This window comes from Melopsittacus undulatus, chromosome 9 (assembly GCF_012275295.1).
Source record: "Melopsittacus undulatus isolate bMelUnd1 chromosome 9, bMelUnd1.mat.Z, whole genome shotgun sequence".
Taxonomy (NCBI): Eukaryota; Metazoa; Chordata; class Aves; order Psittaciformes; family Psittaculidae; genus Melopsittacus; species Melopsittacus undulatus.
The window spans coordinates 29,992,095-30,280,452 of record NC_047535.1 but is presented as its reverse complement, the minus strand read 5'-3'; the positions used below and the strand labels follow the sequence as shown (position 1 = coordinate 30,280,452).

Here is a 288,358-nt window from a genome sequence, read left to right as displayed (position 1 = left end):
ATCAGAGCTTTCAGCACTGAAAACATGCAGTCCCTTTTGTTAACACTGTAAAATTTGAAAACTCAGCAGCAGGAGGTTAAATCAAAAATTGCTCGCCCTTATTCCCTCATTCAGTGGGGGGAAAAAATAATAATAAAAAGAAGCTTTTTGTTAGTCAGAGAAAGCAAACTCTTCAGTCACTGCGAAGAGAACCAGGGCAAGGGATCTTTAAACAATGTGCTGACAATTGCTGATCCTGAGAGGTGAAAAATGGCAGAAGTCTGAACAAAAAGGATTCAACTGCTTCTTCACTTCTGCTTGCAAAGAGAATATGGAGCATCATACAGCTTCCTAGCGCTATTATTATACGCAAACATGAAATAGAACATCATATGCCTTTCTACTACTATTATTATGCATAGCTAAAGCTGGACATACAGCACAAGCTAGTGACTGTACAGAAGACAAGAGGAGGATTTCCGAACACAAATGGATGCCAGTGTTTCCACTCCTGCATGTGGAAATCTCTGTGCTTGCAGAAGAGGATCCATGTAGTCTAAAAGACTATATGAAAGAGTATTCATACGGCCCACCACATGATTAGTAAGGGTGTGTACATTGTACATTAATAGCGCTTACATCGTGCAACTCCATGAGTCCTCATCATTTAAGTGAGAAAAGGATATTTTGAAAATTAAATAATAATCACAATGCAATGTACTCGAGAGAACATTGTACCTGTGTCAACAAATATCCTCATTCACCCAGCTACAACTTAAGGATACTCAACTTTCTCATGGAGACATAAATTATCTTACAGACTGCCCAGACTCTTTCCCAATTTGACGTTGTGCCAATTCACTGTCATCTCTTCGTCCTCTAAGAACAGTAAGTGCAATCTGTAGCTCTTTTGAGCTTTCTGTATAACTAATGTAACTTAAAAAAAACCCAGCAACAGTAGAGGAAATAGGCTGTGAAGGAGACAGCAGTACTAACCTTTACAGCTGAGAGCAGTTGCAGCTGCCCAGCTCTATGGCACCTCTAAAGTCTCTATCGGCTCCAACACTCAGCAAGTGACTGAGTAAGCTCCAGGCGAAAAGCCACCATTAAGCTTTGTGCTGTCTTGCTAACAAATCCAAGTCTTGTTAGTTTAATGCTGCTTTTTGTGTGTCTCCACTCCATAACATTCACAGCAGCAACTGCAGCATAGGCGTACCCAGGGAGAGGCCAACAGATGTGGTGAGTTGTGCTCACAGCTAGAAGTGCAAAGTGTTTGATCAGCTGCATGTAGATAATTAGTTCTATAATTTAAAAAGTTTCTGTTATTCCTTAACATCCATGCTAAGCTGCAGCTAGAGAAATGCTTCTCTAAACACCATTAGAAGAGATTTCTGTTCATAGGAACTTTGGGTTTAATTCAAGGAAGAACTGAAAACAAAAGAAATTTGTAAGATGAAAACAAAAGAGATTTATAAGGATGCTCAGAAGACTCTCAGGCCAGCCTTACATTATTTCTGTAAACTTTAATTTAAGAAACAACATAGATTGATTCCCAAATGTTATTCAAATTATCTGGTAAGAAGTGACAAACATTAAGCTAGGTGAACTTCCAGAACAAGTATCTATATCTTTGTGATGCTAAATTATTTAGACTACAACAGCTCTGAACACTGACAGTAGTGCCCATGAGGATGCAATATTGCCTGATGAAAGGAATGGAAATCTCATTTGCTTAATTTTTGCATGCCACATTGTATTTTAAGGATTAACACTGGCCAGCTCTCTACACTGGTCAGCTGCTAGTTGACTGCAGCTTCCTTCTATTTCTCCAGTTGCAGTCATTGATATTCAGAGGATAAGTTCACAGCTCCCTTATAGCTCACAGCTCCCTTACATCAGCTCAGTGAGAATTTTCTGTATTGGAAAAAAAGGGTATCAACTGCAAGTCAAACTGTGGCTCCAGATGGAAAAGAACCTATAAGAACACCACCTTTTTCTGTGCCCTGTGTTCTTTTTACACAGTGGTTGCATTATCCTACTGACTATTACGACAGAAAAGATTTTGATTTTTCTCAGCTCCTGAGGACCAGCTCAGAGGTGGGAGTGGAATGGCACCATCATCATATCAGCTGTTCGATAAGTTTTAGTCTTGCATAAGTGCATTAAAGAAACTGAAGTTATTAAAACATTAATTTGGGCCTAATTTGGCGTAAACCTTCATCTTTATTGTCAATGCCCATGATAGAAAGTTTGTATCTTGACTTCCAGAGTACAAGCTGGAATTTGGGAAAGGGAACAGAATATATTTCTAATTATAAACTTCATAGGTTTTAGACTGGATCCTTGAGTGACAAATGTAAAACTATATAGATATGCTATTTATGGCCATTCACTGGAGCAGAACAGCAATGTTAAAAGCTTACATTTCTGGTATTATACTTTTCTGAGTCCTGCATGGCTTTGCCAAATAAAAGCTTGAAAATGTTTGAATAAGACTACTGGTATTTCTCTACATCCTATTGTTGAGAGCACTACTGTCTTTTTTTTGTTGTTGTTTCTGAGCTTTTAATTCAAACTATGCATCTTTTTTTTGGAATATCTAGAAAAAACTGATTAAAGCCCTATCCAGTCTAGTGCATCTGACATTTAATCAACATTTACCCATTGTACTGGATCTCAATGCCAACAGGAAAATAAGAACTTTTTCTATTTTCAATTCATCTGTATCTATGCATGGCTCTAAAAAAGAGGCACTACTGAATTTCTTCAGAATTGAACCATTTAAAGTCCAGCATAAAACATAGTGACATGAATCTGCTACTTTTGTGCATTTATGTGGAAGTAAACTTAAAAATAATCAGATTATCTGCCTCATTTATGCAAATAAGAATGCTGTTATTCAAGACAACCAGCCAAGCGTTACACCGTCAAGTTCATATTACAGATGAGAAATGGTAAAGAAGGACTCTTGGGTTATATGCTTACACTCCCTCTTTCTAGTTTTATGAATGTTCCTGGTCATTGCCAGAAGTATGACAAAACTCAGTCATGTAAAATGATGTCCAGGAAGGTTACCTCAAATATAAAGGGACAGATTGGATCAATCATCACTGCTGCTGCACTTTCATTAATTATTCTCACTTTAGATAAAAGGATCCTAAGGCCAAAGGAACTATAACACCTTTTTGATGTAAATGCAACTCCTTACTACAGGGAAATCAGTAGGTCTGGGGGCAGTTCAAGGTATGAATTTCACTATGGACACCAACAGGATGGTAGAAGTATCCTTCAATTTTGAAAAGAGTTGTGGCTACAGATATGGTAAGATTTTTAGTCTCTTGTAAAAAATATTCTGGAAATAAAGGGGAGAAAAAAAATGGGGTGATTTCCTCTGAATGAGGGAAATGATGCTCTGTGGAGCGTATGATAGCTTTATGCTGCCAAGTAACCAACAGATACACCTAAGAAGCAGAGGGATTAAGTGTGCTGTTTGTTTTGCGTTTCTTGAGAGATTACCTATGATAAGGGCTTTAAATTTGGAATGCTTACTTTGAAAGCTTCCTTTGTATATACAGTGTCCTATGTGTACAGAGTAAAAAATACGTTCAACCTCTATGCCCTTGCCTAATAATGTAGAATGTTTCTATAAGTTCTGTATCACATCCTTGAAATTAAGACATTAGATGTCTTTGTTAAAGAAATATCATAAATGAAATTCTGCTGTCAAACTATCCTTATACAATGCAGCTTTTTGCTGTAAGGGAGATGCACTGAACATGGCTGCTGTGTTAGCAATGCTCCTTCATCATGTTATGCTGTGCCCACTACCAAGAAGTACAACCACATAGATTTCTTTCCCATCCCTCCAAATAAGGTATTATTACACTGTTGAGGGGAGGAAGAGTCCAAAACAACCCAAAGAAAATTACTTCCAGAGGTAAACTACAACTTCTTTTTCCAAATATTCAGGCAGAAAAAACGGAAATAGTAAATTCTTTTCTTACCACCATTCCTGAACTGCACTCCAGCAATTTTTTATCTACATTTGGCAGTAGAGACTGATCTTCAGCAACTCATATGCCACTTAATTCTCTTCTTTCCATCTGTAAAATACATCTGAAAGTTTAATAAACATATCAGGTAACAGAGTTTTTTAGGCCTTAAACTGGCTGCCAACTAACAGTAGTTCTCTTACCTAATGGTCATGAGTGCTTAGAAAGACTATTGTTTTTAAAACATTAATGACATCCCAAAGCTACTGCAACAGCCACCCTATATATTAATGTAAATGCTTCAAGGAAGCTAAGCACAGTCAAGCCTTCTTAAAACCAAATAGACTGACTTCATTTGAACTTAAACATATGCTTGAAGCTATGCATACATTTAAGTGTTCTGCTGAATGGCATTTTTCTTCAAAGAACAGCCCTATTAACTTCAATAAGACTATTTATATGATCATGGTCTTCTAGTCTTAAAGTATAAATTTACAATCCATTAATCGCAAGCCCAAACCTATGAAATACCATTATAATGAACTTATTTAATAAAGTTCACATTTATTCAGTTCTAAGCCTGATAATATATCTGTAAGGAATCTCAAGAATATAGGATAGTAATACTTAAAGGGCACTGAACATGGAATTTTAGAATCTGCATCCATAAATTGGATTTTATCTCCTTTTATTTGCCAAGTGTTTAAAGGAGGTCTTGATGTCATTTCAGATAAGGGTTTGCATGCAAACAAAGGTACTTGGGTACAACACATCACTGTTTGCTGCTACTAAAACAGTGGAAAGAACCAGAAATGTAGAAGCACTTTTCACCCTTTCTATAAAACATATAAAGCAAGTAGCATACCAAAGCTCTCTCTGATTTATATGTAAAAATCAATTTTATTTATATTAAATAGGCATACAACACCTTTTAATTAAGCAAAGGCTTTCAGCTCTCCCGTGAGAAGTAGCATCTGTTTATTCTCAGTCTGTGCAGCAAGATCCTTTGAAAGGGCATTACCGTTGTGGCCATTTTGGAAAGGGGAACACTGCTCCTGACTGAGGAAGCAATTAAACCTGACCAGAAAGGGGGTTCAGGGAATACAGCATGTAGGAAACAGGAAACAGCATGCAGAGCAGGGCACCAGGAGCCTGCAGCATGCACAAAGACCAAGATCACTGGCAGCAGCCAGCTGGGTCTCAGGAATTATAGCAGGGCCTTATGAGGGACTGGAAAGGAAGAGGCAGCATTTGCTGCAGCTCAGAAAGTCACTTACCTGGTTTGCACGGATGCAAAGACTCAGCAAGGATACAGTCGAAGTGGGAGGGAGGAGTTTTTATTACTATTTGTCTGGTGTAGTCAGCTTCAGATTTGTTTATGTAGAAAGCTAACGTGCATCCTGAAATGAAACAGCAAAAGAATATGTATACCAAGTTTCAGCTCAGAGGTTATATGATGTATATTGTACCAAAGCCTAAGGGACACATGTGGCAGTGGGGAAGAGAGGGGAAGGTATACATATATATCCCTGGGGACCCTGTTGATCCACTGGAGAAGGAGTGGGTTCCCTTCTGCATCATAACTCAGAGCAGATGTGAAATGCAACATCCATTCTCCATGCTGGGTTTTTCTTTATACAAAAAATGAAGAAAACAACTTGAAGCCAATAAAAATCCATCTCTTGTCTTGGACTTTGTGCTAAAAAAAAAAAATACATCTCATTCTTTTCTACTTATATTCCTTGATTATAAAAGGCAAAATGTTGGTTTTCTCTCAGTGAAAGCATTTCTCATTTCCTATTTTGTGACCCAGCCTTCAGTGCCTATTGTTAACAGCAGTGAGATTTGGACAGACAGCTGGAAGACGTGGAGGATACTTGGAGCTGACTTATTAAAAGGAAAAAGAGAACAACAAGGGACGAGACAGATGGGTTTGGGATGGGAGCATAATCTCTTTAAACAGCACAGATATGAGTGAATGTGTGTCTGCAGCCTTATACCCAGTGGTTGAGAGCCAGATGAGGAATGAACCAATAAAATTTATAGCAGCAGTGGAAGGAATGATCATGGATATGGGCATCAGAGTATCTTAAATTCTTTCAGCGGTCCTTTGCTAAAGTCTGCTCTCACTGCCATGGGCTTGCTTTGCAGCCTGTAAGCAGACTTACAGACCCCAAACCATCTGTATATTGAGATGACATTGCCAGTGAGTGATTTGCCATTTTCAGGAGGATTTGGGCATTTGATTTGTTCGAAAATCTAGGTACTGGTGCTCTAGAATGTTCTGCCATTGATCTCTGGAATGCTAAGATTTCATCTATGGCTTCACAACTATTGTAACATGGAACTGCTCTTATGTGTCTGGGAAAACCAAACTGTGTTCTTGGTCTATATCTAAATAACAGCAACACCTGTCAAATTCACTGTTAGAAATGTTAACTGTTAAGGTGTTAATCCTTTTAGAACAATGTGTGATTCACTCTTTAATTTAACCTGTAATGACATGAAAAGAAATAAAGACACGACGGTTAAATAGCTAGAATGTTGGCACATTTTCATATCCCTTTTTTCCTCCTAAAAGCAATATTGCTACTCATCCTCACATTTTAGCAAGTTAAAAGGTAGAATGGAGCAAAGAGAGGAAGTTGTTAGGTCAAAATATTACATCAAGTAGCTAAGCACAAAAAAGAAGAGAAAAAGCAGTCTTTTAAGAAAACTCAGAACAGGGAACAAAAGCCTAATAATTTACAAGCCTGCTTCTAAAATGAGACACTGCAAAGTGTTTTCATTGCACTTTAGGCAATTCCCTACTTTTCACTGAAAAACCAGGAAAAGAAAATAAAAGAATACTTTGCTATGGCATCTATCAGCAGTGCTTGCAATATTCATCTATGTGACCTGGCACTGGAAGAGACAGAAGTGAATTAAAGTGCTGGTGGAAAAGGATGGATAGGAATATCTGAGTGAGTATTGCACTTTGCTAGAAGCAGTGAGCTGTTCATATTGCATTTTGGTTTTGTAGATTGAAATAATTGGCAGGGTGCTCAGAGCAGGTGGATGGTTATTTCTAGTCTAGTCTATTCTGGTCTAGATCAAAACTAATAAATAAAGTAGAAAATGCACTCAGCCTCCAGGTCTTTAGATTGGCTTTGGTTTTATTACTTATGTACTACCTGAAGCCTCAACTATTTGCTTAGTTTTGGTGTGTAATGAATTGCTATTTTCATTTAAGTCTATAAGCATGACAGAAATCATTACATCATGCCTTATATGAAGAAGCCTTTTTTAATTTCACTCTGTTTCAGTGACTATATTCAGGCTATTGTGCAGCATAATAATCTTTTATTACCACACACTGCACTTCAGAACTGCAAAGCAGAAGTGCCCTTTAAACTGAATCAAGTTCTTCCCCAACTGTTTTCAACATCTGAGGCAAGCCTGGTTTTTGTCTGATTTTCTTTTTCGAGATCTGCCCCTCTTGCTACAAGTATCACTCAGCTGAACAGCTCTATCATTAGACTTTACACAAAGGCATGCCAGAGCATCTGAGCAGGACTTAGCACCACGTGCTTCTGAGACAATGAGTGAAAAATATCACTGGCTGGATCGCAGACTGCTGACAAAGCAGGCATTGGCTAGAGGAGGCAAACAGCAGCAATTCAGTAAGTGATATGCAGTCCCTGAAGTGATGCATTCTGAAGTTAGAAAGAAAGGAAAAAGCAGTCAGGAAATGCTTTTGCCATGGTTGCTAACACTGCTCCAATTCATCATGAAAAAGGGAAAAACTCTCATTTAATTTAGCAGTGAAAAGTGTCATCCACGTTTGGCTGTCAGAAAAGGTCTATTAATAATACTTTCTTCTAAATAGCTTATTTAAATTGCTCTAGCTGCTTTTTAAAGCTGATATTACAGGTCTCATTAAAAGGACTGCAGAACTGAAGACCAGAAATGCAGCCATTCTAAGACTGCAGTCACTGGTTCCTGAACCAGCTTCAGGTGACTGTGTGCTGCAAGATAAACCCTGGGTTTGCAAATGGATTTGGGCAAGCTCATCCATGGAATCCTTATGCCTTCTTGCACAGGTAAGTTGAAGATGTCTGTATTCATCTCAGGAAGATACGGATTTGAAACCTGAAGGGGACTGGGCTTGAATTCATTAGTGCTCCTTCCAGCCAGACCACGGAAATGAACAAATGCTCAGATCCACCCCCAGCTCTGTTGCACTCTTGAGAGCTCCACACTTGGACAGTTTGGCCATCAATAATGACGGAAAAGTCTGGTCTTGAGAGTGGCGTTGAATCTAGTGTAGACAGATAATATAAGACCTGAAAAAATATTCCATTAAGAGGAAAGAAAGAGCCCCTTTCATTAGATTTTTCCTATATAAAACACACCTGCCCTTCAAAGGGCAGAATTTCTTGGGCAGAAGGAAGAGTGATAAAAGAAGCTGACATTTTTATTGGATGGTGAAATAGCATGTTATGATTCTCTTGTCTAGACTACAGGTCTGAATTTTCTCTCTTTAAATGGCCATATAAATCTAGTGGCAAAAGCAGCCAGTGTGTCAATGAATGAATAACCACAAGAGCACTGCACCATCTTGCCATCCTTCAGCAGCTATTACACCTGAGAAGTATTTTTGGGGAAGCACCTGGCAAATATATATGTGTTGAAGCTTTCAAAATAAACTAAGGGAAGAAGCTTTACCTATTCATTTCTAAATTAACAAACTAATGTTCCAACACAGCGTTTTCACAGGTTAAAGATCTACCATTTAAAATTTGTCTAGATTGTAATTCTATGTTAAATCATGTATGCCAAAAAGTTGCTCTGAATTCCTAGTACACATTGTTGCTTCTTCCTCACCAAGAATTTCTGAAAGCATATAGAATCACAGAATGGTTTGGGTTGGAAAGGACCTTAAGATCATCCAGTTCCAACCCCCCTGCCATGGGCAGGGAGACCTCACACTAGACCATGTCACCCAAGATATGTACAAGCCTAGCCAAAACAGCACTATATTGTAGTCTCTTACATGATCCAAAAATCATTGTTGTGTGACTACTCTGAAGTAAGCTTTCTTGCCATTTACAATGCTAAAACATAATAAGGGGGGGGGAGGGGAAAGACTTTGAGCTTTCATTTATATACGCCTTGGCAGATGTTGACAAACCACACGAGAGAAGATGTTTTCCATCCCAGAAGGTCATGATCTCCTCCCTGGAAAAAAAAAGCAAACCCAAACCAAACCAATAAAGAAGGTCCAAAAATCTTTTTTATTTTGTTGTGGTTTAAGCCCTGACAGCAAGTCAGCCACATAGTTTCTCTCTCACTCCCCCGCTTTTCTTCCTCCCGCTCCCAGAGGGATGGGAAGGATAATAGAAAGAATGCAACTCCCACGGGTTGAGATAAGAACAGTCCAGTAACTAAGGTATAACACAAACCACTGCTGCTACCACCAATAATAATAATAATGATAAAAGAAATAGCAAGGGAAGAGAATACAATACCACCTACTGACTGATAATACCCAGCCTGACCAAGCACCAAACAACACCTAGTCCAACCCAGCAGAGACCCAGCCCTTCTGGGTAACTCAGTTACAACCCTGACATGACATGCTGTGGTATGGAATACCTCTTTGGCTAGTGTGAGTCAGATGTTCTGTCTCTACTTCCTCCTGGCTTCTCCTCCTCCCTGGCAGAGCATGAGGCTCAGAAAGTCCTTGGTCAGAGTAAATATTACTGAGCAGCAACTAAAAACATTGGTGTTATCAGTGCTGTTTCCAGGCCGAAAGTCAAAAACACAGCACTGCACCAGCTAGTAAGAAGGAGAAAAATGACTGCTACTGCTGAACCCAGGACATATTTCTGAATAAGCTTGAATCACAAACACACCTTTCCAGCCACAGCTCTGCTTTCAAGATGGAATTCCAGGTAACCTCACAGGAAAAACACAGAAGTCAACATTTTTTTTTAAACCTGGTCTTCTGGGTCACCAGTTTAAACTATACTTCAGAGATTGAACTCTAAAGACATTTTTGAAGGCTGAAAGATTTGGCAAGAGCTGAACATGAAACGGTGTGCATTTGGAAGATTTAGAGTTCAGAGTTTTTTAACCTACACTGTATCAGGTATCTAAATTCAGTGTCATGAATGAACTAGAAGCCCTTAACTTTTATTTAGCTAACTGTAAAGGAAGCTTGGGTTGGGTTGCATTTTGCTGAGATGCCTAAGGCAGCCCTGGGAGGGGGGAAGGGGTGATGTGAACAACCCTTTGTTGCACAGAAGCAGCATTTTGTAATGGCACTGAAGAGAATCTTGGCACAAACTGGTTTTCAACCCTTGTCTGGGTGAAAAGAATTTGGACACAAGCAGGTCTGTGCTGAGCAGCACCAACATCACTGCCACACTTCCCAGAGTTAATGACACAAGGTGTACCTGAAAGGTTGTTCTTTGCTTTTAGGAGCCACAACTTTAGCTGTGCTCACCCCAGTGGCAATCTGTGTGGTCTCTCATACATCACAGGCTCAGGATAAAGGCAACAAATTGGTGAGCTAACTACCAGTTTCAGTCCAGACAGAGACATATGTGCAGACCCTTCCTACTATATATACAAATGTGACCTTACACTGCATTCTTAAAGATAACTTACACACTGCAGTTGATATTAGGGAGGCTGAGCATTGAATGCAGTACTTCTTAAAGACCTGGCACTTCAGCAAAATGACAGATACCTGAAAACAGTATCAGTTTAATTTCCCTTTCTGCCCCATGCAAAAAAAAGATTTAAAGTGTTAGATTTTTTCTTGTAATTCGCTTAAATGCTTAATTTGGTTGATGTGAGTGACTGAACAAGAGGTAAGGCAATGAAAAACAGGCCTGCCACAGAATGGACTCAATCAGAGATCAATATGATGAGACCAAAAGCCATTCATTGCAAAGCATTAACTCTTTATATACTATTGCTTACACACACCTACAGCAATTTGGCATATCATGATTGGATACTTGTCTTGAAGACCCTTAGTGACTAACATATAATTGGTTAAGCACAGGTGTGAGAACTTGACCTCGAAAGCTTGCCAACAGTCCACAGTTCTCATCACTCAGTGAATTCCAGCTTCTTATATTGCTTGCTCAAGCCTCTCATGGCCTTGCTGTATCTTTGAGTTATCCAGAGCTCATGTACCAAATATTCATTCTCCTGTGAGAACACTGTCTCCACAGAGGCCATTACCTTTATTTGTTAGCATATTTTTATTTTGTGTAAATAGTCAAGTTTTGATTTTATTCAGGTTCTTACACTGCGGAGCATTTTTCTAAAGCAGACAATTTTTACTAACAAAAGACTTGTCACCAGAAATTTCACTCTCCAAAGGTAAAGAGGAGCTGACTTAACCAGCTAAATACTACAGGAATCTAATTGAAATCATAAGCAAGAGACTTATTCAAAATGTGTTGGAGAGTCCTACTCCTCCTGATCCCAGCAGCCAAGAAATCACTGCTCTCATTTGGTTTGACACTTCTTCCAGCATGGCAAACAGCAAATTAATGCTTTATTTGCTGATCTGACCCTCAGTGGCTAAATTTTACTGAACTACAAGATTCACTTTGTAAAGCAATGTTCTTCTGGTAATTGTGCTGTGCTTCATTTAGGAAATGATACTGAGCGCAGTGAATTATGCCTATGGTGATAACAGGCATTTAGCTTTCAGATTCTGATTGTGCCATTAAAAACTGTGGAAAGAATGTTACTCAGAAAGAAGGTCTTGATAAAATTTATGCTAGATGAGTTAGAAGCAGAGTGGGGAAAAGGACACTCATATGAATTGGCTTAATTATTGATTGATGAAAACCAATTTTGTCCTAGGAGTATCAATATCATAGGAAGATAGTTCTAAAGTAAATGCATGTTCTTTCCTGTTCACTGTGGCATTGCTTTAATTTCACAACTCAGTAGCCCAGCCACCACCTGAGTTCCTAAAGAATTGAATAATTGATCCATAATTAATGGATGCACAGAGCAGGAAAACAGTAGCTAATACAACAGTCAACTATGGAGCATGAGGCTGTGTACTTGTCTAACTTTGTGCACTTTTTATTGGATCTACACAGCCACATGCTGAAAAATACTTTCAAGAGCAAAACCCATTTGAGAAAATGTTGTGTGCACATGCCAAATTACTTTCTATGAAGAATAACCTAAGAAGTTCAGCAAATGTACAGGGAATTGTGTGCATGATGATCCAAATTCACTCCATGGCCACAGTAATCATGAGCTTTTCCTTGTGCAGATGGAGTGAACTGAACAGGTGACACTTTCACACTGAATCACACATAAGATATCTCAAAGTTTATATGAAAAAGAATTTCAGCACAGAGGCTTCCACTCTGCCTTCATCTTCTTCCCAAAGGTTGATTTATACTGGCAAAAAAAAAGCAGAGCCCTTGTTTCCTGTGCTTGTTGTACTACTACAGGTAACCCTCCTTACTTTCTCCCGTGGAGGAGAGGACCTCCTCGCTTCTAAAGAGACCACTGTGGCCAGCAAGATTCATTTAAAGGCTTCCCATATTCTGGATTTTCCCTGTTACCATCCTCATGCTTGCATTCTGCACCCACATGCATATGTACTCCATGAGTATGGGCATTCTGCAATTAGCTCAAGTTTAAAAGACTTGGGTTACCATAACACCCAGCTCTCAGATACGAACAGATGGCATTTATAAATGCACAGAAACAAGAAGGTAATCCTCTAAAGTAAGTTTATTTCTGTAAGCCTTCAGAGTCCTATTAAAATGATAGAATTAATCCATTGATCTGCTGAACAAGAGAAACAGAGCAAACTGGATTGACCAAGTATCTTTGAGTCTTAATGTGACTTTCAGCAAATTAAAATGCTTATAGAAACCTATACAGTGAGGTTATCCATTCAGTCTTACTTGTTTTGCAACACTGGCTACTCAAGCTATTCTCATCTCATTTCTTTGAGCATGATTGAAATGTTCCCAAGAAGAGGAACCTCAGAGAGCTGCACAGGGATCTCCTCATCCTGTAAGGCACCAAACATCTCTTGTACGACTGCTATGTACTTTGAAATCATCCATCAGTGTGCAACTGGAGAACACAAATGAATTAAGAGGCATGTACGTTAGGGAACAGACTGAAACCAAGGGTCCCATCCAGCTTTAAGCACTGTGAATCTCTGACAGCCTCAAGCCGACAGCAGCTTGCAGAATGAGATTCTAAAATAAAGACTCCCGTGTAACAGCAGATGGAACTAAATGACAGAATGTGGATAAATATAGAGGACTAAAAAATATAATATCTATTTGAAGCAAATAAAACATCATGCTTATAGCCATCCAAGGAAAGGTAGCCACTAGAAGGGGCTGACTTAGCAAGCTCCTCCTGAGTTCATGCTATGTTCCCCCAGAGGCAAGACAAGTTTTTAGGGACTTGCCAAGCATCTGCAGAAGGAATCATAGAATCATAGAATAGTTAGGGTTGGAAAGGACCTTCAGATCATCCAGTTCCAACCCCCCTGCCATGGGCAGGGACACCTCACACTAAACCACATCACCCAAGGCTTCATCCAACCTGGTCTTGAACACTGCCAGGGAATGCTCCTAAGATACCTGGTCTGTGGACATGAGGGTTAGGATGACATATACAGACAGCAGAGAATTTCAGACAGCAGCTCTTGTGTTCATTGACTGCTGATAAAGTTGGACCACATGTATGTGCAACATGAGAGCTATTTTGTAATGAGTTGGTGAGCATGTCAGCTAGAACATGTTAGAATTAATGTTAGTGCACTTGCCCAGCATTTAGAGTGGTGCAGCTCCTAAATGATCTGATGATTCAGTGAAGTATCCCCATGACAGGCAAAGGCACTTTATCTTTTTCCAGTCTAAAAGTCTACATCAAATTTCATCTCCAAGCTTCATAAAAACGGTGAATTAGGTTGGATTTTTTTTTGTTTCATGCTTTCTGTTGATGTTAAAATTCAACAGGAGGTCGAATACAAATGCAGTCTAACTTCAGAATGAAGGTGCCATATTTAAAAGAATGTGCCAGCACTTGTCCATTCAACAGAAGCATAAAGATGCAAAGTACTTGAAGTAAACACAAGTATCATCTCTGTTATGGAGATAGATTCTTGTCAGGTGGGTGTACACTGCTTCAGTGTGGATAGCCAGATGCTCTAGTCATTCTTTTAAAGGACCTAGAAAATTCATAATGATTAATCACATTTCTAAAGCAGTAATGTATGCTACCATCTGTTTAACTAAATCTCATACTTACAGACATACACCAGGCAGCTCACAGGGGTCAAACAATTCCCCCATTTGCACACCGGGAAACAGTTGGCTTACACCATTATACTTTTACCTGATCCTTCTGGTTTTAGGTACCAACCACTAGTAGAGCCATGACTGAGAGCGTGACAGGAGACAAAACTATTTGAAAATGTAGAGCTCTGACCTCAGATCTTGTCTTCTCTATAATTACTTTACAGTTTTCAAGCACCCATTACTTTGTACCTGAGACAGCTGTAGGTATCCTTCTCTAAAGTGAGCTATAAGAACAAACTCAACAGGTTATGACAAAACTAAACTGCCCTAGGAGCATTTGCTTGCTTCTTTACATGCTTGAGTTTACATGCCCAGAGGCTTCTATTTCATTCAGTGTAAAAAAGGATTTTGACAGGGTTGTATGTACCATGTGTGTACCACATATCATCCTGTCCATTGCATGAGATTTGTCACTATGAGTTTTGGATTGTCTTACACATGCCTAAAGCCTTTTTCACCCATTTCCTTGTACTGATAAAGCTCTTAGTTAAAATTACTCAAGAAAAGTAGCCTTAGGGATTTTGAAGATTATCATCTCCTTCCATTTTGTAGAGATACTAAAGGATCTGGATTTGAAGTATAACATTAAATGTAAACTATTGAAGCATGTTTTATATTTCAGATTGAAGTTCAAATACCATATCTCATATAGATTTGCACTTTGTTAGCATTGCTACTGTGCTTTTTCTCCTTGTTTGTTTGTTTTAATAGAGGTGCTGCTGAACTAACAAAACCTTTCATGATGCACTCTCACAAGGAATGGGCTCACGCTATCATCCAGCTAGAAAGAACGCTCATTTCAGCTGCACTGATTCTTCTTAAGAAGAAGACAGGTTGTTCTAAAACACAACTATGTCTTCAAATAATGTCTGATCCTAGAGTATGTCTCAGGTTTCTTACACAGCTGAATCTGCTATATGCAAGAAAAGGAGGAACTATTTCAATACCATGCTCTTGCTATGAAGATATGTCCATTTCTTACCCAAAGAGCACTCTCACAAATTGGCCTAGCTGCCTGAAGGAAAATTACTGCATTTATTTGCATTTATGAACGTGATGGCTGGTTTATGTTAGAGTGAAATTAAGCAGATTTATTACCTAGCTATTTTAGTCAAATCTGCAGGCTCTTCAGTGCTTAGCCATTTTGTTAAACCTTTCTTGAATTTAAACCTTAAATTCAAACGGTTTATAGAAGGAGAATGAGAACATATGATAACTTCTAGTGAGGTGCTTATTAACAAATGTTTTGGTTCTCTTCATTAGATGTGGGAGCCTATTTCTTTTTTTGTGTCTCTTCCATTTCCATTTGATTATGTCAGTATTTAGGAGAATAGCCTTTCCTGTAGTAGGTCTGATTCTTCTGCACAACAATGGCCAGATTCAGAAAACAAGGTAAGGAAACATGCTGGGAAAGAGCCCTGAAATAATCTGAACGCTAACCTTTTCACTAGCTGTCATCATTAGGTACTCAGTACAAGCAACATTTATAACTCCTGCAACATTAATCCTGAGAAATACCCCTTCAGCACACAGAAGTGAACTATTATGTAAATCTCCCTAAAAGTATTTCTAAAAGTTACACTGAGAAGTTCAGCCATCTAAAAATATGCACAAGGCTGAGCAGTTCCTCTATCAGACCTTCACGCCCTGCTCTGATGTCTACAATTACTTCTAAACTTGTGGTAGCTGCACTAGCTCTATGCTGGCAGGAGAATGTACTTAACATCATAGTGTGCAGGCTGAAACTCTATTTGGAGCAGGATAGGAAGTATCGCCATTACCACAGTTCCATTCTTTTCTGTCATTTGAAATTTAATATTGTGACAAATGCTGGAGCCCTGGCAAGGGAACATATTCTGCTGACGGAGCTGGGCTTTTTCAGCCGGGAGAACAGAAGGCTCTGAGGAGACCTTGGAGCAGTTTCCAGAGCATAAAGGAGCTGACAAGAAACCTAGAGAGGGGCTTCTGACAAGGGCTTGTAGAGAGGACAAGGGGGGATGGCTTGAAACTCAAAAGGAGAGATTTAGATGAGATATTAGGAAGAACTATCCAACCTGGAACAGGTTGCCCAGAGAATCTTTGGCTGTCCTGTCCCTGGCAGTCTTCAAGGCCAGGCTCGACAGAGCTTGAAGCAGCCTGCTCTAGTGGAAGGTGTTCTTGCCCATGGCAGGGGGTTAGAACTGGATGATCTTTAAGGTCCCTTCCACCCCAAACCATCCTATGATTCCAAGATTCTATAATTCTAATCCTTGCTATCACAGGAAAGGATTCTTCATGGCAGAAGAAATCTCATATGAGGACACTGAATGAGTAGAAGAGCTTAGAAACTAGCAGATTATATAGATTAATGGATCTGAATGTCAGAAGAGGATTGTGTCAAAATGCAGTTGGATTTGGTTCCCTCTGTAGGTTCCAGACTGTTTTGATTTTTTCCAAAGGGGACATCCAGTCCTGGTGGATATTTTTACAGAAACAAGCAGCTTGCATATAGATCTTGTAATCACTGCTTCTTGTGCAATCTGTTTGGCAAATATCCCTTTACATAAAGAGACCTCTTTAAATAGTCCCTATTCTAAATATTTTAATAATAGAAGCAGTTATTGCACAAAAAATTGTCTATGCTGAATTATTCAAAAGGGCCAGCACCCACCCAAAAGTCACTTGAGAAAACAAGTATGCACATTTAATTAAGTCACAAAGGACTTGAAAACTGTATAAGACCTTATACCTCATATAAACCCATGTCTGGCAGACTGTCTCAGACGAGCATAAAATAGAAGCATTGCTCTTACTGAAGCATCAAAGGTTGATGATTACTGTAGCTGAAACACAGTACTAGGCCAAACACAAATTGATCTACTAAGGCAATGTCTCTTCTGAAGTGTTTTGTTAAGCAGGCTCAAAACAAGCAGGTAATTTTTAGAGCTAACTTCAGAAACTTACAAACTGAAGTCAGAAAAAAACTTGTTTTCACCCACTCTAGATTTCATCCCAAGCATCCAGACAGTCTTGAGCTTCTCACAAATTACTCTTCCACTTGGGCATTCTGACTACACACAGTAACTAGCATGGACATATATTAAATGAAACCAAATAGATTTAACATAATATGAAATCTTGGAACATTACAGGGCTTTATCTATCTGACACATCTGAGCTGGCACCTTATTCTGTTTCTTCCTGAACAGATGGTGACATTACAGTCACCACAAACACTGAAGAAAAATTGCAAGAAAAAAATTGAATACCTTTACACACAAGATTTAGAGTTTCTGTGATGAAAAACATTGTTGGTGCAGTCTAACACCCTATTTTGAAGCCTGTCCATATTTAAAACCTACATCTCAGTACACAGCTTCAAAGCCTAACCACCCAAATACCTATGAATTATCGGAAGCAGGTGAAAGCAGAAGTCCCCAAAAAGTTATGCTATGTTGTAATACTTTGTTCTCCTAACATTTGGTGATTTTTAGAGTCCTCCCATAAAGGGAGATTAAAATAACATCTGGATGAGATGACAGCCAGATAACCTTATTGTCCTGAAGTTTCTGCCAGGAAAGGCATTGGAGCAAGAAAAACTCTCCACAATCTCATATAGATCCACAGAGATAAAATCCTTAAGGAGGAAACTGACCACAGACCATGATCTGAAAAGGATCCTGTGCAGATTATAAATTTGGAAGTTTGTCTACATGGATGCTTAAGCCCTGGAACTGTCAATGCAAACCATGGGACTGTGCCCCGTGTGACAGAATGGGTTGTGTTCTGCCTGACCAAGAGGTCAGTGTCAGATCATAAATGTCACCATCATGGGATAACTGGATGGCTTGTGAGGAACCATCAGACTTTGTTAGTTGTTACAAGTAGAACACTATCAGTCATGGGCCCACAGCTAAATATTTTTACAGCTATTAATTTTGAATGCTGTATGGTACAGGTCAAAGGAAAGAATTTAATATAGAAAGACTTCTATTATACAAAATAGCAATACTGCTCTGTATCCCATCAAAGCTGAAACTCATGTGGATAAAATAATTGCAGTATCTTTGTATCTTTGAGATCAAGAGCAATTGAAAAGAATAGTGAGCAAACTAATGGGAAATACATAATAGGGAAGTATTAGGGAATGGAAATAAATGAAATAAAACACCTTAGGGCTGAAAAGCAGTAAGACAAGAACTGAGGTAAACCATTATCGCATGGGATTAAAATACCAGTTGATCAGGTGATAGCCAGAAAAAAGAAAAGGAAAAAAGTGCTGTGTAAGAAAAAGCCCCATTTATTACTGTTTGACAGGTAAAGCATTGCTTTCATCCCCCCAGTAACATCTTTTAAGAACTGCCAGCAGACTTCTCTGCAGCTGGAAGGATTATCTGACTCTTATGCAATTCAGTTACTCAGGTTCATTTCTGAGAGATGTGGTTCATAAACCTAAAGTGATTGGTAGTATTTTTGGGATTGCTTTAATGTAAAATTCACTGCTAACATGATTACATTCTGATCACCTGCTAAAGGAAAGTCTGAGTTACCATCAACAGTACAGTGTGTTTACGGTTTGAGGCTCCAAGGGATGTTGTAGTAGCTATTGGACCTGGAAGGAATGAGATGCATTTACCAGCTTTGGAAAGCTTCCAGGCTTTATCACTGAAGGCTGTTGGAAACACTCCTAAGAGCATCTGGAACTTATAACAATATTTTCCAAAGGTTTGTTGTAGCTCATGTTTCTTGGTCGATTTCCAAAGAACCTGGGCAATTTTACAGTTATTAGAAAGCATGCAAAAGCCATGGGCTGAAATTCATTTCCCTTAAATTGCAAGATTAGATGTCTCAAGAAAGAGTCAAAGGGGTATGAACTTGGCATACAACAAAATTGAGAGGTCCACCTGTGACCTGCTATGGCTGTGTTTTACACAAACCTGATTCCATTAGAATAAAGTGGGCATCATTGGTATTATAGACTCAAGTCATATTCACCTGCCTCCTTGGCTGTTCTGCCTCTGTGACTTTCTGTGGGGTGTTTCACATTCTACTTATAACAAGTAATAGGATAAAATCCTATTTAATAACACATTTTAAGAACTTATATGCAATATCTTGAAATTGATAGAACTGCAATAGCTCAGCAGCCCTCAGGACACTCTCTGAAGCTATTATCACATAACTGTGGGATCTTATCTCAGTTCCACTTGGCCAGATAGCAATCATTACCATTTCATATTACAAAAACATACTATTTAACAGTGATCTTTATGTCAGGGATGATTTAGATGGACAGGGGGCACGATAAATTGGTACAAATAGCATGGTAGCTCACCTACAGAAAATCTAGCCAGTAACCCCTGCTTAACACTGTTTTTCAAAGGGGAAGAAGTTCAAGAGTAAAATAGGACAAAAAAAAAGAGAATATCAGACAGACTTTCATTTTACCCAGTACCCTGAGCAGTGATGCAAACTGAGATGGAAGGCAGCACAACAGTGTCAGTTTTTCAAATAGTCACATGCTTTGAGACTATATCCCTACACTCCTAAAATCTGACGTGATCTAGTAGTGTAGTCTGACCTATACCTTAGTATCCACACAACACCCATTCATTGCTAAGCTACAGAGTATTCATACAAAGTGCTACTCTAAACAATTATTCTCTTGGCTGCACTACTAGGTAAGAGTTGTTCAAGGGTTAACCTGATGGGTAGAAGCAGTTACCTACAAAGAACACAAAAATTTATGCAGATATAAAATTAAAATGCCAGGAAATGCATTTAAGATTGAGACATACTTCCCTTAAACCTATGGTTCTGATCTTTCCCTCTATGGCAAGACTGAGATTTTGTGTCTTACCCCATCTGAAGCACATCTACATATGATAAAAACCCTCCTCTAGGTTAACATCTTAGATATTTCACTCATATTGCCCCTTCCTTTCTTAAAAAAAGCAAGTTTAAAACAAAAAGAAACACTGCCCTCTTCCTACAATTAGAAAAGTAGGCTCTCCGATACCTTGTAAGCTGCAGGGACTGCATTATTCCCTCTATTACCTAGGAGAATGAACTAAACAAAGAGATAAGGTCTTTGAAGCATGATGAATTACAGTGCCCTTCCCACTACAATACAAATTGTTAGCCAGAACAATAAGTAGATTTATGTTTGATACAGGAATGACTGCAGCAGTAGTGTTACTTGAGCTACTCTATCTGTGCTTTCTGCTTCCCAAGTAAGGCTGTAACACTGTACCTCTTCAAACCAGTCTGCAGTAATAGGGCACCTTTTTGCAGTACTGGGTGATTTTGACCATGTAAGCTCCTTTGTGAGAGAGAGATCAGGAGATGACACACTTGCATCTCAGTTGCCTGAACTCTGTTTAAATTCAGGTCACATGATGTCTTCCCTTTCTGTATTCAGTCCTAACACCCCAACCTGTCATAGTCTTGTCTTCCAATTTTCTTCACTGTCCCTATGAACTATAATTGACAACTTGCTTATTCAAGCTTTGAGTACTATAGGAAAGCAACAAATTCAGTAGAAATTGTATCCCCTTTTGCTGCACAGTGTCTGGCTGAAGTATTTGGTTAGTAGATCCACAAAAAAATCTGCTTAACAAATTCTCCTTCTTTCTCTCCAGTTCTGTATGTATTTTAGTAATGTTGTACCAAAGCATCCAATTTCTACCTGCCCCATCTCAACTCTACAGAAACTACTGAAGATGTTGCTGTTATAGACCTTCACTTTTCAGAGGCATATTTCTGTTAGCTCTCTGATAGCTGTCAGAATGTATTCCTTTCTTGCCTGACATTTGCATGGGTTTTCCATCAAATACTGCCTTTCATATCAATCCAGCTGTCCAGATATGTGAAATTCTCATTTTTTCAGCCCTTTTCCTACAAACATTACTCTTCCATCTTTCTGTGTATCTCCCACCATCACCAGCTTTGATTTGGAACTACATACACACAGACTATATACACAAATACAAAGATGCTATAGAAACAACTGACTGAAGAAATCTAGGTGCTTCTCAAAGCACGATCACCCAGAGTTAGACTAGGAAATGTAATGTCTATTATTGCTGTTTTATGCATCATTGTTAATGTCATCACTGGATGTGCTTCTTCTAGAAGTGAAAATGCTGAGTTTCTTGTATGAAAGATTGTCTCGGAAATGATGCCATCACTTAAGTAATACACAAGTAATACAAGACTGCAGCAAACTGGTGAACATACAAATACACTCAGTAGATTTCTTTTGAAGGATAAGGGACACTTGAACACTCACAATTTTAACAGAAGACTGCTCTATTCTTTACTAAATGAATTGAACGTTTTCTGTAATAGTGAATAATAGATACAATGAAATGTTATCAGTATAAATTTATGAACTGTGGTAGCCTTCATTCCCATTTATTTAGGAAACTTTGCCTTGTAGTTATAAACATCCAGTAATAAATTAAGGTATTTAGAGATAGCCATTCTAGTCTTCCAGCTTTAACTGTATGTTTGCTTAACAGATTAGGGTAAATAAGATTGTTATGTCCAAACTTCATAAGCCATTCTCAGGACAGATAACCAGACTAACTAAACAGAAACAGCAAAGCATTCAGACAAATATCAGAAAAACCATAAACTGCTCTTCACAAAAGGACAATACTTATAATTCTTACATACAGAATAGACCTGATTTAATTTCTGGTTTTGATGTTAAATTCTATTAAACCTGTTGATGAGTACCTGAACTTTCCTTCCCCCTCCAGCTAAATATGTCTGCTCCCACAGATTTCACATTCTTGTGTCTGATAATCTTCCAAAATCCCTGTAGTTCAGAGTGTACATAGGTTGATAACCAAGGACAGGCCTCTCAAATAGAGGGAGGAATGTAGGAAGTTGGTAACACCAAATTAATTATTCTCGAGTAGTTCATCAGTATTTACAAAGATGAACACCATTTTAAGAGTCACAAAGTACTGTGTGCGCTGAAAGGAATATCAGACATAATATTGGAGTCAGGTAGAAAAGCATTAGACCTTAGGAATTGGGTAGATAGAAACTACATGAAACTTAGTTCTAGGATGCTCTTTCCAAGACCTCAGTTAAAGCTGAAAGGTTTTTGCATTCGACTTTGCATATGAGGCCAGAATATTTCATTACTGCTGAGTCATTCCAAAGCATTTGTCTGAAATGCCTCAGGGTAGTCTTTGAATGGATGATAAGAAGTTAATTCCTATGCATTCAGTGGCAGGAAAAAAAAACAAATTGGCATGGAACAGGTTGATTTTGTCATGTCCTAGTGAAATAACAGCCCCCAAAGACATAGACTTCACATTCCTTACATATATGCCTATGCCTATTAGAGCTAAAGCAGGAGAAACACCTAAGCTTCTGTGTATCTCACATTTGAAGATCTTATGTTTATAGGCTATTGGTTATTAATTACATGTAGAATACCTGGTACAGACTAGAGGTCAGAAGGTGAGAGCAGTACAAAAAGGTAGATACTATCAGAAAGGGGAGAGAAAGAAAGAGGTAATGAAAATGCTATAAGTTGCTTTCAAATTAGGAAAAACAAAAGTGAATTAGGAAATTCTGAGCAAGGCTTACAACAAAGGTAAGTGATACTTCCTGTAACAGGCATGTGGCCTGTGAAACCTTTTGTCAAAGATTATTGTGGTTTGAGGAAAGACAGGAAAGTTCATTAAAATTCACTCAGGTTCACTAAAAACTTAATACTCAGAATGGATGGAGTCTGGCAAGATTTTAGAGATAAGAATCATATAGGCTTCTTCTTCTACTCCTGTCCAGTTTGGTTTTGACAACCATCAGAGATAATGTATTAGCTTAGATGGACCTTTAGTTGGACTCACAACTCATTTGTACGGCAAGAGGTAGGGTATACAGCCCTGAAGCAAAGTGGTAAACATATACCAAGAAGTAGCTGGGCAGGAAAATGTCACTGTTCTGCTCTCCTTCTGCTTAAAAAGTGTATTGGTTAGATAAGTTAGAGGAAATACATATATAGAGTAGATATGTGCATGCAATGGGTGTCAGCGATTCACACACATGCCTTACTCAACAGAATATTCAGTGGAGATTGAGGCAGCTGCTTCTAAAACAAGTGTTTGCAGTAACAAACAGCAAGCTGTCTCAGTGAAACACATCTGTGGCTTGCTCCTGGTGAAATTTACTGTGCTCACATAGAAAAGGTGTCTGCCTGCATTTTCATGTAGAATTTTCATGTAGAGCATCTACATGAAAATGAGCAGCATTTTCATGTAGAATAAATTCATGTATTCTTTACAAATACCTCTAGCTTTGCATGCAAACACTAACAAAAGCAAAAGTGGGTCATATTGTTTAGTTCAAATCCAGTAAGAGACGCAGTGATTTTTGAAACTATCAAGAAAGAAACTGGGGGCTGAAAAAAGAGGAGAATTTTTGCAAACAGTGTAAGAAACCCAGTCTGAAATTATCCGTAAAGCACAGAGGATAAAGAAAATAGAGATGAGTTATAAATACGTAATACTATAAATACATAAATACAAGCATATTTGATTTTGAGATTTTCAGATACAAACCTTGAACTTCCTCTCCTCAGTCTATTGCAGTTTGTTTGTTTTGCATAATAAAATTATTTTGGTTTCTCTGTTCAAACATACTACTATTTCTTTCCTCAAAAAAGCCCACATTCCCGTGCAATGACATTAGCTCTGTGAAGACGCACGGCTTATTTCAGCTGAGAAGTGTTCTGATCCACAGAAATTAATTAGAGCATTTTCTTGAGCTCGTTCCTTTCTTCTCATTAGTGGTGACCAAAGACAACTGCTGAGACACGATTATTGCAGAACTGTCTGCTAGCAACGCATTATCTTTTCTGAACTAAATCAGCAACTACTACCAGAGTAAGGGGTAGGGAATGCTTAGGAAAATGGCCATTGGCCAAAAACAGCCCCAACAAGAGTCACCCGAATGCCACACAAACTGCTCAGGAAAAGGCTGGGAGAGTTGGGGTTGTTTAACCTGGAAAAGGCTCTGGGGTGTCTGTTGCTGCCTTTCAGTACTTAAAGAGGATTTATAAGACGGGGACAGACTTTTTAATAGGGCCTGCAGCAATAGCTCAAGGGGTAATGGTTTTGTACTAAAAGAGGGGAGATTCAAACTAGATATAAGGAATTCAGTTTTTACAATGAGGGTGCTTAGGCACTGGCACAGGGTGCCCAGAGAAGCTGTGGCTGCCCCATCCCTGGCAGTGTTCAAGGCCAGGTTGGACAAAGGGGCTTGGAGCAGCCTGGTCTAGTGGAAGGTGTCCCTGCTCATGTCAGTCAAGGGGGGTTGGAACTGAAGGAGCTTTAAGGTCCCTTGAAACCCAAACCAGTCTGTGATTCTATGATTTCTCACTGAGGTCTGCAGGTTGTTTAACTGATGGGTATTCAATCAGTGGATTGAGGCAGGTCATATGGTCTGGAAGGCTCAACAGCTTCATAGAGACTGTTCTTGAATTCAATAAATCAATGTTATTTACAATTTAGTTTATTTGCGGGGGGGGGGGGGGGCTATTCCTTCGTACCATACTCTACAAGTGATACATTTGACCTCCAAGGGACAGACAGTTTCATCTGCCAGTCCTTAACTGCTGTGCAAACAACCAGCAATAACGATGTAAGAAGTGAGGAAAAGGAAAGCGTAAGTTGTTCACCCAGTTTAAACATGGCCATCCATGCTAATAGTGTAGCATTTATGCATTTGTGGTGCTTTTATGCATTTCTGCATATTATGCTTTTTTTTTTTTTAATTGTCTGGCTGCACAAACTTCTAAAAACCTGAATGAATTTGTCATAGCATCATACTCTTACTGGACTGAATGTCCCATGGAGTCAGTTTATATATCAGCACATTATCAAGACAGGTGAAAGGAGTACAGAGAGCTATTCACAATTGGCACCATCATGCCCCTAAGAAGTATAAAGGTTGCTCTAACTGTTCAAACAATCTTTCCTGACTATTTGTTTCAGACAAAAAGTGGGTTGCTCTGCTGAAGCATTTTAGTAAGACATACCAGATTTTAACAGAGTCAGTCAACGTGACAAATCTTGCAGTCTAAAGAAACGGTCAGGCAGAATTTAGCTTCAAAGAGCAACCCCACCAGCAGGAACAGGCTCGAGTAATTATAAAATCTGTTGTGCTGCACAAGCCCACTCAACAAAGAGCATTTTAACTTCCCCAGCCCTTCAAAATCCCATTTGTTTCTACTTCCAGAGTGTAGTGGGGTTTAAAATGCATAAATTTTCAAAAGTGACAGATTTAAATCCAAACCAAAATAACAACAACAGGAAAAAAGGAAAACATCACACCTGGTTTATGGGGAAGAAAATCAGATGGCATTTTTATATGCAAATGATGAATATCTGTGGGAAAGAATTCAGTATGATGAATGTGCTCTGTTTCCTCTCTGCTATAAATGAGCTCCTGTGATGCATTTGCCTATCCTAGCCTTGTTTTCCCATGCAAATTTGCAGCAGCTGTATAGGGGGACAGACCACAAGGCCATGACTGGTTCACCCATTGACTGATGGATCTTTTTCCTACCAATGGAGGCAGTTGAAAAGAGGAAAGACTCTTTTAGGTTTCTCTGTGGTTTGGTGATTTGCTTTGGTTTTATTTATTTATTTTTTTAGTTTTAACATTTCATTACCTGCTACCAGTAGTTTTTATTTTTTAGGAAGAACAGAGTCTATCACAGTCATAGATTGAGGCCACGACTCGGCAGTAGTTTCCCAGGTGCCTACGTCCACAACTACACAGAAAAGTTGAGCTTGGTCTCACTGTGTCTTTCAGGCCTAAAAATTGCCTATGTACTTCAAGAATCCCCTCAAAAGAGTTTAGTTTATATTGGCAGTAGCTATGCCAGTAGGGAAAAAGATTTTCAGTGGTATATGCTACCCTTTCACTGGGGTTTCTACAAGAGAACTATAGCATAGAGACCTTTGTAGGTGCACCTTGTGACCTGTCCCTGTTTAAATTATCTTCTTTAAAAGATTGAATAAAAGGGCAGAACCAAATAATTTTCCCACTTTCACTGATTACTTTCTGATTTTTAACATGTGGAAGTTAACATCCAAAGTCATCATGTTGTAGTCCCCAAACACACAAAATTTTCACTGCAGCCAATGAAGGTTTTACCAAAAGAGACTGTAATAATAAATCAAAGACACTGAAACTTACTTTCAGAAGGAGAGATAAAATTAAAATTAAATGAATTATATTCATTTTGAAAGGACTAAAACTTTAAGACAGTGCTGGAAACAAAGGGTTAGATTTCTGATGGGGAAATGTTACAATTGTGTGTCTCTGTGCCTTAATTTGAAGACAAGGAAAACTTCCCACTACTATAACAGGCTCCTTGATTAGGAAAAAAAAAAAGGAAGAAACAAATAATGACAGCCAATTTCCAGTGCTTTTAGGCTATTCCATATCAAACAGTGTGATGAATGCAGCAATATTACTTTTGGCTATAGCACAAAAAATATTATTCTCTATAGATGCCGCAGCATAAAACAAAAATGCTTTTATTACCAGTAGCAATGATGTGACATGCCTGATAAATGCCACTTTAAGACTCCTTTGGGTCCCAGCATCCCTTCACACTTATTATCAAGTTACTAATAGATTCTGCAGGTTTGACTGGCCATCATTTAAGAGTGTCATTTTCTCTAAAATGACAGAAAAGTAAAATGTTCTGAAACGTTCAATTTTTCTCTTTTCCCTGACTGAGTGACTAATGAGTAAGAATAATAACTTTTATTCATGTTGTCTAGGTGATGAAATGGCCATTGTAGAATGATGAATATCAAGTAAAGATGTTTTCATTTAACATAGGCAGGGAAAAAAAATACATGAACCTTTAAATCTTAAAAATATGAAAGAGAACCGGCAGCTATTTAAGTATTCACATCTCTTGTTTGATAACTGAGTCTATTTCCCTTTGTTATTAGTTTTTCTGTGGATGCATAGAAGCATTGATAACAGGGTCAGACATGTTACAGATTAAATTCTTATTTGCAAGATGATATTGTCCAAATGCCCCTACTGATATTAACACCCCTTTACTCTTGGTAATGTGTGGATATACCATAATGGTTAATTCCCATAGGAGAGTATAGATGTTACATAAACCAAACAGAAGATTGGAGCAGAAAGAGATGCACAGAAAGAGAAATTAGTTGTACAGCAGATTCATGACAGACCTCACAATGTGTTATATTTAGATTGGAGGTGATACTTAGGTTGTAAACACCTCAGAAGGGTCCCTATCTTTGCAAATCATAGCCATAATACCCAGAAGAAGACAATCTTCATCCATAGATAGTTTCTACAGTATACTACAGTACCAGCAGAAATAAGAATATAAACCACATCTTTCTGCACATGTAACTGCTTGGAGCTGAGTGCCTAATTCTCTTAAGCCACTTAAAAACCCAGCATAAATTCTTGTCTGTATTAGCGTATTTGATCTCATCATGACAAAGATACAGTAAAGATACTATACTAACTAAATCAACGTAAATGCTCACCTGACCCTCTGCTTATCATGCTCAGTCCTTGCAGTTCAGTCTGATCAACAGTGGGGGCCACTGGGAGTTGATGTCTTCTGGAAAGAACAAAACATTAAATAGGTAAACTTTCCTTTCAAGGGAATAGATTTTGTCTTTCTCCTTATTTGGAAAAAAAAAAAAACCCAAAACAACAAAATTTCATTTCAATCTAATTGTGTGTTGATCAACTACAGGGTTTTTAAAGATTTTTCTTAGAAGTTTATCTTTTCTTAAAATAGCTTGGCCTGCTCATTCCAGTGAGTTTATTTGTGGATCAAAGGCACAAAGTGACATGTGATTAACATTGTGTCTGTATAAACGCAGTAGAAAGTAAGCATATTCTAACATTATTTAAAGTAAAGGGTAAGACAATATTTAGATTTGGCAATAACTTCAGTGGAGACACTACTGATCTGCACAACAGATGTCTTATTTCATTGACTTCAGTATTGATTTTCATGAGTCCACCTATCCCAGATCTTTAGCTCTTCGTTTCTGCAGGGAGACTGAAATGTCACTGGGGAGCCCAGTTCTGCCAAAAAGAGATTGAATGAGCTAAATATGACCCAGCATCTTTAGTTGCTTTCTTGGAGACGAAGAAATTCCATCATAAGAAAGGCCTGAAGGACAAAGAGCTTTATGGTATAGTGAATGAACAGCCACCACCCCAACTGACTGACCAGGCAGAGCAAACTACAAGCTGCAGGAAATAAAAGCAACAGTAAAGGAGCTGATTCTGCAGCTTGTTCAGTAATAGTGCCACAGCTTCTGATCCACTTAGAGAGGATTCCCATTGCTACTGTGCTTCTTATTCATTAGACAGACTTTGAAATGTCAGCTCTCGTAACAAGTGGTCATTTTTGATCGTAACAAGTTCCTTGGCAAAGAGGAGAAAAAAGGAAACTATTTGATCAGAAAGATCACAGAATGCTGCTCTGGGTGTATTGCAGGCTGTGTAATGTAAACTCTACCAAATAAACACTCCCAGATATTTTCCTACTCTTTGATTACTATACTAGAAATGCTCAATAATGTTCAACAAATGTACGAAAACAGCATATGTCAATCCAGCGTTTCCTTCAAACTGTTCTATTTTCAGTTCCTGTTTTGTTCAATTAACACTGCTATAACTGACTCACTCTTGGTACATCTGATCTGCTTGGGAAGAACAGAAGTTTTCATTAGCACTAAAAATCTATAGTTAAACAACTTTTTAACAGTGACACAAAGGTGAAAGTCAGGAAGATGAGGTCTGATGCTCAAAGGTCTTTCTCAAAATGGTGGCAAAAAGTATGTTCCTGGGACTGGTATGAAGGCTAAGCAAAGCCTGTGATTCTTCCTCTAGCCAGAAGAGAACAGAAGCAGAAAGCACCTTTCATCTTTAGTGTTCATTGTTGTATGCTAACACTGTGAAAAGCAACAAAGTAATCCTTTTTCTTAAGTTTCTTTAGTGCATTTCTTGCATGTGCTCTCTTTTTTCCTTTGTGTATTGCCAGGAATAAAACTATTTAACAGAAGAGGACAGAAGAATATACTTTCAGTTTAGCCAAAAAATCAGATTAAAGCCACGTATGGAAAGCTTAGGGAGAAAGGGCTTTATTGTAGCTGGGAGAGGTGGTTCCACACAGGGAAACATCTATATAATTTACCTTTTTCAAAACCCCAACTCTCTTCATGCCAAATAAGCCACTAGTGATTTCATTTGGTACTATTCTACAGTGATGCTGATGATGCTAAGTGCCACCCAGCACAGCTGTGGGCCCTGTGTAGAAGACTGATCTAATTTCACACAAAGCACTGAAATAGAAAAAGCAGGTGGGAAGGACAGAGAGGTTCCAATACTTGCATGTTTATCAAGCAAAGCCTGCTGTTGGATCACAGGCAGGTAAAAAGCTGATGATGGGAACTGGCTAGCATGCTGAAGCAAAACATGAAAGGGTCAAGTCCCAGCATGCAAGTGTTTGCCAGATGTGTGGGTAGGGGAGAAGACAAGGTATTGCCACTAGCATGCTCTGGAGGTATTGTGGAAGTCCCTTGTCCCTTGTTCCTGATCTATCACTGTTCCACTGGAGCTGTGGTTTATAAGCCAGATAGGAGAGAATGTGTGGAGGCTGGGAGATGAAGAATAACTGATAGGTGACACATCAGGGATGGAAAGATGAGTGTTATGAACCAGCCAGGCAAAGCAGGTAACTAAAGCCACACAGGAGAAAAGACTCAAAGGTAATGCACTGGCTTAACTATTTTCCTACTGGAAACTAAGGAAAACTGAAAGGCTTAGGACTCTGACATCTTCACTGAGAACAATACCTAGTGGTACACTTATTTAAAAACATACCAAAGCATGTAATTACAATTTCTATCTTAAATGACAAGCCTGCCTGAGTCAGAAACCAATAAAGTGGGAGAAATGCAAGTGGACTTCAAATGTAGTTCAGATAAACTGTGAGAATCAACAAACAGCACATTCATCCCAGACTCCCTGGTGAACTGCGTGCTAGAAATCATTTGTAGAATTATTTTTTTAGTCCTAAAGACAAATTCATTCTGCACAAGCCTAGAAGAGTGTTGCTATTAAATCATCATCAAAAACATCAACAAAAGGTCATTTTGTCAATGTTCTCATTCTATATTGCTAGACCCAAATATCCCTGTGCCTGCCTGGATCTCTCTGCCTGAGGCACTCTTCCCTTGTTGCTCAGGTGAAGGCAGCTGCTGGATGGATATACTTTACAATGTGGTTTGAAATTATTCTCTAAATAAAAATTGGGCTCTGTGGGCTGCAATAGGCAAGTATAAATAAAGAACGTGTCTCTGGCTTAAACACAGTAAGTAAAACACACATCCCTAACACAGAGTAAGAAACATTTCTGGATAGAGGTAGGAAGGTAAGACAGTATGTTTTAAAGAAAAGCTAACACTAATGAGCATTTCTAAGATGGATTTGTATGAACACCACCCTGAAAAGATTTTAGAAACAGGTATATTAAAATGTTAATTTGAAATTATTACAAATTTTTGTCTGAGGAGCAAGTTGTCTTAAAGGTTCCATTTTCTAACACGGAACTGTTTTCACTTTATGAAATATTTTGCATTATATTTTAATTAAAGTTATAATTACAGAACTAAATATAATTAGCTTCTTTCTTCAAAAGAAATTGGAAGTGAACCTACTTTATTAAATTTTCAATTTGTTTCCTGCAGTGTTACATAGTTTATTCTAATTAATTGAATGAGATCTCATAAATATTTTATCAACATAGGGATGTGATTAACAGCTCGAGTTTTGTGTGGATTTCTTTTTTCTTTCCAGATTTCTTCTTCTTCTCTGCATTACCATTCCCCCAGTTTTCATGTGCACTCTCCTGCTTTCAGTCACAGTTTGAATACAGGAGCACTTCCAGACCTTCCCTCTTCCACAGCAAAATGTTGTATTTTAGTAGTCTTGGCCATAGGACACCATTTTTATCTTCTCTTTGGGAAGGTTTGTTATCTAAGGGAGTCCTCGCGTAACACAGACCATGGAAGTGACGCTCATTTCTTGTGTGATTTATGACTTCCACACTGAACAGCTTCCTGAAGAATCTCTGCTTTCAGTGTGTGTGTTATTCTTAGAGCAGATAAAGCAGAAAGGAATATAAAGGACAATAACCCCCCATTAGCACACCCCACTCTAGAGATTATGAAATGGAGCAGAAGGTACATGTCACAGCCCCCTGATACCTCTTGGGTTGCAAAGTGTTCAATTTTTATGTGGCATCAGTGAGAATTAAAACTTGTGGGTACTGAATGGAGCTATTGTGGTTTAAGCCTCTGGTTTGAGTTGTTCAGCTTCCCCTTTGCCATGTGGACATTCAGCACAGCAGAAACACCACCACGATGCCCTCAGGCCCCTCTTATTAGATCAAGAGCTAGCATCATGGGGAAAAAAGACCAGGAGCTTCACAGACTCACAAGGAAAGAGGCAGTCCCTGCTTCAAAGCATGTCAAATCAAATAAAAAGGGAAGGAAGACATGAAGGTGAAGTGACCTGCCTGTAGTTACACACTCTATCAGGCAAACACAAGAATTTGCTCTCTTAATCCCCAGTCCAGTGCTGCCTCCCTCCCCATCACTACTGAAATAGGATGATTGTGTTGGAAATGCTGCTCTACAGCCACAGCACTGAGTAGATATACTTATCAGTATGGATAGCTAAGCAAATAAACAGCATGTTGATCGTATCAAACAGGAAAAAAATGTAAGTACAACTGCATATAAACTGAACAGTCAGAAAGTAAGAAGATAATCATTATGGCTCTGAATCAGATTGAATCTCTGTTAGTCCCCTGTTTAGAAGGGAAGGGACTGGTATCAGAGTAACACTGTGTTCTTTTAATATATTCCATAGTAATTTAATTAAGCACAGCTTTAATAATAACAAATAAAAGATTCAGCCTTCACCATGACCTTTACCATCCAGCAATATCAAAGCATTGGGATAAATTGAACAAAAATGAAATTCATTTTATCTATCCATTTAGCTCAAGCAAGCATTGTGTTACTTATCCGTCTTGTATTGTTGACAGCAAAGAGTCTGAGTATCTTTTAATATCTAAAGAACAAATTGTTTTCCTGCAAGCATACTTCAAAAGTCCCACTGATGTAAGCTGGAAGTGTACACATTTCTCCCGGGGGAAAAAAAATCCCCCTGATTGTTTTTCCTGTTCATACATTCTTTTACTACTTATTCTTTAATTTAAGGTAAATTGTGGAGGTAGAAAAGTGAATCAGATTCATTTCTCATTCTATGTGTTGTACAAAACTGCGTAGTCTTCATCTGCATGCACGGTAATGCTTCTTTTGAATTGTGAAATAAATCAGTGGAAAACCTGTTGACAAGAACCTTGCACTGATGATTCAGTGATCTTATTGCACTGTTAATGCTGTTTTCCAACATCTAAAACTATTTTCCAATCAGTCCAAATTTTGATTGATAGATGAAGATAACCCTGATGTTTACAGGCATTACTTGCAGAGGCTGAAGCAGGGACTCTTGATGCCAGACCTGCATTTGACCTGAGAGTTGTCCTATATATATGTCTGTAATGATTCCAAAGTAGCTTTATTGTGCTGGGGTCTTCATCTTCTCTTAATTTACTTTACTTCTCTAAAATCAAGTAGACTGTTACTTGCACAGCTGCAAAGGCAGTAGTAAGAGTAAATGCAATTTTTATGTGGAGAAGGTCCACATTTCTCAGCTCCTCATACATCAAGTAAGATGACAAGTCCGGAAAACTTGTTCTGCTGCTGAAACAACAAAATTATGGTCATTTTTGAAAATTATTACAAGAGAGGCTTGGGATACACATGTGATATTTAAAGCACATCCAACAGACTTAAGGCACTGCATTATTAATGACAAATGAAATATATTCTCCAAGTATTTATTTACAGCTCTTCCCTTCAAGGGGGGATTCCTTTCCTTGGCTGTCTATGCTGCTGTGGGAAACACCTTGCTTCTTCTCAGGGTAATGCAACCTCCTGTTTTCCTAATTCAGATTTCTGACCTGTCATTGTCTGGATACTTTCCTGGGCAGAGCTTCATTTTACATAGTTAGTTGAGAGAGAATTTTGTATAACATCAGTGTCAGCAAAGTCAGCTGGATCAGTTCCCAAATCCTTAAAATTCCCTCACCATCATGCCTCAACAAACTATGGCATCACGGTACATATCACTTTATCTGGTGAAGGGTATTCTATCTCCTCCTCTTGACTTCGTTTGTTTTCACAGCCACAGTCTCATCTTTCACCTTGCACATAACTTCAGACACTTCTCCTGTTACCAGATTCTTTACTGCCTGCTGCAGATTTTTTCTCAACATATGCAGAGAACAGTCTTCACACTTGTCTTTCGATTCCACATCCTTGACATAACGGGTGGTTTAAACAGTTTGCATATGTACACACAATGGAAAGGGGAACCTGTACTGACAGAGAAATGGATGTTTTATGCATTTTGTTGAAACAAATTGCAGAGAAGGTTCCATGTTTCTTTTTGAAAGGTTGGAGCTGTTTTGAAACCCGGATAGTATTAATATATTTGTAAAGTTAAGTCACAATCACAGGCAACACCATGATCATTCTGTTCCCACATTTCAGCTACTGATGAGGGAAAAAAAACAACTGAGATCACTGCTAGGCTTGAGACAGGCAGGTGCTCAGATCCCTCCATGGCAGAGGCTGTCAGCTGTGTTGGCTCAGACAATCCCTTTACACACTCACACTTAGAGGGACACAGAAGCTCTACGGACTTACAAAGTCATACTGAAAAGAGAGGCATTGGTGCACACATTCAGGAAGCTGACACAGGGCACACTACCTACACTTTGCTTCATCCTAAAAAGATGTTGAGTTATGAGATGGACAATAAGTCATATCATATTTCTCGCTCACTCTTTGTCCAGAACAGTTTCTATTTCATATTCCTTTTTCTTCAAGCAAATTTCTTGATGATAGAAATACTATGAGCTGGGTTATGTCAGGTTGACATATTCTAATAACCAAGACTCCTAGAACAACTGCAAGGGCTTTGAAGAAAGATGAACTAAAACAGGCTCTGCATGTTGTCATTTGGTGGCCACTTCTGTAAGGGAGGACAAGTGAATAGATACTTTGATGCTGAACTAAGATCAATGTAATTTTTCACACTAGCTGTAACTAAACCACAATCTGGATTATTCAGCCTCTTGGTTTTCTCACAGCATTCTGTGGCATATGTCCCACAGTATCCTGATCTGCAGGTAGCATCTGTCTGGAGTTTTGTTCTGTTTAATTTGATAAAAGAGGAGCTCATGCAAAGACAACTAATTGGGGAGCTGAATATACAACCTACCACCCACCATGTGTCATTACTGTAAATAACTCCACAAAGAAAACACATTTGAAGTTGAAAACCTAAGACAGCTTTAACTCCTGATAGTATTTTCCATTTCATTCTCTCTCAGTGAATTGAGATGCATTTTTATGACACACCACACACCTCTTGTGCAGAAGAAATTGGACCTAAAGGCACTCTGAGTAAGGGACCTCTGAAATCCTACAGCTGCCTTAGTGCGGGCTTTACACTGGCTTCAACAGTGGGACAGCTTGGCAGGAAGATATGGCCAGGGCACAGATACTTTCCCTCTATATCCTTTGGTGTTATGACACTAAGATGATTATTGAACCAAAAATTTAGTGAGCAGCTGTCAGGGGCAAACATGGTTTAATGTGCACAGCAATTTTCTTGCAAAGACTTCACTTCCTGGGACAAGAGAGAGACTTGACACTGTGACACAGGTAGGTAAATAAAAACATAAAGGACTTGGTGGCTGTGATGTTACCTGCTTTAGCTTCTTGGACAATGACTGAGGTAGAGCTTTATGGTTGTCAGGAAAACTCACTACCCCAAGCCAACTCCCTTTGCAACTATTGGGCAAAGTGCTGGACGGTCCTTGTTCTCTCTCATTAGCAATGACAATCCTCTCAGGCATCTGCAGGGCACTGTGTGACTAGGCAGGTTTCACTATGAGAAAATGCCAGGTCTTTACAGTACTTCTGATAGGGCAGAGTTAAAAATGAGTCCATATCTGCCTTTTCCAAAAAGCATACCTACATACATCTTCATCTGCATCACACTCATTCAGAGCATAGTAGTTCAGATGGACAGACTACTTGGGCATTTATTCTACCACAGCCAGCATGTCAGTACACCTGTGGCTTTAAACCAGCCACTGCTCTGTGCACCCATCCTGACTTTGGAAGTATCACTCAACCAGGCACCCCTGAAATCCTTCTTATTTTGTAACTGCAATTCAGGTCAGATTCCAGTTCATTCTCTTTTGCCCATATTGATTTGTCTCAACAGTTCTGTCTCCACAAAGTATTAAAGAAAGTCTCAATGTAGTATTTCCCTTTGCTTGTGCTTTTAAATGGTATCAGTGTGGCAGTTTCAGATAGATGCTTTATTATATTGTCACCTGGAGAACACCACAGCATTCTCCCCCTCCTGATTTACATAGAACAATATGGGATAAGAAGAAACGTGAAGCTTTTAGTTTAAAGGACTGTCACTAAATGTCTTTAGAAGCTCTGAGAAGAATAAAACATCACCTATTTCTTTTGGCCTTACCACTTCACAAGCTACGGTTGAAGCCACTGTAAAAGGATATCCTTTTCTCTGCAGGGAATTATTTTACTGAGGACCAGTCCTTAACTGCCTTTCACACCTTGAATCATCACTGACATACTGCGGAAGGTCTGGACACCAAAAATAACTAGAATCACTCCAAAAAGAACATTATATCTTTGGTGAATTATGCCCTCGATTCCTTATTGCACACTCAAATTCTTGTAACTTTGTGTTTAGACACTACTTAGATGTCATATCCATTTTAATAAATTCCAGACAACTGAAAAGGTCTGCATCTTTTTTCACTGTTACCAGTGAAATCCTTGAATGACCTGCTATCAAAAGAGGCTAGTTAAGCAGGATTTTCCATTCTTCACATTACTTAGATACTTGCTCCCATTATTCTGTCTTTCAGTAGTTTCTGTAAATCTTAACATTTCTTTCTCATTTAATGCAATTAGAATTCAACATGTGTCTCATAAATCAAGACAATAAAATCACATCTCACCGTAACTTCTAAGCTGTCACTGAAGCTCAAGTTTTCCCCAAATCTTCCTTTTACTCCAATTAACTATGATACGTTTAGTGCTTATTTTCAAACATTAAATGCTTCAGTTCAAAAGTGCACTAAGCAAGCAGGTAATGTGAAAGGCTTTTTAGCATCACTCAAAGGAAATCCTAAGAACCTGTGACATTCTATCTTCCAGTCAGAAGAAAAACAGACAATTGTGGATAATTTAAATCAAACTACTTTGTAGATTTCTGAACACCACAATTCTAATTCTGCAGCCATAATTTTCACCTTATAATGTACTTTCCAGAAGCCAAAATGAAAATTTTAAGCATTTTGAATACATGTGGGTGTGCAAATGCTAGCAAGGGAAACATGACTTCTTTACTGATTTCTAGAGGGCATTTCAAAGAGCTGGATTTTTCCATCACCTTGCTTTCACCAAGCAGCTGAAAGCATGAAATAAAAAGAAATGGGACACTGTAACTCAGTGATCAGTTAAATGATGTGAAAATATGCAAGTTCATAAATGAACATGATATTTTTTGCAGTTAGTTGGAGTTAAACACAGGAGAAAGCAGACGTTCATCACGTTGACCATTGTGAAAATCCAGTGTGACCAATGCTGTGTGGGCAAGTGTTTGCAGTAGCTTCTAAAGCCTTTTCTTTTGGGTATGTTCAGAAACTGTCTGATGTAACACTTTTTTATTGGCAAATGTCAGTTATGCAACCTGAAAGAGTTCACAAGAAGGGGTTAGTTTCGATATATTTCCCTCCACACATTTCTGACTCACACAAAATACCCAAATTAGCAAACATCTTGTTTGCCAAGAAGTTTCATTTCCTGGTCTAATAGACTGTCAGGATTTTTAAAATCATTGACAAGAGGATCTTAAGTGACAGAGCAGGGGAAGCTCAGTAGCTTTGGATTTTTCCATATCTAATTTCATCCTAATCATTATTCCTGACATTTTTCAAACTGATTCAGACTTGGAAAGCCATTTCCTACCCAGGTGCAGTATCAGGTACTCTCATTTAGATCTGATTATGAATTGTTTGATCCTTCATTTTTACTCCCCTACTGGAACATGTTGGTTATTTAGCACCAGACATTCAGGTTTTTCAGGACACATAGGCCTAGTCCAGGCCTTGGGCATCAGGGAACAGTTAGGTGAGAAACTTTATATTCTGCCCAGGGTTTAATGGATATGACCATAATGGACTTTGATATAGCTTTGATATGACAAAGGGAAGGATGAACAGCAAGTGACTGCACAGACTTTAGGTAAAGCTTACAACCACTTTAATGCTCCAGATAAATCTGTGTCTGTGCTATACTTGCTAGCTTGAATCTCTCCTGGCACTGTTAGCTCTGACCTCCTATGGTCTTGTATGTATTGTGTACCTGTGAGCCAAAGACATTTTACAACAGCACAAAGTGAATAGCTCATGGCAGCAGCATTTCTGCTGGGAGGACTAGAGACAGAATGAGAGATACCATATACCTATGAATACCCCAGAAAGACTTCTCACACTACTATCACTTTATTAATCCATCAAGCTGTGAAAAGGGGATAACTTCTAGGAAACCCCAGGAGATTCTGATGATCGTTAGCAATTCTATAAAGTGGGTACAAGTTCTGCTAGCAGCTTTTTACCAAAACTAAACAACACGTATTGCAAATTATCTGGAACTCCAGCTCAGCTTTTTGAGGATAAAGCCACAGAACCACATTGTCCTTTCTTCTGCTCACCAACAAACTTTCCTGGGACTTTGCAATCAAAGGGAGCAGAAATTGACTTTTCCCTGCTAGAAGCAAAGCTGGAAAAGGTTGCACAGAGGATATTTTCTATTCGGTTTGTTCCTCACAATGCAGACTGGAGTCTTCTTTTGTGATGACTGAGAGTCCTCACTAGATTTGCCCACCAGAACAGATGTTGGTTTTGGGCTGCAGGAGGTAGCAGGGAGTTTGGGGGCTCCTGCTAACAGATGGTAGAGCAACTGCAAGCCTGCTCTAACCTATGCCCTGGAACTTGTACCCATGCTCTCAGCCCCATTCTGGCTTTAGGGGAGGCTGAACATGGTAGTAAAGAAGCACATGGCTTAGGAGTTTGCATGGGAGAAATCAGAGGAGACAGCTTGGCTGAGTCCAAATGGAGCATGCTAGTAGCGTTACTCAAATATTAATAACAGCTGCCGGAAATCTGGAAGAGGCAGCCAAGTTGAAAAATGCCCTGAGCATCTGCCCTTTCACAACCATGTGCCCAACACATATTATGTCTACGCCACGAGCAGTATTCCCTCCCTGCAAGGCATTACAGTTGGCACGAATGCCTACCTGGATCACTGCCGGTACCTGGCAAGCGTGCTGAAGAGAGCAGTTGTTCTCTGCTCCCTAACCTCACTACATTCACTGAAACCCCTCCAACACCACCAGCACACGGCCTGGGGGAAGAGAGGAAGTTGTTTATTATTCCCTCTTCCTGGACTGAATAACACAAGGAACTGAGGAGTTCTTATCATTTTGATGGCACTCGTGGCTATGCATGGAAATACAAGCATAAGTAAAATATTTCTGAGAATTCAGACCCTCATTGGCTTTGTCTCCTGCAGCTGGTTGCAATGATAAAGTTAGCAAAGTAAAGGGCCATCAGTTCTTTGGATAGATGAGCCCATGGCTGTCACACCAAAGGCACACGTGTTCTTTTCAGTTCAGACAATACATTCAAACAACTGTTAAACTAGCTGTCTTGGGGAGACAAGTGTGGTGGTCCCAAAAGCATGCACCTCAGCTCATGCTAAGCACTTGTTCCTGGGCTGTTAAATGAACCCTATTGTTAGAGTCTACAATAGTCTCAACACTCAGGTTAGGTGGTTTAAAGCTACCTTAGATATGCTTAGAAGCTGTGCATTCATGGCAGTGAAGGCACACTCTGAGATTACATGCTGATTACTACCAGAAGCAGGGAGAGAAACATACCATAGCAATACTGTCACTTCTGAAGGAAATTCTCCATTTCAGTTCCACCCTAACTGGCATCCAACAGTCACACAAGAGACCTTCATTGCCCAAGAAAGCTTGTTGGTGAAGCATATCAAACAGACAAAAAGAAGACAAGGTGAACTGTTGGACATTGGCAACTGGCACCGCAGGACAGAAGGTGACAATGAGGCAGGAATGAACGTAGATCTCCCGAATCTTAGACATAAAATCATTCTTCCCATCAGCTCCTCATCCCTGTATAGATCTGGTTCGAGACCATCTTAAGAACCTGAATGTACACAAGTCCATGGGCCCTGATGAAATCCATCCTCGGGTCCTGAAGGAGCTGGCGAATGAAGTTGCAAAGCCACTGGCCATCATATTTGAAAAATCATGGCAGTCGGGTGAAGTTCCTGATGACTGGAAAAAGGGAAATATAACCCCCATTTTCAAGAAGGGAAAAATGGATGACCTGGGGAATTACAGACCAGTCAGTCTCACCTCTGCCTGGCAAAATCTGGGAGTAGATTCTCCCGGAAGGCATGCTAGGGCACATGAAAAAACAACAAGGTGCTTGGTGACAGCCAGCATGGCTTCACTAGGGGGAAATCCTGACTGACCAATTTGGTGGCCTTCTATAACAGGGCTACAAAAGTGACAGACAGGGGTGGAGCAGTTGATGTCATCTACCTGGACTTGTGCAAAGCGTTCGACACTGTCACACATGACATCCTTGTCTCTAAATTGGAGAGACATCAATTTGATAGGTGGACCACTCGGTGGATAAAGAACTGTCTGGATGGTCGCACTCAAAGAGTTGTGGTCAACGGTTCAGTGTCTGGCTGGAGATCAGTAATGAGTGGTGTCCCTCAGGGATCGGTGTTGGGACCGGTCTTGTTTAACATCTTTGTCGTTGACATGGACAATGGGATTGAGTGTGCCCTCAGCAAGTTTGCTGATGACACCAAGCTGTGTGGTTTGGTTGATACACTGGAGGGAAGGAATGCCATCCAGAGGGACCTTGACACACTTGTGAGGTGGTCTGATGCCAACCTCATGAAGTTTAACCATGACAAGTGCAAGGTCCTACACCTGGGTTGGAACAATCCCAGGCACAGCTACAGGTTGGGCAAAAAGGAAATTCATTGTAGTCCTGCAGAGAAGGACTTGGGGGTGTTGGTCAATGAGAAAATGAACATGAGCCAGCTTCAGTGTGCACTTACAGCCCAGAAAGCCAACGGTATCCTTGGCTGCATCAAAAGGAGCGTGACCAGCAGGTCAAAGGAGGTGATCCTGCCCCTCTACTCTGCTCTTGTGAGACCTCACCTGGAGCATTGTGTGCAGTTCTGGTGTCCTCAACATAAAAAGGACATGGAACTGTTAGAACAAGTCCAGAGGAGGCCATGAGGATGATGAGGGGACTGGAGCACCTCCCAAATGAAGACAGGCTGAGAAAGTTGGGGCTGTTCAGCCTGGAGAAGAGAAGGCTGTGTGGAGACCTCATAGCAGCCTTCCAGTATCTGAAGGGGGCCTACAGGGATGATGATGAGGGACACTTCATTAGGGACTGTAGTGATAGGACAAGGGGTAACTGGTTGAAACTTAAACAGCAGAGGTTTAGACTGGATATAAGGAAGAAATTCTTTACTGTAAGGGTGGTGAGGTACTGGAATGGGTTGCCCAGGGAGGTTGTGAATGCTCCATCCCTGGCAGTGTTCAAGGCCAGGTTGGATGAAGCCTTGGGTGATATGGTTTAGTGTGAGGTGTCCCTGCCCATGGCAGGGGGGTTGGAACTAGATGATCTTGAGGTCCTTTCCAATGCTAACTATTCTGTGATTCTATATCTCTGACTATAGCAGCAGACCCAGAACTGAAAGCTCCTGAATGATCTGTTTTCAGTTACATTTATTTGCTTGGTGCATAAGTGCATCCATATACATCTATCACGTGGACCACTTTCTGTTGAATGTCTAGGGCTTTTTCCCAAGAAGAAAGCATTACAAGAAGGAACTTTTCCACTTAAAACTATTCTGCTCCAATGAATCATGGCTGTCATTTTAAAGCTATTTATCGTTTTAACAATATTTTTCCAGAAGACTGTTTCATTTAGTGATTTGGAATGTAAGGACAATTGTGGGGAATAACCATGTAAGCCATAAAATCAAAAAAGCCACAAAGATTTTCAGAACGTATGAAAAGAAACGTATTTTGAAAAATCCCCAAAAATGAAAAATAAAAGATTCAGATTAAATTCTCTTAGCTGTAGGGCTTTTGCTTGCAATTCATGAGAGCTATGGAATATGCTTCTACTTGACATCAGAAATGCAGATTCAGTGAATTCATTTAAGACAAAATTGAAATCTTATCTTTTTTAGGCTGGCTTTTCTAACCCTAAATGCAGCTCAATTTTAAAGCTCCTAAATATTCTTTTATGTAAAGTTATTTGAGATACTTTGTATTTTCTGCACTATATACATTCAGGTTTTATTGTATTTAGTTCATGTGATTCATTAAATACAAAGGAAAAGAGTCAACAACAGAAAAACTGGATAATGGTAAACGCAAAGTAGTCATTTGCTAATGCAAAAGGACAAATACAACAGAAATGGAAGGAGGTCTCTATACCATGTTCTGAATTAAGAAGAAATAGTTAGTGAATGAATATACCACAGAGATTTCCACGTACTGTTTTTTTTAGCTGCCATGCACAGCTCTATGAGTATGGGGATCAATTACAAATTGTACTGCCCACACCACAGCATTTCCCAAATGTTCCTTTCTTCTTCCTTAAACACGAAACCTCCATCTATTCTCTCTTCATACTTAGCTCATACCACTTGCTTATAGACTATTGCACAAACAGCCTTCCAACCAAGCAGAACAAACAGGCCTGCTCCAGAGCCCTAGTAAGGTGAGGATTACACATGTGTCCCCTCAGCCAGCAAAAGTACAGAATAGCAAATATCTTTGCTCAATTGCCAAGAGGCTAAAGAGTCACTGAACCCTCATGTGCAGCTTCATCATACTGAACCAAAATCAACTTACTATCAGCAAAGGCAAATTTCAACCTAGCAACCTTTCCTGAAGTTTCAGTAAGTCCTTCATAAACCCACAGGCAATCAGTTCCCTTTCCATTTTTGAAAAGGTGAATTTTGTTGAATCACAAATTGCTGCTTTAAATGTTATGATCGAGTATTGACTTCCCTAATATTTAACACTGCACAAACACATGACCCTGACAGGATTTATTGTGTCATCTCTTGTCTCTTCTTATATCTTCTGACAAGTCTGAAAGTGAATAAAGACCAAAAAAAAAAAAAAAAAAGAGAGCTATCTGTTTCTAATTTGACCAAAGTATGATCACATACTTTAGATATCAAAGGTGCTTTAAGTAAAATCTGTTCCAAAGAACTCAGATGTTTTTGCTTACTCCAAGTGTCAGGGCCTTCTGTCATTCCTTCTTACAGTTACCCTCTCACCCATTCAGGGGATACAGCCACGTATTTCTGCATTCCTAAGTGGCAAAAGCTTTAGTTCCATTTCTTCCTGTAGTACACTAAGAGAAGCAGCTGCTGCCACCCAAGTCTATGGTCACGCATTTGCTGTTTGTCCCTTACTCCAGTCCACTATTATGCTGCAGTGCAAATCCAGCTATAGGTCTCAGTTCAGAGAACCCCTTCAGTGTATTTGTCAGGAGCATGGAGCAGGACTGATGCATCTACCTGCGTGCGTAACAAGGATTTGTGCTGTCAAACTCATCAGATGTTCTAACTGGTTGAATGAGCATAACTCATTTTCTAAGGAAAAATGTGTTTTCAACTTAATATTTTTCAGCTTTCAGGGAGAATTTTTCCTTACTAAAAATAGTTTTGCCCCAATCTGACAGATGCAGGCTGAAACAAGAGTGTAATTTTCCTGCCTGCACCATTCTCCAAAGGCAAAAGGGCTGAAGAAAAGGAAACCCAGATGAACTACTTTAATGATGCTACAATCCATAATTAAAGAGTCCTGAACTAATGGCATCTACCCCTCTGTGCAATGTTCAGGGTGGTCTGTGAGCACTCCCTTATGTCAACTATACATATTGGTAGCATGCCATGTGACAGAATGGATCATTGTCCCTTCACTAAAATAAGTAGTGATAGTATCTGACACAATATTTACATTACACTCCATGTTTTCTCTTCTGTAAAAAAAAATTCTTCTGTGTCTTCATTTGCAACAGTCCATCAGTTCCTATCAGTTCTCTTTAAGGGTGTAGGATTACTCAACAGGCTTCTCTGCCACAAAGAAATAACAGCACTGGGTGTCTTACATTGTGAAAAAGACATGAAGTCTACATGAAGACTTTGAATTTGCAGAACTGAAGTCTGAAAAGGATAGTGGCACTAGTACTAATCAAAAAGCTGAAATCTTTCCTAGAATAAATAGACATTGTTCTGGTTACTTTGTTTTAATAAACCTACTTTAACAAGGAATTTGTCTTATAGTTTGTATTTTAAAACCCCATCATCTTCTGATATTTATAATTGATTTTGGCGCAGAATCATCAAAAGAATGAAGAACAAAGACTGAACAATTTCCTTAAAAATATTAGCAGAGCTAAAGTGAATCATGACCATGAAAAATAACCCATAGAAATACATGCAGCAGAAAATGAAAGGCAGCTGGGTACAGTAAGAAGAGAGATCAAGGTGCAAAAATATCAATTCAACATTTTAAACATGACTTAAATATTCATCAACTTGTTCTCCTGTATCTTACAGTTCATTCATCTGTGACTTAAGGGTCTGTCATGGTTTAAGCCCAGCCATGCAGCTGCACTCTCACTTCCCCCCTTCCTCCTCCCCCAACTCCCAGAGGGATGGGGAGGAGAATCGAAAGAATGTAACTCACATGGTTTGAGATAAGAGCAGTTCAGTAACTAAGGTAAAACACAAACCACTGCTGCTGCCACCAATAATAATAATGATAAGGGAAATAATGAGGGAAGAGAATACAACTTCTCACCACCCGCTGACTGATACCCAGCCTGATCTGAGCAGTGATCTAGCCCTTCCAGGTAACTGGGCATGATGTGCTGTGGTATGGAATATCCTTTTGGTTAGCTTGGGTCAGGAGTCCTGCCTCTGCTTGCTCCTGGCTTCCCCTCCTCCCTGGCAGAGCATGAGACTCAGAAAGTCCTTAGTCAGACTAAATATTACTGAGCAGCAAAAAAAAAAAAAACCATTGGCACAAAGGTACCCTTTAGAAACTCATGTTTCTTTTAGATGATCACAGGTCTCTTGAATGTCTGCGCCTTTTCACTCAGGCCCCCTTGCATGGGTAATCCCTGGATGTCTTCTGTGTGCAGTCAACACTACCCCTGGCTGTCACTGAACTGACCAGATTCTATGATGGCCTCTTCACACACATGCTTGAGGGCAAGCCTTATGTTTTGATCTATGAAAATGACCTGTGTTGTGCCATGAGACAGGAAATGTATTTGATTTGTGATTCAGACTTAGTTTTGACATACTTGAAAGACTGACACTGCCGGGGTTGGAACCAGACTGTTTTTAGAGCAGCCCAGTTCTGAGAACACGCATTTTTAACCAGGTAAACATCCTTCAGATTTGCTGGAGTCTGTGTACAGCCTTCCCACATTGGCATGGGTCTGAACATAGTAAAGCTCATTCCCACTGGCACGCTCCAGTCTAGACCACCTTCTGTTCTTGGCACACATAATCACTATTTTCACTGCATCCTTATCAGCTTGCTCTTTCAGCAAAGGCATTCTATTTCCCATTAAGTCCTTTTTGCATAAAGTAATTCTTACACCGAATAGTCTGCCAGGCTTTCTTTATCCTTGACGGGCCTTTGCTAGGTTAGTCTGGCTAATGTCCTATCAGTTCTATTACTCACAGTCTTGTGCTGTTCTTATTGAGGGCAGTGCTTTCCAGGAAGTACAGATACAGCACCACAAGCAGCCACTTCACTCAATTAATATTGTGATGAGATCTAGGCAGTGCAAAAATCTTCAGGTTTGATCTTAATAAGAAGCTGCTTGTACATTTCTGTCTAGTTGCAACACTTCAGTGTTTAAGTCAGATTCTCTGCCACTCCTGCAGATGGGAATGGCAGAATCTGGTGTCTGAGCACAGGTCTGCAGGCCTGGGCACAGCTCTGCAGCAGAAGGAGGACCCACACACCTTGCTATACCAACATGCCTTCATTCACACAGAGCTGTGAATGCTCTATTCAGTACAAGAAAAGTCACTGGAATCCAGCTCTTACGAAGCGAATGCCAAATGTAAATGCTTTGTTGTTTTGATGAATTAACTGGAATTCTGACTGCTGCTTTCTGCCAAGAAGAAGTAGTAAGTTCACAGCACTGTAGGATCTGAAAGACCTTTTTGTCTAGCACCTTGTGTCACATAGCCTTGTGAATTTTATCCAGTTATTCATGTACTGAGCACATTACTATAACTATGACAAAAGGTTAATGTCTCAGGCTAGCAACAGGCACTTCCAGGGTGTATGTATTGTTTTGAAATAAAAACAAAACTAAGATGTCTAACATAATATAAATAATATCACTGCTGAGAATCCAGAAAGTGAAGTGATGATTCCTTGGCTTTGATCTGCCTTGTTGTATGTTATTCTATTTCTGAACTGACAGAAAAGATGTTCATTTCAAGGCACCAAAATGTCTGAACTATTTAGGAATTGTCGCCTTGAATCAATTCTGGTCTCATATAGTTCGTCTTCACAGGCATTATTTCTTCCAAATCAATTCCATCTCTAAACTAATTGTCTAAAAGCCATGACTTCATTCCCATGTTAAGGGAATATCTCTGGCTCTCCCAATTAAACCAAAAATATTTACAGCAGGGTACACAATTTACACAACAGCATTGTCAACAGTAAAAGTATTCAAAGGCAGATCTTTCACCTTTGCACATACAAAATGCAGCTTTTTAAGGGCTAAAGGGCCTATGTTAGAAAAACATACAGTACCTAATTCAACAAGAGAATCAGACATCATTTATAATTCATGTAAGTATATTGAAGTTTTCCACTGCCATCCAAGAAAGATGGTTTCAAATCTATGGAGTGCAATAAGCTAATATTCTGTGTAGCAACTTCTATCTATCTCATATAGATTTTACTCAGGAGATCATTTCTATACTGAGGTCTTCATAACTACAATGTGCTACATTCAGAACCATCACTTTCTCTGCATATCTATCAACGTTAATTTGTCAGTTTTGTACCCTGTATTATTTTCATAAATACTTCAGGGACATAGACTTGTTGAAGAGACACAAGATAGAGTTAAATGTAATCGGAGAGTAATCAGAACCAAGAGGAATAGTTAATATTACAACTATTTTTTTTTCATATCTAATATAAAAACCAAAGAGAAATGAGCGATAGCTCTGGTCAGTTCCTCCTGCAGTGATGGGCTGATGCAAAACTGCTGCATATAACTCAGCTACTTCCTACAACCACACAATTTAAAAGCCCAACAAGTGCACTGCTGAGCTAAGGGAAGTTCATTACAGTTCAACCACAAACAGTTCAGTTCTACTCAAAGACAGCCTTCGATTGCATTTGTTAGTATGAGAAATTTGCACTACGACTGCCTGCAAGGCATCTAACATATCCAAAGCATCTATAGATCCATTTTCAGCTCCTTCAGTTCTCCAAAGCATGTAGTCTCTTAAATAATCCTCTGAAATTTTAGGACTTCTATTAAATGATTGTATATAAAGTATATAATGTATAAAATCCAGTTTTACACTTTAGTAAAAGCTCCCAGAGAACTTGGTTTCTAATTTTTCTCCATCTCTACAGCAATAGTATTTAGCACAGAGCAGAAAAGGGGAGAGATTGCATAATGCATCACAAACAACTTTATTGGCTGTCATACACTTAAATCGGCTTTGTTCTGCACTTGATTAATTTGTGAAGCAGTTTATTTCAGATACTGAAGCTGCTTCTTCTGTGTGCTTATTAAAACTAAACAGAAGTGAGCATTCATTATTACCTAAAAACAGTGAGTACAGAAGAGGCAGACACTTGGGACCCAAGGAGGTGACATCTTGAAAACAGCAACATATCAAATTATTGATGCAAAGCATTTGATGACTGTCTTTAAGAAGCAGGGACATAGGCTGTCTAGACATGATCAGATATCAAAGTCTACGAGTTTTGCAATCCGATCATTTTGTTTCCCTTTTACTAAGGTAAAGAGGCGCCTGTCAGTATTTGACAGGCTGCAGACACAATGATTATAACAACAATAACTGCTCTCTGTAGTACTATTATCCTCTGAATAACTTTGTTGGAGGAACTCTGTTGCAGGTTGTTTATTTGTTTGTTTGGTGGTGTGGTTGGCTTTTATCTCTGATGGAGGGTAATATCTGTATATTCTGTGACCATTTGTTACAGCTCCCATTAGACAGGAATTTAGATACAGATCCCAAATTGATCTTGAACCACAGTGGAGAGACTAAGTGGCAACATCCTTAGAAGCTGAATTGGAATATATTCCAGATCTGTCAAATTGTTCTGTTTTGAATTGGATTTAGTGGGTAAAACCTCATTTAACCCTTCACATGCACTAGAAAATATCTGCATGCTTCTCATCTGATGATTGTTGAACAGGCTGCAGGCACAATGATGATAACAATAACTGCTCTTTTTAGCAGGAGCCTATGATAATAGATTTTCAAGTGGTACACTAGATATTTAACATATGCCAACAGCAATTTTAGGAACTGTTGTGCACTTGTTTTATAATTCTAATTCAATATATCTGTCAATGTTGCTTTTTTCCCCCAGACTTCATGACAGTGCTTTTGTCAACAGAAAATGGCAATATTTTCCTCTGAGGCAAAACTCAAGGTCAAATGAAAGTTGAGATAGATAGGAAGCAGAAACTATGATTATGCCATTTGTTTAGCCTTTTCTTTATACCAGATTGTGTAGGCAGCCCCTGCTAAAGTATACGTAGGAATAAATTCCCAACTCAGTATTAGTGTTTGGTTTGATTTTAGACAATGATGCTGATGTCATTTGGGTGAATACCTATGAGAAAAATAGGATAAGATAGATACTTAATAGGAGATTAAGTGATCCAAAGTGAAATGTCACAACTGTAGTTCAAAGAATTAGAACGTGTTCTGATTCCTGAAACTGAAACTGTCAAAAGCATACTCTATAATTTTATTTTATATTGTCATCTCCAAGCTTTCAAATGTCTCTTAAGTAATAGCATCATATGATGGTGCATTATGACATTTAAGCCTCTGGGTTAAAATACCAAATCTGCATTCAGTCATGCTGTCTCATACCCTGATGTTAAGTCACATGCAGAGATTTTTAAAGACTTTAAAACCAGACTGTGCCCAACTGCTATTTATCTTCACTAGGAACTGGATTTCTAACTTGAACTGCTATGAAGCCTGATCATCACACTAGTGGATCAATTTCCATATTGCAAAAATATGCTGTTGCCTGTTATCAAGAGAACTTTAGACATTTACCACCAGTAACCATTTTTCATAGGAGCCAGTGCAAACTTCTAGTACAAAATCAGAAAACTAATGGGAACAGGCTTGTCATAGCTCACCTTTAAAGAGTATTTACCATTTCTTGGCTTCAGAAGACTTTGGGGATTAACAAAACAGTTTGTGCTATGCTTTGCAAAATCAGTAGCCAGTTGTGCTGAGCATCAGATGCACACACAGTAGTAAAATGTTCTTGTCCTTACAAAGTTAACTACTTAGATCAGAAAACATCTTATTGTCCCATTTCAGAGCAAGGAAATCAAGGCCATTGTCTGAAAACTGCAGCAGAAGCAGGAAGTAAATCCACTTCTCCTAAATGGGCAAAAATCATCTTTCTTTTGCACAAAGTCAGTGAAGGAAAGACAGGGAAAAGCTGTGAAGACTGCAATTATTTAGGCAACTGGGGTAGCATTGAGGATAAGGGCCTGCAAACTTAGCATTCAGGCCAAAGACTGGCTGCTCCAAAAGCTGTATCTGCTGAACCCATGGATGGTTTGTGGGATCAGAGCAGAAGCCTACTGCTTACAGTCTGAAATATGTTGTGGTCAACACTCCTGCAATGATAGTGAACTGAATTCTTAAACCTCCATGGTTGCTATGTTTCCTATCCAGGGAGTGCATGCATTTAGATACTTAAAGGTGCAACAGACTGTGTCTGATGCAGAACGGTAGTGAACCCCTGACTCATCCACAGTTGGTCCATCATGGCCTGGTTCACACAGAAGCACAGATGCCAAATGTGCTCCAGCCTCTGCCAGGACTTCAGAGTTTGAAGCAATGAACCACACAAATGATGGAAAAGCTCAGGGCACCAAACTGAATCTAGTCCCAAGTAATGCCCCAGCCACACAGCAGGCAGATGAAGAGGCCGCAGCCCCAACTGCCCCAATACACTGTTCGACTCCCACTGTGCCAAATGACCCCCTCTAAAGGGGGGTCATGATGATGATTATGACGATGATTATAGTCACCCACACAGTATGTAAAAATGCCTAACCCAGTGAGGGATGAAAGACAAACTTTGGTGAACCTTGGTGTGTTTTTGTGTTTTATTAAGCTTTTGTCTGCACACCTAAATTCTCAAATGCTTTTGAATTCTGCCTTTCCAAGTGCAGTGCTGCTTGACCAGCCTTTAGGTAGCTGGGATTCTTACTTAACCAAAAGTCAGCCATGTCAGTGCTCAATCTTCTCTCCTTCTTACTCCACAGCCTCAATTCACTAAGGATTTCTGATAGTTCCTGAACTCTTGATCTGTATTATGAATAATGACAGATAAGCAGGTAGCATTACTAGGCTGCCCTACATCATCCTCCAGAATCTGGTGAACTTTTGCTTAGGTCAGTAGAAATACTTAATGGAAAAAGAGCCTTTGTCCCAGCAGAAGTCTTCATCTATTAACCTCTGTTTACTAAAATATGCGTGTCTGACTCAAAATGGGAGGGTTTACTATACAAAGTTTACAAGACAAATGAGTCATTACTTTGATAGTTAGTTAATAGCATTGCACACAACTGACCAGAAATGTCAATTACTAGGGAGAAGGGGCACTGGATACTTTGTGTAATCACAACCATTGCTCAGGGGCACTTAGGTTTGAGTCTTTCTGACAACATCTACAACACTCTAATTGAACTGCCTGGGCATAGAGGAATTGCTTCATGCTACTGCAAAATAGCTAGCAGAATTACATAAATGGGGTATCAGAAAAATGTAGCGTAATTTCAAGCTTTTGAAATGTCACACTCCTGGGCACCAATTTATCTGAGTTACATTGCAACATTACAAATAGCCAGCGAGTCTTAACAGGGCTATTTTTCACAATGGAAATACTTTCCTAAATGCTATTTTAGTTCAGTAATGATTGTATAGATCTGTTTATTATGCATTTGTATTTTTCCCTAAATAATACTGTACTGTTGTAACCTAGTAAAAGAGAAGAAAGTGTGTAATATTAATGGGGCCAACTGCTTGCTTCAGCGTAAAAATATTTTTGACTTCAGGGAAGAAAAAAGATGGAATATAAGGGAAAAAACCTCATAAGAAATCCATAAAGAAAACAAAGAAATCCTTCAGCTATTTTTCTAATTTAGTACCACTTCCACTTCTATCTGTTGTCTTCAGGATAATGGCCATTATGATGATAGTGAAAAGATTACATTGATTGCAGAGTGCCAGGGAAGCTATATTAAAGGTCAATAAGGAAAAGTGGTATATATCTCTGCTGGAACTATGATTCAGCCTCTTGAGACCACTTCTTAAGATATTTCCACTGTTTTCTGTTGTAAGTGGAAGCACACATAAGCTGCCACTTTTAGAAAAGCACAGCCAAAATCACAGAGAATTCAGCTTCTAAATGCTTTAATGTACCTGTGTTGCACAGGTTCAACATCATCAATGAAACTATTAGGCACAGAAGTCCCGGTTCTTGGAATGTTCCTTCATTAGGCCTAAGATAGCTGTTCTCACTGATATATGTCCTGCACCTGTCTAGGTTTGCTGGCTGTAAGGGCTGAACTTAGAATTCATAGTCCAAATGCATACACTGTACTGCTAGAGCAAATATACGCTGCTACATATCTGGCTAATCCTCAGCTCTCTGTGCGTTACGCATCTCTTGGAGGCATGAAGCAGAACATCTCATGACATGCACACATCTCAGTTTGACCAGTGAATAGATGTTCTCTATGGTACCAGAGACCGCAGCAGTGAGTATTAACTCATCCAGCCAAGAATGACATTGAACGATTTACACCTATGCATCTAGAGCACTATTTCTTCTTGTGTTTGTCCTGGAGTTATTGAATAACAATTATTAATAGTAAATTAACATGCAATTGGCAATAGCCAACTAATTAATTGTCTTAATAAACTATCTGCATGACTCTTTTATTACTGAGCAAACTGCAACTCCAGAAGGTGAGGATTTGATTTCAATGGTACCTCTACAGCTCCACCTTTATCCTTTAAAATATGTGCACACCTCATATAGGTACTTTCCTGATGTCAGGATTCACAAATGGAGTTAACCGTTTCTAATTCACTGGAAACTGCACATCTGCAGAAATGGGCTTAAGGTTATATTTTTCTTGGTGCTCACTGGAACAAGAAGGCAATTTCTATTCCTTGCTTAGTGTAGCTTTGACTCCGACCCAATCAAAGAATGGGATAAATTTTCCTTGGACACACAATGGATCCTGCTTTCCTCCCAGCTCAACTCAGTATCAAGTGTCTATCTGAGGTCTCTGTGGTATAACGACAGTAATATCATGTACCTTCTACAGTCCTAGAAAAAAATGCAAACAGACTAAGCCAAACGGTGGCTTAGTCTATTTCTGATCTGAATCATATCTGAGGAAGTTAGCATCACCTACAGAAGGAATCTAAAGGGAAGCAACAAGTCAAACTCCCCTTAAAATTGGAGGGTATGGATACCCACCCACTATGTCTAAAAGTCAAACTTCTCTCAAACAGGGAGGTTTGGGAAATCTTTCCACTCTGGTTCTAAGTGCCCATAACTTTCTAACATAAGGAGTTGTTAAAGTAACAGCTCTGCCACTTGGAAAAAAAGGTTGTTTTTCAAAGAATTAATTACCACCAGCTTGCTTGGCAGTGAAAGCAATGGAAAATAGTCAGTGTGTTTCATGTAACAGCAAATGGAAATGTTTTAGGACTCCTGAGTCTCCCTCTCTGATGTCATGCAGAGGTGAGCAGAGACTAAAGATAAGTATTTTTTACACCGTAACAAAAAAAGTTAAAGTACTAATAACTATTGTTCATTCTGTTGGCAGGATTTTAGTACAGCACCACACTACAACCTGGAGAACACAACATTTATGCTTTATATGCACATAAAGGAATTCCAGGCATATATTCTGAACATATGCCTTAGCATAGACTACTCTGCTGGGTGCATGTGTCTGTAAACTGGACTTTTTAAAATAAACTCTGGGAAGCTTCCAAATTAATTAGCAAATAAAACACATGGAAAGTAGTTCAGCTCACAGTTTTGTATGTGAATAACATTCTCATAATAGCTTAATTTTATCTGTGCTTTTAAGCTACATATTAGACATAGGTTGAGGAATTACAGTTGTTGCTACAGGGAAATGATGAGTTCAAGAGAAATCTTAGGATGAGCAAAAGCAGGCTAGAAACCACAAAACCAGAATACTGCCACATGCAGAAGGGCAACCAGAAGTTAATAGTTTTCTAACACATCTTCCTAAACTAACCTTTCTGTATTTGTGACTTCTCCCTCTTGTTTTGCAAAGGGGGAATATCTCTGTGTAGCACAAGGGAAGCAGCTAAAGTCAAGACTAGGTAAGGAACATGCAGAGAAGCACTGAGCTGCGGGATCATCTCATAGCTTTGACCTTCAGAGCAGAAAGCTTATATTATTCAGAGGGATGCTGGGGTTGGTATTCAGCAGACACCAGCCTGCTCACACTTGGGAAGCTGACAGCTGGGACAGTGAACAGGTCTTGTTTTCAGTGCTTGCTCATCTCTAGGGATGAAGACTCTTCCCTGAGCGACAGTACCATGACTTTGCTTAAGTGATAATCTGACCAACAGGGGAAGCTGTTTAAACAACTATATGCTGCTGAAGAAGCCCAAAGGAATCACACTTCCTTGCCCATTTACCTACTAGCACTGAGGGTTAGTACACATCTATGAACATTAGCATACTAATCCTACCAAGAGAACTGATGCTTAACACCCAGGGATTTTTATTTCTTTGATCATACAAGACAGGTGAATACTTCCTATCCTAAGCCAAAACCTCAGCCTACAAAACCAAGATTCCTACAGGAGGATATGAAGCATAATGACACCTTGAAAAAAATCTTGTTGTGATAAACAGACCAAGTTTAAATAGTCCAATTGCCTATGCCAGCTAAATTAGTGCCAACTAAACATCTAACGCATCTTCCACAAAGCATTCCTTTAAGTAGGAATGTTACTGAATATTAGAGTTTTCCTTTGTTTCTTTTTTTTTCTTTCCAACACAAATCTGAGATTCTGCATTTTCATTCAACTCACAAAATCTAGAGGATGAGCTAAGAAAATCATGATAGAGACTGTATACTTTACCTATCATTTGATGGGAAAGACATTGATATTTGTTTTATTAAACAGTGCATAATTAAAAGTCAATATGCAAGAATACAAAAGAATCTGTGTAACTAGTCAATTCTTTTTTCAATGGCAATATCTAATTTATAGGAAATCAGTGATAACATGTTTGTTTTCAACATTATCTGCAAAACTGTTTGTATATTATGAAAATAAACCCATATGGCTTTGGCTTAGCAAATAAGCATTCATTGGCAAAGTTCACAGGAAGGTGATCCAGCTTAGGCACTGTACTGAGAAGTGCTATACAGGGAAGATAAATTGTAGTTACATCTTCAAGTCTCCAGCACATTGTGCAGAAATTAGTTTAGTTCCTTTGAGAGCATATGTCATATCCAAGCAGGGAAGAATACCTTAATAGGCCATGCCCATTTCATAATGCATACAAGATAGATCTCTCCAGAGGACGGAGAGAAGGAGTCTTATGTTAAAAAGTTTCTGAGCACAAGCTTGCTGAGAAAGTTGGCAATCAGTTATAGAAACTAATCCACTCAATGTATTAGTAGTGTTTGTTAGTAAAGCACCACTGGTGTGAAATCATTTCATTAACTATAACGATATACATGCTACACCATGCCCTAGTCTTCATTTGCTCTATCAAGTATAGCAGCCAGATTTTGAAAGTCTGACAAGAGTCAATGAGTGGCAGCTACACAAATCAAAGGAAACAAAAACAGTCATTCTAAGGATTTTACTTCCAAAGGAATTTAAAAAGAAATGGTACCTATTAGGCATAATGCCTGACAGGAGCATGTAGGAGAATAACAAAGAGAATCTACAGATTGAAATGGGATACTTCCAAACAGTTTGAAATGCCTGAAAACATTTCCAAAAGGATTTGTTTATGCCAAGAAAAGCAGTCTTTTTTCCATTGTTGCTCAAGGTGCCAGGCATAGTCTGAGCTCACAGAGACAAGGCATGAAGCCAAACCCAACCAGCTCCTGTTGTGGACTGGAAACAAACTAAAAAGCCAAGCCTGATTTACAGAGCTCTGGCTGAGATCTTGATCTGAACCTTCCCGCTGCCTGGGTCAGTCTGAAATCAGACTCTTTGCTCTGGACCTCTCCTGAGCTTATCTTGGCTGAATGAAATTCTTTTTTTTTCTCTTGTTTGTTCTTCTGAGCAGAAGTGAGGGGGTGATTTGACATGCAAACAGCACAGCTCTGCAGCAGCAAGCACATGGAAGATAAGAGACATACTGCTGTAAAGTAAGCACCAGAATTGGTTTGTATTTTGAGCAAGGACACAGCTACTGAGTGTGCAGTGTTACAACACTGGGCTAATGGACCAGATCTCCTGGGAAGAGGCTAGAGGAATGGAAGGAAAATGGACCCCCTTCATTCAGTGATTCCTTTCACATTTCTATTTACTAGGCTGTGGGACTGATGTGCTGATACTACAGCAGTGTTGACCTGCCATAACAGAACTTGACCCTGACGCACTTCCCAGATCTGCCCCTGCTGTCCCTAAGTGACACAATGAAATGCAAGCCTGCATTCAGTACAGGCAGTGTTTAAATTCTGTATTATAAACATCCTTAAACCTATTCTAGAAAACACAGTTTTCCTATGTGATCATAGGTGGGCAGAAACCATTTCTGAGACATGTTGAATCCACACACACATGAGCTTTGAAATTCTGCTGCCTGGGGCTGAGGCATAAGGTGGGGAGAGAAAAAGAGAGTCAAACGAGATGCCTGATTGCCCACGTGTAGAGCAGTGGCAAAGTATCAGCCTCAACATCTGTCCTCCCTTCTTAGCCTTCTGTATACCCTACAGAAGTTTACATTGAGCTGCAGTAAATTGCTCACATTCTCCCCTTTCTCATTTCCCCCCCTACCCAATGTCTGCAGTTACACCATCCCTTGAAAAGACTTTGAAAATCTTCCAGTCATAATAAGAGAGGAAGTAAATGATTACTTCCCCAGCACAGGAGCAGAGGAAGCACACTGCTTTGCTCTGTGGGTCGTGCATATCTGTGCTCTCATTAAAGTTACAATAGAAATTTCACCCTGCTGAAGTCGTCAGGAGTTTGGCACTGGATCTTCATCCTCTGCAAATGACTCTACTAAATCTTTTGAAAGCACTGGCTAGTATCTCAGCTCCCATAAGCAAGCAGAACCAGGAATTTCTAGTCTGAAGGAGATGATCTTACAGATGGATTAAGAAGTTTTAGTAACCCCCCATGTTATTTCAGCTAGGATAGCTTAGCAAACTATCCTCCACGTTACATGAACAAGAGCCCTCATCCACTTGCACAGTGACTGGTTGTAGCCTACTGCCCACAAAGATGTGCAAGAGCTCAGGGATAAAATACTCACCACCTCTGCATCAGCAGGAACCCACTGCTGTGTTAGGCACATCCCCTGCTCATGCAGTGGCATGCTGACTTTGGGCACACGTCCCAGAAAAGACCACACCACCTTGCACCACCGCCTTACTGCAAAGCCTCTCAACTGCACCACAGTCTGTGTGATAGCCCTGAGAGGAGGTGCAGCTGAACACCATGATCTGCAGGGATTGTTGATTTTCCCATTGTTTCCCCAATTTCCCATTGCTGCTCATGCAGCAACATTTGGAGAAAAGAATCATTGAAATGATTTTTCATTCTCTGAGCTTCTTTCAAAGCTGAATTTCTGTCTTAAAGGTTTCCAGCCCTGTAAGCTGACCTTCTTCTCATCCCTTGCGTTTTTGAGACACCAGACGTTTGAAAACACTGGAAAATATGGTGGATCTCTGTGGAACATTCTTCTTATCTGCAAGCACTCAAGTGCTTAAAAGAAAATATTTTTCAAATGTGTGCAGCAGTGATTTGGCATCTTTATGTTAAAATTAACTAATTTTATGGTGTTACCTTCTGGCTGCTGCTCGTGACAATTTAGATTTTGCAGTTACAGCCCATTATTAAAGAGAAGGGCTGCAAGAGGATATTAACAGCCTATTTAGGATATAAAGCATAGTGCAGTACACAGATTTAAATTCAGGTGCAGTATAAGGTCAGCCTTGAATTGTATGTATAATATGTTTGTCAGGCACCCCATGTGTAAAACTGACAGCTCTAACCTAGTTGCCACAGGCTGTTTTATACAGTTGGGAATATTATGTCTCTTTGACTTCAGTGATGTACACTTGAAAAGAAAATTGTTTCATTTTGAGGAAACTTGGAAAGCCAGAGCCTCCTACAGTAATGAAATACAACATAAACTTTCTAGTTAAACAGGCTATTTGGATTTAATTAACATCAGCTTATGCCACAATTACATGAGATGCATACACATTAATAAAAAAAAATAATAATGAAGCTTACGTAATCCAGTTTTCTTTTTGTATAAATTTGACACATATCAAGTCTGGCTTTGCTCTGCTATGTTGGAAACGTGACCTGAATGCTTTCAGCACTTCAGATTCCAGTGAGCACCTTGTGCATGTCTCCGTGATCCTGAAGTGCACACGGCATCAGGGTAAGGGATCAAGTGCCCACTGCTAACTTTAAGACACAAGTTGTTTACCACCATCTTGTGGAGCTGTGGTCCTAACTTTTCCCATAGCAGAGGCAATGCTCTAGTGGAAATCATTTGAATTTAAACACCAGACCCCTTCTCACCTACAGCAATAAAGCCTTTCAGAAAGGACAGTGGGAAAAGAAGGAGTAGCTTTTAGAAGGCGCATGCTGATGAAGAAGATTAAGCACACAGTAGCACTTTAGCTTGCCAAAGTCACGGAATGGATCTGGGACAGAACTGTTTCCCAGTCAACCTCCTCAACAGAAGCCCAACCTCGCACACCACACACAACCACCAGACTGAAATGAGAGAGGAAACATTTTACAATTGCAGAAATGACAAAGGTGTAGGCTCTGAAAGGATGGGAACTGACCAGTATTAGGATACTATCCCTTCCTTATGACCTACAGCTTTCTTCCAGAGGACAACAGTGCTGTTTACAATAATTTCTCATTCACCTTCCCAGAAGAAATGAAGGATGGTTTATCAGGCCATTGCACGATGAAGTCCAAATCTTCACAGAGTGGTTTGAAGACAGCAAACATTTTATGAGGACTCTTGAGGGCTAGATTCTCCCCTGATGTAAAGCAACACTCAGTAATGTCTAACGGAACTATGCTAGTTTACATTGCCCGTGGATTCTGCAGCTGTATTTCTTACATAAGTGTTCTCAGTATCTTTCAGTCACCTCCCTAAAAGGTACAATTCAGATCGAATATTTATCATCCTTCCATATTTCTTATCTTCACTTTAAATTGTAAAAGAAAATAACAAGCTCTCTGCAGAGTAATCAGTTGCTATAGTAAACATTACTTTAGCATACAATGCAGTACTTATCTCTGTTTTCTTTAATTAAATCTGCACTATACACTGTCATTTGTCTATGCAGAAAAAGTGTTCTTCTCACCAACCAGAAACTTTAACTCCACTAATTAACTCTTTGGTTTTAGATCAAATCAGGAAAGAAGTTAAATGAGCCAGATTTTCCTCAGGCAGTTTTCCTGTTTCTTATGTTACTGCAGACCAGTCATTTTTGTGCTTCAGCACAGTTGTAATGGTAGAAAAAATACTTATACTATGTAAGAAAATCACTTCTGTGGGCCTCATTTATCTTCTAATGATAACGAATATTCCAAACCTAAAGTTTAACTGAATATATGAATTTTTACGTTGGGAGAATCACATGTAGGCACTATGTACTAGTGAAGGGCAAAAGTATGAAGACAATACTCGGAAACAGATGTAAGACTGATGATTTCAAACATTTAAGTGAATGAATATTTGGGTCTGAACTGCTCCTGTGTAGAGATATATAAAACAAGTATTGGTGTTAGCTACAGGTCATTTGTTCAACTGATCTAAATCACGGAAAGGTTCTGCTATCTCAGAGCAAATGGTCAGGCTTGTATCAGCAAGGTCTCTTGTCCTACAGTCTGAAAAGAAAGGCAGCATGCTGTTTTGGGAATGTCTCCAGTGATAATGGAACCAAAGGTAAGTTTGAGAAAGCACCTGGAAAGGAATTTTAACAGAAGACTTCAGCTATTACAACCAGGCATTGGGTTTAATAGAAGTGAGAATGCTTAGATAGTGAGCATTAGAAGTGAGATGCTCAGACAGCAATATGTAACAACACTGAAGAAAGGCTTCTTCAGTGAAGCCTTTCTGTTTCAGTTCAGAGGAGCAGACCAAATAGTGCATCATTGTGCTCAGCTACTCAGCCCAGAAGCTGCACTGAAATCAATGGAAATGAATGATGCCTCTAGTGATTATTCATGTAGGTTTAGGACCCACTCTGCCCCAGGTATGTGCAAACCTTGGTTCGATATTATCTTTGAAGCACAGTTTTTTTCTGAGCTCATGGCTTCCAAATGCTGTGCTAGACAATGACTAATCCAAAATTGGATGATTAAAAGCAGCAACAACAAATTGTAAAATATTGCCTGAATTTTTGTCAATGCACTTTGTAGATATGATGTTTTCCGCTTGTATAACACTTAAAACAGTTCAGAATATATGCTAAACTCTACAAAGTTAGTGTATATTCTTGGTACAAAGACATGGAAAACACTGTGTTGTTTCACAGTTCTGTGGTAGGGCCCATGGGCACTGATCTAATTTTGCTGCATCGCAACAAGGCATCTAATATCACAGCACAACCTACAACTGAGCAGGAGTTACAGCAGCCACCACACTCAGTACAACCCTGTCATTTCAATTCTTTACGCTTTTTTTCCCCAGCAAAGTCTCATCTCCCCAGTCTAATAGCATCCGCTAATATCCAGTAACAGTCTTAACAATGGAAAATATATGGAAAGTGAAAGGAACAGACTGGAATAAGGAAACAAAGGCTCACATTCTTGATCCAACCCCAAGTTGAGGGAGTGAGAAAAGAAGGGCATAAAAGGGTCATCTGATTTGTAATCTGAAGTTACATCAGGAAGCCAGAATGTTCAGTCTTCATAGTGACATTGCTTAAAAATTACATCTGTGTTTTAGGATGATAAAACTTTCATGAATCAAAGAATGAAAACCTCTTTGGTACAAAAGGTGACACCTCAACTGAATTGACATATGGATATGCATTTTTTTGGTTCCCATGAAGGTAGTATTTCCCATGGAAAGCAGCCAGTTTCCATAAATAAATAAATAAATAAATAAATAAATAAATTACAGGAAACCATCCAAAATACAGGTGTTGACAGGTCATCTTAAATTTTCTCAAACAAATGGATTAGGTGTACTTCAGAATTAGCTCAGATGAGTTTGCTGGGGTGTTACACAAGTTAACAGCAAATCCACACAGCACACCAGGACTCTACCGATGAGAGATGCTATTTATCGTATCAAATTCTACTGGTACTTTTATTTATGCAAACCATCTATTTGTGCATCCTCTATTATTGGAGCAGTGCCCAGGAGAAAGAAGATACTGTAACTGATAGGCACAATGGACAATACAGTGGAACCTCCTTGGAAAGATTTCATGTGTAAGATCTCTTTCATTAAGCATCTCTTTGACCTACCTTCTCCTTTTCTCCCTTACCAAGTTTAAAGGAGAAAGAAAAATATCAGCCCTTTGGAAACCATACAGATGTAGGAGCTGTGCGACCTGTGTGTACCAGATTGTATTTCCAAGCAAACTGTTTGGCCAGTAACGGAATGAAGCAACCCTACACTACCTTTTCTTCAAGGACCTCAATGTGCCATAGAAGCATAAATTAGTTAAACCTCATAACATCTGGAAAAAGCAGGTAAAAGAACCTTAATTATGTGTCCTAGAGAAGGAGCCAGGGCTGCTGTTTAACAGTAGATTGTAGCAGTATACATCGATGAAGGGATGCAACGGGAAAGAATTAATATATCCAATAAAATATCGAAGGGAATTTAATTCAGACACATCCTTTATTCTTATAAAAATGGGCCCCAAACCCCTCTATTATTCATAGGTACTCAGGGACTATTTTATCTCCCATCAGCTCCTCCAGAAGGCAATGCTGACTGCATTACTGAAGCATAACTTCTGCACCAGCTCATGGACAGGAACTGATTATTCTAAAATCAATTAGACCTTCATTTGGAAATGTGAACTGCACCAGATGACTTTTTTTTTTAGTTATCTTACTCTGTAAGTTGCAAAACAGATTCTCATCTCAGTGACAGCACCTCTTTTTCAGCGCAAGAACGCTGGCTTTGTACAATGGAAGTGGTGACTAGTATCTGCCTTTTCAGACTAACACTTGATTATTGTCTATATAACCCTTACAAAGATTTACTTCAGTAGCTAAAATTTCACAATAATCTGGAAAAAATGTAAACAAAACCAGGCTTCTTCATGAAGATCTAGACTATCTTCATACTATTAATTCTTTGCAATTTAAGGTGAAAAACTATACAATCTCTTACATAAAAAAACATATTTAATTGTAAACTGTGTTGCATACATATAACCATGTTCTCCAGCTGCTAAAATTATTCTCCAATGATGCTAAATAATATTCCCTGTCATTTTTACTTAGACAGTATATTAAACTAATAAATATGTTGGCAAAATATTGCATAATGGAAAAGGAAATATGTTTATTTTTCTAATAACTTCCATGGTTTTTAATCAGTTCAATGTGAATTCAATACAGCCAATCTTCTCTTGGTACTGCTTCCCTTATTGAAACCAATTCTTCAATAGGGAAGGCAATAAAAGGAAAAAAAAGAGAACAATGTAAATGTCTGTTCTACAATCAATGGAAATAATTCCATAGTCCACTTCCATTTCTGGGAAGCAGACTGACTTGGAGCTCTGCCTTCACACTTGTGCAAAGGTAAAAGTTCTCTCTCAAACAAGCACTCAGAATGATGCAGCTTTGGTTCCAATGTGTGCAGTTCCGAGCCCAGACAGCTATCACATCTGGCCAGTTATGATGTCTGTGTCTTCTGCTTTCAGTATAATGATGGCAGTTTCCACAGCTTTCCTCTGGGTTTGAAAACTGGCACACAGTGGCTACCTAAAGCACTACCGAGGATTTCTTCATCCCTGGCAGTCTCAAAAGTAAATGCAAAATTCTTACCTAAGTTCGTAATCAAAACCATATGAATTCTAGTACTTCTGTTTGTGATTCAATCAGAAACTACATAAAACACTGTAATACAATATACACAAGAAGTAAACAGCTTTCACAGTTCCCTATTGTTAGAGAAAAACAGTCAGTTGTTGGCAATTTGATATGATGATGCACTACAATCTTCAATGACCAAAAAGCAACAGATCCACTCAGGTAACTACAGGACTCAATGTAATGATTGTTGAATCACAAGTGATGAGAGAAGATGTGCTGGCAAACTTCATGCCCGTCCAGTTACATCCCCTATACTTTTATAGAATGATTTACAAATAGCCACAATCATTATTACAAAGATAATCCCATACCACAGCAAAGAATGTAAAATGGAAATTCTCTGAGGGATGGCATCATACATTGTGATTGATGCATTAAACACGCAATGGTAACAGATTTTCTGGGACAACATGACTTTAGATTGCTGTAGGACTAATTCTGAGGGTTTCTGACATTGTCCATGTAGGCCTGAGAATGGTAGAGAGAAATTATATTCACTGTATGGACAAAACAATGTTTTACACAGTTTCAGGTTCAGGATCTTGTCCTTTTGTTTCAGGATTTTGCCATTTTGGAAATATTCTGTATGATGGTTTATTTTTAAAGGTCCTAAAATAAAAATAATTGCTTGCACAGGAATTTAAAAAGCAAGTGCTATCTAAAGAAAGTAGTTTACTTCATGATAAACTGTTCTGTCAACACTTTAGCTGAACTTCATAATTCTTCATTCCTGTGGAGAATATAATATTCTGGATCTCTCTCAGGAAGGATTTATTTCTTATTTTATGAGCAGAGTTAGCATTTGCTTTTCTACACAAGACATCTGCCTTCTCATCCTCTTCTCAATGCCTGGATCCCAAACAGCATTTGGTAGTTTACATCATCAGTTTGCCCTATGCCATTCCCACCAGGGAAAGGATGTTAGCCCTTCCTTGCGCTGAAGATAACGTGTCTGTTCTTTACAGTGATTAAGAAAATCAGAAGTATCAAATGGAGTAGATGTGTCACAACATTCATGGTTCAGATACAAACATTAGAGGAGTAACGCGAGTAGGATCTAGCTGTCTCTGGAGCTGTAGGATACTAAAGTGTAAGCCAGTGTGCCCTGTTTTTAGTTTGCTAATCAAGGATGGGGCATAGCAGAAAAGTGTTGATTCTCCTTTGATACTTCCTTCCTATTGTCTCAGGCTGTTCCAAATCACCCAGAAAATGCAGCTCCAGCAGCAGAAACTTCACAGATGTCAAATCCAAAGCAAGAGATAACAGAATTAGCTGTATCAACTTTACACAGATGAAGATTCCCCTTAGCACAAGCTGAATTCTCCAGGTGTCAATCTGGCCAGTTAAGTTAATTTTGTACCGACTGAACTTAATGGACTGTAAAATCTATTTCACTATAAGCAATTCTTACTCAAACATATAAGGTAAAAATAATTTCTTCTCCCATTTTGAAGCCAACACCAAAAGTCACATGAGTTTCTTTGCAAATTGGTCACACTCTTTCCCAGTGTGATGCCACCTTCTCCACTTGGGACAATGATATATAAACAATTGCTGAAAAATAGTATAAAAGTATGATAAACAAAACCACTCCTGCTTCCTCTCCAGTATATCATTAATGTCAGGAAAGGGCATTTGCAGATTTTCTTCTCCGTCTTTCATGGTGTCCTGAATTTGTTCTCATCCTCATCAAATCCATTAGCAAGCCAAGCAGGGTCCATGCCAGTATGTTCATGATTTGCTGCTTGAAGGCATCTGAAGCCCAGAAAAAAGGCCCTGGATCAAAAATACTTGGCTGAAGCAATTTGTTTGGAGAATAAGTCATCTTCCTTTGGAAAGTTTTCTCATCATATATGGGAAAGATAAAGCAAATGAAAACTTGATCCCTAGCAGTAGTCACTATTGGGAAAGAGCAAAAAACACCATGAAAATAGGAAGAAATCTCCACTCACTGAATGCAACATTCAGCTGCTGCAATGTTTTGTTGCTGTTTTCAACACCCTTTGGCAAACAGGGTGCAGTGAGGATTGCAAAACAGTTGCCAGGGGCAGAGATGCAAAAAATCCAATGCAGAAACTCAAGTGCTATACTGGGTTCATGTGTTTAGCACTGATACTTGCCTGATGTGTTGAATATCACCTTTAATAAAAGAAGTACCCATGAAAGAGCTTGTCTTCAGAATCCCTGCTTACTGATTAGCATCCATTTTTTTTATACAGGCATTTTTGACATTTGTAACAGCTGAAAGTTAAACTCACAATCTTCCCTTGAAGGCATCCTCACCACTGAGAGTTCTCAGAAATGGCAACCTCTCCCCTCTGCCAGAAGTGGGATTTCTGAATGGAGTGCAGTGAGATGATTTCAGCTAAATGGGTGTCTTTTCGAGGTAGACTCTCGCATCTTTTACACTGAGTTCTTAATTTCTTTTTGTGATAGCAAAAGCCTGAATCTATTTATTTAATTACCATGTGTTTCAGCCTACAGGCTTTGCATGCTTCTGCCTAGCTAAAATAACTCGCTCTACTGCTGAAATCTAATTGAAAGAGTTCTGTGCAGTCCCATTATGAATTATTCTGTGTTATGCTGGGAAGGCTAGAGGTTGTGAAACTAGTTATATCAGCAAAGCTGGCATCTGATTTCATTAGCTTACACTGTAAATTGCCTTATATATGAAGGGCTTTACACTACCACTCCTGCTCAGAGAAAATTTCTTCTGCCTTTGTTTCAGAGCTGTCAGCTACACTTCGGGAGTGTGTGGCTCTCCAATCCTGCCCTTCATACTACAGTGAGTATCTGGCTGCCAAAATATCCCAAGCAGTCAGGATGGAACAAGAAACATTTGAGATGCCACATGTATGTCTTACAGGAAAACACTTCTACTAGTCTACCCAACTCTAAAACTAGCCTGGTCCATTTTAGACCACTCTAATCATTACAATCCTTTCATTTCTTTAGAAGAGCTACCATGCAGTGAAGCTAGGTATTCCACAGAGGCATGGATAGAAGGAGGATAGGCCAGTTTGTTCAGTAGAAACATCATTAGAAGATCTATCTACATTGTGCAACAGTCCTCCAGGTAAGGTAAAACTCGTGGGTCTCCCTAACATTACACAGTACTAATTCTGAAGGCAGAACACATGGGTCAGTGCTAGTATATGATTAGTGACAAGGTACAAGGGTTTCCAATACCATCTTCCTCTAGAAACCCTGACCAATGTGGAGTTTTCCAGTAGGATTTTGGGAAGTTATAAAGCCAATATTAACATCACTTTCCTCTAGCTTTTTTTTTTTTTTAACTCTATATATCAATCACCCTCGTACACAAATAATTGATCAACAAATTTTGTCTGTCCTCCAGTGAGAAAGCAGAGTGGAAATGGGATCCTCTGTCTTTGCCATTCATGGGAAGAAGGATGCCATATACCAGTTATTAAGCTTCACCTAGATTTATGGCATATGTTTGCCATGCAAAGATCCTATGTTTTATTACCTGGAGAGGTGATGTATCACTGAAGAAAAGGAAACTGTGAAGGAATAAGAAAAGAGAGAGATAAGCAGAGGCAGCAGCAAGGTGGAAAGTTTTCCTACCTTTGCCTACAGGAATTATGCTTCCTAATCCATTTTCTTTTAGCTCAAGGAAAGGAATTGGAATTCACAAGAATTTCTTCAGGCAACCTCACACTGCAGCTGGAAGGCATATTCTTCTATCAGTTTCTTATCACTGCTCTCCAGTTCTTCGCAATATTCACAACTGTCTTTTCCTCTTTTAAATTCCCTAAGCTTCTGCAGCAACTGCATAATAAAAAATACAATTTCTGGAAAAGCTGTGAATTTTAGTCCACCATTTTTTTTCCGCAGTTAAGGAGATCAGAGCATTCCTTCTTCTGGAGCTTTGGAAGATGTGCACCTGGGGTCTTTGGTGCCATTGACTGAGATGAAGCAGGCAGAGCTCCTGGGATCTAGGCCACTGGATTGTAACACCACTACTAAGAATCACAGTGAGAATCACTTTGAAATACTTCCCAACAAATGAAATTCAATTCTGTCAAATGCCTGGGACAAGAATAGTATGATTGTCCAAAGTACATCACATCCTGTATGAGCTCTCCAGCACCTTTAAAGTCTTTTCTTTGAATGCATACATGAAAGCATGAAGTCACTGGCACCTTTAGTAGAATGTCACTCAGTTTCCTCTGTCTGCTACTGAATGCTTAGGAGCTATTTTAATGTAGCAAAAATACAAAGGTTTCAGTAAAAAAATTGTAAATCATGAACGTGTTTTAGAGAAAGGCTATAAAATAGTTTGTCATAAACCAGCTACCTTGCTGCAGAACACAGGGTGCTTACAATACATACTCTTCAAAAAAAGGTTAAATGCCTCAAGCATTAGACTAGTTTAATACAATATTTATCATTGTTTCTATTGTAGGGTAGAAGATACCAATACAGCTAGGGTACATTTTACAAGATGCTATGTACTGTTGGAATATGACTTAGATGCATCTAAAATTTCCAGCAATCCTTGGATTATTCAGCTTTTTTTTTAAGGCTTTACTATGCAGTTTTATGATAGCAAATTCTTCTGGAACACACGGGATAACTGAGCTGGTCAAGCAACCATGATTTCCTATAGAAACACATTCTAATGGCATATAAATTATTTAGTGATCTTGAGGAAGAAGGTGCAATTACATATACAATGGCAGTATTTCCAATGAAATCTCAGACTAGGCTTGAGAAAATGACTTTTCAAGGCATCTGACCATGAAGCCCACAATGTGGAAGAATGAATCTGAAAAAAAAAAAATCAAAACAGAGCTCCAAAGCAAAAAGAATTCCAGTATTCACATCTGTAGAGATGGAATATCACTAAAGAAATAAGTGCATGTGCTTAGATCAGGTGGAAAGCACCTGGAAAAACACAGGCTGGGGTATATCTGAGAAGAACAGACACCCAACCCAGTCACAACAGGAAGGGTGGAAAAAATCCTTCTTTATGACAATAAGATCCATCTTTGCTACTGAGTTCCTTACAAGAAAGATGGATCAGAAACATTTCCCCCTCACTGCGTAGACAAGGAAGTGAGAAATGATGCTGAGCAATCTATTAGTTCTGTGATGGAGATGTAAGTGGCATCATAAGGGGAAAGGAACGTGTGACAAACCTAAGGAACTGGCAGCATTTGTTAGAGAAATAGAAGCAAGTGACAGTAGCCAACAAACCAGGTTGTCTGTGCAAATATGTTGTAGGTCTGAACTTTCAGGTGACAGAAAAAAACACACCAATATTTTTAAAGGCTTTTCTACCAGAACCATTGGCATGTCACCAGGGAATGTCAGCAAATAAAGAGATAATATTTTGCTATTGTAAAAAGGTACATCATGCAAACAGAGGGTTGATATGAATAATCAGTCACTGTTTTAACGAGGCAGTTGGGATTGACCATTTCTGTACTGGTTTACTGTGTAAAACGCATTTTGGGCACAGAACTGGGGGAAGCAGATTTTACAAAGAATCTTATTATGAATGCCAGAAAGATGGTTGGTCTGAGACAACTTCATATGACTGCTTGTGTAGAGACACTGAGGTGTAGACACTAAGATGCAGAATATTGCTCACAAATTCATTTAATCTAAAAATGCAGAAAAGCTATCCTTGAATAACTACTATGAGGAAGGAAATGATGGCAGTTCACAGGCATCTCCTGAGCTGAAAATAGCATTTATATACTGTGCTAATTTAGTGCTCAACAAAATCTATCTACTTGGCTCTCATGAAATCAGATACAGGCTCTATATTAGTTGTAAGCTATATGCAACTAAAAGGCTGCAACAAAGGTTGAAAGGGTGTACATCATGGTTTTGTGGACTACACAAGTATAAACTATGACTATTTACTCCAGCTAGGGTAGATCTAGCCTGTTACTTTTGCCATGAAACACTATACCTTTCCCTCCTCTGTGGAGACAGTGTTCTCACAGGAGAATGGATATTTGGTACATGAGCTCTGAATAACTCCAAGGGATACAGCAAGGCCATGGGAGGCCCGAGGAAGCTTAAGCAAGCAATATAAGAAGAAGCTGGAATTCACTGAGTGATGAGAACTGTGGACTGTTGGCAAGTGTTCGAGGTCAAGTTCTCACACCTGTGCTTAACCAATTATATGTTAGTCACTAAGGGTCTTCAAGACAAGTATCCAATCATGATATGCCAAATTGCTGTAGGTGTGTGTAAGCAATAGTATATAAAGAGTTAATGCTTTGAAATAAATGGCTTTTTGTCTGATCACATTGATCTCTGACTGGGTCCGTTCCGCGGCACTCCTCCAACGAAAATACCCTGTGAAATTCAGATCTTGATCCTGGATCATAAAATCAGACCCAGTGACACAAATACCAGCAATGCCCTATCAACTGATGTCAATGGCTGGAAAAGAAGTTGCATTTTCTTTGAGTGAGGAAGAACCACATGCTTGATTCCAGAGAGACTTCTTGCTGTATAGCAAAGCATTGACAACAATACCATTAACTACACTAAAATCACAATCTAGCAGAATGTTGATCTGCGGGACCTGAAAGCACTCTTAAGAAAGCTGGTCGTCCAATCTCAAGAAATAGTAAACTACAAAATATGTTTGTTGCTTCTTAGTACACATTGCTTCCAAATTTTTCCTTATCCCAGAAGACTCTTACTGAGCTTATATAGTTTGTTGTGGGAGTAATAGAACAAGTGAATAAAAGAAAAGTACTATATTTTCTGTGTCATTCAAATGCAATCAGACTTACTTAAAGAAAGAGTACTGTACCAGTTTCCATCCCCAGTGTTAACATTCAAGACTTCCTCCCAGGTCTGCTTTATCTGATAAAAAGCCTCTCCATCTGGAGTCTGATATTAATGCATAAATCCCAGAAATGTGTCTGGAAAAGTTCATACTATTCAACTAAAAAACATTAAACAGAACATGAAGGGAAGATAAAACCCATTTTGGTTAAAATATGATTTCTATGTTTCCTTTGGAAAGAGTAACAACAGACCACAATCTCAAGGGAAATTGTAAATTCTCCAAGGAACAAACAAAATAGCTGAGAAGTAAAGAGATTAATGATATTTGGGTAAAGTTTTTAACAAATTAAATATTCATGACTCTGCTGTTTATTCAGGTCTCAATATTGTAACAATGTTAAAGTGCAGCACAGAGATAAACAAGCAATGAACTGGAGACCTCTAAACCTAAACATACCAGCTATTTCTGCTTGAGTTTAATGACCAACCCTGCAGCTAAAAGCGGTAACAGCATATCATATGTGGATTGGGACCTGAGAGGAAGGAAGAAGCTACTGACTCCTGGCCACTAAACACTTAATCATGTCCATCCATCTTTCTTAGGGTTTTATATTGCTGTCCATCACTGTACCATCTGAATGCCTTCTTGTAAAATCAATAGAAATAGTGAAATCCCTGGAGGGTGTCACAGAAACATCTTCTCTTCTGGGTCAAACCCTGTGTTTGCATTGCCATATAGTCATGCTCTTGGATTTTAATGAGACCATTCATGAATACAATGTTAAAGAAACTTCCCATAATAATGTAAACATTAAATTATTCCTCCAAATATTGTTGCTAACAAGAAGGAGCAGGTTCAGATACTATGCTATTTTCTTAAAACCTGCAAAGACTAGCTCAAAATATAACCTATAAACTCATTTAAGAAACTAAAACATTTTTTCTGAATTCACCAAGTATTATTTTTTTCTGAAGAACTTTGTTTCATTCTAAAAGTAGAATATGAAGATAAAATGGATTTCAACACTGATGCACCGCTTAGCAATCTTTATACAAAATGTTGATATTTAAAGTATACCTGTAGCACCCATGAAGACACATATAGTATCTTTGCACACACTCCATAACTCTATTTGAACATTTGATGAACAAATTTCAGTTTAACCATCAGCTGCACCTATCATTTACTGTCAACAGAACAGACAAATCCACAAATACTCTCAAGAAGGGCTGCCTCCTTTCATAAAAGAAGCAATTTAATGTCTCCCCCATTTGCACCCTTTGTCACTGCTAATCCTGTATCACTGTACCTAAATGATGCTGCCATCATCTCCTGTCATGCTGATGCCTCCACTCCATTTTTCAGCACACTCAACACATCCAGTCAGTTCAGAATAGATTCATATGTACTCAGCTTCATTTACTACCCCATTCTAGACTAAGGTTCAGTTATGATACCACCCAAACAGATTATATTTAAACACAGTTTTTATTTTCATCACCATACAACATGTATAAAGTTGTTTCGTTTCTCTGATTATCCAAACGTTAATGATTCCTTAATAAATCAGTAAAAACGCTCTTCAGGAACAGTGTGGGCAAATGAACATGCTAAAAAGTTTGTACATACATCACCCTGTCTTCCTAGTTCACAGAGAGATGGCAGCAAAGAGCTCCCTTCCTAAGTTTCAGAGCTGTCAGTTTCACACAAGCGCTTTGTGAACACATGAGCTAGATGCGTTGTTAGATGGCTAACTAAAAGCTTCATTAACAACTGTGAGTTTTCTTCAAGAGATAGGGTTTGTCTCTTGCTACTTCCATATTCAAGGAACAGATAAATGTGACCACTGGTCTATAAAAAACACCCAAACCATGAGCTGCCAGGGCTATGTGGCCTGTTGTGGACTAGCACACTGAGGTCAGTGTTAATGGTACCCAAACGAGAATTGTGGTAGCATCATATGGAGCTGCTACACTTTAACCTGTAAAATAAGGGATAATTTATGGTTGGATTGGTCATGAATCACCCTAGAGCTTCAAAAAACAGCCAAAACCCCAAGAAGACTCTGAATATTCTCTATACATACTATCATATAATGGATATTTATACAGGCATACTGCAATTTCAGAGGTAACAAACAAAAAAGGTTGAGACAGAAATAAGGAATCCAAGGTTCTTACTGTCCACTTTGAAAACATATGCTAACCCAGAAGGTTGAACAAAATTAATTTCTCCAATTCCACCTGATTGTATACTTCAGAATGGAAGTAACAGTTGTTTGAGTACTAAATTATTTTCTGAATATGTTCCTTTTTAACTATTTTTAACATAGATTATTTGATTGTTGTTTTCTTGTCATTGGATATTCAGACTAAAAATAAACTGGATGCAATTGCCAAGTACATCAGGAAGAAAAAAAAAAGTAATGAAATGTCAGTGTATTGCCATGAATCTTAGATTTTCATCAACAATAAGTTAAAGTGTAATATGTGTGTCACTAAGGCAGTAGGAAGCTCACAGCTGAAAGAATCAGATCTCTGAGAGGTAGGTCTTGCAGAGAGTGAGTCCCTTTGTCACTCTGCCTGTTACCCTGCTGAAATCATAGGATAGTGGGCAAAAAAAAACAAAAAAGGCTTGAGGTTGCTCCACTGCAGTGTCTGCAAAGGCAGATGGGATTTACATGCAGGCTGATTTTAGACAGCCTACAAGGACAGTAGGTATGGATGCAAAGTATCTTGACTGAGCATCTGTTGTTCCTGGGGCTCGTCAGTTAAGTTTCCCAGCAGATATGACCAATATTCTTACACTGATGTACTGAAGCATAGAAGCTTTTTCTTAGCATTCATGTCTTTTATTAATATAAAACTCGTCAGTAAGTTATTGAATTTGAATTGAGTTCTTGAGCCACACAGACTTAGTTTTGCTATTTTTATGGTATGGGTATCATTTCTCTTTTAAAATATTTTATAGGTTTGTAGTATAGATATTTTCTGGATGCTTGCAAGGGACACAGTTACATTTTAATTTCCTAGGCATACAGGAATATTCTATATGGATGGAGAAATCTTTACTGGGTTTGTTCCTTAAAATTGCCACTAACACACAGCAGTATTTTCTCACCCTCCTCTTCCTTCCCTTTGGGAATATGGTACCTCAAAGGCTCCTCCTTTGTTGCAATGCTTTCTAAGCCTCCCCTCTCCCAACTCCACACTCCCAAAATAGAGAGCTATGTCTGCCCCTGTTTCTGTCTTGGCTAACCACCCAGTTTCTTCCTAAAAAGTTTTTAGCAAAGTTTTCTTTACAGTAGGTTTCAGAACTGCAGAAGGAATGATAGAAAACAGTAAAAACATGACAGCATTTCCCCTTCTCCTCTACCCTCTGCCCTGTAATCTCTGTAATTAGAAGGCAATTGTATTGCTTTTTGTTTTTCTCAGGCTTTCCAGAATAAATTAACTTTCAGCAAAGAACATATCTGGAAATAAATTCATGTTCTAAACATAGAAATAAAAATGTTCTAACGAAAGTTAAGTTGCACTCTTACCTACAGCATTCCCTACTGTGAAGGTTACTGTTTAAAAAGTCTGTTTCTAATGCACCATCTGCTTGGCTTCTCTAACATTCACTTTATTCTTTATTGTGTGCTGCAATTAATGAGGCTTTCTGTATTATCACCATCATAGCTGATGTTTTTCTTTATAAATGAAAAGCAACAGCTCCCTGATGAAAATTTCAGCTTACTTCAACCAATGAAGGGAATTGCCTTAAGATTGTACTGTTGTTTAGGTGTCATTGCAGTATCTGAGCATAAGTCAGAAATACTGCAGACCACTTGCCTTGAGACACTGTGAGCACTAAGTTACAGATCAGCAGGATGAAGTTAGAATGGCAACCTTGTCTGTAAAGGAGAGCTGCTCTATGGGAGTACTGTACTCTTTAGCAGATAACAAAAAAAATGAGACAAAATACATTACCACCAAGCCTCTCCATGAGCTTTTGCTTCATCTTTGTTCAGTGGCTTCAAAATACATCACAAAGATAAGGACATGCTGATGATGCCTTTCTAACCAGGAGGTTGCTTTCTTTTTTTTTTTTTTTTTTAAGTTGCAGACCATCTTACCTCCCTAGGGAATGACTGAGTATTTTACATATAAGAAACCAGTATTCTTCGCAAAAAAGGGCAGGAAAACATGCTTGCATAACAAACATGTACTCTTGTTTGGTTTCATTTAGATAAAGTGTGACACAACATGAAGCAATCCCTGGCTTTCAGCTGTCTCTCCTAAAAGGAAAGATTTTCTTTTTCGTGGACTTTGACTTTGCCTCTTCTACTTTAATCTACGCTAAGCACCTTTCATTCTGCACACCACAGCTGTACATATCAAACTTTTGAACTTGCCATTTAGTCTTAGCTAAAGCCTAAGAGATAATCAGCTAAGGCTAAAATGACCCCTGATAGTTGCCTTTCAAAAATCTAACAGCTTACCTTCAAAAACACATTTCTCCATCTGCTCATCAAGAAAAATGACTTCTGATGGTCTGTACTCACTGTTCATTGAGGACTGATTTTCTCATTTGGGTGGAGTTTTATGGAGCTGATTCTCTCTCTCTCAGCCTTTCAAGTTATTAAGACAGATCTGTTCAGTCTGACAGCACAGATGCAACAAGGCAGGACTGGGCTTTTAACAATTAACAATTCGATCTGTGTTATATGTAATTAATCTCTATGTGCTTGCCAGGAATCCCTGAAATATTAGGTGCACTGAAACTTACTCACAATTTTGAATAAGCAGGAAGAAACTGAAGGAATTAAGAAGGGAAATATTGCAGAATTCCTAATGTCACAAACACCCAGTAGACCTTATGTAATATTTTAGCATACATTTGAACATAAATCTTCTGTCAGTAAAGCTCTCCATTGTATGTGTATGCACCTACACACACACACACATACAAACATATATCTTCTGTGCTTTATATGGTGCCAGGAACCTTTGACTTATTATTCCCAGAGGTCTGAAAAGCATGAGACTTCTGCAAGATAAACTGGTGACAGGTTTGTATAAGGTGCAGTGCCACTGCTCAAGTGTGTGCTTCTGACATAAGTTAGCATGAACTTAACTGCTCCTTACATTGAGAGGTGGGGGTTAAAACAAAGACTCATTGTGATTCTCCAGGAACAAGAGCTGAACCCCTTCACAAGCCCGTTTATTGACTGGAGCTCATATCTATATGCTGTATCACAAGATCATACTTAGCACTAAAGCTAAGCAATTAATTCATAACAATTATTATTACTTAAAATATACTTCTTCTCAGAACAATGATGCATTTTGCAAATTTCTCAGTTATTTGTTGCACTGATGTAATGAACTAAATGTAATATGTTTCAATTTTATATGGTGGTAATAGTTGTGTTTTCAGTTGAAACATGGCAGGCAGTTTCATGTATCAGAGAAGTCATACAGTGTTGTTTTCTTTCCTTGCTGGCAACATATGCAGAGATTTAAGGAAATACTCATAAACTCTTATGTACACATAAATTCCATCAGAATTTGGGGGAATATTTATTGGCAGTATTAAAATTCTTTGTGACTTGGATATTGCTACATTATACACTTGCATTAATGTTTGCAGGTTGATAAGTATTATTAGTCAGTACTTCGTAAAGAATTGAACCGCGGGTCATAGACACTGTAATAACTATGTTCCCAGAAATCAGAAAAGAGAAGAAAGTTTACTCGTGGCATTTATCCCTTCAAATTCTGTTATTGTCGGGAATCCTACTCTGAATTCCATCAAGTAAGCCACATGTAGCCTTGAGTTACAAACTGATTCATTTCAGTTATAGCTCAACACTCATTAAAAATACGTTAAAAGTCAAAAGAAGCTAAATCTAAAGTGAATAAAAGAGCGATTTTCTTAGGATACTACACTTTAGATGCATATTACCTTAATTTGAAACATAAAATCATCACAGCCTTTAAATGAGCTGTCCATGTAGATTTTCTATTATTTCCCTGAATTTTTATTACAGTACGCATTTTGAGCCTAAATGACTCTCAAAACAAATCACATACCTCCTGTGGCTGTTGTTCTTAATGAATTGGTCTTCACTGGTTTTCTATTTAAGAAAAAATCCAGCATTTTCTGAAGCTCAGCCTGATAACCAAAAATACCCATTGGGGTAGAATTCTGATTGTAGATTTCTCTGTACGTACTACAACATTCCAAACTTTCCTAGAGAAACAAAGACATTAAACCACATTTATTAAAGACAAACAATAGGAGAAGCTATACCTGATAGTCTTAAATTTAAACAGCTAAGCTTGCAAATGCTATGTTACCAAATCAGATGGATACTAGAACTATCAGTTGCTCAAGGAAATTTTATTCCAATTTCCTCTTTGACGCAGAATGCAAAAAAAAAAAAGGAATTTTTAGGCTCTGCTACATGCAAGCTGACGGCTAAAGCATTCCCATTTTGATCTGTTTAACAGCTGCATATTAATTAAAAGTATGATAATTCCTACATAATTTTGTAGAAGCTATTAAAAAGATAAGCCATGGGGAAGTTCTTTTTGATTCCTCTAGCTCCACTAGTAGAAAAAGAAGTTTCTATTATCCTTTCCTGAAACATGAAAAACCTGTAGTGTATATGTGTACATGCACATGAGATTTGAAGGTGTGATTATTTGTATGTGGCCATATCCATGAGTTTTTAAAATCAGCTGAATGTCTATTTTTTTATTACAGATTTTAACAATCTTCATAAACAAAACATTTTGGAGTTATTCTGCTCATAAGCTAAAAAATGTTTACCCAAGATGAAGTTGTTCCTTAGTCTTTAAATGACACGGCTTCTTTTACATCTATGTATAAAGCAACCATGAGTGTGTACCCTTCCTACTCATCTGTTCATATAGATCTGGCCCCATGGGGATAGCCTTTGTTTTTTCTAGGCTTTCCATTTTCACTTTGATTTTCCATAGAATTTGCAAACACCATTCAAAGCAGGAATTCTGGTCAACTATTTAGGCTATATGGTCAGGAAAATATTTACAGTCCTCTGTGGGTGTGGTTGGTTCTTATTCAGTTATATTTATGTTCTTATCAGGCTCTAAAGGCTTCCTGCATGTAATATGAAGGCACATCCAGAAACAATCACAGCTCACTTTTTTCTACTCCAGAAACTTACATTTTCACTACACTTTCATTTTCAAACAATTGATAGATTAGCAAGCAAAAGAAACACCGGAAAGCACCCCTTGCCACTACGTGTAGGGATATCTGTATTCACTTGCAGCTTCTATTCCAAAGGGATCAGATTAAAAAAATAGATCACCATGACCTGATCTGTGCAGTTGCACTTGCAGAGACTCTTGTCTCCTCACAGCTGTCTCAGAGCCAAGCCCAGACAACACAGCAAAAACGCAAAGAACATTTACAAATGTTGGCCTTTTTGTACAGAAGCACTTTGTGAGAAATTCACGTTTGAAATCTACCATCTCTGACTGCAAACCCTTCAAGTCTTGATGATCACACTGTCCACTGATCACAGAATCACAGAATCCCAAGGGTTGGAAATGAATGACATGAGGACAGTGCAGAAAAAAAGTAAAAATTAAATGTCTTAATGTCTATAATACAAAGTGTAAAAAATACTGAAACACCATCTGAGGAAATGGAAGCAGGTGTAAACTGAAAAGGAATCAACGGTACGGAGAGACAGTGATTGTTGAATGGCAAAGTGATGCAGGATACCCAGTAACCCAGAATAGTCTGTACTGGGTCTGACACCAGCACATATAATGTCCCCTATATAGTATATTACAGTGTGTAGTACCCACCAATCTCGGCACAGTATAAGGTACAAGCCCAAGTTAGATTTTATGACACTTGTAAATGTCCAAATATGCAGTCCAGACAACAAAGTAGTGAGCCTATGCACCAAATGCCATAGTAACTGCTGTCACCCTGCTTTATGTTTAGGCAGTTCAGTTTTCTCTAGCAGTGTATTCAGGTTTTTGTATAAGATTTTTTACACAGTGCTGCACTCCTCTGTGAGGCTGTTTAGAAAGGTTAGGGTGTTCATGAACTTCCGTGATCACTGAACCACTTGCTGGTGTCCAGCCAATTGTAATGAAAGTGAAACCTGCATCCATGCCAAAAGATCTTATTGAAATAGGAAAACACAGCAAGCAATCTACAAAATCCACTGAAATAGTACCCTGTGACCCCAAACTAGGTAGCACAGAAAGCTACTTCTAAATCAATACTTAATTCGGCAGAAAAATCAATTTCCCTCCCTCTGCAATCCATAAAATTCATCAGGAAAAAATTACCCCTCACGTATTAGCAGCCCTTTCACCCTACAGGTTTCAAAAATAATTACAATAGACTATTTCAAGCCCTGTAACAGGTTGAGACCACATGCTATAAGGTATTTCGCAACCTGTAAATTAAAACATGGACTAGATGTGATGCGGACACCTATAGGTTTCCTAATTTGCCTAGCCTCCCTTTGGTAAAGGCAAACACTGCTTTTTTAGCTACAACTGTCTACACTTTCATGTAGTATCCAGGTTTCATTCCTGAAAAATGCTCACTTTTTTGTAGATACTGCACAGCACACATATAATCCTATGCAACAAAGCTTGTTCTGTTAGAATCCAAACAATTTCTCTTAAGGCAGCGACATCTTGTCTTTCTTCCACACAGGTATTACAGCCCTGCTGGGAAACAGTTACAGAGTTATAGTGCACGGTACATACAAAGTTCACAGATTCCTATCATTAAGCATGTGCCCTTGGGTATGGCTGCTCCACATTTGACTGTCTGGGCAATCTCTTCATCTGTGCTTTCCTTTACACTCTAGATAGCTTGCTGTTAAATATGTTTTTAAATATAATGACTTGCCGTTAAATAGGTTTTTAAATACAGTGTACAGTATATTACTGATCTAGGCAAGATTCTGCTTCATATTTAATAAACCAGTGTTTGTATTTTACGATGTCTGCCTGCAGAACAGGCTGAATTGCTTAGCACACATGACAAAGCCTGCCTTTTCATTACATCACTGTTTTGCTGCTATTCTAACCTCCATTCCTTTCCCCCAAGCAACTCTTTACCTTCTTTTTTTCAGACTGTTAGACATTTCTTTCCTGAATTTAGATTGTCTATACTTTTTAAAGGCTTCAAAGTCTTTGCAGGGATATAGTCACATCTTATCAAAGAGGTCCAGCCTCTGAGAGGTTGTTTTCTTCCACTGTATCCTACAGCTCAGATCTTTACACTTTTTGTATTCACAATTCCATATTGTCTCTGACAGAAGTTCAATAAAATTGTCTTTCTACCCACAATATCAGGGTTCTCAGCATTGTTGGAACTGAGTGTTATAGACCCACAGTCTCTCTATGCTGAGAAACCTGAACTCCCCTGTCTGCCTTGTTATACAGCAGGGCTCTGGCAAAAGGTAGCAGTACATGTCTTGTAAATTGATATATTGCTTCTACTGTTTTCACCCAATTAATTTATGTCATAATTCCTGAATGTTTCCTTTTTACACAGTCAGATGGTCAGATATCAAAAAGGTTGTGCATTATTGTTACTGTTGCTCCCCTTTGTATTGCCTCTCTTGCTATAGATCTTTTTAAAGTGGGTTACTTCACTACATTTTTTCTACATATTATGTAAAGTCTTCATTGTTTTAGTCTCGTCTTTCCAGTTTTTAGCTTTAACTGCATGTCAAAGTTATCACAGAGTGTTAAAATGCACACCCTGGCTTTCCACAGCATCAAACAAAAGATGCAAAGATTGTTTAGAGACTTCCATTTATTCTTTTGCTCCTAACCTCATACAAGTTCACTACATACAACAGATACAATTTGACAATGAAAAAGGCAAAGTGATATTTACATACATTGATGATGCAGCAGTAGATAGAGCCCATGTATTTGCTGAAGACAGTATGACCAGAAATTTGATCCTAGCTACTCAACACCTACCCCATCCTGCTTGCTTCCAGGATCCCTTCCATTATATTCAAGTAATTTTTTAATGAATGGGAATTTTGTCACTGTATGGAATGACTGAACTCAATGACCTAGAGGGTAATTAACAATTCTAATGTGCTAATTTCACTTTAATGCTTCTTTTGTTCTCTAGACTTGAACACTGTTATTTTAATCTTTTGCTGCCCTATCCTCCACTCATTGCTATATTCACCATTTAATATATTTTTTTCTTTTTGGTTTTACACTGGAGACAAGCTGAGATGAACAGAGAAAAGGAATGAGCAATAGTGAAGGACTGAGACAGCATCATAGACTGAGAGGGATTTGCACATTAGGACTCAAACTCTATAGTGACACTGCTAAGAGTTAGTCTATGGTCTTGTTTCCCACTCTTCAGTCACCTATGGTGGGACTATTTTAGTGAGTTTATTGCAGTTTTACTACCCTCATGCATTATTCTGGGGTAATTTCTTGCTGTTTGTGATGCATCTGTCACATACAGACTAAGTTAATCTCTCGGAAATCTATATGGTATGAAGCTCAAGTTTTGTAGTTGACACAAGAATAATTTCAAGGTAAAACACATGATGAAATAATTCCACTGCTTCCTGAAAAAAAAGGCTATACCCCATGAAGAACAGACTCGAGCAACCATATCATCAGTAAGCAAAACTGAATATGTGATGGCTCACCAGACTCACAGATACTCTACTGAAGTTGTAAGACTAATAGTGTGAGTAAGAAAAGATTTATTTGGCCTAGTTCTATTTGAGTCTAAATCGGAACAGTATCCCATCTGTGAAAATACAAATGATCCCTGCTTCCTTGCTGCAATAGTGGATTTATTCCTGACATGTATCAGCATAAACTCAGGCATGTTACTCAGGAAGAGTTATTAAGAAAAACGCTCATCATTCAGCTCTGCTACCTATAATGAGCTTGTATTTGTCCAATGGTTTTATGGCTAAATGAAAAGTTAATGATAAACAACCTTTCTAAATGGCTGGATACACTATCAGTGTGCTGGGTGTGACATGCATTTTTAGCAAATAATGGTTTGGGAGGTAAACTGTTTGGATGAGAAAATGAATATACTATTTCATTGTTAACAACTACTGCTGCAATGAAGAGGAAATGCCAAACCACTTAAAATTGTGGTTTAACTGTGCTAAGGTGACAATTTCTGTTTTTAAATATTTTCACTTGAATTGTATCAACTCTTTAGGCTTAAGGACAGGTTCTGAAGAGTTATGCCTTATACAGTGTTTTTTAGACCTAATTGCAAAAATGTTACTGGCTGTTCTGCATTAAGTAGAACACTGCAGAAACGCCTAGCTACAATCTAGCTTTTCATACATCCTGGGAAGATAGGAAAAGGGCAGCACCCTCAAATGCTGCATACCCATGATAAGATACAGGGAGGAATATTTGGAAACCTAGAAGGTTTCCTTTGAAATCAGCCTCTCTCTCTTTACTTTTGTAGTTCCCTCCCCTCATTTGTGTCTTTGGACAACTCCTTGGCTGTTCCCAAATTCCTGCATCCCAAGTGAGTTTCCTAACAATAATTCATAATGTAAGTCTCTTCTGTCATGCACCCACACATCTTGCTATCCCATACTCCAAGAAATCTGTCTCTTGCTTGCTCTGCAAAGTGCTTCAGAGACCTGTTCAATCTAAATTTTCATTGGTTTACACATAGATTGAAGGAAACTGAATGTGAAGACAATGAATCTTCATATCTTTTCTCCTCAGACTTCAAAGATCAGGTATCTCCTACCCTAGAGATACAAAGGAACCATATCCTGGTGACTAAGCCGACTGTGTTTGCACGATGTTTTTTCATTTACTAAATCTAAACAAAAAAAAATATAGTAAAGAAGGTTCTGCACTATTTATATTACTCAGTGAAAGTGTTCTTCATAGCATTAAATGATAGCCTTGCATGCAATCCACACACATTATCTGAAAGCTTATATACCTGTTATATATATAAACCTAATGCAGACAGCCATAATAGTTTGTATGAATAGGCACCACTGTGCTTACCGAACTGCAGTCATGAAACTAAAAATGAAATTATATTTCCTCCATCATAATACCAAAGTCAGTATAGAACACTCTGAAAGAACAAGCGTGCAGTAATACTTAGATTAATACTGGATACCACACATTATTGCTCAATGCTATCAGAAAGCTGCATCTTCAGACTCTTTATTGAAACACACTGTATTACTTAAATTGTCATGACAAAGACAAAACTGTCCAATTTCAGATTTTTCTAGCACCTCAGTTTTTATGAACTTGCAGATTTTTTTTTCTAATAGGAGTATACTTTATCTGCTGATTAACTTCCAGTAAAGGGAGTTGCTCAGTTCTGCTTTTTTTTTAAACACATTTAGGAATGTAAGTTCTAAGCATTGACAGGCGCATTCCCCTTTGTACCACTCACATCCTGGACTAAAGATGGGGATTTGAACTGTTTTGTTTATCCAACTATTTTATGTTTATAAACAACTGTGTTAAATAATGCTCACCATAACTAATGCCTGATATAGTAGTAAACTGTGCATGCTTCAATATAGGTGAATTTTATATGAACCTTTGTAAAAGTGCAAGGGTATCTCATCTACTCCTTAATTTTTGTACTTTTTTCCCCCAAACCATCACTGTTAACTAGCAATTTGCATAAGCTAAAGTCAGCTCTCCATTACTTGTAGGTGGATTATCTGGAGCATACATTAACTAGAAACAGAAATATTCAGCAGGGCCACATAGAGACTGTAGCTGTAAAGACCATTTGACTCTTGAGCTTGCATCAGACTGTTTCACCTGTGTCCACACCAGCGCTTAAGTAATTCCTGGTGGATGGAATAATTGACGATCTTGAGGTCCAAACCATTTTATGATTTTCACAGCTCTCACTTTTAGGACTCAGTTTCATGAAACCATAGCTCAGATTGGGAACTCATATGGTAGTCTGGTATCTATGTGATAAGTCATGAGTTACCAGGGCTCTAGCCTTAAGCACTGTCCCCCATGTGGGCCTGACTTCAGCATCTCAGCTTTGGCCTTAACTAACCTGGGGATAAAGAACGAATAGAGGCATTTTGTGGAGTTCAGATTAAAGTTCCCACGAAGAGTCAGCTGGATCCCAGCAGGCCTTATTAGGGCTTGTTAGCTTGGGTTAATTTAACATTTCCTATTAAATAAAAAAGGGCTTTTAGTCATGAAAAGCAAAAAGGAAGAAAGCAAACCAGCCAACGCAGCGCTTCTAGCAGTTCAAGGCTTCCACCTCACACTACCCATCCCCTCCGCACACCGCTGTCCGCTGCTGTGCCCGCACCCAGATGCGCTCAGCACGGTTACCCCAAATCCTTCCCTCTCACCGGCCCGCCCACACACCCTACCCCAAGATGTCCTCACGGGACCCCACCGCAGACGGCCCCGACCCCGACGCCCGTCCCCTCTCCTCCCCTGCGGCGGGGTGGGCGCCTCAAGGCCCCGCCGAGCTTCCGCCCGGAGAGCGGGGCAGGGCGGAGACAGCGGTCGCCGGGAGAGCACGCGGCGCGGTTAAGATGGCGGCTCCGCTGGCTGGGCAGGCGGGGGCTGTGCTGCGGGACCTGGCCCTGAGATCCGCCCGCCTGCGGGGCAGCTTCCCGGTGAGTGAGCCCGGCCCCGGCCGCCGCATCCCGCCAGCCCTGTTCCTGGCTCAGGTGCAGAGGGAGGGCAGCAGCAGCGCTGGGGAGCCTCTCAGAAGTCACCCAGCTCCTCGGCCGCTCAGCCGCTGCTTTCCGCCCCCCCCCCCCCCCCCCCCCCCCCCCCACGAAGCCGCTCTTCCCCCGCGGCCGGTGGGGCTCCCCCCCACCACTCGCAGCCTCCCACTGTGCGAGGCTCGCAACGGGAGGAAGCCCTTTCGCTGTCCGCCTTGGCGGAGCTCAGGCTGCTGTCCGGGTGTGTTGCCTGGAGGATGCGCTGAGCCCGGAGCAGCGCGGTGCTCTTGGCGGCGGAGATAACCGGAGCGGGTGGCCCCGGCCGATCGCGGCAGAGGCGGTGCCAGGTCTGGCCGAAGCGTGACCTGAAGCGCCAGCTCTGAAAGCTTCCCTGTCCCTGAAACTGAGAGCACGTTTGATTATTGCAGCAGCAGAAGTAGGGGATGCCGTGTGTGATCTAATACCGTTTAGTTAACCCCGTTCCGGGTGGCAGCACTGTGGAGGTGGCTGAGGTCAGGCTGGAGTGCTGGACCACAGTTCTGCTTACCCAGAAAGGCCGGTCATAAGTGTCTTCCCGGTGGTCTTGAATCTCAGAAGTGTGATGGGAAAGAGTAAATGGGCCTTTTTGAAGGGCTCAGGCTCTCTCATGGTATAGCAGTTCTTTATTCACTTCAGCAGCAGGTACGCTGTGCTAAAATGAGGTACGGACATTTTGGCTCTAGTGCCTTTGGCAACCAGCCTCTTTATATTGTCTTTTTATCAGCAGGAGAATCTGCTTTCCTTAATGCTTCTAAGCATAAGTATTTTCCCAGAAGCAAAAGCCTCTGGAGCAAACAAGATGTGTTTCTGGTTGGTTCTGCTCTGCAGGCACTGCTGCCCGTGTGTGGCTGCATGGGGCAGCTGTTGTATAAAGCCTGGTCTTGCTGCTGAGCTTAACTTACATTGTGCATCTGCTTCGGTGTGCTTTATCTTTTAACCTGGAGGATGTTAGCTAGCTCGGTCTTATATCTTTTGTGCCCAGCTTTCCTTTTTTAATGGTGAAAAGGGTGCAATTGATTAGTTCATTTAGTGCATGTCAGTTTAATATACGCACACACAGAAGGAAAGTTATGTATATATCCATACACATAAGTGTGCATATACATACATTTGTCTGTATGCATACATACTTAACTCTGTTTATGTTGCTAAGCAAGCCTATCAGCCCAACAGTTTTCGGTGCATGTACATTACATGGGTGAAGGTGCATTCCTGCCATCGTGGTTTAAGTGACACTGATCCTGCAAGAGTGCATTCAGAAGTAACCTCCCTGGATTTTTATGTGTCCCTGCTGTTCCTGTAGGGCTCTCATGTGGGGGGATTTGTATGGCTTGAGTGTGGAGCACTGTCTGAGCAGTCAGCTCAGAGTGAAGCATGGAAGGTTGAGCTCAGTTCCAAGCTCGGTCTTTACCTGGCACTGCAGTGGGGATTTGAGGTGCAGGTGGAAATTAGAAGTTCGTGCTCTGTTCTGTCATATCACAAAGCATGGAGTGATCCCATGAGGCATCCTATTGAAATCACTGGGTATCAGCTCAGATTCTGAAGAGTGTTCTTGGGATATTAAGGTGGCCAACTTTTTAGAAAACTTCATTTTTTGTGTGTTGTTTGTGAAATACAGGTATTGAACTTGTATTATAAATCACATTTTATTATTCTGTTTCTGAAGGCTGACAGATACTGAGAGCATCTCCCAAGATCTGTGCTTTCCAAGTAGACTACTTTCAAGAACAACATCGATACTGTGTAACAACAAATCAGGATCTTAAATTCAAAGTATAACACTTTGCTGTAGATAGGTCTTAATTTTTACAGTGTTACATTATACAATTCCCATCTAAAAAAATGTTCTAATCTTCCACTGTCTGACTTCAAATTACAGATAAATTCATCAGCTGGAGTCTGGTTTTCTGTCCTACAAATAGGGTAAAGCATTGAAGAGCAGGAGAGCCCTTTCATTGAGAGTTTTTCTCACTTTTATCATTCCCTATTTAAGTTGGACCAGAAGTTCCACTGCTTGTTTATTTATTTACCATAAACTGACAAAACCTGCCCTCCGAGCCTGCCACATTGTTCTTTTCACAAATGGGGGCCTTCCATATGGTGAGGGTATAATCAGGAAATGTATGTCTTTGTTGTTTTGGTAACCCTGCGTGAGTAGATGCTTGGTGAGATTTAAAATCTTTCCTCATAATCTTCTTCATCACTTACTGTTGGCATTTGCACACTTTATCTATTGCAAAATTTCTTCTTATTGTTCAAACTTTCTTATAATTCTTATTAATTTATTATTTATGTTCATGTTGTTCATAGCTGTGTTGAAACAAGCTTTTTGAGAAGTTGGTTGTATGCTATATCATTATAATCTACACATGAAACATTCTGTGCAACTTAATTTTAGGAGTGGAATAAGTGGTACTTGAACCTATCACATGAAAATATTTTATTGCCCTTCTGCTTTCCCGTTGGCTCTTTACCTTTTTATAACTGTTGGACATTTTTTACTCTTTTTAATATTGAGAGATTCAGTTCTTTGTGCTTTTGGAGTTTAATTCTGACCAAATGTTTCAAAAAGATAAAAAATAGGTTTCAGTTGTTTGTGGTGCATGTGGACAAGTGTATTTAGACCTGTTCTTACCGCAGCAATATTTGTAAAGAGCTGTGACAAACGCTCCGGGGACCACTCTGCAGCAGAATTCAATCTTGTTGGCTAGCAACAAATAGGCTCCATTGAAGGCTGTTTATTTGAATGGGAGTTGGATCGGGCCCTCTGGGAGAGTGCTGTTTTCAGAACAGCTTCAGATGCAGATGATTTCAGTGATGAATATAAATGAGGAACAATTAAATCAGAATCATAGAAGAAAAAGTGCTTAAGGTAACTCTTCAGTTTTCGAAGTTAGCAGATCGCTGCTGCGTTGTGTGACCCTGTCTTGGCCTTCAAAACTGTCCTCAGTCCTGCTGACACATTTCCAAATTTCATGGCTGTTGAAAGTTGTTTTTAAAGAAGAGAGGGGGGAAGATTGAATTAAACAATATTCTTGTTACAAAATCTGCTGCATGCTATATATGTTAAAAATAGGGATCTGTACAAGGTTGCTCACTGCAGATGTGTTCGATTCTTAGGCTTGAGTACCTAAAAAGCCTCATTAATACTGAACAGGGAAAGTTCTGTCGTTGTGAAGAAGCTATCAGCTGGGAGTTTAATGATCTTCCATGCAACAGAAAGCATTACTGAAAATAACTTTTAATTCAATATTTCAGAAGCTACTTCAGTGCCCAAGTCTTACTTTTTCTTGGCTTTGTGTTAAGTTCTTGAAAGTTTCTTGAAGGTTCAGACTGTTTCCCTGTTTGGCTTTTTCTGGTTGACAGTTTTGCTGTCATTTTTAGGATTTCACATTCAGAAGCAGGAAATACTTAAGCCTACAGACTTTCACAGACAGTTTTTTCTACAGGTACTTAAACCAAATGACTGGAAAGCTCTCTTCAAACTCTAGACAAAACTGAAATGCCAAAGAGGAGCAGATGTTTGTCCCACTCCTCCCTGGCAGTTCCATTAAACGCATGGTTATTGGATGCTTTTTTGAAATAAAAGGAGGGAATGAAAACAAATACAACCCAAACTGTGATTTTTATTTTAATTTTAATTTTTTTTTTTCAGTTAGTTTTATACTGCTGGAACTTGGGCCTTGGGAGCAGTCTGTCTCTGGCACAGATACTCACTGCTTTATCTTGAAGTAGAAAAGCTCTGCTGTAGTTATTTACCTTTCTTTGTACCTCATGTAGTTATAATCAGGGGATACGGCTAATGAGGTAAGAAGAGACAGCTTTCATGTATATGGCATTAGGTTGAGAATTAGCGGCAGCACCTGCAGTCTTGAACCTGGCTGTGGGTAAGTAAACTCTTCCACCTGGCCCTCCATCTGAACTCCCAAGCAGTTCCTCCAAAGAGACTCCTTACCTTGCTTGGGTATATTTAGTATTCATTAAAGTTTTTGCTGTAAAAGCAAATGTTTTTTTCATTGATCTGCCTCCTGAGGCACTATATAAATTGTCAGTTGACAAGCTCTGTGTTTTCTTTACTGGTATCTGAGTGATTGTTTCCTCCCATTTTTCTCTGGAATGCTGTCAATGCGTGTGGCAGGTTTTTTTTTTCTTCACGCTTTCATTTGGTCTTTCTGGCTGATGGCTGCCAACAAGGATGCTATGAAGAATGTGTGAAGATGTTGAGGCTCTTCTGGGAAAACAGAAAAGTGAGATGAGGGTTTAGAAGCACTTGGGATTTGGTTGTTTCTTAGAAGTGAATGTTTTCTCTGCTATATTTCCCCCTCTCCTCTTTGGAAGATTCATTTTCAGCAAAAATTTGAAATGTAGTCATATAGTGCTTAGAGATATGATTCTCCCCCTCTTTATTTCTGGGGACTCCCTCACAGTTCCAGGATGACCTAACCCCAACTGATAGACTTATTTTCTTTCTGTTACTGTTGACCACGCAGTCTTTCTGAGCATATTTGAGACTCTAATCTGCAGCATGAGCATGTACCCTAGGGATATTCTGTAGAAAATTCCCTTCTTTAATAGTCTCTGCTGAGAAAGCCAATTTATAGCCATCTGTGAATCAGTTTGCTGTATCCTCAGCTCTACCCCACTCCATAGCATTTTAATAAAACGCAGGACATAGAAATCACGTTATCTATGCAACTGATTATGACAGTAACTTTGGAGCTGGTAATTAAACATTGATCCATAATTAATAACTGGGCACTGATCTTATTTTAACTAGATAACACAGCAGGAGTAGCTATGAAACTAAGAGAAATTAGGATTGACTGTTGTGAAAAATTCCTTAATAGTGTAGTTATGCTGTGCTGTTGAATAGATGCTGTCGAAGTCTCTGTTGCATGAACGATACTTAAAACAGATTCTAAACTGTATGCTGAAGCCTTCATGATATCTTATATAATTAGTGGCTAAATGTTGACTGTGAAGGAATTGAAAAACCAGCAAGTATTTGCACTTACTTGTTGGAACACTTTTTTGTATCTCCAGTTAAAATTTTATACTGACAGCACAAAATATATTCAGTAAATGAAAGTTCTTGAGTTTCACTTTTCTTGTCTTGTTTGTTTAAAAGGTGCTGGTTTGTTGAGCAGATTTAGACCTTTTTTTTTTTTAATTACATGTTTCTGGTCTCTTTCTGCTTGCTCATAGGTTTCCTAAACTACAAGTGTCTGTATCCCAAAATTGAGTTGCATGTTTTCTTTCTATGGTGGTCCAAGGCTTTAGTGGCTGTACGTGCAGGGTATGTGCCCTGGGACATGTTGTGTGGTCACTGGATCAGATCTGAGCCTCTATTTCTGGGTAGTTTTGATGGCTTAGACAATGGGAAGCATCGGGAAAACTGGAGGTAACTGATGGGGTTGGCCTGTGACATGGCCAAGTGACCATCACTTTGGTTCTTGGTGATACCAGGTGTCATTTCAGGGAAGGAGACAGCCTGGGAGCTTATCTGCTTTCCCTTTGCTCTGTACCTGCAGTTTGAAGCCTCAAGAAAACATTGCAGATTTTAAGGCATTGTAAACACCTGATGACTTCTTATCCCCCTTTTCTCTCAAAATCTTTGCGAGGTGTTGGTTTTCATTATTATTTTACCATTAGATTAACCTCCTGAAAAAATACCAGCCTGCATCGGGCATATTTAAAGAACAGCACAAAGGTCGCTTCTTTTGCCTGAGTTAAGAAACTGTTCTTTAGCTGTGGAATTTCATGTCTCCGTTACACTTTGAGCAACAAGACTTTGAGGGAAAGATTCCTTTCTTAGAGCATGCTGCCTGCAGCTAGTTAAAAAGATGGAAAGCAGCTCCTTAGTGCATATGCTCCAGCCCTAAGGGGTGTTCTGAACAGCATTTTGGTTTGCTGCATAGTGCTTTATTGATTGGCCCTAGAGAGCAAAGTAGTTGAAATTTGCCTCTACCATTTGTATCTTTGTATAATTAAGTATTTGGATTTTGGGTTTTGGCTTTTTTTGCAATAAAAAGCACCATAGCTTCGTGTTCTTCGCAAGTGAAGGACCAAAGGTTATGTGCACATCTTTATCAGCTAAATTAGGCTATAGAAGAATCATTAGAAATGTTGCGACTTCGCAGTGTGCTTTCTGTGTTTGTAGGGTGGAGATATGACTATATAAAGTGCCTAGGCATTTGGAGTTAATATATTTGGCTGTTTGTCTTAAGGAAGGTGGAACAGGCAGAATACCTCTATGGGCAGTAATTTGATTTGGAACAAAAGGATTTATTTTCTTTTTAATGATTAAACTGTAGATGGAAATTTGGTTTGTCTGAAAATGGATGGCTATTTTGGGAGCATGGGTAGCAGAACTTTAAACACCCATTTGTGCAGTGTGCCTTTAGAATACTTCAGGAACAATAAGCAAGTTCATAACAATAACTGGGAAAGATGAAAAATGGAAAGGTATTACAGGAGTAGATAGACCCTGAGGAATATAAGCAATGACCATCATCTCAATTTGGGTCAGGAGGAGAGGGTCATTCTTATTGTAGTTGCTTTACCTTTAGTGTCTAAGTCTTGTCCACTTAAATTATTTGTAAGATGCAGAAGTTTTGTAGGAATAGTCAGTTATGGAGAATTAAGTGAGATTTTTGATCATGATTGCTAGGTTTGCTTGTCCAAGACTTTTGGCTAAAAAATATGAAGCTGCAAACTAAAGACCAGGCATGGATTACTAGTGGAACTTCATCATTTTTTTGAGATCTTCCTGTGAGGGATCTGTGGACAAAAGAACAGTTTAATTTGACATCTGCTAATTTAGTGGCAGCCAAGAAAGCAGTTACTGCCTTGTGCAAAAAGAAAGAAAAGGTGGTATAAAAATGTCTGGGAAATCCAACTTATAGGAGGAGTTTTATGTGCAAATTAAAGATAACAATGATAGACATAGGTAAAAGATATGTATATTTATAATAATTATAGATGAAAGGGCCATTAAAAGCAATCATATACTTTTTATTGTCAGCATACTCCTTGCTAAAGGTCTGAAGATGGCATGAGAAATTTATTTCCCCTTAAATTTTCTAGCTTCTTCAACTGTGCCACTCCAAGCATATTGGAAACAGTGAATCTCTTTAATTGAATTCTTTCGTGCAGAGTTTCAGGCTGCATTTGTTTTTCAGTTAAATGGCTCAGATTAAAGTAGTCTAAAGTAGTGCCATAAATTTGGGGAATAAAGAAACTGATATTTAGAGCTTGCTTTAAACATGATGTGAAAGGTTACGTGGGAGAGCAGCTGGAACGCATGGAGCTCTATTTAGGGAGGTTGATGACCCAGCTGAGAGTCTGAGGTCAGGATTAGAGGGCACGTGAGTATTTACATGTCTGCTACAGACAGGTTGATCAACAAGAACTAGATGAAACTTCAGGTGACTGTAAAAAGCCTCATGGTAGCACACTGTGGTCCTCAAGGGGCTTTGTTTGGTCCCGTATTTGCTGGAGTGATGGTGCAGCAGGGATCAAGTAATCAAGTAATCCAGGAGGTTACTGGAGACTGTTGATAACAGCTTCCCAGGGCAGATGACTGAGGAGCTGAAAACAGGATGCACTACTGAACATCACACATAGAAACAAAGGAGAGCTGGTTGGGAATGTGAAGACTGGGGGAGCCTGAATTTATGAAGGGGAAGTGCTTGGCTGATCTTATAGCCTTCTCTGGTATGATGACTGGCTTTGTAGTGAGGGAACGCAGTGGATAGTGTATATTTTGATGGATGCAGCATGGGTTGTAATAAGGCACTTAGGAACAAGGCTAGGAATATTCCCAATATCCTTAATCAGTGAAGTAATGCCATCATCTTTTTAGCTTGGATATTCTGTTCCATTGGATTAACCTCCTTTTCCTTCTTCTCCCTCCATACAGTCAGGCCGTACGTTATACTGAGTTTATCAGTGTCATTCAGAACTATACATACTTTGACTTTTTTTTCCTCTCTGTAGAAGTATTGGAGAGGTTATTTTGGTCAGTCCATTTTCAGAATCTTCTAGCTTCCTGATAGTCTATCCAAGGTGACAAAAACATGGCAGAGGTTTCAGTCTGTCAGATGGGAAATGAGTTTTAAGTTCTCTGTGTATTGTACTGTCTGGCCATTTTCTGGTGTTTTCCTCTACTGGTGCAGAGGTATCGCACACCACACATCTGTCGAGTGAGATGAGATTTTGTGATTAAAAAGTAAAATGCATGTTCTTATGTCCTTGACCTCTGTGAGACATATTATTCCTTTAACAGTCTAGTAACAGAGATAGTATGAAAAAACATCCATCACAGCTAGTTGCCTAGGATGTTTTTTAGGCCATTCCTATAGAAGTGGGAGGTTTCAAGTGGAGATGGGATGGCCTGCCTGTTGTTTGCCACAGAGGAGCCCAGGGCCTGGAGGAGCACTTGGGAGTTTCTGACCCTGCAGAGCTGTCACTTCCCACCTTGTGCAGGGGGTTCTGGCTGGTCACAGACTGGATTTCGACTGGCTGCTGAAGGCTTTGTTCATTACTTTGCTGTCCTTACAAGTAGCCATTTTGTGTTGACATTGGATTTGCTGGTGACCTCTCTCACTTAGTGCCTGATTAATGTTACCATCTGGCAGGCAGGTAGTGTTTTTAAGGAGCTACTTGACGAACATGCTTCTGATGAAGGATTGCTCTCCCCTACTCACTTTGCTCACTGATTAGCTTTTATTGTACACCCAGCTTCCACATATCGGCAAGTCTCAGTCATTCCGCATGGCCGAGCACAGGCAGTGGATGTGCCTGCATTTCCAGAAAGCTAGAAATCAGAGATTGCTTTGTTTTAGAGATGACTTGAAATAGGCTGTTATTTGCCTGGAAGCGTTTGATTGGTGATGTTAGAAATGCAGAAATCCCCTTTAAGGTCAGAGTCTTTGATGATGAAGATATGATGCTGCTCATGGTGTCCTAGGCTTGCTTTGAGATTTGAGCATGGCAGCAGGGGGAATTTCCAGTGTGAATAATGGAGAAATTATTTAATAAAGAACTTACCTGCAAAGGAAGGAAAAATGTTTATGACTTTTGGCCTCCTATTAAAGGCTTATTTTCATCAATTATTCTGTGGGGGTTTCTGGTTTTTCCCTAGCTCTGCCCAAGCAGCCAGAAGGCTGTCTTCCTCCTGTATGTCTGTTACTTTTGAGTTTGCTTTTAGTCTAAATCAAATGGTCAAATTAAAAGCAAGATTTATTAACAATAAAAGGTGTGAAGCATTCCTATTTAAACAAAAGTTGCATACAAGTAGGGTTTTTTTGGTGCTTCCAGCATAGAAACTGTTAAGTCCATTGTGGTAAACCAGCTGTGACTTAGGCATGCAGTGGAACTGTTTCTGTAGATCCTTTTCTGTATTTCTTTATTCCACTGCTGTGGGCATTTGCATTTTTGTGGCTTGGGAGTGCTATGCTGCTTAGTGCTCAAATTCATAATCTTCTGTGATGACATAATTAGGTAGCATGGAAATTATCATGATTTGACTTCAAGTATTAAAGAGTTGGAATAAAAAAAATGTGATTATGTTTCTTATTTGCTTCTCTGTGATGAGAAATGGAGCTCAGATTGTCTAAATTGGCATTTTATTGCTGTTTTTCTTAAAATACCTGTAACTCCTTCCACTTGAAAAAGTGTTCTTCCAGGGTATGGTAGGCATGAAATGCTGCTCCAATAGTTATGTTTACTTGAGACAGGAGCTCAGAAGCATTTCTGATCAAGCTGTTGACCATGTTTTGAGTTTCCTAATGATTCAGGAAGCTTAAATTAGGATGCAATTTACACAAATTGATAGTGGGGTTACTCTGAAAAGCAGAGGTTGGTGGTAAAATGTAAGAATTATTTTTTCCTGGTTATATTTAATATATAAAGCATTTCTTCACAGTTGCATAAAAGTACAATTTTAATCCTGTAAAAAATTATGAAGTTAAACAGTTTTTCAGATGAGAACAAAATTATTAATTTCCCCTCTAGATACTTAAAATAAGAGCGTATTTCTGATTTATGTGGAGAAGATAGCTCATTTCAGTCTCTGAATGCATGGTGCATATCACTAACCATCTCCTTTCATTTGCGAAAGCAGGGAATATATTATGGTATTTTCTGCAGCTGATTATTCAGTTGTGTATGGTAGAGAGTTTATTTTCATCAGATACTTCAAAGCCCTTACTTTTTAGGTCAGGAAAGTATGCTTTTCCTAAAGCTTTGAAGTTTTAAATAAGCAAAATGAACATAATTTGACTAAAATTAATTACTAATGCAAAGCAGAACTACTGGTGGCTAGCACACTGACAAAAGCAGAATCTGTGAATTCATACTCTTGTTTCCTTTACTCAAGCAAAGGCTTTGAAAATTGATTTCTGAAGTATAAATCTTCTTGGGCACATATGGATGTACAATAAGCATTTTTAATACTGTTTTAGTCTGCTGAAGTTTAGTTAAAGAATGCTAGGGAAAAGAGTTTTGCAGTTGCTTTCTGAGTCAAATGGGGGGTGTTTGCCACTTTGAAGGGACTAGCAGCTTTGTGTTTGTGCAAGCTGCTCTGTTTACTTGACATCCTGTTTGTTATGTGACCTTAGGCATGCTGTTCCGACCAGAAAGCTTTCCTGTAATCACATGGAATATGAAGCCTGCAGTGTTGTGGCTGGGTTTGCACTGCTCAGGTGAACGTTAGTGGGATTGGAGTAGACCCGGCTCTGCTCAGTCAGCCTTTAAACGCTAAGCAGAATGCATCAGGGAACTTCTCAGCGTCAGAAGTGTGCTGTCACTTAATTTGCAGGGATTTATATTTTGGTGTTTGTATGTAAATAGAGACCTTGAAACTCCTCTGGGTGGAATGGCAGGATGCAGGTTGTTGGGGATTTGGCTATGTCCTGCTTAATTTGGCTGCTGGTCTTTAGCAGCCTGGCTGGAACAACTGCTGAACAATAGACTGGCAAGGTGTGGGAAATAGGATATTGAGGTCAGGTTCTTACTGCTCAAGACAACATTCTTCTACCATCTTCTCTTTTACTTTTGAGGACTATAGTCCTCACAAGACCATATCCACAAATGCCCAAAAAGATCATCCAGGTGGTAGCTGGTAGGATCTGCCTTGTGGTGCACAAGGATCTTGAGGGCTCACATTTTGGCTTTCTGAGATAAGGAGAATAAGGATGACAGAAGGAGCTCAAGTATGACCCTGTGCATGTTCCTGGTAGTTTACAATGGAGCTTAGTGAGTAGGAGAGTGTATTTACAGAATAGCTGTCAAAATCCCTGTGTGTAAGCAAGCTGTAAATAAGTCTATAATCATTACTGGAGACTTTAAATCTGCAATGAGTGAAAGACTTGCTTCAAGTTCATTCTTTTCTCTGCTTCCTTGCATGAGAAGTAAACAGAAGGATAAATCAGAAAGCTGAGTTTATAAATGTGATTTAAAGGCAAATTGGAAGAGAATTGTGTAGTTCCTGTTTTTTTTTTCTGTGAGCTAATGACCCAAATAACTTCTGCAGTATAGGAGCATCACACCATGCTGCATCATCTCTGAGGGAGTGCAGAGGTTAAGCTTGGGATCAATCAGTTTGCAATCAGACTGACTATAAAAGGACAAGGAGGAGTACAAGATAAAATCAAAAGAACACAGTATGACAGAAACCTATGGGGGGAGATGTTTGGGAACTCTTGAAATAAAAGGGTTTCTTGCAGTAGACAGCTAGCAGGAACATTCAGAACTGCTAAGAGTTTTGTTAAAATAGTGCAGGATGTTCATCCCCACTTCCATCCTGAGCACATTTACTAAGAGACTAGCAAAGTTTAAATAATCCTTACTCTTTTATCTGTGATAGTGTGAAATATCCAAGACATAACTGAGGTGCTTCTAAAACTTAGTGGTTTTCATGTGCATATTGCTGTGGCTTAGGTGAAAGGGAAAGGTTCCTGGATGGAGACTGTTCCTTTTTTTTTAAATCAATCAATATGGCTTTGTAAACCTTTGTTTCAGAACCATTTATAATATGTGAGCCTAATGCTGTCTTCTGGAGTCCTTCTCTGTTTCTGTGGCATTTGTTAAAGCGCAGCAGAATTGTACCATTTCATGTTGGACTCACTGTGGAAATATTTAGAAGATAGGTTTTAATGAAAGAGATAAATAATGCAAAGAAATCCTTGACAGCATCAAGCCACTTCAGAACTGATGGACGTGCTCCTGATGTTTCTCTTTCCCTGCCAAGGGATTCCACCACTGCGTGAGGAAAGAAAATGCTGAATCAAAAATAAGGGTGTTGAAGTATCATTATATGTTTACAAATAGCATATTGGTTAATATGTTATTACAGTTAAATACAGTTTTTAGTGGCAGGAATGTTGGTTTAGAGGTGTGGAAGAGGTCGATCCTCTGGAGTATTTATTAATGAATTAATTTTGAGGTAGTGGATGAAATGTGCAATTCCCGCAGTCATAGCTTTTGCATTTTAATCTTAAAAAGCTCCAATGGAACCACATATTTTTAGATCCAGTTATCTTGCAAAGTTGGCAGTTCAGCTGGTGTGCGAGTTTTAGGAAGATTCACCCACTTCAGTGAGGAAATCTGGGGAGAGTGAGGGAGTTTGATTCATGACTTGACTTTGGGGTCAGTTCCAGTAGGTTTATTTCTTTAGCTAAATCAGTCACTCTCCCAGGTTAATTTTAACATTCAGGGTAGGCTGTTCAGGTTGAGGCTGAAACTGTTATTTTTCTAAATGGTTTCTGTAGGATCTTGCTTCTTTGCACTGGCCTGTATTACACATGAATGTCAGACCTTCTGATTCTGACTAGAACTGCATCCCGCTGCAGTCTGCTCTGTCTCTGTATTTTCTCCTTAAAAACCAGAAGCATGGCTTACATGGCCATATCATATACAGAGTATTTTTGTAGTTATTTATTTGAAATCGGTTGCAGTTCATGTCTATGACAATATTGAAATAAAACTCCTTTGGCAAGACCTGATTTTGAAAGAGAAAGTAATATTGTTTCTCATGTAAATTGTGTATGAATAAATGATTACAAATTGACAGATATTGCTTGTAGTGATTCATCTTGAGTGAAGAAATAACCCCAAACCAATTTCTATTTTCTTCTCAATTTAGGAACTTACAGATCTTAGGAGATAAAACGAGGACCTGCATGCAGCCCCAGCACAAGTGAAGACAAATTACAAGTTGAAAGTTTAACAGCTGCTTTTGTTTTCAGGGCCACATTGCATTGCACTAAATACGCAGATGGACAATCTTTTACTATACTATTCCTGTAGATAGGTTAGATTTTATTAGTAATAACAAAAAGGGACAATAGGTGATTGTGTAGAAATAGCAGTGTAGCACATTCCTCAGTGTCCCTAATGCAGGCTCTTCAGCCTCTGCCCAGGTGAGCTCAGTGGAGCTGGTGTGTACTCTCAGTTTCTCAGTCTCTGCCTCTTAGAGCAGACCTGTGTTAACACATGCCCAATTCAGCATGTGCCTCTGCAAGAGTTTGTAAAGTGCTAACACTTGTATGCCAGATGGGCACATTCTCTCACCTGTGTTTGTAGGTAAGAATCCCTGGGTGCAGGTTCCCATGCACATAAGTGTGAATAAGTGGGATACTTTTTGCTGCAGCGGTATGTTTGTAGATCTTTACAGTTCTGAAAACTTGTGCTTTATTCAGAGAGCTCATCCTGAAGATTCATTCACCACTGGCTTTTAGTATTCCTTTAAATAGTGTACAATATGTTCTGGTTTAATTTGTTTTGAAACAATTCAGCCATACTTATAAAGCCTTATGGAACTCATCAATACTGCCTGTATATCTGTCTAACAAGAGTTCAGTAAAATTAGCATAATCATTAAACAAATTCTCATTCTGTTAGTAGTTCTTGACTGCCTACTTCTCAACAGACAAGTGATGTCAACTGGCATGTATTAGTTTTTGGTATGCTCTGTTATGTACAGGCAGGTAATCTGTAGTTCATATCCTTGCCTTATTATGTTGCATTAGAATAATCACTGCTGCCTGGTGGTGGGAGAAAAGTACTTTCTCTTCCTTTTCTAAAATTGACATATTACTAGCTCAAGAAAACTCATTTCTTTGATGTTTGTCACCAACTTGATGTTTCCTGCTGTGCTGCACTGTGATTCCTGCCTTCCTATCTCTGTTTTGCAGTGACTCCTATTAAAGGAACCTTGCAACATGACAAGAGAAATTGGTGTTTCCTTGAACTATGTGTAGGTCTTCAGGGGAAGATTTAACTAAGCGTTTGTTTTGATTTCATTAACTAGAATTAAAATGGAGACACAAATAATATAGAAAAAAATAAAAAAACTTTGTTTATTTTAAACTGTAGACTTCTGAACTAGAGCTCTTCTGTAACATTGCTGTTCTTTACAATGAATTGCAGTGAATTTGAGTAATTACTTTAGAAGGAAATGTCTCGTTGAGCATGTGGCTTCATGTTGTCTTCCCCAGGCTTGGTTTGCCACAGGCAGCACAGTCTGGTGTGTCTGCTGGCTGTGGGTAAGGGCAGGCATGGTCAGAACCAGTGGTCCTGTCCTCATTGCAGCATTGCTGGTGTATCTTGTACTGGTTCTTGTCTTTATCTGGTCCCCTTGTGATTGAGTCATGGAGTCAGCAGCCAAAACAGCTTTCTGCTGGGTTAGCTCCACTTGAGGCCTGGAGGACATGAGGGAGGACATAGGAGGGAGCAGCCAGGGAACCGTGTTGGCAGCTTGCCTCCAGGTCATCTGAGCAGAAATGGAAACCACAGCCTTGCAGTAATGACTTTTTCTAATACCAAGTCATACAAAGCACTTGGCTGGTTTAGGTTTTTATATAGCCATGTGAGGGTATATCAGCAATGTGTAGGGGGAGTGGTGATGAAATGTAAACTGGTTTTAGCTTTGGCTGGGAGACTGCACAAGGCAGACTGGTGTAACACAGTGCTAGCTTTCCTAGACTGCAGAAGCACGTGGGGAGCAATTGGTCAGTTGCTCTAATGTGCTGCTGTCAAGATGTCCCCAAGCTACCTATGGATGATCTGCTATGCTTCTCCTTCAGTCCAGTTTAGGATTTAATTTCAGCAGGGCTAACTGGGTTTGATCACTCGACATAATGGGTAGGTTTTCAGTAAGATGGACTTCTGAGCAGAAGTGGGTGCCTGTTTCATGCTTTTGAAGTTGTTGAAGTTTGTGTAAATGAAACTTACACTTTCCAGGCTCTTGGTCATCCTTTCAACTGTTTGTCTGAGTCTAATTTTCATAACCATTATAACAGTAAAAATCCTAATAATACTTCCCTTTATAACCAAGCCCCCAGTTCTACTTTTTTTTTTTTCCTGCACATGAGGAAAATCGTTAAGTTATTTAACATAGCCATCTTGTTTCAAAGAAACATATAGCTGTTGGGAATAGTAATGATTACCCACCAGAACATGCTGTCTATCTTTAGTAAACAATGATGTAGTGGCATATATCATGGTTGGGGATTGTGTTTTTTTATAACTTTTTTTGCAGTTGGGTGTTACATAAACCTCAACAATTGCAGCAACAGATTTCACTTGTACTGAAGAGTGAGTATATGGTTCAGTGGTATAAAAGAGTAACTTGCTGCTACAGTTTATTGATCAAAATGCTGTAGCTTTTAAAGAACTGGGAATGTGATGCTTTCTTTTTCTCCAAGACATACTGCATTTTACTCTCCAAGATATTTTGTATGGTGTAGTTTAAGTAAGAAATTTGGAACTAGAACTGTTAACCAGTTTGTATGTTGCCCTTGTTTTAATTCAGTTAAAAATTAATTTGCATTTGAAGGAATAAATAGAATCATAGAATAGTTAGGGTTGGAAAGGACCTTAAGATCATCGATCCTCAGCTGTACCTGTGGGAGATCTTAAAATCAAATGTTTTTTAAAATCAAAGCTGCGTACAGTGTTTTGATACAAACTAGAAGAAATAAGCAATTCCTAACTGCTGTGGGCAAAAGCGTGGAAACTCTGTTTTTTGTCAGGAAAATATTCAAGACTTTTTCCTAAACTAGCTCACAGAATCAGTTTTATTCTTTATACATGTATTGCAGAAGTGTGGATCATTCATAGCGCTAGGTGCTGGATGAAACTGCTGGTCTTTGCTGATACCAAAGGGACCGCACTGCCATATTGTATCCAGTCTAAAGTGGGCAACCTGGGATGTTGAAGGAAGATGGTTTGTACTGTGGCTTTTAAATAGGATGCTCTGGACGCTAAATCCTGCTTTGGAAGATTAAAACTACTGGTTTGTGGTAGCAAACATCATATTTGCTGTCCTGTTTTTCATAATATACCCATAGGGATGTGGCATTAATCATCTTTGCATCTAAGGGGATGCATGGTTTGATGTAACGTGACAGGTCTTATAGCTGATGAGTTTTACCATAAGTCTTTCCATTTTCTTTAATGCTTGAAATACTTGCTTTCATACTGAACAAAATGTAGTAATCTGTGTTTGCTTTCCATGACTTAGATTTGTGGTAAACTTTGTCTGTTTAGTGCCTTTTCTTGCAAATTTTTGTTTCTTGTTAGACTAACTCTATGGATACTTATTCTTTACATCAACACTGCCAGTAAACTGAAGTAAGTGTATTAGTTTGTTTGCAGTGGGTTATGTGGTGCATTTCAAGTATATGACCTAATAAAATGTGCCTGTACCTGCGGTGGTTTATAGGAAGGTTTGCCATTTAGTTATATTTTTGATGGTTCCTTTTCGATAGGAACTTCTACTACAACTTTGTCAATTACAGGAGCTGTATGTCAATAAATACAATAAAGGTTTATTCCTTACACTGATGAATGGTGTGCTGTTTCATTGCTGTCATCTTTGTGTATCTATTTTCTTTCATATGCTCTTGGAATTCTATTACAGGTCAGAGAGCACAAATTGAATGAGTTGGAATACTGTCGAATGTGTTGAGTGAGCAAATAGATATTTTGTTTTGGTTAGATTCTTTTATGTAGGATACACTAAACAATTTTATTTTGGGTACGAAACCCATCTAAAAGATCTTCCCATGAACACCACAGGTTTTCTCTCTAGTTGACTTATTTCCAGTATAACCATTACAATATAGACCCGATGTATACTACTTGATACTGTAAATATTTGACACGTAATTTGCATTCGTGCAGAGATGAGCCGGAGCAGAGTCTATTAGCATAGTTACAACTACATTACTTCAGTGGAGCAGCAGATTGAGAAGAAAGTGGTATGCATTTATTTGACCAGCTTTACTTTCAGGTGCTTTTAAGAGATCTGTCTTTGTTTCATGTTAATACTGGCTTCCATTCATACTATGAATGGAAAGGGAATGCTGGATGTTGCTGAGTGTATCTTCCTTTGAGCAGTCATGTGGTAAAATGTGTTAAGCTGGTTTTATGTAAACAGTAGAGCTGTTCAAACTATATAGATGTGTCAGGGGATGTTCAGTTATCCCAGAAATTTGCTTAGTGGTGGCTTTGTTGTTGGGTTTGTTTTCTTTAATAGTGCTGATTATCACTGGATTCTCTTTCTTCAGCTAGAATTATTTGTCATTTTCCAGAAGTACAGATTTGACCTGAAGAGACTTGCTGAGAGAAAACAGGTGTTTAAGGTTATGGCTTTTTTAAATGACATTGTCTGAACATGATTAGTGAGCTCAATATGGACAAATACTTAGTTGTGGACGCTTAGCCAACGTAATTCCATATGGAATTGGGCATGAAATGGCACAAAATTTTTTGAAGCTAATTCTTTTAAGACCAAAAGGTCTTGGTTGTGATAGAGACTGTAATTTGATTCTTCAGTTGTTTGTCAGTCTTGACCTTTTAGTTCTTCTTTTTAACAGTTTCTTCATACACTTGTTACAGAAGAAAGTTGAGTGAGTCATTCATCTTTAAAAAGAGTATGTGGTGCTTAACAGTCAGAATTCTCCAGGTAAGTGGTATCTGCCTGTGAGAGCCCCTCTTCAGCCCTTGTAATATATTAAAAAAATATTTTATTTTGCTATTTGGAAGAATACTTTCTTATAGTTGTAACTTAATGAGTTGAAAGATAAGTGCAAAGTTACAGTGCTGGTAATACTGCTGGCTAATGATGTTCCTAGCGTAAGCTTCAGTTGTTCTACTGACACAGCTGCTTGTGAGCTGGATCAGCTTCAAGAAGCCACTGATTTTTTTCATGTGTGTACATGTCACCATCGTGTTTTTTGCTTGTTTGTTTATTAAAGCTTGTCTGCTTAGCTTGTCTGTTTATCTTACCTGTGACACTGCTTGGTACCTGCTGCATACATGCTGTACATCAATATTTATATGAAATCATCCATCTTGGAGCCAACATTAGAGGCTTTACCAGGCAGGCAGGCAGGCCAAAGAGTGAAAAAACATTATACTGAGCTAATACTTAGCATGTATGTTCAGTTAAGAAATAATCAGTAGCTGCTTGGGTGAAGCTTGCATTTATTGTTACTGCTCTTGTTTTGTGGTTATATGGAACATTTATTTCTGAGCAGTTTTGCTGAAGTACTTAACATGCAATTTGTAACCTTCTTGGTGAATAGGTTAAGGCAGTTTCTCCTGGGTTTATGAGTGTGTGTTTCTCTTCTTTCAAAAGGAAGCACTCAAAAGATTCCTCCTGGGTCATCTGAAAGATGTTGCACATCAGAGTAGTTAATGCTGCATACATAAGGACAGAGACATTTCTTTGCAGTGTTTTTCTAAATCTGTTTGGTGTTGTTTTTTTTTTACTTACATTGAAGCAGATTTCTGCTATAAAATGTACTTGTAGTTCTACTCCTGTTTAACTGTGTTGTTATCGTTTAGCCCATATTATTCAAATAGTGCAGATTATTTTTTGTGGCCATGTGACATCTTAAAAATTGGCAAACTGAATAGCAGAAGAATAATGCAACAACTCTTTAAATGCATTATTTGTGGAGAGCACTTAGCATTTTATATTAAAAGAATGGACAAAAAGGTGGTAAATAAGAGATTATGCAGGTTACATGAACAATCAGCTTTTTCTCTAGCAATAGTCAATAAACCACTGATACAGTTATGCAATACCTGGCTTTGTTAAGATGCTCAGAAAAAAGGTACTTGCACATGCCACTCATTTTAATGACACTGTACATATGCAATTGGACCAAACATGGTATGTAGTTATATGAAGTAGTACATTGAACATAAAGCTTCTTCAGAATCAAATACACAATTGCTAATAACAGTAGTTTTCTGAAATCCTTGTCACTCTACTGACTTTTGATCCATATTAGTATGATTCTGATGGGTAACAAAAATCTTAGAGGCTGGAGAAGGGAAGGGGGATTATAGCTGAACCCCAGTGATATCTTTATGCATTTGGAAAACGTCACATAATTCTACCCAGCAGGACAGAATCCAGTGTGAAACTTGTACTTGATTAAATAATCCTGCCTTCATCTCACTTCATGTTATCGTTCAGTTGAGGCCTTTCATTCCACTTACTTGAATTTGGGGATTCTTGATGTTGTTTTCAGCTCTAAGGAAATTTTATCGGTTGTAATAGAGTCCTATTTAAATATATTTAATCTCTTTGATAAGTACTTACGTTAGAAATTTAATCTTAAGCAATATCTTATGAGGAAAAATTTGATTTCTCTTTAAAATGTGATTAATAAATTATAAGTTACTAATGATATTGGTTTTATGATCTTTTATAAGATTTATGATTTATTCTTAAAGCTTATTTATGGTTTATTCTTAAAGCTTGTTTGTGATTTAAAATAAAGACCAAACCCCAAAGCTTTCAACTTACCTGGCATATCTGAATCTCCAACAAGAGCTGCTCTCCAGCTACAATGTGTATATCAATACACAACACATATAAAGAGTTCACATGAAAGCTGTTTCTTTTTCTTGTGGTAATAGATCTGTTGGAAGTCTACAGCAAAGCCATGAATAATATTTATTTTAGCCTTTAAATAAGAATTTTCTTTCAAATGACTAAATTCTTTAGTTTGAAGTGTTCTTTATTCCATTCTCTGAAAACATATTGTCTGAATTTTCATTTAGGCTCACTGGAGTGATTTTAAGTTTTCCTTTGTTATAGCAACTGTAGCTAACATGCATAGAAATAAAATGCCACTAAAAAAAGGTTTAGAAAAATGTATTTAAACCCACAGCCCTTCTTTGGGCTGTTCAGAGCTTGACAAGTTATTATTCAAGGTTAAGGAGTATATACAGTGATGATGTGTGTAAGTTTAGTAAGATGTTTTAAAACTTTTTTGTTGTTAGAAAAGAATGTTTTAAGATAACAGAAAAATGCCACCAATTGAAAATGTACTCATTCTTGCCTATTTTCTTACAAAGATGAAACGTAGAATGTCACATAGGCAGTCAGGTTTTACTGAAGTCCAAGTGTTTCCAGTGTCCTCTTCTCAGGCTGGCAGGGCAGAATGTGCTCCTTGTACTCCAGTGCAACCTTGCAAGAAACAAACAGATGTAACACAGATACATCTAAACTGTTGGAACATACTGTGTTTCAACTGTAGACAAAGCTGCGTGGGAGGATCCCAGAGATGCATCCTGATTTCCTTCATGGTTTTCCCACTAGCGTGTAAGGAGAGGAGATAAAAGTATTCAAGCAGGGAATAAGTTGGGAATAGAAGGTGGCAAGAATCAATAATGAACAGAAATCCTTAAAAGGTAGCTTTTGCTTCCGTGTGCTTAATTTTCCTTTTACTTGCTTCCCCCCCAGCACCTTTCAGATTGAAATTATTTTTCTGATGGTAATTTGCAACCAAATTATTCAGTCTGTCTTTTCATGCAGGACAGGACTGCACTGGTGAAACCAGCAGTGCTGTTGAATGCTGCTGAGAGCAGGGAAATAGTTGACAAGAATAATGCTGCAGAGTGGGAAAATACAGAGTTAATACAAAGACACATGACACTAGTGTACCATGTTGAAGTGGCTTCCTAATAAGTTTCAGGGGAAAGGATGGATTAAGGCTGCCTGTAGGAGACTAAGTATGGGAGATAGCTTTCTTTCAAAACTTCCTAAACTCTTGCTTAGGCTGTCTTAGGGCTGGACCTTTGTGCAGTGTCACTGTTATGATCAGTCTCAGCTGTATATTTAATCTGAAGGATGTGTGGCGATTTATGATGCGCAAGAAATTTATGCTCTTTGAAGCCTACCTGGAATTATTGTGAGTGCTTGGTATAAATGAATTTGGGAGGTTTGGGAACTTCATCTGGCAAAGATTTTTCAAGATTCTTGTACTTCTTCATCCAATTCTTTTTATCGCTGTCCCTTTTAAATCGTTCAGATACAGATTTATTGCAACCCAGATAGATATGAGCTGGGAATTAGCTCAGGGAATCATCTGTTTGCTCCCATTTCTAACATCTCGTGGTCACTTTTTGTGTGTGTGTGTGTGCCTTAAGTCTAAAATGCATATATTTGCATATATATTTGATTTTTTAAGATGATCTTGGAAGAGTAGTTGTCTCCACAGATTCCAAGCTTTTGCTTTATTTCATCTCTTGTAACCGCTTTATTTTGCCAGCTCTTCTCAAGACATATGGTATGTATACTGTGAGTGCTTTAAAGCAAGGTCTTTATGTTCTTGCTCTTCAGACTTCTAATACAGACTTTGTCACATCTGGTTTCTAAAATACATTGTGCTCCTGTATACAGTGGTAGGCTGTACTAATACATTTTATTGGGTAGGTCTTTCACAACCCAGAGTTTGTCTGTTGTGGAAGGTCTTGATTGAAAGTCTTCAGCTGGCACTCAGAAAGATGGCCACCCAGAGCAGAGGAGAAAAAATGTATGTTTACTAGCCTTAAGTTTGTAAGCTTTGCTTTTCTGTGCCAGCAGTTCTTGGCCAGAGCTTTGTTTCATCACCCTTCTTTCAAATGAATTATTCTCTTACTTCATTTCTGTGTTCTTCAGACCTGCCTGGTTCCTAATTAATGAAGTAAATATTCTCATAATATCCTAATAATAATTATCCTAATATCAATTATCCTAATATCTTAACTGTCATTTTATAAGAGAACAGACCTATCTCCACGTGCTTATGTATAAATGCACTGTATCTATATGTAATATGATTAACATCTCAGCAATAATTTGGAACATCCCGATGGAACAGTTTGAGTTAATATTTTCAAGCTGTAAAACTGATATATATCAAAAGCTTCTGTAACAGCCAAGAGGGTGGTTGGGAACGGAGTTCATTGCGGGTTCCCGTTGGAGCTGTTAGGCTTGCTTTATTCATTAACTAGGCTGGAGCTGAGTTAACGCTGGAGTGCAACACACCAGATGGGTGGCACTGGAGATGACCTCTCTTCATAAAACAAACAGGGCTTTGGTTGCTTTTCTTGCAGTGGCCTGAGCTCTCCATTTGTCACATGTTGTTAGTTACCACTGGTGGCCTTTATTAGGTGGTGACCCTTTGCAGTCCAGATTACTTAAGAGAGTCCTTAAAGGATTTTATTATTTGAGCCTTGCTGGTTTGAACTAATGGTGGAGATGTCAGTTGGCACACAGTGCTGCATTGCAGGTTCCTTAACTACTTAATTTCTACCTAGCAGAACATATGAAAAGGAGTTATGTTGAAGCAACACAAAGTCTGCCCTGGGATAAATTGAATATTTTTCCTTTCTGTTTTATTTAGCTCAACTTAATAATATATACATATGAAACTGATTTACTATTTTAAATGATGAATAGAAGCTGTTTTGAAGACTTGTTCTTATTACAAATTATAAAACCAGTGACCAAAATTTTGTCAGCTGTATTACTGAGCTGTAGAAATCCTTATATAAACCAGTTAGTTGTGTATAAACACATGTAGGCATAAGAAAAATAAATTGTAAGTAAACATGCTCCTATACCTAAGAGAAATCCTTAGTAAAACTTGTAACTCAGCTTTTTATTTAATGCATTAGCTTTAACATTGTTTTCTGTATTTATTTAATTCTATCCAAGATGAGTTTGACATCTGTCTCAAATATGTTTTGTCTTCTAGTAAATACAAGATTAAAGAATATAAGAACAAATAAATGCATCTCTAGGTTTCATAAATGTATAACAGATGAGGAAAAAATGTGCTGTCAAACTTGGCACAGAGTTACCCTTCGTTTCACATTAACTTCCAGTTAGGGAGAATTAGGCTTTCTTCTGGAAAGAACAAAACCAGAATTAGAATATAATCATTTAAATCAAGGTTTCTTCCTTTCAGATTTAAATTGGAATTGATGGGTTGGTTTGTTTTGGTATAAGTCGGTCTGCTTTAACTAGAGGTGTGAGTTTATTTTTCTGAGCCCTGAAAGCCGGATTGGTAAATTCCTTGTTGCTCAAGAGAGACGCATTGAGAAATCTCTTTGTAGATGTGCTCCTGTTGTAGCTGCAGGCCTTGAGGGGGGAGTGTGCACATCAGATACAATTTTTAACTAGAGCGGAATGGCTGAAAGCCATTTAGTCCAGTAAAGATTGGTATTGGTTTTTCCTCCTTCTTTGTCTCCCTCCCTCCACAAATGTGGTTGGCTTCTGATTGCGGTTGGATTGTTCTTTCGTTTGCTGCTTATAGCTGAAAGGGAGAGGGGCTTCTGGAAATGTATTTTAGGGTTAGGGTAGTATCGCATAACACAGTAATAGACTCCTGGCTGCCTGTGCAGATTCAGGTGGTGCTTCTCCTCAGTGTGCATATGTGTATATGTATTGATTATGTGCATGTATCAGTAATGATGTATCTGAAGTCCTCATAATAATAGTGTTATGAGGTAGTCTATAGAGAAAAAAAAAAGTGAGAAGGTTAATGACTGTCATGGATAAAACTGGTATTTTCTCCAGTAATGCTAAAAGCTTAATAGAAACGAAAGGCTTCTGGCACCAGCTTTTGGTTGAATTCTCTGGTCTTTTTTAATATGAGATTAGAATTGACCTGCAGGGTCCCTCTTGGCTCTCAGTGTTAATCCGTTTGTGGAAACGATCATGAATTAGTAGGTGTTAGAGCCTAACAGGAGAACTTACACTAGGAAAACAAATTGCATGTCAACAGTTATGAAAGTGACTTTAAATTTTGACCCTATGCTTGAAGGCATTGCATAAATGTAAGCATACTGTGTCTGTGACTGACGTGGAGGAATGCAAAGCACTGAGGTGGCTGTATGATAGTGCAATTGGAGATAGCCATAGGGCATACTGGCAATATGTCATTTTATTCTTCTAAAATATGATAACTAGGTTATGGTTAAAAGTATTTAAAATGTGTCATTCTGAGCTATTTGTAACTGTTTAAGTTCTGTGGGAGTCACTTACAGAAAACATGTGGTTACATGCTGCAGAAGGTGGGGGGTTTATTTTTTTATGCATCAATCTTTTGTGCTGTGTTTCAAAGCAAATGGGAACAGATGGAGGCTTGCTTTTGATACAACATAGCATTTAAAACTAGTATTGTGAAGAGGGTTTGTATTACTGAAAGATTTTAATACAGAGGGTTTTTTTGTTTTCAGTATGAAGCTGTATTAGGTAGTATTTTTGTATTATGCTGTTAGAGGTCAAAGTATTAGTACAGTAAATAATCCTCTCTGTCTTAACATACCTAAATATATAGTGCTAGCTTGCATACTGTGCTCCTTACTTCAGGAGAAACCAAGAATCGATTGCAGGCTGTCTGCCAGTGGAACAACACTTTGTCTTTCCATATGGGAAGAGCATCTTTTGCTGGCCCAAAAATGGGTTTATACCATTGGCAGGAGTCAGTTCCACCTTTGCCATTATACCATTGCCAGGAGTCAGTGACTGTTCCTGAACTATTGCTTTTGCCTGTAACAATTTATCCTGTGTGAACAATGTGTCCTTTCTTAAAATCTGTCAGTGATGAACCTGTGACTTTTATAATGTCTGTATTCAATGTTTAGTGTCAAGACAAGCAAATGTTGTCTTTTTGTGTGTGTCAGGTTGCCATATCTTTGTATCCCCGATATGTATTTATAACTGTATGCACACAAAAGCATCTAAACTGGCAAGCTGAGAATGAGAATTAAATTCTTTTCCAGCTGTTATTGACATTGCATGGCTGATGTGCTTGTGCTAGTATCCTTGACAAAATATACTTGGTAGTCCAACCAACTAAGCATATACAAAAGATCACCAAAAATACATATATTAATACATATTTTCATGCAAGATAATGCTAATTCCACATCAAGTGTTTTTCTTCTTAGAGATGCTGTAATAAATGCTTAGAATTGGTAGAAATAATCTTATAGGGGAAAAATAAGTAAAATTTAGTGTAAATAAGGATACTTAATATGAAACAATGAAGTTTTATGTTAACAGACCGTTAATATTTTTATGGCACATGAAACCACATAAATAGACTTTAGAGTTCAAGCCAAGTTTGCCAGTCTGATATTAAACACAAGACATTTTGTCTAGCCAAGAACACCCAGTGAGTCTTGGGCAGCTTTAAAAACAACCCACAGACCTTTAGCTTTCAGAGTCCTTTAGATGCCCAAATGTTAAGAAAAGGCAGTTAGGTTAATCAATATGTATTTTACTTTTCCCTGAAACTGTTGTTTCACTGCTGGTTTGAGATAACCGTAAGAAAGAAGAGCTCACTTGGCTGTCTCATGAACTGTTCTTAATGAGCATTATGTTATTTTCCCCTCTCGTTTTTCTAGGCTGTTCAGTTAACCCCTAGACGATGGCTGAATCTGCAGGAGTACCAAAGCAAAAAAATAATGGCAGACCATGGGGTTACAGTTCAGAGATTCTTTGTAGCTGATTCTGCAAATGATGCCCTGGAGGCTGCTCAGAGACTAAGTAAGTTGACCGATAATGGGAGAAATTTGCTTCACCAGATAGCAATCTGGAAAACCAAATTGCTTTCTAATAAGTTATACACCATCTACAAATTGATGTGTATTGAAAAGCTTTGATATGTTGTCCAGACAAGAAATATATGCTTAATTTCATATGTGAGCAGTAGTTTACAACAGCAATATTTAAACTTTGAAATGTTTTGAAGCAGCACATAACATGAATTCTTCACTTCTCCTTATTTCTATACTACTGAATAATTCAGAATACATCATGAGTGGTTGCTGAGGGAAATTATTTGTTGTGGTATATTTGATATAATTTTAGAAACTGAACTAAATGAACTTGGTTTTCAAACAAAAATTTTCTCTTAAAAAGCAGAGGGAGAAAAAGGTTGTGGACTCTCAATTTTAAGATATTCAGAACCCGATTGGATTCAGCTTCCTGTAGCTCACCCTGTTTTGACCTGGTGGGTTGGACCAGCTGATCTCCAGAGGTCCTTATAACCTCAACTGTCATATGCTTCTATGAAGAAACAAGATTTAATTCTCATATATGTTTATATATACTGAGAAAGAGAATTATATGCGTGCATATTTGTATGTATGTTTGTCCATATGGAGAAGAAAAAAAAAGGTAAGTTGCGTCATGTACCATCATCAAAGGACTTGACAGTGGCCTGGAGAGAAGGCCATGCTTCTGGAACTTCATTTTAGTTCTCTGAAAGCAGCCTCACTTTTGTGTAGTGAACATAAAATGGAAGTGTGGGTCAGAAATGAATTTATGTAATACCTTCTCTGTCAGAAGGAAATTCATGGAAGTGTATTTGTCATCCAGTTCTGACTCTGGGAGAAGTTTTCTGCATCAGTAGAAACAACATTTTGCATAGTTTTCGTCTTTTTGTTTAGCTTTTGTTAATATATCGCACATCAAAGTGCCATAGGCCAGACACTATTGTAGTCTAATTGTGTAGGAACAGGAAGCTTTTCTGTTTTATGTTTTATGCTTTATGTAATGCACAAGCCACTTAGTTAAATGCATTTCTCTTTTGCACACTGGAAGGTAAATTAGGGCAACTTATATCAGAGTCTCATCAGACCTTAAGTAGCTGAATAACATTAGCATAATGGCTTGCTAAATATCTATAACTTAAGGTGATACATTTTTCAGCAATCAAAGCCTTCTTATGACAACGAATATATTTGAAACAAAAACATTCAATGTAACTGTTACCGTTATTTGGCAGTGCAAAATGTTGCCACAAAGTAAAGCTCTTAAAATTGGAGGGTTTCCTCATGTTGGGATGTGTGAGAAAATCAAGAAGTGCCCTCTGAAGCTGGGGCAGGTTTTTTGCAGATCTTACAACACTTAAACTCTCCTCTTCATGACTAAACCCATAAATGGATAGGTCTGTCCAGTAACGGTTACTGGTCTCAATCTCTTTACCTATTTGGAGAAATTAATTACTCCATTAAAGGCAGTGAACCTCTTCTGTTTTATGATGTGAGGTTTGAATCTTTGTAGCTTGTTTGCTTTGCAAATTACAGGCATACTGATCTATTAAAAAAAAAGGGGGTTGAAATTTAGATAATAAAAAGTAAAATCTAAAAATTATTTGCTAATAAAACTCTATAAGGCAAATTGTGTTTATTTTAACTGAGTTGGCTTGTTAACACTTCAAAACTTGTAAGTCAGTGGTAACTTTCTTCATTTTATGTAACTGCATTCAACTGTACTTCATGACTGGGTGTTAAAGAATGGTGGGTTATAGCGTGGAATCTATTTCTTGTTGAAATAGTTGACACTCCTTTGCTCCACTAAATAATTAACAGCATCTTTATAATCCTTCTGATAGCATGCTGTTATTCTGCTTCTAACATGCACTTTGAAAACTAAGCATCAGGAAGCATCACAGTTTTGCTACTGTGGTCATTGTTGTTCCAATATTTCATCACATTTATCATCTTTATGATCCTTCAGACCAGTCATATCTTTGTCGCTCGGGTTTATCTGCACAATTTGATATGGGCTGCCATCTTCTGAATATGCAGCCACACAAAGTAAAAAGTTATGGGCAAAACAAAAAACTTCAGCCTAGAGGAGGCACAAAATACTTTTCAGATGAAAAACCTAATGGAGGTGTCTGTGGGATTTCTTGACAGACAGGCGTTCTGCAATGAAAGATGGTGAAAGGAGAGGCCAATCACCCCTGCCAAGTACTGCTCAAAAATCTGGTGGTTTAGATGCTGTACGCCACATTGCAGCTGTCCTTAACTTTCCTTCCTGCAAAGAAGAAAGGATGCTTGCCAACATATTTTTAAGATAAAAATAAAGTTATCAAAACTTGAAAGTCAGGGGTTCAGTGTTTTTCTTGTGAGAGGAGGTTCTTTCTATAGACCTGTTGTCATGAATACAGCTGAAACAATAATTTTCCTTGAGAATCTTAGAGCATTACATCACTCACATGGCTCTGTGTGTGTGATTAAGGGGTACAGATAAAGGGATGGAAATTCCTGACATGGAAGTCTGGTATTCACAAATTAATTTCACCAAATGCTATGTGTTTGACAGAGGTGTCTGTGCTGTTGCCCTGCCTGTGGTCACCAATTTTGCTGTTGTTGGATTTCCTCTTGATGCAATGCAATCTTTTTGATGGGATTAGATAATTCTTGCTGCTATCTTCACTTGTCAGGAAGGTGTTAATGTTCTTGAAGGGGTTTGCCTTTATTCAGTATCAGCACTTTAGTTATAGTTTGCTCATTTCCTCTCTTGTGCTCTCTGTTTTTATTAATATGTACACCGAATACACGAAATGTTAATGTTCTCAGAGTTTGAAAACCTACCAACAGCCCAAAGGCAGTCTACAAGGAATTTTTAATGGAATTAAAGGATTGATTTTTTTTTTCCCCTTCAAAGATAAGACTGGCAGATGTGAAGAAAATTAAAATGACATCACTAATATTGACTTCAAACAAAGTTGTACACAATAAGGAATACAGAATTAGGCCCCAAGGAATTCATTGCCCTCTACGTGCTAAGCAGTTTTCAGGTGTAACTCTTGCAGAGCAGGGGATATTTACAGAATACCAAGAAATACAGTCACAGATGGTTTTGTTTCATGTTAAAATTCCTGGTGTTTTCAAGAGAGGAAAGAAAAAGACATTGTACTGTTTTGCTACAACACTGTGCCTTTGCGTAGTCTACTGTCTGATGAAACACAACCTGTAGACAAGTTCTTACAGTTCTGGTGCAGGTATTTAATAGAACAAAGAGAAATATTAGAAAGCTTAGTTTTTCTCTGAGATGGAAGATCATTTGGCTGTTGCAGTAACTCACAAGTTTTCTGATCTGGTTCTCATGTAATGCAGTGGTACATTAAAGGCTTGTTTAGCCGGAGAAGGCATTTCATAGAATCATAGAATACCAGGTTGGGAGGGACCTTAATGATCATCTGGCCCAACCTTTCTAGGCAGAGCATGGCTTAGACTAGATGTCCCAGCACACCGCCCAGCCAGATCTTGAAAGTGTCCAATATTGATTGGGGAGCCCACAACTTCCCTGGGGAGATTATTCCAATGGCTTATTTTTCTCATTGGGAAAAAGTTTCTTTTGTGTCCAGTTGGAATTTCCCTAGGAGTAACTCTTCTCCCTGTCACCCCTCATCTTTTCCATGGGACTTCTAGTAAAAAGGGAGTCCTTTCATGCTATTTCTTTTCCTCATACTGTACTACTGATACAAGGGAAAATTCCCTATGTATGCATACACACACACTATTAGGGTGTGTATTGGGCAGATGCATTATGCAGTATTTCAGGGTCCATCATTTTCTCTAGCCTTCTTCACCAAAGGCCCTTAAGTCTTCTTCAGCCCATGCACTGTTCTTTAAGTTCTGCCTGATGGAGAAATTATTAAGTGAACCATCATTTTAAACTAGTAGGTGGGCAAAGCTGAAAGGGATTATAATTATGCTGGAGGGTGTTACTATGTGCTGTCAATTGGCTCTTTGAATCAGTAGAGAACTTACAGAGGTGGTTGAGAATGCTGACAATCCTAAATCAATGCTGGAAACTTGGCGTGCGTTTCTTTTTGTGATTTTTAACAAAAGCAATAGAGTGCTGCCTGTTGCCACTTAGAGTGTTTCATTACGTTTAGGAATCAGTGAGGTGCAGTGTTCACACTCTATCACAGAGAAATGCAGTTGAATTGAGTGCAAGGCTTTTATTCAATCTTGTTTAAAAAAGAAAAAGAAGGTCTGACAAAATATGGTTTCTGCATGTCCTATTTCCATTGCCTTATGCATGAGGGAGCTCATAAAATTCGGCTTTGGACTGAAGGCATGCTTCTTATATCAGGCTGGAGAGGTAAACATGTATTTTATAAAGAGCAGAAGAGTTTTATTAAAGCCTCTTTCCATGAGGTCATTTACCTGTCACCTATTCACTACTTTTCAGACTATTGAAAGAGTTCTCAGCCATGTGATCACCAGTCTCCTTCCTACCTCAGCCTGCTGGGTTTTTACCTTAGCTGTGTTTAATTTAGATGGAAGGCTGCATATTTAGATCCCTTATCTGAAGGTTCATCTCTCCAACACAAGTTGGGAAAATCACTTGAAAGCAGTTTGTATTTAGAAAGGATCAGAAATTGATCTTTAGCTTGGTAATGTTCTTTCTGTGTAGATTATGAAGAAATAGTTGGTGGTAATGTCTGCATTTAATGTAAGCTTTTATGTTAGGAAAATGAAAAAGAACATGGAACATGACATTTCTGGGGATATTAGAGATGTGAATTTAGGTTCTTTTTTGTTACAGTAGGAAGAGCCTTTCTATTAGTATCCTGTACAGACTAGCTCTCTTATAAGGTTGTATTTAAGTAACTCAATTTACTCCTCAGTTTTTGAGATTGTTGGCTACTTAGCTGATCTCTTTACTGCAATGTGCTTTGCTTATATGATTGAATTCGTTTTCTTCTCTTCCATCAGGATAGGTATCAGAGGAATTGCCTCCTGCATTTCTGTGTTTTTTCATATTTCTTTCCATTGTGTAGTTCACTGTGTAGTAATAATTTTTTACCTGCATATAATGAGTTATTTCTCAACCCCCTCTATATACTTAGTGGTTGTAACTAGTTATTTTTTTTAGATCCCCTTGGATTATGTTTCTCTGCATATGTTGAAAAATCATGTTGCTGAAATAGCATTCCATGGAGCTGTACGCAAAGAACATGCTCGCTGTTAAGGATCAGCTCTCCCATAAGTCCTCTTATTTTCTGTGACAGCTTTTATTAAAGTTCCTTACACTTAAATTATGGCTTTATGAAACTATTCTTTCAGACAAAATAATGCTATAAGTTATTGACTAATATGGTTCTATTCTCAAATGGGTAAGTATTTAGAAAACAACCTTTTAAAATTAATAGAAAAGTAGTGGTGGATAAGCTGCCTTTGGACTATGTTCAGCATTATCGAGCATGAGTGTTTCTGTATTCTGTTTGGCGGGTTTTCAGTTAATGGATTTGCCTTGTTTGAGTGATGAAATCTAAGACCAAAGCAAATCTGCATTTCCCAATGACTTCTCAATAAGAAGCAATACCTGTTAATACTCTGTTGTTCCCAGTCTTTATAGGCATCTCTTGAACGCATCCATTTCAAAGCTCCACAAAATTTGCCATTGTCTGTGGTTTTAATCACTCTCTGTCTCTTGCTCAGTTTCCTGTTGTTTCTCAGAGCCCTTGACTGGTTGCATCCATTTTCTCTTGTTTCTTCCGAAGGCTCTTTTGTGAGTTCTGATTGAGAACAACCTCTCCCTTTTTTTTGTGCTAAACAGTCAGTTGGATCTTACCGTACTTACAGCAAACCTGTGGCAGTTGTGTACTGCTAGAAGTCACTGTGTGTTTGTGTGCATACCTTTTCCTGCTTGCTGAAGTTTACTTAGACCACCATTCACTTGACACAGTGGTTATAGCAATGAATGTTTCCATGTATGATCAAAAACCAAATAACAATCACTGCCAGTTCAAATACTATTTTTTTTATATTTTTTCTGCTCTAAAATGGTTTGATTTTTGGAAAAACTTCTGAATTCTGGTATTATGTCAACAATTTACAAAATCTCATTCGTGTCTGAAAGTGATGAAAATAATAAACCAGTATAAAAGTTCCAAAGGCAGCGCCTTGTTGGTTATAGTTATTTAAAGTAATTTTTGGTGGGAGGCTTAGTAATCAATATGCCAATGAGCCAATTTATTTACCCCATTTAGTGGGTGAAAAAAATCAGTCGTGGAAAACCAGAGGAGTGAGGAAAGTTGCAACCTGCTTTCCTAGGGTTTTTGTTGGAAAGCTGCATTGAATTTGCTGTGATACAGCTATAGTGCAAAGCTGGAGTACTGTAACTGTTCAGTAGTAGCTCTTTTTATGGGCATTCTTTGCTTGCTCTCGCGTTGCTTTTAGGTGCTTTAAGTTAATCTGTCCTGGAAGCTAAACCACACAAAGGCACTATTAAGGTGGAATTAGGGTTTCTATGTGAGGATTTCATACACAGTGGCTGTTCGTACTGCTGTGTAGCAGGGCCTTTCTCCCTGGACATGAGCCCTAAAATACTACTGCTTTCACCTCTCTGTGTACATGTTTTTTTTTGGTTGGTTTTGTATCTTGTAATTCCTATTTATTCTCCTTCCTCTTTGCTGCCCTCCTTCCTTTGTGTTTTGTGCTAAGAAATTTTATTTCACAGAGGCTGCTGAGAAGTGGCAGAATTTTAAGTGCAGCAGATAAAGCAGTGCATTATCCTTGGTAAACCCTGCAAGGGGTCTCTCAATTAACTTTACTACCTGCCCCATTCCTTCTCTTCAGATTAGTAATATTATTCCACATAAGCCCTTGGCACCTGTGTGGAAAACAGGCAGTTGTCTAACACCACACATCTTTGTTGGTAATGGCCACATGGGTTGCATCCTGCATGCCAGAAAAAAAGGTGGTAAAACTTCCAGCTTCCCTAAGTGTGATTTTGAGTTTTATTCCTTTTGAAACAAAATTAATGAAAGATTTTGTCAAAGCTCACCACTGGGTGTTTTGTGTTGTTTCACGTTGAACCTTTCCATTGCAATTTAAATTACACGTCATTGCTTTGTAAGTATTTTAGGTATGGAAGTTCTTTGAAGGGCACTCTGTCTCATGAGGAATTAGGGAAATGGATAATTTCAAATGGATTGTAATGAAAAAAACAAATCTGGTTTGTTTTTCTTATCTGTTCCCTTTGTTAGAAAATTACGTGCTGAGTGTGAGTTAGTAAATGCAGGCTTGAGACTGCTTAAAATAGTTGGGTATTTTATGACCATTCTTTGTCACCAAACGTCTTCATATTCAATAGATTTATAGTAATCTGAGTAATGGATAGGAGGCTAACAAATCAAAATCTCATTTCAGATGTTTGACACTAATGCTGCGCTGACTTATTGTTCTGTGTGTCGGATTTCTGATCAAATTACCGAAACAGCTACTTGGAAGTAACAACACAAAGCAAGAAAAAATACTGTAGGAATGGGGTACTGAATTTTATATTTAATGCATGGCATAGAAAGTGGTCATTTTACAAATTCCAGTTGTGTTAAATATATTAGTGGATTTTTGTTTATAAAAGAAAGAGGTGACAGAAGTCATAGCTCTTGATTCAGGAAGTTTTACAGGTAAAAGATACAAGATTGCACAAGGACGGTAAAGTTGACTGCTGGTATTTATTCCAGACTTGTCACGCCATATTTTATAGTTCTTCAAGGTAGTTGTGCAGCTGCAAAACAATAACCAGATGCGTAATAGAGAAGCAGCTGCATGAAATTTTCATGGTTTTTATGCATAAAATCAGAACCATTAGACAGTCTTTATGTCTAAGGTATGAAACTCCAAACAGCATTGTTTTTCTGCAATACTAGCAGCTGTGTAAAGGAGAGAAATCACACCTTCTACACTCTCTCAATGCCCATCTGCTTCTAGATACTTGGGGGCCAATTACAGAAGCTGAATTTCTTGGTTTTGTTTTCCCTTGTTTGTTACTCTGGCTTGCATTGAAATGTAAGTGATAACTTTGGTATTAATTTGCAAAACTCTTATAAAATCCATCTGTGACACTGAGTAGTCTTTTTTTTTTTCCAAATCACCTGTATTTATAGCTGCTGGTTTTATCTGAATGCCACAGAGTGTCCCCTTCTGGGAATGTCTGTACCTGATGGAAGATAAATGAGTTGTGCTTGGCTTTTTTAGGATTCTGCCATCCCTGACTGCATGTGGTTCAGGGCAGAACTGAATTCAAATTTTTTGTTTGCTACAAACTACATGACTGTTGAAAGAAATACCAGGTTATTTGAACAGTCAATTAGTTGGCATTTCTATTTAACAAAGCATGTGGGAGAAGTTATACCATACCGATTATTGTCCACAAGCCATGTGTCACTCTCACTTGAGAATTCTTCTCTAATTCCTTCTGAAGCCTGATGTATGTGTTTATTTAAAAGAAAACTGTGTGTTGATAGTTACTGTAGCTTAGCATGCTTTTGATGTGATCTTCTGTATGATCAGTCTCAGCGCATAATCCCTTGTAAAAGGGTGTCAGTTATGTAATGGATGCTTATATCTGTAAAATGTGGGTTGTCAGGTTTTTTAAATTAAGTTTTTTAATGGAAGCACTAGTAGCAAAGTCATATTGAGCTAGTGTAAAATCTAAGAGTAGAATGAGAAGAGTCTAGAGGAGAGGATAGTTTATAGTTAGCCCCTTTTGTAGTATCTGTTAGGTCTTTACTAGCAAAATTCTTTCCTATGGTCAGTAGTTTGGTAGTAAGGTCTTCAAAGAAATAGATAACCTCTTCCCTCCTCCATTTTTGTCCCTGAAACTGATGTTATTTGAGACTGCAGTTTCATCTGCAAAGGGGACAAATACGACATTAGCTTTGGTTAGCCCCTCATTACTCCTTGATGTGTGGAGAGGTGTTTCATTTTGTAGTCAGGCCTCAGATAATTGGCACAGTAAAGAACAGGAGGAACTGGACTAGATTTGGAGAGAATAAAAGTGGAAAATTTTACAAACATAAGAGTTTTGAGTAGTGATAAGTTCCTTCAAATTAATAGTTAAACTTGTGCAGAAAAAACAGGTCTTATTCAGATGCTATTCTTTAGCTGAACTCTGAAGTTTTGCCCCATCATTTACCATTTCTTCTGTTGAGTGTTTAAAGCAACTGCTCTGATATTGCCCAAGTTTGATACTGTTGTAATTTCCCTATCTCCGGTAGTGTTCCCTAGGCGATGAAGGGTACAGCAGGAAGGTCCTTTCTTTACAACCACTTTCCCTATATAATTTGATTGGGGAAGTTGCATTTTTTTTAATCTCTCAATTGTTTCTGTTAACTTTGTTACACCTTTTGTCTTTATAGAGTAGGTGGTGGTTTAGGTTGAGCTGTGATTGATGTGTAAGGATATTAGCTTGTATGTTTGCTATAGAAGCACATGGTTTTGAACCAAGCTGGAAATATCTTGCATCTGGCCTTTTGTATGTGTAAATATGTACATATATACATATATATATACACACACACTTTTCTATATAAATTTCAGAGAAGACACAGTGTACAGCCTCCGTACTGTGAGTCTCTTCCCATTTTTCTTTCTCAGCCTCCTCCAGTCATGAAGTAATCTTAAGTAGCATTTAGCAAAGGGTAGTATGACTTGCAAAAGCTTGTTTTATCTTTGAAGATGGGAGCAGTTGACAAGCTGATACTCTGAATACATCAGCAGTTGTGAAGTATGATCATAAAAGGCTGTGATTGTTATATTCTTTTTGGTAGATAATCTCTACCTAAAGTAAGAGCAGTTTTTGAAGCAGAGGATGTTCTGACATTTTGTTAATCTGCTATTTCATATTTGAGAAAGTGCTGTGAATTTAAAATATGTTTATCTGCATTTTTTCAAATATTTGCAGTTTAAGAAAAGTAAAATATTTCAACACATTTATGAATATGAAATGTGTCTTTTTAACCCTGCTGGATTCAATTGGGAGATATTACCTGACTTCCTGCATCACAGTATATTTTAGATGAGGCTCTAACCCTTGGGAATGCCATCAAGAAAAACATTTGGTGAGAATCATGTTCAGGTTAGTTCCAGAAGTTAACTATGCTCATATTTTAAGTGATTTTTATTTAATTAAGAAAAACCTGAAGTTGACAGTTTTACCTCTATGTGGTGTATACCCTGTTCTACAGTTAAAATCATCAACTGTTTCTTGCATCGTTATGAAGGGGAACATTTTTCTTGTACCTCCCCTGGGCTTAGTTGGACTGCTCACCTGAGTAAGATAAATAAGGCCAAACTTCAGGCTGTAAAATATATTTATTATTCTGAATGCTGAAGAACAGCCCCAGGTTATTTGCAGAAAGAGGAAAGAAAGGCAGCCATGTAAAGTGTATTGTATAAATAGTTATCGATATAAAGTCATTGGGAAGATTCACCGTTACTGCATTGTGCTTCCATCTACTCCCTGCCAAGTTTTATCCGTCTGTTCCTCCTGTTATTCATCTGTGTATTTTAGTAGCAACTTTCCTGATCTTAGTATATGTGAGTATTGTGCTTCACTGAAGACTGTCATCATGTTCCTGATACTGTGTATATCCAACACCCCCTTTTACACAGGTTGTTGTTTTAGCTCATTAAATATTCAGTGTGGTTGATTTTCTTATTGGCCTTTCCATGTCTTACATTCAGTATAATACAGCCTTTGTTTTGGATATGTTGGAATAAAAGTGGAACAAAAGAGACCTGAGACTGATTACTGCAAATTTAGGTATCTCAGAAAAAACTGTGCTTATAAAATGTTTTTCTTTGTAAATACAGGCTTACGTCTCATGCCATAAAGTAGTCTGTCATTTAAATATGGTGATTAACTTATACTATAAATAACTTATTTTTATCTTTTGAATGACTTTTGTACTTGAAGTACATATGCAGATAGTATTTACTTGATTGTTTCTTTGATCCATAAGTAGCTAAGTTAGATGCTTAAAGATGCTTTTGTACTGAAAAGTTATTTTCCAACTTTGAGATTAATAAGTGTTATGTATTTTCATATTTTATGTTATGGGTTTCCAAGATGAGACTGCTATGTCTTTTGAGTATACTGGGCTTTGTGTCTGGTTTCAGTTTTCATGCTATAGGTTCTGATTTATGGCTTGTATTTTACATCGAGTTTTTGATGTTTTGTATCCTGTAAATAGTGTTGTGTGTGACCTTCCTTAGAGTGTACTAAGCATTCCTTCATAACCTCTAGACTGATGAAGAAACAAAATAAACCAGTCAAGTTTAATACTAGAGAGAGATTGTTAACAGCTAATGTTCAGAGGTAATTTAACAGGAGCTGCGTATCACTGAAGATATCTGTGTGATGTGATACTTGTCAGTTGCGCAGAAAGGAATGTGATTAGTGCTGTTAACAACAGGTAGGGCAATGTTAATTATAATGTTCTCTTGTCTCTCTATGAATTGTTTTAGCTATTTAGATCACCCTTCTTATGCATCTTATTAGGTAAATTACACCACAAGAGACTTTCTGAGAGTTAACCATGACCCTTATTTACACAGATGGAATTTATGCTGCCTCAAATGCAAGTTCTGAATTAACCTTAGAATGAGAAGGTTGGAATGGAAGAGGTGGCAGATGCATGAACAAAAAAATTTGCCTTTTAAAATAGCCTTTTTCACTAGTGACACTTCACTAAAATCTGGTAGTATTTTCTGCAGTATAAAGTAGTAATGTACTATAGTATTCTTTCCAACAGGTCCCTTTTCTAGTTTTTAAACCAGGGGGACAGTATTAAGTGGCCCTGTGCAGGAACTGAGAAGTGGGTTTTCTGATGTGGTAAAATAACTTGGTGACCTTAACTTAATGAAATATTAACCAGTTCTTAACAGTTATCAGGATGACAGAGCATCTGTTTTTGAGGATTCATACAAGGGGCCTTCAGGATGGTGCTTGGGTGACATATTTGTCATTTAAATAGCAGATTAGCTGAACCTACCACCTCTCAGCTGAGCCATGGTTAAGAAGCCAGTGTACAGATACGGTTGTCTGCTGCTGGAAAATTAAACACAGATCTGATTCGCAGTCCTGCTCATCTGAAGCTGAGAATTTGCTGAATGGTAGCACTGTGCATAAAGAATGAGAACATTTGAGGTATTGAAGAGGGACTTTTCATCAGGGACTGTAGCAATAGGACAAGGGGTGATGGGTTTAAACTGATACAGAGGAAGTTCAGGTTAGGTATAAGGAAAAAGTTCTTTACTGTGAGGGTGGAACAGGGTGCCCAAAGAAGTGGTAAATGCTCCATATCTGGCAGTGTTCAAGGCCAGGCTGAACAGAGCCTTGGGCAACATGATCCAGTGTGAGGTGTCCCTGCCCATGGTAGGGGCATTGGAACTGGATGGTCTTAAGGTCCTTCCCAACCCAGACCAATCTGTGGTTCTATGTACTTGCTCACCTGTTATGTCAGTCCCTTTATAGGTTCAAAGCACAGAAATCAGCTGCACATTCTTCTTCACGCAGTTACTGCTCATTCCAGTTTTATCCAGAAATTCTGTTTATCTGTAACTGAGAAAGCTCCAAGTTCCACAGTTTGATAAGACTGCTCAGGCATGGTGATATTTAGACAATGCAATAAAATATCTAGAATCCAAATTCTGAGCATAGTACCTATCTATGAAGTCCCCACAGAGCTCATCTTGCAGTAAGCCAAAATGAAATAGGTTTGCTGATTTCAACATCATACTAAGATGCATCTTTTCCTGTAAGTGCTGAGTGCCAAACCAGAAGCTAACGCCTCTCTATTGCTTTTACATTCATTTTTTCTAAGCTAATTTAATGTTACAAAACCTGAAAAACATGAAGTCTAGCTGTAATGTATATCATTATATCTTTGTGGGTGGGGTACTTATTGGACATTAAGACAGAAATGCAGAGCTGTTAGAACTGGTGAACAGGTGTTTGTATTCTCTCAAAGGAGTAGGAGAGGTCTACATGGGACAAGCTATTGTGTGAGGAATGCATGTAGGCTTCTAAATAACCAGTGCAGCACACTAATACTAATGACTTGTGCCTAGTGTCTGTAGCATTCTATGATTCACGTGGCTAGTATATGTAAGTGTATTTAGTGCTCTCTATATTTTAAACAAATAAGAAGTGCCTTATTGGCTATTAGAATTAGGTTGTCTTTCATATCTTCACTTCTCTTTGCAAGTTCTAAAAAGGTAATCATGTATCTTAAGGAGAATAACAGTTTGTGTTACTTAAACTCATCGGTGCTTGGCCTCACTACAGACTGTTTGGTTGTAATTATACAGAATTCGGTATGCTATCCAGCAAACTGTTCTGAACAAAATCCTGTGTGACAAATCAGTGCTGAGCTGATTCAAATGACATGTTTGGGCAAAGCTGTTAAAGCCTTTCCAGGTTCACAGAAAAAGAGAGATTAGAAAGACTGAAGCAGCCAAGGAAAGCACTGGAAAGCCTGCAGTAGGCAGGAGGTTCTTGTGTTTGTAAGTGAACATTTGTGAGGCTGTGTGTCCTCAGCATTCCTCTGAGGTTCAAGAGCAGCACAGCAGTTTGTAAGCTCTGCTTTCTTAAACAATTTAATAAGAATTTATGCAAGCAACACAGAACATTTTCATTCCATGAGTACCAATAATGTCTGGAGCTGTTGGGGAACTTCTTTGTTTCTGCCAGTATCAGTGATTTATTCTGAAATGTAGGTTGTGATTGTAATAGAAAAAATATATTAAATTCAATAATTTTGGTCACACAGGGGGTTAAAATGTGTGTTTAATAATAATAATGATTAATCTATTAGAACACACAATAGTTCTTAGTTGATGATTAACTTTTATTCAAATAAGATGACGGATAGCATTATGACCTAATGAAAGATGTCTGAGGGGCTCACTATGTGGTAAGCATGGGAAACTTCAAAACTTTCAAGTTACAAGGTTTATGTTGGAGAATTATGTGAAAACATGAAATGGAATATGATTAATTTTGTTTTGGAAGTCATGGCTTTCTCTGGTGACTCAAGATTGTTCTTGAAGGTACTGTGTCTTTAGACTTGGACAAATATAGCATCTGAGATTTGCATGGTTGTTCTGTGGTTTCACTTATATTTAATTAGTACCATGTAACACTGAGTAAAATCAGGAGCTTTTATGTTGTCTAGTGTTTCTCACTGTAACTGTAGCCCTGTAGTATGGTGCTATTGCTAGCAACAGGTCACAAGCTTTGTATGGTTTGCAGAGCCTCAGGATTGGGTCTTCTCAGACTTTTCTTAATCTGCTTTGCTTTACTTGTTTTAGCTGTAATAGCAAGCTTTGATTTAGTTGGTTTAGCTGTAACAGCATGTTTTCTAACTGACCAGGTATCTGTGGCTAATTTGTTTTACTTTGATGTCACTGTGGATTTACAAGTAATATAATGATGTGGTATAGAGGAATACAGACCTGGTATAATAGGCTTAGAGAAGTGAGGTCATACAGTGTGGTGTAGGACAGTACAGTTATGGGTTGATGAGCATCAAAGCACAGGCTCGATGCTGGAGATCCCAAAGTCATGAATAACTCGCTGATAGTTAAAGAAATGCAGACCACAAGCAGGACAAAACTGTTCTGGTCTTAGCAAGGGGAATGAGAAACTGGTATCTAATATCTGTAAAAAGCACTGTATATAGTAAATTTAGATAACCATGGGCAATTAAGAAATGAGCAAATTTTAAATCCCGATCCTAGAGTGAGGAAGAAGAAATCATCAGAAGTAACATCATATTCTTCCCGTCATAGGACTCCGGGTAGTGATGACTTGCCTGTAACAGCCCCTAGACCAGAATGAAACTGTCAGTCTTAGGATCCAGAAGAGCACTGGAAGGATGAGTGTAGAAGGAGCAGCGGTGGAAATGAGGAAATAGTTGTATGACCATTTGAATCACCTTATTGTTGAAAGTTTCACATATAGGTATTCTTTCTTTCTCTGTAACAAACCTGGAATATTGTTTTAATTAGTTTAAGATTAGTGTTATACTTCAGATACTATTCTTGGCTTTATATGTATTTAAATATATAATCCGTGCTTTCTCTTTGCCCATAAACAAGATTTTGAGTGTAACATCAATAGTAGCAAAGGTTTATGCAAACGCCTAGCAGGTATGACTGCTGCTTCCCTGAAGCTCAGTTTCTGTAAGTCTAGGTGGTTTGTGAGGTGTGTCTGCTTCTCTGCAGGGGGGCAAGATTTGGGATTTTTAAACACATCTCCCCCTTCTCTTGTTATGAAACCACAGTCAATACACTGAGAGCGTTCCCCATTTAAAAATACTTTCTCACAAGAGCAAAAAGACATTCTCTTTTGTATGTAAAGAAAGAAAAATAGGCATATGTGCATGAGTGAAGGATCTTAAATAAAACATTGTCCTTTTTCTGCTTCGGTTCAACTGGGAAAATCAATTTTTGGTTCTTCAACTGCAAAGAAAGATCAAAAGGAAAAACTGACAATCTAAACAAAGGGCAAGGTGATGTGGGCTGCTTGCACTCCTGTTCCCTGGTGTGCTTCATACAGGCACTTTTCCAAGCTGAATATATTTACAGAAGAATCAAGGGTATTTTTTTCCCCTCTGAATCAATGATGTTAGGAGTAAAAGTGACCTGAATATAAAAGTGAAAATATACTACTTTATATTAATTTCATGGAGTTCTTTGGTGCTAATATAGGCAACAGTTCTCTGATGTGTCAGGTTCCTTGTTGCAGAATACTTACATTTTAAAGCATTGTTATTGATTTTACTTTGCTAGTACTGGCCAAAAAATACTCCCATGTACAGCTGGAGAACTTTTTTCTTGCTTCATTGCCTTGCCAGATATGTATTTGAATCTTTGTATAAAAAACTAATTTCAGTCACTGTGGGTGAAAACTTTATGGAGATTGTCTTTTCTGCTGTCTATTGAAACATGTTTTTACCTTTAATAAATAACATGATTTATTCTTACAGGCTCATATTTACAAGAGGGGGAGATTAAAGTGTCAGCAGGAAAAGCAGAAGGGAGGAGTGTGAAAATTTTCTTTGAAATACACAAAGAGCAAACCATCTCAGACTGAAAAGGCTTGGAAGAGCCTTTTATGAAGAATATTCATTACCTTCTGCATACATGTAAGAAGTTGGAAGTAGTTACAAAAGTATTTTACTTCGGTGTATTTCCACTTTTTTGCATTTTGTAACTATTTTTTTTTGCTTTTGTAACCATATTAAGTGTTAATTTAGTGGAAACTATAATAAATAAGCAGGCTGTGTCTCAGTTGGGGTGTGTCGTTGCAGGCAAATATTTGTGTGTATGTTTTTTATCAATATGTTTGGGTCTTTACCCATGCAGGCAGAATGCATTTACATTTGTGACTCTCTACTTTGGCATGGTAGAGATGCAAATAACTATCTACAGAATGCTCATTTCAAATACAGATGGTCTGAAGTTTCAAACCCAGCAACTGTAGCTGGCAGCTCTGGCATATTCTGGAGTCTGGTGTTCTCAAGGAAGGGTGCTCTGCACCGTAGCAATTGAAAAGCACAACCTTTAGAAAAAGCTTCCAAATGATTGATTCAAAGTACCAGTGATTTATAAAGATTTCATAAAGGCCTGTGATTTTTTTGATCAAGACTTCTCAAAGCTCCAAGACCTCCTCCTTCAAGTCAGGTGTGTTCCATGAAAGCTTTGAAAGCAAATCCACTGATTTTTAGACCTTAAATTTGGGTGCTTGTGTAATAGCTTTGCAAGGCTGATGTCAGTAGTACATAAGCAGTAAAAATCTGGCTGTGTGTTTGATCTTTGTGGATTTTGAGCCACTTCAAACTACTTGTAGCTTGCTTAGTGTGGAGTTAAATCTTAAACTTCTGATGAGAAATAGTACGCTGAGTTAGGCGAGTGATAAGAAGCCACGTAGAAAAATGAGTGTAGTAATGGAATGTGCCTGATTTTCTAACTTTGGTCATTTGCAAGTTTTTCTTTCTTTGTCTGTTCACTTGATTGTGTAACAGGATAGTTCCTGGGATATATGAACAGAAATCTGCCAATCCTGTCCGTGCAATCTGCGATGGCATGGAAGTAGCACTGTGGTACTTTATCACTTCACTTCTTGATAGTAAAGCTCTCTGCTGAAAGTAATGCAAACCTAACTTTCAATTTTATTTCCTCCCTTGTTTTTTTTTTTTTTTGTGAGGTTAGGATAGTGGAGAGCTTTATGAAAAGTTTAGTGCACAGAGCACACATGACTAATATGGGTGGCCAAGGTCAGAGCCTCAGATGACTTGTTCTCCCCTATCAACACCTTTTCTGCACTGCTGGCTGAAGCTTTCCTCTAGAGCTGCACTGTAAGGGCTATCAAACAGCCCACTCCTAGGGGAAATTACTTTATTTCGCAACATGGTTCTGGTTCATCACTGATACCGTTTCCTTGCTGCCAGGTCCCTTGTCCCTCTGCAGTTTTCTTAGGTTACAAACACATTGACAGTGCTTTGCCCTGGAGGTGGTGGACCTTGATGCTTTTGTTCTGTCTTCCGGTTTGGTGTTTTGGGGTACCGTACTGACTGCCTTGAAGGGTGGTGCATTTCATTTTCCACAGGCCATTGTTCTATGATATACGAGGGTTTTGTTTAAATCAGTTTGCCTTCCACTCATGTTCCCTATGCTGAAAACCCAGGAAGCTGTAGGTATTTCAATTTTCCTGCAGGTCTCAAGTGAGTGGGACTAACCCACTGCTTAAAAATGCCACTGCTTAAAAATTCCTTTAGCAAATGCAGACTTGGTTCTGCAAAAGTCAGCTGAGATAATGTCATAAAATCAGTTTGGTGTTAGTCAATTGAAAGACAAAACATGATTGGAGATGTTCAGCCTCAGATCCTCGGTAATGAAAGAAAATTATTGTGTATGTTATCTGATTTCTTCTCTCATGTATCCAGTATGTTTGGCTTTAAAACTCTAGTCCAGAGGCTGTGCATCCGATTTACTTTGAAGAAAAATCTATTGATATCAGAACAGCCACGTCTGTGAAGAATTTGAAAAACAGGCTTCCCTTGCCTAACAATAGGAATTTGTATATACAAAGAAGAAGAAAATAATAGATTTTTGGCACTTTCTTTTTTAACACAAAGGAAATAAGGAATAGTTTAGATTCAGGGCACGTGCTAGAGATAACGTTTCTTGGGGGTTGGTAATTGGAAAACTGAGTATGGTTAATAATTACTTTCATATCCTTAAATGAAATCAGTGATTGCTTTTAGAAATGTCATTGTGGAATAAATGACCAAAGTGACATTTGGTCATACACCAATACATACAACTTTAACGGCAGTGTTTTGTCATTAATTTAGCAGGTAAAATGCGGGTTTTCAGTATTGGGAGTTAAAACATCAATGAGGTTTATAATGCCACTGATGTACAGAGTAACCTTTGTCCTCTTTTTAGTTAACATTTGGGCTTTTTAGGGTATAGCCCTTTTTATTTCTTTCTGTGGAATTATTAAAAGTCAGCCACTGGGGTTGTGTTGCTCTTTTATGCTTGAGACTGTATTTAGCAACCAGAAGTGATTCTGGCTTTGCTCTATAAGCAGGTAACACAATACTGTACCCCAGCCAGATAACTCATTATAGTACAACTCTAATGAATGAAGTACAAAGGTGTATATCCAGGGTGAATCAGATCATAAATTCAGGTCTTACAACAACCTTGTAGGATGCACACTTTCCCATGGTTTTATTGGATAGGTAAGTGAACTAGAAAACACAGTAGTTTGTGTAGCCATAATCAGCTAATTAGTTAGATGGCTCTTAAGAAAAGCTCTTCAGGAAATACTTAAATCTGTGCCCTGTTAACTGAGGAAAGTGTGCACTTATGGGAAGTTACTTAGAAAATTGTTCCTTTTACAGACTGTGTATTTTTCTCTAGCAAAATATGGCATTTTAGTGTAAAAACCAAGAGCAATTTTAAAAATAATTCTAAAGGCAAAATGTTTATGATTATCTTTGAGGCAGTGTATCCTGCTAAATGTTTGTAGCTCTTCTCTCACAAAGAAGCTTCTACCAGAGCTGTTTTGCACCCAGGTTGCTGCCAAATACTTTCTACTATTGCATGTCATGTTCTGACTTTGAATCATGTAGACCATGAGGCGGGTTCCTAAAAATCGAAAGCAAATGCCAGCATGACGTGCTCAATGGAATACCAGAGAAAGAAAAATCAAGCAGTGGACTGAGTTGACTCGCCCCCTAATGCAGATGTATGCTTGACTGCACCAACTAAACACATGTATTTATATCTATATATGTATGTATAAAGTATCTCCTTCCAGGATGAAAGATCCCAGTGCCAGGACTCACTTTCTTGTGTCTCTGATAATGTACCAACAAGATTGGTGATTTAAACCAGATTGACTTTAATACAGAATTTCAGGTATTCACCATAATGGGAAGATCTGCACATAGCTCATTATCAGGGAAGGTTTTCAGAACAGGAACACTCCATTTCTTACACTGTGACATACATCTGTATGGATTTGACACTGCCCCTTTATGACTGAGCTGTAAGATACAAGAGTCACTACATCTGTTTGGCTTGCTGCAGGTTGATATGTTAAATCTACTTACTGTATGCTGTGCAAGTGTAGATTTTGGGCGGAGATTGTTACAGTGGGAACTGATGTTGAGCATCCTGTTCTCTTTTAATAGCTAAATTTGTAAGTGCATATATGTATGTACTTTATATTATCTTGTAATATGTATCTCAATAGTAAAACCTGTGCAGCCCTTGAGTATTTATCCTTCTTGCTAAACTTCTAGGTTATATTAGTGCTAGCTGAGGTTACACTGAATATTTCTGTATCTGCTTATGCAAACTGCAGTCAAATTCAGCTCTTTTTTAAATAGTACAAGAGAGCATTTTCCCCCATTTTGTCCCTTCACTCAATGTAGGTTTTATAATCTGTAACTTAAGGCATGTGTGTTCCATTTTAAGTTTTTAGATTGATGAAATCTTTTATGCTGATTGATCTGCATATATGATATAGAAGCAGCACATAGATGTTAGGGGAAGAAAATATTTCTGTGAATATGAATTTGAAAGAATGTTAGATTTTCTTTTCTTTGGCTTATCTTCAATAAAGCCTCAAAATATCTTCCCACAAAAGGTGAATGTGACAAAATCGCACTCTTGAGAATTGATGGGACCATGCTGTACAGTTTTTTTATATGCAATAATTCTGGAGGTTTAAGTATAGGTCCATTTTGAAAGGGATACAGTCCCATGACTTGAAATGTCACCACCAGGCATTTGATGCCTAAGCTTTGAATTAATTTTCTTCCTAATGCTTTTTGTTTAGCAAAATCTCCTGTTAATATTATCCCCAGGCAGCGTGCAGATCATAAGAACCACTTATAGCTTGAGTGAATGTGCTGACATCTGACTGTACTAGAGCTGAATGTTGCTTTTCAGGTACCCACGGCCAGATGTGCTCTGCACATCTGGATTCTCATGCTAGACAATAAAATACCCCTGCACATCAGCTTGACTTCCATTAGTAGGCATCAGTAAAAACTTTTATCCAAGGTGCTTCTAAGGAAAATTCTCCCCTCATGTATGTATATTTTATTCCAGAAAACATCCAGTGAGGAAGGTAACCTTGTTATTTTCATTTTGCAGTAAGCGACTTTGTTATCTAACTTCAGGGTGGGATTTCCAGATCTAACTGCTCTACAGTCTGCACATACACAAGGCATAGTATGGGGCAGGATGGAAGAAGATGTCTGTTTGGGGCAGCAGCTGAAATTTTGTTTATTTGGAGTAGACTGGTTTCTCAGTTGGAGTTCTCCACCTGTGTTGGATAGCGTGAATTCTTACTCGCTGAACAATGACAAGGTCACATAATAAGTTGAGTTCCCAGATCCCAGTCCAGTCTGTGACACATGGATGTAATTTCTCTGACTGGCAGAGCTCTGCAGGTGCTTACAGCTGGGTAGGGACAAACCAGGTAACAAATCAGTGCAGAAGGTAGAGACTGTCAGATTCATGGCACAAACTGTGCTGCACAGATCTTCATACAAAGATCCGGTTTTAGAATAATGATGATCTTTGAGGCCTACACTGAGATTAACTGTAACTTCCAGGGGCTAACATGCACCAGAAATGTGTGAATGGGGAAAAGGCTGAGGAAGTGTTTGGAGCTTCCTGGACATCTGCAGACATTCCAGCACTTAATTTGCTTCGTGTCATTGCAACCATATGTATTTTTATGGGTCTCTTCTAGTGCCTAAAGATTAGAAAATAACTTCTAATTGTTATTTCTGAAGCACCATATGGCTCTCTGTAATTTTGGCTTCTCATGGAATGAGGAAAATGAAATTAATTGGAAATCACACTCTGAATTCTATTATTAAGTTAATAGAGCTAACAGCTTGTCCAGTGTCCTCATACAGAGTGTGTTGTAGCTGCGTATAATAATAATCAAGTCTTATAAATCCACAGAGAAAACTAAGGGGCAAAGAGAGGCTGAGACAGGTAAAGAAGCTGCGTACATTGGTACATGGTCATGAATCATTCAGCTAACAAGCTGCTGGTTAAAGTCAAGGATACAACATGTTTTTTGACAACTGCTTTACAGTGTGATCTAAGTAATAAATATTTCCTTCTAGGTTCATGAATTAAAGGCTCATCTCAGGGAATAAAAGGCTCTTGACCCATTTTATGCTTACATCTATCTCCATAATGCTAAACAAGTAGGAACTTGTTTGGTCCAGCCAAATAAGTCATTGCAAACATGTATCTCTTTAGTGGCTTGTGTTCAATGAGTAGTGATAACAATTGAAACTCTAAGGTTTTTATTCTCTTAACCTCTCCTAATATGCAGTGAGTCTTCAGAGCTGAATATGTACAGTTTGTATTCTCTTGCTTCTACCACATAGTCAGAATTGAAGGCTTTTAGTACAATGGTGTTAAAAAGAACAAATCACCAAGATGAAAGACTGCAAAAATTACCAAGCTATGAAAAGCACAGTGGGACTGTTGTTTTTTTTTTTGCCTGTTATCTGGAACATTCCCGAAATTGCCTTTCTGCAGTGTTTTTGAAAAGTGTCTGCAGATGGTGTGATATTAAGAAAAATATCACAGAACAAAAAAGAAATCTGGAGAAAACTATCTAAAGGAAGTTATTTTTCTTCGAGGGCTAATTAATATTGCCAGGGATGCATTGTTAGGAGTGCATTCCGAATGGGTTTATGTTGAATATCTTGGCGTACCACAGGCATGTGAAAGAGTTAGATAGGTTGATTAACTTTATGAAGCTGTTAAAGAATGTTGTTCAGGTAATAGAGATTTGATGCTCTTCTAAGCAGATTTTTTGAGGCTCTCAGTCTCAGTTCACCAGTGAATCACTGATCAGTGAGATGTTCTTTTAATGGAATAATTAAGTCTGAAATATTGAATTAAATATTAACATTCTTATAATGGGTCTCCTTTTAACCTTTTTCCAATATTAGATTACTTTGGCAGTTGCTTGTATCTCAGGGATGTGATGGGTAAACGAAAAGGAGGATGATAGTACATCATCTCCCTTGTTAGTTGTGCTTACTGTATTACTGGTATTATCTGACAGTAAGTTATAAACAGGTGTTCTTATCACAGATGAAACTTCATCTGCCTGCAGTAGTTAATATTTACCAGTTGCCTGATGGCTAAAGTACTTCTCTTTGTACTGCTTAATGCTGTAGGGTGTTTTATGAATTGAAAAGCTACGTACCATGAAAACTAACATCAGTAATCCTTAGGATTTTAAGCAAACTGTGTAGGAAAATATATGCAGGAATAAATATGCTTCTTATTCTGGTTGCAGTGTTTCTATGTTCTAAATAGGTATTTCTTAATGTATTTTTGTATCCCTTTTTCTCTTGTCATCTCTAAACCTTAATATGGTGAGCTTCCTCTGTCTGTTTCAAACTTGGGTAACTGTTTCCTAGATCTGGAGCTCTGGAAATGAATGAGCTTTTTGCCCAGAAGTCTCCAATTAGTTAACCTCCACTTGACAGGAATGAAACATCAGAACCAATTCAGATAATTGTTTTCTTCTTGGTTTTTCTTTTCACTCTGGGCAAAATTCTTTGCTACTCCGGATGGCCAGAGCTGTATCTATTCATCACTTAGGTTCCACTTACATCTACAACAGAACTTAAACATCACACAGCCTTGTGCATGTTCACTGCCCAGCATCTCTGTTACTAGCTTTTACTTCTCCGTCAGGATTTTACACCTGCTATCAGATGTCTGTTAGAAATCCAGCTGGGAAAAGATTGGTTCTTTAAAATGAGGTAGTGTTTATTTTTATTGTGGAGTATGTTATTCTTTTCTTCTTCAGATACAAAATACCTCAGTAAATAAGACAACACTTGAGTGGTAAATATTGTGCTCTTAAAAATGCCCTCTTTTAAGTATGGAATCCCTGTCTGTAAGAGGGTGTGTTGTTGGGTTTTGTTGATTGTTGTTGGTTGGTTGGTTTTTTTTGGGGGGGAGGGGTAGGGGGTTGTTTTGATTTTGGTATGGGGCAGGAAGTAGCACATCAGTGCTTCAAAATCAAGGCCAGGAATCAAGTGCATGTGTAGAATAGCAGCTCCAAGGAAATCCTTTCCGACTTTCTGTCTTCAGCACTACCGAGGCGGACATAAATTCTTATATGTGATCATTTTCCCATCCAGATGTTTCCCAGGCATGATTTTCTTCAGAGGCTCAATAAATTATTTCAGCAATACAGTAAAAACTCTGTCCTTAATTCCACCACATAAACTGCATAATGAGCTGGAATACTGGAGGACATTTCAATACTCCTGGGCTTGATTCAGGTCAAAATACTGCAAGATTTGCTCTTTTGTATGTTTGGGTGTGGATTGATTTAGTTACGGTCTGGGCATCTGAAAATGTGTGATATCTAATACAGCCCGAAACAGTGAAACAAAAACTAAGGGATATAAGGCTAAGAGGTAGAGCATAATTGTTTAATGGTAGCTGTCTCTGGGAGGGAAATGTTAATTTTGCAAAAGATGTAAATTTTCTGCCAAGATCTGTTCAGTATTTTATCGCTTTGGGTAAAAATGCAAACTGTGGAAGAGCTTTAGGATAGGAGCTTCATTAAGAAATTCTTCAGGAAACATGTCAAAGCGCTGCTCTGGGAAATATTTATGCATGCACTCAAACGCCAAGCTGACATTAGCGTGTGCTTAAAATATAGCAGATAAATACCTGCTTAGTGAAAACATCAGTATTGTGTCTCTGTAAGTTATTGTAAAGAGGAGCTGGACTTGATGATCTTAAAGGTCTTTTCCAGCCTAGCTGATTCTATGATGTGATGTCAAGTACCATGGAAGCAGGGGGATCTCCTGATTCTGAGTGGTGCATGCACGTGTTAAGCTATCAGGTCATTTTGTCCTGGTGTTTGCAAGGTAGTAAGAGATGATGAAACCCTTTGAAGGGCCTTAGTCCTGCCCTAGAGTTGGCAAACTTGCAGAAAATGGATCTAAAGCTGTTGTAGCTTCAGATGCCTCCCTTTTCACACGTGTACCGTTTCTTGTGCTTGTGAAGGCTGATTGTGTGCCCAGCCACCCCTGTGTGATGTGCTCCAAATTTCTTTTATCTTTGCCCACTGTTTTAAAGCTTATTTTTAAAAGGATCTTGCCAGACATAGCCGGCCTGTGTGTAAAGACTATGCTTGGCAAAGAACTAATTATCAAGTCTGTACTTGAATTGGGTTCACCTGGCACACATACTTCATTATGGATTTGTTAACACTTCTTAAGCAGTGGTGGTAATGTTGCAGTTGTCTTCACTGCTTTATGACATGTGAGCTCCCTGGTTTCTTGCTGTTGTTTCTTGTTTTGTGCTCCATGTTTAAAAATACCTTGTACTACAGCAACTCTTTTATGCTTAAAAGTGAATTATGAAAAAAAAATATGTATATTTCTCATTTATTGTATTTTCTACACTGTCTACAAATTTCTCAAAACTATCTCTGCAATTCAGTAATGGATAAAAGAATCAGTCAGAGAAGACTTTGTGTCTTTTGTGCCTTACACATAGTCACAAAGAACGAAATTCTGAAAGCATTCCAGGAAAAAAGGTATGTGTACTGTTGCAGCTGGGAGTGAGAACAGTGTTTGTTCTTAATGACTGCATGACTTAAACCCTGCATTTAGATTCCGTAAAGCCTGTTCTCTGAATTGCATTAAAACAAATGGAATCTTAGAATCATAGAATAGTTAGGGTTGGAAAGGACCTTTAGATCATCCACTTCCAACCTCCCTGAACACCTCACACTAAACCGTATCACCCAAGGCTCTGTCCAGCCTGGCCTTGAACACTGCCAGAGATGGAGCATTTACCATTAAAACATGTTTTTACTTAAAATCGCAGGATATTTTGGCAAGGAAAACTAGAAATCACTGTAGGCTTTGTAAAAGGAAAGATGCAAAGAGAACTGTCAATATAGCTGTTTCTCTATAGCTATTTTTGAATGACAGTGGTTTTATGTATAAATGTATTTTATACTTACAAGTAACATGGGTCTACAAAATCACATGATTTTGAATGTCCAAATTTCTCGGCACATAATAGATTATCCCGAAAGGCTTCCATGGTGTTGTCAAGTAATAGGGACCACAAGTAATACAGAAGGACAAGTATTCTTTCCTTGCCTGTAGAGTCTCTTAAAGTGAAACTATCAGAAGAAGAGAGAAATAACATTGACTTGGGCATAATACAAAGAATATTAGAAAGTCTAAAAGTTACAAGAATGAAACTGGTGGGTATAGTGATAGGAGAACACTATCGGTTTGCATGAATTTTTCCATGTTGTTTGGTATTTACTGCACAACCTGGTGCAGAATGCTGGGTTGACATTGTGGGCTACAGGAAACAGCCTTCTCTGTTTCACCCATAGAATGGATGTTCCCTGAGTGCTGCAGAAAAAGCTTTTGCTCTTGTCTCCTTATCAGTAGACTTTATTGTTCTTTCACCAAATGAAGAACTTGTTCCTCTCCTGATGGAGTTTTCAGATGAGTTTACAAACAGATGGGACCAACAATAGTTTTTCTAAACCCTGTATCTTTTACAGAAGAAATCTAAGTAAAAATGAGAACTTAAGCTGACAAAAGAAAATGTTAAAAGGCTGGAAAACAGCAGAAATAAGCTATCCTATGGAGTTTTAATATGTATATGCAATGAGCAGTTTTAATGTGAAAACTATTTGTTTTGGGATCCCTGCCTTAATGTGCATATTTTTCCATGCCTTTCCGTTTCTGCTGCTGGATCTGCAGAGGCTCCGCTTCCTGTATAAGTAATTTATCAGGTTTAACTTAAATGTAGGGCATGTGAATACTTGATTACTTTCACTCTGAGAAGGTTTAAGAGCTCAATATTAAGAGAGAGCTTTAACTTAGCTGATTTTATCTAGCTTTAAAATTTTTATCACCGGTGAAGTGTGTAGTAATGGTTATGAAAGCAATTAATAACAGCACTGACAGAATCAAGAGACTGACTAATTTATCCTTATAGACTTTAATGAGGCTTATAATCTAGCAATAAATATACAATATATTCAAAAGTACAGAGTTATAAAAAGGATGATTTATTTAACTTTAAACCAGTCTGAAAACCAAAAGTTGTAGAAAGTAGACTTGTCAGAACATAATTCTATTTTGCTGTTACAGAGCAGAAGAATAAAAATACCAGAGGAAGAGAGTTTAAATTAAAGGGAGGAAAACTATTGTTTAACTTCATTCTCGAGACCTCTAAGCACACTAATAGTAGTAGATGTGGGACGTATCTTTTTCTTTTTCCCGCCTCAATCTGCTTACTTGGCAGAGCATAGGAATTGTCTCAGAAGCTTCATCTCCAGAGCTCTTGGAGGATGGGGACCAGTGGAAGTGGTAGCAATACTTGTTCCTTGGGAAAAGCTGTCTCGGATTTCAGAGCAAGTTCCTGTAAAGAGACCCGTATCTGAAAAGTTACTACAGCAACTTTTAAGGTTCAGTCATCAATTTGGGAATTAGGTTTTATTACAATTTTTTATTATTGTGTTATGTTTATTATAATCTTCCTTATACGTTGTATTCTCATTTCTTGTGCTGAAGTAAGTACGTTGAGTGTCTCTGGACAGGAGTATTGTTAAAAAGTAATAAGCACCTGACAGGATCTTGCCTTACAGTATAACAGGATGGCTGAAATTGGGAAAAATTAATTATAGCCAGTCTTTCCCAAAGGGAAGCTAGAAACTCAGGTGGTAGTGGTAGCTTAAAACAAGCCACAATAATAGAACAGGACAGGTGAGACCACAGAAAGTAGCTTTCCTTAGTGGTCAATCGGCTAGAGGTGAAAAACCCCAAACCAACCTCATGTTGTGGAAGCAGGATCTGAGCAGAGATGCAGTTGGAGAGATGTTATCTAGAACCCTTACAGGACACGTGGTGTCTCAGTCCCTGCTACCTTTGTGGGAATGGCTCTTGGGTGTTTACAGACTCAGTGTTTATGCTCTTGCTTGGGTCAGTAAGGAGATGGGGCTTCTGAAAGACCTTGGTTTGGCGTGTCCTCAATTTGTCTTCATTGCTTTGCTGCCATGACACTGGGTTGCTTCCATCTATTGTCCAGTGTGTGCTAAGCTCATTGCAAGAGAGATCAGTGCATTTTCCAGAGATGCATTGCTGCTGCTATAGTACTTACAGCTCTGCCAGGGTTTGGAGTCAGACTTGTGAGATCAGTTACCTTACACTGGGGTTAAAAATACACTACTGTAATATGGAATCAGGTTCTGCATTTTTAAATGAGCTGCAGACTCTAATTAATTTTCACAGATCCCCTGCAGATGGAGAATCTGAACTGCTGAAAGTCAAAGGGGAGACAGAAATATCGTTAGGGTTTAATGTGAGACCTCTCTCCCAGTCCCATGCCCTAATTCTGCAGTGTGGGAAGCCTTGCTAAAGTAGCCCTGGGTACCCTCTAACAGAAAATCTTTTGTTCATAAGCAGGCAAGAGCAAGGCCTATTACCACACGGTCTTACACTGACTGTTCTTTACAGTATTTCATTTCTAATAAGCCACAGCACATTTGAATGTAATTGTTAACATGCCTAATTTGCAATCACGCAGTCGTATCAATAATAATGGAAAGTTATTCACAGGTAATAAATTGGCATGGCACATAACTAGTAGATCTGTGGCTCTCGGTATATTGTTCATGATCAAGAATTCGGTAGTTAAACATACACAGCAGTGGGCTGAGAACAAGCTGTTCATTTTTTTTGCTGCAAGAAGTACCAGTGGACCAGAGTAATTGTAGCTCCCAAAAGCAGGACTGATTTTATTGATTTAAATAGGCTTTCATTATAGAACTGAGCCTATTACAATTGCAGGGAGTATCACTGCCGTTTGTATTCACAGCGCTGACCGAAGTGAACGAGGTGGGTTGTTGAATCCAATGCAGAGGATGCTTGTCCCTCGGAGTGTTATATTTTTCCTGCTGAAACATCTGAATTTATTTAAAAGTACTTAAAGCTTTTTTCCTATGTGGTCAGATTTAATTTTCCTTTTAGAAATGTGGTTAGAGCCAACTACACTTGTGAAATGTTAATCTCTCAGGACTTCTCTGAGGAGTAAAGGTCTTGGCATCTGAGTTAAGATTTGTTCCCTTTTATTTAAGGACTCTTTGGAAATGTTCATGCCTCTGTATTTTGTGGATTAATTAAAAAAAAAAGGACAAATACGAGATTTGGTAAATAAACTGTTAAGTCTGAGATATTAATATTCAAGTTATAATTAGTTAAGAACACATGCTGTTACCAGAAATGCGTCATTAACCTGCATGGAGCAGTTTGCGGCTATTTGCTGCTAAATTAGTGACACTTAGAAGCAGTCTTTTTTTGGTATTGGTTTGAATGGTAAGGAAAATGTTAAATCTGTCATAATAAAAAAGAAAAATAGATGTATGCACATTTAAGCAGCGGTCTGTTGTGTTGTTTGGGGAGTTTTATGGGCGTTGTTTCTATATTTACACAGATGCTTGTCAGTCAGTGGACATACACAAAAGTTCATCAAAGCCTTAATTATCAAATTTCAGTGCTGTTGAAAACATTGCACTATACTTTATGGTGGAGTAAAGACGTGTTTCTTGTGCTAGGTTCTCTTCAGATCAGTATTTATAAGTACACAGCCCTCCTTAACCATTTTTCCAGTGTTACCACAGCAGTTTGGAAGGGTGCTAATGGAAATTACTTACTGCTTTTTGGTTTTAATGGGTGTAATCCTTACTTTACTTACTGTTCTTAAGAATTTTAACACTTATTATTATTAGAGCCTCTAAGTGAAGGTGGTTACTTCAAATATTCCAGCTAAGCCCACATTTTTCTTTTGGGGGTAGTCTTTCATAACATAATCTGGCAATTGATGCAGGAGATAACAAAAACTGTGTCAGCATTTCTAGAAACTGCCTCTCTAAATAAAACAGTGACACTAAGTACTGAATCAACTTGGTAAGTACTGAATAACCAATCCCGGTTGCTGTATTATAAGATCTGGCTGGTTTACTTCGTTTTACAGAGCTTAGCCAAGTAACTATTGAATTAGGTTGTTTCCTCTTGGTTTCCCCAAGGGCAAGTAGAACCTGCTGTAGTGTGTTCTGCTGAGCTGTTGTATCGATTAGTTCTTCACGTCTAATCTTTACGTGGTTAGGCTTGCTTTTTATTATGTTTATGATTTTGAGAGTTGATTTTCTTAAGTTATTCTTATTGCATTGATAGTTCTCTAGTGGATTATAAAAATGTACATAGTAATTGCTCTCCCTACCTTCATTTGTTGTAGTCAAATGGAGATAGTCAGCACTCGTGTAGTGTGGTGGTTAGGAATGAGGGTAATGATCACTCAAAGAGTTGATATCAGATATCACTGACAATCAAAACTCACATCGTTGGGGTGGTTGGCACTTCAAACCCATATAATTAAATGCTTCCAGCATCTATTAACAATACTATATTAGATTATTTTTTTTGCAGCAGCCATTGTGGTTTCAACAGTTTGTTTCTGCAGGTTGGAAAGTGATTTATAGTTTTAATTAATCTTAATACTTTTTGTGCTTAGGAAACATTTGATATCAAACTTTGTTGCATTTAAATTTCCTTGTTATCTGCCTTGCAGTGGCATGAATAATAGGGAGCCCTGAACATGAATATATTGGAATGCATGCAGTATTTTCAAGGAGAGTGCTTTTATGGTTCAGAATGATATATCTCAAATGTTACTGACTGGGTAAACACATGAAGGGTTTTTGCATTGAGAAGCTTGGAAATCACGCGTCTCTTAGTACAGTGCTTCCAACAGCTATGTTAAAAATGCATTCCCATCTTAATACAGAAAATAGGATATTTATCCTGTAATATTTATTCTGTCCCAAGATCCACCTTTTTTTCTAGTTGCTGAGATTCATTATACTGGAACTTTGAAATGGCGCTGCGTCAGAGCTGGTCTGCACCAAAAATTGCCACACCTCCAAGTTTCTATTTAATTTAATAATCTGTAAAATGCTTTTGTGATATTCAAACCTAGATAGCCTGTGTTTGTCTAAATGAAAAGTATCTGTATTCTCTGTGCCACATTAACAGTAAATTTGTCCATTTAACAAGTTCTCATTTTCTTGCATACTTGTATAGAATATTGATATTTGAGGCATGACCTAATCCAGACATCACTGAAATCAGACATTTCCACAGGCTTTAGAAAATATGAATAATGGTAGCCTTTTCTAAGCATTCTTAATGCAGTTCTAATATGAGGATCTCAGGCTTCACAACATACCTGGCAGTATTATAATAAATGTGCAAAGTGACAGTGCGCAGTATTCATAAACATCTTGCAGGCACCTGGCAAGTTTTTATGGTTCAAGAAGCTGCTACAGTCCATGGAGCTGCAGAGATCAGGAGTGATGTTTTTGTTTAGTTGTTTTTTCTTTTTCCTTTCTCTCCCCACTTTGTAAGGATGTCAGAATTTCCTCTGCTTCCAGTGTAGCTCTTGGTACCGTTGATTTTGTCAGTGTGTCTTGCTGCACTTTTCCGTTACTGAGATACTGTTACACTCCAATTAGCAAAGATTCAAGTGATGCCTCAAACAGATGAACGTGCTTTCACAGCTACTGCCCTTGCTCTATGCTTACCTGCCATTTGGAGATAGGGATTTCTTCTTTTAGGACCACGTCCCAAGGTTTGCTTACATGTGCTCAGAGGAAGGAATGTAATTATTTTTGTTGATGGGCATTTGTTTGTTGTGCATTCAAGACAAAATGTGCTCTGATTCATTGTCCTGGGTTCAGCAGTAGCAGTCATTTTTCTCCTTCATAGCAGCTGTTGCAGTGCTGTGTTTTTGACTTTCAGTTTGGAAACAGTGCTGATAACACTGATGTTTTCAGTTGTTGCTAAGTAATGTTTACTCTGACCAAGGACTTTGTGAGTCTCATGCTCTGCCAGGGAGGATGGGAAGCCGGGAGGAAGCAGAGACAGGACACCTGACCCAAACTAGCCAAGGAGGTATTCTATACCACAGCATGTCATGCCCAGTATATAAACAGGGGGCAGTTACCTAGAAGGGCAAGATCACTGCTTGGGTCAGGCTGGGTATCAGTTGGCAGGTGGGAGCAGTTGTATTCTCTTCCTTTGTTATTTCCCTTATCACTTGTTGGAACAAGTCTAGAGGAGGTCCACAAGGATGATCAGGGGACTGGAGCACCTTCCATATGAAGTTAGGCTGAGAAAGTTGTAGCTATTCAGCCTGGGGAAGAGAAGGCTGCGTGAAGACCTCATAGAAGCCTTTCAGTATCTGAAGGGAGCCTACAAGGATGCTGGAGAGGGACTATTCATTAGGGACTGTAGTGATAAGACAAGGGGTAAAGGGTTAAAACTTAAACAGCAGAAGTTTAGATAGAATATAAGGAGGAAGTTCCTTACTGTAAGGGTGGAATGGGTTGCTCAGGGAGGTTGTGAATGCACCATCCTTGGCAGTGTTCAAGGCCAGGTTGGATGAAACCTTGGGTGATATGGTTTAGTGTGAGGTGTCCCTGCCCGTGACAGGGGGGTTGGAACTTGATGATCTTAAGGTTCTTTCCAACCCCAACTGTTCTATGATTCTGTGGTTCTATGATTATTATTATTATTGGTGGTAGTAGCAGTGATTTGTGTTATACCTTAGTTACTGAACAGTTCTTATCTCAACCTGTGGGAGTTACATTCTTCCCATTTTCCTCCCTATCCCTCCGGGAGCAGGGGGAGGAAGAAGGAGAGAAGTGAGCGTCTGAGTGGCTGCGTTGTTCTAAGTTACTGGCTGAGCTTAAACCACAACATTCATGTTTTAAAAACCATTCCAGAGTGTAAGTCATCAAACTGTATGCTGTTTATCTCGTTTGTTGCGCAGGCCACATGGCATTAATAGCATGGGTTTGATCCAAATAATGACAGATTTATCCATCTAATAAGTAGTGTTTATTTATCCTTTAACCATTCTTTTTGCAGGGTTGCTTTACAAAAATGCTGAATTTACTCTTGTTTTATTGCTCGCAAGTTACGAACAACGTGTTATTTTAAAGGGTCTAATCTGGAAATGCGTTTTAAATTCACACTAACAAGCTCGATAAGTGATGCACGATAGAATAACAAGGTGGTTTTTCTCTTGCAGAGGCTAAGGAAATTGTTCTGAAGGCACAGATTCTGGCTGGAGGGAGAGGAAAAGGTATTTTCAATAGTGGATTGAAAGGAGGAGTGCATCTAACAAAAGAGTAAGTCTTTAAAATTGAGAAAGCATAAAAAATTCCATTGTAGTGTTTAAGCTGTTGACAAGAACCATGTGACTGTTCCTTTTTATATCTTTTAATAAACTAACATTTCCCCTTTATTTGTAGCCCTAAGACTGTTGAACGGCTTGCTAAACAGATGATTGGGTACAATCTGTCAACAAAACAAACTCCAAAGGATGGCGTGACAGTTAAAAAGGTAAGGTTTTTGCCTCTTGAAAGTTGAGAACTGTGTTCAGCTGCAGTTTTGCCTTAATATACTGGAGTGTATGACATAGATTTATTTTTTCATTCCTTTTCCAATGCTTGATTGATTGCATCTAATTGACAAAACAAATGTTACTTTCTCTTTCATTGTGTGTGTGCATTTCGTCCATCAATTTGAGTATAGCTAGTAGTGGGAAATAAATTCATTTCCGTTACCTGTGTTGAAGGGAGTGCTGTATCATAGGTTCATTCTTCACCAAATGCATACTAAATGCTAGCATAACTTTCTGTAGCATTAAGCGTACAGGCTTATTGATGTCCTTCTTGCAGAAGTAATATATGCATGTTTACTTATAGTAATAATAATATCCATATGTCATACATCCTCAGTTTTGGGCAGCTGTTACTAAAGATAGAGACAGATTATTTTCAGAGAATCAGAGAATGGGCTGGGTTGAAAGGGACCTTTAAATTCTGTCTATTCCAACCCCCCTGTAATGAGCAGGGACATTTTCAAGTAGACCAAGAGCCCTCTGCAGCCTGACCTTGAATGTTTCCAGGGATGGGGCATCTAGCATCTCTCTGGGCAACCTCTGCCAGAGTTTTGCCAGCCTCATCATAAAAATTTTCTGCCTTATATCTAGTCTAAATCTACCTGCTTTTAGCTTAAAACCATTACTCCTTGTCCTGTCACAGCAGGACCTACTAAAAAGTTTGCCCCCATCTTTCTTATAAGACCCTTTTAAATATGCATGGGTTTGCATTGGAATGTTCTCAATTTAAAGAAAAGAAAGGTGTCTAAAAGTAGATTCTTCCTAACATGTTGCAGATCCAGAGTTAAATGTGGTTATGGTAGTGGTTCAGCTAATATATTATATATTGGTTCAATATATTATATTGGTTCAGCAATTAATTTACCTATGATGGTACATATTGCAAGGTGCTGAGGTTTACCTCAGCATAAATGTATTGCTTTACTGAGAAAGGACCTTCATACAGGTATGTAGTCAAGAGCCACACTCCTGGTATTTGAGGCCAGTAGATAATTTGGCATGAGCTGGAAAGAACTGCAGTTCACTTTTAATATGTTGTGAACAGCTTGATATATTAGCATAGAAGGAGAACACCTGTCTGGAAAGATACTGTCTAATGAGGGCTGGAGGAAGGAGCTCAGGCAGTTCTTCTCCTGGGGAGCGCAGATTACCATCACTCCTCATAGGTGCTGTTAAAAAGAAATACTAGATATTAAAAAGAAGGAACAGTATTACCCAGACACGTCTGTCAGAGATCGTGATAATGCTAAGGATATAAAAGAGGATATACATTTCCCATATAAGGCACTCTGCTTTGAAAAATTTGTATCGTAAAAGCAGTTTTCTTTTATAAATTCAATGGTTTTATTCTTTTGCCCTAGTTGACCTACTTTGAATACATCGGTACAGGAAATACCACTCTTTGAGTGCGAGTCTGTTCATTTACATATTCAGTTCTGAAAAAGAAACTTCTAATTTTCTTTCAGATTGGTAGAAATGAGCAAAAGGTGTTTGGTGTTGGGTTTTTGAAATGCATTATTCAAGGGATTTGTAGTAAGATTACTTTTTATTCATGTGTAGAGTAGCTGTGGAAGATTTGGCTTGTAATTGCTTTCTTCTCCATCCACACTTTGATTGTATGAACAAACAATGGTCAAGAGTAAGCAGCTAGGGCTTGATAGATTGTGTATTTTTCCTTTGCTGTAGAGCCACTTGGAAACTTCTCAGGACAAAGGTTGCAAGTATTTTAATATTGATCCATGATAAATTAGTGTGATGCTTTTCACTGTGACAAAGCTTATCATCTGTTGTCTTGACTTTCCATTCTGATTATGGACTAGGCTTTTAAAAGCCCTAGGGCAATTCGTGCCTTCATTGCACACACATTTATCAGAATAATAGTATGTTTTATATTTTTGATGTTGAAATCTTGATTCTTGGTAATTTATGGTGAGCGCTGACACCCTGTTTTAAGTTAATTATGTAGCAGTTCAACTAGTGGTATGCTAATGGTTTCCCATTGTTTGTTAGGTAGTAAAGAAAGCATGTTTAAAACAATTCATCTAGGTCATCAAAAGGCCATTTCCCAGAAAAAAATAATGTGTTTTTAAGAGCCTTTACTTTCTCCAAAGTTAGCTCACTCTAGGATCTATAAAATAGTGAAAGGAGTTGAGGCATTCATGTTTGTAGTACAAGGACTGCAATGTCAAACACTGAAATTTTAATCAACGGCCAAACAACAGTAATATGATTGAAAGTATAAGTTTAGCTATGTCTAAGATGTCATTTAATGCAGTGGGTAGCTAGTGCACAGGAAGTGCTAGACAGACTCTTTGAGCTTACTAAGAGCAGTGGGGAAGTTGAGATTTAATAGCTGGCATTTTTGTTCTATTTCAAGGCATAAGCCTTCTCTGTATGTGAACATAAGTGCATGTGAGTGTACATGTACTTAAAGAAAATTGCAGTTCAGGGAGAAAAGAAAAGGCATGGGTTTAGGTTTCGTGGGTTTTGAACTTTTTTATGTTCTGCAAAGTTTGAATGAACTCATATGTTTTAAAGAATTTAGGTAATACATGTTTTCCAGAAGGAAAATAGTTATTAAGTTACTTTCTGTGAGGCTGTCAATGAGCTGGTGTCAAGTCAAGGGGTGAAAGTTGCATACCTTTGACACATGTTTATAAGGAAGGAATAAAAGACAGGAATTTTCTACAATTAGAATAATTTCTGAGCAGAAAATGGAGTTTTCAGCTTTCTTCCCCTGTGTACCTACTATGGAATTTAAAGCATGTTTGTGCTTCTTTAGATTGATGTTTCTCAAATAAATAGCAGTTTCCTCAGGTCCCTTGTAACTTGGAAGCTATTTTGTGAGTTTACATAAAATTCTCTTATGGCAGTTTGGAATTTGGAGAGCCTCGTTATCTGAGGAGACAGTCTTCTCTTATCGTGGCAGCCTGAGACTTCGTTACCTGTGTTTTCTCTCCAAGCAATAACAATTAACATTTTGAATATTTGACTCAATATAAAAGAGCTGTTATAGTTACCCCTATGAAATTAGATGTGTAACTCAAACTTTTAGGTAGTGGTTTGTTTTTAAGAAGGAAAGGTTGAAGTTGCCAGGTAGTTTTCAATACAGCTGACTTCCCCCCAGGACATTTAAAATATAGACCTGATGTGGTAAAGAGATAATGGTGCTTCACATTATTTATCATAAGCAAAACAGACAAAACATGAGAAGGATCAACAGTCTTACTCAGTTTCACTACTTTTAACTGTTCATTGATGTGTTTGTGTTGGTTTTGTCATGGGAATGATAGATAAACTTTTAAGACATATTTAAAAACCTTGAACACTATTTTCCCTGGTTTTGCTTTGCATGAGACAGGGAGGGTGGTGAAGGGAAGTAAATGCTTTGTTGGGAAAATGAGAGATGTTATACATTTGACAATTTTTAGCGTAAGCCTGCTTACTACGAAGTAGATGGACTCTCGATAGTTTTGTGCATTAAGACAAGAGAGGGAAGTATTTGATGATGTTGACATAGTTTTAATAAGCAATAGTGAGGACAATCACTTGGGTCAGAAGTAGCAGTTGAAAAGATACCTGGTTTAATAATTTAAGTTCCACCTGCTGTGCTTGCAGATGTATCTCTCAAGACTTACTGAGTCTCATCCTAAGTCTGGATCATCCTGATTCTGAGCACAGCTCAGACAAGGTCCGGTAGCACCAGTTGGCTTTATTTGAAGTATATATGTCTAAAACAATTGACTCACATTTTTCAGATGCACTGATCCAGGATATATAAGAAGGTGAAAACATGCATACAGGTAAAAAGTAGCAAATCAAGGATATATTCCATATCTTTTCTTGTTAGTTTGTCACACCTTAGTAGGTATCCAAGCTTATCCAAGTTTCCGAAGTTGGCTTTTAGCATCCCTTTATAGTGGCATAAAATAGGCAGATGCTTTTAAATAGCATGGTAGTTTTAGAAGTTCTTAGTTTTCCCCTTCACCCTCGTTTTCTTTAGTTTGTCTTTGAACAGTTGCTATTAGGACTATTCCTTTGTGTCACCTTATGTAAAAATAGAAGAAACTAAATTGCTGTTTCCAAATCAAAAACCCCATCAAGAAACGGCATTTTTCCTTCCATTCTAGACACGGCTTTATTTAGTGCTTTGCTTCTTACTTTTTCTTTCCTATCTGGTAAGATGTACAGCCAGGTAGAAGGTATGTACAGTTTTTCTTGTGTACCTCAGAGCAGAATGTCAAAACCCGAACTTGTTTATAGTCCTTGAACTGTGAAATCCCCAACAATACTTACTCGATGGAGCACGTCTTGCCAGGTAGGCAGAGTTTTAAGACTGCAGGTGTATACACATCCTCTATATACACATGTATATACATCCTCTTGGATCTGAGGAGTTTGAGCTGCTGACTGATGAATTAATTTCAAATGAATTTCACCTTATGTTTCATTGGGAGTGATGAATTTAATCTAAAATAATTGTCAGAAATTGTCACTTTATAAACAGACAGTGTTAGAAAGTCATTGCCGCCTAATCCTAATATTAATCTTAGGGAAGTGATTTTCCTAACTTCTACTACTTCCATTGAAAGATAAGGAATAGTGGCTCTGCTATGGAAGAATGTAATACATTGTCATAAGGAGATGTGATAGTGCTAATTTAATTGCAGAAGTGGCTGTTCAACTTCTAGGTCGAAAGGCAGAACTGTATGCAGGGCAGAAGTATAGCTTTTGCACCTGAGATGATGGCACCTATAATGATCATGATAAACAATTAGTAATGAGCATATGCAGATCTGAAGAACATTTTGGGGAATTTATCAAAGCATAGTTTTAGGAGTCCTTTGCCAAGTGTAGAATTACTTAATCTCTGAAATTGCTTCAGTAGCTATTGTTAAACTATTGCAGAAACTGCCAGTTCAGATGAAGAGTTACTGTAATACTAAAATGGAAAGGACTTGGTGTTTAGCATGTTTTTAGAAGAGAAAAAAATGTTACAAAGAATTTACCTGGACCATTTTCACCTCAATTTTAATGTGAATACTTCTGGATTCCAAACATGTAGGATTTAAATCATCTGTTGTGTTATGTGCTGAGTTATCTGTCAGATACTGGCACAAAAGGGCTCTGTAGTTTCTTGTAAATACCAGAAATTAGTAGATTTTTGGAAAACCTATTTTTTTGTTATTTCTAGGTTGTGTATCTGAAGGTCACACATCTGCTTGTCTCTAAACTGAAAGTAAAAAGCTGGATGGCAGAATTATCTGTAGCCCCATTTCCTTAGGAAGTACTTAGGCAGTTCTAGAATTCAGTACTGAGATTGTAAGTGTAGGAGGGCCTTCTGTCAGAATGAGAAAGAGAACTTAAGCCTGAGGATTTACTGGTGAGAAATGGAGCTACTGATGAGATGCATCTGAAGGGCAGCATACCCTCTCCCACATCTATGTGATTTGCAAACTGTACTCCCTTGTGACTCCAGGTTTTTCTGTGGTTAGCTCTTTAAAGGGCATGTAAAAAGTTAGTATGGAAGTTTTCAGCAGCAGCTCCAATTCTCCTCTTGCAGCAACACCAACTCTTAGTTGTTCCTGGATTTTGCTGCTTGTTCCATGACCCAGTGAGAACAGCAGGGTCAGGGGAGTCTGTTATTTAGGGAAAGAGGATTTCATTGGAAAGAGATTACTGGGTTGTAATACCTTGTGGAAAAAAAAAGTGAAACAAGTATTTCATTTCAGGATAGCAAGTATCAAACTGCTGTGTTTTAAGGCAGTGTACAAATATGAGCCACCATGTTCTCTGCTTCACCATCTATATGGACCACTCAGAACTGCTCATGTTTTGGGGTTTTTTTTATTATCTTCATTTTCAGGTGATGGTTGCAGAAGCACTGAATATTTCCAGGGAAACATACTTTGCCATTTTGATGGACAGAGCCTGCAATGGACCTGTTATGGTTGGCAGCCCCCAGGGTGGTGTTGATATAGAAGAAGTTGCAGTTACTAGCCCAGAACTTATCTTTAAGGTAGGACTATAATGTTTTACACTAAAAATTTTCCTTATCAGTTATCCAAAAGAACATACCTCATCTCCCCCTTCACCCCCCCTTTCTCCTTCCATTTTTTCTTCTGCCACATATGGAAAGAAGACAGTAAAAACCATAAAAATTGTTTCACCTAATAAGGGATCAGACCTGCTATCTAGTAGACGAATGAAATATGTCTAACATCTGATTTTGTCAGTATTTGTGTCTTCAGCTCAATTAGAAAAAGGGCTTAAATCTGGCTTTTGTGTGATGCATTAAACTTAATACTGTAGCTGTTTCATGATTGAGTTTCACTTTCAGGAAGGTATAGTTCACAGTGGGTCAGTGCCAGAAAGGTTCTTGTTTCTGGAGTTGGTTATTTTTTCTTATTGACAGAATTGTTAATTATTTCTTTGTACCTGGATGTCTTTTGCAGCTGAAATCCAACTGTTGTAGTCACTTTCTCAATGATGACTGCGTTTAAGTATTATTCATGTTACTGTGGCATGGTAATGAGTAGACGAGCTATTAATCTGGGAAAATAATTGATACCATCAAGTGTAATTATTCAAACAGTTATAAAAATATTTAATGTGCATTCTAAAAATTACATAAACGTTCCAGTATTGCTGGGCAGTGACACCCATTGCCTTGATAGTATTCCAGAAGATGTCATTAAAATTAACAGACTAAATAGTCGTCAACGCCATCTGTACAGTAATTAAAAGTGAAAACTGGTGTCACATTGTCTTGTCAGAATGCCACCCTGAAGAATTCTGTATCTTTTTGGAAGGACTGTTTTGGAGTTGGTGTGGTAATTATACCCTATAGGCAGCTGCTGTAGCCTCAGTCTCGGAGAGCTTTGGCAAACAGCCATGCTTTAATTACTCATTTGCAAATGTATACTAAGTGTTTTCCTTTTGAAGTTCTAAATCTCCATTCAGGTTGAATATTTAGTTATATTTATGCACATTATTGTTGCAGGAGGAAATAGATATTTTTGAAGGCATAAAGGATCATCAGGCGTTGCAGATGGCAAAAAATTTGGGATTCAAAGGACCTTTGCAACAGAAGGTAACTTGACTATTCCCTCCTTTTTTACAGACAATATTTTAGCCCAGCCGTACAATAAATGCTTTCCAAATAGACATGAAAAGCCAAGTGTCCGTTAGATCAGGAGTGTCTTGACATTTTAAATACTAAATTTCACCTAGATAATTGTCATCAGGCTTTAGCAATTTGAATAAGCTCCTTATTGTTCCAGAGTGAAAGTTCCTGGTCTTTGGTGACAACATGCTGTTACAGCACATGGGATTCTTTTGATTCCGATGGAGCTCAGTGAATTACATGGGTAGAGATGTTTTGGAAAATTTAGCCCTTAATATGGGAGAATCTCTTGGGTAAATGAAGCCTTTTTTTTCTGACCATCAACTCAAACCGAAAATGCTGCCAGCTGTCAGTATCTCTTTTATATGTGTGTGTATATATACACATATATGAATTCCATATTGTACAGAAATATGTAAGATATTTTGCCTTTATGAATCATTTTGCAGGGAAGAGAAAGATTGTTTATGTTACTTTTGTCTATTTTTTTCCCCCATAGTATCAAACTGTCATTTATGTAGAACTCCTTTGTTTTTAATTCAACAGTTTTAATTATTTTCTATCCCAACATGCAATTAAGAAACGAATACTCGTTAAGTTGATTAACACACATTTGAAGATTTAGCTGTATATCTAATGAGGAGGAATGATTATATAGAACCTTTCAACCATTAAAGAGTTCTGGTACTTAATAATTAACAGCAATGTACGGACTTTTCAACAATACATTTAAATACTGCTTCAGTGAATGCATTTCTTTCCTTGTGCTATCAACTCAAAGGAATTTACTGAAGCATAGGGACATAGTTTTTATTCAGACAAATCCTGATATCTACTTATACATTCACTATTTCTAGGTTAGGATTTTATGCTTTGCCTTAAAGAGGCTCAGTGCTTGCAAACCTTGAGAAAGAGAAGTGTTGCCATTAAGTTGACATAAAATTATAGAATAGAATCACACAACAGTTAGGATTGGAAAGAACCTTAAGATTATCCATTTCCAATCCCTGCCATGGGCTGGGTTAATTCACACTGCATCATGTTGCCCAAAACTCTGTTCAACCTGGCCTTGAACACTACCAGGGATGGAGCATTTACCACTTCTGTGGGCACCCTGTGCCAGTGCCTCACCACCCTCACAGTAAAGAACTTCTTCCTTAAAATCTAACCTGAACTTCCCCTGTTTAAGTTTAAACCCATCACCCCTCGTCCTATCCCTAAAGTCCCTGATGAAGAGTCCTTTTCCAGCATCTTTATTAGGCACCCTTCAGATATTGATGCTGGAAGATGGAGCAGGCCTTAATAATGTTAGTGATTCCGATGCTCTGTTACACTTACAGCAGTGTAATAGGGCAGCAACAGCTTTTCAGGTTGCCCAGAATCAATGTCGGGTTGCACAGTGGGACTTTTCCTCAGCGTCACTGTTGACAGCTGTACCCATTGGTATTAGGACAGGTTGTCAACTGAGTGTTCATGCTTCATAAGCAATTTGTATATTGCTTCCAAACAGTAACTCCTCACAGAGTGTTAAGACGTGTTGATCCCCAAACTGGGGTTGGAGTTGAGCCTTTCCAATCATATAGGGTTTCCTCTCTTATAAATGGCACTGGGAGAGAAAGCTAACTTCTGTCATTTTATTTCCATTCACTTTGCTTATTAGGAGAGATCCCAAATGTTTTTGGTGTGTGCACTTCGGTCAATTGGTCAGTAATGAAGGAATAAATTTGAATGTTTCTTTATTGGTGCACTTCATCTGCAGACTTACTCAGCCAATTGGTTCATCACACACTGACAATGTAAGGGTTGTTTATTAGGCACATTCATGTTGCTGTGCTTAAGCTGTTCTATTAATGGAAGAATGTTCTAAGAACAAAGGACTTGGAAGTTAGTAGTCACAATACTTTCAGCCACAGAACCAGTCACAGAGCTAGATGGTGAAGAGCAGTAAGGAGTAAGCAAGAGTGTCTTGTGAAGAGTAAGCAAGAGGCTTCTGACACAAATTCTTCAAGGAAACATTTTAGATTGATCTAAGAAGGAAAAATGTATTTTTTTCTGAAGTCATAATGTGCAGATACTGCTTTATGGTTTCTGAATTTAGACTGATTAATGTGGATGCAACTTAGATCTCAGCATGCTAGAGAATATGTCATTGTGAACTCTTCACATTAAACTTGTCATCGTTGTCATGCCCTTTATTTTGTAGAAGATCTTCACTTTGTGTAGTCTTTAAAAGCTCAATCTCTAGATGTTATGCAGTACCATAATGCTACATGATGGCTGGTTTAGGTACTATACAATTATGATTAAAGAAACAGAAATAAAAGTAGTAATTATCTAGATCTAGTGTGCAGCTGAATACATTAAAAATAATTGATAATTGTTTACCTCTGCCTTGAAAACATTAACTTCTCTTTTTCTTTGTGGTAATTGTAAATCAAATTAGGCAGCGGATCAAATCAAGAAGCTGTATAATCTTTTCTTGAAAATTGATGCCACTCAGGTTGAAGTGAATCCCTTTGGTGAAACTCCAGAAGGGCAAGGTAAGAAATGGAAGGAAACGAATGCATCATAAGTCTTTATTTATCCAAACTATAAATTACATTGTGTAGAAAGCTGTAAAAGCAGCTTTGCATTAATTTCATTTTGTAACGTAATTTAGGCAACATTCATTAATATTCCCATGGCAGATTTTACATTGCAAAACCTTTTATTTCATGCAAATAATCAAAGTATTGGCTTCTGCATGTTGTGTTGATGAGAAACAGTAACATTTTCTGCTTTACTGCTCTTTGTACAAGTTAGGTTATTCTTGGTTTGGGTGGGTTTTTTTGGTGTTTTGTTTTTTTGTTTGTTTTTGCTGTTAGACTTACTGAGATTGTGTGGAAAGAAACTTGGTATTCTACATGTCTAAACATGTGGGTAAGTTAAAATTTTAAGTGGAGGACTACAATCTACAAGAGCACAGGAGAGGTTCCAGCTGGAACTGGTATTTAGATGCAACATTTGGGGAAAAAAATGGGTAATTGATCTGCTTTCACCAGAAATGCAGGGCTAAGAAGGTATAGCATAAAAATACGGCACTGGATTACCTTTCACATCATTCTAGTAGTTGGTTTTCCAGCTGAAACCTTTCCTTCCTTTTGCCTTTACCCATTTTAACAGACATTAGGAATGTGACAGCTTAATTGCTGTTCTAGAACCTTTTTGGAAAAGATCACTGCTGTGTCAGTTAAGAACATGAGTTGCTCAAATTGAATGAAATAACATTTTTAAATACTATTTATGTACCCACAGCTAGTTTGTAACATAAGTAGCTTTTCACTAAAAATCTGGTTTTGGCTCAGGTGGTCAGGAATTCAGATGCTGAATTGTGACTAGAAAGTATGCAGTCTCTTCCAGGCGTCCAACCTTGTTCTTCCCTTTTTAACAATAAAAAAACAAATTCAAAAGAATTGGCAGAGAATTGTCCACAGCTTAAAAGGAAAACTCTGCTGGTTATGAACTCTGAAAGGCTCTAAAAGATGTAAAACAAATCATGCCCCACCCTCTTTACTGATGCGCCTTAAATGATGATGCTCTTTGTTATAAAATAGGCTCTGGGGCACAAAAATGCTGTATCATAAAGTGGCATTTTAACTGCAAAAAGTTGTCTATTAAAGTAGCTGAGGATAATTCAGGAATAATGGTAAATATTAAATATGCATCAATTTCTTTAACACATTAAGCTGTTTTCAGGTTAAACTAAGCTAGAAGAACATACTTATGGCTTAAATGTATGAATTCTGCTTTGATAGCAGACCTTTTTCACATTCCTTCTTTGTTGTGGTTGGGATTTTTTGTGTGTTCTTACCACCAGAATCCTTTAGCTCTCTGTATAGAGTTTACTTCATGAGAATGATTTCCTCCAAATGCCTTAACTCTTTATCTGAGAATCTCACAGCACTGTGTGCTTAGTTTTCTAGTTAATTTGAAGTACCATGATAATGTGCACATTGAATCAGTAGTTTCTGCATTATAAACCTCACTCAACTTAATAAATGTAAGTCACATTCTTAGGAACTAACTCTGGCTGTGTTGGTTCTTATGCACTTTATGAAATGTGTGCTGGGGGAAAGAAACAAAAAGCTGTGCTGTTGACCAGTGCAGTTCTATCATATGCTGTATTGTAAGTGGAAATGGAAAATATGCCTTCAGAACTTAGTAGTAGACTGTAATTTTCCCCACCATTTAAATAGATCTGTTGGCCTCATTAAAATCAGCCTGGAATAAGGTAAGATCATCTTCATTCTGTGTTGCACAGTGAAGTTAAAGCAGAACAATAAATAGGGCCTTGTAAAATGAACGGTCTGGATTTTGCAAGCTCTAGTAACATGCAATGTGTAACACTTTTGACTATTTGAAGATAAATGGGACCTTTAAAATAGGTACAGCAAAAACTGGAATTTCCTGCAGATTATGCTGTTCACTTCAACCCAAATTCATTGGTATGCTTGTCCGCCATGGCTGATGTACTTACAAGGTTTATTCTGTGGGTTCAAGACCACTGATACTGTAAAAACAAAATATTGTTTCTCAAAACTTCATGAAATAATTATTTAGTAGAATAAATGACCAAGGTACCTTAATCATAGAATAAATATGGATGGTACCCAGTAGTCCTTTTGCTCAGTCAGATATCAAGAATTTGGGATATTTATGACAATAAAGGGTGGGTGTCAGGATGATGGAGCTAGGTTTTTTTCAGTGTTATCCACTGATAGGACAAGGGGCAGTGGGTATAAACTGGAGCATAGGAGGTTCCACCTTAACATCAGGAAGAACTTCTTTACTGTAAGAGTGACAGAGCACTGGAACAGGTTGCCCAGGGGCGTTGTGGAGTCTCCTACATTGGAGATATTCAAGGCCCGCCTGGACAAGTTCCTATATGATGTACTCTAGGTTACCCTGCTCTTGCAGGGGGGTTGGACTAAATGATCTTTTGAGGTCCCTTCCAACCCTTGGGATTCTGTGATTCTGTAATTGCCTTCTTGAGGTGAGCTCTTTTTGCCAAGACTAGGTTGTTCTGGTATTCACACTTGGTATATTTAGTGAGGAGGGCTTAATTTGAGGGATGATAGGCGGTTTTATGCTGTTTCTTCTGAGGTTGTTCTGCATGTGTTTCACATCCAGGAATCTGAGGAGCAGAAACAGAGTGGGTTTCAAACTGTGAAAGCCATCTTACTAGCAGGCATACACAGGAATCTTCCTGTGCTTTATTTCTTTTTGCTAGCAGGTTCTCCATCTGATATGTCTTAAAGAAGAATAAAGATAAAACAAATGGAAAAACATTTGAGTAGCTTAATGCAGTTATTTCTAATGATAAAATACGAGTCTCTGTATGAACACCATTATCCCTCTCTAAGTAACGGTTGAGATGGATTCATTTCTTGCTGTGCTTTGTGTTTTTCATTTGTGCAATTTCCATTAGAAAATACATTGTCATATGCATTTCCTTTTGTTTAATTTTGTAGCAAATTCTTTGTTAACACTATTGGGTCAGAAGCCTGTAACTGCCCGTTTATTTGGTTTCTTTTGTTTGCTCTCAATGTAAGCTGTTGAATTGGCAGATGACAAAAATCCCACACTGCTAGCAAAAACAACAGAAGTACTCCATGAATACAAGTGCTGGAGCTTTCTTTGATATTTGTTTAGACAAAAAAAATCCATTTGTATAATCTATCATGCATGTAACAATGTGCTTTTGATGGTGCAAATGGGTTGATAAATATTAATAGATGTTTTCCCTGCTACTTTGTACAGCATAGCCTTTGTTAAAGGTAAACGTTCTGGAGAAATGAGATTCTATTTATGTGACATTGAGAATGTTCATGTCTAAGGTAAACAAACTCTGTGGCTGCAGTTTTACTCTAGCTTTGAGTTGTTTTAGCAATTCAGAGAACTTAGAGCTTGAAGAAGAAAAATGGTACCAGTCTTAGTTCATTGTTAAAAAAAAATGAAAGCAGCTCTAGTACAGTAGAAGGATATTATGAACTTATTTAGATGCTTCTCTTATTGTCAGATTCCCACTTGATGGTTGACTGGGTAAGATCTAGACTCTTCCAAGAGAGATTTATTAAACACAAACACACATGAATAGTTGTCTGAAACTGCAGTCACTTACATGAAATTTGGTCATGTTTCAATTTAATCTGGTTTTGGTTACAATTCCAATGTGCAAAGACACACAAAACCTGCAGCAACATCAGAAAACCAAACCAGGAAAACCCAGTGCAAATCAAGATGTACAATTGAGACTCCTGTTTGTGTAAATCTTTTGCTGTTTGCTTCAGTATTTTCCTCCTGAGTTAAACAATTGCATATTGAGGGAAAAAAAGAGAGGTATTTGTGCCACCAAAAAAGGTTGTGTGAGTAGTTGTTTTAATTAGTGGGTATCTGTATCAAAGACTTAAAATTGTCTTTTTAATTGCAATTCACCTTTAGTTGCAGAGGAGTGTACAATTCTTGTGAGACATGCACATGTAACATGTATGTATTTTGGTGGTGATACGGATCAAAGCAAGCAGAAAGAGAATCTATTAGAGTTTTCTGGATGCAGCATTTAAAGGCACTTATTTCTGACTGGCTTGCATTGAGAAATCAATTATGCTTCAGTCAGTAATTATAATCTAGATATAGTACAAGTCACATCACTTGAATGGTGAAATGATAAGTGTATAGTCTTACATTTACTTAGAACATTTTAATCTAATGAGGTGTTTGCCTCTGCAAACCCATAGAAATAATGAGTCAGTAAATAGGCAAATAACCCATTCACTCTATGTGCATTTCTGTTGCTGGTGTTTCTATGTTAATGTCTACCAGCTTGTCTTTTGTATCTATTATTTAATACAGTCAGATTTAGCTACTTACTGTTCTTACAGCCATAATGGGTGTTGACATTGATGAGAAGTTTTGTATTTCTTTTGTAAATTTTCTTTGTTTAGCTGTAATCTTTTGATCATTTTAAACATCCATTGGCTTAAAGTTGTAATTCAGACCTTTAGGGAAATAATGTGTGTGTATCTAATAATATTATAAATTAAAACTATGGCTAAGGAAAGCATCGTGTGTTGCTCAACTATAAATGAGTGCATGTTACCAAACATTGCTTTGGGTTGCTAACCTGTTATTTGTTATATCTGTTGTACTTTCAGTGTTTTTGGAAGTAGACTCTCTTATGAATCTAATGTCCAAATCATCCAAACTGGCTTCATAATTTACATGAACACTGTTTAAAGCAAACACAGAAGATCATCTGCGACAAGGGCTGTGACATTGTACTAGTGTGGATATGCTTGCTTTTCTTGACACAGGGTTTAAGGAAAACTTACCTCTATTTGCTGTATTCAATGCTAGAACTTCAGCTTATCGTATGTTGGAAGTGACCTCAGTCCCAAAGTAACCTTTTCCCCATCCCTACTGTAGTAGTCGTAATATTTCAGAAGCTCTGTCTAACTGTGATCTTTAAAAGCCTGTATGTTGTCTTATTCTTTTATTCTTTAGTTGTTTGTTTTGATGCCAAGATAAACTTTGATGACAATGCAGAATTTAGGCAAAAAGAAATATTTGCCATGGATGACAAGTCTGAAAACGAGCCTATAGAGAACGAAGCTGCCAAACATGACTTAAAGTACATAGGACTGGATGGAAATATTGCTTGCTTTGGTAAGAGCAAATAAATCCAAAAGACATTTGAAGACAAATTCATACTTGTTCAGTGCATAGACTTTGTTTACATTCTGACATTCAGTCCACCCTTCACAATATTTCAGCCTGTTTTGCTCAGGTTGTCTGTCCTTCCACAAGTTCCTGCAGGAATGAAACTAAATCTGTGTTGAAACTGTGGTTAAGGCCACAGCAGACAGGCCAGGACATGAGGGGGGTCAGGGAGAGGGCAGGCTGAGAGAGAAGGTTTCTACCCACTGAATTGTTAAGCTGATACGATTGGTCCTTCAAGTAATATAAAAAAAAAAACAAGAAAAGTAATCAAAAATCAATCATTGATTCTCAAAACTCAGTCTGTGTTACTTAAAAGACACTGCAAAAGTGTGTGTGTAAAAACATTATATTCCCACTTACAGTTGAATATTGAGCTCCATTTTTCCTTTAAGGAAGGTTGTTAAAAGCAAAATAATCAGCTTCTTATTTTCCTGAAGTTTCTGTAGGACAGAAATTACTCTTCTCTTTAGAAGAGATAAGTAAGAAAGTGAGCTGTAATCTAAATAATTTTCACTTTGTATAAATGCTTTTAGCCTGTACATTTTATTACAAATCCAATTGAATTAGGCATTTTATTTCAGCTTGGTGAGAAAATGTCCAGCATTTATATTGCTTAGATGTGTACTCTAACCATAAATCTAGAAGATGCTGATAACGCATTGCAGTTAGATTCAGTGACAGTGAGACTTTGATCTTAATTAAGAAAACAAAACCAACAAAACAACAACAAAAAAACCCCAAATAATAATTGGCAACACTATGCTATATTACTATTTCTTTAGTCTTAGGTATTGCTGTTCAATTGCAGGTGACACAGAAGATTTCCTTTGTCTAGCAGGAGCAACTTGCTGAGGACAAATAATTCTCTGCTACTTTTCCTAGCTTAGAGGATGTTTGTGTCCTTGGGATTGCTTCTAGACTAACGCAAATGCAAAATAAAAGGCAGTTTCAGGAGCATTTGTCCCCAGAATTTAGTTGTCTCTTTTGCAGTAATACAAAACATCATCTACTGCTATCAGAATGATGGAGGGGAGCTTAAGGAGTCAATTTGTCCTTAATGTCTCATGACGTGATCATTATTCCAAGAATTTTTTGTGTGCCCATAATTAAGGAAAGGTGCACATCTAAGTCTGAAAGATACAGTCATAAAGAAACCTAAATGTTGGGGTGTGTGCACCAGAGTTTGAATTATGTGTTGCTTTGGATATCCTTGAATAGGTACTGATCCATTTAGAAGTAGGTGTTCATGAGCTGTGTTACGTGGTTGTGCTGATACATTTTAAACTTTTTCACAAATCTTACATACTTTTATGTGAAATATAAGTACTTGGTGTTTATAATTACAGTCAATGGAGCTGGACTTGCAATGGCAACATGCGATATAATATCCTTGAATGGTGGAAAGCCAGCCAACTTCTTGGATTTGGGTGGCGGCGTGAAAGAAGCACAAGTATATCAAGCATTCAAGCTGCTTACTGCTGATCCAAAGGTAAAAAAGGTGGTTTTGGACCAGAAGCTTCCCTGTGCAGTAATACTAATGTTTTATAACACAGCTGTATGGTGAAAAATAGAGATAATGGTGCGAACACTGAGGATGAGTTACTTAAAGGACGATCTGGAAGGAAAATTATTTCACTGTGAACCACTGGCCTGACTTTTCAGTTCCTGGTCCATGTGCAGGTTTGCTGGCTTTGTCTCCTTTATCTATTTTTTCCAGTGCTTCCATCCATTTTCCTTATGTTCGTTTTGCCTGTGATATGAACTCCTCTAAATACCACCTTCCAGTGAAAATTACATCTCTGTAATTGCATATCCTGTGCAGCAGTGACAAAATGTTGTGACTTTTCACACAGAGGTGAATATTGTTTGTAACAAAATTTCAAGGCAGAATCAGAAGGAAAATCTGCAGTGCAAAACAAGCACAGGTTGACTTCAGATTTTAAGCTCTTTACAGTTGTAACTCTCCTTGCATGTTTTTAAGGCACATAGTATCTCAACCGTTCAGCTGTACTGGTGTCAGTCAATATTCAAAACATTCTTCCTGTTTCTTTTTGCACATGCATAGATGGGGTCGTGCTGACCTTTTCTTTGTAGAGCTCTAGGCTTACATTCTTCCCAAGACCCACAGGAAGAGAACTGGTTATCTCCTTCTGCTTAGTGATTGTATATGCTTCAAGTTACTAGCGTGCCTAGAAGAACACAGGCCTGGAGAAGCAGAGATGCAAGACATCTTACTTGGGGCAGAAGGGACGAAAGATGGATTTGAGATTCATGTTAGAAAACCTGTTAGTTTCCTTCATTGGTGCTAGTAGACAGTGTTGTGCTTGTCTTAATTTGTGGAGCTTTATCCTCAGGGCACTGCACAAAGATTTGCTTGCATGTGTCTGAGTTGTTCTATTGTGTGTGTTTTGTATGACGATCAGGGTCTGTCTGAGATGTAATTGGGCTCTAAAACTTGTGTTGGTGGAGAAGCAGGTGCAGTAAAGTCTTAGATATGCAACTTAGCTGATGATTATCAGTATACTAAATACATTCATCTGCCTGCTACAGCACATACAACAGGTATTTTGGTGATGAAGCTGGCTGAGTTTAAACAATTTGAAAGCAAAAAGGCATTTTAGTACCTCTCAGCTATATAACATTTGCATTGCCCAACATTTGACTTTTAAATATATCCTTCTTCTATTATATATTCTGCTTATATATTACTGCTTAATACTATGTGCTTGCACCAGGTCTAATAAAGCTACACAAGTAAAAGGTAGCATGGGAAGAACCTGATACAATAATTTATGTTTGTTTTTATGCACAGCTATAGCCATGCCATTCCTGGTTTTCACTTACGGAATATGCAGAAGGTTTTAGCCTAAACACAGCACGATTCATTCCTCATTAATTTGTTGCATCCTCTTTTCCTTTTGATTGCTTTTTCTGATCTTCCTTCATTCACAGGAAGAATCACGGAACAGCTCCCTCTTGGCTGTTCTCTTTATTTCACTCCAGGAAAAAAAGGGAGGATGTTATTAACATTAGTGTTTTAGAGCCTTGTTCTGCACATGACCACAGCTGTGATCCTTGAGAAGCTTAAAGTGAGTCATTTCTGAACTGTTTCTTGTCAGCCCTTTCAGTGTGGCTGATCTTTATTTTATGTCAGTGTGCCCATCAGCAATACTGTTCCAGTTCCGTGTGACATCAGGTGAAAAACTTCTCTTAATGGCAACTGATAAAGAATATGCAGGAGATAATATTAGAACTAGGGAAGATATCCTGGCATATAACAAGAGACTGTAGCAGCCCTGGCAGTTACATCAGCCTAACATCAGAACCCTTGATTTTCTTACAGCTCTGCAGTTAATATTAATGTAAGTTTAGTAGCTATTAGAACAATAAACATGTCATATTTTAGAATCATAGAATAGGTAGGGTTGGAAAGAACCTTAAGATCATCTAGTTCCAACCCCCTGCCATGGGCAGGGACACCTCACACTAAACCATATCACCCAGGGCTTCATCCAACCTGGCCTTGTTCAGAAAAGACAGTATATGTTACTTCCTCTCCTAATACACCATGTCTGTTAAATCACTAATACACAGTAAAATAATTGAATGAATCCTTGCTTTTCTTAACTAATAGAAGCTTTTAACCCCAAGAGTTGTCATGGCTAATGCAGCATCCACAGTTTGTATCTGCTCAGTCATTTTCCTGTAACCTTTAACCTGATTCCCACCTTGTTTGAGAAGATAAAAATTAGCTCTTTGGAACTTGAGGGACAATTAATTGCTGTAAATGACTCCAGACAACATTAAGCTGAGAAAGACTGAACAAACAAGCTTGCAGGGCTGTAATATGAAGAAATCCTATCTTTTAGTTGCACTGAGACGTGGCACTGACAGTATTAAGGACATTGCAGGAGAAGAAATCTCCCAGAAGGAAACGTTCAACTGCACTTTGAAATAGATCTTTAAAACGTCTGTTTTGTATTAAAGCAACACAATATGGGTATGCAGTGATTTGATTTGGTGAAGCTGAGGATATTGTTTTTGAGAAAGATGAAGATCCTGGCTGCTGTGCTGCTGGTTTGATCTGGCTGTTGTCAGGGTCTATAATTCTAAAAAAAAAAAAATTAAGATAAAAAAGGGGTATTTTTGTTGCAGAAGGTTACCCACTGGCTTTGGATGGAAATGCTATTTCTGGAGTCAGTGACTCTTTTATATTCTGCCAGTCTTGTTTGCAGCCTGCCATATCCAGTACCTCCTAGGTCAGACAGGTCACTGCAATGGTTCTGAATGCCTTTTTTATTTCACTGTCTAAACTCCAGACTGTTTTTAACTTTCTTCCTTCCTGCCTGTCTTATTTCTGTGACTTTGTTCTGTGTGTCTGCTTTGGCAGAAAATAAGCTGTCTTCTTGCATTCCAGTTAGTAACAGGAAAGGGGAAGGTGGCTCAATTCTGGATGTTAAAGCTGCTGGGAGGCACTGCGGGAGCTTCTTTTCTCCTGTTTGTGCCACAAGTCAGGTAGAGGAGGTTGTTTCCTTTGGTACTTCAGAGGCCTGAGTGATGCCTGGATGAATGAGGTGCTATTTCAGCTATCCTTACAGAAGTCCTCATCCTTGAGTACTCTCACATCCTTACCAAGCTCAGTAGGTGCTCATTTTTATTCTTGCTGAAGACCTGGCTGTTACATTTACTGTATGATACCTGTTTACAGAATTTAACAAGGTTTTGGAAATAATAATAATTTGAAATAATAATAATAAATAGAAATAATAATTATTGAGATAATAATAAGCTGAAATAATAATAAATCTGCTGTCCAGGGCACTGAAGCTTCTCTTTCACCATGCTCTGCACCATGGGCTGCAAGGGAATCTCTGCCCTGACACTTTAGAGCATCTTCTCCGTCCTTCTGCACTGACCTGAGTGTCTGCAGGGCTGTTTCTCTCACACACTCTTACTGCTTTCACCAGCTGAAGTTACCGTTGCACAGGATTTTTTGCCTTCTTACATACATACTACCACCTTCACTGATAGGCCCAGCCTTGGCCAGCAGCAGGTCCATCTTGGAGCTGGAGGGCATTGGCTGTGTCGGACATTGGGGAACCTCCTAGCAGCTTCTCACAGGTGACTCATCCATAGGCACTCCACTACCAAAACCTTGCTATGCAAACCCAGTAAAAAAAGCAAAGTATGTTGTAAGCAGTTTTGATTTACCAGTGACTGGCTCTAGTCCTTAACAGTTGTCTCCTGTTAGAAAGTATCACTGGAATATGGGCAGTTAGAGGCCAAGATTATTTGTTATTCTTGTTCTCCTTTTCCCCCTAAAGCTCCTTTGAGAACCTTTTTTGAAGCCTGTCATTGATGTGACTAAAGACTTACTAAATCAATTGATGTTAACAAACGTTTGCTTGTTATTTAAGCAAAATACTATTGACAGATTGACAAAAATGTCTCTGGAAAAAATATATTCTATATTGACATCTATTAACTCATATCCAGGGAATAATTAATATCAAACACAAATTTGTTGGGTTTTTTTTTTCCCTTTAGCTACTCTTTAGTCTGAATTCAGATGATTGTTTTGTTAATATGGAATAAACATTCTTATTCCTGTCACTTCGCCTGGTTGCCTATGTCAGATGCATCTTCACGCACCTTAGTGATGGGAAAAGTAATGGCACTAACGTGTCTCACCATTGAGTGTGAAGCAAAGGTCTTGGGGCTTTTATTTTCCAGTCATCTGAGAAAGTGAACAGCATTGTGAAGGAGGGTATAATTAAATCATATATTTGCAATTCACTTATTTTCCAGCTGTGCTTGTTGTGAAAGTAATACACTTTATCCATCCGTATATAATAAGACATTTTTATCATGGGTTTATCCTTTTGGCTGGAAGGATTTTTAGTATTAGTTTTCTTAACATTGCAGTCCTGTATGTGGCAACAGAAAGGAGAACATTATACTAGGAGGAAAGATTTAGGATATTCTTTTCTTAGATTTCAGAAATAAAAATAAGGTTGTCTTGTAGAATGTATTTGGTCTTTATTTCAGGTGAATTAATTCAGAATTGGGTGATCTAGCTCAGTTAAGACAATTCAGAAAGTCTGCAAACATTCAGGCAGTTTGGTGTGTCGTAACTACATTAGTGTTATTGGAGTGTTTGCTCTCACTCTGCAACTTTACGCAAAGACCTGCTCCCAGTTTTAGGGGGAAAAGGCTCTTTTGAGTGTGGTTTTTAAATGGGTTTCACTGTGTAGCTGTGGGGTTTGTCCTGGAAGTTGTGTAAAAATCTGCCTTATTCAGCAAGTCTGTGAGTAGTGTTTGACTGTTGGGTTACAAGCCTGAGCCAGATAGATAAGCTCGGTAAATAAGCTTCTTACAAGTTGCCAGGTGTTTATTCCCAACCAGTTATTCCCTGCATCCTGCCCTCTGGGGCATCATTTCAAGCAGTCTGGAAGAAAAGAGAATGAAAGAAGAAAAGGGGAATGTTGTCACATGGTGTTCCTGATCCAGGACTGGGCACTGAGACATTATAATCATATCACATAAAAATGATGTCAGCGGCCAACTTCAGCATGCTGGCACTTTGCACAGCTATTTAATGTGATCTGCAGAGCATCTGTGGCAGTATTAGGCATGCCAGTCAGTCCAAGGCTATCAAGTCTGTCTTGACTAAGAAGAAGAGAACATTAAAGGCAACATCCAGAAACAAAGAAACAACTTGATGAACTTTCTTCTAGGACTGCCTTTGCCCATCAATGAGGTTTGGTATTGCTGTTAGTCCTGGACTTTTTGTGTGGAGTGAGAGGAGGGTGCTTTGGAGAGTGGGAAGGGGACTGTTAAGCTTTAAAGGCATAAATAAAAAATAGGGTGTAGAGGTTTTAAAAATATAAACATTAAAATACCCACACTTGCTGTGATACTGAGCCTTATTAGAGCATGGGCTGGTTGTGAATAGTTTGTCATGCATTTTCAGTGTTTCCCTCACTAATTGTCAGTGTTACAGTAATGTGAAAGCATGAATCAGTAGGATGAGATAAGCTTCTCTATCACACATGCAGTCTATTTCAGTGTCTCTATAATGCTGATGAAATGAAATTAAATAGCATTCAGTTAAGGACATATACTAGAGTGTTAGCACTGGATTTGGATTGTCAGATTGCACATCATTTCACATAATGCAGAAGAACCCTGTTCTTAAATAGTCATTAGAAATCTTTCTGCTTTCTCATTCAACTATCGTGCACCCTTTACACACTTCATTACCCAGCTCTTCTTTACACAGCCTGAAAAGGCTTTATGCTTTGTGTGTTTTTCTGATTCATACAAGAGGGTGAAGCATCATACGATGTTTTGAGTACTCTAAAAGCTGTAGATGAAGAGTTATTGTAGTGAAAAATATTGGTGTGTTATAATACACTGTTCCATGAGAGCTAACTGCTAGTCCAGTGTTCACAACTCTGCATAGCCCTAAAGGGGCTGCATATCTGAAAATGGTGGCACTTCAATTTAGTGGCTGCTTTTGAAAGTTCAGGCATTGACGGCTCTGGTGTCCCCCCCCTCTGTGTGAACTGTAGGCTATAATACTCATGTACCATATATGACTGCTCTCAACACAATCAAAAATTACATAGTCCATTAAAGAAATTAGGCACTATGGAAATGATAAAAGTTATTCCTGTTGAGTGTTTATTACATGTTCCTTTACTGCTTATTACAGAGCCCTATCCCACTGCCAGTTTTGTATTCAGCATGGTTTTTGTAGAAGTGAAATGCTGCATATTTACCAAAAAAAAGTCATAATCAATAAACCTATTGGGTTCATGTTGCAATTTTGACACTTCTGTAAGACAATGTCATTGAAGTATACCACATAGTTTTTGGAAGATGGATCTTACTTTGTCATCTTCATATTACCACCTAATAGAATGTAGAGAGCCCATTTTGCCTTGGGGGGATGTGAACACATATGGAGGGATTATCCTTTTGTCTTATTTAAAATACACACTGCAGTGTTGAAAGAGGAACCAGATACAAAAAGGTGAAGAAAACCTTCAGTTTACCTGCATAATCTGCCCAGTGTTGCAAGTCAGTGTCTGACACAGTAAGGTGAGAAGTAGTAAGGTTTAAATGCAGCAAAGAAATAGAAGTTAGCTGTTCTGAAAATTGTCCATCAGAAAGGTAGCTGAGTCCTACAGCAGTGTATTTTAGGAACTTAAAGGCTATCCAGCACTGCAAGTTTTCAAGAACAAGCTAAACAAATATGAAACCAGAGTGTTTCAGGATGAGTTGATTCTCCTTGGCGTTGGTGATGATCTAGAGGTGTGTTTTCTTCTTTCAGAGAATAGCCCTAAATTGTCATAGGATGACACCTTGTAGAGGTAGAAAAGACCCATTGGAGCACAGAAACATCTTGTAAAGCTGGGAAAAGTTGACAAAGGTATATTGTATTTTCTGCCTCAGAAATCTGTACAAATACTCTGCCTTTAATCAAGGATATTGGAGCAGCTCATGGTTCTTTAATGGATTCTGTAGGATTTGAGTTTATAAGAGTAATTTAGAAATTTCCACACATTTTTATTAGTACTGCATTGGTGAGAAAAGGTAGGGTAATAGAACTTTTAACAAGGATTTCTTCTAATGTGTCTCTACAGTTTTGCATGAATTAATGTGAAATGACTAGTCATCTTTTAGAGCACTTAAAGTATTGAAAAGGCATTTTCTCCTTTCATTGAAGCATTTTGAGAGACTGATAGCATATTGCCAATATTTATGAAAATGTGAGGACAGTTATGCATTTAAGCTGCATAATTGAATTGTCTTGATTTATAATCAAGAATAATGTATTTTTCAAGAGCATGTGTAGTATCGAGCCCTAAGTAATTGATATGTAAATATACTGTAACATGAATCTCCCATTATTTATAGGCTCTGACAAGTTGAATGCTTTTTGGCATTTTAAAGTTGGCTATAATGAATCTTAAAAACTGGCTGTGAAAATAAACTTACTAAGAACGAGGAAAACTTGCAGAGATTCTGTAATTGCCTCCTTTGCAGTGGTATTAGGAAAAAAGCACAAATGTTTCCATAGAAGCTATAAATGCTAAAAATTGCGTGGAAGAATCACAATGAAAATTGAGCTGTTGGGTTTGGATGGAATTTGAGATGCTTGTGTGTGCATTACCTTCTTGGTAGTGGTGTCCCTTCTAAAATAGGGACAAAAGAAAAGACCTTGCCAGTTCCTCAGAAGACCATCCGCTTCACCCTCTTGAGATGGCTGTTGTGTGATCAAGGCTTGTTGCATTTTCCTACTTGTTTGGAGTACACTTGATTAATGATCAAAGTGGTAAAGGAATTATTAGTATTATTAGTGGTATTTCATTAATGCTTGGTACTGGACTGTGTTCATGAGCCAGTATGGCTGAGCCTGTGATGGGAAGTGTTCTAGAGAAGTACATGCTAATGGCTATGGGATAGTGCATGTCTCTTGTCACGTCATAGTGTAGTATCACCCTCTTGCTCCAAAACAGGACCTAAAATGAAGGGCAATTGATACAGGCACTAAATCTCCCTCTTGAAAACCTTGCCAGCATCACCTCTACCTGCCAAATGCCTGATCTCATATCCAGCGTGTGCGGTATAATGGGCACTTATGTTTGTGTGTCTTAGTACTGCCTACTAAAAAGAAATGCCATAATACATCAGAAAAGTGTGCAATCCTTTACTGTAGTTTACAAATATTGAAAATATTGAAAATTTATACGATTCATTTCACAGTTAGGATAAAAAAGGAAGGTATTTCAGGAATCTCAATTTGGTAACTCATCTTGATGAGATGAGTAATTTATGAATGTATTTATAGTTTATCTATCTAATATATTTACAGGAGAATGAAAGACAAATCATTTGACAGTACAGGTAGGGAATAGTATATTAAAATAAAAGTTGTAGGTGTCCTTACTTAAACTCTGTTGTAGAGAAAATCACATTTTCATGCTCATTATTTTTAAGTGGTTTGAGGTGTTATGGCTGTCTAGGAAAGTGTTTGTTTTTTCCATCAAAATGAAGAAATTTAATCACCTTACCTCCATCTGTTCCTGATAGAAACAGGCCTAGATGATGAACTGTATATTTCAAGTAGGTGCTTTTAGCTATTTAAACTGGGTAAGATATGACGTTCTTCTAACAGTGAAATGAATATCAACTGGGTTTGCTTATAATTTCAGAAGCACCCTTGATGGATGGAGCATGGGTAGGTAGAGCATAGGTTATTTGAAGAGTAAGACTCAGCAGGGGCTGGGGGCAATGGTGAAACACAGCAAAATTAGTGAGCATTTCCCCATCATAAAACTATCTTGTAAAGACAGAAGAATAAAGGGCCTGATCTTGCTAAGGTTTTGGGTGTAAAGAAACATCTGTACTTTAAAATAAAGGAGCTGTGGGAGGGGATGAAATTTGAAGCACTTTTTGTCTCTGAGCTGCAAAAAGTGCAGTGTCAGGTTCAGTGATGCAGTAATTGCGAAAGAGGAGAGAACTGCATTAAAAATACAGATGTTGCACTTGTCTCTGCTGTGACACTTGTGCTCTGGTTGGCATCTTAATATAGGAAATAGATCACGATAGGTGATCTTGTTCTGACCTGTTATTAATCTCATATGCCATCTGAAATGACTGGTGCAGTGATGCGATCAGGAATAATATGCAGGTCTGGCAAATACATAGCTTTTAAATTCATTGGTGTCTTTTATAGGAGAATGATCTGTTAGAACATCCACCCATCTCTATGGAAATGGCATTTTGAGGTGCAGTGTATCTCCTGATGTTTTCTATATTCCACTCTAGACGCCTTGGGTTTTTTTCGCCTTTATTTCAGTTTTTTTTAGTGTTGAGATAGGGAATGTGTTTTTCTATAGTGTGTAAACTTTGGGTTTGGAGCAGGACACACTGTCTTTAAAATCAGAGGGATGTATTTAATTTATATTTGAATAAGAAAAATATTCTTTGGCCTATGTTTATCCATTTGTTTGCATTACTGAGCATAGGATGATGAAAAAGCTTTGGAATTGACAAAAATTACTTGAAATATGGCTTAATGAAAGAGGGACAAGCTGTTCTTTCCCTTGAATCACTGTTTTGTTTCAGGTAGGACTGAATTATTTCACAGGTTCATTATTCATGCTCCAATTCAACAAGATATTCAAACCTGTTTCAAGTTTTAATGTTTTATTATCTATTATTCTGAGTGGACGCCTAAGCTGAAATAAATGAGCCTATTCACTTTTAAAGCTTGTCACGTGCTTATGTACTTGGCAAGTCAAGTCCACATCTACCGCAAATGAGTAGTTCTTACTCTTGTTGCTAAAGGTTTAGTTTCATCTTCTAATAGAAAAACTGCCCTGTTATAGGAAAATGAAAATTACTCCTGTTTCTTAAAAGGTGTCTGTGTTGTACTTTTCAATATTTTGTCTCAAAGATGAGGTGTTACCTTTACTGTGAAAAGTGGAAGGCTTATCTCTTTTAGTGCTTGTACTTTTGATCACAATCTGCAGAAAACAAGAGTTAATCATAAATTTATAGTTAATAGTTTTTTCTCATAATATATGAGGAAAATGACTAATTTTAGGATTAATAGGGTGCTCAAAGCTGTGGTAAATTCTCCATCCCTGTCAATGTTCAAGGCCAGGTTGCACAGAGCCTTGGGCGACATGGTCTAGTGTGCGGTGTCCCTGCCTATGGCAGGGGGTTGGAACTGGGTGATCTTAAGGTCCTTTCCAACCCAAACTATTCTGTGAATCTATGTTCATTCTCATATGTGTGGGGAAGAAGGAACACTCTGTCACTGCAAGCAAACTGCTCAGTGCAGAGGAGCCGCCAGCTATGATAGCCATGGAACAGCGTTGCCTTCCTCCAACCAAGAACCACTGAAGTGCTGCAGTGTAAGCAAGGTGGCAGTCCTGCCACCAGTGCCATAAAATTGGATTTCTGAGTGGGTGACATTTGGGCTGGCCATGTAAGTCAGTATTCACTTTATCAGAAAAGGGGATGAAATCTCTGTTAGCTCCAGCTGAGAAGGCCGTTAAGCAAAAGTTAAGACAGAGTAATACCAACCTTTTGATTAAAGCAGAAGCCTTCCTGTTAACTATGGATGGCTCTTGTGCATGGTAGATTTGGAATTAATAGTGATAACAGGGAGAAGGAGTAAAAGCATCTCATTAAGAAAATAGATTACATATATGCTTATGTGGTGTAGACAAGATTAAAACTTGAAAATGCTGAGGGTCTCTTTTTTCTTAACTAAATTTTGATTAAGTCAACCTCCCAGAATAGTTATAGGCCTGTAACTAGCAAAAAAAAAAAGAGGAATCAATTATTGGGTAGAAATGAATGAATGTGAGGAGTCAGTATTTTATAGTAGGTTGTGAAAGTTGAATGCCTGATGCCCAGCAATCATTTGATTTAAAGGTTTGGGATTGCAATGCTTGACTTCTTATTGAAGAAATATAAAAGAGCAAATTACTATTTGCTGGAAAGTCACAGAAACCTCATCAGAATTGTTTAGTTCCTGCTGCTCCCTGGAGGTTTTCCTCTTCAACCACTGATTGAGCATGTGCTCTCTGAATTGTGAAGGATTTGCCTTTAATCAAAACTTCCACCGGGCTCTATGCAGTTGGTTTGGGGACTTTGTGTGTATAACAGAATCTTAAATACATTTTTGTTTTTCACTTAGTCATACAAACTTTGGAAGTAATGGAACTGAAAAGATAAAATAAAAGCAACTTAAGTAGAGATAGTGCCTATATTATAGTAGTGTTCATTAAAATCCCTTAGTAATACTAAAAGTCTATTGAACTTCAGGAAGTTCATCTGAAAGCAGATGGGTTCGGCCTTTCCCCTGACACTGGGACAGATTTCACCTTGCTGACCACTGCATTTTTAGGCTTTTCTATCAAAGAACTTCCTTCCTCCACTTATACCATCAGCGGTCAGCTCTGACATTCCCTTCTGTCAAGGAATCAGGTCTGTGCCAGTTATAGTGTGTCAAAGATAGTTTTCCACAGTTGCATCCTCCTCCTCTCCATTTGCACCCACAGTCATCTGACACAGCAGTGAAAAAGCTCAATGATCTACACAGGCAGAATGACTAAGGCTGTAGAAACAGAAATAATCTCCCAGGGGAAGTGGTGAACTCACCAATGTTGGACGCTATCTGGACACTGTGCTGGGACATATTGTCTATATCATACTTCACCTAGAAAGGTTGAACCGGATGGTCCCTGAGGTCCTTTCCAACCTGGTATTCTATGGAAATAGATTAGCTGCCTGAACTGGCCTGTTACTAGGTCAAATAAGTAGTTCCTGGAGGACAGTGCTGGTCTAGATGAGCTTCAGTCTTTCACAGCTACCATTGCTCCCTTGTTGATGCCACACTTGTGTGTTCTTTCTTCTACTGTGCGATACTTCCCTCTTCAAGTGCTCCTGTTGAAGTCAGTGAAACTAATTTCTGGTCTTACACTGTTCATCACAGTCTTCTCCAAAAGGAATCTGGTCCACTAAGGAAAATTAATTATTTGGTGTTGTTAGCAAGAGTGATGATTTATGTATAAAAGTCACAGAGCGTTAAGTTGCTCAGCAAACAAAAGGAAAACTCTTACAGCCATTGCTGGCCTATGACTAGATGTGAGCTCTGATTAGAACACTTTTCCTTCATTTCATAAATCACAGCTACCTGTGTACTGGGAGTTTTGACTCAGATCCAAGAAAAAAAATGAATTTTGTGTGTGTGAATATATTTACATATTTAATGTTCTCAGAAAAATAGAATTAAGGATGAAATCTACAGAGAGGGTTTTCCGCCGTTTGCTCTGATTAGTGATCACATTCTACCCTTTGTTTGACACCTGACTTCATATTCCATTTATTTGTTAGTCTGGCTGAATTCAGTCAGTGTTGTACCATAGAGCACTCTGTAGTGCTCACGATGAAGAGCCAGTCATCAAACCTGCATTAGTCATAGTTTACCTTTGAAAACCAAAGGATCAACACTGATGCAAATTTGATTGCAAATAGAAACTAGTATTACTGGTATGACCGTGTTGGTGCTGCTGTTCTGAATGGTGAGAGGTTTTCTCTTTGTGTTAAGTTAAACAATACCAATACAGGATTGTTCCAGCAAGCCAAGGAAAGCAACCCCACTATTGAATTCTCAGGTGCAGGATCTTGGCATATAAATCAAACCTTGTCTAATTGTAGTGCCAACTTCTTGGTCAAAATCTTAGCCCCGGTGTTGAATTTAATTACACAGCAGATAAAGAGCATGAAGTACTTTCATGTTATTTAGGAAATCGTGGTCATGACTACTAAGTAGCTTGTATTATTCCCTGAACTTGGTACAGGGCTAATTGTTTATCACTCACAAAGTCCCTCATTTTCCCACTTACAGTCAATGGTGCTGTAAGACCCCAAAAGAAGTCACAGAATCACAGAATCCCAAGGGTTGGAAGGGACCTCGAAAGATCATCTAGTCCAACCCCCCTGCAAGAGCAGGGTAACCTAGAGTACATCACACAGGAACTTGTCCAGGCGGGCCTTGAATATCTCCAACGTAGGAGACTCCACAACCCCCCTGGGCAAATCATAGCACCCTCAACAGAGGAAGATGATAGTCATCAAAAATAAGAGGAACTCAGAATCAAGCTGAGAGTGCTGTGAAGGTGGGTGGTTTCCCTCTCTTAAGGAAAACTTCTTAGTGAAAATTATTTCATTATCTCAGTTCCTTCCCTGTTTTTGATGTACTTTTATCAACTGATTTGTTCCAAAATAAAATGCCTGAAATTAATTACTATAATACAAAAGAAAATTTGCTCTGTTCTTTCCCCTTCTGTATTATATATACTAATGCCATGGTTTTGGTTTCTTTGAGGAACTGCATTTGCAGAAAGTGGGGAGTTTCTTTGGAAGGAGGGGTGGGTTGGTTGGTTGTTCTTTCTTAAAACACATTTGTCAGGACAGAGCAGCTCTAGAGGCTTTAAGTAAAGCACTGATTGCCCTGTCAGTCAGGGTGCTGAGGAACTGGGAACTTCACAGATTGATGCTTGACAGAATAATTAGAAAACTGTCACTTGAAGTAACCACTCTGGTGTTCCCTAAAGAACTGTGCCCATGGCAAATGTGTGCTGTCCAAATCTAGAGGTTAAATGTTCAGTAAGACAAAACATAGCGTGTCACCAGAGAAAATTACTTCCAACATACTGTGGAAGTGATGCTCCTCAAGCCCCTAAACAGTGACTACACAGTTTATTGAGTGTACCTGCTTTGATCTTGCTCATGTATTCAAGAGCCTTTCAGCCCTGAACTCGGGATTTTAACTTAGCAATGCACTGAGGCATTATCTAACATTTTAGATAACAAAGGGTCTTGAAGAGTTTGAGACAAAACCACTTAAAGCTGTAACTGTGTGTTCCAATTCTGGAAAGGTTTTACAGCAGTTCTCCAAGTGTTTTTGAGTACTTTTCACTAAAGTAAAAGGAGGCAGGTAATATCACATGCTGCTTTCTTAATCTTTAGCCCATAAGGAATCCTGGATGTATTTTTCTGCTTTTGGTTGGTTTACAGACCGCTCTGATGCGTGTAGGAAACTGGCTGTGACATTTGGCTTCCATTCATATTAGTGCTATGTTTTCTGCATGGGGGCTGACATATTTAAAGAAATGAGATTTGTTGTGGGAAAGGTTGTTCTGTTTTTGTTAGAGGCAATTCTGGCATCTCAAGCTGGAAAGATCCAAGGCAGGTATCTCCGGGGAGGGGTTTTCATGGTGGAAAGCTGTGTTCATTCCAGGCAGCGGAGCTGCCGGTCCCAGCACTGCTCTTGCAGAGTTAGAAAAATCTCATCTCAAAGCAGTTTCTGCAGCTTGTACTTGTTGCTTCATAGTAGTGAGCCAGGAGTTGAGAAGTGATCAAATACAGTGTCTTCAACCAAATAGTTCACCGTGAGGATCTGTGGTACAGTTGTTATATGGGACAGTTCTTTGGAATGAACATAATAAGTTTGTCTTGCAGAACTGCACAGTCATTGTGTTAAGGTTTGTCTGATTTACAGCTTGGAGTTTGTTTTAAGGCGTAATGGGCTTTTTCAGAATTAGTCTTTTACCTGAACTGTTTATGGATTTTCTTTAGTAGTAAACACAAAAGTTATATTGGGAATTTGAATTTGAGACATGCATTTTGCTATGGTTTGGAGTGTTATAGGAACATGTGCTTTATTTTGTCACTCTGACACTTAAGAGCATGTCATACATGAGAGAGGTTTCGTGATTGCTCATTACGTGTAGGGCAGAATCTTGAATCGTGTAGTTCTCTTGACAAATGAAAAACTGCTTGAATAAGTTACAATGCATGAGTTATGAAAAGAGGTTGCATTTCTCAACGCTTGCTCTGGAGCTGCTGACACTGTATTTGCAATGGCTCTGTCAGAAGTGGAAGTGTCTTTTCTTTGAACATTATGTAGCTGAAGGTCAGTGCTTCTATGGATTTAACTGAGAATCATTTTTGGATTTCTTTTTTCACAGTTATAGATGAAATTTCAGAACTGTCATAGCGAAAGATTTATTTCCATGAGCAGTCAAGGTCTAGTTCTCCTCAGTGAGGTGTTTCTTTTAGTTACACATCCACTGGTTCTGGAGTGTTAATGCTGTTTTGCTTTAGCAAAAATCATATTGGGTCCTTAATACATCTTCAGTTCTTTCTTGTGTTGAATGAATTAAACTGTTTTTTCCCCCGGTGTGCAGTTATGTACATGCACACATACATCTTAAGCATTAAGGTGTTCATATAAACGTATGCCCTTTGAAGCCAGTATTGCTTACTGGCATTGTGACAGTTAGGCAATGTGAGGTTTCTTTCCATAAACTGGAGATTCCTCTTTGATTTCCAAATGGTGTCTGTGACTGTAATTTTATAGCACTTCTACAGCTTCAGTTTTCCAGAAGGAAGCAGACTGTGGCAGAGACAGTAAAGCAGGGACACCAAGAAGTTGCTAGGACTGCATTGGTGGAAGATGGGGCTCCAGCTGCCTTGCTGAAAAACAGGGTTCCTATGGTCACAACCGTTCTTCTTGGGAAATTTTAGCAGGAGGACAAGAGAAGGTATCTCACAACTTTAAAGAACACCTGGGGTGATCTCATTCAGATCAGAAGAAACATCAGGAATAGATGAGACGGGGGGGGTCTAGTTCTTGAGACTTGGGATCAAAGGCAGATAGCTTGTTGAATGCAGGATTCCTCTCTTGTATAATGTGGGATGCTAAGACAGCATCCTTCCAACTGGAGTTCGAAGTTTTTGAGATGCTGTTCTCTCTCAGAAAGTGAAGCCTGCAGAGTGAGGAGTAAAGGTTTCTCCATAGGTCGGATACAGTGCAGTGAAGCACTGACTGTCCACTGGGTACAGGTAGTTGTTGCAGACACAGATATAACAGAATATTGTAGTACAGTTTGGGATTTTCTGTTTTGTTTTTTACCCAACCTTTCTTCCATTCAGATTTTAGAATGGTAAACTTAACTTTTCACTGGCACAACTTTTCATATGCTGCATCAGTGACAGAATTGTTTCTATAGAAACTGATTTCCTCAAAAGACCAACATCAAAAAGCTGAAACCAAATAAATGGCATGAAATAAAATGTGATGGTGCAGATGCTATATCTTTATGATTGTTGTCACTCATGGGGGGAAAGCCACAGAGGACATTCATATCTCTGGCACCCATAAGAGATGTTGTCATTCCAAACTCACAGTAGTGAAACCTGTAACAGTTCACACACTATCTTCTGTTAATTTGTATTCTCTTTTTTTTATCACACATACCAGTTCTCCGTGCATGCTTCATACACATTTTTATCATAACTGTTTGAAGTAAACTTCCCTTATCTTGCTGCTGTTCTCCAGCCCAGAGTTTGTTAAGCTCTATGGTACTTTTCCTACCCTGTGAAGTGGTAAAGGCGTTCACACTTTTTTTCCTTGTTTTTTAAAGAAGGTGGTGAATTTTGATTGCATTTTAGAAATATGTCAATAGGGAAAACTTTTATTTCCTACCCTTTGAAATCATCCTTACGTAGGTTTTCATAAATTAGACCTGTCATAAATGCTTTCATTTTCTCCCTCCGTTAAACTTTCTGTGTCTGAGTAAATCAAAGAGAGCATCAAAAATAATGGAGGTAGGGGGTGAAAGGGTTATAGGGAAGTGTTAAAAAAATTACACTCCCTGGGTAGAGGGACATGCTGAGCATTTTGAAGTGTATAAAAGGTGTAAACATGAGAGAGGGAGTAGAGTTATTTAATCTTAGTAAAATTGGAGCTAAACATTTTGAAAAACCAAAGAGCGGTGGATATCGTAAGAAGACTTCCAAACAGCAAGAGCCAGAGTGTAAGACTTTGATCCTGAAATTAGCTTGGTATGTGCCCTCCCTAATGCAGGTGCGGAGGCTGCTGAGTAGGTTCTTCGTTTACCCAGTTTGCATTTCTGTTTGCAAAATCCTGCCAAAAATGTGTTTAATATATAAAAAAGAAAAAAAAAGGAAAAAAAAAGAAGCCATAACTTTGGAAAACTCTTAAAGGAAATAGGCTAAGAAAGGGAAAATGCTGCATGGCCTGTCCGGAGAGCAACTGAATTCCTCATAGGTTTTTCTTTGTATGTTAATTAGCGGTCCTGTCACATGCACAGAAGATGGCAGGTGATAAATGCTGTTTTTAGAGGCTGTGGCATAATTCCAGATTTGCATCTAGTAACGAGATCTGACTTTGAATATGTTTTCTCAGAAAGTCAAAACTTCTGCAGGAATTGCCTCTACAGTTCCTTCCTCTTCATCTTCATCTTTTCCCATATAGGAACCTGTATTTCTAACATCCCATTCCTCCTTTGAGCCCCTGCACCCTGCTTTGCACTGGCACTTCCAAATACAGAGCTTTATCCCCCTTCCTGGTAGGAAGTGGTGATCGAGTGCACCTCCACAGCTTCACACCTTGCTGGTGGAGGAAACAAGTATTACTCTGAAAGCTTAGTGAGGAAACAAGGCACAGTGTCATTTAATGCCAAGTTGTGTCTGGGTGGGGGTTACCTGCTGTTCCGGATTGGGGTTGTGGGTCTTGGGTTCTTTTGTCTTAAGAGTTATTAAGCCTGGATTGAAATTGTGAACCTAATTTATTTGATATTTGGCAGGAAAGTCATTGCCGAAGGCTGAAGGGACTCAAGATCAGGGTCCCTAAATAGCTTCGAGAAGGTGAGACCTTGTCAGGCTTAGACTTACCTGTGTTGTTTTCCTTTGACTCATTTTGGACATTACCTTATATAAAGCTTATATTTTGGAATTAATATCTTTGTAGCTTTTACTGCAGAAAGGAAGAGATATGTTTTTATCTATGCATATTAATTTTCTATCATTATTTTTCCTGGTCAACACATACCACATTTCTGCCTTATCTTAAAAACAAGCTTTTTCAGTGCTGGAGTAAATTCTCTAATTGAATATATCCAGTTGGCATTCTAATAGCTTGTCAATTTGTACATGTTTGACAGCTAGCCCTGTTGCCTTCACAACTAATGCTGGTTGAGTGCCAATATAAATGAGTATGATAATAGTCTGATATTATGCCTAGTCTTTCTAAATGTACTGTCAACATTTTTTCTGAATCTATTGGTGATGTTTTCCTCAAAGAAAATGATAGAGGAGTAATGAAATCTTGCTTTGTTTGTCGTATCTGCGACAATGAAGCCTACAAAGAATTTTTCTTTCTCTTTTCAATGTCAGGTAATTCAATTTGTGAATGCTTTGTAAAGCAGGTCTTATTAGCAGGAGTATGACAATAAGAAAAGAATGTAAAACTTGATGTGCATTGAAAAGGATAAGAGAAAGGGAAAGAAAAAGGCAAAAAAAGGCTGCCCTTTAAATGATTGATAGGCTGCCTTGATCAGGTACAGTCTAAATTAGACACATTGACCTTCCGAGTGGATAAAGATTAAATTTGATTGATGATGTCACTATTCGAATAAAGACTTTATTTTTTGTCTTTTTTGCTGGTTTATTCTTTTGGCATCTAGAGACAATGAAACAAGTGCTTTATTATGTATCATGACTTTCCAGGAGACTCATAAATAGTTCGGAGGATAGGTAATTTTGCATGCTGTACCACTCTGGTGTACCAAATCACGTCCAGATGAATATTGAGCTTAACAGACCCTTGAAGAGGCTTGTTGTAATTGCTTATATGGGAGTACAGAATAGAAACTTGGGCTGAAATCAAGGTCTCTAAGTCAGCATCCTGCAGCAGAGCAATTCCTTTCCTTAAGCAGTTTCTAAACAGGTAATGCACGGAAAGAAAAGGTCTCTGGAGTTGACAATACTTCCTTGAGGTTACCCAACGGTCAGTGGCAGAACCTGTGTTAGAAACCAGGTTGTGTGGCCTTGAGTTGTGCAATGCCACATCCTCTGATGTGGCCTCCTGCTGCAGATGTCACTGGTGCGGAGTTGGGGGCAGAGTGGATGTGGATGTATTTAAATGGGTATCAAAGATCAATGACACACTCAGCAAAAGTGTGGAGTGTTAGTTCCTCTGTGTTGTTTTTCCTGCAGCAGAAACTAATAAAGCTGTTCTCATTAAGGCTTTTTTTCCTGCTGACATGCTGGCTGAAGAAGGTTTGATATCAGCATTTTGTCAGGAAATTTACTGAACTGACAAGAAAGAAAATGTTATTTGTTAGTGTGCAAACCAAATAAATGCAAATAAACACAAATAAATGCTGTTTTGTAAAGCTGAGGAGAATCCCTGTAAAACGAAGTCACTTTCATCTCATCTGTCTGCTTTGTTGAAATAGTGGCCTATGAAGTGAAAAAGGATACTTTTTGAGATTTAATGCCCTGAAAATTTACAGGCTTGATGCTTAAGCAGTAATAAGTGAAGCATTAAGGTATTTCTTGGGGATTAATGACTGGCTGGGAGGAGTTGATGGCTTGAAGAATAGCTGAGGACCATTAACCTCCACTGGTCATTAATCTTTGAAGGCTGCATCGAATACTGAGGTCATTATTGCTATTAGAAAATAAATATTTGAGGAGGGGGAGAGAGGAGGGATCATGCAGACTTATAAATGCACAGTTTGAATGGTCTAGTGGCTACCCTTTCTATTGTATGTAGTGCTTAGGTGAACAGTCACTAATATTATTAATCTCCAGCATTAATAATAGTTTTAAATTTCCACTGCTCTGGTTGCTTTTATTTTATTCACTAATTCAGGCTGTAAAGTCCATTAACATCAGGATAAATACAGGTTTAGAAATGTGAATGTAAGGGTACAGCTGTGTGGTTAGAGAACAGGCCCTGTAATGGTGCTTCTAACATTGTTTACGTGTTTAAATGAGACATTGCAGCTGCCATTAAGCATCCTTTGTTCTGCAGCCCCATTCCTTGTTTAGGCATGTGGTAATTACATGCTTTTGTCTTATTTGCCTGTCAAGGGATATACCTTTCCTTGTCTTCAGTGTTCAGCGGTGGCTTTCTCTGCAGTTCTTTGCAGAATAGCATGGTGTAACATCTTATTTTCTGATAGTCAGGTATGCTTTGTGTATGTAAAGGTATAGAAGTGATCTTCTGTGTGTCTCAAACACAAGTGAAAATCAAGCTGGTAGTAGTGCTGCTGTTTTCCGTTTCTGGCCTTCAGCTGTGAGAGAGAGCAGTGTCCCCTGGAACAGCAGACGCTCGGTGTTGACTGGAAATAGGTGTTTCTAGTTTATCACATGAGGAGTACTTAGCATCTTTACCAGACCTTGTGCTATTCAGTGGGTAGTGTCAGGTGAAAATCAGCTCATCTTCATCTTCGTTGCAGTTACAACATCTGGGGTTACAAAACTGAGTGAATTCATAGAAAAAACATTTGGTTTTATTTCTTCATCTTTTTGCTTCATTCAGCTTTCTGTAATGCTTAGTTTATTTTCTAGGTTGAACTGCTCTGCTCTCCCCTCCTGTCCTGCCATCATAATGAGCTGTCAAGAGAACAGCTGATGGATACACTGATTATCAGTCATCTGGGCTTTGTGTTTAGGTTACTGCTGTGTTTAGTGTTCATTAGGATGATGCTATGTCACTATTATTCTCAGTACCCTAAATTACTCTTGACTTATTAACTACTACATTTTGCAAAAATAGTCACTGTAAATGTGTTCCTTTATATTAGGTGCCACCTATGGGACAATGTCTCCAGCTTTCTAGGACTACTGAAGGCCAGCAGAAGCTTTGGAAGGGATGTCTTTTGCTATTAGGCATGTTTCTGCTGCCAAAAAGTGGGCTAGCCTTTGCTTTCATTTAAGTCAATGGAAGATTCCCTATGATTTCTGGGAAGCTCCAGATGAGGTAGGAGCTGCATGGCCCTTTTCCTCCTTGTCTCAGCCCAGGAAGCACCTGCCATGTGCTTCGGTTAATGCATTCTCACTCATTAAGAATGCTTAGGAAAAGCAAGAGAGGATGCTCAGGCCTTGCAGGGAAAATGATTGCTGAGGTATAACTTCAAGGGTGTTAACTTTATGTTTTGCAGAAGCTTGTGTTTATGCAACTTGGTGTCTGCATTTCTAGAGCATACAGACATAAATACTTGAGAATTTTTCTTCATTTTTTAAACTTTACATTATTCATAATACCCACTTTAGAAGTTAAAGTTTTTTTTCTGTAGTGATTTTGCCTTTTTTGCACTTGGCAAACACTGATATCTTCCCTACCCTCTGTGTTCCTAATGAACCCTGAAGCTACTGTAGCCTCTTCTGTTTTCTTCTTGATGTACTGTCAGTATCAGTATTGCAGAAGTTGCCATAGTTGTTCCTGTTGCTATGACCTTGAATGTATATCCAGGGAAGTGTTAGCTTTGACTTACTTTACTTGCTCAAGAATCACAGTTACTGCTTTTGTTATTGAAGTACATACTCTTCTTGCATCATGTCAAGTATCTGCCATTCCAGTTCAGTATTACCAGCAGTCCTTTAGAGACAAACCTGTTCCAGAAACTGTGGGTCAACTGTTCATCTGATTCAGCATTACTGAAATGAATGCAGGTGAGCAGGCTTGCATCTGCCAGCTCTACAGCTGTAAGCAGTTACTCAGGGGAAACCTAAGTAAAAGCTATTTTGTGCTATTTTTATGGTAGAAGTAAATTTTTATCTGTAATACGCTCAGTACATATGTGGAGGTTATGCAAAACCAAATCTGTATATGCTCCTTGAGACAGATTTGAAGACTAGGAAAGACATTTAAGATCATCTAGTCTGACTTCCTGCACATTCCTAACTAAAAGGATGCCTTGAATTCTAAGTCCTCTAATTGCATTAGCATATGTCTTTTTTTAGAGGAAATTCTCAATCTTCATATACATACTTCATTAGTTTGGGCAGATACCACATGTACATCTGTAAGCTTTTCTGTAGTTAATCTATTTTTATGCTTCAGTTTCCTTTTTATCCACATGAATCTTCAGTTTGCTATTCCTATTGTAGTACGTTACCTTCTGAAGTATTAGGTATCTCCTATCAAAATTTACTCTGTAATCTTCCATTCAGTAGTGTAATAGGTTAAGTTTATTAATTCAAGTGAATTTTTGAGATCCTGAGTAACACTTTCTCCGATTCCATTTTTCTTGCCAAAAATTCGAGAATGAGAGAATTCAACTGAACTCTTAAGAGCAGAAATGGCTGAGACAACCTTGCTCTGCAGTCCTTGTATTTCGCACAGGAAGGAAAGTCTGAAAAACAGAAACTTCATGTGAATAGCAACAGCAAAATTAAGTTAAAGACTTCCTTAACAGCTGTGCAGAACACCAAGTTTGAAAGTGGGACGAAGGAGATGCTGAAAGTCCTCTTTCTGGTTCAGTTTGTAAAATCTCCTTCTTCCTACTAAAACATTTTCAGTGAAAGACTTTAGCACAAGTGAAAGATGAATTAATCAATTGCAGCCTAAGGCAAGACAAGGTATATGTCAAATTACAAGTTTTTGGTGAAAAGCTGTCTGCTGCTATGGTTGATGTGTGCAAGTTGCATAGCAAGCCATGCAATGAAATTGAAAACTTAAGAATAAGTACGTGTCTGGTGTTGAAAAGTGAATGAAACAGATCTGTGCTGCCAGTGACTGCTCCCAGAAAAGACGTTTTCATGTAGAAATGAAAAATTAATAAGAAACAGGCGACAACTTCAGCATCATGTTATACTGAAAGAAACCGCTACCTGTAGCTTTTCTGCAGTTAGAAAACCAAAGGATCTATCCAGAGATCAATAAGGTGATTCTTGTTTCTTTGAGGTTTTGTATGTGAGTCTTACCATTTGCAGTTGTGTGCAGTGTTCAGCTGTGTTACTGCATATTTTTTGACATATCAGTGGATCAGCATGCTTTTAGAAGAATGCTTATAAGTGCATGCTATCCAAGTGAAGGCCTGAAAATAACCAGTAAGTGAACTGAGAATCCATTCACATGCAGTAATATATAATAAGCTTTATATATATATATATATAAACTAGTTTTTAAATCAGATTAATTTTTGCATAATTCTGTGTCTTTAAAGTGTTTATACTTCCTATACTACAACCAGTGGTTGTAGCAAAGTACAGATCCTGACAAAGGCAGTTGTCTGATTCTATGAGTTGACAATAAGGTTCTTAGTTGTTTTGCTGCAAAATGTTTGAAATAATCTTGGTTCCACCTTCACATGAACTGTTATTACCTGGGAAAATTCACAGCTCTGCCATTAGATGAGTTTGTGGAATTCATTCATCAAATGATAAATGTTGGTCATAAAGGAAGGTTGCAATTCCAAGAGTTAGGACAGATGGAACTTGCAAGAGCTTGCTGAGGTTTGATTTCAAAGCCCAGAGAGTGAAAACTTATTTGGAAAGTAGCTTTGTAACTCATGCATGAATTTTAGACCTAAGGGAAAGCATCAAGCTCTCAGTGTAGAACTGCTTCAGTATTTTCTGCCAGTTCCAGTGTTTTCTAGAAGTCATCATCACAGCTGCAGCCATAAGAGGAAATCAGTGATATTGGATTTGCTGAGGTCCTAGTAATCAAAGCCTAGCAGGTAATAATAGAGGCAGGCTATGTGATGGTGATTAACTGGAACATAGTTGTTCTGCAGGAAGGGAAATTTTATGGGAACTTGAAGTCCAGGCCAGAAAATAACTCAGATGATCACAGAATCACAGAATGGTTTGGGTTGGAAATGATAGTGTGGAATAAGTGCAAAGAACATCGGCCAGTTTGAGGCATAACTGTTTAGACTAAGAATACAAACATCCTGGTGACAGTGATATGTCATGTCCTTGGTCTTGCCTTGGCAATTTGTGTTAAAGGATGCTGGTGAATAAGCCTCCTTTGAAACACCAATGCAGTGAGCTTTCTGTATCCCAAATAGCTAGTCCTTCAAGGAGAAGAATACAGAATCAGTAAACACAAAACACGAGCAGAGGCATTACCAGTTTGGATCAGAATTATCATCTCTGCTAATTACTATATCTGAGACAGTAACCTTTAACAGATAACTAATTATAGAGGGGTTACGTAAGAGGCAGTTACAAACCAAAAATTAAAAAAATATCATTCAAATTCCCTGAAATTTATTTATTTTTTTAATTTATTGATATATTGTATTGCTTTTCAGTGATAAAATCCATGTGCTTGGAGTGGTTGTTTGTAAAGGTTGATTTGAAAAGATGCTTTCAATAGCAATGACTTATTTTAAATTGTTTTATATATTCTTTGTACTTCTGATAGTGGTGACTATAAAAGACTTTTCTTTCTGAACAAGCAAATACATTAATTAAATACAAGTGTAGCTGTGTTGATTGCTGTGTGAAGTGCCAGCCCTGTTTACATTTGAATCCATTGCAAAACAGGTCTCCGTGAGATTTTTCCTAGTCTCTGCTTCATTGGGTATTTGAAAACGTCCTGAAAAGTGAAGAATTTTGCACATGTGTTTAGGTGCTTTGTTATCCAAACTTGATTATTTGAACCTTGAGCAGGTGTGGGTTTTCTGACAGGATTAATAAACCACTGCCTTGCACAATAATCTTTCTGCTCTACTCAAGCAGAGGAACACATTCACAGATGAAAGAGTGCAGAAGCTGGTAAATTGGATCATTCCAGTATTGCTGTATTACTGTTCCTTCTGATTCTTGTCTACTGTAGTCAGTTAATTTGCTGTCTTAGGACTACTGGCTGTATGACTTCTCACCTTCCTAAAGAACTTGTATGTGTTCTAAATGAAAGCTTGAGACATTCACTGCTAAATACCTGCCAAAGTATACACTGACGCTTTCATTTTGCGTTTTGCTTTCTGAATCCCACCTGTGTTGTTCTTAATCCATGGCAGTGCTTTTTCTTCCACATCAAGATACCACTCTGGTAATCTTTTGCAAAGGAAGAATTATGAATGCTTGTGTATTTTAATTATAACGCATGAGTAGCCATAACTTGCTGATACGGTTCATTCTTTAATTCTCTATTCGGAAGCCTCTTTAGATATTGTTAACCAAATATTTGGGATTTGCAGCCAGCTACTTGAAAAATCAAGAAACAGAGACTGTGAAGTATTTGAGTATTTATGAGAGAAAAGTACTGGTTGTTTCAACAAGGACCTATCACACTTGTCCTTCTGAATTGCATCAATTTTATCTGCAGGAATGTATTGCCCGGAGTTGTGATTGGTAATCATTGCATTTCTGAGATAGTTTTGATCATGTGCTCATAGAGGATTTTGTGAGCAATCTATTTAATTCTGTATCATCAGAATAATCCCAAATGGAGTGATAATCACTGTACTATTTACCATGGCTATAATTTGTTGGGTAGGTTTTTTAAGTGTATGCTATTTATGCAGCTTCAGTAGTGTTTTGCTTTGGGGTTTGGAACAAAGAAGAGAGTTTGTAACCTGAAAAGGAGAGTATTTTTCTTCGTTGATATGGATAGCAATTTTTACTTTGTTTCAGGCATTTGCAGCAAGAAAGAATTGCAGTCAGTGGAACAGATTTAAAACCAGAGAAATGGGGGGGGGGGCACTACTTAATAAAAGTCCATGGAGATTTAGGTATACTTCTAATTTGGATCAATATTATAACTGTACAGAAGTTTGTAGGGCAAATATTTTCTTGGTACTTCTGATACATCTTAAATTGTCCATCCTGGTTGTGTTTAATTCTACAGAGTATCAGCATTCCAGCAAGTACCAGGGAACAACCTGTTGTTTTTCTGTTAGGTATGAAATGGGACTTTTTGCATGTCTTGAAGCAGAGTTTTGAAACATTGCCCAGCCGTTTGTGGAAGGAATTAAATTCATAGGCTCAAGTGGAGGGACTAATTCAAAATAGTTTGCCAGACTGCAGCTGGCAAAGGAGTGTAAATGAGTATATCTGTCAGCTGCAGGCACCAAAGACAAACAACAAAGTGTAACTTTGATAAGGACTGCATTATCGTCTGTTGTTGCTCAAGAATCACTCAGTTGACTTCATGGATTATAAAGTTAATTTGTTTCCCCTCCTTTCCCACTCCTCTTTGCATCACACCAAGGAAACCTAGTTTGCAATATTGTATGTGAGTTCAAGGTATCTAAAGAAAGTTGTTGATTTTTAAGTTCCTGTATTAGACTTCTGGAGCAATCTTATGTCTGTAAGAAATGTGGTGCTTTGTTAGTTCACTATAGTGGAAAAGAGCACTTAGAAAGAAGTGGTATCATGCTATCCTTGATAGCTATCATGCTATCAAGTCTAGGCCTTGGCACATCTCTTATGTCCTTAATTGTATGTGTTATAGTTTTTATTTCATTATTTTACCAGCAGAAGTCTTTTTGTCTGTCAGAGATGTCACTTGGGCAATATGCCTGCATATTAATTTTGTTCTATTTGAATGTAATGAGCTTGTAAAGACCTTGTAAATATACTTTTCCCATTTAAGTGGAAAAAAAAGCATACAAATGCTGCCATTATAGCAAAATCATATTCAAGCAGCAGATTACATTTCTGGTCCATTTTGGATTAATATAACATTCCTGCAAAGAATTTAATCTTTTAACATAAGCAGCATAGTTTTCTCTGTCTTCCTATTGACTCCTAATTGTTGCATTTCAGATGAAAATAAGGTTTTACAGGAAGTGTAATCACACAGTCTTTCAGATCTAAACATCTGTTGATATAAAAAGGAAACTATTCTTGCAAATTATTTAAGCCTTTGGAACTAAATAAGCTCTAATGAGTATTTTTTTATATATCTGAAACTCAGGCTTTATGTTTTCAAAATAGGACAGGATTTGAAGCAGTTAATTCCAATGACAGCTTTTCACAGCTTAAGTGTTACCTTATTGTTACAGAGTCAGTCTTAACCCCTGGCCTTTAACATTTCACACACTCATGCAAGTATTTTTCCATTAATAAGAGGGCTGGCATCTTCGCACTGAATATGGACGGGGAAGCCTGCAATTAATAGATAACCTGAAACAATAGTTTTAATAGCTCATGATTGAGCTTATTTAATATGTAAGGCGATTTTCTCACTTAAAACAAAGAAGAAGTGAATGTGTGCAAGATTACCAGCATGCAGCAGGGATATGCCATTGTCTGGGCTGAAAAGAGCCACGCATCTGTAGATAGTTGATAATTCAGATAATTATTCATTTCTGTGTAACTGACTGTTTCATAATAAAAGAGGGGTACAAGTTTGGGGTTTACATTTAGCTTGAATTAGATAGGGAAATGATTAATTACAGAGCTGTATTTCATGTCAAGTTGTGAATAAATATGTTTAGCATTCGTATGGTTGTTTACAAACAGGAAACCCATACTGCTTGCCAACAGTTTGATTAAAAAAGAAAAATCATTCAATTCATCACTAATTCTCTGTGGGAAAGATCTTTACATTTGTGTAGTTTGGCAAATTGTAATTAAATTCTTTTAAAACGTTTTAATTAGGGAGAAGTAAACTGGAGTCATTTCAATCGCTCTTTGTAAACACTCAAAGGTGTCACCAAGGTGAGAGCTGTTGAGAGTGCTGCAGGGTATCTTGGCTTTTGAAAAGGACTCAGCTTGATTTTTTTAGTGTGTGGCCACACATAATTGGTAGATGGCTTTATCAAATCAAATAATAAATCCAAGAAACCATTCTTCATTAAAGATCTTCAGCTGTGTGGTGGTGCCCTAAAGACCAACTGTGGTAGCTGACTTTGGACTGATGTCTCACAGAAATGAGAATATTTATGATGTTTTCTATCTAAATAAGATGGGCCTTTTGGAACAGGGACTTGTTCCAAAGGTGTTCAGTTTGTCCGTTGTCTCTTTTGCAAACACTACTGAGTGAGAACCCCCGACTTCCCATCCCTCGTAAAGGATGTGGATACGGTCTTGTGAGCATACTTTCATGTGTCATCTGCTTGCTTCCCAGAGCTGACATGTGTCTCTATTACAAGCCAGCACTGGTGAGAATATAGCCATGCATCTCTGCGGGGTGGTTGCAAGTGCCTGCATGTGTTTGAAGTGCTTTCGTGTGGAGATGAATGGTAGCACTAAAAGGGCAACTACAGTCAATTAAAAGGCAATGGCTTGAAGCACATGTGGATTTGCTTTCAGGGCCAGTATATTAGTTCACAGTGGAAACCCTGTTATTTTGCAGCTGCTGGAATAGGTTAATTGCAGTTACAGACCAGTGTCATTGCTGTTGTGGTTACTCCTTTTGTACTGGCTCTTGATGGGCCAGAACTCACTGTGCCGGGCGATATATCAACGCAGCATAAAACCCAGGTCTCTAATTCAGAGACCTGACAGTCCTAGGATATGATTTTGCATTACAGCTAAGTCACAGTAGGTGAAAATGCAGAGTGTTACACCTCTCTGCTTCCACTCATGCTTTAATTGGATTAAAGCCATTACAGGAACCTTTGACCTCAGGTTCCAGTAGGGTCTAAGATGGAAAATTAAGAACGTGAGCTATAATCACTGTGGTTTCAGATTGTCAAGAGTCTTGTCTTTGTCAGCTGGTGAGGTTTTTTGAGAGGTTGTAGATGTCACAACTAAAAGTGTCACAGGGGAATCTTCATGGAAAGCTTCTTTCAGACATGACAAAATACATTAAGATGACTGCAACCCCACTTGGACTACTGTGTGTAGTTCTGGTGCCCTCACCTTAAAAAGGACACGGAACTGTTAGAACAAGTCCAGAGGAGGCCATGAGAATGATCAGGGGACTGGAGCACCTCCTGTATGAAGACAGGCTGAGAAAGTTGGGGCTGTTCAGCCTGGAGAAGAGAAGGCTGCATGGAGACCTCATAGCAGCCTTCCAGTATCTGAAGGGAGCCTACAGGGATGCTGGTGAAGGACTATTCATTAGGGACTGTAGTGATAGGACAAGGGGTAATGGGTTGAAACTTAAACAGCAGAGGTTTAGATCGGATATAAGGAAGAAATTCTTTACTGTTAGGGTGGTGAGGCACTGGAATGGGTTGCCCAGGGAGGTTGTGAATGCTCCATCCCTGGCAGTGTTCAAGACCAGGTTGGATGAAGCCTTGGGTGATATGGTTTAGTGGGAGGTGTCCCTGCCCATGGCAGGGGAGGTTGGAACTGAATGGTCTAAAAGTCCTTTCCAACCCTCTATGACTGTTTAGGTTTAGCCTGTGGCTGCCATCAACTGGCAGAACAGAATCTAGGAGGGAACCTACCTTGATGATGCTTGAAAAGAGCCGGTGGGAATGACATGGACCAAATGGAGCGAGTCCAAGCGAAGCTACAAAAGTGATCAGAGGGCCAAAGCATCTCTCCTGTGTAGACAGGCTGAGAGAGCTGAGCTTGTTCAGCCTGGAGAAGTCTTCAGGAAGACTTAAGAGCTGCCTCCCTGTACTGAAGGACACTACAAGAAAGCTCAAGGGAGAGGTTTACAAGAGTCTGTAGTGATAGGACAAGAAGGAGTGTTTTTAAACAGGCAGAGTAGATTTAGATTAGATATTAGGAAATTCTCCCCTGTGAGGGTGCTGAGGCGCTGGCGCAGGGTGTCCAGGGGAGCTGTGTCTGCCCCATCCCTGGCAGTGTTCAAGGCCAGGTTGAATGGGGCTTGGAGCATCTTGCTGTAGTGGAAAGTGTCCCTGGCCAAGGCAGGGGGTTGGAATTGGAGGAACTTTAAGGTCCCTTCCAACCCGAACTGTTCTATGGTTGAGATCCTGGTGGGCCATTGAAGGCCTTGAAAGTGAAGGCAAGGCTTTCCTGACTGATCAGCGCTGCTATGGCAGACTGTAGCTCAGCGTGAAACACTCACTTGGAAATGCTTTTATGTGATCTCTGTTTCAAATTCTCTTTAGCTACTACTGTGCGTAAGTACTTAAAAAGTAATTAACAAAAACCAAATGCAATACATGCATTAAACTGTTTCTGCCTGCATTAATTTCCTTGCTTATAACCATTTGTATTGTTTTCCTTTGAAATACAGACTTCAAACTCGCTTTTACTTTTGCAGCTTAGCCCAGATCATGGTTGGTTCTCAGTATTCTATCAGAGAACAAGATGTGTTTCTCAGGTGATGAAGTAAATTCTGACAACAGGAATTGTTCCTTTCTGTGCATCATCCAGCAGTGAAAAAAAAAAAAAGAAGCCACAAGAAGATAGGAACCTCTGAAACTTCACTTCTATGCTAGCAAATTGCAGAATGCATCATCTGCTTCAGCTATACTTGCTTATCTGATTTTTGAGATCAAAAGGTATTAGACGCTGCTGGATTTAGCTGTTTGCTTAGCATTAAATATTGCAATTGAGTTTTGCGCTGTAGTAAAGTTCTGAAATAGTTTTTGGTTGGGAGTTGGCTCTTTATTTGTGTCTTTGTATTCCTACACCAAAGAACTACTGTTGAGTTGCCAATATAATACAGTATTGATCACGGCAGAAAATCTGAATTTAGAGAAAGTCTGCTACTGAAGTGACAGCTTTTGGCTGTGATTGATAGTTGGTTTTATAACTGAGTATTTGCTGGCGATTTGTTTTCATCATGCTTAATTCCAAGTGTTATGGCTGCATACATTTGAGTCTCATTCTGACATTTTTCACTATTCAATGTGTGAATTTCAAATCCTCATAAGATTTTTCTAACCCTTATTGGCACCAACAGGTATCCAGGAGAACCATTTTTTGAGATATATGTTTTCCTTGACCATACTGCAGAATCATTTGTGAAGCAAGAGAATACAGTTAACAGACACCTACAATTCCGTATGTTGTTCTGTACAGAACTGGGTTGAGATATAAGAAGCCGGCTGTGATTTGCATGTCTCCTATTAATTTTAATGTGTATGACTCCTGATGGCAGCCTTGAGCATCTCAACCTTAACTAATCTAAAGTTAAGTTCCTTTATGCTACCTTATCTCCAATTGCTTTATGCTCACTCCATCTGTTTCTTAATGTAGCTCTATAGCTTCTTTCACAGTTTAGATTTGCTGATTGTATCATTTTGGGGTTGTGGTTAAAATATTCAGCTCCTTTTATTACAAGATGCTTTGATAAATTTGTGAAAAGTGGCTGGGGGATCATCATTATTGAGTAATTATTTCTCTGAAGGTGATCCCCCTTTTTTTTTTTAAGGCCGAAAATGGGTGGAAAAAGTTTACTGCAAGTGGAGATGGCAGGTTAAATTATTAGGAGGAGTAAAGCATTATTACTGATTTGTACTTACCAGAGAGGCCAATCTTTTTCCTCCTTGTTATAATGAAAAGATGTTAAGTTGCATTTTAGGACTTTGGACATAGCAAGACAATCCAAAAAGTGTGTAGAACCACTTTGTCAGCTCCTGAGTCATTCTGTTTTCAATAATACACTTCTTAGCTTAGCATCCTGTTTGTGGGGATGTTATTACTAGACATTAATTTTTAAACTGTCACTCTTTCTTAGTTTAAATTACTTTATATAAACCTTGCGGAAGATAAAGATCATTATCCATCTTTCAGCAGTCCTGCTCTGAGCTGAATGTCTTTAATATATAATGCCAGAGAAACCAGTCTTTGGAAGAGATGTGTCCGGAGCAAAAGTTCTCATTAGTGTTTAGGTTGTAGCAAGTCCTGATGGTCACCTGTTGCTGGTGCAGACTGGGAAGGAGTCTGAGCTTGATTGGTAGTAATCTGCCCCACATCTCCTTCTGCTGCTCAGGAATATTGCAGCCTGAATTCAGCAAGGTAGGAGGAAAATGTCCTAATTTCTGCTTATGCAGTCTTCCATCTAGGACGTGGTACATCCTAGGGAGATAGCTCTTCTCTCTGTGGTTCAACACTGGTTGCTTAATGAATAGGCTTGATGAAGCAAGAGGAAGAGAGTTTGCATAAACTGTTCTTAAACTTCTTACCTGTTGTGGATGAAGTCAAAGGTATGAATTTCAGTTCCCATCTTCTGATTGGGCTCCTATCCTTGACAGGATAGGAAAGGGCAAGGAATTAATTGCACTAGAATGAAAAGAGAAGTAATCAATCATCCATTCTGATCTCTTGTCTGGTGCCACATACTTGATGATATTAAGTGGTAACTGCTGAGATTAGACAGTATTGTAATCATTGAAATTGACAGAAGAATGTATGACTCCAGCATAAACTATTTTGTGATTTAATTTGGACGGGAGGAGGAGTGTGCACAGATGTAATAAAGAAATTATGGGTATACATTTTGTTTTAATAGAAGAATATAACTGCATTGAGTAAGATTTGGATCTGTCTGGATATGATCTTTTTTTCTCTGCCAAAAGAAGTTCCTAGAGAAGAGCACAAGGACAACTGTGTGAGGGTACTTCCCCGATGTACCCATATGCTTTCTAATAATCTTTAATACCCTTGTATTTACAAGTCTTGAGAGGCTTTCCTTCCATGAATTTGTTACTGTATATTCTTAAGTCATGTAAGCTTTTGACATAAACAATATCCTTTGGCAATGAGTTCCATTCAATAAATATATGCTGTATTTAAAAACAGTAGTAAAAGGATCCCTTTTGTATTTTCATCTTTTCTGGCATTGTAGGAACTAAGAAATAGAATTACCCATAGGCAGGTATAAAATGGTTGCACCCTCTTCCTTTTTTCTCTTGCTTCTTGCAGTCTTTGCTGTATATCCTCCTCCTCCAGCTTTCCTCTTCTAAGACAGAAAGTCCTAGTTTATTTAATCTTTCTGTATACAAAGCTTGTTCAGTATCTTTGTCACTCTTCCTACCTTTCTCAGTTTTACTGTTTCTGTTTTGATTTGCTTACGTGTTAATAGTGAGCTGATTTTTATGTGGCAGTAATTCAGAACCTAATGAGCACAGCAATTCCCATTTTTGATGACTACAATGTTACTGTAAAAGAATGAGGTTTAATTATTTGGAGATTTCAGACGTGCATGTGCAGTTCAGTACCCATGACAATGCAGTTTTATACTTTAATTAAGCTTCTTGAAGTACAGAATTCCTTTTTAAAAGTTTCCATTATCTCTGGAAGAAAAGCAGAATGACCTAAATAGGAGCTTCTGTAGCATTTCATTCTTTTCTGCATGGGGAATACATATCAGAGATGTTTCTCAGGTGACAAAATAGGAAGATCCCCAGTCACTCTAGAGCATAAGAATAACTGGTTTTCATCTGTTTTATCCCTTATGATGAGTACTATCACTTGGTATTTTGATACTCCAGGTAAATACAGTATTTATATTTCTAAGGCTATTTCTAAGGAGGGAATAAAGGTAGGTTTTGATGTCTGTTGGTTACAGAAAATAAATCCCTTGCCACGATGACTTGAAAAGTGGTAGTTGGGCCTGTCCCTTATCCAAAACAAGGTGCAGAGCTGAACACATGATGACAGGAAAAAGAAATGGCAGATAACTATGGTGCTGTGAAGTCTTACAGTGTGAATCTTTAAAAATGGGGAGTCTCTGAGAATTCTAGCTCCTCTATTCCTGTGCTTTCTATAAACAGAAGATGAAATCCTCATGTTGAGTTCCCAGCTCTCAATATGGGGAGAAGACCAAAGTCTGTTTTAAAGATTAGGCATTATTTTTCTCTTGTTCTGCTGAGCAGTAATGCAAAGTCATGATGATTGACATACCCCTCACCCCCTGGTTTTTGCCTTTTGTTTTTGTCTTCATGGAAATTCGCATGGGAATGACGGCATTAACATGATGAATGTGTTTGTGCCAGGGCTGAGTGTGTGCAGAGTGCGTGTTTTTCCCAAACCAGCTCAGTGCGAGACTTGTCTCACAGAGAAGTAATATTGAAATATAGGCTCTTGGGGTCATGTTGCTGCCTGCCATCATATTCTGGAACTTAAAGGAGGCTGTGTGCCCAGAATTGGAATATTTCTGTTTCCAAAACACAGGCTTCTTGCAGCTGAGCAAAGGAAGGTCTCCGGGGACTGTTTCCAGTGCCATACTGTGATGCACTATCTGCCAGTTCTCATCTCATATCAGTATTTAATGAGCTCTGATCCCTTAATTTTTTTCTTATGTCAGCATTATAGAGGAGTAAGAAGTCCTCAGATGGAGATGTTCCTGGTGGTCCATTCTGGAGCTGTCTTTGGTATCAGAGGGCACCAGAGCTCTCCCTTCTACAGAACCCTGCTTATCTGCATGTTTTTCTTACCCCATCAAAGCCCCACAACCCAAATCTGGTCAATTAGCAGAGGATTGTCACTGAATCCTTTTCAAACCAATAGAAGCAAAAGCCAATAAAGCTGTATCCTGTTCTAGATCCTGAACTTGCTGTGAGCAGGAAGGACTGACGGCTGTGGTACCTGGTGCTCTTAGTGTGGCACCAAAGAAGGTGTGTCTCTGAAAGGCCTTCCTCCAGTGCTGGGCTGGTCTGCAGGCCAGATACCTCCTCCTCGCCAGCCATTCTGGATGAGGGCTTAATATACAACAAGTGATACAGAAGGAACAGGGTGTTTGAGACTTGCATTCCTCAGGAACCTCTTGAATACAGGCTAAAAAGTAGCACTGGAGAAAATCCTTGATCTGCTTTTCCTACCTGTCAGTTCCCCTCAGACATAAAAAAAACCCTCAATTTTGTTTTGGAGATCCATTACAGCTCCTTTCCTGCTATGGCGGAAGGGTGAATTTTAAACCCTGTGAATAAAGTAGTGAATTTTAAACCATGACCTATTTTAGGATAGTATAAACCATTCAAAACGTCATTGTATCAGTATTTCTTCACCTCACTGCAGGCTTTCTTGCTTTGCTTTTTGTTGATTCAACCTGCTTAAATTTATCACCTTCAGACTTTCAAAATCCCATCGCAAAGAGGCAAAATAATATTTCGCATAGTTTTTATAAAGTAAAATGAGATAGTTTGGCTTTAAGTAGGGAAAATAACCCTGCTCCTCTTTACAAGGGGATTTTCACATCCCTTTTCCATATTGAATTGCACTGTCCTCTAGTGGATATTTGAAGCAATTGTTTCTGTGTCTGTAAATCATACCGCTCCGATACAGTAGGTCTAATCTTTATTTTCAAATGAACCATATATGTTGTCTGATATAGAAGGGACAGTAATATTTCAGACTGGATACGCAAAAGTTACATTTGACCTGTGATCCAAGTCATAATAATGTAGAGACGTTAAAAAAAATGTTTGCATCTGACTTGTCAATTGAAGCAGAAAGATATGGAGTGAAGATGCAAGTGTATGGCATCTGTGTTTTATTGCATTTTATAACATTGCACTGAGAGTTGGAGATAACACATTGGAACAAATTTTGTGAGCTGCGAATGAGTGAATAATAAAAACCAATGGAATAGTAGGAAGGATTAAACACACGTTATTACATTCAAAGTGAAGAACTATGCATCCCATTTTATGCAGTGGTTTGGTATTTTTCTTAGTATTGTTCTCTACCTGTTGAGGGATAGGGAATAGATCTTTGTCTGAGACACAGGAACATGGGATTTGTAATCCAGGTAAGCTAAACCATCTCCACAGGGTGTGGAAAATGTCCTTAGCTCTCTGCTTCAGCATCTCTATCTCCAAAGCAGCTAACAAGGAGACTCGCTTTCTCCATGTCATGATGAGGATTTCTTCCTTCATAAACCAAGGTGTAGCCTCTATGAAATTAAATGAAAGTTCCTTGCTTACCTGTAGCTAACTAAATCATGTTCCTGGGACTCTCTGATCCTGGCAGAGTCACGTGCATGTAAGTGTATCTTGCTTTGCATATCTCTAAACTGCAGCAGTTCTTGATGCTTTGCTGTTGGTAAAGGCTCACACAGTCTTCCAGCCCTGTGAGAAAGAAGCTCTTCCTTGTCAGTGCTGCGAAGGCCAATGGATATTTGCAAGGCAAAACTGTGTCCTGGATGTCTGATTTTAGAAGTGACGGATACCGTTCTTTTTAACTGGGACTTGAGGAGCTGCACATCTCTGAAAAGCAGAATGGGAATACAAAAGTCTTAATGACAATGCTTGTTGCTTGTGTAAGTTTGTAGTGCTGTGTGTCTGGATCCAGATGTAAGCTGACAGCCCCTTTTTTTTCCCTCCATGAGCTGGGAATACATCTGCATTTTCAGCTGCTCCCAGCACCCTGCAGTGGGAGCTTCCCCACATTCTTTCATTTGAGCAATCTGAGATGCCATCCTTCCACTGGTGTTTATTGTATTGAAGGAAGGAGAGAAGCAGCAAATGCCTGGCAGCACACTGCTGGCTTGCTTTTCTTAGTTATTTTCTGCCAACCTAATAATTTAGTTCAGTAAAAGACACAAAATCAGACTCCACTGACTAGAAGGATTGGGAGACATCACATGTTATGTCCACAAAAATGCTAGAAGCCTTCTGGCAGGAACATATTTGCCAACTGTACCATGCAAAACCATTGTCTTCCACATAAGATGTGACCTGTGGCATCCTGGAGAAGAAAACTTGATGTATTTGTCTGCTTTATACTGACTGGGTATGCTTATAGCTGATGAAAGAGCTAGGTTTGGTTAGTAAATTAATTCAGTTAGCTTGAGCTGTAAAGGTTTTATATTGTAATTTCGGTCAAAGCAATCTGTAAGCAAGTTCTTTGCTAGAGTAGCTTTTAATTTGCTGCAGATGTAGTTTTACTGACAGTTTCCAAATAGCTTGTTTTAAACTAAAATAGATGGATTGAGCTTCAGAAAAATCATTTTACAGCAAGGACAGAGATAATATTGGTGGGGTTTGTAGTAATATTTACAGTTCACTCTGAGAATGTTCACATGTCTGTGTGTACATGTAAGGGAGAAGATGCATCCAAATCACAAGGTGTGCATCCAGCATTGCTCATAGTTGAAAAAGTGTTGCCAAGTCCTTGCTGCTGTCATCACATAATGTGGGGTTGTTTCAAAAGGGTTTCTCATTAAAAATACACCAGCAGAAACTTTTGATTAAAGGGGTCTGAATGTTGGAATAATTATGGTTTTGAGCTGTCATTATGTCAACCATCCTGAAGTACTTTGCTAAAACAAGTATTTTAAAACAAGTATGTTCCATACGTTTTCAGTAGTATTCAGGAGAGATTTGTGCTGTACAATTATGGTCATGGTGGTTTCAGTTTGGGTTTTTATTGGACAGTTCTCTAGTTGTACTGTTAGCCTCACATTTTTGTACACACCTCATACTCATTCTGATCCTGAAAGATAATAGCCCAAAAAATGGCTTCACAATTGGCTGACACATTCCTTATCATGGCTCCTAACAGCACATTAGGGGTTCTTCCTCACTTCAGGGCCAATGTTTGTGTGTCTGTAGGGTCAGTTGGATTCAGGAGCTGCTCTGACATCTGTATGGATCAGGGGCTTATTCAAGCATGAGAGAGATTCATTCAATCATGGTTGTGTGCAGGGGAGGGAGGGAGAAAGCAGGAGAGCAGTTTTGATGGTTACCTCCACTTGGTCATCTTCAAATGATTATGAAACCTCACCCTCAGTTCATTTGCATTCGTGTTTGTATTTGTGAGATTCAAAGCTTTACCTCTATAAAGTATCTGCCATTGTTCAGCGCTATGGTGCATTATCATCCTAAGCCTGTTGTAATTGTTCAGTGGTAAATGAAAGAGAAATAACAATTTTCAAGTGTCAAGTTTTCATTCTGCCTCTTTTTGTGTACAGAATTTGTGGTGTTAGTGTGGGCTCTGAAGGTCAGCAGACTGGAAATGCAGTTGCTGCAGACAGCGAGACATCCTGTATATAGATTTATAAATGGGCTGTAGGGGAGGTAGAATGCTTTATAGGTGCTGCTCATATCAATCCTTAGGTGTATGATAATCAAATGCCAGTGTACATTTTGTTAAGGCTAAAAATATTATAGAGAGAGGAAAAAAAGAAGAAAATACGGTAAATGCACACGCTGTTTTCTGGAGTGCAGGCAGGTATGCTGTATGCTAAAGCTGCTTCTCCTGTATGTAGAATGCTCTTAGTTGCATGGAATATGGCAGCCTTTTGGATTATGTCAGTGATTCAGTGCGGTTCTAACAGTAATGCCCTACCACTGCTTCAGGTAGTATGCAGTTACATTCATCTGAGGTGGGGGTTTTTGCCAAACATTCAAAGCAGAATTGAAAGCTTTGTCAAGGATCCCTTGAACAAAAAGACACTGATAATTAAAGCTGTCAGTTTTTGTATAGGCAGAGCATAATAAAGAGAGAAGAGGCTGCATATATGTTCATATAGTATTTAGGAGCGGTAGGATTGATGGGTCTTGCAGTATTTACAAAGATTCAGTCCCATACCTAGCATGAAGACATTGATAATGCAGCATTTGCCTTAGTTACTATTGCTTTTATTTCCCAGCTTTGGTGCTTAGTCCTGGCAGACTGAAGGTTGTTACCACCATTGATGGCGATGCCTTCATTCTATTGTGGCTTCCTTATTCCTCCAGTAGAGTCCATGATTACTTGCAAGTACATTTGATGGTGATTTCACATCTATCAGTTGTTTTGTGGGTGCAAGGATCCTAACCTGTGAATATAGTGCTATCTTTAGTTTCTTTAATAGTTTTGTAAGGCATGCTATTGAGTAAAAATAGTTATTAGAATAATAATGCTATCAAATAACCTGTCTTGAGTGTAGACAGTTTGCCCTCTCCTTTGTATGTCTAATAGTCTGTATACATTAGATACTGAGCATGGTTCTGGTATACAGTGGAAGGTTTATTTCTCTTATAGACTTAAATAATACAGAGTCTGCTCATCCTCTGTGCACATGAAATACTGAAAACCTTTTCATCTAACTACAGGGTCTGAATGTTAAAGTTCTTTCAGCTGGAAATGCGAGTTCTAGTCAGGCTACAGAAGCATACATAAACAATGTTCACAGATTTCAGTGGAGTTACAGTCAGCATCATTTGAACTGATCTTTTGGCTTATTTGGAAGATTACAGTAAAACCCAACATTGAATTCTCTTCCTGATTCAGTTTCTTATTGATTGAATCCTTTTAGACTCCTCTCTAATTTAACAGTGTATTTTTATTAAAGCCAAGCATACAAACATCAATTATCCAAGCTGCATCTAATTTCCTTCAACTTTATTTTCCCCCTTTTGCTGCCAATGGATTAGAAGACCTGATTAGAATTCAGCTTGGAAGCTGAAAAGCAGATCCTTAAATGAGAATGTCTGCATTAGGAATTAAAATATCTGTACTGGGCATAAAATCCTCCTCCTTATCTCTAATAATGTAAACACACTTGGTTAAGTTGATCTGTCACATGCCTGGTGCCATGTCCCTGAATTAGGAGTATGTATTAGAAAGGGCAGAATGGTGTCTGTGTCTTGTCCAAATGTTAGAATCCACCACTAGTATATTTTAACATGAAAGTGTTTTGCATAGACCTCTCTCTACTGTAAGGGTTAAGGTGGTAAGAGTTTGAAGGGCTAAATTTTTTCTTTATGTGTTTTCACATCCTAACACCGACAATGTTTGTGCACAAGCAGTAGGAGCAAGGCAGAGAAGGAGAAGGTTTCACTATTGGTAGCTTCTACAGGGTTAAGGATTTTGTAACAACGCAAAGGTGCAATAAATAATGTCAATGGCATCACGAGCTTAATACCCAGAAACACCTAAACTGGTAAACACATGCATTTAACATGACATTGAAGTGTTGGCCCATGTCTAAACTATAAGAGTTATAAAATCAATTAAATTGTATGTTCTGATTTGACTGCATTGTTAATTTCCTTCTGATACCTTAATTGGATGGCTCCAGTGCAAATGGTAAGGAGGTGCATAGCAGACAGGCAACATTCTAGCATATCATCAATGGAAAACTAGATGAAAGAGTCAGTGTCTAGTAAGCTTGAGAGCTAAAAATGGGACTATGTCTCATATGGTCAGATGGAAATTGTTTTGACCACTTTGAGTGGCATCATGAAACATCTTGGTGCCGAAGGGAGCAGCAAGTGATGAGAGAGATATCAGTGAGGTGGTCCCATTGCCATCTTCATTTTATGACTGTTCTAGCATTGGAGTTCTGTAGTGCAATGTAAACATCGCTATAGGTCTAGTAAGTGAGGTTTTTGCAGTCTAGGGTACTGCTTAAGGGTGAAATGATTCCTTATGGTAAGTAAAGTATTTGTTGAGATTTCTTTTCCCACTTTTTATTGCTGCATTGTGGATGGCAGTATTACTAACAGTGGTGAGCTTTCAATCTGTGTGTGACTGCACATCACAGGAGTTAATTGTCACATTTTGTCTGTAGAGAAATATTAAACCTGATTGTGCAGAGCTATAAACGTGCGTGACAGCGGGCAATTTTCGTGGTGCTGGTATGAGCTTGGCTACCTGGAGGGTGGGCAAAGTAATCTGTTCATCTTGTGCAGTGAGTTAAGCATAATTGTGGTTGACATCATGCACAAGTAAAAGCCAGTGATATTTCGTTCCTTCAGACCTAATCCCTTCTTTATCTTGTTGTCCTTTGAGTCAACAGCATTCTGGCAAAACTTGTTTGTGACACCCAGTGAAGCTTACTGTAGAGTACCCCAAATGTTGTGGATTAGCCCCACTGTGGATGAGACACAGCATAGGTGTAGGGTGTCCCCTCGACTCATCATACCTCAGCATAGGTGTAGGGTGTCCCCTCGACTTAATAAGCTGTGGTAGGCAGCCTGGTCTATGTACAATATTATACTACCTTACCTAGTGGAAAGAAACCATGTCAATATTTTGTAGGTATTAATGTCTTGTACATTGTGAAGGGTAATTTAGTAGTGAATTGGGGGCAGGAATTTCAGTTTCCATAAACTAATGAATAGCAGTTTTTTGAGGTTATCAGTTAATCTCTTGTAATGAGTGCTCTTCATTACATGCCTTTTCTTGTTAATTAGAAGGGATTTTTAGTCCTCTTTATCAAATCAGGGCAAGTATATTACCTTTTCCTCTGTACTGTTTATGATATAGTGCTTATCCAGATTGTTTTGTTCATTATTCACACATAAATATTTCATTCCATGTGTATCCACACATTATGAATTAAAACACTGTGTTTTCTGAGCTCCAACCTGATGAGTATTCAAGACATGGAAAAAAATGCAAAACATAGATTGATTAATCTCTTTTTATTTATACTTATTGGTAGAAATTTCTCTTTTCTATGTAATAATGTGTCTATGACATTAATTACCATGGCAGTTTAAACCAAAGCAATTAATCACTGCTACACACTACAGAAACAATAGACTTGAGACCAAATCCTCTGAGTACACAGGTAAAGCTTGTATCTTCTATAAATGAAAACGTGTCTAACAGAGAGGAATTGGTACCCTGGTTTGGGTCTGTTACCTGTGTTTATTTAAAAAGCAAAGCCAAAGCAAAACGGACAAAATCCCCACCTAATCCCTACTCTTGTGTCTTTCTTACAGGTTGAAGCAATACTTGTGAACATATTTGGTGGGATCGTGAACTGTGCCATTATAGCCAATGGCATTACCAAAGCCTGCCGAGAGCTTGAGCTGAAAGTACCACTGGTGGTCAGACTGGAAGGTGAGTGCTGATGGTTTGTCCCTCAGGTGCACAGTAATCCACTTAGGCATTCTTCCATCACTAAGCTCCAAACAGATTAGTCTCATACAATAGGAATACATCCCATTCTTCATCCATAGCATGACCTGAAATCGATAAACTCAGGTCATATTTCTGATTCCTGCTCCCTGGTGGTACTTGAAGCAATGAAATTTTGCAATGAAAGTTTTACAGTTTTACTTGTAAGATTTGCAATGCAAATGGAAATTATTTTGCTGCAAGTTTCTGTTTACTGGAAGCCATTTCTTTTCAAATGATTTTTTTTTGAGTGCAATTCCATTATTGCTGAACCTGCAGCAACATCACAGTTTCCTTAAACTTCTTTCAATACCGTAATTAAAAGGAAGATGTTAGAAACAGTGTTTTTGAGAGAGAGATTACTGTAACATGTTCTTCTGCCCAATTATTCAGCTAAAATCCATTAAAAAACAGATTTGGTAAGGGAAAGGAATACTTTTTTGGTACACCCAGCATTATGAAACTGGAAACAAAAATAAGTAATAGAGAGGTAAGGAAGAGTGCTCTTTGGCAGTTATTGGCTTTAATATAACGGCGGTGAGTATAGAGTTCTGTCTCTAATTTCTGAGAAGTACCCTGAGGGAGGAAGGGGGATTCTTCTGCTGCCATTGAATGAAAATCTGCTTTGCTTGAAATCAGCACACAACTCTGGTAAGCTTAAAACATTTCTTTTTTGTTAAGCAGGTTTGGAAATAGAGGGGGTTTTGGGCTTTTTTTAAGGCCTTTTCCTCGAAACCATCAATTTTCAGGTTTGGGTATGTGTAGAGAGCATGAAGTGTCCTGTCACTCAGCACTGATGGTGAAAGGAGGAAATGCATGCGTTTAGGTACCTGAGGTACAAAACAAAGGTGGCTTTTAACACTCTGGTAGAGGGGAGAGGACAAAAAGTTCTGAATACACCAGACTCATTCCTTTTCAAAAGTCACCAGGACTCTGAAGATGCAGGTTACCCATGAAGCCCATTGATCAGCACTTGTTTCCTTTCACCACAAAGCGAGGTTTTCCCATCCCTCCTTCTCCTGGTACATTGCACATGATACATAGTTCACGTCAGGGGAGACCACAGCCTGTGTCATACAATTTTGTCTTGTGAAAGTTGTGCCATGCATTTCCCTGCTGGGTTCAAATGCTTTCCAGAGGGCATTCTTGGTTTAACGGGGTCAGACTTCTGCTGTGGTAAGTGCAGGAAATTCCAGTTACTCTAAAATGGATTTTAGAAACTAATTGTGAAAAATTTCTTTGGGTGATGCAGCACCACTAAACACCTTAACAGAGTAAGAAGCCAGCTTAATATGGATCAGGGAGACTGATGGATGTTGGTTAGAAGCAGGAAAGTTTCATAATATAAAATCTCATTGTTTGTCAGCTCTAGGCAATGTTGTGCAGCTTTTTGTCATAGCAGCAAACTTTTCCTGTCTGTCATAGCTGGGAAAAAGTTTTATCTGTCAGACCTGCAAGACTTCTCATCCATTGTAGCTGTTAGTTTTTAAGCGAAGATACTGGAAAGGCCGTTAGTTTTCCTAATGAACAAGATAGTTCCAAGTTTGTTTCTATTGCAGCATTTGAGACTGGTATAAGAGAAACAAGAAAATCACCTTGCTCATTTTGAACTGTAGTCTGCTAGGTCTGCCACTGGGCTTTCTTGACCTTTCTCCAGTTTTTCTGATACTTCTGTGGTTGTACACAAGTAAGGGTGAATGTTTATTTATCTTCTAACGTGGCTTATGGGAGATTGCAGAGGAGGTCCCAGTGCTGCTGCACCGTGGAGTTTGTCTGGAAGAGAAGGTGGGATGATGTGGAGCAGGAGATCTTCTGCCTGGGGCTTGCAGAGAGCCCTGCAGAGGTGACTGCACAGTGCCTGTGCCTCTTGTGCCTGGACCTTTATGAGCCGTGTGCTGGTTCCTCCACAGAGTTGGAAGCTGAGTCTTCAGAATGTCAAACACAAGATTTAATGCAAACATCTTTTGTTGACCATAGTCCCATGACTGCTCACTCTTTACTGGGTTTGTAATGCTTTTCCTAGACTAGTTGCATACTCCAGAGATGGCGATGCCACATTTTCTTCAGGAAACTCTGTCCTAAGTTAATAGGGCAAACTCCCACTTTTGTATAATATGTATCTGAAAAGATTTTTACTCCTTCTCTCATTTCTAGCATTACCCATCAGTTCATCCTAAATCAAAAGCGACAATGTTTACAGCTGTCAGATGTACTTAGAAACGGTGGGAATTTAACTCATACTTTGTCTGCCTTCTTAATTACGTAGTCAGATTCCTCAGAAATCGGTCCTACTGGATCCTTAGTCATCTTCATTGTTCTTCTTTTAACTCACACCAGGTTATTGAAACATAGAAGGATTTTCAGCTAATAACGAATACTGTGGGAGTAATACGGCTACCCAAGGCTTTTTTAAAACACCACTGATAACATTTTGCACTTCAAAAGGAGAAAAAGGGACAGGCACTTTTTTGGATTTCCATTCTGAACATTTTTCCAACAGAAGGTTCATGATTATTCCCATAAATCTAACAGATTTGTGACCTGCACTTTAAAGACCTCTTTGCCCGCATGCACTGTATTACAAATGTCTTGATGACTAGAGTTTTAATCAGTCAAATCTGTCTTGATTTAGCAGGATTCTGTGGACAAATCTTTGTTCTCAGTTGTATAATAATTACAAGCTGTTCTACCAGCGGATAAAGAAAGGATTACTCTCCTCTTTGAAAATGGTAACTTTATAATTACATGTATTTACGTGCCTTATCAGTAAAGAACTCACCAGCTGAGGCACAGGATTATTGTTTAAAAGGCCCATGGACAAATGGAGAAATCACATATTCCAGGTTTTATGTTTTACAGATGTAGAAAAGTAACTTCTGCTGCTTTTATGCTGGATTTTTTGCCCCTTAAAATGTAATGTACTCAATTAAGTTTTGTGAAAACTAACTAGGGGAGCTGAATTGCAGCCAAACCTTGTTTCTCATTTATGCAGTTCCGAGTTAGATGAAAAGAGGAAAGAATGAAAAAGAATTGTGAATTAGATATCCTCTTCCTATGCTGGAAGTTTTATATTCTCTCAATCAATGACTTTTCTGCTGCTCTGGTTGTAGGACAAGAAGAACTGGGAGGAATTTGAGCTACTTAATGTGTTGAAACACAGCTAGAAGCAAGTTGACTTTTATTCAAATGTCTGAATCTAAAATTTCCTATCAATCATGTTTTTCAGCCATGTGATTGGTGACCTTCAGTGTTCGTCTGAATATATTTAAACAGTCATTAGATTCTGAAATGTCTTAAACACAAGTGAAACTTTGCTCCAGCTTATACATCTTGCTCACACATATGGTCTAGTATGTATGTCTGTGACTTTTAGTATCCCAGATTGCCTATTGAGAGAAGAATTGCTATTGCAGAGTCACACTTAGAACTTTATTCATCTCTACAGACATCCTGGGTGTTTAAACATTCAGTACAAATTTAAATGTGTCTTTCCCAGGTAGGATGTAGACATGAGGCAGAGGAAAAGATTAAAATTTTCTTTGGGAAGAGTTTGGGATAAAAAAGTGCAAATAGGGTGAACAGAATAGAAAAGGTTTAATTGCCTCTCACAAGTAGGCAGTGAAAGTTGATTCATTCTTGACTGCAGAGCCAACAGCAACAAGATATGTGAGTCACCAAAACTTCATCAGTTCCTCAGCCAAAGACCCTTCATTAAAGGTTATCACCAGTCAAACCTCAAATCAGATGTTGACTGAAGGTTAGCTAGTGATGAACCTTGTCCCTTATTTTGTAGTACCTCTGATCCCTGTGAGGCTGTGAGTTTCCAGCTTGTGGGCTAGCACAAATGACATAACCTGGACCCATGATGGGGGTAAATTCAACTTTGAACACACTCATCCATGTAGCATATCAAAGCTGAAACATTGCTGCTGATAATGTAACATGGTCACAATGTGTTCGTGTCAATTTTCAGGTACGCTGCTTATTGTAAAGTGTTTTCTCATAGCAAAATGTTTGGGGTAGAGCAGGTTAGTTTTTTGTGTAAGTCTTCTAATTGTTAGGATATATCAAATGTAGATAACTGTGTCTTCTCCCATTACATCTTATTTACCCAGAAAGCTAGAAATGGCATTGCAGAATCTTGCATCCTCTCCAGCCATTAGTATTTAGCAGTGGCAATTTAGTGTGTTCCCAGTGGTTTTATGGCAGTGCAAGTGAGTAAGTGAGCATTATCAAAATCTTGGAGTATGATTGGGGTGTTTTCTTTATTGGCTTTCATTCAACCTATGCAGTTCTCTTGACTCATTTGTAACAATGTGTGCTAGTGTAATCTTACAATCTATAGAAACATGCTTACATAGAATATTTATTACTGGGTTTTTTAGGCAATGAGTTGAATAGATTTGCTTTGCCAGTAATAGCAGAGATTTCAAGGCAGCAGAAGTGTAAATGTGAGAGATTGCATGTACACAGGTTGTTTCAGAAGGAGGATATTTAGATTAAAAAGCCTGAAGGTATAAAATTACATCTTTCCTGGTTTTCTATGGAGTCATTGTCAGTAATGTGTCAGATGGAAAAAGATGCTTTTTCTCATTACAAAGGCATTGCCTTAATAGAGTCCAGTTTAAAAAAAAACACCACCGCAAGCTAACAAAAACCACCCCCAGCAACAACAACAAAAGCCCTGTAGCCTTCAGTGCTGTGGATTTTCACCCTTTATGGACTGGCCTCAGTGTAGGTGAAGGGCGGGTTACTCTGGTAGCCTGCATATGGGATTCTGTTTACGGTTCTCTGACACCATCCAGTGGCAGGAGGTTAATGTTAGAATAGTGGGAGTATCTATTTGTTTATCCTAACATCTACTGCAATAAGATGATGCCCGTTGTATATTCTTAAACATTTCCAGTGGTTTATGGTTAATTTTGAAAGTCTTACCTCTGCTTTCAGCAGGATCTCATTATAATTAATGTAGTCTCCATATATTTAAAATACTTCTCACAATGGGATAAAAAGCTATTATTTAAATACACAAAAACAACAGCAAAGGAAATGCACGCTCAAAAATAGTTATGTGGCCTGCCTATAAAACATTCTTTTTAACAAAAACGCAGAATATACCCTTACTCGTTTGACTGCAGTTAAGATTTTTTTCAGCTTTCATCTTTTCATTTGCCCGCATAAATTCCCCCCTCCCTTCATAGTGGACTGCGTTTTGTATTGATTTTGTGATGCATGTTAGACAAGTGGTGAGTATAGCAATCAATGCAGTGCAGAATAGATCCTATGTATTTTTCCCACTCTGACCTGTTAGTAAATTAATATTGGCCACTTAGTGAAGGGCAAAAGTCAGTTTTAAATACGTGGCTATCACAGACTTCATTGTATTTTTCTCTGTGGGAAAATTTCCAGGAAAGTTTCCCTATTTCCATTTTCTTCTCCTTGCAGCACTTTGTCTTGTAGAATCCTGTTTGAGAGAGCGCTACAGTCCTGGCTGTTTTAAATGTTTATCACACTTGTATCTAAATAATAGATAAAACCTTCAAGACTTGATGAGAATCACTATATAAATGTGAGGAACATGACAGAGAAGGGAACCTTCATAATGCTTTCTGACTGCCCTGTGCAGTTCTGTAGTGCCAATTAACAGCTTCCACATCATGTTTTATCATGTTTTATAGGATGGTTGGAAAAGCAAATCAAATATTATACTCTTTTTTACCTACAATACTCTTTTTTTTCTGTTGGAAAAGTCCTGTACAATTCTGGATTTGCAATTGCATACAGTTACTATGCAACCAAATCCCTCTTCCACCAGAGATTTCAGATGCCTTTGACCTTCCTTCACAAGTCCTACAGTGTGTCCTCTGCATACCAATGGGAAGCGTGACCTCTTCTGCCAGTGCTTTTAAAGCATAGGAGATGGAGTCCCACATTCCTCTTCCAGACACCTGTCCCTCCTATCACAAAGTGCTGGGACCTGCTGTGACAGAGATGTCTGTGGTCTCTTTTGGTGCTGAGAGTGGGAATCCTGACCTGAGCATGCTGATGAAACAGGCTTTTGAATTTCTCTACTTCTGCTGTACAGTTTCAGATGTTTCATAAAGTCTGCCAGAAGAAAGCCCAACAGAAACACCCTTTAAAATGAGCATTCTGGAAGTTGCACAGTAAAGAGTATGCTCCTTGCTTGGTTAATAATTAAGAGAATTATTAGTGTATATGTCCAAATATAATTAAAATTCATTTTGCTATGTCTAGGAATTACAAAGTAATTAAGCATTTTGACATGGCAAATGAACAAGGAACTTGATGTGGAAGAGAAGGGGAGTAAAAATGGTCCTGAAGAGAAGGGGAGTAGAAATGACCCTAAAGAGAATCAGCACAGGGCCTTGTGCTTGTGACCAGAGTGTGATCCCAAAGTGTGGGTTTCATATCCTCATTAGGAAGACTCCAAGCTCTTCCATGATGAAGAGCATATCAGTGATCAAAACTGCCACTGGCTTTGCTGGAGAGTTCAGATTTTCTGTCTCTGTTTTCCAAGGGGAATGAGCTGGAGTAAGTGGGAAGATGATGTCTTTTATACAGGTGTGAATAGTAGGGGGAAAACAGACTTTCCTGAAATACCTTTTTTCATTAGGGATATTTTTTCCCTTCACTGTGTGTGTGATCTGTTGACTGAATTTGAGCTTTTTACATACACAATGGAACACTTGGACTGTACAGCCTTACAGTTGCCTTTGATATGGAGCAATTTAGTGCAGCAGCAAAGGGAATGGTGTCATGCAGAATGCTTCAGAAACCACTGTGTTCCCCATTTTTGGCAGAAATGTGAAAAAGCATATTCAAGAGCAGCTCAAAACCATGTAGATTTTCAGGATTACCCAAATCTCTGACTATCAGTAGCCCATTTTGCAGCTTTCATTTAACATCGGTGAACTTTAGTTGCTGTTGATTCACTGGCTGCTGACTAGCTATAGCTGATCATTGCTAATAAATGTGTTAAATCTTCTCAGTGTCTTAAAAGGCCTGGTATGTGGTCTCTCATCTTCTCTTGCTGGAGGTCCCTACTGACCAGTGGATGTTGGGTTGACCTTCTCATCTTCACAAGGCCACTCTTGTGGATGCAAATACTATTATCAAAATGATCTGTCAAAATTGTCATTGAAATCAAGAATTCCTTCTTCTCAGCTCACTCTAAACAACTTATTGAATCTGTGGCTAAACTGGAATGATGTGTAGTTTGAAACGTTAACTCCTTTTATAGAGATTTAATAGTAGATGCTCATTTATGCATTAATATTAATTGCTAATTATAGTCAACGCTCTTTTTTTAGGAACAAATGTTCACGAAGCCCAGCGTATTCTGAATGAAAGTGGACTCCCCATCACGTCTGCAAATGACCTTGAGGATGCAGCACAGAAGGCTGTGGCTAGTGTGGCCAAAAAATAACAACCTGAAGATTATTCTCATGGGAAGTACGTGTATTGCACAAGATGTCATTCTTGTCACTGTTTCAGAGAGGATTAGTGGAGTTTTCCTAAGTAGGTGGGCTTAGTTTGTGATACGTGGCAAACTGAGGCCGTGGGCTTGCAAGTTTGGGGTTCAGAAGTTTTGTACCTGCCACCTTGAAAAGTTTGTATGTCTTAATGTGATTTTGGTCATTTTGTTACTCAAAATTGTAATACTTCACTTAATGCAGCTCTTTTTGTGATTTCCTTCCAGAATTGTCACTAATGAAGTCATGATAAGATACAATAAGTATTAATTGACATCTATCAACAGGATTGTTCTTTAATCAAACTCTTGTAATTCACCTATTTCACAATATTTTCAGTGGGGTTTTTTATATTGTAAAGAGGCAGCAAACTAATAATGGGTTTCTATTTTTTATGGATTTTTACAATAATGTAAAAAAATGTGCTTTCATTATTTTTATTCAAACGAATAATGTTTATTTTCTTCTTTAGAAGTCACACATTTTGCCTTAAGGTGTTTTTGTTTTGTAGACGCCAAAGTATACCTCACAACAGGAAAAGGGATTGAATAGTCGGTAGTGAAAGGACTTCTCTTTCTTACACTGTGCCTATAAGCCAGCAAAATGTGATTCTTTTTATGTTGTAGCTTTTGGGAATGAGGTGCAGTATTTCTGGGTGTAACAGTGCCATACAGAGAGCTCTAGGAGGATGTGTCTGCCAGTAAGAAAACTGCTAACTTTTTAAACTAACCTCTTTCATAAGGATGTCACTGCTGTGAGGTTTTAAAGTAAGATGAGAACCTGAAGCAGTTTTCTGTCAGGAGCGTGGGATACTCTTCAATTGATTTTCCTTCCAAAAAACAACATTTCTGATTTATTGTGAATAAAACACAAATTAACTTCTCAATTTTTAAAGTATTTGATTTCTCAGGCCTCAGTAAAAAACATGTACAAGAAAGAAAAAGTAAGTTTCAGTACTCAGATATTGACCGAGATTTATTTTGATGATACATTATTTTGCCACAGTCAAAATCCACACTGTTAGTTACACAAATCATTCATTCAGGGAACAGAAGGCAATACCAAATGGCTTGTGTAACTGAAGAACTCAGTACAGATTTCACTCAGCCCAGGAATTGCATGCTGAAAATCATCAATATATTTGAACAGTGAACAAATGAGTGGATATTATGATTTGGTCCTGTAAATGGCTAGAGAGATAAAAATTTGTCTAATAAATTATTAATTGTGAGTTTTGAGCAGCTCTAATCAATCCCAAGTTCTACTTAGAAAAATGTAAATAAATTTTTCTTGACTTTTCCATTAAAACTGTTACATGCAGAATAAATTATCTGCACTGATCTTTGGCTCCTGACACAAATGGTATAAATAGGTTGCTATCATCAGTTACTGTAGGGTTTTTCTTCTCCATTCCTTTCTCTACATATTGCTCAAGGAAAAAATGTATGACCGTTAGAAGAGCAATAAATATGCCACTGGGTAGGGACTTATTGACTGAATGAAGGAGAAAGGGTATCGTTAGCAGTTCTGGTGAAGGTGCATAGAAGCACACTGCTGTGAAGGAAGCAATGTTTACCTCACCACAATAAATGACAAAGGCACACTCTATTTTATATATTTTAATACTGGAAATAGAAGCATTCTGTGGAAGAACTGTTTGTGCAATGTTGTCACACACTGTATGCAGCTTCTGGGCTCAAACCTGTTCATTGTGTGTGTATACTATTCTTATTCTGCAAAGATTACTGCTGTGTAATGAAATAAATGCAAAAATGAATCCATTTAATGATTTTGTCCTTTCTATAAAGTAGAAAATTGTTTCATTTGTTGCGTTCTGTGTTCTGCCATTCAGCATTTTGTTACAGGTGGGTGAAATCAAATGCATAGAATTTAGTTTTAAGTGGATAATATTGATATAGATGTGGTTTTTGTCTAAAAAAGTAGATCCTTATATGTATCTATCTTGTATGTAGGGTAATGACAGTATATACAAATTTTATTCCTCTTAAGCCATATACAGAACAGTATAATGTTTAATTTTCAGCTGTCCTATGCAGAATTTCATAAGCTCTGGGTTTGTCCTTTGGCATGTTTGGCATTCAAGGCACTGTTGGTTCCCTGTAACCAGGGCTCTCTTCCTGTGTTCAACTTCCGTGGTGTGGTGTTGCAGTCTGGTTTGATTTTGTTTGCATGTGTTGTTTTGCCATGTATGGAAATGTGTAGTTAGTTTTAGTTTTCTCCCTTGGAAAGGTGTTTTAGTAGCGTTTCCTGTGATTTACAGCTATTATAAATTGCAAGTAAATGCAATGCCTTGACGGGATGCTTTTGTCTTTGCTTAAGCATGCAGAGTCACAACCTGGCACGAATATGTTTGTTACCCTCAGCAGCTGCCTACCTGAGTGCTGCCCCTGCTGCAGCAGGGTGGGATGCAGACTCTGCTCCATCAGCCTTTCACAGCCTAAACCCAAGAGGCTCACATGTGAGAGTTTCCGCTCCCATAGCAAGCAAACAATGGTGTAAGCAGGAGGTAAATTACAGCTAATCCCCTTTGTGAAAATTTTTAAGTGGGATTTAGTTAGCCTTTAAATCTTGACATTTCAGCCTGTATTAATAAAGCTCTGTAGGAATGGGCACTTAGAAGGCAAAACAGGAGGAAACTGTTAATGCTGACATTGTGTTCCATCTTTAACAAGATACCTTTAAATTCTCACAGCAAAAGTGTAACAGCTGGGAGTTCTGGAGTAATGTCCTTAATGTGCGTTTACTGTCCTATTTGTGAGGCCTGTTCTTCCCTACATCCGGAAAAGCAGCTGTTATCATGCAGAATTGCTGTGATTGGAACAGAACATCATTGCAGATCCGTCACCAGATAAGATCTCAAGCAGAACCATCCCTTCACGGTGGATTCTGCTTCCCCAGTCCAGATCAGTGCTGTGCTGCTCACCCTGCCCTCCAAGCTGAGCCTGGCCTGGTGACCTTGGGGTTTTATAGACCTGGGCACCTACAATAACCTCTGGTTATTACCTGTGATGTTGGCCTGGATGGTTCCCTTGTGCAAAGAGCTGAGCAGAGTAATAGCAAGTGTATGGACCAAAACACAGGTCTGAGCAACATCACTGGGTAGGAGGGCTGGGAAGTCCCTGCACAAGGCAAGGTGCTGGCAAATTCTCTCAACTTCGTTACAGAAATCCAAAAACCTCCTAGGCTTAGTGCTTCATTGCATGATATATAAAATGCTAGTACTAGGTGCTGCTGTAAGCCTCTGAACTGATGGCCAGATTTCATGCATTGTCTTTCTTTTGCTGCCTTTCAGAAAATTGGAGTTTCTTTTGAAGTCAAGGTTGACTCTAGCAAGGGGCAAGTGAAGGAAAAGCCAGTCATTGTATGCTTTGGTTTATCATCTCAGATTCTTTCCTCTTCCTCTACTAAAATCCCTGGGTTTTTCCCCACCTTTCCATCCACATTGCTCACTGTGATTTTTCTCTAATTATAGTGACATCCTCTCAGTTCACATTGTCCACACCACCAAGTCTGTTGGGCTGGCTGTTCTGGAACTGGATGTGTCATGTGAGCATCCAGGCTGAGTCAGCCCAACACTGCTACCAACAGGCATCAGTGACCTGGCACATGCCAGCCTAAAAGTTTGGTGTCCTCTTGGTGCCCCTTCCCTACCTATCCATTGCTTTCTTGGGGAGTTAAACCTCGACCTCTTGCATTCTCCACTCACAACAGGAGTAAGCACAGAGCAGAAATGGGCTGAGGAGCAGTTTGACTTGTCTGTTCAGGAGTGCTGGGCTCTGAAATGGGGCTGTGTTTCAGAAAAGTTGTAGATGGGTATGTTCATAAGAGGTAAGAGGAGTGAAAAGCATGTGAAGGACTGCTTTAAAAAGAGAATACTTCAAGGAGAAGTAAGTCTTCCCCAAGTCCAGTGTGGGCAGGACAAGCAGTGAGGAGCTTTGGTTGTGGTAAGGGACATTTGGGTCACACTTGCAGCCATGAGCTAAGCCAAAGAACAGGCTGTGAAATCATCAGGTTCTTAGAGTTAGATGAGCATCTGTCAGGAGTGGCTTAAGAAATGATGATTTTTGCCTCAGGGCAGAGGGATGGATGAGGTGACCTTCCAGCCTGATCCGATAGGATTTAATGCTTGTTGGTAAGGTTTTGTTTTCCTATTTTCTTCCTAAGTTGTAGGTACAGGGAGGAAAAAGGAGGACAGATCCGGTGGATTCTTGAGAGAAACTGTTCTTAATTTAGTCACCGAGAATGATCCACAGCTGCCAGGGAAATGAAAAGCAGATTATGCAAACTAAAAACCTTCCCTACCAATAGGAGTGGTGTTACTGCAATGCATAAAAGGCTGAGCAGAGAATTAGGGGTATCTATCAACGTTAATATCTTTAATTTAAAAAGGAACAGGTTGCACCAACAGGTTTTTTTTCTACTTAATGAGGCCCATTCATAAGTAGGATAACGGGATTTGCCTGGCACCCAGAGGAAATCATGGTATGTGTATCTGTACTTCGGTGCAAGACTTGTGTTGATTGCAGTGATTTATAACTTTTTGCAGCCCAGCTGCAGTCAGTTTGATGTCAGGATGCTTTCATCCAGAGACAGATGCACCTTTGGCAGGATCTTCAACACATCTTTGTCTTTTTTCAGCCTCACAAAATCCCAGCTAACGATTAAATATAAAAGTGTACATGGGTTATTGCGTGTTATTCCTCAGAGATAAGTACTGGGAGATGAGAGTTGACTTACCAAACACGTGCTAGCCCCCTCCTGCAGATTGCACGAGGATCTTTAGTGCTTGTGTGCGTTTGGCCTTTTGCATTTCTCCATTCTGCCCATGTTTGTGGGTGCTGAATGGTGTAGGGACAGTAAGAGCAGAGCATTGCATAGCATATGCATAGCATATGAGGCCATTCCTTTTCTACAGGACTTGGAACACCGAAGAGGGAAAAGGTTTTCTGTAAATTTTGGATCCCAGTGCCAGGCTGGAGACAGGACTCACCTCCATTCTGGTGTGTGTGGACAGACTCGGGCTGCTTCCCTTGAGCTGCCCCTTCTGCATCCTGTTCATGTAAGTACAAAGTGGCCTCGATGGGCCAGCAGAGGGCAAAACAATGGAGGAGCCCATAGGACTGGATGGGGGTGGTAGGTGAATCCTTGCTGGGGAGGCTTGGAAGCAAGAAGATCCACATTGGAATTGTGATGGATTCCCACATCTGTCCTCCTTCTGTCCTTGGGTCACTCCCACATCATCAAGAAGGAAGCAAGAGGAATGCCATAAGGACAGTATTCTCCCATTGTTTTGGTACAGGGGGTACCTCCTTTTGGACCTCTCTGTGTTTGCAAAGAAGGATGAATAGCCTGGCCCTCAAATTTCCAGTTAATTCCAGGCTAATTTGTAATGAACTATAACAGGGACAGTGAAGTATAGAGAGAAGGAAGCTTCTGACACAAATGGGTTACTCCATGAATTAAGTGCTGTTGGGATGTGCAACAGGGAACTGAAAACTGTGTCCTTTGTGTTTACCAGAGCAGCTCCTCTGAACGCGCGTGTACATACCATCAGGCCATCGCCAGAGAGGTGACAGTGACAAAGTATTGGTAAGCGAATCTGGGAAAGGAGGCTCAGAGAGATGAAGTGTGAAAGAGTTTTTGCATTTCCCTAGCTACAGAGATGAGAAAATGAGGAATTTGATCTTTCTATTATAATCAACATAAAGAATTACAGGGCAGCAAAAGGCCACACAGCTAAACAAAGCTGTTCCCTTGATTTCAAATGTCTATCTGCTTCAGCGCTGTGTCCTTTAAGACTTTCACTCTGTAATTGCATGTGGCAGCCTCTTTAGTGCTAGATGCACATTGCTGCTCTCCAGCCGCTCCAAAACAGGAATAAAACATTACAGTCAAGGAAGGGCACTGCAGGAAATACTTAGGAGAGACCTTGCTCCTTTGTTTCACAGGTGGGTCAGTAGAGGGGTTCAGAAAACACTGTTTTGTCACAAGCCCTGCTCTGTTTGGCTCTGACTGAATATTGGCCAATGCTCAGCAGCTCAGTCCCCATATCAGCTCATTCCTTGTGCTGTCATTAAAGGACTTCAGCCTGCAAGGCAGCACAGTTCAGGAAATAACTAGTATTTGGTGCCCTGCCTTATTACGTTACTTGCTTAGCAAAACTCACCTTTTGCCTCAGCAGTGTGCAGCCAGAGGTTCCATTCAAAGGATGCTGGCAGCAGAGTGGTGTTAGTCTCCTGCAGCTGTAATGTCCTGGTCTGTAGGGGAGGTCTTGTGAAAACAGACAGCCTGCAGCTTTGGAGGGACTCACGCTGTGTTTCAACATGAGACCAGCAGTGCTACCACTGAGTGCTCATCCTCCTTCTGCGACCAAGCAATGGGTGAGGTAGGATTTGAACCTTATGCACCTGTGTGCTATGTACAGGCAAGCTCAAATTTGCTATGGAGGTGTAAATCTTTCCTTTATCATTAGAAGATAATCAGGCCTAAAATCCTCTGCTCCTATGTAGACAAATAGGATGGGATCGAGTTTCCTCTGAATGTGGTGCCAAGGAAGCTGGTTGGTGTTGGCAGCTTTGTGGAGGGAGCCCCTAGAAATGTTTGAGCAAGGTGACCTGTGCACTTGCCCTCTCTTTCTCATGTGATGGATGCTTTTCTCTCTGAACCTTTTGTTTTCCCATTTTCTGAGGCAAACATGAAAATAAGGGCTTTTAGGAGGCTGCAGTGTTCCTAGGAGCATTCTTGGCTGATGTCAGTGGAAGTTGCTGGCCCAAAGAAACCAGTATTAATAGGAAGTCTGACAAATTCCAAGTTATCTACTTGGACTTCCTTAACCTGTCGATCCACTGTCAGCTTCACTGCTCAGCCTAACCCCAGTTTCCTGAGGTGCTGGAAAGCCCTTAGTGCCAGTGGCTTTTCCTATGGCTTTCCCATGTGCTTTTTTCTTATTGTATAGCAGGAGGAGTGTGATGTGACGATGTTAATGCCTTTTGAGTTGTGCTCTAAACAAGCAAGTGCAAAACACTGGGAAACTGAAGCAATACATTATTTCACATTTAATTTTCCATAACTATTGTCTTGTGGCCCTGGTGAAACATTTGACGTAACGCTCCTCCACAGCTTGTCCGCTCAACATCTGGTAATCAGTCCTGAAACTCACTTCAGAGAATACTCAGAGCGGAAAGTAGATCTTCTCAGACATGCAGGATGTCACTTGCAAGAGAATGATTTTTTTCTCTGTTATTACCATGATGGGAGCACTGCCGGATGCTGCTTCTTCAGGACAAAACTTTAGAGATCAATGGCTCAAGGCTAGTGTCAGTGTCAGTTCTCCATGTGTATAGCTCAGCCTTAGAGCTTCAATCCTATGGATTTCCTTAGCAGTATCTATCGACTTTTCCACTATCCTCTGGATTGTGCCCATTGTAGAAATTGCTGCTCACAAACCTAAAGAACTCTTGCTGTCATGCTGCATTCACTAAAGCCAGCCTGCTCTTGCAATACAGCCTCATTGGCTTTTCTAGTTGGGAAATTCCCATCTCCATCCTCATGAGGCTGCCCTTTGAAAACAGCTTGCTTTCAAAGGACATGGAGGGGTCTGCCAGAGCTCTGCCTCCTACTAACCGTTGTTTTCCAGGTTTCATCATTAAGCTTGAGCTGTTTCAGGCCACAGCTCGAGTTCTTCCCTGGTTGTTTCCAGACCTTGCTAAGATCTGAAAATGCAGCAGCAGCAGAAGCAAAGCCCATGTTTGCAGCCTGTATGACAGGGCTTTCATGTATGGTCCCTTTTGTTCTCTGCTGCTGGTGTAACAGAACCACCTGCACACTGTGTTCAAGTCTCTTCTAAGATGGGTATTAAATGCAGGTAATTCAGAAAGCACCTGTGTCACTCCCAGCTCTCAGGACATCACCGTGTTGTACTCTGCCGATGTCCTGGGCCCCCTATCCATAGCTCAGTACATGTCATTGACAAACTTAATTTGGCAACACAAGAGTAGCTTCTGCTTTAATGGTTTGCATTAAAGAACTTCACAGAATCGCAGAATGGTCTGGGTTGGAAAGAACCTTAAGTTCCAACCCCCCTGCCATGGGCAGGGACACCTCACTAGACCATGTCACCCAAGGCTCTGTCCAACCTGGCCTTGAACACTGCCAGGGATGGAGCATTATACCTGTGGGTACCTTAATTGACTTTGGAGCCAAAAGATCCCCAAAATGTTCCTGCTTTTCCCTGTGGAATACAGAAACACAATATTGTGATGAAAACTTTGACAGGTAGGATTTTTCCACAGACTTCCCCCCTTCAATTTTCAATCAGTTCTGTCTTTCCCCAGAAAAATAAAACAAAAGGAGCCAGATTGGTAAAACCAGAATAACTTTCTAATAAAATGCTACTAACTAATTAGGCACAGTAAGTATATCCATAGCTGTGTAATGTTTGATTTCTCAGACCTAAGCTCCAAGCAGGAGTGAGGGGTGAAGGTTCTGCCCTGGTGTTTCTGATGTGCCAGCCATGGAGGGACTCTCTGCAGTGGGAGCAGCTTTGGGCCCCTTGGCTCCCATCCCTTCCCTCCCTCTCCAGACTGGCTGGATGCCAGCAATTATAAACTAATTGAGAAGCTTTAAAAATGCATCTCCTCCCCATTCCTTCTGCTCTGTTTAATCCTCTAACAATCCCCAGCAGAATTCTTCACAAGGGATTTCATGCCGCTTTACTGTTTGCTCAGTGTCTGAAGTTGGAGCAGGTGTCTCAGCAGAGTGGGGCTGTTTGGCGACCTAGGAAGGACTCTCTTTCCTTGTTGTTTTCTCTGCTGCTCTGTCCTCTTGGGCACTCCCTGTTTGTGCAGAAACTGGGATGTCACCTGCTTGCAGAAGCATATCCAGGTCCCAGAGCTGATGCGTTTACTGAGATCAGTGTGGTGCCCGCAGTGATTGCGGTGATGAGATCAGGACACGGATATGTGAGAGCAGGCAGCTCTATCAGGTATTTCTGTGCTTTTCTCCATCAGGTATTTCTGTGCTTTTCATTTATGTCAGTTTAAAATAAAATCTATCAGTAATTATAGCCAGAGAATTTTTCTTAAGCGGGAAGAAAATGGCTTCATCTTCTTCTTACTGGCTTCTGTCCATTCTGGATGCATGATAAATGGATTACTGCATCCTTTGCTTGGCAGCAAGGAACCCCAGTTAGTGGTTAAGGGCCCATTGTACCCAGCATTATACAAACTAAAGTCAGGCAGTGCCTTGGAGAGCCAGTAATCCTCTCCTGGCTTGTAGGCTTTCTCCTGATTTGTAAGCCATGAGTCCCCGGTAACAGGTATTTATTCCCTGAGCACAGCAGGGAGTGAAGGCAGTTATCCAGCCCCTTCTGATAGCTTCTCTCCTGGCTCTGCACCTCCTTCCTGCTCACTCTGTCTCCTGGCATCATCCTGCTCTTTGTTTTTAGGTCATCCAGCAAACCACAATACCAATGGAGGGTCAGGAGTATGTTAGATATCTGTTTTCATCGTTAGACTCTGCTGACTCCATGGAGCGTGGATGAGACCCCACGTTACCACTGTCACAACTCTTTTCAGCTTAGTGAGATTTTTGCCCAAGGAAAGACATTGAGCACAAGCACTTTGAATGCCCAGTAAGCAGAAAACAAAAGCTACTTGACCACATAGACCAAGCTGCTCACTAGCAAGGGGAAGATGTTTGGAGCACGTCTTGAAGTCACAGACCAAGCATGGCCATCCTCATCCTTCCTTCTCCTGCCTAGCGTGGCTGCACAGAAGTGCCTGTGGTTGTGATGGAGCTTCTTTATGTCAGTTTGCTTTTTCCCCTATTTGTCCCAAATCCCCAGCCCATTTACTAGACTTGTTCGTATGGGTTTAGTGCTCGCCTCTGATAAAGCTCATGAAAAAATGTATGAAAGTAACATATTAAGATCATGGTCTATCAAATGTCAATAAGCAGAATAAAGAGCTCAGCACTGCAGTTATAGAGATCAAGCAATTGAAGCATTTGATGAAAGTATTTTATTGGAGTATATATTACCATTTGGTCCAATTATTCTGCCATTAAACATTAAGAATAATTGAACCAAATGGTGCCCAATAGAAGGAATACATCTGCTCTGATGAATTCCTGCCAAAAGGCACTGGGAATCTTAGCACAAGCATTTTCTAAACCAAGATAGCAGTCTTTTTACTCTCTAGCTGATAAAGCAGGGCTTTTGAATCTTATTTATGACGTATAAATTGTCTAATTTGTTACCAATATCAAACAGCCCATAAGAGCCAGGCAGTATAATAGCTAACAAAATACTGACAGCTTCATCACTTGCTGACTGCATGGAGTACAATATATGCTCAATTAATAGAGTGCAATTATCACAGAAACTGTGAGCGGGAGCTAATTATACAGAAGCCAATCAAAACGAGCCCAAAGCAAGGCAGGATGCATTTCAAGAAACTTGAGAGTCATTATTTTTCACTTTTTTTAACTTCTTTTTTCTTTTTTTAAACTTATCTCCATGTTTGCCTCTACCTCTATGAGAGGGAAGGGGTTGTGGCATCAATGGGAAAAGTCAACCAAGAACCTGGCCATAATGCTACAGGTAAGCTCTAGCACAGGTTCCAGTTTCTGTATGTAGCAGTAAATCACAGTGGTTTTATGTTTAAACACATTGCAGTTATGGTGTGACCAGGGATAACCAAAACACAGCTATATCCTTTCCCTAAGGTATATGGGACTTGCAGACAGTGACAGATGGGAATGCTTTAAACGGAAATTTAAGGAGAAAATAACATCTTGATATGTATTCTGAAAAAAAAAATATGGTGCACTCAGGGAAGAATCTTTTAAACCCCCAGGAAGGGCAGCTTTTAATGTTGGGATAAATACAGCACTGGCTTGTTAAATTCCTGATGGTGTCTTAAATACCCAGCAGTTGCCAAAGTAAGAGGTCATTCTGCTTTTCCCGCTTGACCTGAAGGGAAAAAAACCTCTACAGGAAAAATACTGATAAATCTTATAAGAAAAATGCTGATAAATCCCAGCAGAGGCTGGTTCTATTCAGTAAATACAGCAATATTCCTGACCCTGGAATTGTTCGAATTTCTATTAGTGGGGTTTTAATTAGAAATGCTGCTGTCACTTACACAGCATCACGTTTAGCAGTCACAAAAACAAATACACGACAAAGCAAAAAAGCCCAACCCTAAAGCACCTCAAATCCACATTCTGGCAGCCCCACCTAAGCTTCCACTCAGAAGGTTCCTACCTAGAATTAGGAAGCAAAGTGTTTTATTCACAGTGGCTGGAAAAGGGACTTTTTTATCTGAGAACAATAGTCTTCATTTGAAGTACTGGTGTTAAAGATTTGGGCTTGCACTTGAAGAGAAACAGCTGTTTGGAATGGATGTTTTTTACTGGAAGGTAAGAAATAACAGTTTATACTGAAAATAAGGGAACTTTGTGCTGGTTTTGATGGATTCACATGACAAAATCTGAGCTTTCCCATTGCACAATCAATGTCTGTTTTTTTCCTGGATATTTTTTGTTTTGATAAGAAAACTTTGGCTGCATGAACTGTACTCTGCCTGTGATGTTATGTTTTGGAAGCTGCTCTATGTGCTTTATTGGAAACGGGATGTCAGAGGTGGGGGGAATCCAACCTTTTCTTTCCTCTTTTTAATTTTAAGTTTAGGCGACAGTTATTCCCTGAGATTTTGGCTTTGCTGTGAAACCTTTTAGTCCACAGCTGGCATTTTTGCATCCGTGTATTGGTGAAAAACAAGGTTGTTTATCAGTGGAAATGATCAATGGCTCCTGCAGGCCTTGGTTCAGCAAAGACATCCCGCTGCAGGAAACCACTTAAGCATGTGCTCTGCTGTAAGCAGAGATGGAAGACAGCAGTTATGTTCCCTGACAAAGAAAGGATGGATGCTGATGGTTTTGTTAGTTCATTTTGTCCTCTGAGGAGTCTATTAGACTTTCACCCACTTCCACCTGTATTGCAACTGAGACCTGCAGAGGACTTTATTGTTTGCATCCCCTCAGAAGAGAATGCCTTGTGCCGCTATGGCAAGTTCCGAGTGCTGTCACCCAGCACTATTGCTTTAGGATTAAGCTCTGGGCTATATCTGCTGGAAAACTTGTTGTGGTAAGTTATACCCATGGCTTAACACTTGATGACCTGACCTGGTGGGATGTCCTCTTCACAGCATAGGGTCCTCCATTGTGCAGCACTTCCTGTATTCTGGCATCCCTCAGAGCACATCCACAGGGCTCAGTCATTCTCCCAGAGAGCTGAAAAATCTGGTACAGGTCCTGAGATGACCAGGATTTGGAAGATAAAATTAGTGCTGCCCTGTGGCTGAGAATTAGCAGTTGTCAGCTCTTGAATGACTTAGCCTGAATGCTTGTTCCAAAGAGAGAGGAATGCCAGCTGGCATGAAACCAGAGCTCACAGGCTTACTGTGCTGCGATGGCAATGAAGATGCTCAGTGCCTTGCAGACAGGAGTTGTGCTGTGTTAGTTAGCACCACCAGATACGAAGCTGTGTGGATGGATGGGTAGTGTTGCTCTAGTGAGAAAGACACTGAAACACTGAGCAGGAGACCTGCCCATTGTTCATGGCTCCCAGCTGGTCTCCTCCTGACAAAGAACCTTTTCAATTCTTTGCACCTCCGTTTGCTATGTGCCAAAGGACACTGGTTTCTATTGTAAAACCTGGAGCTGAAGAGTGATATTCCTATTTACTGCTGTATGAAATTCACCATTATTAGCTTATTCAATGTCATTTGCTTATGATTTAAAAAATACTCTTAGTGGCTGCATTTATTTCCTTCAAACCCTTGGTGCTGTGAAGCTTTTCAGTTTCTCTGACAGCTATTTAAATCCTGCTTTTTTCAGTTTTTGGTATAAACCTCCTACATAGAGCAATGCCCGCACACTAGGTTAAATAGTTATTTGCTGCTCAATATCTTTGCACTTGCAAGTTCTCCAAGACAATCACTAACACTCTCGTAAACTCCAGACGAGTTTTCCTCAGTCCGTTCATGACTAATAACATTAATCTTCTTCCCTGGGTCTGATATTGATAATACAGTGTATCTGTGCTCTTCATGAGAGGCAGATTACTGGAGCAGCAGAGAATGTAGTATGTACTAATGCTCCAAAGCTTTTGCCCCTTTGTTCTACCTCTGCCACCAGAAATTCCAACATTGCTACAATTTACATGGACTGTGAGGCTTGAGAAACCACAGTTAAACCTTCAGCAATATCAAAGAGCTTTTCATAAGCCTTTCTTGCTTCTCCTGTCCCCTGGACACAGCCATCCACACTGCATTCAGCACACAGACGTCCCCGGGGCTGGATCAGGGCACCTCTGCTTACAAAACCGAAGGAGAGGTGAGACCATGGCTGGGGATGCTTGGAAACAGGAAGGGAAGAAGTGTACTGAGAGAGCTGTGGGAGGATGCTATAAGTGCTCGTTTATTCCCAGTGCAACTCACAGTTAGTCCTTGCAGAGTATTCACAGAGAGGTATTCACAGCTCAGAAATAGCATTTCACTGGCATGTTTATTGGGTGCTTGCCCTGTCCTGCCCAAACCCCAGCTCATTGTGTACCTGCATGTGAGTGCTGCCATTGCAATGAGTGAGCCTCACTATGAGCAGGTGCTAAAGCTTTACTGGGTCAGAGCTAATGTAAATCTGTAAGCGCTTTCAACACTTTCAATCAAAAAAGGAATATAATCATTTAGTGCAGACGCTCATTAGCACTGCCACCATTTGTCAGAAACATCTTGCACTTCTTTCTGTTTCCTGATATGCTGCTCTGTGCATATTTGGTATTCATGTTCCCACATACGTGTCATTTGTTCTGAGGACAAACCTCTCCCAAGGTTCAGGGCCTTGGCTGTGGACAGCTAATTCTTTGGGTTGTCTTCTACTGGGACATGAAGATGTATGCTTGATCTATTCAAGTACTAATCAAGGCTTGAACGACTCCCAGGATCACCCCTGCTCAGTTTGAGTTGGGAATCTATCAACCACAGAACAAAACGGTATTTCTCAGCAATGTGTCATAAAGATTGGTTATATGGGTGTCACAATTCTGCAAGAAATACAGTAAGTTCAGGTCTCCTGTCAGGAGCGCTGCCTCACGGGGAGGCATTTGTAACTATGCTGTTGTTCACTTGCAGAATCTGTAAGAAGAATGAACCTTGGACTGGATATATGCTGAAAAGCTGCCGTCATAAATTTGACATAATATACATGACGTGGATGGATAGATCATTGTTTGCTAGGCCTGGCAAATAAAACTGGTGCTGTGGAGCCAGAATTACAGGGAGAGAGAGAAACATTGTTCTACAAGGCATGTTTCAGATAGGAACCACATTTGGAGCAGCTATATATTGTAGTTGTGCTTAAATTGAATAATAAAGGAGGCTTGCTCAGAAATCTTATTGCTCCTTGGAACACGCATTGAGCTTTTTGTTCTTTTGAACTTCCAAGAAAGTTGCCTACTCATAAATAGTAGCACCTGCATATTTTTTATTCCTTTTTAATGTTATTTAAAGATACATAAAGCGTGGGTATGAGATACCCAAGACAGAAAGCAGGGATACAGATGTGTAGCATTGTACCAGGAAGAGTTTTAGGACTAGTGTTTTAAATTCTATTTGGGAGATCTTGTTCCTGTTGTCTCACAGATTCCTTGTTTGTCTTTGGCATGGCAAGTTCCACATTCCCTTTGGCCTCTGTTTTCCAGGCCTGATGTTTAGGTTTAAGGCAGGGTAGGTGCTGCAAGACCTATATGAAATATATAAAACTCCTCTTTGGAGTTTTGTACCTCACCATTGATCTATGTCTTTCAAATCAGGATTATGTCTTATGTGCACATACAATTCCTAGCCCAAAGAGAATGTAAACAGTGAGATGATATATAGTATTTAGAAGTATACGGACTCAGTAAGATATTGCAGCAATGGGTAAAAGGCATGAATTTGAACAGATGGGAATTGCAGTTTTCAGAAAGAGGCTGGAAAGAGGCAAGTATAATTTAGAATTTCATGGTAGAAAATACTTTTCTCCAGTTTTTCTGTTCTGAAGATCTTAGCAAAGTCCCTCTGGGAATGCAATACCATTTCTTAAACGTACAGGGCTTGATTCTGAAGCATGTTGTGGTATGTTACACACTGCAGCTGTGGGGCTATCCCACCCATGTCCTGCCTCCATCTATGATTGAAGGCATTTCAAAAGGTTTTAAGTGAAGCAGGTTTTAAAGACAGCTTTAAACTGTTTCCTTATTGGAGCAACTGCATCTTACATGGGTGAGGGCTTTCAGCAGAGAGCTTTAATCTGAACAAGGATAGCTGCAGGACAAAGTATTCTTCCCAAAGGAAGGACAGATAAAGTTTGGCCCCAGCACTAGGAGGTGCAAACTCTAAGCATGGAAGTTGCTCTTCTAAACAACAAAGCAGTTTGCTGTGTGCCAGCAGTGACACTTGGGGAGAGGTAAGTCACTCTCGGATTTGAAAAGAAGGAATTCACCTACAAATAGTCAGTGAGCAAAGGAAGGCACAAAACAGTTTCCTCTCCTGTTGGTGTTTGATGCCCGTGTTGATAAGGGGCTCTGGGGCCCTGCAGCACTGCCCAGCTCAGATGGAGAGTCATTAATATTCCCGACCTGTGGCTCTGTGCTGCTTTGACATGGAGGAAAATGAATCAGTAAAAGAGAAGCTTGTTTTTTCCTGTTTATTTCTACATTTGGGAGCACGGTGTGAAAAGCACTTTTTTACCTTGGAGCAAAATTTCATGGAAATGTCCAGACAAAAAGATTCTCTATGGTTTCCCCTGTACATTACAGCTATTCATTTACCTGAGGCTGGACAGGCAGCTCATACAGACACAGCCATCACAAGGAGTGATCTCATTTTTCTTGCCATGGGTTCCTCTGGGAAAATCACCACAGAAGGGCCTCTGAGGGATGTTGGTCTCTGGCATCTCCTGCTGAGCATGGAGTTAAGCCTGTCCCGGTCACAGGTACGTGAAGAGGGACCATGCAGAGAAGGCAACTGATGACTTAAAGAACATGTACAGCCCCTGTTTCTGTCCCTGCTGCAGAGCCCTCTGCACGGTGGTGGGGAGCTCATGTCTACCTCAGGCTCCTCATGGCAGGTTTGACAGGTCAAGGTGGTGGCCAGCCTTACAGTGGCACTAGTGACAACAGGGATGGGCAAAGCCAGACTGGGAGGCTGGAGCCATGCAAACAGAGAAGGGCTGTTGGCTCTTCCTTCCCATTTAAAGACATGGCAATGGTTCCATGTGTGTTGTCCTCTCTTTCTTGAGCTGCCCTGGCGCTGCCCACGGCTGCTTGCTGAGGTGAGCAGTGCTGGCACAGGGCAGGCTGGAAGGATGTGTTCCCTGAGCATTACATCTACAGCCAAATAACACTGTGAAACTGGGTAGAGCCAGTTTCCCATTCCATGCCAGTCCTCAGAGAGAGGCAGGGACTGCCATGCTGCAGGAGCATGGTGGGAAATGGAGCCCTTTGTGTCAATGCCAGTGCTTGTGTGGCTGCCAGGCAGAAGACAACCTCCAGCTCAGTACACACTGAGTGGTTTTGTATTGTTAATGTCCTGCCTCACCTCTAATTTAACTATAACCAGTTAATGGCCCAGTCCAGGGCTTAGTTGCAGCAAATCATACATTTGAAAGAGGATGCAGACATGAGCTAGGCTCTCTAGGGTGTGAGGGACATGGCAAAGCTGTGCAGGATTCCACCCCTGAAAGCCTCATCTCTGTGTCTGCTTTCCTCCATTCCCTCATTTGAGGAAAATGGAGCAATGTTGGCCCTCAGCACCCATTTCTTTGTGCCCAGAGAATTTCCCAGGAGAAAGAGAAGGCTGATGGGAGAGGTGAGTTTGCACCTTTGGAAAGCTTCATGCTACAGCACTGTTTCTGCTTACAAAGCAGATTTTTTGGTCTTACCAGGGGGAATACAACACATCATGGACCACAACTGTTTGGGAAGTCTGAGGACAGGCTCCCTTGTGTTCCTATAAAAGCTACCATCTAAACCACTTGCACCACAGACACGGGGTCATCGATGTTTTCTAAGCAGCATAGACTGCCTCATGTGTCCATGGAAAATAGGGAGAGAGAAATGTTTTTGCACTCTCACCAATGAGCTGTCTGTGTGGAGATGAAGGTCACCTTGCAACAACTCAGAGCAATTATCTGAAGGAGGTTAGATCTCTGTCCGCTGTCTTTATATTATTCTCATAAGCTGCATTTTTGGCATCACTTAGAAGCCAGGAACATATCAAACCTGCATATGTCAAATGCTATTGACATCAAATACCTTTCATCGAGCCCCAAGCCCCTTGGCGTCTTTTGAGCTCTGCACCCAGGAAAGTGGCTTGTCAGAGATGATTTTTCCAACTGAGGAAGCAAGTAGCATAATGAGACAGTGTAGTTTCAGCATACACCTTCCAACTAGCTTCCCAACTGCTCAGAAACCAAACATGAGCCTGCATAGTAATTAGCCCATAAAGAAAGCTTGGGATACAATGAACGTACAAACTGTATTAGCAAACGCTTTATGGTCCCTGATTACCATTCTCCAAATGTATTTTTGTCTGCATATCTCCTTTTCAACAGCCAAGATCAGAGACTCATAGAACAGAAAAACAAAACCAAACCTGACCGTGTCAAGCAGCACAACGAAATACACTACCCAGATGTGCCAGGGTAGCGCACAGATGTGCTTAGCACTCAGAAAAGCTCTCAAGATGTCCACAGAACTGTTGCTTCTGGACTTCATGGCAAACAGAAGGTTCCACCCAGGATGTTATCCTTTACAGGCTGGCACACGCACAGTGTCGTCAAAGCGAAAAACCCATCAGTTTCAGCACAGTCTGGATTTGCCTCTAAAAAGGTTTGTTTTGGTTTTAATTCATTTCCTCTTTAGAGCAATAGAAGGTGACCACTGACATGGGAAGATGCTGCCACTGAATATCTCTGTCAGCAAAGGACCTTATAATAGAGCCACTGTTCTCACGCCAGCTCTTAGTTCCGCAAGGTGCTGAGAACTGCTCAGCTGAGCTGGCTTTTCAAGTGTTACCTGAGCAGGTGAGATACTGTTATAAAACCTAAACTCACACAGAGAGGCAGTCTGAAAAGCTGGGTGCACACTGAAAGAGGCATCAATGATAAGTGAAATAAGTCAAACTGCTTGCTCTGGGCAGTCATAGGGCCTGCAACACCTGAGCAGCACATCTCACATGGCTTTTAGTTTTTTGATTTACCTCAGCTCCCTTGCCTCATCTATGTGATGTGTTCCACAATCATCGTGTTATTTTCTCCACAAATACAGGTTTTAATAAGTTTTCCTTTCCAAGCTAAAAACCAGAAATATTCACAAAAGCTATTGCCAATGGCGGAGGGAAAAATTGGGAAAAGGAATGAAAATTGACACCTTTTTTTCTGCAAATATTTTCACAGTCATTTCTGGAGGCATTCATTCGTTTGAGCATCCAGAAGAACTTGGCTTGGAACATTCTTTTGGTAAGTACCAATATCTGCAACAGGGTGAAGTAATTGAAGAAATTGAATGGCATAGAAATGAGCATGAAAACAACTTCACAAGTAACCCTGTTCACCAGCTACTGACATGCAACTTGTGTAGAGCTGGCATAGACATTTTGAAGTGACTTAACCCTTTGCTTGATGATGGGCTGGGTAAAGCCTGTGTGATACAAGGTGTTACTCACTGTTCTCAGATTTGGATGTAGGGCAGTTTGCAGTCAAAGTGTTACCTGCCTGAAGGTGTTGCAGATTGGTTTACAGGAGTTCCTTCTGGCAGAGGTAGGTTTACATTTGTGCTGACTGTGGTGATCCGCTGGACACGCTTGTGATATCCTTGAGGAACATGTTGGGTGTGGATATTGGGAAGAAGTGTACTTTGGGGCCAAGTGTCCAAGGAGTGTCCAAGTGTTGCTGAAGGGGGTGATGCAGGGTGTGAGTGCTCAGATGTCCCTCCCTTGGCTGCAGTGCCTCTGGTAGCACTGTGGAGGGAGAAGGGCTTTGTCACAAGGCTGCAGGCTAATAGAGGAAAGCCCAGGTCACAGTGATGGGCATAGGCCAGGCAGTGTCAGCAGCACTGCCTGCAGAGGGGATGGGTGAGGAAGGGCAGTGTGTATCCCAAACATACTGTCCAGCCCTATATGTCCTTTCACTCAGAAAGCCCATCCCACAGTTCCTCCCCTCCAGGGTGCCCCTTCCACATCTCTTCTTCTCCCTTGTTTATACCTGAGCTGAGAAACCAGACTGGCTGCACTGCCCCCAGCAACAACAGTTCTCTCAAACCTCTGCCCAAGGCAAGTTAATTTAGCACATCCCCAGGCCTCCTTAAATGTCACAACTATAAAATCATCCTCATGTTTCCCTTGTTTGATAGCAGGGTGCAATCTCTTTGAAGTCCATGTCTTTGCTTTGCTCTTTAACATAGACTGAACAGGGATTCATGGACCGAGCTTTTGGAAAAAATGCCTTAAAAGTGTGCACACCAGCAAATCCACCTGCTTCCAAGTCCTGCAGAGAAACAGCATGATGGCTGTGGGATGAAAGGAAGGAATCTGGGAGACTCCTTTACCTTCATCTAATGAGCTGTGTGTGTCTACCAGCTTTTCTACCAAAAGTTATGACAGTGAACAGGAATAATGCACTTCTATGTGATGTGCACTCCAGAAAGAAAAGAACGCTTGCAGATGAGGAAGCACAGGAGTAAAGGATATCTGTCCCTGCCTCCTACCCCTCCCTCCATTACTGTAGCACCTGCCACTTTGCAGCACCTCTGTGAGTTATTCCTGATAGTACGTGATGGCTGTTACTCCTATATGTGCAAGCAGAACTGTGCAGCATGCTTTAGGTTTCAGGGGAGAACATGGAAGAGCAAAGACTTGGAAGCTGGCTTTCCTAAAAAGCAGATACAGCAATTACACACAGAAATTTGTGTATAGATTGTCTTTCGAACTGCCCAAGCCTTAGGCAAAGTCCAAAATGGCTCTGGCCTGCTCCAACCTCTGCAATTGCTCACAGAAACACCCTTTTCATCAGCTGGAAGAGAAATCCTCACTTTTCCTCTGCTGCTGTGACCTGTTCATTCGTCAGGCTACTAGATGACACTTTGCCCTTGCTTTTCCGCAGCCATCAAAGGTTCTTTCTTCTCTGCCTTCCTCAATGCCTGAAACCATAAAGAAATTATATATTCTCCCTAATTAATGTGGTGATTTTTACAGAAATAATTTACAGCTCCATGTCCTTTCCTGCTGTGAGGCTTGTGTGCTCATTACGTTACTCCTTCCCTCTCTGAAGCAGTTTGACTGCTGGTTCCAGTGGTGGCCAGCACTCCCCTTAGCCAAAAAGTGCTTAGTAATTCCCAGTGGTGGGATTCTGAGGAGAGGCTGAATGTCTAGCACTGTGTGGTTTTGGGTCTCTGCTGGAGCTCATCTGCAGTCCATGGCAATTACTTAAAAGATGGCTTTTGTATAAAAATAACTCAAAATATCTGACTTCAAGCTAAGAGGTACTAATAACAGGTGGAACTAGCAAGGCTTAACAGTCTGATGCATTAGAAGTTATTGTTGCCCCTACTGTGCTGTTAACAATGATTCACAAGGGGTGAGGTGGAAGAGACGCAGATCCTTTACAGTTGTGCTCAGAGTACCTTTACCCTGGGAATGTGAGGTTTCTGTCCTGACCTGATACAAAACCTTCACCTACATTTGCCATACATTTCCTGTATCAGCCATTAAATGAGCAACGCTATTTAAAAAGGAGCTGTGTTCTGAAACCCTTCTTCAAGGACTGGTTGGATCAGTTTTTATTAAAGCTGTAGAACAATAGTTCTCTGTAATAGACTTGTGCTGGGAAAGTAAGTTGCCCCACTTAATGTATTCATAGGAAGCTACAGTTGTAGGTTTCTCTTTTAAACAGGTCAAGCAGGGGGAATCATTGCTGAATTGATGTATCTAACTCCCTTCAACACCCAAATTTACAAAGAATACATTCCTGCTAAGATTTCCATCTGCTTTTTTTGATTGTGTTTCATCAAAGCAAATTCACACAAGGTGAGCCTTTAAAAGGAGTGATTTTCTGCTCTTCTTGACTACATGAGACATTCAGAAATTAATGAAAGAAGTGACATCCGTCTGGCTTCCAGGGCATCACATTTTTTTCTGCATAAATTCTCCCAGGTCAACTCAAAACCAGTTCAGGGTCAAAATCTCATCTAGTCACCTAGATTAAAAACTAATTTCTCTAAAGTATAGCCTATATTGAAGCCTTTTCATGCAAATAAATAGCCAAGGGCCTCATTCTCTCCTTCTCTATTAGTTGTGCATGTCATGAATGTGAACAGAACATTTTGTCCTGTGCTCTAATTACATGCATTATAAAGAAAAATCTATTCCTTGCATACATATTATTAGGAGCAGTTCGGAAGCGCCATTCCATCAGGGCAGCCGTCATGGTGGCTCATCCTAATATTGACAGTTTAATCTTTTTGTTTCATAGGAGATTAAAAGTCGTATGATGGCTGTTCCTCTGTGGAGCAGGAGGCGAAGCCAATTGGAGTCAATCCGTGTCTAAGTGCCATTTCTGCTCTGAAAATGGACTTGTGGTTTACAGAATATATTAGGTAATTATCAGTGGTTATGGAAGAATGATAAAAAAACCTCTGGGTTGATGACAGAGTAAATAGGGCTGCTGTTAAAAAGAATGCTCATTTTACTCACAGCTGTGCTGTAGTACATGTGCATGAGAACTAACTTAGTTGCTGTCTAATGTATTCATGTGCATGATCATTAGCATTTTCAATTCCCTTCACTTTGTCTCACTGGAGAAGGAGAGAGCAATGATGCACCAGGTGGCCACCTACACCTATTAAAGTTGCCTTTTATCAAATGAGAGTGTAACCTCCTTGAAAAGGTGCTGGGAGTTTTACTAACCATAGCAAAATCAGTTCATAATGACCATATTAATTCATTTTTGTTTTAAACACCCTGAATTAACTTTCACAGACAATGTCTGATTTTGCTTCTGTCTTTCCAAATGCAGACCAGGAATAAGAAGTGGTTTGGCTGTGTTCATTTTCAGCTGCTCAGTAAGACATTGTACAAGGGTGTGATTTCTTCCGAGGGCTGGATAATGTTCTCTAAAGATCAGTCTCCTCCAAACCATCACACATGGGGAGCTCTGGATTACCTGTCACCTGCACAAATGTTGACTAGAATAAATTCCCAATGGATCTTTCACCTCACTGAGGCCAGGATTGTTTCTAGCATCCTAAGAAGTCAGCAGCTAAAATTCAGTCTAGGTCTCAGGTGAATATAGCTCTACTTTGAATGCGAATAACTCTGTGCTTACAGGATGTGATATGGGAGTGCTGCCAAAGTGCATGCATATGCATCTGTCTGTCTAGAGGACTGTTGATTCAACTTATTTCTAGGTGGGAATAGCAGAAGGCGTTGGGTACTGTATTTTCTTTTTAATCACTCAATTTAGTCACTTTATCTAGTATGTTTCGGACATGATAAATACCCTGCAACTTCCAGGGATGTCCTTAAAAGTTTAGAAAGATCAATGACTGTCCACAGGAAATTTGGAAATTGACTCCCTTGAGTGCTTCCCCTTGGAAGAATAATCTTCAAGAGTTCAGTATGCAGGAACTGCCTTGTTATTGTGAGAGCACTGTATTTGAGGTCAAAGCTTAAAAAAAAAGGAATAATGGATAAAATGTCTTGTCTCTGGCTGCAATTTGTCTTGAGTGAATAAAACATAATGGTTTTTATCTTAGAGAGGTACAGTTCAGCACAAAATGGGGATCCAGACCTTGCAAGTTCATTGGCTTTTTCATTGCACAATGTCAAGTGTGGATGAGGCAAGCAAGATAACGGACCTGTGCTTTCTCTTTGAAGCCACGTTTAGCAAAGACTTGGCACAATGGCTTAACGGTAGCTGGGGAGAAGGTTTTATTGCACACTGAATGCCTTCCTGCTGGAAAAAGCATCCTGGCTGCAGTTACCCAGCATTAACCTTTCACTTGGCTAAATCAGCCAGAATTGCCTCTGTGTTGTCAGTGTTTGCACATAGGAGTAGTAATTACGAAAGCAGGATCATTCCTACTCTCTAGCAGAGTGCAGTCCTTGAGTAAATGAATTGTGATTGGGAAACAATTGGATGGTGGAGATGTTTCTAAGGAGAGCACCTTATTGACACTATTTTCAAACTAACAGGACACATCCTTGCAGTGCAAATATTGGTTTCCTTTGCAAATGTGAGAGTTATTACTTACCGCTCTGTAAGAGGACAGGCCTGCCATCGAGATAATAGCAACTTAGTATTTTATTGTGAATCTCTTCCACACAGTTTCTGTGATGTTTATCATAGCAATTGCATAGACAGCCCATTCTTCATTTCCAGTCTAACTAAATTACAAGTGACAGCAATATAAAGCATGATATTTAATTGCCTCAATGAACATTGACTTCCTTGAGCACATATTATATACTCCCTGGCTGACACTCTCCAGAGGTATGTTTCATTCTGAGGATCTGTATTTTGGCATTCCCAGGTTGAAAGAGTTCTGACCTTCTGAAAATGCCTATAGTGAAAGCCTTGGTAAATGGCTTTAAAATGAAGCCTTTTGAAGGTTCTCTGCTAAGGTCGTGGCACAAGCTGAGATGTTTTTGGATGATGCTGTCGATTCACATCTCCCAGGATATCTGTAATCAGCATAACCTTGGCAGGTTCTAACAAAAGGAAAGAGGCAGTATCTTTCAAACAGTTGAACTGTGTTACTTCTGTGGGAGTTCTTCTCCCAGTCATCACTCATGGATGTGCATGGGGTGCATGTATGTGGTGACACCCCAAGGTAGCCTGTAAATATGTAATAAGGGTAAAGCAAAACAAAGTAAAACTAAGCAAAAACAACAAATACATGCTTTGTGCTGCCAGAATATGAAGTCTTGGCCTCCCAGTGCCAGGCAAGTTGATACTTGGGAAAGCTGCCTTCTCATAAAGGTGGGGTGAGCATCAGCCTTGATTGCTTAGGGAAGATGGGACTCTCTTGTTGGAGGTTTTTGAGAACAAATTAGCCAAACATCTGCCACTGAGCCTGTGACAGGATGAGAGGTTCTCTTCTCAGAGCCATTGATTTGGGCAGTATGGAAGACCACACTGTTTGAGGCTCCTTCAAGGGTTCCTTCCTCTGACAGCAATTCCAAGTCACCAAAAGCATGTGTAAGTGGCAAGAAATACATTTAGAAATTGGCTCATACCCTTTTAATCTGAAGGTCTGGGGATTTTCCTTATTTTGTTTTTTTTTTACATCGGAAAAATCAAAGATAAAGGACCTCTTCCTCTGTCTGTGTTTGGATTTAAACAGTGTTACTCTATTTTTCTCACTCTATCTCCCAAGCTGTCCTATTGTACCTTAAGATTCATGGAATAGTTGACAAATACCAACTTCATTTTACAAATGCCCCTGTAAGTCAATAAATCAAGTATATCTCTTATTCATCCTAGATCCTTTAAGTCCTTCTGCTAGCAGAACTTCTATGTATTTGGGAGCCTAAAGCATAATAAAGCTTTCAGCTATTTTTTTAATGAGTTAGAAATTACTGGAGCTATAACTTTTAAGAGAGCACTGAAGTTTCAACTGATGTCCTGAATTATCTAAAATCATATAAAGTGTAGTACCAGTCATTCTTTTCAAATTAAAAATGACACTTTTAAAGCATGTTTTGATGATGTCTTATGTTCAGGCGGTGCATGGCATGTACCTAGCACTGTGCAGATGTAAAATTGTTAATGGGATTATGTAATAAATTCCAGTGTGTGTGTGTTTCATTGTATATGTCTGTATCTGATATAGATGTTTAATATACATAACTATATCTGATATAGACACACATAAATATTTAAACTGGAAAACATTCTTGGACCAGCTTGTCTACAAAGACCTCATTAACTCTAGATACACTGTGGCCCATTTTAGAATGTTGGATGTACAAGCTGATTTTGTTTCAAGAGCAGACAGTTCTGCAAATGTCCTCTAAGATTTATCTGCCCTAGACACTGAGTTAGTTTTAGATTGGTTTCCAGAACTCCTGAGTTTAAGATGCTTTAGCTGATGAACCCAATTGGCACAAGCACTTGGAGATGATGAGATTCCTTTTAGACACAGAAGTAGAACACAATTTAATTTTAAACTGACTACTTTGGGTTTTTTGTGTACAGATTTCTGCATGGAAGATAACTGCTCTTCTCTGATGCATGCATGAGAAAATTGTTATAACCCATTTGGTTCTGTTGCTATGAAATTCAATCTGAGAACATGTTAAGTGTCCAGCAGTCATCATTCTAGTTATATGGTTTGTCAGTGGATTGAAACAATATTGGATGATGTTAATATTGTGCTTTTTTTTTTTTTGTAATGAAAATGACCAAATCTCATATATGTGTCTCATACAATGTTTTGTTCTTAATGATGCCTTGCAGTTTTCTGATTTATTTCACTATTTTGTAGTTTGGCTGGCTTGCTACTTTGTTCTCTTCTTGGCTTGAAGCAGAAGAACTGAGAAAGTGAGTGGGAAATGCAAGCAATCAGGGAGAATTAAACTAGAAATTCTTTCTCAGTTGGATGTAGATATATTGATTTATTGGATTCTTTTGGTTTTGTCAAGGTTCTACATGTCTGCATAGGATATGTTGCTAGAATGGAAACCAAATTCCCACTACAGAGATTAGTATGTAAACAGATGTATGCCGAGTGTGTCTGTGTCATTGAGAGGAGAAACAGAAGGCATTTCACTGTGCCTCAATTTCATGAGTCTTCCACCAATTTTTTTACTGTTGTCTTCTTTTTTTGCTTAAGAGAACTTCATGTTTCTGCAAGAAGAAATAATTCTGGAGAGATTGGATGGGTCCAACCTTCTACTGAGTTTGTCATCATCAGCTTCTGCAGAACAAAGAGAATGCCCAAGTGCTGATCAGGGATGTTTCCCGGATGTAATAGGTAGGTGGCTAAACCTGTATTTGATATGCTGTGGCAGGGTTTCACCTGCAGCATTTCCCTGTGCTTAAGGTGGGGCTGGCTTTGTGGAATTAACCAGCTTTTCCCAGCTGTGTGCTTCATACTTCACTTGATTCAAATGCAATGTGTATGTCAGAGATCATGGTGTGGGGTAGAGAGATACTGGTGGATTCATTTTTCCCTCAGGTCAGTCAGGGTGATAAAAGGTCCTGATGTTTTATGACTATTGGTGGTGTGAAATATTGGAGATCACAGACCACAGGTGAAGTCAGGTTATTTTGCACAGCAAAGCAACCTTAACTCTGGTTAACTGACCATATAGGCAGGGTTGAAGCATCTTTAGGACAGTTACAGAGCTGCAGTGTTTGCTGGCAGACTCATCATGTGTATTCGGAGCTTTGATTTCCAGGAGTCTCAATCCTAACAATTCCCAGCGATTCTGAATCTGGGAAAACTCTCCCATTTTTATTCAAGAAGCCAGTAACTTCAAGCAGAGTAACATACTCAGACTGAAAAATGTTGCTCATGGAAGGAGCTTGCACTTTATGCTACTTTCTTATAGAAGAGAAAGACCTGTATCTTGGTGCTGTTTTAAATGGACTGTGGAGGTTTCTCCTGTCATGGATGGACATTTAGACAGTGCAGAACCACATTTGCAGGCTTTCTGTGTGATGTAAGAGATACTTTGGGGAATATCCAGAGGGGAGATAGAGAGATACAACATCTTTGCTTTCCCTTACCAGTGTAATAGATCTCAGCATAACAAAAGTAGCCCACGGAGATGGGTCCCACTGCTGATCTCAGTGATTTCTGTCCAGGGGCTGAGTTACTGGCAATGAAGAATTTTATCACCATAGTAATAGTCCTGTTCACAATGGCTCATTTCCTTCAAGTTTTATAAAGGTATTGCTCTAGACAGACACTCAACACTGGCTGTAGCTAGAATGGCTGCTGTCATTTGGCGTTTATTTCTCAACATCTTAGTCTGGTTGATGACTCAAACCACTAAGATATCTTGCTCTTTGGATGTATGAAGCATTGACAGATTGATCATGAAGTCAGGGCACACACCATAAATTCCCTCTGCGTGTGGTTGTCAGTACAGTCTGTTCTGCAGGTTATGTTCTGTAAAGGTGCATCTTGGGAATGTGTTAATACCATCAGCAGAACTAGTTCATAATTGGGGTTTTGGAGGTGGGGATTTGGGGATATTTTTTGGGGGGGGGTAGTTTTTGTAGGTTTTATAGTTTTTATAGCCCTCTGCCAAGGTCAGTGTTCCATTGTGGTGGAGCCACATACAAAGACTTATTGCCTCTAGTCTCCTGCCTAAAAGACCAAACAAACAGGAGAGCAGAGCACAGGTACAAGGAGCCCCATGGGTCTTAATCAAATGCAAGCAGCAGGACAACAACAAAGCTGTAAGAAAATCCCTTTCTTCTAGTCCACTGCATTACCCACTGACTGACACATCATCTCATGACTGTACTGCCAAACCCAGCCTTCATTTCTCTGGTTTGCTTTTCATTGTTTGTTGGGTTGGTTTGTTTGTTTGTCTGTTTGTTTCCAAAGAGCATGTGGGAAGCCCTGTTCATGTATCAACCAAAAGAAAACTTCCTGTCATTCACCCTTCAGTGAAAGACCACATCACACTGTTATTTCTTTTGTTCATAATCCAGTTTTCATTTGTAAAAGCACTAATTTTCCATCCTTAATGCAATTGATGTTTCTGCTGATGTGTTTTGGAGCAAAAGCCCTGATAAAATGAATTTCTTCATGCAGACTATATGTACAAGCTTCGTGCTCTATGTGGGCTGTAGGATGTAACAATAGTTTGATTCTTATCATTTTGCAATGTTAACATCTAATTATATCTCTCTCTTCTGAAGAAAGTAATAGTTACACAGTGAAAATGTAATGAAAATGAGGTATCAATCAAGCATGAAATCCAAGTTCAGAGACTACAACTGTTTCTGCAGTTTTGACACCAAGTCCTTGGGACCAACATCTTGATTCTTAACAGTGATCTCTCCTGATCTCTCCTGAATCTCTCCTGAAGCTCACAGGTCTGGGTGTTGAAGCTGGAGATGTGGAGGCTCCAGTGCTAAGACTGTAAAGAGAAGGGGAATCTTGTAAGAGAAAGAGGACTGGTACGACTGAAACTGCAGGGATTAAGAACAATGGCAGCAGACTTGCTTAGTTGGACAGGATGCTAGAAATGAAAAGACTAAAAATTCTTCCTTTTTGTTTTTCTTGTTTGTTTCTTTTACTGGAGGAAACTTATTTAAGCCAGTGGGAATTGTTCTAAGTAACAGCCAGCAGCTGTGATCTTACCACTGTCTCCTTTGCTCTGCATCAGCGTCCTTGCTATAGGAGCTCTCAAAGGAAACAGATTTTGCTGGCCACTCAGTCATTCTGGTGTGTTACACCTCAGCTGGGATCTTGGTCTCAGCTCACAGAAGTGAGAAAGAAATCTTTACAGGTGTTGTGTGAGCAAATATTTCTTTGCTTTTTAAATATTCATGTAATATCTGCAGAGCTTTGGATACTTTTACTGTAGCTTATAAACGTTATAACTATAAACCACCAATCTGATTGCAATTATAATGCCACTCTGACGTGTAAGCTGCAGAGAAAAAGAATTTAATTCAATAAAATCACTCACTGTTTAAACAAATGGGGGAGTAATTAAATGTAATGGATACTGTGGTTTCTGTACACGTCTATGCACTCTAATGAAATCTACAACTCCATCATGAAGAAATGACAGATAAAAAGAAAAGAACAATAGTCATTACTTTTGTGATCTCCAACAAGAATGTGCTCTGCTCCATCTGCTAGTTCTGCAGCTGTGGTTAACTAATAAACAGTATTCCCAGTCCTGTGCTAACTGCATTTGATGCGGCTGGTACACAAACAAAGATGTCTTGGCAGAATAAGGTGCTATATAGGTTGTTAAAGAGCAGCCTTGTCAATTTTAGATCCGATGGAAGCAAAGGGGAAAGCTTTGCTGTTGCCGTATGGAAAACCAAACAAGCCAAAAGTGGTTTACCCACTTTTCCGAAACTGTAAAACAGATAGTATAGAGTAATAAGAATGTGCTGGAGGCTATAGAGGACTAATGTCAGCTTTAAAAACACCCACAAGCTGTGGTTTTCTTTTTCCTCTCTGTTTCCATTGGCTTTATCAGGTGCAACAAAAAAAATTACTCTCCTGAAATGCTTCAGAAACATCAGTGTTGGTTCCCTCGTTGCTGTGGTTAGAAGGCAGCTTGCACAAGAGAATTCTGTGATCTGAATGAAAGAAGGCTGCCTTTGGCATAATCTCTACTAGTTCCACACTCACAGCCTCAGTAGAAGCTTGTGTCCAAGAGCCTTGCTGGAAGGTAATTTAGACACATATGAAGCCCACTGAAAGCAAGACTTCAAAAGGCAGGATCTCTGTTATGGTGGATCTTGCAATGCCAAGATGTTTAAACAAATGGTTATTTTTCCTAGCTTTTCCATCCCACAGGTTTAAACAGGAATTGTGAGGAACAGATACTACTGCAAGCAGGAACTATTCCATTTGGTCAGCTGTTCATTCTGTAGTTTAATCCACAAAGTTTAAAACAATTTGGCCTGGATATCTTGGTCCGGGGATATCCCAGACCTGCAGGTGGAAGGTTTCCCTTACTCTTGTTATGCATGGATCGAAATGGTCAGCTTCAGAAGTTATTTACTCTGTTCTCACAGAGTCGTGCCTGAAGCATCACTGAGATGTTCTCTCCTAGTCACTGGCAAATATTGTTATGCCCAAGTAGCTGTGAGTCATGCTGGCAGCCACAGTGTTGGTTCAAAACTGGCACTATATGATAGGCTGCTTTTTGAAATGAAAGCGAAAATGCTTCTCATAGAAAACTGCTCTGTATGGAATATTGCAGTCTTAGCAATAGGAAAACAAAGAGATGTAATTCTGTTGTCCCTTGCATTTATTCTGCAACCATATAAAACCAGAGAGAGATAATATATACAACACCTGGTCCAAATAGGGATTTTAGTATTTCTTTGGGGGAAGAATGATTGTTGCCATCATTAGAAACCAAAGTATTTGCACTGACATAGGTACATAATGAGTCTTCAGTAAATGTTTCTTAGTACTTGATAGGAATGAAGTAAGGGGTCTTTACAACTTTTACTGTTCTAAGAGTGTCTAGAAGAGGTTTAAATGAAAACAGGGGGCAGTGATTGAAGCAGGTAAAGGAGCGCAAGGTTGCAGCCAGCTCCCTGTACTTTGTTGCCAGTGGCCGTAGAAACTTGAGGGTATTTGTGCCTCTCCCCAGTTCTGCTTTGAAACCACTCTGCTGCTTTCCTTCCCTGCTGCTTCATTAATCCCCTACCCTTCAGCTGCTTACACCTGATTTTCTTTCATTTATGACTAGCTTCATTCGGCTCAGTGAGCCAAGACATATTTAGGATCCAGACCTTAGCTTTTGGGCTCTCTCTGGGTGCACAGCATGCAGAGCTTCCCACTGAGTAGCACCCTGCCTGAGGCAACAGGGTCTAAACAAATACAGATGCCATTTAAATTTTGAAGTTAGGATGCAGCTGGGGAGAGCCACGTGTATAGAATATATAGGCAAGATGAGACATGTTTGTGTATATATATTTATATATGTATATATCTATATATATGCAGCACATGCCCACACATGTACAGCTGTGTCAGCCCTCCGTTAGCTTCTGAATTGTGAGCAAACGTCCAGAGGGCCCAGGTCCTTCGTGATGTGAATCCAGCAAATTTGTATCAGTTGAACACACAGCCCTGGGCCTTCCTTGGGACACAAAATGGAGACAGAGGAAAGGAGATTGGTCTTTCTTCCCTGATGAGTTTCTTTCGTTTGATCTCTCAAATGTAAAATTACAGCTCCTCCGATACACTAATACCTACCATACAGATGAGGCTACAGTTTTGGTGTATCCATGTAGCTCCTCTACACCCACTGCCTGTGCTGCACCAGTTTATACCACGGATGATCTGACCTTGTGTTTGTAAACAACAGAATGAGACAGCTCACCCAACACAATGCACAAATGAATCACATTCTGTATAGCCAGTAGCTTGCTAATAACTTTCTAAAATTGTTCCAGCATTAATTGAAATCATAAATCCCAATCACATTCAAAGCATAACTACTGTGTGCCATTGGCTCACTTCTGTTCTCAATCATAGTCTTCCAGGGATTTTCCTGCTGCTTCTTCCTTCCCTCGGGAGCAGCCATATTTATTATTGCAGTTCAAATACCTGGAGATATTTCGGTTGAAAAGCCATATAACATCTCTCTAAGCATGTCAATACGTGTTCAGCTTAATATGAATGTCTGTGCCATTCCCACTGGAGAAAAGCAAAAAATGTCAAGGAAATATATTTAACTTGTTTCTGCACAGATGCCTGCAGATCTGTTGTATCTAAAGAATATTTAAATTCTGTTTTGTTAAGACAAGATACTTACATTATACAGTGGAGCAGCCAGGAGGTTATAGTCTCCACTAGACAATTTGCCAGACAAGAAAGATGGCTTAGTTGCGATGTTGACAGCTTTATTCTTGTGGCTTTGGCAGAAAAATAGGCAAAAATATTGCAGAGGCGGCAGGAGAGAATACAACACACAAGTTCAGGAAAATATTAACTGGTTGTAAAATAAGAGGGTGGATGCACTAAAGGAGATGGCATTTCAGCTGTATAACGACTTATTGCAACATTTTTATGGCCAAATTATGCTCTTTTTCTGTGCTGTATTTTTGCATCTGCTGCCCAGCTCCAATGGTGAGGGATGGAATGTTTATTTGGCAGGAGAAAAAGGCAGGAGCCATCCATCATTTTCAGCTGAATCATCCCATTGCTCTCAGTTGAAGAGTCCCTTGAGAATATTTTTCCATTTCTAATATATTATACATGGTGATTTTACAGATCTGCTTTTATTTTTTAAACCACACTTACATAAAGCCCCTGATCTGAATGTAGGTTTAGAAGCCCAGGCAACCTGATGCATCTCCACAGTCATGTCGCTGGACTACCCAGAGCTGCTGAGCATGACAGAGCCATTTCTTCACCAAGGCCTGTTAGCCAGAGCAAACGCCAAGGTGCTTCCAGGGATGTGTAGTCACAGTTGCACTGAAGGCTGTTTGGACTCTCATTCTATGTGTAACTCCAAACCAGCTTTTCTTAGTGACCACTACATAGTCCATGTGCACATTGTGAGTGTCCTCACTGACAGTACAGTCTCTATTCTAAAGAGCATTAAGCATGAATAAGGGGAAACAAAACAAATATGATGACTCCCCCTTCAGAAATATGAAGACAGACAGTGACGCACACTTTCTTCTCCTTTCGCAGTGCGGAGGCTTTTAGTGAAGGACTCTTGGGGCAGTAATAAAACTTGTTCAGTCCCCTCTGCCTCCCTTGGTCCCCTTGAACTTAATTTTTAGCTTCCCAGTGCTACAGGGTACATCCATTCTGATTCTCTCAAGATCTGCCCTGCTTTCCTCGACTCAGATAAAAAAAGGAAGGTCTTCAAAGCAAGAAAAAGTATTTATGTGATTTGGAGGAGATAATGGAAAGCCCTATCAAGTGAGATCGGTCAGAGTTTTGCAGCTTAATGTTAAGAATGCCTTTAAAACTGGGGCATAAAGGTAAGGATGGCAAACCTGAGGACCTTAGCAAAAAGCAAGGAATTAAATCACTTGGTTACACACAAACCTAAACCCAAAAGGTGACAGCCTTCTCAAAGATGCTGTGTTTTCTGTCTCAAGGATTCAAAGGTTATATGGGAATTTGCTACAGTAGGCATAGATAAGAAATAATGGAAGAGCCAGGGTTCAGTGACCAACACAGTGAGAAACAAGATAACAACCACCAAGGGAAAAAGTGAACAAAATATAAACTACAGGACCAGGAACATCTTATACTAAAAGACCCCTGAAGACTGGTGGAGAAGGAACCTCAAATAGCAGTTAGGGATTTGGCAACAGGGTGAGAGAAGATACCAAACCCAGTTCTTGCAACTGGAGAGAAAGGTCTCTCTGATTTGATGACTCCTGATAGCCTGAATCTCAAGGTGGGAGACCTGATAAGGAGACAGCTGACAGACAGAACTGTCTAGAAAATGGGTTTGTTTTTTCTTATTCAGGAAAGCTTGATGCTTTTTCTCTAAACCCAGAATACTTCTATTTTATGGAGACAGTCAGAATATTTCCAGGTTATTTCCAGTGGCAGAATTTTGGTGAGTTAGGAATTAACTTTAATTAAGAAAAGCCATGGAAAATTGTTGTGCCAAAAGTACCAACACAGATCCTGTGGATGCTGAGCTACTGACAGAGTAAATCGTGAGAAGAGAGCAGAGCTTCCCAGGAGCAAGTGCACCAAGGTCCTTCTCCCAGTGCCAATCTCTCTGATATTATTCTAGCCAACCACCCGAACCAGGCATTTCTTGATTACCACTAACTTTTTATAGCCCGGATCAAACTTATTTAAGGAGCTCTTCTCTGTGTTTTGTGCAATAGTTTTTACTGGTTCAGGCATATTTTCATTGCATGAACAATTTATTTCACATTTTTACAGGTACACTGTGTGCAGTTTGGCTTAGAGAAACTTGTTTTTGCAATAGAACATCTATACAACGTTATTACCAGACATTTAATGGAACATTTTTACAGTGATGGAGTTTGGGAAAAAAAGCAGCAATTGATTGTGCCTGCGTGTAAAACTGATGTGTGTGAATACATCTGCCCTGGCACAGAATAAAAAGAGCATTTGAAGTTCTGTATGAGGTAAACTAACCTCAGCACTGGATATTTTCACAGATACACTGCTGAAGTTCCTCCATAAAAACCTCAGAGAACTTTCAGGGAATGCTGGACATTTTTTCCCCTTCATTCATCTTCATGCAGCTCAGTTGTTTGCTGTGCAGCTGGTGTAACTTTTTAGCAGTGCAGAAGCCCGGTTCCTGTAGGATATGTTTTTCCCCAATTATCCTGTAGGTTTCCTAAGCAAAAGGAAAAAGAGGATTCTAAAGCTAGTGAAGGAAACTGTGACCTCTACAGGTGTGACTGGGCTACCTTTCCTTCAGCGGTTGTGTAAGAACAGTGATTTCATGTTTTTACTTCTGTGCCTTATACTTTTTCTTTCACTTGTACATGGACAAGTGTACATTACACCTCCCATGGCTACAGCAATAGCACATGAAGATCATAAGAAATGAGTTTGCCTATGGAAAAAGTTTGCCAATGGAAATAGTTTACTTTCCTATGCTTTAGTATAAAGGAGGTTAACTGGATTTTCATGACTTGACGGCTATTCTGAAGAGTCTGAAATGCTGAGATGCTCAGAAAACAGAGTGAATCAAACAAAAAATCTTTAGAAACCTCCATGAGGATCAGAAGTTTAGGATAGTTCCCCATGCGGTGAAACTACATGAAATCAGCACATGAATTACACCGTAGTCCTTGCTGAGTCTTTCTCTACGTACAACAGTACAGCACATCCATATCATACCTTCATAGCTTGTTCTATAGGAGGTTCAGTGCCTTTCACATGACACTGCAGTGGATTTAAAGCCTAGAGATGGCTTCAGAAACCCTTCAATTCAACCTCTTTGCAGAGAAGCCTGTGTTTTACATGTATCCCACCCACTGAAAGTTCTGTATTTAAAATGTCTTTGGGTTTATCTATCTCTCTCCTGCTTTTTTTCTATTCTTCTATTATCTTGTCAGCTATTCTTGACATGGGTAAACTGGGTTATCATGAAAAGCAGGTACTGGGTAAAGTGAGCAAAGTGGAAAGTAATGCAGGAGAGAAAAAAAGCCAAAAGGATAAAAATGTTTTCCATGCAATTCTTTCAAGGGTTGTTCACTTGGAATCCCAGGGTGCTGTTGCAATGTTTGTTGTGTTTTTATAGACAAAAGGGATATTTGCTCTGTGAGCACTACAGCATTGGGAGGATGAAGAGCTTTGGTTACTGGGCTGTTTGTGGTCTCAGCTCATGACTCAGGGGAGACAATTTTGCTCCAATGACCTCTAAGCTGCCTTTAGGTTATTGATTGGCTAATAGGGAAAATTGATTTTTAAGTAGCTCACCAGTTTCGAGATCTGAACAGAGTTGTCACTTCCAGTAAGTGTACTTTTACTCAGTCATATAAGTTCTCTCAGTCATCAGTTCATTCCAGATGCTGAAAAAGGTGAGCGTGTCCCAAAAGGGTTTGGCAAGGAGCCAGACACAGAAGACATAGTCCAGAACAACCCATACATTGAATGTGTTTATTATGTTATGCCTATCACACGTGCTCCGCTCTTGGCAGAAAACAGCTGGCTGTGCCTAAGGCACAATGGGCTGAAAATAAGAAAAGGCAAATTCTAGAAATATCGGGAAAAGATACTAGGGAATATCAGAAAAAAAAATATCAGGGAGAGACTTCTGAAGTGAGCTGTCTCACTTGTAGGTCTGAGTACCCTGAGACCTTTAAGGCTAAAGAAGTAGCTGAAGATGTAATATATAGGGATATTGGCCTGAACTGGTCCAGCAAGAAATGGAATCTTCTAAGTGACTTTTTCCAGTTCTAATATACATAAACTGAAGTGAAAGATTTCACAGGTAGAACTGGTGTGTTGTATTTCATAAGTGCCCTCCTGCAAGATCTGAGATCAGGGGTTCCAAGTTTTATGCCCTCACTTGTGTTCAGCTTACCTGCAAAGTGCTAGATGACCCAAAAACTGGAGAGTAGGGTGCATGTGGGGGGGACTGAGCCAGAAGAGGATGTTTGGGTGCTTGGTTTGGTTGATTGGTTTGTTTCACAAGCAACAAAAAAGGATATCTGAAAGAAATATCATTTTTTGGTTCATCAGAAATACTCAGTTTGCCCAAAGCAGTGTATTTTTATTTTCAGGATATTAAATCAAACCCAATTACATTACATTTTAAGGGGAAAAAAATGTCATTGAAATAAAACAATGAAGGGGCACCACTTAGAAATGGCAAAACAAAACATGTGAAGAGCAGAGTGAAATGCATCCCATTTGTAAGAAGAAAAACACTGGAAGCAAAGATTCAAGATGTTCAGAAACATTTTTTGTCAAATTGAAGATTTGTGTCAAACCTAACTGGTGAGTAGCTCTGTAGTACCCACTCATTTCAAACTCTTTCTGAGTGAATCTAATATACGTAATTCTTCTTTAACTGATTCTGGATAAACATTAATGCATGTTAATTAATGTAATCACATTAACAGCTTCAGTGACTTGATTGAAGTTACTTATGATAGTGGCAGGTTTTTCTGGGAAGGCTGGTACTGGTAAAGTAAGACTGAATGTGGAGATCCCATGCACACAGCAGCTGTGTGAGCAAGCCATTTGGCATCAAAAATATCTTAGTTTACAGGATCCTACCTCATATACAGGGATTACAATTTTGCAGCCTATAGGTGACCTGTAATATACAATCCTGTCAGCAGATGCAGGTATGAAAATACAGGTGAAATGCTGCAAATAGTTCCTTGAAGAGAACTGTAAAATGTGTGTGGATGTACCAGGGCTGGGGACTAAAGGTACAACTACATCCATATCATGAAACATTATCTGGTGTAGCACCCCACAGAATTTGTGCTCACAAAGCCTGCTATCTGCCCTCCATCTTAGTTCAGATATTTCTGTTCCAAGCACAGACAATCCCTGACAAATTCATGTGGACAGATTTTTTCCTCAGTGCATCCGAGCTGTATTTCCTCACACAACAAACAAGACTGTGAGCTGATAAAAGCCAATCTGATGCAGTGCAACCTGGTGCCACAGATGAAAAACAGCAGATGAAAACATCTGAATTTGATGAAAATCCTTCAGCAGGATAACTAGGTGTGGTGCAGACATGCTGCTGGGGGAGACTGGGTGTTTGAGACTCGGTTCACAGTGGCAAAAAACAGAGGGTTACAAAGATTATGCTCTAAAGAAAGGGTCACAACACCTTTTCCTTTATATATTGGCACACACTGAAAATCTTATTCTTATTTCTTTCCTCTTTCTTGGTTAGTCAGCTGAACAGAATTCAAATTTAAGCAACTTCTTGAGCTCACAGCTAGACTGGTGTTTTTCAAGAGATGGAAAATAAAGGAAGCAGCAAAGCTCCAAAGTACTTTCCTGGCTTTGGACCTTATGTTAGCCTATAATTTATGAACACGGAGACTTGCAAATGAAGACATTGCCAACATCTACAGGCAGGATATTTACTAATAGCTATTCTAAAATGTACATGGCAGTCTCCAATCATGTAAAATATGTAGCTGGCAGCATGGCAAATTTTAAAGGATACTTTTAATTGAATGCTGCAGATTTTAATTATATATTATGAGTGTTAGTGTTGTTATGTATTCCACAGTATTCTTGGGGGGCAAGTGGGACTGCAAACGTGTTACGAGATACATTAAAAAGTAATGTCTTCGAATTGAGTCACTCCAAGGAAAACTCCAACACATTTTTGGTTGTTTTGAGGAAACTTTATGTCTGAAATTGGATATAAACGCACCTGCAACCTGCACACAGTGAGTGCTCCCTTACTGCACAGTAATCCCACTAATTTCTGTGGGACTCTGAGAATGACAACACTGATCCCTGGCTAAGGAAAAGAATCTGCTGTTTACTGTTAAATACAAATCTAAACCTCATCACTCTTAGACTCTGCTGTAGATAGATGCTAGTTTACTAGAAAATTGGAAGCAAACAGCCATCCCAAGATGTTCCCTTTAATCTCTTACCTGAATTTGTTTCTTGCATTTCAGTGATATTCACGGAAATTTTAGGCTCTTTCTGTCTGCTGAAGTGTTGCCCTCTGTCAGAAGCAATCAGACATGTAATAGACTGAGGGCAACTTAGCTTAGGGTGGAGAAGCTTATTTCTGTAGTCTCCAAATGGCATCAAAAGCTTGTTTTTTTTCAAAGACGTGCTATTTACATGCTGGTTTAATTTGTTCTCAATAATTTATTACCTACTAATGTCTGTTTTTCAGTCCTGCTTATTCTCAGTGGAGGCAGTTGGATTTTATGTGAAGGTATGGTTGTTGTGAAGACGTGGAGGAAAGAATCCCTAAGGGTTTATCTATTAAGGCCTAGAGTTTCACAGACTTGGGGTTTCATAGGCTATTTTTTTCTCTTCACTGAGGGATGTAGCTATTAAATCCATTTAAATAGGCAATTGTGGAAATAGCCAATCTTTTGAAGCATCTGTAAGTGTTAGACAAATATACCTGATTTCTTATGTTTATTATATTGTATACAGAGTTTGAATTTGTAACTTCATTTAGAGGTGCTAAATGCCAGGACTGTCTGAGGCACTACCTGTTCTGTTTCTGTTGAGTCTCCTCTGTTGTATCATGTGTCCTGGGGTCAGCAGTAGCAATCATTTTTTCTCCTTCTTTGTAGCTGGTGCAGTGCTGTGGTTTTGACTTTCAGCCTGGGAGCAGCGCTGATAACACCGATGTTTTTAGTTTCTGCTCAAATGTTTACTCTGACCAAGGACTTTCTGAGTCTCATGCTCTGCCAGGGAGGATGAGAAGCTGTGAGGAAGCAGAGGTGAGACACCTGACCCAAACAAGCCAAAGAGGTATTCCATACCATGGCACATCGTGCCCAGAATGTAACTGAGAGTTACCCGGAAGGGATCGTTCACTGCTCTGTTGGGCTGGGTATCGACGGGTGGTGTTGTATTCTCTTCCCTTGTTATTTCCCTTATCATTATTATTATTGATGGTAGCAGCAGTGGTTTGTGTTATACCTTAGTTACTGGACTGTTCTTATTCCAACCTATGGGAGTTACATTCTTTCAATTCTCCTCCCTGTCCCTCAAGGAGCGGGGATCTGGGGAGTGGGGGCATGAGTGAGTGGGCTGCATGGGTTACTGACTGCACTTAAACCACGACATCATGTTACACAAAAACCGTTTAAAATTGCATTTTACAAAAGCCCATTGAACAATTTTAAGCAGGGTCACTGGTTAACTAGACAGTCTGCTCTTCTGAGCTCTTGCTAGTACTGACTTGAACTTTACTCACTGAATCAGTATGTGAAAGTCAAACTCATTTATACCTCATTCAACTAACCGTGTTTCTATTATACTAGTCTAAGGAGTCCCAACCCAGCCTACATTCAAAGTGAGAGCCCTGCCTTTCTCTGTGGGCCACTCCTGGCCATAGTGTTTCATTAGCATCATTTATATTATTTTGATCTCACCCATTTGATAGATTATATATTGCAGTGTCTAATGTGCAGCATGGCTGAGTTAGCAGCAGATGCTGTCCTCATATTCGTATTGCATGCATGTGTGTATACACATGTATACATAATATTTTTCCATGTTCCACATACTTCCTGGTTTGCTCACGTTTTGCTTGTTCCTCTTTGTTAGTTATGCAGCTGTGCCATTACACTGAACTTGTGTTTTAGCATCTTTCATAAGAAAACATTTTCTTATTGTGCAGATGTCTATCCAAAGGTTAGAACCCATAAATCTTATTTTTTTTTTGCATCCAATGTCCTGAATTCAGAAGTACTGGAAAATACAACTCTGTTAGAAAAATCCTTTAGCTGTGATTTTCAGATTCTGCCTTTCTATTATTTGTATGTTTTCACTGACACTTGGAGACATAGCTGGAATAGCTGGCAAATACTAAACAGTAGTGCCCCTGAAGTCTTTATCTTTGTTGTCTCCTTCCCTCAGTGTTTTGATCGAGCCAGTTTATGCATCTTGAAGCCAGAAATCCCTTATGGAAGCATTTCTATTCAGCTCATTCATAATATGTATTGACAAAACCTCTCTTTCCCTCTCTCAGGATTCAAAAAGCCCTGGCAGCATCTGCGTTAGTTCCCCCTATCCACCTACATCTGGTGAGAGCAATGAGGTTCATGCATAATGCAGAAGTGGAGCTATGCTTGGGACGTGGCTTTGCAGGTGGTGTTTGTACAGAGATCTCGCAGGTGCACATGCTGCTATGAAGAGAGCAGCCCTGGGAATCCATTAGGCACCTGTCATGGTTTAACCTCAGCCGGCAACTAAGGACCATGGAGCTTCTTGCTCACCCCCTGCACCATGGGATGGAGAGGGGAATCAGACAATAGGTAAAGCCCATGAACTGAGATAAGAGCAGTTTAATAATTGAAATAAAGTAAAATATACTGCTACTAATAATAATAATTGTAATGAAAGGGGAGATAATAAAGAGAGAGGAATAAAACTCAATAAAAAGTGATGTACCATACAATTGCTCACCACCCAGTGACTGATGCCCAGCCAGTTCCCAAGCAGTGATTGGCCCTTCTCTGCTAACTCATCCCAGTTTATATACTCAGCATTACATCTTATGGAATGGAGCCAGTTAGGGTCAGTTGTCCTGGCTGTGTCCCTTCCCAGCTTCTTGTGCCCCTCCATTCTTCTCCCTGGCAGGGCATGAGAAGCTGAAAAGCCCTTGACTCAGTAGAAGCACTACTTAGCAACAACTAAAACCACAGGTGTGTTATCAACTTATACTAAATCCCAAACACAGCACGGCACCAGCTACTAGGAAGCAAATTAACTTTATCTCAGCTGAAGCCAGAATAGCAACTGTTTGGGTTATTGCTTTAGAAACATTTCAGGAAGTTTTCATATCCTGAAATTAAACTTGTGCTGCTGCTTGCTGCATTCTGGTTCCCCAAGAAACTCAGTCTCAGTGGAAAATCCAAATAAGCCCAAGTTACAGGAATCTTCTTTGCCTAGAGCAGATCCCTGTGTCTCTCTGGAGAGCTTTGTGGGATCAGTTTTATTGGTGCTACACCAGCAGTCCTCCCCCTGTGTTTCAGCTATTCCAGTCTGGTATTTAAATACTTCCTCTAGTAGATTGATTTACACAGGAAATATCAGAGATTCTTCTAAACCTATAGCATATGCTATAACTTAAAGTGAATACATAATATGCTTGTTGAATTACTTTCTATACACATGTGTGCATCCTACTCAGATTTTAATAAGTATACTTGGTATTTATCAAGTTAGTGCAAAGTATATTTAGATCTTCAAGCTCTTTGTTGAGATAAACAGAGGATGTATTGACATCAAAGCAGCTTACACCAGAAGGACTTCATTAGACTTCTGTCTGGAGGGTAGAGGGTATTGGGAAGAGCTTTCAATCTGATTCAGTGAAAAGTCGTGCTTGCTTTTCTCCTGACAAATAGAGATATGAACTCAAGAGACAGAAAATTAGCTCAATTGATAGCATTAAAAACCCCTTGTGTTTGGAGATGTCTTGAAATCTGAATAAAATCACAGTCCATCAAAGACTGGAGCTGCAGATAGGACTATCTGCTGGAACTGAAGAACCGTTCCCACCACTGTTTGCAAAACCCTCTTCCCTCTGTTCTCTCCTTTACTTCTAAGCAGCCATGCAGGTACCTCAAGACTAAGTCTCCCACCATTCCATCCAAAGAGAAAGTGTCTCTATCTGCAGGCTGGCACATTTTGGCTATCTAAAAATGATGAAGTAACTCACAGACTCCCCATTCTAACTTCTTTCTCTTACCATCCTCTTGCAAACGATGGCTGCTGTTCAAAGCACTATTGATTTTGGTTTGATTCAAGGCAGACTTAAGGGGAAGCCAGAACAGAATAGACAATACCATCAGGACTGTAATAGCTTCATAATTAAGTAAATCCCAAATGTGTGCCAGTTTTGGCTAAATCCGCTTATCCCCTTACTAATTCATTATTATCAACTGGAGTGTGTCTGGGGCTCACAGGAGCACAGTCCTCATGCCAAATGCTTTCTGCCTCACAGCATTTTCTGTAATACTTTTTGTTGTAGCATATGAATGCAGCTTCTCATTAATAAAACAGCTGTATTGTTAGTGAAGGGAGTGATTTCTCTGACACCATCTCCTCACTGCTGAAGTTCCAGTGGTATAGCTAGAGGTGTTCCTGATTTACCATGCTGCACATAAAACCAAAATCTGAAGGAGCTAAGGGTTTTTTTTCTGGCATGCGTAAACCACATTCTTGAAATACTGTAAATGATTCTTGCCAAACAGCCTCTAGATGGCTCTTGAGTCTTGCTTTGTCAATTAGCAGGCACCTGAAATAAGTCTGCATCAGGATTTTCCTATTATTCTATTACTTCTTCATATGAGAGATGAAACCTTAGAGTGTTTTGCATGCAGTGGGAAGGGTTCCCTTGGTTTTTTAAGAAGCACTGAGAACAGCTGAACAGAGGAAAAATGTCTGTCTCTTTTCTAGCCAGCAAGGAATGCACAGTGGAATCATGATTGCGGATTCCACCTGTGCATGTTTTGCTGAAGTTACTACATATTTATTCACTCAGGTCTGGAAATTGCCACTCTTGATTGTAGCTTCTCAGGAAAACAGCATAGTCACCCATTCCTTTAAATAAGCAGAACTGCTTGCAAGCGTCTGATTTACCCAGTGAAATCCCAAGGCTTGGTGCCTTCAGAAAATCTGCTTACAGAAGTACATCAATTTTTCATATTGCAAAGGGCATCTGGGTTTTATTCCTGATTCACAAAGAAGTAAGAAAGTAGGAGAAGGAGGCAAGGGAGAAAAACATATTCATATTTTTAAGGTGAATCCCATCATATCAATCCATGCTTCATCATAAACAGATCTTGTGTATTACTTGCTGCTCAAACTATTACTAAGCAGATCATACTGAACATGATACTTGTGATCCAAAAGGACATAAAGAAAATGAAAATTAAGTGGGTAAAATCTGTTAGGAACATTAATTTGACAGACAAAAAAAGTATTAATACCAGTAAGTGCAATGCATTGCCCTGTTCACAACTAAGAGCTCACTTCCTCCTATAGTGTTTCTTCTAACACAGTAACTGGATCTCTCTATGGCTGAGCCAGGCATTATATGAGCTAGATACAAAACCTGCTTGAAATTACATTTTTTTTCCCTCTGGATGAAGACATCAGAGCAAACATTCCCTCCTCCCTTAACCAGATGAATGCTCAAAACATCCCAAAAAATATTATTGCACATATTTTTAACATTTAATTGGAAAACCCATTAATGTTTCCAAGATAAAGAAAAGTTTAAAGATGCTGCCTGCAACCAATATATATGTTTACTTCTTCCCTTACATAGTAAAGAAGTTATACACTGTTTAATAACACACTAAGGTTCTCTACAATTAAAAACCAATGAAATAATTAATCAAATACCACACAGCAAAGAAGATTTCAATGCATTCTTTGTTGCAAAGGTTAATACCTTGGTGGGTTGTACATTAAGAAAAGCTGTAAAATATTTATGCATTTAAATGCAATACAGAACTGGCCATCACCACTTACAGTAACTTCTTACACTTTTTTCAAAGCCAGATATCTCTATACTTCAAATGTTCCACCTCAGTCAGAGGGACAGATCTTTGGCCATAACCCAGCATCTCTGCAGAGTGATGGAGATGTGCCTCTGTACAGTAGTGAGCAGTACACTTCTCCCCTGTAAATACACACTCAGACACTGAGTTTGGCACAAATTCCAAGCATAGGACTCTTCTTTTTGGAAAGGCTTTGATGAGAGAACTATTCTTGAACAAAGAAGGATGCAGAACTTTGCCATCTTTCTATGCTTGGACATGGGCTCTCAGCCACCAAAGAGTCTGTTCTTCTGTTATTCAGGGCTGACTGCTGAATTCAGTAAGCATCACAAAAGATATTGATAAAAGAAATCCAACTTGTGATCTAAATGTATCTTCTGAGATAAGCCTGTTCTGGATTCTGTCCATTAGGGAAGACTACTCAAACAGAACTGGGGGTAGCTATCTTTACTTCCAAATGAAATTCATATTGGCAAAAATATAAATTCTTTCTTAAATACATGCCCTGGTCCCATGAGTTTCATATAAAATAATCAACTGTAGTATACGTTTTGGCTTCATATAAAAATTATTGCGCCTTGCTAAGACATTAGTAGGTGCTTCATTCTAAAGATAGCTTATAGATTTAGCCAGCAGATGCTCACTGAGAGCAGAGTCTCATTTTTTCAGACACTGAAAGAACTGTATGCATGGGACCAATTTAGAAAAATCCATTCCAATGTCACTTTCTTTTATAGGCTGTATAAATAGGTATGAAAAAACCCCAAACATATAACCACAAAGTAATAACATGACCTGTAGATTACAAGGTAATTAAACTTGAAGCTACCAAGCACGGTGCTCCAGGAATAATTTACCTCGTGGTGTGGGGAGCTGAGATGTTCTGATGTTTCTTGCTAATGCAAAATGAATAAGCACTGGGAGCTCCAACCTGCCGGAGCTAAGGAATTAACAGGTTCCCTACCTGTATCTTTCACTTCTTAACACTCCTGATGACAGTCTAATTTGGAAAGCCACAATAACCATGTGGTAACTGTCTTTAAAAGCACTTACCATGTAATTTTATGGTCAGTGTAACTGGCTGAGAGCACTGATTTGAAACATACTTCCTTCATTAGCTGACCGTCACCTCAATAGAGACCTGAGCATATTTTGCTGACACATGGGTACACTTGGTTCCTGGCTGATTCAGGTGTAAAGGAAAGTTGAAGAGCTATTTGATAAAGCATTTAGACAAGATTTAGGTTGTCTGTTAATTTCTAGGTGAGTAATCCAATCTCCTCCTCTCCTTGCCCTAGGGAAAAAAAAAGGTACTAAAGGGAGCATTTTGGAACACAAATACATGCTTCCCCGAAAGGATGACTTCCGTGACATAAATGCATGACTCCAATAGGTAAAATTGGATCCTTCTTGTTTTTCACTTCTGCCTTGTATCTGGTCAGGGGCAGAACAGAGAGATGAGTCCAGATAAATTTAAATGAAGATGAAGGTGATTACACTGATTTACTGTGATGTACTGCTAGCTCAAATAGATTTAATTGATTAACTGACAATTTAAATAAACATCGGTGCAGGCAGATGGCATTTAAATAGGAAGCGCTTTTTAAACATAAATATGTAGAGGTGGTTTGGCTTTTTTTCCATTTCAAACTGCTGATACAGTGTGTTTTCTCAGGCTACAGTACTTGGTGTTACAATCACTGCTTTATGTCCACAACATGTAAGCACAAACATAGCAACGTTGTCTTTTACACGTTGATTCAAGAACAGCCAGTGGACATGTTTTTAATTCTCACTGAACTCAATGAGACTTAGATGAGTTTTAAGTGCTCTGCTCCCTGCAGGTGTTTTCTGTAACTGGGGCAATGGGTATTTTTAGCCTTTTCATTGTTTATGTCTTTGTCAGTGTGTCCCTGAGAATGGATGATAGCATTCAGTCCAGCGTTTCCCTCTATGCAGTTCTAAGGATGCATGTAAGGTAGTGCTTACAGACTCCTCCCCAGAGATGGAGTGGGGCCTCTGTACATTACAATTATTCATCTTCCACAGCCCTGCCCTAGCTTTGAACTATCACTCAACTGTGCTGGGGGAAGCTGAGTGCCTGTGTGTGAACCTTATTGCTGTAAATGTCAAGTGAGCATAAAACCAGACTGCAGTCTGCAGGTACTTGACAACTCTTACATTAAAACTCACAATAATTTTGACACAGGTGTATCAGAAGGTCCTAACCTGAGTGAGATTATTCATATCAGTAAAATCAGGCAGCCTGTGTTTGGAAACATGCTATTAGACTCTGTTTAACCATTGGCTTTTCTACTCCCGCCAGCCCAAGTTGAACAGTAGCTGGGCAGGAGTGTGTGTGTGAGTTCCTCTTCATAAAACACAATGTAGAGAATTCAGCAAGATAAAAGTGAGCCCCATTTAACTGTATGTGATATACACAGAAGCACTGAAAACCTCAAAGTACTCGAATTGTCTCAGTGATGGGTGTCTTCTAGTTTCCTTGAATCATGAACAAAGTGAACACTACTGAAGAAAAACCCCAGTATTTCAAGCACAAAACTATTCCTCTGTGCCTTACAACATAAATTTGACACTTACTCTAATAAATCATATATTTTTATAGTGCTGTTATAAATATAGACTTCTGTAGTGCTGCTAGAAAAATCCAGAAGCTGGCCAGTTGTCTCTCTTCAATGTGCTTAAGACCCCCAGCTGCTAATGGCAAGGTGGGAGAAAGGGAATATAAGATAGAACAATGTGAAACTGAGCATTGCATCCCATTGGTCCCTCCTGATTTCTGATACTGAAATAAAAACACACTCTTGTCTTCCTTTCCTGAAATAGGAATTGTTTTGGTTTACTTCTGATTTATAGCTTGTGGCCAGAGATGAGCACTGGAATAAGCTTCCTGATGGGTGCCATAGATGAGCCTGGGAAACTGGTACCAGAACAGAGGTCAATCCCAGCAAGAGGAACAGATTATGCGCTAGCCAGAGATATTTGCTTCATTTCATTAGACTTGTGGGTAAGTGAATTTGGTCCCCTGGACAAGGAAAAGCAAAGGGAAGCAATACTGATTTCCTCCCCAGTAATCTGTATCTCAACATAATGTCAGGAACATAATGTCAGGAACATGATGGCAAGGTTTGGCAAGGACAACAGGACTGCAATGGGCTGTAGCAGGAGACAAAAGTAAGATGGATAGATAGAGGAAACTGGACAGTTTGTTTTAGCTGCAGGTCTGCTCTGTGTGCTGCAATTTCCACCTCCACTTTCTTTTCCTACCACCATCCTCGGATACAGCTGTCAGGCACAGGCAGTATGCCAGAGGAGTGGTCCTTTTCTCATTGAGGTCAACAGAAAATGCTTCCTCAACACAAACAAGGGCAGGTCCAGCCTTCCAAATGTAGTCTGCTCCCTGCAGCTGGCAGTGCAAACAGCTCCCTGCAGAGCTAATCCCTTCCCGGAGCCATGCGTGCCACACAAAGGCAATACTCCCGTACACATCTCCCCCTTCATTTTTCCCTTAAATGACAATGAATGCACACAAAGCTTCAATTACAAAAGATTATGGGCTTCAATTTAGTGTGTGCTGTAAAGTTGTATTAAACGATCAAATGCTAATGAGGAGAAAGGCTCTTCTAGAGAAATAAGGAATTAGCATAAATTAATAGAGTTCCATATGTGCGAGTTTTACGAGGTAACAAAGTATCTCATCACAAAAGTATAAATATTTAATCTAATTCTTGCTGGGGCCAGTACACAGCATTACAGTCAGCACAGAGATATGAATTAAAGTGCGGGAGGGAGCAAAGCGCTACCCAATCCAGGTTCATAGAGAGGTCACTGTGATGGCTCTGCTGTTCTTTTCCTCTGTTTTCCAGCTCACTCAGTTTGAAGCCAGGACCAAATTGGCAAAGCAATATATGCATGGCCTCATCTGCAGTCTGGGGAGTCTTCCTGTTGGCTTCACTCAGTGTGTTATCAAGTTCTTTAGCTCTGCCCAAGAGTACGTTTGCTTGTTAGCATAGGATCCTCCTGCTCTTATGATAGAGAGAAAAGACTTCCAAGGCATTTTGGTGCTGCTTTTACAGTACTTTCCCTGATCATGTAAAAAAGAGCTGCTGCAGGTATAAATTGGACTGAATTTATAATTTACATTCAGCTTTACAGCATATTTCACATTAACGTTGTGAATGAGTTGCTATAATTAAGATTAATTTTAGTGAGGTAAAAAGCAAGCTCAGTGCTATATGTTCCTCCCCTGAACAGCTGTGGCACTGATTAGCATAGTCTGCTCCACACAGTGCTCTGTACACATGGGAAGAGTCTTTATGCCACTGTAATAAACATATGGGACTCTTGAACTGGCTTTTTCTTGTATGACCCAGTTTGTGGGACTCAGGAGAAAAACATGCACCAAAACTATTGTACTACTCATGTTCTAGTGTTGCATTGCTAGAAGCAGCTGTCTTCAAGGGAGAGGGTGCATGTGTTCATATACACACGGTGTGTTCAGTGTATTTACTTTCTCTCCTCCAACTGTGTAAATACAAAGGTGTGTGAAAGAGTAAGTTCATTTTTAACTTTAATTATAGTAGTTGGATGCAATTTGCTGTGTTTTATAATTAGAAGAAACTACAGTTCTAATCTGAAATGTGAGTACCCACATGCTTGACACTTGAGATCTATAATTGTGGTTTTGAGAGGATTTTCATTTGATTATTGCCTTGTATTTTGCAGCAGAAACATGCAGCAAACTATTTAAATCCATGGTCACAGAGAAATAAGTCACTTTCCAAGTCCTTTTGGTCATTATATATAGTCATTTTGTTAATAGATTTTTTGCTAGTTTCTCATATACTGGGCTTCAGGAAATAAGGTTTTTAGTAACTGTTCCATTTTCAGTTCCCTTCATTAGTGTGATAAACAGCTGCTTGAAAACAAGAGAAAATCCTGTAATAACACAAGAACAATGCCTAAGAAGTCCATTAGAGAGGAGCTGAAACACCTTTCTTCTAGTTGAACACATATCCAGAGAACTGCAACCATAGTCACATCTTTTCCATTGGTCCCCACTCCATGTCATTCCTTGGCAGAAAATAGGAAAACCATCTTCACAGGTACCACATCTTGAATTATCCTTCTCTGGGCTGAAATTCACACAATATATTTTTGTGGAAAAGTGAGTTCTGTGTGAAGGCACTGGATTTGGTTGGCAAAGCCTTGGGATCATTTATCTAGCTCCAGCACAGACTTCTCTTTTTGACCTTGTCCAGTTCCTTTCATAACCCATGTCCCTGCTCTCAATCAATAAAACTTTTCTTTCCCTTTCCTTCCCTGTTCATCTTGTATATCTAGACTGTTGTCTCCCTGAGACATGGAGTACTACTCACTCTGGATTTTCTCTGCGCATAGCTCAGTGGGGCCCAGGATTTTCTATTGGAATAGAAGTAACACTGATAGCCAATTGTTGCTATAACAGTTTTGAAAGGAGTAACATCATGGTACTCCAGGGCAGGCATCCCATGAGGGTGAAGATAAGCTGGAGACTGGCTCAGCATGAAGAGAAGGCAATTGCTTGCAGGGCACAGGCTACTGTTGTATAACTGGCAGGTATATATCTAAAAATCACAGTCAAAGCTCTCTGCTTTAGCACGCATTACATCAAGGATAGTTGTTTTTCAGTTGTCTTAGAGAGCAGAACTGCTATTTCTAGTAGTAACACAAAGAGCAGAACTCTCTGATGACATTTTGACTGATCTGAGTTGCCCTACTTGGCTTCAAAAAAGCGACTGGTTTTGAATTAGCAGAACTGAGGCTGGGTCTGATGTTAATACCAATTACACCACATGTACCTGGTGATCACTGTATCCAGTGGTTTCCTGCTTTGATTTTTCACTTCTATGAACTAACCCTTGACCAGGAATATCAACGCTGTGTAATTGGTACCCCAGTGATCTTGTAGTGGCCTCAATACACAGAGGTCTAGGATACCACATTTCCCTCTCACTATTTAAGATGAGCCTTGCTGCCAGCAGCCCTTGCATGCTTTGCATCTTCACTTTCCATCAGCAGAAAATGTTTCAAATTAGTCACTTTTGAGAATCATTATGTCAAGAGATCTGTCTTGATCACAGAGTCTCTGCAGGCATAGAAAATGACAGTCCTGTTCAGAGCATTCTCCTGACACTTGGTGACTTTCTGCCAGGTTACATGTTTGACAGCTGTTTTGGTGTGTGTGTTCCCAGCCATCATGAAGCCAATTACAGTCACAGGCAATTAATGTTCCCCTCCTCAGGTTCTCATGAAAATGATAGCATAATGCAGAGGATCAGCGTGAAATCTGTGACCTTTGGAAATAAAAGCTTAAGACAGGAGCTGGGCTTGTGTCTACCTCAACTGTGTCCAATTAAGCTCTTAAGACATGGCAAGGGAGATGGAAAATTACACGTTTCATGAAAGCAACGTCAACAATTTTTTTCCTCTCACTTCCAAACACAATAGCTTCTAGTTGACCTGGAAATACCAGCTCTTCCCCCACTCTCTCCCTGCATTAGATACTCAAATCTAATCGTTAGTATCCTCTTGCAACAGCTGTAACTTTATACAGGGTTTTGTACTGGTATTGTACATAGGCCTGAATCCATCATGTTTCTTCTGTTCAAGCTGTGTGCAGGCAGGCCTACGAGACTAGCTCCTCCACTAATATAAACCAATGTAATGGCACTGAAATTAAAAAGATATCTCTATTCACATCCTTTGAACCCTTTCCCCAACAGATTTCAGTCTAACAAGACAAGAGAAGATCCTTTCCAAACTGAAATGGCCAACTAACATGTATACAACTATCCCAAGGGCTGTCACTATGCACTTCAGAGACAGACTGCAAACAAGCAATGAGAGCTTTCAGTTCAATTACTGGGCAACATAACTTTGATTTTATTTTTCTTCTCTTTCATGGTTGCACCAACATCAGGGACGTCTAGGATGAGGTGAAGTACAGGAATCTTTTTCTATTGTGGTTACAGTAGGACACAGTTTTCCTATTTGCACTGTATATGCATGTGAATGGCCCATTTCTGGCATTTATTGCTTGCCAGTCAAAAAGAGCAGTGTATGTGTCCAGAGGTACTGTTTACCACATAGGGAGCCAACAGAGGTTTGAGCAAATAGCTGGGAATTTAGAGAATTCACAGCAAGGAAACCATGACAGCAACACCTGGAGGTCAGATGTTTCATCTGCTTTACTCCACACTGGGAGAATGTGTTTGTCTGCTTTTAAAAAAGCAGGAAGTTGCCATGAAGCACAGTGGGTTTTAGACCAGAACACTTTCAGGATAATGGGTCTAAAATCATGTTGTCTGGTAAAGCAGCCTGGAGCCTCACCTGTCTAGGTGTTAGGTTTTTTCCACCACATCTCACAATAAGATATGCAAACTAAACAAAAAGAAATATTGACATATTCTTTACATTTCACCATTTTCGGTTCATCACCATAATTCTTAAGAATCAGGTTTTGTTTGTTGGATTTTTTTGTTTGTTTTGTTGGTTGTTTTTTTTTATCTGTTCCTAAATTAACCTCTGGATTATCAGGATATAAAGTCCCAGGATGAGATCTACAAAGATAGTTCTGAATAATTATCCTGTGCCTTAATATATTCTCAGTCATGAGAGCTCAGTGTGTTTTAAAGGGGGACACCGATATCAGAAGTATCTAGCCCTCATTTGAAAGAACTCCATTCCCCTAAACAATGGAATTTGAAAATGCTGATTATATTCTTCAATATTCAGCACAAAAACCTGCAAATAATTATTCACATTAGAAAGCAGGATGAAAAGCATCCTATACATACACCACCAGCTGTATTTCTTTCACATATCTGAGAAAGAAAATGTAAGTAGCTGGCAAAGGAGGATAAAGTATTTGTTGAGTATGAAAATAGGTCATTTGCTATTTAAAACAGGAATGTGTATTTCTAGGGGAAAGTTCTGAGGTTGCATTGCCCAGCCCTTCCAAAAGATTTTGTTGTGGAGTGTGATGCATTGCCTGGTGCAGGAGGTTTATAGTACTTCAGGCCTCTGCATGAGTTAAGTAGGACCAGCCTGTTTGAGCCAAGTGCAAAGCCAGTTGGCTGCTTCTCGTGCGGCTCCATGCTGAAATATTTTTCCTCTTTAATAATGAAACTAATTTTGTGAGAAGGAACCTGAAAGTGCTTTACAAATGCCATCCATATGGATACTAACTGCAGAGTGATGCATGCCACAATAGACTGGGCAAAGGTTTGTAAACCCCCCCACAATGTAAAATATCCAGCACTCTCTGCATGGAGGAAAGGAGAAATCAACACTGCACATTGCCACAAATTCAGGGTACAGTAAAGCATTTACTGTAGGCTCATCTTAATGTGGCAAAACAATTTGTACTGATGTTAACCAAGAAGGGGAGTATGTAGGGGAGAGGAGTTTACTTTTGTGTGCCCACAGTGTTGTGGTCAGTGAGGCTGCAGAGATCTGGAGCATGGATATTCCCACTGGCATGACACTGGTGGCTGCTTGGTGTCCTTGGGCCACAGCTGTTTGGTCCTGGTATTGATGATCAATATGTGCAGCTATTGAGCCAGATGGTGAACAGCAAAATATATCCAAACTTTTGGAAATGTATGACCCTGGAGCCCAGTGAGGGAGACAGCTGAAACTGGAAAATAATGTAATAGAATATTTTATTTTTCACAAAAGACTTTGAGGCTGGGAAGGCTGCCATTTCTGAAAGGTCATTTTGGCTGACTTCCCCATATCCTACACAGCTTTACAATGACCCTCCATTTGCACTCCTTTCCTCTTTTAGACTAAAGCACAGGTTTGTATTTCGTTTAATACACATATCCACACACACGTACAAGACAATAGCAAGTGCTATTGAATTCATAGACTAATTTTAAATAAATAAATAATAATAATAAAAAATAATAATAATAAAAAAGCCAGACCAGCTCAGTCTTTCTGCAGCAAAGGGCAGAAATAACTTTTGCACTGTGTGTGAAAGTTTGGCCTCTTTGATGGTGTATCTATCCAACCATGGGTCTAGCTGTCCTTTCTCCAACAACAGAGGAGAAGAAAGGAAGGACCCTAAGAACCTTGATTCATCAGAAGAATTGGAAATTTGAATAAGACCATCCAACTACATGGAAATCAACAGAAGAGTTGGCTTACTGAGAGGACCCTTACTGTCTGTGGGTTACTGGTAGGTTTAATATTAAACTTGTGCCTACCATTTTTTTTTGTTTTTCAGGGAAAAAAACAATAGCATTTCAATACATTTATTTATTTTGTAAATGACAGCTTTTTAAAAGTATTCAGCTTTTTCTTTGGGTTGGGGGCAATGGGAGTGTATTTTTTTCTGCCCTAAAGGATGCAGTGGTAGTGCTACTGGGAGAAACAGAATTGCTTGCAGGCTTTTTCCATGAAAACAACCTTTCCATTTTTCAGTGTTATAAATTCACTTTGAGGCAAATTCTTTCTTGAAAGAAGAGGCCAGGCCTTTGTCTTCTGAGGAGTGAATAATGGAGAACAAATGATTGTTCCTATTATTTCTACTTGTTTCAGATTCATGAATTTCTATAATCAGGCAGGATGGAAATGGAGCTCCAAAAAAAACAATTATGATAAACGGTCTCAATGGCCTTGAGACACTTGGCAGGGGCATTTGCTGAGCTCCATCCAGAGCCACTGACAGAGGAATGTTGGGGATAAGTAGCACCAATAAATTAATGCTAAGTTCATGTACAAAATATATTTACCCGTTCTGCTTCCAAGACAAGTCATGGATGAAACATTCTAGGTAATTTCTCTGGTTCGTATTTTCTGAGTTTGGGCATAGTTTTAATATTGAGTTTTGGGTGAGTTCCCCAGGAGAGTTTAATTCATCTCAATGTAGCAAAGTTCTGCAGTGCAGTGAATGGTAACTAAATGCTGTTTGCAACAAAAAGAGTTTAGAATGAGGAAATGAGAAAAATATATAATTTTATTTGAGTAGTTCTAGACACATTCCCATAAGAACACTTTCTATTTTGTGTAAGACTATGAAGCACCCTGCTCTGAACAGACATTTAAATATGATCTCTCTGGAGTGTTATTTGTTAATATTCTCTGCAGAATAGACTGACTTCTCTGAGGCTGAGAATCATTGTTTGAGTGTGTAGCATGGGTCACAAATGCTTTTAGATGGTGGTTTGTAAAACCATCTTTACAAACAACAGCAAAAGGAAACACACAGATCCGTTTATGGACCAAATGCATGAGTGAACTGGGTATCAGTGCAGCAATGAGAGATTGTGTCAAGCATATTTTTCCTATCAGTATGACTACTGTGGCTGTAGTAACATCTGATGCATGTTACTGAATTTCTCCTCTCAAGAATTCAGTGTAGTATGGAAATAGAAACTCTTCTTAATTAATATAGTGAAGTAAGGATGGGCTAACTATTTGTTCCATGCATGCTCATGCTTGAGATACCCAGCAATCTCCACGGAAGGTTCATACTTGCCTTTAAGGAATCATGCTAAGATCCAAGAGCTTAACATCTTGGAGTAAGGACCTGAGGATCATCCTCAGAGACTGGCTGTTTTAAGACCATGCTAATGGCAATTGACCTTACCTCTCAGGAAGGTTACTTTCACTGAGCACTTCTGGTGACACTTTTTTGGCATTAGGCTGGGAATCTGTTTCAGTGGGGTTTTACTAACAGTAAGTGCTTAGGGCTTTTTCATTTGGGACTGCAGTGGTGTTTTTAAGGTTTACAGATCTCTTTATTTATAATGCACTACAGTAAATACACAGACTTGATATCTTAGTATACAGATGAAATAAATTTAAGCAGACCAATGACTTCTCAGTATATCCTGAGCATTAAAATTTTATTTGGAACTCATTGCAATACATGTAACTGGACTTTCCTGCTATTTGTATCTGTGGAAGTGTCACTGACATGAAAGGTGCTGTTTAAATAAAAGACAGAATTTATAGAATTCCTGCTTTATGCTCAAGGTGCCAGCAGGCCAAATGGATTTTCAGTGTAAATGCAATGACTATTAGCTATTCATTCTGCTTCCTGTAATGGACATAATGCTTTGCATTAATGGATTTTCTCATTCTAGTACAAAGGGACTTACATGTGTATGGAAACTTTCAATAACAGTTACTATGCAAGTGTAGAAATCCCTCTGCATAGGGATGAGACTACACTCTGAGCCTTCAACCATCTGGTCTGTCATCTAGTGATGAATCCAGGACCACAGTATTCACAATTCATTTCTTTAAAAGTGAGGTACAAGTCCTTTAAATGCAGGCCTACCATCTCTCTTTTTTTGTAGGGCAACTTGCCTCTGCCTGTTTACTGAGACAGAGGTACCCTGAACAGCACAAAACTGTTCTTTTTCCTAGGTGTTCTGATCTGTGAAACAATAGCATAACTGAAATTTCCAGATTTAAGCCTAGTGTCCTTCAAAAATGGAGTATGAATATTCACAGAGCTGTGTGTTTAAGAGTGTTATGAGCAGGGCTCTGCTAATGATGTGTATTTTGTTCTGGTGTTGTCAGCCTCGTTTCTTCACAGAATTAGAGACACTGCTCTGTTTTGTTGTGATTCTGATGATAATTTAAGTTTAATGGCCAATATGAAATGGGAAGAAAGGAGATATGTTCAGCTTCTGAAACCATATAGGCTAATATTACTGACGCCACGCAAGAAGCAAGCAACTGAGCGGCATCATTAGAGTGCCTGCAACTCTAACATACAGTGACAGAAATGCTTAAATATGCATACACGTGTCAGAAAGAACTCATTTCATTTTTAGCTCTCGCTTGGGTTTTTTTGTCAAGGGTGGCAAAATTGTCAGGAAGGAACAATAGTGAAAAATAGAGCTGAAGCAGATGCAGATGTTTGTACAGCTCTCCCAGAGGTATGGCATTCTTTGCTCCTCCACGGTGAGACAGCGCTGCACTGACGTGTGATTGCTCGGAGATGGGAGTATATTTTTAATGTGTTCATAGTTGTCTGGAGGCTGTTATCTGTCATGCTGACAGAGACAGAGTGATCTACGAAAGCTGCAGCAACCACCTTTCGAAGTACATCAGTCCTGTCTTACATAGTGATGTGGCATTTACAATAAGACTGGTGCTGTTCCTCCCCCCCTTGCACTGGGTTTAAGAAATTGGAGGTGAGAAATGGAGAGTAGGTGGCTTTAAGTGGCTTTAAACTTCCCATTTGCTGAATCCACCCTGGGCCTCCACTGACCCTTGCCGAAAGCAAGAGCAGCACTGTGTGCTCTCAGGAGCACAATTTCAGGTTGGAGCAGTGGGGATAGAAGAGGTAGAGTCATATTGCATGCAATGAAGGTGCTAGTTCTCCTTTTTAATCTTCCTTTCTTTGCCCAATATGTTCATCTGCAGAACCCAGAGGCAAAAGTCTCCCAGCCCTACCTCCTGTAGTGATCAGTTCCCAGGGACTTCATACAGGGCTACAGGGGAGCAAGAGCAACCAGATGACCAGTAAAGCTGCCCAAGTGAGTAAGAGCTCTGCACCCAAGTGTGCCCAGTACTCCTCTTAATTTCTACCCCACTGTCCACTGGATACAGATACCACCCTGCCAGCTGCCTAGCTTGGAAATGAAATACTAAAGCTAAGAATTTTCTGAGAGTGCTAAGGGGATTTAGATGCACCCTTTGATTAATTTTAATGGATGATGCACCTAAATTACCTGCTGTGCTTGGGAAAGTCTCAGCCTAAGGTTTTATTTATTATTTATTGAATATTCCCTGAGTAAACAGAACTTATTAGCACAAAGATGATCTCGCAGAAGAACCGTCTTAAAAGGTACCCTATTATTCATGTGATTATACTGCATCACTCAATCCTTTTTATTATTGTTTGTGTTATTGTAGCACCTTGAGCCCCAGACTTTGAATACACATGAGGAGCCAAACTTCATTTTAAGAGCTTCCAATTTAAACAGATAAGGCAAAACAAACAGTGAGAGAAGCAAGCGTTGAGAAAAAGTGTGCTTGCCCAAGGTCATACAACAGACGATTGTCAGTAGAAGCAGACCTAAACCCCAGGTATCTTGAGCTTTTTGGCCAGTTAGACTCTACTGCTCCTCTTCTTCCTCAAACAGCACAGTGCACTGTGATAGCACTGCTCTGATACTCATCTGATAGGTTTCACCAGTTTTAGTTCTCATTTTTGGCTCCTCAGCAGACTCTTTTCCAACCTATCAGTTTCAGTTTGACAGGCCTAACATTACAGGGGAAGAAAAATACATATGTTCACAACACAAAACTCCCATGTTTATTGGATTTCTTTAACTGGACCCGAGGAAATACAACACAGTCTGATGCTTTTATAAATCATTAATCTTTAGCAACCTCTGCGAAGAACTAAACAGAGAATGGAAGTCCCAAAGACAGCATTTGGATCTAGTGCACATACAATTTGGATCTAGTTAGTGATTTAACTGCTTCATTGTCATTCATGATGCTTATGCAGTGAGACTGGGAGTCATCTCTTCCTTCCTCATAAAACTCCAGTCATTCTTACAGCATCCCTGTACAAACAATATTGTCCTCAGATGGGCAACAGAACTCTTAGGGGAGAGACCATCAGCTGAGGCAGAAGGAATTGTTCCCTACATCCTCGTAGGGGGAAGTCAGGAAAGAAAAATAGTAATTCCTGAGGCTCTTGCCTACTGGTTCCTACCAAGAGAGTCTTAACCTCTTTACAGCTATGTGGATATATGCTGTACGTCAAGGTTTACTGCACCTCTGGTGCTCTGTGCAGAATATGTGCCCTGCCATGTTGTTGGCCTCTTTTTGCAAATGGAGCCCTGCTGAGGATGGGGAGACTTGTCTCGTCTCGCCTCGTCTCTCACAGTGCTGCCGGACGTGGGCTTTATTCCCTTCGCACATATCTGAGTGACACAGCAATTTGTCACATCCCCCTGCCACAGAGGAGGTCATGGGCTGTGCACATCTGCGAGCACAACTTGTGGAAGGAGCAGAGCCAAAAAGCAGGCTCTGTGCGTCTAAGCGTGCAGGAACCTGTTTTTCTCATTTACTTCTATTTATTCCACCTTCTGCATTCAACAGTGGAAATTTGACTGTATTCACACAGAAAGATGCTTCAGTAGGGTGGTTATTCAGCTGCTGGAGTGTCAATTGAGTAGTGTCACCACATGGGTCAGGAGCCTGATGCACCCTTTGTGTAAAGACAAGTTCTGTCTTCTGTACAACACCTGGGTATAAATAGAGGTTACACATGGGGTTTTACCTACTTCCTAGATAATGTACCCAAGGAAATAGAGATGATTTATTATCTCTCTCTGGTTTTCTGACACTAGTCTTCCCAAACTCCCCAATTTTCTATAAGCTCTATCCAAGCCTTTCTCATGGTCACAAAGGAAATCTGTACTTAGGGTGAACTATGGATTAACTTCCAAGTCCAGCACAGTGGCCTTTAACCCATCCATTTGCTAAGGGTTGAATGGTGATTAGAAAGTATATCCTCACAGCCCTCCTCTCATCAGCCAGCTTGGGGTATACTGAGTTTTCAGGGCTCTGTCGTGCTTTCTGATTTTATCCATTAGAAATGATGAACAATTGCCTGCTGGAGTGGACAGATGTAATTCTTTTCACATCCTCATGCTGGAGACAAGTGCACATCAACACTTATAATTTTGTATTGCCTTGTCTGCAGATTTTGTCTGGATGGTTGAACACATAGTTCTTTGCATATCTCAGCTGCAAATAGCTTTTTTGCATGTGTGTGTGCCAGTGTAAGATTTGGTACCTGAAACTACTTTGTGCTGTACACAGCTCCCCATACATCCTCCTGTTTGAATACTCAGTTAGGAGACGGCACTGCACACCCTTTATACACTTGCTGTGAACATCTTGCATCTCTAAATGAATTCTCCCAAATAAAGACAGTTTTTCTGCCTTCTGTTTTGGGTGTTTATTTCTGGGAAGACAATGCATGCTTACTTTCTTTTAATTTTAAGACAGAGGGATGTTATAGAAAAAGCCTGTTTATACATCACTGTGGAGTTATTGGACTGAGGAGTTAGGTAGAAAAGCTGGCAGAGTAGACAGGAGGAAAAACATTGCTGAAGGGCGAGATAGCTTTGAAGCAAAAGCCCAGGCTATGCCTTTGGCATAATGCTGCTAAGCCATTTCTGAAGCCCACTTTGTTTTTAGCAGAGGGCTGGATGCATTTGAGCTGATCTCTAACATCTCTCCCCTGCAAGAGACATGAGAGCAGAAGGTGCTATTTCTTTTCCTGAAGACACTGGGAAATCTCAGTGCTGCTCTGCAGAAACTTAATAATATATTTCCAAATATCAGTCACTGAGATCCCATTAAAGTAGCATGAGCTACTTAAATACTCACAGCTGTGGTTCTGCCTTATCTTACAGTGGCACAGCAACACCAGGGATGACCTGAAAAGCAAAGTTGCAGTGCTGGGCTCCCACTCTCCTCTCCATCTTGCCCCTGAGCCTATGGCTCAGAGGCATCCTGGCTTTTCACTCTGCTGCCACTTCCCCCTTCTTGGTGACTCCAACAATGCACAAAAGCATCCTCTAATGTGTAAATGAGTAAACTCACACCTTTACTTTCATTTCTTTTCCCAGCTACCCAGAATAAGTCCTATTCCCTCCCCTTCCCTGGGGAATGGAAACATCCTGCTGGTGATAGCTCTGCTTCTTCCAGGTTACTGAGGAAGGAATCCTGAGCCAAAGCACCCTGCATGCACCTACTTCTGCACCAGCCTTTCAGCCCAGATTTACATAGGGAGAGATGCAAAATAATTACATTGATAGACTTGCTTGACTTCTTCCTCTCCGAACAACATCTCAGTAAACAGAGAACCTTTGGCATGGATGACTTTTCCTACTGCCAGATTTTTTGGCTGTCCACAGGAAGCACCCATGTCACAGGAATAATCTCTTCCTTGATAAGAGAATAATGTTTGGTGTAATTTCTCTTGTATGCCCTGCAGGAAGCAAGAGCAGGATTTGACTCAGATGAAAGACTCAAGTGACCCTTATAAAAGCAGGAAACCATGCTAGCTTTCAGAGTAACAGAAGAAAGGATAAAGTGCATGTCAATACACCAGGTCCGTGTATTTCACTCTTTCTCTCTGACTTACAAATCACTTCTCAGGTAGTCTCAGCACTCTGGTGTAGGGCAGAAATCACAGTGGGGTCATACAAGCCGCTAATTACAAAGCCTCTCTGATATCCTGGGAGGAAAAACCCTTCTTATTTTAAAACGTGCATGCTCAGAGTGCCCTGGCTGGAAGTGCTGCTGCACTTCACTGCTCTGTACTTACACAAGAGGCAAAACACTGCTTTGTGTGAAATGTTTATTTTGGAGACTGTGTGTATGGGGGGGATGACAATACACATACACCTGGGTTTGAAAATTAACCTGTCCTCCTTTGTCTATGCATGTGTTTGTTGTTTTGGCTTTTAAAATGAAACTGAGAGGTGTCTGTGCTTAATCTAAATGTCACATCAAGCGTGACAGCAGGAGGCACATTTCAGTGACAAAGGAGCCAAAATAAATGGAGAATAGCCTGGGATTTGAGTGGAAGTGGGACAAGGCTCACAGCTGGGATGGCTGGCCAACAGCATAAATTATGAAAGCAGTGTTCTTTCTCTTCCATGCACTAGATCTTTCATCCTGTCTACTGTGTCCATTGTTGTTCTCTTTATATCTTGTCTTGCCCTATTTTTTCCCCTTTTTCTAAAGCCCTGCTAAAAATTATTCACAATTTTATAAAGGAAATCCATGCATGATAGTTCCACTCCAAACACCATCTCTCAAAATACATTAGGAAAAAAATCCCTCCCTTCTGTCACACAGCACTTCCAAACTGATACTAACAGCAGACAAAGTCCATAAATCATTCCTCAATTGGTTATCAGGCCACAGTTGGGCTTTTATCTACAAAATAAAGTAGGGCAAATATATAATATAAAGTTTAAGGACGTACTATTTACCATTGGTAATTAAACCCCAAGTGCTCTACAATAGGCATGCTGCTGCAGTGAACTCCAGGCTGATGTAAATGGGCACAGCTCCACAATGAGGCAAATCACATTAACTTTAGCTGAAGGTTTCGTCCTTACATATCTTATTTTGCCACCAAAAAAAAAAAACAAGTGGTGTTTTCCTTACTTGCATTTTATAATCCCAAATTGATTTCAGTGGGACGATTTGAGGTGCAAGTACTGCTCAGCTTGAGTAGGAATGGTTGCACTTGGCAGTTGGTGTGCAATAGATTTATTTCTTTTGAAAGCCTATAAAACCAGACATTTTCCTTACATCCCTTTTCAAGGCCTATAACGTAAGCAGTTGTAACTCTTCCCATCATTTGTCTTTCTCTCATTTCAATGGTATTGACAACAGATGGAAATAGTCCTAATCATGAAATTACCTGGTGCGATTGGCTTCCTTAACCAACGAAGGGGTTAAGGCAATGGAGCGATCCCTGTCCCTTCCTGGGACACATAGCGTGCTAATGTCAGAATTCTGAAGTCACACTGCTCTGTCAGCTCTCTCCCTGTCAAGCAGGTGGTGAGTGAAAAGTTATTCAAGGATGGTGCTATGTACCCTTCATGAATTATGCATCTTAAACAAACTTACATGATCTGAAGCACTCAAGTGGAAGCCTTTTAGCTAGAAGCAGGCCACTGGAGAGCTTAGCTACAGATCTCCAATAATGGTTTAAGATAGCTCGCTGTAGTATGTCTGCTCGCGTTTCCTCTTTGACTCAATGGCCCATGCTTTGCTTCAGTTGCTTGCTGCAGCTGCAATGGAGCTTCTGAAATCCCTGTGGGAAAAGCCTATCTTAAAAACACCTTAAGTGGTTAAAAAGGCAATGCTGCTTTCTACTGGGGCTTTGTCTTTTGATGGGCTTTGGGGGGGATGTGCTGCCTTGGTTTGGTCTTATTTTGGAAGAGGGAAAAGCAAAGGAACAAATACTGCCAAGGTCACTGTTTTATTCCCTTTCATGAAAATATAATGAATGTTGTTTTAATATTTGCTTGCAGTGGAAGGGAATCTTGCTGTGTCTTCCTTGCAGCTACGAGCTGGTTGAGAAAATGTATTAGTTACTGTGTCACCTAGTCAGCCCATGACAGTGTCACCTGGCAGTAATTAATTGTTTCTTCTTCAGAATGCATTACTTGGGCGCAAAATATAGCATTTAATTTCTGATCCTCTGCTGATGTTAATCTGGTGGGAAGGTGGGTGGACCGCCTGCTTGCATGGCACAACATGGTTTTTAACTCCATCACTCTGTTCAGTCATGCTGGAATGTGACTACTTTCTTTAGATGCTAAATTGTCGTTTCATTATGGATGCACCACCAAACTTGCATGGATAGGGCTTCATTCCACTAAAAGTTTCCTCAGCTTGATATAAGGCATTTCAGATAGAGCTGTAGCATACAAAGAAGACATTATAGGACAGCTTAGTACAGACTGGTTTCAGGAGCACCAGTCATTTAGGACTCAGGTAGCATTGGTGGTTTTAATACTACATCTGGCTTCTCCTTTGGTTCTTCGGTATTTCTTTTGTTCCTCTGTGCAAAGAACAGCAATGCCTATTAACCAAGGACACTGTTTATCCGAGCTTGTCCTGATCCTATGGAACCACAAGCAAGGGGGATTTTCCTACTGATTTCTTCAAGGGTGGAGCAAGACCATACTCATTAAACTCACAATGGCAACATTATAGTTGCTGCCTCCAGAAGAAGCCTAACATGGGCTATACATCCTCCTCATGTGTTAATATTAGATGGTGGAGATGTGGAGAGCAGCTTCTAACCTGGCCAATCCCATGTGGCCAACCCACCCTGCTCCTGACCAGTCAGCTCCTGACCACCCTTTGCTATTTAAAAGCTGTCAGGTGTTTCCTGTGGTTTGGCATTAACATCTAAGGTCTCTTTCAGACTTAGTCATTCTATAATTCTACAATATTCTTGCTTGTGTCTTCTGGTCTAGCTGCTTCCTGCATGATGGAGCAAGAGAAACGCTTGGGAGATGCAAGTTCCAATGTGAAAAGTCAGATTTTAATTTGGTTTACTACTGATGTGATTGAAGTTGTTTGGATTCCACATGGCTTTCTGTTGTGGGAAATCAATAATCCTTGAGAGATGGTTTACTTGTGGGAACAACCTTGTTGGTGCCATGAGTGAGTAAAGACTGCAAGCTGGAGATATGAGACCTTGTGCAAACAGTGTTGTGTATGCAAGGAAATACTTATATTGCTCAGAATAACCTACTCTTGCATCAGTATATTTGGGGACTGGTATTACCAGGTCAAACTGTTTTGCAGACTTTAGAAGCATCATCATTTTCACCTCATGAGCAAAATCTTCATGGGGTGTTTTGGAACTAACATGTAGCTGTAAAAAAAATTCTCTTTCCAGCTGGTGCTAATGCTTTTTTTTGTAAAACTATAGAGGGAAAATAATCCATTTTCTTTAATGGTTTGTAAAAGGGTGGGGTAATGGGGCCTTTCCACATTTCATGCATGTCAAAGATGTCATTTGTATAAATCTGCCAAAAAAGCAAGAAAAAAGAATCTGAGATGCCTCAGTGCAAAAGGAAAGAGTTGTTTGGTTAAAATTTTCAAAACACATTGCTAAAACTTGGAAAATAATGTGATTTTTGTATGTCTTTTTGTAGGGACTTAGTCTGGTAATGTGCCCTGTAGCAGGGCTTCAGAGTAAATAAGCAAGGCTTGTCAGCTGCTATAGAGAAGACTTGCATTTAGAAAAGCTGGTGGTGTGAGTGAGTTTCTGCCTCCTGTATCTGAGTGCTTGGGTCAAGACTGAGGGACCAGCTATGTGCAGATTTGGCACCTTTGAGGTGGGTTCTGTTTAGGTGATTAGATTCAAAGGTGGTTGCCACAGCTGAGCAGTTTTAGTGCTCTGGTTTGAGAAGCAAAGGTTTTGGAAAACAAAATTCACTTCTTGGAGTGCAAAGCTGCTCATCTGGGTTTGTGCTTTCTCCTTGATCCTCAGGGTGGTTGTAGTAGTTGAACGATGACAACTGCACTTACAAACTCATGTTTCCTATGAAAATCACAACTCCTACCCTGCCTGTGTACACAATACCAGACTTGGTTTTGTTTGTGTAGTCATGGAAAATATTTTCCCTTCAGGTAAAGATTTCTTGGAGTCAAGGTTCTTGTGGGAGACACACACTCAGATGTGATGGGGACTGATGCATTTATGGAGTAATCTGCTTTTTTTTTATTCCTGCAGTTTTAATGAAAGGTATAAAGAATCTTAAAAATGCTTATAATGAGTGTGCTGAGTGGCTGAGGAATCACATCCTTTCAGTAGCTTAACTGCAGATCAAGCCCTTCTGCAAACACAGTTCTGGAAATACAGCTTAATATGAAACTTTAACAGCATGAGTAAAACACGGCCAGAACTCAGGTTACGATAATCTAGATGCATCACTTGCTCCTTATTTCCAAGACAAATCTAAGACAGTCCAGTGAAGCAAGGGTTTGATTGCCAATGTGTCCTTGGGAGAAGAGCTACCTTATTGAGTGCAAATGCTTCTTAAAAAAACCCAGAAGAACAAAGGAGCTCAGTTTGACCCTGCCAGATCCCCCTTTAATCACTGCTTTGATCAGCCTTTTCCCTACGGATCAGCCTCAGAGCTGGAAAACATCCTCCCTGGCACGCAAATGGGCTCCTTCTGGACTGGAGCAGAGCGATCTGCCAGACACCCAGCAGAGCAGTGTGCTCTGGGGGGCTCTTACTGTACCAACTCTGCCCTTTCCTTACCCTTATTACCATTTCTGGACATCCTCATCCTTAGAAAGTGACATGAATCTGATTTTGTCAACTGTAGGTTTAGTAGAAATACAACTAATACAGTTGGAAAGCAGTTGCTTTAGTTACTTAAGAGTGCCAGTAAGGTGGCAAGTCCTTGCCTTCTTCGAGACCAATTTACTATCCACAATATTGCATAGCATGCTTACTTGGGGAAGGGACAGAGAAAGAAATGTCAGTGTTTGTCCTTCTGAGTGTAAATTGGCCTCAATTTCCTTCACTGACTTCCCCATTGTTCACAGTTGTTCTGTGACATTTTGCCTTGGAAACCGTTCATTCTGCTTAGCTCTGACCACTTATTAAAAGGTTAAACTAATTTCTCTAGGTGTACTTTGACCAAATTCTGTTTGGAGACTCCATGAGCCAGATCGTGGCCAGAGCCTGGGTGGGAACCACACACCCAGGTGCGAACCTCAGAAGCTGATGGCTTTGCTGAAACCAGATCTTGACCTTTCAGCTGAGCACATCATGTTCATTCTTATTGCATCTTGCTCTTTTTTCCAGAGCCAGTTAAGGTGACATTAGAAAGCCAACCTACAGCTAATTCCTCATAGTAAATAAAGGGAAATTATAATTACATAATGAAATTAAGCCCCAGTCCTAATCCCATGGAATAGCGAGGGTCTGTTCCTCCAGTCTTCCTTGGGCATTACTGACAGTAAGCCTTCAATAATCTTCTGAATGTTTAATTGGGTATTTTCTTGCAGGTAAAACTCTAATTTAAAACCAGCTATTCGAGAGGAAAAGGGGGGACGACATCAAAATGTATCCATAAAACCAAAAAATCTATGTCACAAAAGGGTGCAAGTAAATTTTTTATGTATAATGTCCTTGCTCTAACTTGGAGGTCAAACCATTCCAAAATAACTTTTAAAATCATCTTGCTGAACTGTACTATATCTCCGAAATGACAGTGTTGTAAAGAATTAGACTGGATTTAATTGATCTTAATTTACTTTGGAAACAAAAATCAAATTATTGCTCTCTTAATCATGAATAACCATGCCTAAAAAATAGTAAACATGATTTAACACATTCATTTTACATTGGGTCTAGTTTTAATTTGGATACATTTCCTTCATTTTGCTGTGGAGACAAGCTCTACAGGAGGGTAAATTTGGAATAAATCTAAAGTTATAGCAGGATTTCAGGATTCAGCAAGACAAATGCACAGCTGACCTGAGCAAGTGATGCCTCTTGTGTGGAGCAGGAGGTTGCTCTAGATGACCTTTAAAATCCCTCCTCCTTCAAGTTACTGAGGTGCACCAGTGTAACTGAGCTTGTTGTCCTTGCTGTCAACTTATTGGTAGAGCTGTGGGGACCTTTAATCATTTGAATAGGAGTTTTTAAATAAAACCACTATATTCTTCAAGCTTCCTTATTTATTTTTTTTAATATAGAGATGGAAAACATAATTACAGGGGCAAAGTGGCATTATATCATATGATGAGAATATGTCTGCTTGGTTTTTGAAGCCCTGACCTTTGTTTTAAATTTAAGCGAGCTTAAACTGTCAGAATCAATCTGTTTCATTATGTATAGGGCTCAAGTTAAAGCCTTTGCTTTGTTTGGCATATACAAAAACCCCTGGAAAAATACATTGATAACAAGTTTGAAATACTCCAGGGATAACAGAGAGTTCATTTATATCAATAAGAAAATAGTCAAAAATCTGGTTTTTAGAGGGTTTGGATTTACAGGAACCCTTAGGGAATAATTTTTTGGTAGCACTCATGTTGCTGAAGTACACAGGCACTTTATAAATCTCACCCTTTATCTCCACTAAAGTCTCACAAATGCAGTCTGCTGGGTTTGATTTACTCAGACTGGCTGGGTTTTATGTGGCTTTTTGCAGACAGGCATTTACTAGCAGAGGGGCTGAGTCCTCCACTGTTTCACATGGTGTCCTGAAAGGTGATGACTTTAAGCTACTGCTTCTCAGCCAAACTGCTTTCATATCCTCTAAAAGCTTTTTACCTCTTCAGGGTAACACCTGCTTACCTTTATCATCAAGGAAATGATTCTGATTGCTTGAAGTAGAAACCTGCTTCCCATTCACATGAACACAGAAGAGGTGTCCTTTAGTACCAACCCAGGCCGACTTTCATTTGTACAAAGACCATGCATTGTCTTCAAACTCATCAGTGCCAGAGGACTTGCTAGTTAAATGTGAAATTATTTTGGTCATAAAGCTGAACAAAGCCATTAGTGCCTCACTGAAACACTTCATATGATCTTGAGAAAAATAATTAGATTGACTTTCAGGTCTTCTAATGCTGTCTGCAAATGCTTTGTGCTTAAGGGTCAGATATTGGTTGGAATCAAAAAGAGTAAGGGAAAAACAAAACAGAAAAAGAACAAGGCAATGTTTCTTTTTAAAATGATAACTGACATAATTCCTCTCCTTTGTCCTGTGACTTTGCAGCTGGCTGCAACCATCACTCTGGGACCTGGGGGCACACAGCACAGGACTTGAAGTAATCAGAGCAAACTTTCTATCGTGACCTTTTGTCCCGTCCTGCAATTTCTTTTTTGTGACCTTTGAAAAATGATCTGTCTGAAACAGTCCATGGAACAACCAACCAAGAAACCAGAGAGCACATAACCTCCTTTACCCCAGTGAAAATGACCCTTATGTGCATTCTCAGAAGATCTAGCTTATTTTGAACCGTCTTTCCCTATCTTTCCCTACAAAGATTGTTAAATGGTGGCTGACCTGACTGAAATAGGATACCTGATTTTTACTAGCTGAGAAATGTTTAGGTGAAGGAGGAACCTGTACTTATAATAGTCTTCCCAACAGACTTTGCTTATTCCTGTCAGGGCACACCGCACCCATTTTTAGATGCCCTGAGCTGATTGTCTAGATTTGAATTGCACCAGTAATATTTTATATCTGCTGAAGTGGTATTACAATTTAAATTATTTCAGCAAGCTAATCATTTATTTTCTACCTGGCAGACAGACAGTCGCTCATACAGAAGGGTAGACAAGAAGAGTGAGAGATGGTGTATTGGATGTACTTTAAGACGAAAGCACCTTCTGCAGTCCTGGCGGGTGAAGAACAGACACTTTGATATAGTCATTGCGGTTTATTGATCCTATTAACATTATCTTGTGGTAAAATCAATGCTGGAGTTTCAGTCTTGCAGGAGACATGTAAATGAGAAGATGAAAAAACATGCCAAGCAAATGGTTTCCTGATGGAAAAAGAGATATGAAAAGAAATAACAGGAGGAAAGTGTGTGTTAAGCAAAGATAGTACTTGGAAACAGAAGAGTGAGTGCAGGACCTTGCCCAAAGTCATCCTTAGTGTTTGAAGAATGTGGGCTCCTGAGAAGTCTCTTCTCTAACTGGGACATGGCCTTGAAAGACATGAAATACTGACAGCTCCTGTTACTTGAACAAACCCTGGACCCACGTGGTCCTTTCTTGTCCCAGATCCTGCACAAATGGGGCCTTTCTGCAAGTCTTGCATGTGTTTGTGCAGGTCTGTCTGAGCCAGGCACACAACAGCAGCCCATCCTGCTATCAGTAGATCAAAGATAAATACAGATGGCTGTTGCATGGCTGTAGTGTTTTAACCAGCTCACTGGTTTGGTAGGTGGGATTTTCCACTTTGGTTCCTTAACAGGCTCATCTAGAGAACCAGGCTGTCACCCTAAGTTCTTCTAATGCACCTGTAGCCCCACATTTAGACTGGTGTCAGCCCATAGTTGATGGCAAGAGGAGAAGGCGGACTATTTCCGGTTGGATGCACCCATTGTGACTGTGCTGTGTGCCTCCCTATCCTGTGCCTGGTGAAGCCTGCAGCCACTGAGTATTGGGGAAACTCAAAGGTGTTGGAAGGAGAGACAACTACATGAAATGAAAATCTTGGGAAAACCTTGCATTCCTTTTGAATGTTTTAAAGGATTTTTAGAATCAAATTATCAAATAACTGAAACCAGCTCCAAGGCATTCACTCAAATCACAGAATTAACTTGGAATTAAATAGTTCTTGCTCTTCTACATTGCAATTACTGAATCTTTTCTTTTTTTAACCTCACCAACTTTGTGAAAACAACATGAATTTGTGCAGTCATTTGGCTGAAGGAACTGACATTGTTAAAGAACACTACACAGGATGTGCTCAAGAAATGAAATCCATCTCGATGTATACAGTTACACTGGATGCTGAAATTTGCAAGTAGCTCCAATAACATCTTTACTGTTGTGCATTGCTGTAGCAGGGCAGCCTCACACACAGGTATCAATGAAGGCTCAGATCCACAGGCAGCGATGCACCCAAGCTGACAGTACTAAAATAATCTCTTTTCTGCTATAGCTAGGTCTGAACATAATGAAGCATCAATGTTCTCTACATTTATTTGGAGTGAATCGTGGTTTCTTTCTTTCAGAAGTTTGAGGGTTTTGTTCTCCTTACACCAAGAAGTCCACCTTTATAACAATGTGTTCTTAATGATCAATTAGTGAGTTCCCAAGTGACAATCCATATTACAGAATTACTAATTAGAAGTTTTGTGTGAGTTCATTTTGCCCCTGTTCTACATTTAAATTAGTATGGCTTCATTTTCTAGGCAGCTTGATCAGAGGAGCTGTCTGTGCATGAATGAATGTACAGATATATTGTTGTTGTTAAAGTTCATTTCATCTGTAAAATATGAACTTACCTAATTCTTAGTTCTACCGCTTCAACCAGGTTATTAATGAAAGGTAAAGTCAAATTTTTGCTAGAAGTTTCAGTGATGACACATAAGTTGTACATTAAATCCTGATCCCCCCTCAAACCCTCTCTTCAATACTTACTGCGCCATCACCAAGGAAGAAGAGAACATCTGTGCTGAGTATGTGTCCTGTCCCAGCTGCAAATGGCTAAGGGCACAAGGATGGGTAGGTGGTTGTTCTGTGATGCCTTGAGACATCCCTTTGTTAGTGGGTTCACCCAGCTGGCATCTGAACTGTTAGGAGTAAAAGCCCCTATCAATGAATGACTCTTCCTTGTTCCCCTTTTGAATTGATTTATTATTTTGGCCTTTACAATACCTTTTTGGCAGGAACTTTTGCAGGGATGTTGTTTGAAATTGTTTCTTTTGGTTTGTTTCATGCCTGCTCCCTGGTACATTCATTGGTTTCTCCAGAGCTGCTTTTATGTGAAATAGGGAATAACTTTTTCTTGTTTAGCTTGGATTCACTATTCATTATAGATCTATATTGCGTCCTTCATCAGTTAATTATATTCTTAATTTTTAGGTACATAAATAACACTATTGACCACTGTGTGCCTAAAGTTGAGCATGTTGTAAAGCGATTGCCTGAGTCAGGGTCAAGGTTTTTGTGCTAGATAGCTTTCTGTTCACCATTAGACAGAAAGAAGTGTTTGAATATGCAGGTGTAGCACTGAACTCTTTGTGCTCCCTTTCCCCATCCGCAAAAAATGAAGCGCTGCCCAGTGAGGGATCCTTTTAGTTGAGCCTCTGCATGTGGCTCCTGGAGATGCTGGTGGCCTCCACTGCCAATGTTTAGGACCTGGGACTGCAAACAGTAAAGACACTGAGTGCATCTGGGATCCTGACCTTTCAGCCTTACTGTGCTCCTGGCAGGGATCTTTATGCATGGAATAAGGGGAGCAGCATGTCTGGCCCAGAGTGGTGCTTTCTCATGAGGTTCTGGTGGACCCCTGAACCCCCTCCACCAAGCAGAGATCACTAGAAAGGGGTGCAGTGCCTTGCACTGCGTCTGCTTGTCCTTGATGAACAACTTTTGTGCTGCTTTAGGTGACAGTTCAGGTAAAGGTAAAGCAGAAAGGGCTTGTGCTCGGTCATGTTGATTCTGGAGCAAACCTCGGTCACCCTGTCCTCCAAAATTGTATTTCGGGCAGGATGAGGCCATAGGCACATCTCTATATTCAGCATCTTTCTAATAAAACCCCCCTAAAGCAACAAAATCCTACAGTTCAAAAAACCCCCACAATGACTAAACAAATAGGTAAAGACTTATTAATAACTACAGACTCCATTGCCAGTTTAACATGAGAAGCAACTTAATTGGGACCTAGACTGCTTTGTGTAGCTTCGTTAATGTAATTGAGTAATGTATATTGATTTTTCATGGGGCTCAAATCTTCTTTTTTCTTCATCTTGTACAAGAAAGCCTGTTAAGGAATTATTAATCACATTATAATTGCTTTAAGATCTATGCTCTAATTAAAACCATAAATTCTTTATTACATCTTTATTTTAATTAGACAACCAGAAAGACAATAATTTTTACATGCAAACTCGCACAATAAAATTACCCTGCTAAGCAATGCTTCAAAGAGCCTGTGCTTAGGACACACAGACTCCAATAGGACTTCCTAGATGAAGACATGCATGATTCTAGTCATAATCAGAATTGAAGTTGTCCTCTGAATACAATTAAGTTACTTTACAATAAGATCTTCTTGAGGCTACAAAACCGGGTTCATCCACAGAAGTAAGACTTTACGTTCTCTTCTTGTATTTCTTTTGTCTTTTAAAAACCCAGGATCACAGAAGCATGTTCTGAAATGTTAAGAGTCTGATGAAAGGTTTAAAATATAATCCTACTGTAATGAAAATAAGCTTATTATCATAACCACCTTCTGGTATTTTCTTTTGGGTGTCTTTGCTCCTGCTGTGATAGGTACTTTTTATCTGCTAGGAGGAAATAGAAATTAGTATATCTGTGTCAAAGGACCTGATATTTCTCTTATTTAACCTATTGGGAAACCAGGTCCTGGAGAACAGAGTCTAGCCTATAGTTTGTAGGGATGGTTTTTGTTCTTGAAGGGTGAGTCATGTGGGTCTTTGTTACTAGAATTTGAAGATCCTTTAAAGCCACACAGTTTCATTTCATTTGTTTTTAAGATTAGTTTTTTCTGTAATGTGAAATACCACCATGCTTTAATTGTTGGCCAGTCCACAGTTTGCTTGGTTTGAAGTCTAAAACTTTATCAGAAAGGTCGATGACAGCTGACTCAACCTGAAACTTTCATCAGTATCTAAGCATAATGGAGAGCTCACCTTATCCTAGCTCAAGATAACATGTCTTGGAGTGCTCTAAATGTTCAAGACAAAGCCCGGAAGGCTGCCTACTTGAAGGGTGGGGTATGTGCCAGAAATGCTTATCATGATTCTGCAATCTGTTCTTGAAATGGGTGCTTTGTTTATACAATCTCATTACAGCCAGATAAGGAACCTAGGCCAAACAAAACATGCTTTTATCCATATTTTATGGGGCAAATGTACCAGTTCATTTCTCACGGCAAGGCAAATTTTAAACTGTAGCTATGTGCAAAGCACCAGGTGTAAACTGCAGTGATATGATTGTAGCAAAAAATGAATGCCTGTTTCCCATTTTCCTTGAAGAATCTGCAGTATTTCTCCTTTCAAGTCCCAGAACACCACTTTAGAGTGATGTGTTACCATTTAGGCCGACAAGGTCTGACTGAAAAGGCAACTCATAGCCTAGCAGTTGGTAAATGGTAAAAAGATGGGTTTATTTGCCACTAACTCCTCCACTCATCATCGAAGGAAGCCAGTGCATTGCCTAGTGATCTGACTCGTGTCACATAATGGCTTGATGGTCACTTGATGCTCGTTCAAAATAGATAAAATAAGGTGTTGCTGGAGGGCTTGTTAAAGTGGCAATTAGATTTGCATCTCTGTCTCAAGCTGTGATCCTTACCTGTGCTAAGCACCAACCCCTGATCCAAGTGATGCTTTAGAGGTACCCAGGACTGCAGCCCTTAGCTGTTTTGATGTGGGCTGAAACACAGAAAGAAAGGAGGACTTGCAAGCATCCTGGTACTTTCTCTTTCCCAGCATTTTTTATTAGTGTTCTTCTGTGGCTGTTGCTCTAATTTAACCTTTGCTTATTTGTGGGCTAGACTGTCAATGGTTTCAGCATCCCCAAGGCATGGCAGTACGTGAGCTCAGGGTTTAGGTGTCCCATTCTCAAAGTGTTGCCTCCACCTGGAAACTGAACCCAAACCCACTGGCCTGGTTCAGTACAGATCATGAAGAGCCTTTCCATTAGTTTCAGTGCACTTTGAATCAGGGTAACTTGGCACAGTAGAGAAAACAAGTGAGCTAAGTGTGAATGGAAATGTTTGAATAGTGAGGACATATTCCCTAGAACAGTCTGCCTTGGCAATGCGTAGCAGTCGGTCCGAAGGATGGTAGTACCAGCTTTCATCTAAGTGAAAATTAAATTATGGGGGTAGAGGGTGCAGGAAAACCTATGCTTGAGATGCAGAGGGCTGTGTGCCACAGATAGTTTAGCAAATAGATCAAACAGCGTTACCAGCTGTGTACTCCTCTGCCTCAAATGTTTCTCTTGTTCAGCAGTCTTTGTGAAGTTTGCAAGATATATCTGCCCTGGCTCCCACTTTAGAAAGTGAGAACATGATGGGTTTTTTTCAGCCTTGAGTTCTGAGGCTTGGCTTTCCAGATCTATCTTTGCTTAGCCTGAAAACAACTCAGCAGGTCTTCTGCAGGAATTAAGCAAACAGACTACAAGGCTGGGAGTATATTGTGAATACCTGAGTTGAGCAGCTGAAGTTGGGAGTGAAGGGATATGCACCAGCAAGAGTTCAGCTAAGTCCTTTGTGGGGGATGTTCAGCTTCATTTCTGCTGCTACATAGGTAAGCTGAAATAGATCAGAATATGGCATTGATCGTAGCTTGCCTCTTCCTTTAAACATCATCTAGCTGCAGTTATACTAGTAGGTTATTGTAATATAGGAACCTGGGTTTACTGAGATTTTTTCCCCCAAAAAAATGGACAAAGATGATCAGGATTTACCTTAGAGATTGCTAACAAGCAAGGCCAGAAGTCTGCATGTGGAAAATATTAAATATCATTAGTATATAGATATATTAAAAGTTATTTAAAGAATAAATAAAGATAAAATAAATAAAGAATAAAGATAAATAAAGAATGAAGAATAAAGAATAGTTAATTTGTAGAGACCAAAGTACAGTGAGCCACTCAGGTGAATAAATGTGATCAGTGTCTCTGAAAAGCATCCTCAAATATGAGAAAATTTTAGGGAAACCCTATGGAGAGAGCAGATATCAATCCAATTGTCTTACTACCCAAATAAAAATAAAAGCAATAAATAAGCCTCCTACTATGTAGGAAATTACACTATTTAACCTGTCAATACATTTCACTGATAAACAAAAAGGGGGTTTTGACAGATGTGGCTTTTGAGCTCCACTAAATGCTTAAAACCTACTATATTTTTCACAGGACCCCCTGAGTGGATATCATACTGAAAGATTCAATATCTGTTTCTTTAAGAATCAAAAACCATACATTAAGCAATTATTTATTTAGGTAATTTGCATGTATCTGGCATCCCTATGTCACTGATCTTCTTATAGAGACAATCTATTCTCCCCTTTGGAGAAGCAAATAACCTCTTTTACTATTATAAATGTCAGGAAATGGTTATTCTTAATTCCTCATGAATGTGACAGAGGAGGGAGGTGTCACATGGCACTGTTGAACAGACATATAAAAAAGGAGAAGCGTAATGAAATTGTGGAAGTCATGCCCAAGGGATGCTGCAGGATCAAGGCAATGAAAGACAATGAGAAATTAATTGAAGAAAAGACCATTGGAGGCCATTAAATGAATCTCTAGCTTTCAGCTTTCTTGCAACTGGGGAAATTGTGTAATTCGAGAGCAAGCAGTCATTGTAAGAAATAGGATACAGACACTTTTGAGACACTTCGCTCAGGAAATCCCAACACGCAGGTGCTTGCCAGTTGCTCCAGCTTCCAAATGGGCTCATCCTGGTGCTAGCTCAAAGCAGTTTCCTAAGAAGCTTCTGTAAATGAGCAGCAAAGCAAGAAATGTACAGAACAATAACTCTTTTTTAAGCACAGTCACCAGAACTGGGAACAGCAAACCTAGCCATGTGCCTGGGTCCTGTTCAGCATAGGTCAATGAAGAGCATGGCCTTTTTTTCTCTCCCCTCTAGCTCTGCCATGGGTGATGGGAGTAAGGCTTTTTAAGACAATGAATGATATTAAAGCCATTTTTAGTGCTCATGCCATGGAAACTAACCACAGAGTCCTTGTTCCCAAGTAGTTCCTCTGCTCTGGATACATGTGGTGACTCTAGTGTTCCAAATGCATCTCCATTTCCACAAGGCTACATTCACTTCCAAACTCCCAACCTGGGGCATATGCCAAAACACCTCTTCTCCCCTCCTGTTTTCTTCAAGCAGGAGCTAACTTCCTTTCTCATTATAGCTCAGCAAGCCTATAGCCTGTAGGGACACAAACCACATACTCACCTGTATTTCTTGGGGACAGTGTGACAGGGCTGCAGAAAGAATAGACTGAAAACATTTTTCCTCTATGATTACGGTTGCTGTCTGCTCTCCCATGGGTCTTTATTTCACAGCCCTGCTTGTTCTGCATTCAAACTGCCCTATGGATATTCATGCAAATTCCACACATTTTTACACTGACAGGTATTTAATGTGAGCAGAGAAAGCCAAGCGAAGATTGAAATCTTCAATCCTTTAGACATCCATATGAGCAGTGAAACTGCTAAACTATTACTAATGCCTATTGACAGTGCAGCTGAACTCCAGATTCATAGCAGTGAAGAGGTAGGGATTTTACTGCATCCGTGGTCTCAGAAGAACCTGAGAGCTGCTTGTGATGGCACAGATTGGCTAATATGACCAGAAAAAAATGGGGTGCCTTTGCTCTGGCTCAGGTCCTGCTGCCTGCCCTGGGCTGGGGGTATGTATAGACCATGGTGCCAATTGCTCACATGGGATAACTGAGGATAATTTTACCTGCCCACTTTTGCTGAGCTCTGATAGAAGACAATAAATGTGGTAACCAGCAATCAAGTTTTGTGGAAATATGCATTTCTTACCTCTATGCTAGTGGGAGCCAAATTGTGCCAGAGAGTTTTACACCTGCCCTCTCAACCTTGACATCTCTGCCTCCCTTCCTGAGCCCATGCCTGTCAGTGTGCTTTTTTGCTTGTCCTGTCATCTGATCAGAGACAGAATCTGCCTCTGGCTCTCTGTTTTCCTCTCCTCTGAGAACAGATAAGATAACAAGTATGGCTTTGGTGGTACCTTGAGGGCTCCCCAGTACAAGCTCAAGAGCTGCTGCAGTGCAGATCCAGGTACTAGTGGGAATGCTGTTTGCCACCCAGACCAATTCATTCAACCTGCTGCCTCCTGGTGATGGAAGAGATATTTTAGCTGTAAAACCCCAGAAGTGAGCATCTTGCTTGTGGCAAGCCCTTAGCTATCAGTTTTGTAGGGCTTTAGATGCAGAACTGACCTCCAGCTCTACCACTGCTGAGGATGGACAGCTCTGCAGAACCTTGTCATAGCTGAGTGAGTAACAGCTAGTAAAGGCAGTAAGAGGGAGAGGCAGCTACAGTGCAGCAAGTGTTTTGTCCATCAGCTATCTCCAATCCTTTATCCAGAAAGATTAAAGGCTGTTTGCTTGCAGTTATATGTAATGTCATGCTCTGTTTGTCATCTTATTAGCTCTCCTGGGATCATAAGACATGCCTAAATGCTATAGTGCCACCTTTCAGAAAACAACCTAGTAAAACTAATTAATAGTGTGCCCTAGTTAACACATGCAAACTTGGCATTATTAGTCTAATTAAAAGGATTTTAACAATCTGAGCTCCCTTCTCTATTCCCCTCACAGATTTCAACAAGCAAGTCAAGTAAATTAAACCCATTAATCACCATTGGTGCAAATGATATAGGTGTCTATACCATGAGCTCATCTCTGAAGAGAGACACTAACAGGCCTCATTATATTTAATTTCACTTCTTAGCAGAGGATAATAAATACAATAGAATATTTAATTATTCGCGAGTTTGGTAACAAACATAATTAGCTGACTAGTATGTGTCTTCATCTGGGTGATAATAGATCCAATTTAAAAGCTTAACCATTTCTGGATAAAGGTTGAAAATAAAAGTTTTTTCCATGACTTTATTGCTTAATGTAAAGAGAATGAACCCATTTCCACAATCTCCATTAGCTCCTGTGGAGAAAGCTGTGTGGACATCCCAGCCCATCAGCCTGACAATGTGCCTTATGTTTGAGCTCTTCTGCCCATCCACAGGCTCAGGCAGATCTCTTCAGCCTTACCAAGATATGGAACGCTGGGGGCTGATGGTGCTTCCAGAGATAATGCTAGAGAAATCCCAATGAACAAGATGCCAATATTTTAATGTTGGTGGATTTTCAACTTGTTGCATAAAAACTGGTTTGGGTTTTGCAGCTGATTTGAAATTCAGGGTTTTCCATTCAGCTACTTGGAAGAAAATCCACAGCTGCAGAAGACCTGCCAGAACATCACAGGCTGTTTAGGCTGTGTCCCATTTGCAAAGTGGGATAGGCTGGATGGAGAGCATGATTGCCTATCCCACCTTCCCATAAGCCCATTTACATCCCCCTGGACACAAGGCTAGCTGTAATAAAAATGTCCCAGGAGATGCTGGTGGATGGGCCTATAGCTTACAGAGGCAGTGCTGCTGTGGCTCAGGGATGCAGGAGTTAACTTCATGCACCACTCAGTGCAGGAGGCAACCCTGACAGCGACTCAGCACCAGCTGTTTGCTTTTATGGGATCCTAATTTTATTTATTTTACATTCTCCTTATTGCAAGCATTTAGGTGACAGATGTGCAAATTCCTTAATCTCTTCCTCATTATCCTATGAAATTATAGCTGCGTTCAGACAGTTTTCAGGCAAAGATAAAAGAGGAGAGGAAAACTTCAAACATATGGAAATTTGCAGAGACGATGGGCTCACTCCTGGTAGGGAGATCAGTGGATATGTAGTTAGAGGAATTAGTTAAGACTGGTGGCCTTTGACTTCATGGTGTCTGAATGCAGATGTAAGGGAAAGCACTGCTCAAGCAGCCATGATCCCAGCTTTCGATTATGTACCGTGCAGGAGTGAAGGAAGCTTAGGAGTGGATTAATGCTCTGAACAGATTAATTCAAAATTGGGTTTCCAGCACACTTGCCATGTGCCTCAGCACTGTAATGTTTGCTTAAGGGGAAAAACATAACAACAAAACACTGCTAAAACTTGGGATGTCTCAGCCCCTGCATGATGCAAACAGTAGGATTCGAACTTACTTTGTAAGCTGATTAGTGGGGAGATGGATTTGTTTGGCAGATTACATTGTCTTGCCACAAAGGGAATGGTAGCTTTATGCCAAAAATAAGAACAAGGCACTCTATTTTTGCTTGCTTTGAATTATTTTGCATTACTTGTCATACTCATTTTACTTCCCATAGCATGATGTCTCCTTCATCATTTCCCATTACTAAATGAATTTTCAAAGACTCCCCTAAAACATGAATTATATTGTCTCTCTGAAGAAGGCATTCAAATTAGCGCGAGAGAGTGTGAATATAAATTTGCAATCAACATTATAAATGCAGTGTGTTAGTTCTTCCTCCACTAATTCTTCTGAGCAAGATTTACTGTCACAGGGAGGGTTTTTTTAAAGTAAATTAAATATAACATGAACTAGATAGCTGTTCACATGGAGCTAGAGCTGGAAAGGCTCATTAATCACTAGTTTAAATCCCAGAGTATGCAGTCATCCTAATTAATGATTCAGTGCTGAACTTTACTCCAGCAGTGGCAGCAGAACCAAGCTATTACCCACGTTGGCTGATAGGGACTAAGTGAGTCAGAGGAAATGAAACAGCCCTTTGGAATAGTGAGGCAGGGCTGCTATGTGGGCAGCCCTGTACTGACGACAGCCCTGGGATGGGCACGGCTGGCAGGCACTGATGCCTGGTGCTGAACACAGCTGCCACCACCATCTGATAGCCATGTTTGCAGCATCTGGCTGGCGCAGGGTTCAAAGAGCAACCCTGCAGGAAAGATATGTATGGTGTTGAGTACTACAGGATAACACTGCACATCCCTGGGGTCAGCTGCATCCTGCTGCTCCTCCCCACACAGAAGCAGGCTCCCTAGCACATAGCAGATACATATAAGGTATATAGGATAGTATATAGGGTAGAGAGAGAGGTTTAAACCAATCCTATTCTCCAAGCTAGGGCACCAGCAAGGGAGAAAGGTCACACCACAGATGTTCCACCAGCTCTTTAGGTAAAATAGAGCCTTTTTAGGGGGGAATGAGGGTTTCTAGCCCCTTGGATTCCTGGTAAGCTGCTGGCTAAGGTGCTCCTTTAGCACAGATGCAGGGCCCCAGGAAGCAGGCACCTTGTCTATGCATGGTGCCTCTGAATCCCATCTGGGGTCCTGATACTTCATGCACAGGAACAGAGCAGCTTTTGTGCAAGCCAAAGCATAATTAAAGTCTGTAGAATTGAAACTAGTTCCTGTAATGAGAAAATCATAAATCATAATCCTATTATTCAAATGAATTTACCTCCTCTTTAGGGCTACATTAGTTATGTATTTCACTTATCTGTGTTTCTAAGGCAAATAATTCACGCTGTTTCATCACTTTTCTTGCTGTTATGTTTTAGCATGTAAATAGTTTGCATTCCTCACAAATGCCAAGGACATTGTCTTTCAGTTTTGTTGCAGGAGCTTTGTTTACTATATATTGGCAGGAAACCCCACTAGGAAAATGTTTCATGGTGCCTTAGAGAACAAGAGACGCGCTCAGGCCCTAGATTAGCAAAGCAACAAATTACTTTTTGTTATAGGCAAAATCTTACCGGGGAAAGTTACCTTGAACGTAGTCTCAGTGCATGGAAAACCTGCAGAGAATGGGGTTTGCAGTTGCATCATTGTTTTGGGCTTAAGTTTTTGTCAGCTGTTATAATTAACCACGAGAGCTCTTAGGGCTCTGCTCGCTTAATTCTTAACACAGAATCAGGGTCTTTGCAGCAGCAAATAGTTTTTGTCCTTGTTGATTTTTAGCCTGGCTTGTGAGAGCTGGGAAGTTTTAGTATATGTACTTCGAATTATTTCCTGAAACATTTAACAAGAGCCTATTTCATTCTTTGCTAAGGCAAGTTGATATAAGAAGGATGATGTTATGGTTAATGTAAATCATAATTATTACCAGGTGCATCACTGAACTGGGAAATTGTGCTGAAAATGTAAGTTTTGCTCCACTTCATATTGAAAAATTACTTTGCAGCCTCACAGCCATTAATCTCTGTTACAGGAATGTTATTCTTTATTTTGGTATATTACAGTGCAAAGACATAACCAGGCATAAATTATGAGGCCACAGGAGTCCACTGAGCTAAGCTGGGCTCAAACACCCCATGATGGTGAGAAAAGCCAAGCCCACCTACACCACATGCCCCCACCCCAGTGGTCTCCATCCTGGGGACACCTCAGCTCCCTACATAGTCAAGCCTTCAGCAGCTCTGTTCCCTGAAATTTGTCTTCTGGACATAGCTAAAATTGTCTATTACAGCAGCATTCCATCCTTGCAGCTCCCATAAGGCTTTGCCCTACAGAGATTTGTGAGCTTTTCATCTGTTGGCATTGCAAAATACTCTCTCAAAATAGGTTTTATCATAAAGCAGGTCTCTGGGAAGAGTTCCTTTTTAAAGCAAGATGTGATATTTGTGTTTGGTATCCAACTCTGCAGGGGGGATACAAAAATATATTGCTTTATTTATCCCCAGAGGGGTGAATTACTTATTCTAAGGCAGAAGCTTGAAGCACTTTCTGAATTGTAATAACTTCTGGAAAAGCACCTTTATTAGCTCTTAGGCTTGCAGATGAGGAAGTACCATGGCAAGTAGGACTCTAATGTGACTGTGTGTACCAAGATCTCTTAGAATAGGAACAGCACCTGTACCAAGGAATATTTATTAGACAACATGTAAACTTACTTAGAGCAAGGTGCTGCTGGTCCCAGTTTGTGCTGTAACATTAGAGGTATAGAGTCCTGGTAGTTTTTGCTTTCTAAGCAGAATCAACAACTAAACATGAGTTTCCAACCAATGAATTATTCAATGAAAGTGCATAGGTTTTTGAGATGATTCTCCACTAGGCTTTTCATGTGCTTCCGGTAAAGTAGTTTTGGTTGGTCCTACTCATTTGCTGTGAATCCAGCTTTCAGACTACTGACTTACTGACTCCATGAATGTCATAAAGTTCAGAGTACTCTTTACTTTTGACAGATACATCTTTCTGCCTATAAATTGAGATGGGGAAAGCACAAGAAAGACAGAATGAAGGATAGCTCATTGTATATAGAATGAACCTTTTGCTTGCAACTAAGCAATCTGGACCCCAGGTGGACTCTATAACAATGATAAGGAAGAGAGCTCTTCAGTTAATATTTAGGGAAACCAGTTAGAATCAACTAAGGAGGTGGTAAATGGACAGCAAGGCTGGCCAACTCCAAAGTTCAGGCAAAGGACGAAGTGATGAAGAGGAAGATAATGAAGAAATAACCATCAGGGGTCCCAAAGACCATTACCACATTACTGTGTGCATGCAGGAGGAATTTTCTAGGATAATGTCATGTATAAATAGTTTTATGAATACGCATGTAAGGTAATGAGTATGTGTGTTTGACTATATAATCATGGCTTTTTTGCTGCTCAAGTGAGACATGCTTGGAGGAGGTATCCCCATGTCTCCTG

The 288,358-nt window shown here is 39.3% G+C and overlaps 1 protein-coding gene across 1 annotated transcript; it reads left to right on the top strand.

Annotated features, from left to right (window-relative positions):
* Positions 1-82,698: 82,698 nt before the first annotated feature.
* Positions 82,699-207,562, top strand: SUCLG2 (succinate-CoA ligase GDP-forming subunit beta). The gene is made up of 11 exons (XM_034066533.1): positions 82,699-82,811; positions 108,612-108,753; positions 141,531-141,630; positions 141,754-141,844; positions 147,772-147,924; positions 148,909-148,998; positions 151,475-151,571; positions 156,574-156,735; positions 158,136-158,278; positions 199,629-199,749; positions 207,138-207,562. Exons 1-11 carry the CDS (start codon positions 82,728-82,730, stop codon positions 207,251-207,253), a joined length of 1,299 nt encoding a protein of 432 aa, XP_033922424.1. The 5' UTR covers positions 82,699-82,727; the 3' UTR covers positions 207,254-207,562.
* Positions 207,563-288,358: the final 80,796 nt, after the last annotated feature.

What these genes read in the sequence shown, in the direction of transcription:
- SUCLG2 (XM_034066533.1), top strand. Translation starts at nt 82,728, where the DNA reads ATGGCGGCTCCGCTGGCTGGGCAGGCGGGGGCTGTGCTGCGGGACCTG. An exon ending in GCCCAGAACTTATCTTTAAG is followed by an intron (nt 147,925 to 148,908) that starts GTAGGACTATAA and finishes TTATTGTTGCAG; the next exon opens with GAGGAAATAGATATTTTTGA. An exon ending in TGAAACTCCAGAAGGGCAAG is followed by an intron (nt 151,572 to 156,573) that starts GTAAGAAATGGA and finishes TTTATTCTTTAG; the next exon opens with TTGTTTGTTTTGATGCCAAG.